This window comes from Lampris incognitus, chromosome 15 (genome assembly GCF_029633865.1).
Source record: "Lampris incognitus isolate fLamInc1 chromosome 15, fLamInc1.hap2, whole genome shotgun sequence".
NCBI lineage: Eukaryota > Metazoa > Chordata > Actinopteri > Lampriformes > Lampridae > Lampris > Lampris incognitus.
The window spans coordinates 6,707,543-6,965,771 of NC_079225.1; the positions used below are offsets into that span (position 1 = coordinate 6,707,543).

At 46.1% G+C, this 258,229-nt stretch overlaps 1 protein-coding gene across 1 annotated transcript; it reads left to right on the forward strand.

Annotated features, from left to right (window-relative positions):
* The first annotated feature begins 36,905 nt into the window (after positions 1-36,905).
* Positions 36,906-219,763, forward strand: ift172 (intraflagellar transport 172). Its single transcript, XM_056294524.1, has 48 exons — positions 36,906-37,031; positions 37,180-37,323; positions 38,520-38,632; positions 38,728-38,767; positions 38,848-38,913; positions 39,112-39,191; positions 44,097-44,184; positions 44,892-45,106; positions 45,679-45,802; positions 46,540-46,635; positions 47,082-47,243; positions 49,270-49,323; positions 49,612-49,715; positions 58,071-58,156; positions 80,146-80,258; positions 85,062-85,229; positions 85,510-85,646; positions 92,866-92,973; positions 97,529-97,613; positions 99,944-100,036; positions 112,461-112,538; positions 115,787-116,035; positions 135,784-135,862; positions 136,454-136,574; positions 143,134-143,278; positions 151,239-151,328; positions 151,432-151,529; positions 154,594-154,729; positions 155,835-155,951; positions 158,527-158,669; positions 159,188-159,281; positions 165,797-165,861; positions 176,270-176,450; positions 178,563-178,672; positions 181,162-181,291; positions 183,301-183,399; positions 183,858-183,967; positions 194,435-194,498; positions 194,704-194,790; positions 195,128-195,244; positions 196,605-196,715; positions 199,912-200,031; positions 202,968-203,063; positions 204,433-204,492; positions 204,637-204,735; positions 207,384-207,537; positions 213,774-213,865; positions 219,574-219,763. Exons 1-48 carry the CDS (start codon positions 36,993-36,995, stop codon positions 219,661-219,663), a joined length of 5,250 nt encoding a protein of 1,749 aa, XP_056150499.1. The 5' UTR covers positions 36,906-36,992; the 3' UTR covers positions 219,664-219,763.
* The last annotated feature ends 38,466 nt before the right edge of the window (positions 219,764-258,229 follow it).

Consider the following 258,229-nt stretch of genomic DNA (forward strand, 5'->3'; position numbering starts at 1 on the left):
AAGTGAGAGGATGCCTGAGGAGTGGAGAAGAAGCATACTGGTACCGATTTTCAAGAACAAGGGCGATGTGCAGAACTGTAACAACTACAGAGGTATAAAGTTGATCAGCCACAGCATGAAGATTTGGGAAAGAGTAATAGAAGCTAGGTTAAGAGGAGAGGTGACGATCAGCGAGCAGCAGTATGGTTTCATGCCACGAAAGAGCACCACAGATGCGATGTTTGCTTTGAGAATGTTGATTGAGAAGTATAGAGAAGGCCAGAAAGAGTTGCACTGTGTCTTTGTAGATTTAGAGAAAGCTTATGACAGAGTACCGAGAGAGGAGGTGTGGTATTGTATGAGGAAGTTGCAGAGAAGTATGTAGGAGTGGTGCAGGATACGTATGAGGGAAGTGTGACAATGGTGAGGTGTGCGGTTGGAATGACGGATGGGTTCAAGGTGGAGGTGGGATTACATCAAGGATCGGCTCTTAGCCCTTTCTTGTTTGCAATGGTGATGGACAGGTTGACGGACAAGATCAGGCAGGAGTCTCCATGGACGATGATGTTCGCGGATGACATTGTGATCTGTAGTGAGAGTAGGGTGCAGGTTGAGGAGAGCCTGGAGAGGTGGAGGTATGCACTGGAGAGAAGAGGAATGAAAGTCAGTAGGAGCAAGACGGAATACCTATGCGTGAATGAGAGAGAGGACAGTGGAATGGTCAGGATGCAAGGAGTGGAGGTGACAAAGACATCTGAGTTTAAATACTTGGGGTCAACTGTCCAAAGTAACGGGGAGTGCAGTAGAGAGGTGAAAAAGAGAGTGCAGGCAGGTTGGAGTGGGTGGAGAAGAGTGTCAGGAGTGATTTGCGACAGAAGGGTACCAGCAAGAGTTAAAGGGAAAGTTTACAAGATGGTTGTGAGACCAGCTATGTTATATGGTTTGGAGACATTGGCACTGACGAAAAGACAGGAGGCGGAGCTGGAGGTGGCAGAGTTGAAGATGCTAAGATTTTCACTGGGAGTAACGAAGAAGGACAGGATTAGGAACGATTATATTAGAGGGACCGCTCAGGTTGGACGGTTTGGAGACAAAGCAAGAGAGGCAAGATTGAGATGGCTTGGACATGTGTGGAGGAGAGATGCTGAGTATATTGGGAGAAGGATGCTGAATATGGAGCTGCCAGGGAAGAGGAGAAGAGGAAGGCCAAAGAGGAGGTTTATGGATGTGGTGAGGGAAGACATGCAGGTGGCTGGTGTGACAGAGGAAGACGCAGAAGACAGGAAGAAATGGAAACGGATGATCCGCTGTGGCGACCCCTAACGGGAGCAGCCGAAAGTAGTAGTAGTCATGTGAACAGAAAGATATAATTTTCCCCCTAACGACTGCTTTTAAGGTATCCCATACTATAGCCGAATCAACCTCTCGCTTATCATTCTCTTCTAGAAACATTTTTATTTCCTCTCTCATTTGAGTCTTAAATTGTGGGTTGTTTAGGACACTTGTATTTAGCCTCCACAATGTTCCCCCCAGGTTATCTCTGATATGTATAGTGCAAGAGAGAGGTGCATGATCAGATAAGTCAATACTTCCAATATCGCAACTATGCATTCTATGGCGGTCTCTCTTTAACACAAAAAAATAATCTATCCTTGAGTATACATCATGGAGGCATGAATAAAAAGTATAATCACGGCCTGATGGATAAAAATCTCTCCAAAGATCTAATATGCCCAGTTCTGCCATTAGAACATTAATTTTACAATGTAATAATGTAGCGGATGAGTTTTTTGATGAATCTAGTTTTGGGTTGAGATGTATGTTCCAGTCTCCACCGCATATGACAATTCCTGTGGCCCCTATCATCAAATCAAATATTTTTCTGTAAAAAGCAAAATCACGTCCAGGGGGGACATACAGTGCATCAGGAAAGTATTCACAACCCTTCACTTTCCCCACATTTTGTTATGTTACAGTCTTATTCCAAAATGGATTAAATTCCTTTTTTTCTCATCAATCCACACACAATACCCCATAATGACAAAGTGAAAAAGGTTTTGTAGAAATTTTTGCAAATTTATTAAAAATAAAAAAACTGAAATAATGCATGTACATAAGTATTCACACCCTTTGCTATGACACTCAAGATTGAGCTCAGGTTCACCCTGTTTCCACTGATCATCCTTGAGATGTTTCAACATTTGATTGGAGTCCACCTGTAGTAAATTCAATTAATTGGACATGATTTGGAAAGGCACACATCTGTTTATATAAGGTCCCACTGTTGACAGTGCATGTCAGAGCGGAAACCAAGCCATGAAGTCAAAGGAATTGTCTGTGGACCTCCGAGACAGGATTGTATCGAGGCACAGCTTTGAAGGTCCCGAAGAGCACAGTGGTCTCCATCATTCGTAAATGGAAGAAGTTTGGATCCACCAGGACTCTTCCTAGAGCTGGCCGCCCAGCCAAACTGAGCAGTCGGGGGAGAAGGGCCTTGGTCAGGGAGGTGACCAAGAACCCGATGGTCACTCTGACAGAGCTCCAGCGTTCCTCTGTGGAGATGGGAGAACCTTCCAGAAGGACAACCATTTCTGCAGCACTCCACCAATCAGGCCTTTATGGTAGAGTGGCCAGACGGAAGCCTCTGCTCAGTAAAAGGCACATGACAGCCCGCTTGGAGTTTGCCAGAAAGCACCTAAAGGACTCTCAGACCATGAGAAACCAGATTCTCTGGTCTGATGAAACCAAGATTGAACTCTTTGGCCTGAATGCCAAACATCACGTCTGGAGGAAACCGGGCCCCTATCATCACCTTGCTAATACCGTCCCTACAGTGAAGCATGGTGGTGGCAGCATCATGCTGTGGGGATGTTCTTCAGCGGCAGGAACTGGGAGACTAGTCAGGATCGAGGGAAAGATGAATGGAGCAAAGTACAGAGAGATCCTTGATGAAAACCTGCTCCAGAGCGCTCAGGACCTCAGACTGGGGCGAAGGTTTACCTTTCAACATGACAACGACCCTAAGCACACAGCCAAGACAACGAAGGAGTGGCTTCGGGACAAGTCTGTGAATGTCCTTGAGTGGCCTAGCCAGAGCCCAGACTTGAACCCCATTGAACATCTCTGGAAAGACCTGAAAATAGCTGTGCAGCGACGCTCCCCATCTAACCTTACAGAGCTCGAGAGGATCTGCAGAGAAGAATGGGAGAAATACCCCAAATATAGGTGTGCCAAGCTTGTAGCTTCATACCCAAGAAGACTTGAGGCTGTAATCGCTGCCAAGGGTGCCTCAACCAAGTGTGTGAATACTTATGTACATGCAGTATTTCTGTTTTTTAATTTTAATAAATTTGCAAAAATTTCTACAAAACTTTTTTCGCTTTGTCGTTATGGGGTATTGTATGTAGATTGATGAGAAAACAAAGGAATTTAATCCATTTTGGAATAAGCCTGTAACATAACAACATGTGGGGAAAGTGAAGGGGTGTGAATACTTTCCGGATGCACTGTAAATGCTACCCAGTGTTATGATAGTGTCATCTATTTTTCCTGAGACTAATATATACCTCCCTTCCTTGTCAGAAACATCTGAAAGTTGTTCAAAAGGTACTTTTTGTGATATTAAAATTGCTACGCCTCTTCTATGACCCGATTTACTATATGATGAATAATACACCCTCGAAAACCCCATTCTTTTTAGTTTTTCATGTTCTGATGAAGTGAGATGCATCTCTTGCAGCAGCACTATCTGTGCATTTTCCCTTTCATTTTTGATAGTATTTGACTTCTCTTAGCTGGGTTTAAAATCCCATTCACATTAAATGAAATAACATTAAAGACTTGCTTATTCATAGTCTTGTAGAGCCGAAGGAACGGAGAAGACCGTAGGTTCACACTTTAGCCGTGTAGGCAACTTTCTTTAATCCACAGTAAATCAGAGAGACAACCAAACCACAGCTCGACTGAGCGGAGGTGGCAAGAATCCCCAGAAAACTGGCTGGACAACCATAACTTAACCCTGCGTTAACCTGCCAGGGCAACCATGACTTAACCCTTAGTTCCTGGGTTGAATTCTGTCCCCAATACGTGTCCACCACATGAGCCCCCCCAGAATTCGCCCTAGTAATCGAAGTCAGGCAGGCGCGAGGGGACGACAGGCCGTCCGCGGCGGCTCCGGATAACAGGGGCCGGAGTGTCTCCGGCAGGCATTGACGCGGGCCTGTGGAGGTCGGCCTGAGGAGCAGAAGAGGCAGCTCGGGCCTCCACGGGGGGAGGAGGCGGAGCCGGGGGACGACCGCGACGAGGAGGTTGGGCTAACTCCAACGGCTGCATCAAGTCCAGGTGTGCGGGTTTAACTCGGTCCACTGAAACATGCTCGGCCGTGCCCCCAAAATCCACCACCAGGTGCTTAGTTCCCCGTTCCAGGACGCGGAAGGGGCCGTCATAAGGGGGTTGCAGAGGCGGGCGGTGTGCGTCGTGACGGATGAACACGTAGTCCGCTGACTGCAGACCTGGGGGCACCTGGGACACCGGAGCGCCGTGTTGGGCGGTAGGGACGGGTGTGAAAGCTCTGACCCCGTCCAGCAAGGAGGCTCGTTGGTCCACAGCTGACCAGGGACGCGTTGCATTGGGCATGAAATCGCCTGGGACTCGCAGCGGCGTGCCGTACACCAGCTCCGCAGAGGAGGCTTGTAGGTCTTCCTTCGGGGCGGTCCGCAGGCCCAGCATGACCCATGGGAGCTTGTCGACCCAGTTGCAGTCCTTGAGAGTAGCCCGAAGCGCAGCCTTCATGGACCGGTGGAAGCGCTCACATAGGCCGTTCGCCTGAGGGTGGTAGGCGGTAGTGCGATGAAGCTTGACGCCCAGAGCCTCACCCACAGCATTCCATAGCTCTGAGGTAAACTGTGGCCCGCGGTCAGATGAAAGGTCGGAAGGCGTACCGAAACGTGAGACCCACGACCCAATAAAAGCCCGGGCCACATCAGCAGACGTCGTGGATGCCAGGGGAACAGCTTCAGGCCAGCGCGTAGTCCTGTCCACCACAGTGAAGAGGTAGGTGAACCCCTGGGAGGGGGGTAGGGGACCAACCAGGTCGACGTGGACATGGTCAAATCGTCTCTCCGGCACTGCGAAGCGTTCCAGGGGCGCCTTAATGTGGCGGTGTATCTTAGCCCGCTGACAGGCAACACACGAGTCGGCCCACGCTTTCACGTCTCTCTTAAGTCCCTCCCACACAAACTTAGCAGAGGTCAGGCGCACGGATGGCTTACCGCCTGGATGAGAGAGGCCGTGCACAGCTTCAAATACGGGGCGTCTCCAGCTGTGCGGGACGATGGGCCTGGGCTGTCCTGTGGAGACGTCACACAGGAGGGTGACACCTGTGTCGCTGAAAGGAACGTCCTGCAGGCGGAGCCCCGTGTCGGAGGCCCGGAGACGGAGGATGCTCGGGTCCGTGGCCTGGTCAGCGGCCATCTGTGCATAGTCAAGGCCTAGGTGGACCGCTCCAATCACTGCCCTAGAGAGGCAGTCAGCTACCTGGTTAGACTTACCAGCGACGTGCTGGATGTCGGTAGTGAATTCCGAAATGTAGGAGAGTTGTCGCTGCTGGCGAGCGGACCATGGCTCGGCCGTCTTGGACATGGCAAACGTGAGGGGCTTGTGGTCCACGTACGCAGTAAACTCGCGGCCCTCTAGCAGGAAACGGAAATGCCGGACGGCGAGCCAGAGACCGAGGAGTTCCCTGTCAAAAGTACTATACTTGCGCTCTCGGGGTGTAAGCTGGCGACTGAAAAAGGCCAAAGGCTGCCAAGCCCCCCCCACCCACTGTTCGTGAATCGCACCAACAGCATAGTCCGATGCATCCGTGGTTATGGAAATAGGCACTGTAGGTGAAGGATGCGCTAGCAGGGTAGCCTGGGAGAGCGCAGCTTTAGTCTCGGTGAACGCACGGTCCCGCTCTGCTGTCCAGTCGACCGCCTGGTTGGGGGACATGCCTTTCAGCGCCTCGTACAGTGGCCGGATGATAAAGGCGGCTCGGGGAATGAAGCGGTGGTAGAATGTCACCATCCCGATGAACTCCCTGAGCGCACGAGCTGTTTGGGGGCGCGGAAAGGCCGCCACCGCTTCCACCTTTGAGGGCAGGGGGACTGCCCCGTCCCCAGTGATGCGGTGCCCGAGGAAATCAATGGCTGTCAGCCCGAACCGGCACTTCGCCGGGTTGACGATCAGCCCATGCTGGCTGAGGCGTGTGAAGAGGGCATGAAGATGGGACAGGTGTTCTTCCTCGGAGGCGCTGGCGATGAGTATGTCGTCCAAATAGACAAAGATGAAAGGAAGGCCACGGAGCACTGAATCCATCAGGACTGGGCCGCGTTTTTGAGTCCAAATGGCATTCGTAGGAATTCAAATAGGCCAAATGGGGTAGTCACCGCTGTCTTGGGGATGTCTGAGGGGTGCACGGGAACTTGATGATAACCACGGACCAGGTCGACTTTTGAGAAGACGCATTTGCCAGACAGGTTTGCAGAAAAGTCCTGGATATGCGGGACAGGATAGCGGTCGGGCGTGGTGGCGTCATTTAGTCGGCGGTAGTCCCCGCATGGGCGCCAACCTCCATCAGGCTTAGCGACGATGTGGAGTGGGGACGCCCACGGGCTGTCAGAGCGGCGGATGATCCCCATGCGTTCCAGGTGCTCAAACTCAGACTTGGCAATGGCGAGTTTGGCGGGGTCGAGACGCCTGGCTCTGGCGTAGACCGGGGGCCCCTTCGTAGCAATGTGATGCTCCACCCCATGCTTAGCGGTAGGTGCAGAGAAGGTAGGCTGGGTGAGGTCAGGGAACTCAGCGAGGAGGCGGTTGAACTTGTCTGCCTCTGAGAGAGAGTTGGCTAGACCTGCATAGGCCGCTTCCCTCCGCGTACATGCGAAGGAGGAGAAGGTTAAGGCATCGACCAGACGGCTGTTCTGAATGTCCACTAGCAAACCGTAAGCGCACAAAAAATCAGCTCCGAGGAGGGGAAGCGTTACATTGGCCATGACGAACTCCCACGTGAAACGTTGTCTACCAAAACACAGTTCTACAGACCGCACGCCGTAGGTGTGGATAGGGCTGCCGTCAGCCGTCGCCAACTGGGGGCCCCGCTCCCCGCCCATGATGTCGACGTCAGTAGCAGGGAGCACGCTGCTCTGTGCGCCCGTGTCACAAAGAAATCGCCGACCGGAGATGGTGTCGAGGATGAAGAGTAGCCTGCTCGTATCGCCAACACTCATGGCCACTACTGAGTGTTGGCCCTCTCGTTTCCCGTCGGCCTGTAGTTGCAGGGGGAACGGCACCGTTTAGCTTTCGCACCAAATCGAGCGTGGTACATACAGAGTCCAGAGGGCTTGTAGCGGTCTGACGCTGTGGCGCCACCGTCGGGCCACGCCCGCGATGTCGGCGGGGGGCCAGTGAAGGTAGGAGCCAGCACCCCGGCATGGGAGGAACGTTGTGTAGCGACGAAGAATCGGTCAGCCTCCTTTGCCAGCTCACGGGGATCAGTGATGGTGGAGTTAGCGAGCGCAGTCTGGACGTGGGGCGGCATGTTGCGCAGAAACAGCTCCATAAACAGGAAACATGGCTTTTCTTGACCCAGTAGGTTTAACATCCTGCTCATTAGCTCCGATGGTTTGCCATCTCCCAAGCCCTGAATTGCGAAGAGGCGACGTGCTCTCTCCGTTGTTGACAGTTCAAAAGTTTCAAGGAGGAGATGTTTAAGTGCGGCGTATTTACCATCGGCCGGTGGGTCGTTTATGAAACCGCTTATCCTGGAAGCCGTAGCGCACCCCAGCGCTGCCACTACGTAGTAGTACCTGGTCTCGTCTGCTGTTATGTCTCTGAGCGCGAACTGTGCCTCAGCCTGCGCGAACCATGTAGCCGCGGAAGACTCCCAAAACTCCGGCAGTTTCATTGCAACGGCGTTCGTAGCCATAATGTGTGTGGTTTCAGAAAACTTATCCGAAAACCGACGTCGGGGTCACCAGTGTAGAGCCGAAGGAACGGAGAAGACCGTAGGTTCACACTTTAGCCGTGTAGGCAACTTTCTTTAATCCACAGTAAATCAGAGAGACAACCAAACCACAGCTCGACTGAGCGGAGGTGGCAAGAATCCCCAGAAAACTGGCTGGACAACCATAACTTAACCCTGCGTTAACCTGCCAGGGCAACCATGACTTAACCCTTAGTTCCTGGGTTGAATTCTGTCCCCAATACGTGTCCACCACAGTCTCCTATATTGGTTACCACAAATAAACCTCTCCCGACGTCTCTACTGGCATTAGATGTGTACAACAAAAATACCTCTCCCAGGGAACAAACATAAAACAACTACCGAGTCAAAACAATTTTTAACAAAACACCACCGAAACGGTTATGAAGTTGTTTCCGATGTTGAGGCTCGTTTCAAAAGAGCCTTACGGGGCTTTGTAAAGTCAAAGACCCCATCAGGGAATGTCCCACGTTGCAACGAAGGCGGGGCCCTAAGGTGTGGCCGCATGCTAGCCAATGTCCAAATAAAGTTGTAAATAATAGTGAGATTATAGAGAGAGAAGAAAAAACAAAAACAAAACAAAACCAATTTTGAACAGTTCGCCAATTAACAAGTCCGGACTCTTTTAATTAGTTAGAAAATAGAACTGTAGGTGTTAGGGTTTGTGGAAGACCCCAAGCGAACGACACCAGACAGAGATGGGGTTAGCCGAAACTGGCGTACTTTATTCCTTACGCGTACAAATAGTCAAACACAGGAAGGCAATGAGCGACAAGAAAACGGGAAGTCCAAGGGGAAAAAGGCTCGCGGGTAATCCAAAAACGGGAACACGGCAGGATACTTCCAGGGGGAAACTTTGCAAGGGAAACCATAAACCAAGGGCTGGGGTGAGTTCGGAGAGAAAAGGACCGTGGAGGGGAGAGTAGCCGCTACCGCGAGGAGGTTACGGCACGAACTGACAACGGGCGCGTGGGAGGCCACCAAACTTAAGCCCAGCCCTGATGACTAAGCCCGGTCCTGACGAGCTGATTGGCTGCCGGCGCGAGGTGGGCGGGCCACGGCGCGGGGTGGGCGAGCCGTAACAGTACCCCCCCCCCTCCACGGGAGCCACCAGGCGACTTGCCCGGCTTGTCGGGATGGGAATGATGGAACTCAGTGAGCAGCCCAGGGTCCAGGAGGAGCTGGCGGGAGACCCAGCTGCGTTCCTCCGGACCGTAGGCTTCCCAGTCCACCAAATACTGGAACCCCCGTCCTCGGCGCCGGACGTCCAGCAGCCGGCGGACCTTCCACTGGGGGTGCCCATCCACGATCTCAGGGGGAGGCGGAGCTGGGGCCGGAGGCATCAGAGGACTGCGGGAGACAGGCTTAACCCGAGACACATGAAACACGGGATGGATCTTCAAGGAAGCCTAAGCCTCAGACTCACCGCCGCGGGGCTGAAAACCTTCCTGATCTCAAAGGGCCCGACAAACCGGGGGTTCAGCTTCTTCGCGGTGGATTGAAGCGGGAGGTCCTTCGAGGACAGCCACACCCTTTGGCCTGGTTGGTACTTAGGCGCTGGCTCCCCGACTGGCGCACTCAGCTGCCCGGAGCAGAGCAGCTCTGGTCACCTCCCAGACGCGACGACACCGGTTCAGATGGGCCTGCACGGAGGGAACCGCCACTTCCGACTCCTGCGCAGCAAAGAGAGGCGGCTGGTAGCCCAGGGACACCTCAAAAGGTGAGAGGCCGGTGGCAGAGCTGACCAGGGAGTTGATGGCATACTCGACCCAGGGGAGGAACCGGCTGCAGGAGCTGGGCTTCTTGGCGGCCACGCACCGGAGGGCAGACTCCACGCTCTGGTTCATCCTCTCCGTCTGCCCGTTAGTCTGTGGGTGATATCCAGAGGAGAGACTAACAGAGGCACCCAACCCCTTACAAAAGGCCCGCCATACCTGGGAGACGAACTGGGGCCCTCGGTCCGAGACGACGTCCAGGGGAAGGCCGTGGAGACGGAACACGTGGCTCGTCAGGAGGTCCGCTGTCTCAGAAGCCGATGAGAGTTTGGGGAGGGCCACCAGGTGCACTCCCTTACTGAAGCGGTCCCCCACTGTCAGGATCACAGTGTTACCCTGGGAGGGAGGCAGTCCGGAGACAAAATCCAACGCCACATGGGACCAGGGCCGGCTTGGAGTTGGGAGGGGCTGCAGCAGACCCGTGGGTGCCTGGTGAGAAGCCTTGCTGCGAGCACAGACGGAGCAGGCCTTTACGAAGTCCCTGACGTCGTTCCTCATGGTGGGCCACCAGAAATGCCGAGCCAGGAAGGTGAAGGTGCGGTGGACACCCGGGTGGCAAGCAAACGGACTGGCATGGCCCCACTGAAGAACCCGGGACCGGACTGAGTCCGGGACGAACAGGCGGCGTGGAGGCACGTGGCTCAGGGCGGGATGGGAGCGCAACGCTTGCCTGACCACGGTCTCGATGCCCCAGGTAACCACGCCAACCACCCTGGCCTCAGGAAGGATGGGAGTCGGCTCCTCTGTAGCTGGCTCCCTCCTCGGGTGTTGTCGGGACAGGGAGTCGGGGAGGGAGGGGGAGGTCAGCCTGGTGAGAGGTTCTGCCACGCGGCTGTAGTTCCTGATGAACCTCCGATAGAAGTTCGCAAACCCAAGGAAGCTCTGTAATTCCTTCCGTGATGTGGGATCGGGCCAGTCCACCACAGCCTGGATGTTGTGGGGATCGGCCCGGGTCTGTCCCCTCTCAACGACGAAGCCCAGGTAGTCAACGGAAGGGGAATGGAACCGGCACTTTTCTGCCTTGACGAAGAGCCGGTTCCGGAGGAGACGTTCGAGTACCCGGCGGACATGCTGGACATGTTCCGCGAGGGTCCTGGAGAAGATGAGAATGTCATCGAGGTAGACCACCACAAACTCGTCGAGCATGTCGCGAAGAATGTCATTCATGAGAGCCTGGAATACCACCGGGGCATTGGTGAGGCCGAACGGCATGACCAGGTATTCATAATGACCCCGGGGCGTCTTAAAGGCTGTCTTCCACTCGTCCCCCTTCCGGATCCGGACCAGATGATAGGCACACCGTAGGTCCAGCTTAGTGAAGACTGTAGCCTGGGTGAGGGGCTCAAGGGTGGAACTCATGAGAGGAAGGGGGTACTTGTTCTTGACGGTTATCTCATTGAGTTGGCGATAGTCAACGCAGGGTCAGAGGCCCCCGTCCTTCTTCTTCACGACAAAGAATCCAGCTGCCACCTGGGAGGACGAGGGCCGAATGAGCCCCGCTGCCAAGGACTCGGAGATGTACTCGTCCATCGCAGCCTTCTCGGGGATGGTCAGACTGTACAGACGACTGCTGGGAAGGGGTGCCCCAGAGTGGAGGTCGATAGCACAGTCATAAGGCCAATGAGGAGGAAGAGATTGGGCCCGGGTCTTGCTGAAAACCTCACCTAGCTCATGGTACTCAGGGGGAACAGAGGAGAGGTCGGGAGGTGGGGCACTAGGGGCACGGCGGGGGGATGGGCTGGGAGCAGCCTGGAGACATTGGGCATGACAGGAGGAGCTCCACTTCATGATGGTACCGGAGGCCCAGGCGATGTGTGGCTCATGCTGCATGAACCAGGGGCGCCCTAGGATCACAGGGACTAACGGGGACTGGATGATGTAGAACCGAAGTCTCTCCCCATGGTTCCATTCTATGGTGAGAGAGACAGGGTGGGTGTGTTGGGTGACGCTGGCCAGGCAGCGCTCGTCCAGCGCGAAGGCCTCCATGGGTTTCTCCAGCGTCTCCAGCGGGATGTTAGCCTGGGCAGCAAACTCTGAGTCCAGGAAACACTCATTAGCCCCCGAGTCGAGGAGTGCACCCAACATGAGCCGCTGGTCAGCCCAGGCCAGGGTAACGCTAACCAGATGGTTCTGTGGGGCAGGACGGTGGGAACAGGAAAGGTGGCTCACTAGGATCTCCCGGGGCCCCAGTGAGCCTAGTCTTTTGGCCGAGTGGGGCAACCGCTGATCAGATGTCCCTTCTGGCCACAGTAGAGGCATTGACCCGCCTTGAACTGGGCCTCCCGTTCGGCCGGACTAAGGCGCGTGCGCCCCAGCTGCATAGGTTCCTCCCCCGTCGTGGTCTGGGGCGCGGGGGGAGAAATGGCCACAGGGAAAGTGGGCGAGCAGGAGTAGGGGTCCTGTCAGGAGTGCTGGACGACTGGGGAAAGGACAGGGATCCACGCAGGGCTCGCTCGCGCCTCCTCTCCCGGAGGTGTCCGTCGATGCGGATGGCGAGCTTGATTAGGTCATCGAGGGAGGTGGGCTCCTCCCGGTTGGCTAGCTGGTCCTTGACAGCCTCGCTGAGACCTCTCCGGAAGGTGACCCGAAGTGACTGGTCGTTCCAGCCGCTCTCAGCTGCGGCCAGCCTGAACTCCACCGAGTAGTCTGTGACACTGCCACTGCCCTGCTGGATACTGCTCAGCCGAGCACCAGGGTCCTGGCCACCGACTGGATGGTGGAAAACCTTCCGTAGTTCCGCCTCAAAGTCCTCGTAGGTGAGGCAGAAACTGGCCTTCATGGACCAGGAAGCAGTGGCCCACTGAGCTGCTCGGCCTGTGAGCAGGCTGGTCATGTAAGCGACACGGGCAGCATCAGACGTGAACATGCTGGGTTGGTGCAGGAAGACCAGCTCACACTGCATGATGAACGTGGCACAGGTCTCAAAGTCGCCATCAAATGGTCGTGGGCTGGAGAGGCAGGGCTCCCGGGGAACTGGGTTGAGCCCCACAGGGTTAACTGGGGCAGCGGTGCCCAGGGGGCGGGTTACCCACGACTCCAGGGGCAGGGTGGCCCGGCGGCTGGATGGTGAGAGCCGCCGTGATGGTCTGCAACTGCCGCAGGATCTCTGCTTGTTGGTTCGCCAACGCCGCCTGCTGGCTCGTTAGGTTACCCACACAGGCCTGGAGGGGTTGGACCCGAGTCTGAAGATCGCTCACTACAGCAGAGGCAGCCTCTAGCTGCTGGGTGTGGGAGTTGATCATTTGGATCTGTCTGATGAGAGCCGCTTGAACCGGACTGGTCGGTACGCTCTCTGTGTCGGCTGGGGTCGTCATGGTCAGTTCGTACTGTTAGGGTTTGTGGAAGACCCCAAGCGCACGACACCAGACAGAGATGGGGTTAGCCGAAACTGGCGTACTTTATTCCTTACGCGTACAAATAGTCAAACACAGGAAGGCAATAAGCGACAAGAAAACGGGAAGTCCAAGGGAAAAAACTCGCGGGTAATTCAAACGGGAACACGGCAGGATACTTCCACGAGGAAACTTTACAAGGGAAACCATAAACCAAGGGCTGGGGTGAGCTCGGAGAGAAAAGCACCGTAAGGGAAGAGTGGCCACTACTGCGAGGAGGTTACGGCACGAACTGACAACGGGCGTCGGGAGACCACCAAACTTAAGCCCAGCCCTGACGGCTAAGCCCGGCCCTGACGAGCTGATTGGCTGCCGGCGCGGGGTGGGCGAGCCGTAACAGTAGGATTTATATGTAGCTATGTAAATAACCATGGTGAGGCACAGCACGCAGAAATCAGATCAGACTTATCTGCATTTGGACCAAAACATTAGACCATCAGTCTCCTGTTGTGGGGGATCGCCTTCTGAATTTCTGGAGGTTTTCTTTATGTTGAGAGCGGAGGTTTTTCTTGGGCTGTGTGCCGCCTTCCGCTGAGTTGAGTTCTTGATCTACACCCCGGTCGCGCCGTCTCCCCGCCACCTGCCAGGTATACAGGAGCCTGATCTCTTCTTGATGCGGAGAGGCGGAGGACTTCACCACAGACACTGGGAATCCTCGCGAAGCCATATTCCTCGTTGCCTCCGTAGCATCCTTGTATGCCGTCGTCGTAGAAGACCCGCATCTTTGCAGGGTACGGTTTCTGAAACTTTATTTGTTTTTCTTTCAAAACTTTCTTGGCTTCGGCATATTCACTACGTTTCTTAAGCACTTCCGGGGGGAGTCACTGTCGACGTAAAAGCGGACATTGTTGCAGAACACTTCTTTTTTCTGCTAGGCTCTCCGGAGCATCTCCTCTTTCGTCCGATAACTCCCGAACTTGACCACTACTGATCGGGGCTTGGCCTGCGGGCCGCTGGGCTTCGGCGCTAATGCCCGGTGTGCCCGCTCAGAACAGAACGCAGAACAGATGGATCAAGAATCTGTCGGACAAGGTACTTACCCAATCAGAGAAGGAGGTCTTAGCCAAAGGACTGAACTTCGCCATGACACCCAAACAATTACCTATAGTTGACCTCATCACATCCACATTATCATACATAAGGAAAAACAATCTAACGGAAACCGAGGCGGAACAGCTTAGGTTAAAGGTATCAGCAGCTCTGTCCAATGCGAAACCCCCTCCTTCCAACCTAACCATGAAGGAAAGGAAAGCCATGACAGCCCTGAGCAAGGATGAAAACATCACTATCCTTCCAGCAGATAAGGGGAGATGCACGGTTATCCTCAACACAACAGACTACCACGCCAACATCACATCATTACTCAGTGACACCGACACCTATGAACCTCTGGGACGCGATCCTACTAGTGGTTACAAGAGGAGAATAATAGAGTACCTACAGAAACTACAGAAAGGAGGAACCATTGATCGGATACAATACCACCGTCTCTACCCACAAGATAACATTCCATGCATATATGGACTCCCTAAGATCCATAAAGATGGAACCCCCCTCAGGCCCATGGTCAGCAGCATAAACTCGGTCACGTACAACATTGCCAAACATATAGCCAACATCTTGACCCCTTTAGTGGGCGAAACACGTCACCATATCCAAAACTTCATTGACTTTGTGAACAAGGTCCAAGGCGTAAAACTGGAACTGGATGAAACCATGGTATCCTACGACGTGACCTCGTTATTCACCTGCATCCCAACCATGGAGGCTTTGGAAACTGTGAGGGAACGTTTGCTACGGGACGACACCCTCCACAATAGGACCAACCTCAGCCCAGACCAGCTTTGCCAACTACTGGACCTTTGCCTGCACTACATATTTCCAATTCAGGGGCCAGTTTTACAGACAGAAACACGGCTGTGTAATGGGCTCACCAGTATCGCCCATTGTGGCCAATTTACACTCACCGGCCACTTTATTAGGCACACCTGTCCAACTGCTCGTTAATGCAAATTTCTAATCAGCCAATCACATGGCAGCAACTCAATGCATTTAGGCATGTAGACATGGTCAAGACGATCTGCTGCAGTTCAAACCGAGCATCAGAATGGGGAAGAAAGATGATTTAAGTGACTTTGAACGTAGCATGGTTGTTGGTGCCAGACGGGCTGGTCTGAGTATTTCAGAAACTGCTGATCTATTGGGATTTTCACGCACAACCATCTCTAGGGTTTACAGAGAATGGTCCGAAAAAGAGAAAATATCCAGTGAGCGGCAGTTCTGTGGGCGAAAATGCCTTGTTGATGCCAGAGGTCAGAGGAGAATGGCCAGACTGGTTCGAGCTGACAGAAAGGCAACAGTAACTCAAATAACCACTCATTACAACCGAGGTATGCAGAAGAGCATCTCTGAACGCACAACACGTCGAACCTTGAGGCAGATGGGCTACAGCAGCAGAAGACCACACCGGGTGCCACTCCTGTCAGCTAAGAACAGGAAACTGAGGCTACAATTCGCACAGGCTCACCAAAATTCGACAATAGACGATTGGAAAAACGTTGCCTGGTCTGATGAGTCTCGATTTCTGCTGCGACATTCGGATGGTAGGGTCAGAATTTGGCGTCAACAACATGAAAGCATGGATCCATCCTGCCTTGTATCAACGGTTCAGGCTGGTGGTGGTGGTGTAATGGTGTGGGGGATATTTTCTTGGCACACTTTGGGCCCCTTAGTACCAATTGAGCATCGTGTCAACGCCACAGCCTACCTGAGTATTGTTGCTGACCATGTCCATCCCTTTATGACCACAGTGTTCCCATCTTCTGATGGCTACTTCCAGCAGGATAACGCGCCATGTCATAAAGCTCGAATCATCTCAGACTGGTTTCTTGAACATGACAATGAGTTCACTGTACTCAAATGGCCTCCACAGTCACCAGATCTCAATCCAATAGAGCACCTTTGGGATGTGGTGGACCGGGAGATTCGCATCATGGATGTGCAGCTGACAAATCTGCAGCAACTGCGTGATGCTATCATGTCAATATGGACCAAACTCTCTGAGGAATGTTTCCAGTACCTTGTTGAATCTATGCCACGAAGGATTAAGGCAGTTCTGAAGGCAAAAGGGGGTCCAACCCGGTACTAGTAAGGTGTACCTAATAAAATGGCCAGTGAGTGTATATATGGAAGAGGTAGAACACAGGGCCCTGAACTCTTTCAGAGGAACACCTCCGAGCCACTGGTTCAGATATGTGGACGACACATGGGTCAACATCCAAACACAAGAGGTGCAAGCGTTTACCAAACACATCAACTCAGTGGACAAGAACATTAAGTTCACAAGGGAAGAACAACAGTTTGCCCTTCAGAGACTGTGACGTCCACATTGGGGAAGACAGGAGCCTCCACATTGGAGTTTACAGGAAACCTACACACACAGACCAATATCTACTTTTTGACTCACACCACCCTCTGGAACACAAATTGGGCATCACCAGAACTCTGCAACACAGAGCTGACAATGTGTCCAGCAGCACTCATGCCCAACGAGAAGAACACAAACACCTGAGGGGAGCTTTAAAAAACTGCGGCTACCCCAGTTGGACCTTTGTGAAAACTGCAACACGTTCCAAAAAGACCAACCAGGTGAGCGATGAGGAGAAAAGGAACAGAAGGAATAGCACAGTCATCCCATATGTTTCTGGGGTCTCCGAGAAAGTCAGGAGAATTTTCAACAAACACCACATCCCGGTATACTTCAAACCCAGCAACACACTCTGACAAAGACCGGTTCATCCCAAAGACCATGTACCACAAACACGAAAAAGCAATAGGGTGTATGCTGTACAATGCAGAGGATTGCACTGACCTATACATAGGAGAAACTAAACAACCACTACACAAACGGATGGCCCAACACAGAAGGCCAAACTCCTCAGGACAACACTCAGCAGTCTATCTACACCTAAAGGAGAAGACACACTTCTTCGAGGACAGCAATGTACACATTTTGGACAGAGAAGATAGATGGTTTGAAAGAGGGGTGAAGGAAGCCATCTATGTGAAACTGGAAAAACCATCCCTCAACAGAGGAGGAGGTCTGCGACACCACCTATCTCCCACTTACAACGCCGTCCTTTCATCTCTACCCAGGAGACTCAAGAAGCCTAGCCTCAAAGAACACTAAACGGCTCCAACGACTCTCATGACCTCTGAATAATGAAGTCGAAACTAACACTCCCAACGACCGTCGCTACTAAACAAATGCAAATCAATAGCTCCGATAGCGACGGGCGCGGCTGGACATCGGAGCACAGGAGAGCCACGCATATCAATAGCTCCGATAACGACGGGCGCGGCCAAACATCCGGTACACAAAAGAGCCACTCATATCAATGGCTCAGTTATCGACAGACGTAGGTAAACATTGGAACACAAAGAGCCATGGACATCTATAGCTCTGACAACAACTCCTAGAGGATAAATTCTGAATATCATCACCAGCCAGTCAGACTAGCTTCGTCTAGTCAGAAAGGCACGAACTGAGGAAGCCTCTTGGATGAGAGGCGAAACATCTTCATGGATGTATACCAAGTCCAATTGCACTTGATTCAACTCCTTTGGGTATGCCCTCATCTTTTGCTCAGGGCTCCCCTTCGGATAAACCTTGACCAGACAGATTTTCGAACAGGATTTGCCTTGAAGACCCTTGCCACAGACCCCTGTGCATTAGGAAATTGCTACATCTGAAATGTGTTCAGTCGGCTCCCCACCATGTTCTGCAGCAGGAACTTGCTGCCAAAGGTGCTGGTCCTGCATGAAGTGCTGAGATGTGTCGGTCACTGTTGCATTCTGAGCAATGGGTGATGGCTTTACACTCCTTAGCCTGGTGTGTTGTCGAAGCACAACATTTAAAACATATGGAGTTCTCTGCCAGGAAGCGCCTTCGATCAGTGAGTGACTTTTCTCGAAAACCTCAACATTTCCTGAGGGAATGAGTTTTTTTGTGGAGAGGACACTGTCTATCTGGATCCATGACAGGCCCTTTAGAGGAGTCTGAGGAGGAGGGGCTTCCTACTTCAGTTTTACTGACTGATATGGGAGGTTTGATTTTCCATTGTTTGGGTGATGACCCGTCACCTTTGAATGCAGCTGAGCTGGAGGTAGGGAGAGCAAAGCTAGGCTCATTCCTCATCTCTACATAGTTGAACACGAAGTCTGTGAAGAATGAGAAAGGGGGGTATGAAACGTGATGCTGCCTCTTATAGCGAAACCTCAGAGTTATCCACTATTCTTGGATGTTGTGGGGCAATTTCTCCACAATAGGGTTTATTCCCCTTGCTGTGTCAAGAAAGTTGAGTCCTGGTAGGTAACCCTCATGCTTTGCCGCTTTGATTTCTAGAAGCAGATCTCCAAGTTCTTGAAGCTTCTGGTGATCTCTACTGGAAAGCTTTGGGAAGTGGTCCAATCTATTGAAGAGAGAAGCTTCAATTGCCTCTGGAGAGCCATAACACCTGTCCAGCCTCCGCCAAAGCATGTCGAAACCCATAGACGGATTGTTGACGTGAACTGCTCTTATCCTCTTGGCATGGTGCAGTAACTCCCCACCAAGCCACTTAATGAGCAGGTCCATTTCCTCACTAGGTTTGAGGTTTAGCCCCTCTACAGCATTATTAAAGCTAGATTTCCAGGACAGGTAACTAGCAGGCTGGTTATCGAACACTTTCAGTCCAGCTGTGACAAGATCTCGACAAGCCAAATACACAGCTAAGTCAGCAGATACACCTGGTATCTCTGATCGTTAGCCATGTGGAAGCTGGTTTGCTGAGTTTGAGTGATGGTGTGTACGGAAGGCGGGGACATTCACATCTATTTGAACGGATGCAGCACCTGAGAGATTTTTCCTGTGACGGGTTTGCTGCAGGGCTTCAGTAGGAAAGGCTGAGGGAACTGACTGCTGTGAATTTCGACTGTCATGTTGACCTTCAATGTCTGAAAGGCGTCTGCGTTGTATATGGGGAGCCTCTGTTCCTTCGTCAATTTGAGCTGAAGCATAATTTTGACGGGAGTCAAAATGTGCTTGGATGTACTCACCAATACGATATATTGACTGCTTTGGTGATAGAGAGCGACTAGCTTTACCCACAAGGTCACAATTCTCTAAATCTGCAGCTGCTTCAAACACTTTAGCTTCTGCTGAGGCAGCCTCAGCTCCACACTCTTCTTTTAGTGTATTCAATGTAGCTTCTATGCGTGCTTTCTCCGCTTGCATACCTATTTGAAGCTGCGCGTGTGCGCGCAGCTTCTGCTTTAGCACGAGCTTCAGCAGCAGCTACACTGGTTGAAGACTTATTTGAGCGTCGCGAAGATGAGGATGATGAAGATGATGCAGCACATTCTGACTTGACATCCAGGTCTCGAGGACGGATATTGATGGGATTTGGGTCTGACATCACCGTATTGGGCAGGTGGATGTATCTCCAGTCCACAGGAAATGTTCTTGAAGATGTAGGCGTTTTTTTTTTTAACTTTTGGTAACTGGCTGAAATATGTGCTCAGTTTGGGGGATGAGATGCCAGTCTTCCTCTGTATGTGTCTAATCAATAAAACTAATTGCGGTTTGGCAGGAGAGGAACTTGTATGTCCCGTCGAGTGGATTCTCCTAGACGGATGTACGTTATTTCTTCACAGCTTGTAATGATGGTACATCTTTTCACTGTTCAGTCCTCGCTAAGCGTTGTCCTCATGAACGTGTACTCAGCTATACAGACAGCTAAACACTCTCCTAATCGAGCTCGAAGGAACAGACGGATATTTTGAATTTGGCAGTTTAATCAGGATAAGTGTGAAACCGTGGACAAAGAATGAATACATACAAATGAAAACCTTACGCTACTGTACTAAACAACAACGAACAAATAATGATGCATTCGTGTTACTTTTATACCAATAAAAATGTAACTTACAGATGATGCCATGTATAAGTTATGAAGGAAAGGTTTGCGTTGTATTGTAACTAGCAGTAACATGTGGCCGTCTCTGGCAAGATGTCGAAAGGAAGTGGAGCACTTCCTGTTTCCGGTGTTAACAAAAGGAACTACTCAGAACAACCAACAGGGGGTAGCATATACAATAATAAAAAAAACAATTCTAGTTCCATCACACCTAGGGCGCTGGAAAGGAGGCTCCGACAGATTGTCGAACCTCGGATCCAGGAGGAACAATGTGGATTCCGTCCTGGCTGTGGAAAAACGGACCAACTCTTTACCCTTGCGGAAGCGCTGAGGGAGGCATGGGAGTTTGACCAGCCAGGCTAAATGTGTTATATGGACTTGGAGAAGGCTCACGACTGTGTACCCTGGATCACTCTGTGGGGGGTACTTCGGGTGTATGGGGTACCGGGGCAGTTGCTACAAGCCATCCAGTCCTTGTATAACCAAAGTGAGAGCTGTGTCTGCATTCTCCGCACAAAGTCAAACACGTTTTTGGTGGGTGTCAGACTCTGCCAAGGTTGTCCCTTGTCTCTGATTCTGTTTGTGACATTCATGGACAGGATCTCAAGGCGCAGCCAAGGTGAGGAGTATTGGGAACCTCAGAATTGCATCTCTGCTCTTCGCATATGATGTGGTTTTGTTGGCTTCATCAGAACGCGACTTCCAGCGCGCACTGGGGCGGTTTGCAACTGAGTGTGAAATGGCCGGGATGAGAGTCAGCACCCCCAAGTCTGAGGCCATGGTTCTCTACCAGAAAATGGTGGATTGTTCCCTCCGGATTGGGGATGAGTTGTTGCCTCAAGTGAAGGAGTTCAAGTATCTCGGGATCTTGTTCACAAGTGAGGGTAGGATGGAGTGGGAGATTGACAGGCGGATTGGTGCAGCATCAGCAGTAATGCAGACATTGTACCTGACCGTTGTGGTGAAGAAGGAGATGAGCCAGAAGGCAAAGCTCTCAATTTACCAGTCAATCTTCGTTCCAACCCTAACCTATGGTCATGAGCTTTGGGTAGTGACCGAAAGGGCGAGATCGTGGATACAAGCGGCTGAAATTAGTTGCCCTCTGATCACTATTTCATGTCCTATGCTCTCTCCCTCTCTTCACCCCCCTCAGCCCCTCCCCCTACCCACATGGTTTCCACCCGTAGACACCTCCGCTCTCTCCCCACCACTGATCTTTCTTCCTCTGTTACCTCTCCTCCCTACACCTGAATCTTTCTCTCTCCTACCCCCTGACACTGCTACTGATCTTCTTCTGTCTACCCTCTCCTCTTCTCTGGACAATCATTGTCCCCTCACCTCCAGGCCTGCACGCCCAACTCCACCTGCCCCTTGGCTGTCCGACTCAGTACGTACTGACAGATGGAGCCTAAGAGTGGCAGAGCTCAAATGGAGAAAAGGCAAACTCTCAGAGGACCTTCTCAACTTCCAATCTGTTCTTTCCACTTTCTCCTCCTCCCTTTCTGCTGCTAAGGCTGCCTTCTATCGCTCTAAAATCCTATCTTCTGCCTCTAATCCTAAGAAACTCTTTGAAACCTTCTCTACACTTCTTCAATCCCCACCTCCTCCTCCTACTTCCTCCCTTCTCCCTGATGACTTCGCTAACTTCTTTGACAAGAAGGTAAATGACATCAGAGCCTCTTTTTCTCACCACCCGGTAAGTGCTGCTTGCACTATCCCACCCTCTGCGCCCTCCCTCACCTCTCCACGTCCCACCCTATCCCACCTCTCTCCCCTCTCCCCCGACGAGGTCCTCAACCTCATCGCATCCAGTCGCCCCACCACATGCTGCCTTGACCTGGTCCCCTCCCCTCTTCTTCAGTCTATAGCACCTGAACTCCTTCCTTTTCTAACCCACCTCATCAACACCTCCCTCCAGGCAGGATGTTTTCCATCTATCTTCAAGACGGCTGCAGTCACCCCCCTTCTCAAGAAACCATCACTTAACCCCTCTGACGTCAAAAACTACAGACCGGTTTCCCTTCTACCTTTTCTATGCAAAACTTTCGAACGTGCTGTCTTTAACCAACTTTCTTTGTACCTCCAACAGAACAACCTCCTGGACCCCAACCAGTCTGGGTTCAGGGTGGGTCACTCGACAGAGACGGCCCTCCTTGCAGTGACAGAATTGCTGCACTCTGCGAGAGCAAACTCTCTCTCCTCTGTCCTGATACTCCTGGACCTGTCAGCTGCGTTCGACACTGAACGACCAGATCCTGCCCTCTACCCTCGAGGGGCTGGGTGTCACAGGCTCTGAACTCTCAATGTTTACAACCTACCTGAGGGATCGCTCCTACCAAGTGACATGGAGGGGATCTGTGTCGGAGCCTTGCAGATTGACTACAGGCGTTCCACAGGGTTTGGTTCTGGGTCTTCTCCTTTTCTCCCTGTACACGACATTCCTGGGTTCTGTTATTCGCTCGCATGACTTCTCTTACCATTGTTATGCCGATGACATCCAGCTGATCTTGTCCTTTCCTCCCTGGGACACACAAGTAGAGACACGCATTGCTGCCTGCTTGTCTGACATCTCGGAGTAGATGGCGACACACCAACTGAAGCTCAATGTGGACAAGACAGAGCTGATATTCCTCCCGGGGAAAGGTTGCCCGCATCGAGACCTGGCCATCACCACTGACAACACCGTGGTGATGCCAACTCGGACTGTGAGGAATCTGGGTGTGATCCTGGACGACCAACTGTCGTTTGCTGCAAATGTTGCATCGGTTGCTCGCTCCTGCAGATTTCTCCTCTATAACATCAGGAGGATTCACCCATTCCCCACCGACGAGATGGCACAGGTGCTCATCCAGGCTCTGGTCATCTCCCGGCTGGACTACGGCAGCTCCCTCCTTGCTGGCGCCCCAGCGTTGGCCATCAGACCTCTGGAGCTTGTTCAGAAAGCTGCAGCTTGTCTGGTGTTCAACAGCCCTAAGTTCTCCCACACAACTCCCCTTCTCATGTCCTTACACTGGCTCCCAGTAGCGGCTCGCATCCAGTTTAAGACTCTGGTGGTAGCCTACAGGGCAGTGAAAGGAACAGCTCCTTCCTATCTCCAGGCCATGGTCAAGCCCTGCACCCCCGCCCGACTACTTTGCTCTGCTGCCTCGGGACGCCTGATTGCCCTGTCGCTCAGAGGCCCCTGCCGCCGATTGACCCGGTCACGGCTCTTTTCTGTCCTGGCCCAAAAGTGGTGGAATGAACTCCTCACTGATGTCAGGGCAGTGGAGTCGCTGCCCATCTTTCGGCGCAGGTTGAAAACTCACCTCTTCAAGAACTACTGCCCTGTTACTTGTTCTTACCACTTACTGTATTCACTCAAACATCTCTTTCTTGTGCTTTTATTTTATTTTATTCATTTAACCTTTATTTAACCAGGAGGATCCCATTGAGATTACAAACCTCTTTTTCAATGGAGACCTGGCCAAGATAGGCAGCACAGTTACAAAATCACACAGTTGCAAAATAACACATTTGAAAAAACAAACAAAAGACAAAAAAATAGAATAAAAGTAAAATAAAAGCAGATTATACAAAACAAGTACATGTTGTGAAATCAGCTTCATGTACTCTTAACGTGGATTTAAAACGGCTCAGTGAGATAAACTCTGTAAGTTTCCAGTCATTCTGCAACATATTCCAGGTTAAAGGTGCAGAATGAACAAAAGACTTTTCACCCAGTTCAGGTCGGGCATATGGAACAGAAAGCAACACATAGTCAAGACAATGAAAGGAGTAAGGGCCAGCACTTCTCAGTGCAATAAAGTCACAGATGTAGGAAGGCAGTAGACCGAGGCTTGCCTTATATATAAAAGTATACCAATGACTGAGCCTTCGGGTGGCCAGAGCAGGCCATCCCACCCGAGCATACAACTCACAGTGATGTGGCTATGATTTGCAATAAGTAACAAATCTCAAAGAATAACGTTAGGCAGTGTCTAACGCGTGGAGACATTTAGCACTGGTTTTGCTCTTAGATGCTTGTTTAGATGCACTTATCACCTCTGATGACTAGTAGTTCTCCTGATTTCCTGCATTAAATGCACTTATTGTAAGTCACTCTGGATAAAAGCGTCAGCTAAATGACTGTAATGTAATGTAATGTAATGAAAGGAGCAAGTTGAGGTGGTTCGGGCATCTGATTAGGATACCTCCTGGGTGCCTCACCCTTTGGAGGTTTTCCAGGCACGGCCAACTGCAAGGAGACCCCAGGGTAGACCCAGAACTCGCTGGAGGGACTATATGTCTAATCTGGCCTGGGAACACCTTGGGATCCCCCAGGAGGAGCAGGAGGGTGTTGCCGGGGAGAAGGACATTTGGAGTGCTCTACTTAGCTTGCTGCCACCGCGACCCGACCCCAGCGAAGCAGCTGAAGATGATTGAATGAATGAATGAATGAACTAATAACTGGCTGCAGACAAGGTAGCACTGCTACATAATCCACTGCCTCTTACAAGATGGTGCATGGTCTGGGCCACACATTGTCTGAGAGAATGCTCTCCAAATTAAGGCAATATTGTTTTTCTCTGAATGTAAATGAGAGCACATGCAATAGTAACAAAAAGGTGCTTGCAATGCTTGTGAGCTACTTTGACCAAGAGCAGAAGGATGTTGTGGTTGAACACTTAGGTTCTCTTGATGTTGTGAAAGTCAATGCTGCCAGCTTGGAGAGAGCCATCGGCAACTTCTTTAAGTAAAAAGACATTCCCTGGTCCAACCTGGTCAGCATAATGTTAGTCTCATGTAACGTGATGCGAGGCAGCAAGTCAAGACTGGAAAGAAGAATCAGACAGAACTATTGTCCAACACTTATTGATGTTGACGAGGATTCATGTTGTCACCATGTGCACACGCTGCAAAGAAGTTTGCAGAGCCCTTTGAGAACTACCTGGAGCAGCTGTTTACAGATCTCCATACTGTGGGCTGGGTGAAATGAAATTTCGTTTCTTTTGTGTATGCAAGTCCATGATAGACATGACAATAGATTGTTCCTGATCCTGATTCCTGATAGTGACTGCCAGTGCGCATCAAATCAGGTAAATGTACATTTTAATTTTAGCTTAAGTGAAAGATCTAGTTTGTGTTCTTGGTTTCTGTAATGCTTTGTATGGTGTGTCACTTAGTCATGTAAGAGGACTTTTTATGTCTTTATTTGCAGATCATGTACCTCAGAGAAATTGCTGAATACATGGACGTATCCGCCATGACTCCCCAGAGGTTTGTCCCCCGGTGTTGGTTGTCTGTGTGTCTGTGTACGATGTTGGGATGCAACCAAAAGAGAATGCTGCCTGTGTACAGGGTCCTACACTTTGGTTTCATGGGGAAGGGGGACAAAGCTCTGTATAAGGACCCACTGCAGCAGCTATACAAAGACTACCATGTCAGCTAGAAGGCACAGCAAAGGATCACATTTGTGCACCAGGACCTCAGCAAGAAAGGTATGTATATATTTATTGTAAAATATCTCTGTAGCCGGGTGGTAAATGCCATGTACCCTGTGTAAATATGTTCAGTATAAAAAAGAGAATAGAATTTATTTTGGTTTAATTATGTACAAGGGAAGAGGTATTTACAGTTATTGTTATGTTAAAATATAATTCATATGTACAGACCATTTTAAAGTAAGATTGTACCTAAGGGAACAACAAAGATCATAAAAAGGGTTAACTCTTAGCTGTTACAACCTGATGCCACTAGAGGGCGAGATTGGCGAATTTCTTCTTGTGCTCAGGGGATTCTGGTCCCTTTTCCGGTTGAGTAAACTGAGAGATGCAGGCGAAATGCATTCTGAGTCCATCTCATGAAATCCATGGGTGCAAATAGCGCGATGAATGTCGAGGGATGCACAGACTGTTTGAGGAAGTCCACACGTGATTAGCAAGATATTAGGGTTTTTGAACAAAGCCAGAAGCTCAACTTGGAGGTCCCTGTGAAGGGAAATTGGATTGATAAGCCCACTGCTCTATTTTGATTTGTTTCTGAATTTTTTTTGTATTTGTTTGAAATCTTTCTGCCGAAACCATGAAATCTTTTTGCTTAAACCATTCAATTTAGAGTGATAACACGCACACACACACAAAAAAGAACCCCAAAAGTAGTGATTGTGTCCTGTGTGGTACCTATTTCCACGGGTTACATCTCAGCAGAAAGTTATGTTAATTTAAACAAGGTACTTAAATGCTATTACTGAATGTTAGTAATCTCCTTTAATTGTGGCTCAACAGTCTATATCTATGTGTGTATATATATGTATGTATGTATGTATGTATGTATGTATGTATGTATGTATGTATGTATGTATGTATGTATGTATGTATGTATGTATGTATGTATGTATGTATGTATGTATGTATGTATGTATGTATGTATATACCTATTAACCTATAAACCTTTTCAGCATCATTCCATTAACAAGCTCACTTGTCTGCATACTGCTGTAATTGGAGTTCTGTGCAAAAATGTCCTGTGTGAGTTGTATTGTTGGTTATACTTGTGTTTATTTTGTGCATAGTTGAAAGTGTTCATTTTAAATCTGAATAGCATCCCATTTCTGTGCAAGTTATTAATAAATTGTATTATCTTTGTTTTCCTTTTGGAAGGTATCATTAAATTAGGGAAGGAGAGGAAGAGCCAAGTGATGAAGAAGATCTGGGTCGATTACCAAAAAGTGGACCTGCACCTCAGTGTGTACCTTGGTGTACACCCAGTACTGAAGGAGTATGTGATGGTTTTCCAGGTGAGTGTTTCTTCTGTATACAAGTCAGGTTTTTTCAAGGCAACATATAGAAATAACATGCAGATGCTGGTTCAGTATTTACTGAAACTTGTCGTTTCTGTGTGCATTTAAGGGAAGTCAAACCATAGCCCACAAGCTACATGACAAGCAGCGTGAAGTGTTTGTCAACTTTCTTGCTAGCTTTATCAGACCTGAGTGTCTGAAGATGTCGCCCAAAGCATTGTTGGAATTGGACTTGGCCAACTGGACACTGTATTCCCAGATCTAGTACACTGGGAAAGTGGTAGAAAACCTGGCAGCAGCCCATCCAAAACACCCGGTTAGTGTGGGAAATAAATTAGTTAGTATTAGGTATTAACACTGACATGTTCTGTCCCTGTGAAATTGTTTGTGCAACAGTAGTGTATATTGTATTTATTACTAATTGTTATACTCTACTTACTTCAATCATATTGAGTGCCATCTAGTGGTGAAAAGAGGCCAGGTTACCATTTCCATTCATCATCCAAACCGCTTATCCTTACTCAGCGTCACGGGGGATGCTGGAGCCTATCCCAGCAGTCATTGGGTGGCAGGCGGGGAGACACCCTGGACAGGCCGCCAGGCCATCACAGGGCCGACTCTCACACACACATCTAGGGACAATTTAGTACGTCCGATTCACCTGACCTACATGTTTTTGAACTGGGAGGAAACTGGATCACCTGGAGGAAACCCACGCAGACACGGGGAGAACATGCAAACTCCACACAGAGGATGACCCGGGACGACCCCCAAGTTTGGACCACCCTGGGGCTCGAACCCAGGACCTCCTTGCTGCGAGGCGACCGTGCCAACCAGTGCGCCACTGTGCCGCCCTAGATCTCTTTTTTGGTGATCTATTCAAAATGTTTACAGAAAGTTACACGCCATGCATTTGTGTTGTCTGTGTAAAAGAGCAGATTAGTTGTAACCAACTTGCCTTTGCGTTGGTAGCTGATCCATTATCTCTTCTTATTCTAATGCGTTTCCAGCAGGCTGTACGCTATACAACATAATGCTGCCCTCCACACACAAGGATTTGCTGTTTATCCTATACAAATGGTCTCTTTGTGCAGTTCCCGACCTTCTGAATATCCAGCAGACATGCACACAGAAAATGGCAGACAACAGTTTAGGGTGAAGCTCCAGAAAGAAAACCCAGAGGCCAGGTCACCCTAACAAAATCTGTCATAGTAGTTTGGTGATCATTTTAGTTTTGCCATGGTAATTATTGTATAAATAATTCACCATGGTACAGGCCCTATTTAAACATTGTCTGGCGTGATGTTGACGAGTACAGGCCATCGTTTCACTGATCGCTTTACTATTGAGAAATTTAGCACTGTGCTGCATCATGAAACCTTAATAGAAATTTAGGATACTTAGGAAGGTGCGGGGGTTTTTTTGTATTTCATATGTTACAGATCATCAAGGACTTTCTTGAGAAGGTGGGCAAGGCCTACGTGGCTTGTGGCAAGTACATGCAGGTGAAATTGGCACTTAAAAGTAAGACCCTACAAGCATTGTCCTCTATCGATCCTGTTGTGAGGGGCCGTTTGGAGGCTGGGACTCAACTGACGCAGCTGGCTGGGATCATGAAACACCTGGTTCCTCAGGAGCGTGACATCACCCAGGAAATCATCAGATGCAAATGCTGACTCAACACTGGCCCAGTGCCAACATGAGCACAGGGAAATATACAGCCCTCAGTGGGGTTATCAGAGGTGGAATTTCAATCTTCCATGGGCCCATGGTGGAGTCCTCCTTCAACCTCATGGGAGACATAATTGACCCTAAAAGCTCAAATATGAACATGTCCACCTTGGATGCAATTCAGAGAGCAAAGTATGCCGTGAGGTCTAGAGGCATGACTGCTACCAGGATGTTCAAGAGAGAAGATGAAAAATTTGAATCAGTTGACAGAAGACTGTCCCAGAACATGAGGTCTGCTGGAGGAAGTGAGAAAGCACAGAGAGAGGGGAGAGGCTATTGGAGAGAAGACGGAGACAGGTGGAATATGGCTGCATGAAAACATGTGCAAGAGCAAAAAATAGCAAGAGGACTGCACAGGAAGAGGCGAAAGAAGCATGGTTGAAACATGCAGCCAAGCAAAGGAATACAGCTAGATGGATGTAAAGCACTAGAAACCCTCCAAGTGACGGCAAAGAGGAAGAAGTCCTGATGGATGCTTAAGAAGAGGACATTGTTGGACATAATTGGACTACATCTAGTTAGTTATTTTAATTTTCTAATTCTGAAAATAAAAAAACTTAATTTACTACTTAACTAACAGTCTGTCTCTTATTGATCTGAGTATGTTAAATAGAATTTCCTATTTAAGCATATAGCACAGGCCTTCGTCGCATGGTTATATGATATTACGCTGTCGCATTTTTTTTGGACTTGGGGTAGCTCTCTCTTTTTTCACCATATATGTGTTGGCATCACTGCTAATAATGCTTAATTGCCGACCGTTTCACTTGCCCAGGGAATATACAGTTGTTGTTGTCATGGCAGTATACATACCACCATAGGCTAGTGCTAAGCTAGCGCTTGGACATGTGTGATGTCATCAGTAAACAATAGAACACACACCCTGGTGGAGATTTCATCACTGTTGGGATCTTCAACCAAACGAACCTCGTGAATGTTCTTCCCAGATTCTAACAACACGTCAAATGCACAAGCAGGGGGGAAAACACCTTAGATCATGCTTATACTAACATAAAGGACGCCTACAGGGCCATACCCCGCCCCCCACCTTGGACAGTCAGACCACCTCTCTTTGTTCCTTGTCCCAGCACACAAAGCCCTTGCTATGAGTGCTAAGCCGACAGTTAAAGTTTGGCCAAAGGGAGCCCTCTCTCAACTCCAGGACTGTTTTGAACACACAGAATAGAGTATATCTACCCATTAGGCAGACCTGGAGGAGTACACTTCATCTGTCATACATTAACTACTGCATGGACAATGTCACTGTTAGCAAAAGGATCTGAGTGTACCCAAATGAGAAATCATGGATGAACAGCAAAGTCAAACGGCTCCTCAGGGCGAGAGACATAGCTTTTCATTCAGGAGACACTTCAGCCTATGACATCACCAGAGCGAATGGTATCAGATCTGATATCAGAGGTATCAGATGTATCAGATCTGCAAGACACAACTACAATCTATGAATAGAGCAAGACTTCAACGGTAGCTCCAACCCAACGAGGATGTGGCAAGGCATCCAGCCCATCACAGATGACAGAAGGAAAAATAACACAGTATACACCAGCCAACCTAGCGGTGGAACTTCACAACTTCAACTTAACAATAACCAACCTCCAGTCGGTTTCAAACTGTTGGGAGACCCACAACCCCCTGTTCTACACACTTCCGAGGTGCAGTGGACCCTCAGTAGCATCAACATACGGAAAGCATATGGATGCTTCAGATCAATCCGCACACGCACAAACAGATTGAAAACAGCTTCTTTCCCAGAGCTGTGGCACTAATGAACTCAGACATCTCCTCAGTCTGACGAGACTGATGTGCTGCCACCATTGGGCATGTGCAATATTAGCAAAATTAACTCACATGTCACTTTAAGCCATTTCATATCTGTCCACCGCACCTTTACCTTTACTGCATTTTTGCTGATGATGTTTTTGCACCTCATAAGTTGTACTTTATCGTTAACTATTGTGTTTTATCCAAACTCATCCCCAAACCTGTAGGCAGCAATCCACTATTTTCCGGTAGAGAACCATGGCCTCAGACTTGGAGGTGCTGACTCTCATCTCAGCCATTTCACACTCAGCTGCAAACCGCCCCAGTGCATGCTGGAGGTTGTGTTGTGATGAAGCCAAAAAAAAACATATCATCTCCAAAGAGCAGAGATGCAATTCTGAGGTTCCCAAAATGGACACACTCCTCACCATGGCTGCGCCTTAAGATCCTGTCCATGAATATCACAAACTGTTATGGTTTTACATGACTGGAAGACTCGACTTAGCTGATGAATATACAGAGACTTGACTTTGACTGCATGAGATTACTTTATTAACAACAACCCGTGCTGCATACACACACTGAATGCATGGCCGGACGAATTTCCCAAATCAGAGTTACGCCACCTCCACATCATCAACTTCTGTATTAGTATCAGTGCGTGGCACTATATACTACATCCTTCTTTCTCAACATGAAAGTTACACTTTGAAGATAGGACAGAACTTTGTGTCTCACTGCTGTTATGTCTAACTCACACATTTGCTTTAACATATAAACAAATGACCTTGCTGCTCAACTAGTCTAACATTTCAAATCACATTTCCTTCTTGAACAATTATTTTTTCTTTTTAACGAGCATAGTTGGAGCGTGACTCTCACCGCCAGCTCATCAGAAAATCTTTGTACCTCTCAGGTGGTCGAATAACTCGACCACTCCTAGTTTGATCTGGCCTTGACGAGGATGAGAGCTTGATGTCAACACTCTCTGCTGTACCTGCATCTGGTGTATTGGTTTGCCCCTCATCTGTTAAGTCTGTTTCTGAGTTCATCTGAGTGCTGGGTGGTGTTTTCCTCAGATGGTGTCTGTTGCATCTGTAGTGCTGACCTGCAGATGTTGCTGTGTCATAGGACCGTGGTTCCCCTCTCTGTGCTGTGACCACAGCTGGGCGCCAACCTTGTGCTGTCTCCATGTGAACAGCACTACCTGGGTGCAGTTCTAGAAGCCGCTTTGCTCCTCTGTTGTAGTACTGCTGCTGTCTTTTCTGCAGACTTCGGAGAGTTGAGTGTACATCTTTGGGCACTGCTGGATGGAGAACTGTGCTGGAGCTCGGTAGAGTGCTTCTGAGGACTCTGCCCATGAGCACTTGTGCTGGGGAGTACTCCATGCCTTTTACAGGTGTATTCCTCAGGGTGGGAAGTGCAAGATGGGGGTCTGTGTTTGTTTGTTGTGCTTTCTTCAGCACCAATTTCACGGTTTTCACTGTTCTCTCAGCTAGTCCATTTGACTGTGCATAACCCGGACTGGAGTGAATGAGTTTTATGCCCCATGACGCTGCAAAGTTTCTCATTTCCTGACTTGCAAATGGAACATGGTCACACACTATCTCTTTTGGTATTCCTATTTTAGAGAAGACCAATTTCATCTTGCTGATCACAGTGTGTGATGTCTTGTCCTTAATGTTCAGTACCTCTGGGTATTTTGAGAGGTAGTCTGCTATCAAGAGAAATTACTGACCTTCTGTTTCAAAGATGTCCGCCCAACTTTGAGCCAAGGAAGCTCAGGGATGTCGTGTGAAATCAGTGGCTCCTTCCGGTTTCTGGGCTGGAACTGCTGGCACGTCCCACGAGTCTCAACCATTTGTTCTATGTCTCTTGTCATTCCTGGCCAGTGCTTTCTGGCCAGTGCTTTAGTCCACTGCATCCCTTGATGAGCTTTATGTAGCTTTTGTAGCACTTCTGTTCTCATTGCGCTTGGGACGATTATCCTGTCTCCGGCGAATATTATTTCTTCTCTCACAGCCACTGCGTGTCTGATAGGCTAGTATAGTGTCAGTTTTGAATCTGCCTGTTTCCTGTGTCGGGGCCAACCATCTCTGTGTATGATTTGCAACAGCTGCAGTGTTTCGTCTTTCTTTGTTTCACCCTTGAGCTGCTCTAGAGGCTCTGTGCTCAAGGCATCTGTGGGCTCCAAAGCATAGACAACTTTCGCGTCCATGATGGCATTCAAGCAACTTTGAGTGCTAGAAAAGCACGATATAAGATTGATTTATTATTATCTGCTGACGTGTGCTGTTCTTGTATTACAGCTCGTGAAAGTGTGTCTGCGATCAGTAGATCTTTACCCCGTGTGTAGGTGACATTTAAATCATATTGCTGCAGCTGAAGCAGCATTCTCTGCAGTCTGGAAGGAGCTGCTCCAAGTGGCTTTCTCGTGATGTTTTCCAATGGTTTGCGGTCTGACTGAACATTCACCCTCATCCCATACACATACTGGTGGAATTCTTTTGACAGAGAAGACGATAGCTAAGAGTTCCTTCTCAATTTGTGCATAGTTCTTCTCGGTCTTAGTCGGTGCCCTTGATGCATAGGCTATTGGGTGGCCCCCTTGTAAGAGACATACCCCCAGGCCGTCCTTAGATGTGTCAGCCTGTATTATGAGCTGTTTCTTTGGATCGAAGAACCTGAGCACAGGAGCATGGGCATGTTTCAGTTTATTGACTGCATCATCATGTTCGTGTTGCTACTGCCACACATTGTCCTTCCGCTGTCTTAGTGATGCTGTTATGGTGGCCTTCACCAGGGATATACTGCGCTAGGTATTTTATCATGCCAAGCATTCACTGTAGTCCGGTTTTGTCAGTAGGTAGCGGCATCTCAGCAATGGCCTTAATTTTGGCTTCATCTGCCTTAACACCCTCTGCAGTGACAATGTGGCTCATGTAGTTTACACTGCTAACCTTATACTGTATTTTCTCTTTGTTGAATTTCATGTTGGCCTCTTTCACTCTGGCCATCACCTTCTGTATTATCTCATCATGTTCTTTCTCTGTAGATGCAGCGATGATCATGTCATCAGCTATCATGTGAACTCCTTGGATGTCTCCGAATGTTTCACAGTTGCATTACTGGAAGACTTCACTCGCTGACTTTATTCCAGATGGTAGGCATTTGAACCGATATCTCCCCCATGGTGTGTTAAATGTGCATAGTAGTGATGACTGCCAGTAGCCATCGTTTTCATCGAGCACTGTGAATATTTTCTTGCCAGCAAGTTTTCTCAAAACTTCATCAGTTGCAGGAATTGAGTAATGCTGTCTTAGTATTGCTTTGTTCAAATTATTGGGGTCCAAGCAAACCCGTAACTTCTTTTTGTCCTTCTTTTCAGTGACTACAAGCCTATCCACTCCATGTTGTTGGTTCAGTTTGTCTGTTGCTTCAGGAGACCCCTGGGCCAACCAAGTCCGAAAGGCCTCCTCCTTCAGCCTGATGGCTTCCCTCACTGCGGGTGTCCACCAGCGGGTTCTTAGGTTGCCCCCTCGACAGGCACCGATGACCTTATAACCACAGCTCCTACCTGCCGCATCTGCAATAGAGGCTTTGAACATGGCCAACTCAGACTCCATGTCCCCAACCTCCCTCAGGATACACAAGGACTTCTTCTGGAGGTGGGAGTTGAAGGTCTCATGGCCAGGGGCCTCTGCCAGACATTCCCAGTTCACCCTCACTACACGTTTGGGTTTTCCAGGTCTTTCCGGCAGCCTTCCCCACCATCTGATCCAACTCACTACCCGGTGGTGATCAGTTGACAGCTCTGCTCCTCTCTTCACCCGAGTGTCCAAAACATACGGCCACAGATCAGATGATACAACCACAAAGTCTATCATCGAGCTTTGGCCTAAGGTGTTCTGGTACCAGGTACACTTATGAACTACCTTATGTTCGAACATAGTGTTTGTTATAGCCAATCCATGACTTGCACTGAAGTCCAATAACAAGGCACCACTCGGATTCTAATCGGGGAGGCCGTTCCTCCCAATCACACCCCTCCAGGTTTCTCCATCATTGCCCATGGGAGCGTTGAAGTCCCCTAGCAGAACTATAGAGTCCCCAGGCAGAACCCTATCCAGGACACCCCCCAGAGACTCCAAGAAGGCCGGATACTCCAAGCTGCTATTTGGTGCATAAGCACACACAATAGTCAGAGCCTTCCCCTCAGCGACTCGCAGTCATATAGAGGCGACCTTCTCATTCCCCGGGAAGAACTCCAACACGGCAGCACTCAGCCAGGAACTAACTTGATGGAAAATGCAGAGGACACACTTTCATTGAAATGTTCAGTGTCTTTTTTTGGGACACTTTGTCAAGAAAAGCTATTGTGAGGAATAACATCTGTGACCACACACCCTACTGTGACCAACTAACTGCAGGGGACACTAAATGAACACTGCTAGAAAAGATGTCCTGCTGCAGCTGTGTTCACGATAGTAGTCCCATGTTGTTGACTCTCAGCTACACTAGTCATAATCTCACATGGTGAACAGAGCAGAGGTCATGAAATTCTATCTCCCGGAGAATCCCCCCCCCCCCAGTTTGAGAAGGCAATTTAACTATCCATCCATCCATCTGTCCGTCCATCTATCCATCCATTATCCGAAACACTTATCCTGCTCTGTGTTTTGCGGGGATGCTGGAGCCTATCCCAGCAGTCATAGGGCGGCAGGTGGGGAGATACCCTGGACAGGCTGCCAGTCCATCACACAGGGCCTTATTTTGTCATCATTTCAAATCTCTTCTTATTCAACAACTCATCTCGTTTTTAATTTTCCACATCATGTCTGTTTTATTATTCAAATAGCAACAAAACTAGTAGGATAATACTGCTGTTGTTGAGTTCATGGTTCATGTTATGCAGACGATATGACCTACAAGGGGGGGGGTACGAGAGGGAGAAGACATACAGGGGTGGATGGGAAGGGGGGTATGAGAGGGAGAAGACATACAGGGGTGGATGGGAAGGGAGGGTACGAGAGGGAGAAGACATACAGGGGTGGATGGGAAGGGGGGGTACGAGAGGGAGAAGACATACAGGGGTGGATGGGAAGGGGGGTACAAGAGGGAGTGGACATACGGGGGTGGATGGGAAGGGCGGGTACGAGAGGGAGAAGACATACAGGGGTGGATGGGAAGGGGGCTACGAGAGGGAGAAGACATACAGGGATGGATGGGAAGGGGGCTACGAGAGGGAGAAGACATACAGGGGTGGATGGGAAGGGGGGTACGAGAGGGAGACATACAGGGGTGGATGGGAAGGGGGGTACAAGAGGGAGAAGACATACAGGGGTGGATGGGAAGGGGGGTACAAGAGGGAGTGGACATACAGGGGTGGATGGGAAGGGGGGTACGAGAGGGAGAAGCGGCATCCACATGACGCCAGCAGTACTCTCCCACTTGGACAGATACAAAAGGGAAAGATTAACGAACATCATAAATCAGAGATGAAGTCTGAAGAGGTGAGTCCCGACCAATGACCTGAATGTGGGCAGCCCGCAGCAGTGTCCGACGGCTTGGGGAGGGAGTTGAGGGAGGGGGCAGGTCGAGCGCTCAGTCCCCAGCCTGCCCCAGACCAGGGATGGACGAGAGGACGAGGGAGGGGGGGGCACGAAAAGGCAATGTGTCTTGAGACGGGATTGGAAGAGTGGGAGGGAATCTGAGTCTCTAATGATTTGGGGGAGTGAGTTCCAGAGCCTGGAAGCTGCCCTGGAGAAGGCCCGGTCACCAAAGCCGCGGAGGTTGGACCTGGGGGTAGAGAGAAAGGAGACTGAGGTGGATCTGAGGGACCGAGAGGGTTGGTAGGGGGAGAGGAGATCGGTGAGGTATGGGGGAGCGAGTTTGTACAGGGCTTTATACGTAAGAATGTTGCCAAATCAGTATGCGGATTGACAAGACCATACCGGATCGGCGGAGACCCGCATTAACAACAGCCAGCATTGGTGCTGTGCCCTCACAGGGACCTGAAGGATACTGTACAATCTGCTGTGGCGACCCCTGAAAAACAGGGAGAAACTGAACGAAGAAGAATTAGCCTACGCACAAAAATTCAAATTTTTTGCACAAATTAAGAGTGATGACCTCTGAATAATACGCAAATTTAGAAACGTACGCTGCCATCTCACCACTATGTGAACAGTGATACAAATATGATCTGACGTAAACGCTGTTTTGCTCATCCTGCACTCTCCGCAGCGCCCCTAGCGGCGCTCCCCAGCGCTCCTAGCGGCGCTCCGCAGCGCTCCTAGCGACGCTCCGCGGCGGCGCTCCGCAGCGCTCCTAGCGGCTGAACCACAGTTTCGCTTTACGTGCTTCGAGCGGAGTTTGTGTTACATGCGTGACTTGGGCATGCGTAGTCGCCTACGAGACAACGGTAACCAAGGTAATCATGCCCGCAACAACAGTGTACACGGTTCTCCTTGTCTGCAAATAGCTGGTCGAAAGAAAAATGATGATTCCTTCCTGGTGCTGAATTTTCTGTACCTCCAAAGATCACTGGCGGACTAAGCACCGGTTCCTGCGGCAGACATGCAACTGAAACATCTTAAGACGCTTCTAACCCCCCAGGTCAGTAAGTTAGCCTAAGCCACAATGTTAGCTAACGATACTTGCTAGCCGCCACAAGAGCTAGCCCATAACCCGTCCTGGCTAAGCTCCAGCAGCAGCCGGAACACAGTGTTGATGTTCATGAATGTTTCTCCGCTACGTTTCACAGGAGGGCGCCGCGAAAGTGACGTGTATGGCCTGGGCTCCAAACAACAGCAAGTTTGCGGTGAGCACTGTGGACAGGGTGGTGTTGCTTTACGACGAGCAAGGAGAACGGAGGGACAAGTTCTCCACCAAACCTCTCGATTCCAAGGTAACACGGGGCAAACTGAATGAAATGCTTTCCGTTAACCACAACATACACACACGTTTGCACATTTCAACTCAGCTGAACCGAATTGTGGTGATATGTAAAGGTTACCCCATCACTTTATGACTTCTCTTGGAGAGGCTTTGTTAAGACTAACTGGTTTTAAGGGACACTGGTCGATAACTGTAAAGATAAGAGGACTCCCCCTCCACTTAATATGTCCACCCCCGAATGATCAGATAACCCCCCTCCACTTAATATGTCCACCCCCGAATGATCAGATAACCCCCCTCCACTTAATATGTCCACTCCTGAATGATCAGATAACCCCCCTCCACTTAATATGTCCACTCCTGAATGATCAGATAACCCCCCTCCACTTAATATGTCCACTCCTGAATGATCAGATGACCACCTCCACTTAATATGTCCACCCCCGAATGATCAGATAACCCCCCTCCACTTAATATGTCCACCCCTGAATGATCAGATAACCCCCCTCCACTTAATATGTCCACTCCTGAATGATCAGATGACCACCTCCACTTAATATGTCCACTCCTGAATGATCAGATGACTCCCCCTCCACTTAATATGTCCACTCCTGAATGATCAGATAACCCCCCTCCACTTAATATGTCCACTCCTGAATGATCAGATGACCACCTCCACTTAATATGTCTACCCCCGAATGATCACATGACCCACCTCCACTTAATATGTCCACTCTTGAATGATCAGATGACCCCCTCCACTTAATATGTCCACTCCTGAATGATCAGATGACCACCTCCACTTAATATGTCCACTCCTGAATGATCAGATGACTCCCCCTCCACTTAATATATCCACTCCTGAATGGCTTCTGGTGTGACCAGTTTGATGACATACACACTGATATGTGTCCTTGAGTGCTCTGACAGGCAACCATAAATAAAATGCATTATTATTATTATTATTGTTATTATTAATAGGTGTGTGTAAATTTCTTATTTCAATGTTGATCATATAACACATTTAAGTCTTAAGGATATACATTAAAATCATTGTAAAATTATTTTATATTAAGAAGCAGTATGACTCATGTTGTGATATATTGCCATAGAGAAGCCAAGATGGTTTACCATCTTTTGTGTAGCATATGCAGGCCTTTTTATAGCTGTGTAATAATATTTCAATGGTTTTGAATTTCTTGACAGTATGGAAAGCAGAGCTATGTCGTCAAGGACATGGCGTTCTCCCCTGATTCAACTAAAATCGCAGTTGCTCAGTCTGACAACATCATCTTCGTCTACAGAATAGGAGAGGATTGGTAATATGCCGTGCTTTATTTCATTCTTTGTGTTCCATGTAATATTCATGTGTATGCTGGTGTATCCAAACTGATAGCTCTGTTTTCTTCCCCAGGGGTGACAAGAAAGCTATTTGCAACAAATTTGTTCAGACGGTATGCAGTTTTCACAGCAGTATTGTTATTTTTTCCACTTAGTCATTACTACTTTTTAAATTATGTTAAATGTGTTGCAGAGTGCAGTGACGTGCTTACTTTGGCCAGCAGAGCACGCTATAGTCTTTGGATTAGTTGAGGGAAAGGCAAGTAGTCACAAACACTCGTCTTAACATCCCTTTCTTTTTCAACAAACATACAGCATCATATAATGTACTTTTGCCAATTTTCATTTTGTTTGATCTATTATACATAGAAGTATTTAAGACTTTAGATGAAAAGTTGTTTAGTCAGCAGTCGTACATAACTGATGTATGCTGATTCTTATGTATGTCCTCTCGTAGGTTCGCCTTGCCAACACTCAGACAAACAAGTCATCCACCATCTATGGGACCGAGTCTTGTGTCATCTCGCTGGCATCAAAGTATACACATTATGTATTTCATTTTTATCATATACAGTGGATTTAAAACATTTACCCTTCCCTTTTGAAATGGCAGGTTTTTATGACGTAAACAATGAAACCAAGAAAAATCACGTCCAAATTCAAGTGAAAAACAAACTTTAACCTTTTAGGGAAAGAAAATAAGAAACTTACATTAACCTGACTACATAAGTGTGCACATCCCTCAACTAATACGTTGCTGAAGCACCTTTTGATGTTATTACAACACTTGGGCTTTTTGAGTAAGAGTGTCAGCTTGACACATCTTGACCTGGCAATATTTTCCCACTCTTCCTTGCAAAAAGGTTCTAGATCTGTCAGATTGCGAGGGCATATCCTGTGCACAACCCTCTTCAGGTCACCCCATGAATTTTCAACTGGATTCAGTTCTGAGCTCTGGCTGGGCCATTCCAAAATGGTAGTCTTCTTGGGGTGAAGCCATTACTTTGTTGATTTGGATGTATGCCTTGGGTCATTGTCATGCTGAAAGGTGAAATTCCTCATCATCTTCAGCTTTCTAGCGGACACCTGAAGGTTTTGCGGCAAAATCGACTGGTATTTGGAGCTATTCATGATCCCCTCCATCTTGACTAAAGCCCCAGTTCCGGCTGAAGAAAAGCAGCCCCAAAGCATGATGCTGCCACCACCACGCTTCACCATGGATATGGTGTTCTTTTGGGGATGTGCTGTGTTTTTGTGCCAAACATTCCTTATTAAAGGCTCCAGCATCCTGCGACCCGGATTTGGATAAAGCGGCTTGGATGATGGATGGATGGACATACCTTATTGAATTATGGCCAGAAAGTTCAACCATGGCCTCATCAGACCATAACACATTTTTCCACATGGTTTTGAGAGACTAGCTGTATAACCCCCCCCCTTTATCTCCCCAATTGTATCTGGCCAATTACCCCACTCTTCCGAGCTCTCCCAGTCACTGCTCCACCCCCTCTGCCATTCCGGGGGAGGGCTGCAGACTACCACATGCCTCCTCTGATACATGTGGAGTCACCAGCCGCTTCTTTTCACCTGACAGTGAGGAGTTTCACCAGGGGGACATAGTGCATAGGAGGATCACGCTATTCCCCCCGGTACCCCCTCTCCCCTGAACAGGTGCCCTGACCGACCAGAGGAGGTGCTAGTGCAGCGACCAGGACACATACCCACGTTCGGCTTCCCACCTGCAGACATGGCCAATTGTGTCTGTAGGGACGCCCGACCAAGCTGGAGGTAACACGAGGATTTGATCCGAGGATCCCCGTGTTGGTAGGCAACAGAATAGACTGCCATGCTACCCAGACGCCCGCTGGATGCATCTTTTTGTGAAATTTAGCTTGGCTTGGATTTCTTTTTTATTTTCTTGTGTGAAAAGGCTTATGCTTGCCACCCCACTTCATAGCCTGGACACATGAAGAATACGGGAGATTGTTTTCACATGTACAGAGCAGCCATTGCCTGCAGCTCCTTTAATGTTGCTATAGAATTTGGCAGCCTGACTGACCAGCTTTCTCCTTGTCTTCTCATCAATGTTGGAGGGATGTTGTGTTCTTGGTAATGTCACTTTTGTGCCATATTTGGTCCACTTGTTGATAGTGGTCTTCACTGTGTTGCATGGCATATTTGCTGCCTTGGAAATTCTTTTGTACCCCTCTCCTGACCGATACCTTTCAACAATGAGATCCTGTCGATAATTTGTAAGCTCTTTGTGGAACATGGCTTTTGCAGTTGGATGCAACTAAGACTATGTCAGGAAGATCTTGCAAGAACACCTGAACTTTGGGGTTAATCAGTCACTGTAGTAAGTGATGGCAGGTGTATGCTAACTGCTATTTAACATGGGTTTGAGTATGATTGGTTAATTCTGAACACAGCCACATCCCCCATTTTAAAAGGGTGTGCACACTTATGCAACAAGCTTATTGTCTGTTTTGTATTCTTTCTTTTGTCTCTCCCTAAAATGTTTCTGATTATTTTTTCACTTTATTTTTGTAGGTTGCATTTTCACATTAAGGCTTGAAAAGTTCTGATATGATTTACCTTGGCTTCATTTTGTCATCAGGAATCGGGAACAATTTATTGTCATTTCTTTCATGTACTTGCATACACAAAAGAAATGAAATTTCGTTTCACCCAGCCCATAGCAGTGCGACACAAAAGATAAAACCACACATCCAAAACGTCCAAAAATGACACCATCAAAAACATACAAAAACAGAAAGAACAAAGCAAAACAACAACACACAAACAGTTAACAACACAGTCCACTCAGCGCAACACAGTCCAAAAAAAATCACTGTCGAGAGCGAACACCAGCCAGGATGACTGCTGGAGCTGCTGGTCTGCATTGGCTAACGGTTAGCTTAGCCTGCCCCGCTGGCTGTCGTGGGCGCACCGCCAGCCCTCGGTGCTTCTATTCCTCTTCGGGTGCTGCTCCAGGCAGGGCCGTGGTCCCTGGGCCCACCAGACACAGTGGACCAGGCTCCCTCAGCCAATCCAACGCCAGCTCTCCCAGCCAGGAACCTTTGACACACCTCTCCGCACTCCACATGATGACACTAAAACGCAGTCAACGCTAGGCGAGGCCGCCACCAGACCACCCTCGGTGTTATCGGAATTGCCTGTCTGCATGAGCTAGCAGTTAGCTTAGCCTGCCCTGCTTCTGCGTCCCGTCACACCGCCCTCGGTGCTTCCTTTTTGGGCGCAGCTCCAGGCAAGGCTGTGGTCCTTGGACCCACCAGACACTGCAGACCAAGCTCTCCCAGCAAATCCAATGCCAGCTGTCCCAGCCATTAAATAATTTAAAAAAAAATCTAATATCAAAATAAAAAATTCACAAATGACTAACTTAGACACCGACATAGACAAAGACACTGCATAGTCAGTACTGGGTGAAGCCACTGCAAATGTGAGTTCGCGCCGCCATCTTCCCACACAACCGAGTGTCATGTCATGCCACAAAAACCTGCCATTTTAATAGGGGTATGTGGACTTGTTATATCCATTGTAAGCCTACATTTAGTTAAGACAAAAGTGTGAAGTTTCAGGCTTAATATCACAGTAGACAGACAGTGGTGTTAATGTCACAGTAGACAGACATTGGTGTTAATGTCACAGTAGACAGACAGTGGTGTTAATGTCACAGAAGACAGACAGTGGTGTTAATGTCCCAGAAGACAGACAGTGGTGTTAATGTCAAAGAAGACAGACAGTGGTGTTAATGCCACAGTAGACAGACAGTGGTGTTAATGTCACAGTAGACAGACAGTGGTGATAATGTCACAGTAGACAGTGGTGTTAATGTCACTGAAGACAGACAGTGGTGTTAATGTCACAGTAGACAGACAGTGGTGTTAATGTCACAGAAGACAGACAGTGGTGTTAATGTCCCAGAAGACAGACAGTGGTGTTAATGTCCCAGAAGACAGACAGTGGTGTTAATGTCACAGACGACAGACAGTGGTGTTAATGCCACAGTAGACAGACAGTGGTGTTAATGTCACAGAAGACAGACAGTGGTGTTAATGTCACAGTAGACAGACAGTGGTGTTAATGTCACAGTAGACAGACAGTGGTGTTAATGTCACAGTAGACAGACAGTGGTGTTAATGTCACAGAAGACAGACAGTGGTGTTAATGTCACAGAAGACAGACAGTGGTGTTAATGTCACAGAAGACAGACAGTGGTGATAATGTCACAGAAGACAGACAGTGGTGATAATGTCACAGTAGACAGTGGTGTTAATGTCACAGTAGACAGACAGTGGTGTTAATGTCACAGTAGACAGACAGTGGTGTTAATGTCACAGAAGACAGACGGTGTTAATGTCACAGTAGACAGACAGTGGTGTTAATGTCACAGTAGACAGACAGTGGTGTTAATGTCACAGAAGACAGACAGTGGTGATAATGTCACAGTAGACAGACAGTGGTGTTAATGTCACAGTAGACAGACAGTGGTGTTAATGTCACAGTAGACAGACAGTGGTGTTAATGTCACAGTGGACAGACAGTGGTGTTAATGTCACAGTAGACAGACAGTGGTGTTAATGTCACAGTGGACAGACAGTGGTGTTAATGTCACAGAAGACAGACAGTGGTGTTAATGTCACAGTAGACAGACAGTGGTGTTAATGTCACAGTAGACAGACAGTGGTGTTAATGTCACAGTAGACAGACAGTGGTGTTAATGTCACAGTAGACAGACAGTGGTGTTAATGTCACAGAAGACAGACAGTGGTGTTAATGTCACAGTAGACAGACAGTGGTGTTAATGTCACAGTAGACAGTGGTGTTAATGTCACTGAAGACAGACAGTGGTGTTAATGTCACAGTAGACAGACAGTGGTGTTAATGTCACAGTAGACAGACAGTGGTGTTAATGTCACAGTAGACAGACAGTGGTGTTAATGTCACAGTAGACAGACAGTGGTGTTAATGTCACTGAAGACAGACAGTGGTGTTAATGTCACAGTAGACAGACAGTGGTGTTAATGTCACAGAAGACAGACAGTGGTGTTAATGTCACAGTAGACAGACAGTGGTGTTAATGTCACAGTAGACAGACAGTGGTGTTAATGTCACAGTAAACAGACAGTGGTGTTAATGTCACAGAAGACAGACAGTGGTGTTAATGTCACAGTGGACAGACAGTGGTGTTAATGTCACAGAAGACAGACAGTGGTGTTAATGTCACAGTAGACAGACAGTGGTGTTAATGTCACAGTAGACAGACAGTGGTGTTAATGTCACAGTAGACAGACAGTGGTGTTAATGTCACAGTAGACAGACAGTGGTGTTACGGCTGTCTTGAAGAATTGCAGGGCATTGTTTGTTGTTTGGTTTTTATCATGAATGACCCAGCTACTGTTCCGTGTCGTCTCTCAGCATGTCTGGTAAAGGCGTCCTCTCTGGCCATATGGATGGAACTGTGGTGCGCTACTTTTTTGATGATGAAGGCACAGGAGAGTCTCAGGTAGAGAAAAAGCCTCATAGATTGTGGGACAAGAGAACTGTTGCATGATGGAAAATCAGACATGTTTAATTTTTCACTGAATAGCAACAAGGACAAAGAGACATGTTCTCTTCAACTGGCTCTGTCGTCCACAGCCATGTCTTATTCTTACTGTCATTCTTAATTCAGTTGGGTTTGGTAAGCCGAAGCTTGGTCATACAACACTGAATATTATTTTTCTTATTTACTGGCTACCTTGATTTTCACATGTATAAGTTTGGTCCTGGTTTTTATAGACGTCAATAACAACTCCAAAGGCAATTTGAAGTTAGAATCAAAGCTTCATCTCAACAGATGTCTTGTACCCACACTAGCGGTACCAGCGAGCACACCTGACCAGTGAGAAATACCTGTAAAGCATCTGTCTCACACAATACTATACCCAGTCATAAGACTGTCGTGCATTTTTTGAATAATCAAACCAAACTGCACAAATCACTGCTTAATACAAGCTGAAAATCTGAACTGTTTGGTTACACAATCAAGAATTACTGAGTTTGGGACCATCTTAATTAAAAAAAAAAATCATCGATCCAAATGTCATGGCGGGCCCTGCATATCACAATGTACTGTGACTGAAGCCAACTGTGTCTGCATCCACTTTACTTTCCATCATATCCTCCAACACACACACACACTCTCCTCTTCCATCCCACATAAACTCACAGGGTAGGCTGTTGCTACACCCGTGCCCCCCGTACGCCCTTGCCTGGGGGGCCAACAGTATCATGGTGGGTGGCTGTGACAAGAAGGTGGTGGCCTACAGCAGAGAAGGCCACGTCCTGCAGACATTTGACTACAGCCGGGATCACACGGAGAAGGAGTTCTCTGTGGCCGTCACCAGCCCAAGTGGGCAGTCTGTTGTCTTCGGCAGCTATGACAGGTCAGTGGCAAGGAAGGAGATGTATATACATATACTTTTTTTAACTGATTTTTTATTCAACACATATTCAACAAAGAACTTACAGCTGGAAGGAGATGGGTATACAGTTACACTTGTTTTAACTTATATTGCTTTCATGGCGGTTCTGACCTTGTTATAAGATACTTCCTCCTCAGCTGTTAATAATAATTTACATACACATGTACAGCACATGTCAAATACTGCACCGCTTGTAGCCCCATGAATTAATGATACCATTACTGTAGTATTAGTCAAACATTTTGTATTATTTCCAAAAGTTACTCTATCAACCTGAAAAGGTGTCCATAAGTTTCAACTCTGGATGTTGTCATGGCCAATTATGGCAGTGTTGTAATGTAGGTAAAGCTGTCATGCTCTCAGGTTATATTTTAAATTAAAGGGGTTTTTCTTTAAAGTAGTGAAGTCAGGATCACACGTGGACATCAGTAAAAGGCTTTTCAAATGGTGTATCCTGGTGTGTTTTTATGAAATATCATGAAATGTGGATGCTATTAAAGGAAAAGTCTTTTACCAAGTGACATCTTGTCCAGATTACGTGTGTTTAACTGGGCTCCAAGGAGGGCCATGTGGGATGAGGCCAAAGCAAAAGAGATACCCAACCTGTACACCATCACTGCCTTGGCCTGGAAGAAAGATGGATCACGCCTCTGTGCGGTTAGTACTGTCCCTCAATTTATTCACTAAAAATTACAACTCCCCACTTATTAATATGCTAAGATGCTCCTGGGTGCAGGCTAAGACATATCCCTGGAGATCTAATGCATGGCTGCCACGTCAAACGTTTCTGTCGCCTCCTGTCTTTGACAGATTAGTGAAAATCTTAATCCATCTGTGAATGACAACATTGAATCTGTGATTCCCGAGTTTCTGTGGTTTCCTCACCTGGATTATTGAGCATACATCAAGACATTGTAAATAGATCTGCAGTCTTAGCTCTAAATGGATCTGGAGTCTTGCTTTCTAAATGGTTATGCAGTCTTCATCTCTACATGGATCTGCAGTCTTTCTCTCTAAATGGAACTGCAGTCTTTATGTCTAAATGGTTCTGCAGTCTTTATGTCTAAATGGATCTGCAGTCTTCATCTGTAAATGGATCTGCAGTCTTTATCTGTAAATGGATCTGCAGTCTTTATCTGTAAATGGCTCTGCAGTCTTTATGTCTAAATAGGTAACCAGCACAGGGACTCTTGGTTGATGGCAGCTGCTATTCTGTCCTACTCTGACATGCATACAGACTTGTTGAGAAATATTTGTGCACAAATGCTATCATATTGACCTAAAGAGGTGTGTGTGTGTGTGTGTGTGTGTGTGTGCGTGTGTGCGTGCGTGCGTGTGTGTGTGTGTGTATCCATGCTTGTGAGTTAGTGAGTGACTAATCATCTGTTCTGCAGGGAACACTTTGTGGGGGAGTTGAGCAGTTCGATTGCTGTCTGCGAAGGAGCATCTACAAGAACAAGTTTGAGATGACCTACGTGGGTCTGAGCCAGGTACAGCTGCTGAGTGACAGGAGTCAGAGAGGGCTCTACTGACAGAATGTCAGGCTAGAGGCCTGTTGCTTTGTCGCCATTTCTCAGGATTGTTGAATTAAAAAAGTCTTGTTCGCTGCACCATACCAGTGATCATTTTTGAGTGTAAATCATATCCAAAAAAAACCCCAACACAATTTCATGCTATGTGGTCAGACATTAAAAGGTGAAATTACTCCACTCTGGGGACATACGGTGTTTTCCTGATGAGTTAAGACTCATTTTACCACCAACCTACCTGTTGAATGCTCACCAATGCACACAAATATAAATTCAAAAGGAAATGGATGTTTTCATTACTTATCTGTACTCTCCTCTCCTATTCTTTCTTTCCTCCCTTTTCCACCTTACCACACTTCACCATCCCTTTGTTCTGCATCTTCTTGCCCCCTTTCGCCTCCCTTCAGGTGATAGTTAGAAACCTGTCCACTGGTACCCGTGTGGTGCTGAAGTCTTACTACGGTTATGAGATCGAGGAAGTCAAGATCATGGGCAAGGACCGCTATCTGGTGGCTCACACGTCTGATACCCTACTGCTTGGGGACCTGCTAACCAATAAGCTCAGTGAGGTAGGGCTCAAACTACCCTGTTCTAAGATAAACTCAACAAAGTGTCAGTCAAATATAACCAGATGCCAAAAAAAAATCCCTCCTTTTCTTTGATAACTGTCTCTATATCAGCAAGAATACCAGCAATCTCATTATTGCAGAGTAATTTAGAGCCAAGGTCTAGTAAAAGTTGCAACGACCCAATCTCGATCTCCACCCTAAACCCTGAGGACTAAATCCTCAAAGACATCAAGGATCGGCTCTCAGTCCTTTCTTGTTTGCAATGGTGATGGACAGGTTGACGGATGAGATCAGGCAAGAGTCTCCGTGGACTATGATGTTTGTGGCTGACATTGTGATCTGTAGTGAGAGTAGGGTGCAGGTTGAGGAGAGGTGAAGGTATTCAATGGAGAGAAGAGGAGTGAAAGTCAGTAGGAGCAAGATGGAATACCTGTGCGTGAATGAGATTGAGGACAGTGGAATGGTGAGGATGCAAGGAGTAGAGGTGATGAAAGTGGATGAGTTTAAATACTTGGGGTCAACTGTCCAAATTAGCAGGGAGTCTAGAAGAGAGGTGAAGAAGAGAGTGCAGGCAGGGTGGAGTGAGTGGAGAAGAGTGTCAGGAGTGATTTGCGACAGAAGGGTCCCAGCAAGAGTTAAAGAGAAGGTTTACAAGATGGTTGTGAGACCAGCTATGTTGTATGGTTTGGAGACAGTGGCACTGATGAAAAGACAGGAGGTGGAGCTGGAGGTGGCAGAGGTGAAGATGATAAGATTTTCACTGGGAGTGATGAAGAAGGACAGGATTAGAAATGAGTATATTAGAGGAACAGCTCTGGTTGGACGGTTTGGAGACAAAGCAAGAGAGACAAGATTGAGATGGTTTGGACATGTGTGGAGGAGAGATGCTGGGTATATTGGGGGAAGGATGCTGAATATGGAGCTGCCAGGGAAGAGGAGAAGAGGAGACCAAAGAGGAGGTTTATGGATGTGGTGAGGGAGGACATGCAGGTGGCTGGTGTGACAGAGGAAGATACATAGGACAGGAAGAGATGGAAACGGTTGATCCGCTGTGGCGACCCCTAACGGGAGCAGCCGAAAGTAGTAGAAGTAGTAGTAGTAGTAGTAGTAGTAGTAGTAGTAATCATGGTAGTAGTAGTAGTGGTAGTGGTAGTAGTAGTAGTAGTTATTCGTATCCTGTTGATGAGTAATATAGTAATGTTGTTGGTTCAAAACACTTTAAAAGTGAAAACATATTTCACCAGACATGCACGTTGTGTGCTTCAGAATATTTACATGTACATTTCTTCTTGCCAGCCACTTCCTTGACAAGTGTTGCCTCATGGACCATTTGTTTACATGTTTTACCTTACCGGGGTTTCTGGTTATTCGTGTTTTAAGGCCTTTAAACAAGCTGTTGAGTTGTCAGCCACAATCCCTGGCCGTGTTTCTGTACCAGAGAAAGCTGGTTGATGTGCAGATATGTCGTAATCTGTGTTTGCAGTTTCTGAGACAAAGTTTGATTGATTGATCAGGTGATTGACTACCTGGTTTATATTGTCCTTAGAGAAAAACCAATATCCTAATAACTGATTAGTTTGGGTTCATCTCTCTTGTCTCACCAATGGTTGTATGAATGTTGTGCTTGGCAGAAGCCAGTTTGCATCTCACTGTATTGGCATCAAATGTAGTGAGTCATTTCAAAGCATTGCTTAGCATAATGTGAAGGGCTTTCACGTTCTACCACCTAATCCTTGACCTAATAAGCCTACTCTCTTTATGATTGTGTGGTATGTGTGTGTGTACTTTCTGTCTGTGTATGAAAGAAAGCGAGAGCCTTTCTCTGTGTGAATGAAGTAGCGGGTGTTACTTTCTCTGTGTGAATGAAGTAGCGGGTGTTACTTTCTCTGTGTGAATGAAGTAGCGGGTGTTACTTTCTCTGTGTGAATGAAGTAGCGGGTGTTACTTTCTCTGTGTGAATGAAATACTGGGTGTTACTTTGTCATTATAAATTGAGACTTGATTTGACTCTGTTGCCTTTTTTTAGGTGGCATGGCCAGGCTCTGGAGGAAATGAGAAGTTCTTCTTTGAAAATGAAACGGTAGGAGCATGAACGTACCACACACACACACACACACACACACACACACACACACACACACACACACGTTCCTATCTCAGATTAGCTCATAGTGAGGAATATCCATCCTCACTTGCTAGCCTTGCAGCTTATTTATGATAAGAAATACATCAACCTGTTTTCTCCCCAGGAGCCTGCACTTTCCCAGTCCCGCTCATCACAGAGCTGGGCAGATATTTGTACAGGAAGTGACCTGCTTAGAATAAGATGTTCACCAACTTCAGGTCAACTTTATATTCTCCATTTCAGGTTTGTATGATTTTCAACGCTGGGGAGCTGAGCCTGGTGGAGTACGCTAACAATGAGATCTTGGGCTCAGTCAGGACCGAGTTCATGAATCCTCACCTCATCAGGTTAGTCAAGTCAAACAAAGCAAAGCAACTTTTCAGTTAGTCTAGCTAGACAGACTAAGGTTGGTCTAGTAACATATAACACATAAAACTTGATCTTGGCCAGGTAACAGAAAACAAAGGGCTTGTTAAAGTTTCACAGCTTGATTTGCCAAGTACCTCTGCGCTTAACCCATCCCAAGTGTTGGGAGCAGTGGGCAGCCATTTTTGCGGCACCTGGATCTATTTTAGTGAATCAAAGCTCGCGGCAACAAGTGCAGTCAACGTCGTAGTGTGCAGTGCACTCAGGGCGTGGCGAGCACACTTCTGGTACTTTTGTGGCAGAGGTGTGTGGTGCGCCTGTGGCACATCTGGGAACAAGAAGGAATATATGATCAGCAGCTGTGGTCGGGGCTGGTGTTGCCTGAACCAGTCAATCTCGTCTTCTCTTTAAAAGGACTGCGCGCTGTGCTTTGAGTGCACTGTATATTTGGTGAAGGCAGCAAAGGGAGTGCAGTCTGGAGCCTTCCACACTGAAAACACACAACACACAGACAAAGACTAGAGGAGTGCATTCAGTAGAGTGCAGATCTCCGCCAAGCATACGTAGCTTCCCCTCTCCGGTGTTCGAACGTGGGAACAAACCAACCCTTTTTTCACCTACCGGGAGAAGGGAAACACACACACACACACACACACACACACACAGAAAAACCAGTGTTTGTCCTGCCATTAATGTGACTTTTATGCAGTGCCCAAGTTGATTGGAAGGGGAAGGATAAAAAAAAAGTTTTTGATATGCAGTGCTCGCCTGTCAGTGTATGGATGTGCAGCCACCTAGGTGGACCCTCGCACGAAAGCGACCAAGTCTGAAATGAAATGACAGAGATCAGGCTGTCATCATTTCAAAGCTTTTATTGAAAGACTTCAAATGTGTTTAACTGTCATGGTTTTCCTGATCAGTCAGTCAGTCAGTCAGTCAGTCAGTCAGTCAGTCAGTCAGTCAGTCAGTCAATCAATCAATCAGTCAATCAATCAATCAATCAGTCAATCAGTCAATCAATCAATCAAGTCGCATTTTATATAGTGCTTTTCTAGCTGCAACAGCCACTCAAAGTGCTTTACATTTCTGGTCAAATCTGAACGTCAGACACCTGTTACAATAGAACATAAGCTGTTTTCTATTCCCCGGGCGCTGCACAGCAGCTGCCCACTGGTCCTAGCTACACAGCTAGGATGGGTTAAATGCAGAGGAAGAATTTCCCCATGGGGATCAATAAAGTAGTAAAAAGTAAAAGTAAAAAGAGTTTTCTGTAGTTGCTACCTATTTCGTATGCATAAGTCCACCAAAATGTGATTTACAGCAGTTAATTTATTCACTCGTGTATTACAAACAGATGTGACACGGGCCGTTTGAGACTACTGACATTAAGCAGACCAGTGACAGACCTTAGTCGGTGTGCAGATAATGGATTGTCGACAGCAGTGGAATGGTCACTAGAAAGTACAAAGTTATTTTGCTGCTCCTAACATGACCATTTCCATTTTTACCACATGGGAATGAATCAGAGCCTCTGAACAGCACACAGGCTTTGCTGTCAACACGGCCGAATGGGTCTCCATGGTAACTGTTCCAATAGATTTCATCATTTCAGCATATGCCAGGCTAACCACGTGCATAGAAATCAGTTGTCACTCAACAAGTCAAACAGACTGACGAATGGATTACTGATATAAAATGAATGAAGGTGAATGGCTGCTCTGCTGATTGACTTTCATTCATAAAACAACAGTAAGAAAACATAGCTCAGCCATGGGAAATGTTTTATTGTAGCTAGTGAGATGATTTCTAGCTGTGACTGTGATTAATCCTACTCTTGAAACTGTGTATTTATAGTGGAGTTTTAACATTGGAGTCTAAGGCATTTCCGCGTGGCAGCAGGGTGAATAAGGTGAATTATTTTTGGTTCATCCAGTGTTCCTCCAGGTCTCCTGTACTGAGATAAGCAGTGACTGATTTGCTGGCTTGCGAAATACGATTGACTTCTCATTTACGTCGAAGACTCATGCCCGAATCCATAATGTTTTGGTTTGGATACTGTCGCTGCCCGATCAGACTCAACCGTAGATGTGAGTAGCGCATGCGCATGGTTGACTCAGATCAGGCAGTGACAGAAAGCAGTGTTGGTTGAGCGAGCTGGAGAGTGAATGAAGAGAGGGATCAGTGATATGGAGAACAAACATTTTTCTAAGATTTTGAATCACCACAACCACTGGAGGATCTTCATCATACAGTCATAACTGTGAACAAAAAATTAAGGTTTATAGGTCCAGTAGTTTACGAGAATAGTTGCAGACACACACACACACACACACACACACACACCGTCATCACTGGCGGTCACTCAGGTTGAGTATGACTGATCCTTCTGGGTCCTTACGCATCTTCAGGTGGGCATAGAGGCCGATCCTGGAGCTGCATATTTTGGGTCAACGTGATTAAGGGTGTGAAGGAGTGGTTTGGATGTGGTTTGGGCCTTCCTGATGCCTCGCTCCTTTCTGAGTTTGCACTTGTTTTCAGCAGCATGGTGGAGGTCATGGTTATAGTGTGCGGCACCCTCACAGACAGACAGTCTCCAGGCATCCCTGTTTGTTGCTGCTTGTTCCCAGGTGTTAAGGTTGATGCCAAACCTTTTGATGTGGGCCTTGATGTTATCTTTATATTGCATCTTTTGTCCTCCTGGGGTACACCGTCTTGTAATGAGCTGAGTAAAGGACTTGTTTCGAGAGGCGAAAGTCAGACATGTGGAGGACATGGCCAGTCCATCTCAGCTGATGTTGTGCAACGATGGCAGTTATAGTAGGCATGTTGGCCTCCTCGAGAACCCTTAACTTGGTGCGCTTATTCTCCCAGCTGATCTTAAGACTCTTCCTGAGACATCGCTGTTGGTATGCCCCAAGTTCCTTCAGGTGCCTGCGATACGTAGTCCATGTTTCTGGCCCATACAGTAGGGTGGGCAGCAATATCACTTTGTACACCAGAATTTTTGCTCTGGCCCAAAGGTCGCAGTTTTCAAAAACCCCTTTTCTCTCTCTTGAGAAGGCCCAGCTGGCACTAATGGGATGATAGTGTATTTCGACGTCAATGTTTGCTTTGGAGGAGAGAAGGCTGCCAAGATATGGGAACTGTTCCACGTTTTCAAGTCTGGTGTTGTCTACAGAGATGGATGGGGGCAGAGCAGGCATATTTCTGTTGGGTGGGGGTTGGTAGATGATACCGGTCTTTTTTATGTTAATGGCAGGATGAAGCTGCTTGTATGCCTTTGCAAAGGCGTCCAGTATGCTCTGTAGTTCCTCTTCTACGAGGGACACTAAGGCGTTGTCATCGGCATACTGCAGCTCTATGATGGATGTGGTGGTCGTTTTACCTTTAGCCCTGAATCTTAATGTTCAGAAGATTACTATCAGTTCTGCACATCATTTTGACTCCCTGAGGCAGATTGGGACCCGTGAGGTGGAGGATGGTGGCAATGAAGATGGAACAGGGTTGAGTCAATGACACAGCCTTGTTTAACACTGGAACCACCAAGGCCGTCATTTTGATGGTTTTGGATTTTCAAAGTTGAATAACTTTGTGAAATAAAAAGATACAGACCTGCCGCTCCGTGAGTGCTCCCAAAATTGCATATATTTGCATTAAAATGAGTTTTAGATCAATTACACACAAATAAAAAGTTATGATATGCTCTACCTCAAACAACCATGGACGGTCAACATGACCGTCTCGTAATTTGCGCGTGATAGTGTGCGTCCTGTCACTAGTTATGATGTGTGTTGGTTGCATCATTTCCTTCACGAAGTTCATTGCTCTGTCCTAGAAGCACACTAGGACACACTAGTCTAATAGTCTAAACTTGATTTTTGATTATTGCCAACATGTCTGGTTACAGACGCTGTTACAGACGCACCATGACTACCACTGAGGCTTTGCAGTACTTACAGGTGTTGGACAGCGGCCATTTTAAATTGTTTGAAAAATAGTATTAAAGTTGTTAAAATGTTAATTTTGGTGTCCGTTAGTGTTCTCCCAATTGTATCCAGCCAATCAACCCAATCATCCGAGCTGTCCTGGTCACTGCTCCACCCCCTCTGCTAATCTGGGGAGGGCTGCAAACTACCACGTGTCCCCTCCGATACATGTGGAGTCACCAGCTGCTTCTTTTCACCTGACAGTGAGGAGTTTCACCAGGGGGATGTAGCATGTGGGAGGATCACGCTATTCCCCTCAGTTCCCCCTCCCCCCTGAACAGGTGCCCCGGGCGATCAGAGGAGGCGCTACTGCAGTGACCAGGACACATACCCACATCCGGCTCCCCACCTGCAGACATGGCCAATTGTGTCTGTAGGGACACCTGACCAAGCGGGAGTTAACACAGGGATTCGAACCTGCGATCCTCGTGTTGCAAGGCAATGGAATAGACCGATATGCTACTCGGATGCCCAATTGGGTATTTCTCTTGACAGAATATAAGTTCCGGTTGTTGTTTGGGGCTGTTTCAATATTTATTTTCAGTTCTTTTTTATATTTCACATTTTATAGGCCTTGTTACTTTTATTAGATTAGCAATATGTATTTCCTGTTTTGTTTTTCAGGCAATATTTTCACTTTTTCAATGTTGCTATTCAAGTTCGACCATGTCTCTCTGAAGTTTAAATTGTTTAAAAATAGTATTATAGTTGTTAAAATGTTAATTTTGGTGTCAGTCATTTCCTAACAGACATACTAACTTATATAATGCATTAATATTTCAATTGGGTATTTGTCTTGACAGAATGTAGAGTTTAAAAACCAGCTGACATTTTGACGGTCCATGGTCGTTTCAGGTAGGAGTGAAATCGCGATCATTCTAGTGTTAATGCCTGTGTGGACCTTGAAGGACTCTGTCTCATCTCCATAACTGCTAAGTACTCTAGCTCAGCGTTTCTCAAACCTCTCCTGTAGGACCACTTGTCCTCTGCATGTTTTAGATCTCTCCCTGCTCCAACACAGCTGATTCAGTTGATCAACACGTTATGAGCTCCCGAAGCTGCCTAATAACAAAACTGATGATTTAAATCAGCTGTGGTGGAGCAGGGAGAGATCTAAAACATGCAGGACAAGTGGTCCTCCAGGAGAAGTTTGAGAAACGCTGCTCTCGCTGACATATTGTCATGTAGTAATGTAGTACTCTGATATATTCGTCAGAGCAGCTTATTTTTGACAGAGCTAGCCAGAGGACCTGGCAGTTTATGGAATCAACGTCTTCGGTTAAGTCTATAAAAGCCATGTGCAATGGTTGATTCTGTTCCTGGGCTTTTTCTTGGAGTTGGCGAGCAGTAAAAATAATGTCCATGGTGCCTGTCTTCGAATGAAAACCGCTCTGGGATTCTGGCAGAATTTCCTCTGATATTGGGAGGAAAAAGGCAGTATCATGATGACATCAAAGAATGGCTTAGTCTGAAAATATCGGAGGCAACAAGATCAGCTCAGGACAGAGAACTGGAGGAGATTTGTTTGGCAAGCATGTCATCCTGATGGTGCTGGCAATCCTCGCTAATGAGGAAGCCGTGAAGAAGAGACAATAATTAAACGATTATAAGTTGTGCAGGGATTTCTGCTTTTTCCCATATTTTTAGTAGCAGGGTATGGATATGTCTTGAGGAGTGTAGGTCCACCTGCCCGCAGTACTTCTGCTGGTGTTCCATTATGACCAGCAACCTTGTTAATTTTCATTTTCATGATGGCATCTTGGACTTCTCTTAGACTAGGTGGTACTGCCATGTCCTCCTCTTTAGGTTGTTGAAGGACATCCATCTCAGGGCCAGAGTCCTGGTTTAAAAGGTCCTGGTAGTGCTCTTTCCACCTCTCTTTGATTGACTCATTGTCTGTGAGCATTTTTGTGAGTATCATGGAGCAAAGGGGGGTTGGTGGTTGGTGGCCAGTGCCTTCCCAGACAGCAGTGGAATGAGTCGGCATGCCCACTCACTCTCTGGCCATTTCCACGTTTTGCCAAAGCACTCAAAACGTAGCAAAACGTAAGGAACAATGTCCTCACCCATCTGATATTGTAGAATTTTTGGCTCAGTACAGTGCCTCCACTCTGGCCTTGGCTGGTCAGGTCTGCTGCTCGAGTATTGAAGCTGGAGAGAGGGCACCTCTGATGGTGCGTCCTGACCAGGCTGTTGGTGTTGGCCGTTCAAGTCTGGGGCTGGATGCTGTCACTGTGCTTGGCGTTGTGGCAGTGATTGGCAGGTTCGGAGCAGACGGTGCTTGGGCAACATGTTGACGGGGCAGCGTGGCAGGTTGAGGCGCAACCTGTTAGTCAGTGGAAGAGAGGCCCGTAGGCCTCGAATCTCTGTCAACAGGCTCTCCTCTCTCCTTTGCTGTGCTACCACAAAGTCTTTCACCATTGTCAGTAGTACTCCCCCTGGTCCACCTGTCAACGCAGAGATTGCAGGAGCTGCTGGGGGCACCCTGGTCCTGTCCTCCTACTCGTCTTCCTCTGATGATGATGATGATGATGAAGGCACTGTCTTCCAAGCCGGGTCTGCACTGGTGGTTTCCGTCTCCTCATGCTGCTCTCACTGCTGGGAACGCAGTCCTGTACGCCGCCTTGGAAGGCAGGTTATCCTCTTCCAACTAGCTGTCCCATTCCTGACACCATATGTCATGGGGTTCTATTTCATCCATCCATCCATCCATTAGTGGTGGAAACCCACGCAGACACGGGGAGAACATGCAAACTCCACACAGAGGGCGACCCGGGACGACCCACCAAGGTTGGACTACCCTGGGGCTTGAACCCAGGACCTTCTTGCTTTGAGGCGGCCACGCTAACCACTGTGCCACCGTGCTGCCTGGTTCTATTTCAAACTCCTCAAAAATTGGAAAAACACAGACATAGTCAGAAAATGATGATGTGATCTATTATGCTGTCCTCCCAGGATTCAGACAGTGAGAATATTTACAAAAAAGTGCAAAAACACGAAAAGCAGAAAAACAAATACTCTATACACAGGATTGCAAAATATTATAAAAGAGGAGTTCCTCAATAACTCAACTATCACTTCACTGGAGGTCAGATAGCCTGTCCCACATGGAGCCCTACGGGGAAATTACATTTTATATCATAATGGGGAGGGAAAGGGGAGTTTTACCTCACATAGGAAAAGCGGACCTGATCAATAACATTTCTGATGTACTTTCTGTTATAGCATTTTTGTTAATGTTGAACAAGTGTACAACGTTTCACTCTCAGCTTGTTAGTTTTCGCTAGCAAAAGGGAAGTCACAGGGAAGGCACAGCAGCGGCTTTACTTTCTAAGGACACTGAGGAGAGCTAATTTGTCCCAGCCGCTTCTGGTGTCCTTCTATCACTGCTCCATAGAGAGCATCCTCACTCATGGCATCTTAGTGTGGTGTGCCAGCTGCACTGTGGCTGACAGAAAGCTCTGCAGAGTGATGACGTCAGCACAGAAAACCACTGGCACACAGCTGCCTTCACTTGAGGACACATAGAGCCCGCTGCCTACGTCGGACCACAAACATAATCAAGGACTCATCTCACCCAGGCAACCACCTTTTCTCTCTGCTGCCCTCTGGGGGGCGCTATAGGTTTTTCAAGACCCGTACATCCAGACTTTTGAACAGTTTCTACCAGGGTGCCATTAAAGAACTGAACTCTCTTAACCAGCCCAAAGGTTGCAATAATATTCTGAAACTGTGCAATAACACCTGTACATTTGGCATGTGCAAAAAAATATGCTGACTCGGGTTAGTGCAACGCACACTATTTATCTAGTGTAACGGATATTACACTTATTTTTACATTTACACTTATGTTGACTGTGCTGCAGATGTGTGTCTGTTTGTATTTTGACTACTTGTATATATTTTATTTTGTACCACTGGGGAGTTGCACTTAATTTTTGTTGTACAGCTGTGCAATGACAAATAAAGGCATTCGTTCATTCATTCATTCATTCATTCATTCATTCATTCATTCGTTCATTTGTTTGTTCATTTGTTCGTTCGTTCATTCATTCAAGTCATTTTCATTACATACTAGTTCTGAGGTATTTAACCAGCCAGTCATTACACATATGTTAAAAACTGTAAAAAGTGGATGTTCCTTTGTCTCTAGCTGATACCAGATGTCAGCATATTCTGGCTGCCCCTGCATCCTGCTGCAAACTCCCACAGCGGAGCAACATGGTCACTGGCAACTTGAGATTCTAGCTATGTTGATTTATGCTCCATTACGTGAATAAGTCAACTATGTTTTTCAGTGATTTACTAAAGCATTTGTGTGTGTGTGTGTGTGTGTGTGTGTGTATCTAGTGTTCGTCTGAATGAGAGGAGGCAGAGAAGAGTTGAAGACAACAAGAAGCTCGCCTACTTGATCGACTTAAAGACGATTGCTATCGGTAAGGGTTCGTGTGTATGTATTAATGTTTGCTTGCATGTGCAGTACCATGTTCTTCCATGGGCAAGATCATGGCAGAAATGTTGGGGCATCAACATGACTGTAAATCCAGTGTTTGTCTGACCAAGGCTCTGCTAATGATAACACTAAGCTTGGTATTCAGGCAAGCTTGAAAATATAGTCCCTCACTCTCCCCATTACTAGATTTTTTTTTTCCACTGGAAAACATCTTTTGCCTTTAGCAGACTTTCTACCTTTTCCCTGGAGCTCTTGTTTGTTACCAAAGGATTTTTAACAGTTGAGGATTCATACACGATTGATGTATTGATTAGGTTAATTACTTTCTAATAATATTACTACTACTACTACTACTACTACTTTTGACTTCTTCCGTTAGGGGTCCCCACAGCAGATCATCCGTTTCCATCTCTTCCTGTCCTCTGCATCTTCCTCTGTCACACCAGCCACCTGCATGTCCTCTCTCACCGCATCCATAAACCCCCTCTTTGGCCTTCCTCTTCTCCTCTTCCCTGGCAGCTCCATATTCAGCGTCCGTCTCCCAATATACCCAGCATCTCTCCTCCACACATGTCCAAACCATCTCAATCTTGTCTCTCTTGCTTTGTCTCCAAACCGTCCAACCAGAGCTGTTCCTCTAATATACTTATTTCTAATCCTGTCCTTCTTCATCACTCCCAGTGAAAATGTTATCATCTTCACCCCTGCCACCTCCAGCTCCGCCTCCTGTCTTTTCATCAGTGCCACTGTCTCCAAACCATACAACATAGCTGGTCTCACAACCATCTTGTAAACCTTCTCTTTAACTCTTGCTGGGACCCTTCTGTCGCAAATCACTCCTGACACTCTTCTCCACCCACTCAGAAGAGAGTGGATGGGTCTCTTCTTCACCTCTCTTCTGCACTCCCCATTACTTTGGACAGTTGACCCCAAGTATTTAAACTCATCCACCTTCGTCACCTCTACTCCTTGCATCCTCACCATTCCGCTGTCCTCTCTCTCATTCACGCATAGGTATTCTGTCTTGCTCCTACTGACTTTCATTCATCTTCTCTCCAGTGCATACTTCCACCTATCCAGGCTCTCCTCAACCTGCACCCTGCTCTCACTACAGATCACAATGTCTATTGTGAATATTGGTAATAATACACGTTATTTAATGGCACCATTCATGACACTCAAGGTCACCTTGCATCATATACAGTAAACAACGAGGCAGTAAGAAACATCAGTACAATCAACAATAGACTACACAGTAAACGATAGAGCATCACTCAGCAAGGAGTTAAATCAAGATGTAGTAGATGCAGTTGATGCAGTTAAAGTGAGTAAGGTAGTTTAAAAAGATGGTTTTAAGAGCAGTTTTGAATTCTGGAATGGAGTCCAGTACACGGATGTGATGGGGAAGGCAGTTCCAGAGTGTGGGTGCAGCACAGGAGAAAGCCCTGACACCCGTTGTGCTGAGGTTGATGGCTGGTAGTGCCAATAGACCTGCTGATGAAGGCCACAGGGAGCGAGGATGAGTGTAAGGTAAATGTATTTGTATACCACATTTCAGTATCAAGGCAATTCAACACTTTATAGACGTCATAATGAACAGTAAGATTGTTTTTTTGCCACCTGCGTTCAGCTTTACGACACTCTTTTTTCCCCTATACTGACCAGCGTGGCACATCTCCATGGAGATCTTTTCGATCAGCTTCACGTTAGTGGTTGCAGTGGCATGGATGATGTCTGTGATTTTGCAATTAAAATGTTCTACAAGCTCATTGACTGAGGCCCAAGAGAGGGCGGGTATGGAAAAGAAAACCTGAATGAACATTTCACTGGTGCTTTCAGTGATGTGCCATTTGTGATTCAGATTCAGACAATGTTATTTATCCCAGAAGGGCAGTTCAGTTCCACAATCTACCCAGACCATACACAATCTACCCAGACCATACACAACTCACAGACAAGTGGCCATCAGCAGTGTGTCAGAGACAACAGACAGATCAATCAGTACATGGGAAAGAGATGCACCCCGGCACCCTCGTGTGATTACCTCTGTCTTAGCATGTGTGTGCACGGAGATAGTACTCCCAAAGACAACACAGGAACGATCAGAGAGAGCAACGTCAGTCACCACAACCTGAGAAGTGTTCAGACCCTAGGAGATAAATAATGAAGTCCAGAGTGTGGCCCTTGTTGTGTGTGGGCTCCGTCACATGCTGAGTCAGTCCATAGTTATCAAGAACACAGCACAGTTCTTTAGGTCCTCTGTCCTGGGGGTTGTCAGCATGGATGTTTAAAGCACCAGCAAGAACTACACTGTCAAATTCAATACAGATTATAGACAACAGCTCAGGGAAGTCCTCAGAAAAGTTTGCATTCTGTTCAGGTGGCCTGTAGCTATTTAGAAATATAATTTGAGAAGAGGACTTCAGCTGAAGAGCCACATATTCAAAAGAAGCAACATTTCCATTAGATATCTTTTTGCATTGGAGAAAATCATTAAACAAAATGATGACTCCACTTCCCTTCTTATGCTGTGTGGATTCTCTCACACAACTGAAGCAGGCAGGGGTTGACTCAGTAAGACCAGCTGCCCTGTTGTCCTAGTCTGACCAAGGTTCAGCTAAAAACACAACATTGAGATTGTGCTTGATGATAAAATTATTGATTAAAATGTTTTTCCTGGGGTGTCCGGGTCGCATAGCGTCTATTCCTATTCTGTTGGTTTTCTGTCTCAATGAATTTACCAACCACTGTTCTGCCGACGAGATTATCGAGTATAGATTACAGAGTATAGATTATGACGAATTGATGATTTAATTGATTATGGCTAATGACTATTGCAAACTGTTCTCCTCTCTAACATGTCTTTTCTCTCGCTCTGAATGATGTCTTCTCTTTTCTCTTTTTCTGTGTTTGAATGGTGTCATGTGAGTCTCTCTTGCATGCATGTGCAGTCGGTTCTCCTCCCAGGTCTCCATGGTGATGGTGGTCACCATTTGGATGCTGCCTGCCCTTCCACTCCTCACATAAGTTTTTCTTTTATTACATGATGATACTGGTCGCGTGGCTTGGGTGCTGGACTGCTCCGTTGGCATGTGGACACTGCTTGGCATCCTGTGCATCATGTTCTTCATAAATGTGATGTCCATTATAATTCTGTTCTCCTCTTTCAATGTTGTATTATGTAAACTGCGTGAACACAACATCCATTGCACGCTGTCCGTCTTGGGAGAGAGATCCCTCCTCTGTTGTTCTCCCTGAGGTTTCTTCCTGTTTTTTCTCCCTGTTAAAGGAGTTTTTTAGGGAGTTGTTCCTTATCCGATGGGAGGGTCTAAGGACAGGATGTTGTGTTGCTGTTAAGCCCACTGAGGCACATTTGTAATTTGTGATATCGGGCTATACAAATAAAATTGATTTGATTTGATTTGATTCCTGTTGCCTGCCAACATGGGGATCGCCGGATCGAATCCCCGTGTTACCTCTGGCTTGGTCAGGCGTCTCTACTGCGGGTGGGAAGTCGGATGTGGGTATGTGTCTTGGTCGCTGCACTAGCGCCTCCTCTGGTTGGTCAGGGCACCTGTTTGCGGGGAGGGGGAACTGGGGTGAATAGCGTGATCCTCCCACGTGCTACGTCCCCCTGGTGAAACGCCTCACTGTCAAGTGAAAAGAAGCGGCTGGTGACTCCACATGTATTGGAGGAGCCATGTGGTAGTCTGCAGCCCTCCCTGGATCAGCAGAGTGGGTGGAGCAGCGACCGGGATGGCTTGGAAGAGTGGGGTAATTGGCCAGATACAATTGGGGAAAAAAAGGAGACAAAAAGCCCCCCCAAAAAATATTTTTCCTACCAAAGACCTAATGTTTAGTAAAGCTAAGTTTTCTGTGTGAAGAGTATTTTTGCGCCAGGCTGTGGGTGCTGGCGTACGACTGGAGTCAGATTACATAAAGTAGCCTTGTGCATGAGGACTCTTTGTTCTTCCTGAAGCGGCTCAAAACAGGAAGTGCAGACCTTGGAGTTGCTCCTCGCTGTCTGAGGTGGGCTGTATCAGCGGCAATGGGTCCACACTCAGTAAGCAGAGGGAGACATGAGCTGAAGGGGACGGGTAGTGGGGTGAGGACCCAGTTGGTCCTAGTAGTCAGCATGCCCTGTAAAGCCGACTCCAGGGAGATTGCCCTTGGTTTGTTTGGATAAGCGGGAACATTTGGTGCCATAGTAGTATCTCATTGATCCCTTTTATCTGCATCCTTAGCTGGTGTGAGACATCTCTGGGAGATGATCCATGTTGTTGTCCTTGTTTTCCTTGGTAGGAAAGATTGCTCTACTTTTCCCAGCTTTTCCTCACTCAAATACCAGCAGTGAGGGGCTGGAGGCCATAGGCTAAGTTGGCAGTAAGCGTGTGGACCCCACCCTGTTTAAATGAACCCCGTCCATTCTGAAACAGTTTCGTTGCTCCCAAAACAGGTTGAAGCTGTCAGTAAAGCTCAGTGTTTGAGCAATGCAAGTGGCAAGTGGCTAAAACGTTCAGTTCCTTTCCTTAAAGCGGGAATTTGACCTGACACAAACATCTGAGCTGGGACTTGTTGTAAAATGTCCATTAGGTGTATGAAGTCCCTTTTTAACATCTCTGAGCCATGTGTCATTCCAGGACGAGTGTCATTTGCTCCAACATGCACAATAAGCGTGTCCGTGCCCGGATGGTCGAATGACACTTGGGGCAGTATTTGGACGATGTCACTAACCGTAGCATTGGGTAGACAGACACTTTTCAAAACTTTGCTTTTAACATCTCTTGTTATATGGTCACTTGCCAGCAGAGCTGCCGTTGGTTTGATGTCTTGTTTAGCATGATTAACCTCTTTTTCGAATGCCCAGTGCATGTTCTGCTGTGATGCTGTCTTTTTTGATGATGTCACATTAGCTTTAGCAGCTACTGATCTGTTGTTTACCTCCAGGTGCCACCAAGCGCCTCAAGGGCTTAGCAGAGACCCATGCAGCCCATGGGTTGGGCTGCATGGGTCTCTGCATTAGCTTCTGAGCTAGTGGTGCTAATGCTAGCTGTGGTATTATCATTATGCTCAATGACAGGCAGCTCATCCAAAAATAAACATGTTCCCCATCTGAACCTCTGATGAGACATTAGTGGAACGCTGCTTGTTGTGACTGACCTTTTTTTTCTTTTAAGACCCCTCCCTTCTCTCCCCCCCAATTGTACTTGGCCATTTACCCTACTTTCCAAGCGGTTCTGGTTGCTGCTATACCCCCCCTGCTGATCTGGGGTGGGCTGCAGACTACCACATGCCTCTACATGTGGAGTCGCCAGCCTCTTCTTTTCATCTGACAGTGAGGAGTTTCACCAGCGGAACGTAGCGTGTGGGAAGATCACGCTATTCCCCCAGTTCCCCCTCCCACCTGAACAGGTGCCCTGACCAACCAGAGGAGGCGCTAGTGCTGTGACCAGGACACATACCCACATCCGGCTTCCCACCTGCAGACACGGCCAATTGTGTCTGTGGGGATGCCCGACCAAGCTGGAGGTAACACGGGGATTTGAACCAGTGATCCCCATGTTGGTAGGCAACGGAATAGACTGCTATGCCACCCGGGCACCCATGTCTGACTCGTCTTTTACCCCGTACAACATCTGTCCAGAGCTCAGGGTTTGACACTGCGGGGGTAGAACAGGTCTTTGGTCTTGTTCACTGGTTTAGCCAATAGCAACATGTCCAGATCCGTTGTGGTGGTGTTCTCAAGCGGGTTCGGGCCGGACCAGGGAATAGTGTCCGCATAGTCATCGGCGTGGGGCTCATTATGTCTGAAAGCCTCTTTGCAACGTGCTTCATGTTCCTGGTTCTGATTGTCAGCTGTTTCTGGGACATCAGCTTGGGAAGCAGCAATCAGAGTGTCAATAAGTTTTTGGTCCTCTTGTATTTGGTAGAGCATAGAGATTCTTCTTTTTTTCTTTTTTTCTTTTTCAAGCTCTGTGATTTTCTGGCTGAGCATGACACAGCTGGTGCAGTCAGTGGAGGGAGAAGAGAGGGGAGGCTTTTCTCCCAAAGCAAAACAAAGCCTCCAGCTGTAAAACAATGTCCGCAAAGTAAAGCCAGTCTGATTCCCAAGGGCGGTGGGAATCGTGGTGCTTCAGCCTCAGTGCTGTGGACAGACAGTGTCTTCTCTTTAAAGAGACGAAATCTAAAAACTCTGTATACGTAAACTGTCCTAACTTTTACAAATAATCTAGTTGTTAAGTGCTGTTTGTGGAGGAGTAGCAAAACATAACAAAAAAGTAGGAAAACTTGGAAAGCAAAAGCGCAATGCGGATAGCAAGAGCAAAAGCATTTGCACTGTAGTGTGGGCTGGAGCAAGCAAAGCAAGTTTGAAGGAGATCTGTGAGGTAAGCAGGCGAGAGATTATGAAGACTTCTCTTGGATCTCCACCTTGCCATGGTGGAGAAGCTTGCGTGTACTAATGATCCCAAAAGCTGTAATGCTATGCTGTCCAGAGCTTGGCTACTGGTAGGGTCACCCAAGGCAGATAAGTCAAGGGGGGGGGGGGGCTCCAGACGAAGCGCGATCCAACAAAGACCTCAACGGTGGAACTGGTGGAAGACAGGTTCAGTGCAAGCGGATGAAGGCTACAGGCTGCAGCAGAGGGTGGTCCCCAATTGTCTTGGTTCTCCATGCCATTGGACTCAGGCCACCCCCTGCCAAGGACTGTGTGGTGGCTGCAGGTGCATCAGCCACTCCACGTAAAAAGCTGTCATGTGCAGGCATCCTCCCACATGGATACCCACAAGGACCTAGAAGGAGGACAGTCACACTTGACTCCGAGTGATCGCTTGATGATGAGATTATGAAGAGTTTTGAAAACCGGTTTCCGGTTTGGCCAGTGAGCAGAATGCCATGTTTGCTGTGAGCTCCGGAGGCCCGTGACTTTATTTCATATTTCTATCGAGCAAAATCCTGTATTCTTGACATTCGTATTCAAGTTCACGTTATCGCAGTGTATTTCGACTTTTTGTTAGATTTTTTGGCCGAAGAATGTCGTCTGGGCATGAAAATTCCGATGCTAGCAGGTCCAGCCAGGCACCTGCTAGCAACAAGTCGCTTCCCAGAAGGAAGACGGGCCGCTCGTCGAGAGAAGAGCAGAAACAGATTGAGCCGCTGGCCAAAATGATGGAGGAGGTACAGAACATGGTCAGAGAATTCAGAGACACGTTTGACGAGAAGATCAAGGGGCACATTGACCCGATTCTAGCCAAGTTTGATCAGATGGACAAGTGCCTCTTTGAGAAGACGCGTGCGCTGGAATCCGCCATTACGAAATGCGAGGGGTCTGTCGAGTTGAACCGAGCGGACGTGTTCGAGCTCCAGAACAAGGGTGATACCAGAGATGGAAAAATCGGTAAACTGGAACTTCAGGTGGAATATCTGACCGAACGCTGTGCTGATCTTGAGTCGAGGTCTAGGGGGAATAACCTGAGAATCATGGGCCTGCCGGAGAGTTCTGAGTCGCCTCCGCAGCACAAGTTTGCTGCGAGGTTCCTGAAAGACATGCTGAACCTGACCTCTCTGCCCAGAGTTGAGAGAGCTCATCGTGTGGGACGCGTGCGGAGCGGGGAGGAAGGGAACCGTCCCGCGGCCAGGCACTACCTGCTCTGCCTGCAGACCTTCAGGCAGAAGGAGGATATTCCGGAGAAGGCGCGGAAGATGGGTGTTCTTAAATACAAGGACGCACGGATCCACATCTTTCCGGATCTTTCTACCGTCCACGCGCAGAAATGGGCCAAGTTCGATGAGGTTCGGAGGAGGCTGCGACAGGACCACCCCTCCTTCAGATACCACTACAACTTCAGCGCCGGTCTGGTCCTGCTCCCCAAACCCGGAGAGCGTCACGTCTTTGCCGACCCCAAGAAAGCCATGCGGTTTCTGGACGCCCTGGGTCCAGCCTGATCTTGGCGGCTAGTCTCCGCTGCTAGCTGCCACTGACCTTCGTTTGTGGACCTGGACTGACGTCTGATGCCGTTCACTAATGTGTAATTTTGCTGGGGTAGGTGCCCTGTTCTTGAGTTGAGGTCTGTGTGCTACCTGTAGTCGGCCAGACGGCTATATTTTTCGTTTCTATGTTAGCCTATCTGGTCGCTTTTTTTTTTACACATTAAGCTGATCTAGGCCTAGCCTACATTATAAGACGCCAGTTTGGATAAGATCTATGCGCCATTTTAAGGCCATCTTCAATGTCCTGAAGAAGTTGCCAGTTTAATAATATATATTATACATATTATTATAGCCTACCTGGCTGTTTATTTATCTAGCCTAAGGTGTAGGGAGGTGAGGCTTTCTGTAATTCATTTCATAATACATTTATCATTAAGCTAATTTTGTTGAGTAGGCTTATGTGTTTTTGTTTTCCCCCTCCCGACTCAGCCATATATTAGGCTATAATTCAATATTGGTCGCACTCCCTCTGGCTGTAGGCCTACTTCTGAATGTTATTATTTCCTGTGTCCTACCATGGAAGTGTGGTTTGTGTGATAGGCCAAACACTCATTACCGGGTAAGGTTGGGTTAGTGGCTTATTAGCCTAGGTCTATCAATATTTTTGTAATAGGCCTACACTTTTCTCTGCCTCCGCCTGGGCTCTAGGCCTATAGCCTATGGTTTTACTTTTAAGGTCGATTGTTTTTGGGCTACTGTTCGTTGTGGCCTAATTATCTACATATACTGCTTAGGCCTATCTTTTATGTTGTTTTTATAGTGTGGGGAGGTGAGGCTTTTTGCAATTATTATTTTTATTTCATAACACAGTATGTGTTTTTTTTTTCTCCCCTCCCGACTAAGGCCTAGCCATTAGGCTATAATTCAATATTGGTCGCACTTCCTCTGGCTGTAGGACTACTTCTAATGTTATTGTCGGTGGTTGTTTCTGGGCTACTGTTCGTAGTGGCCTAATTATCTTCATATACTGCTTATCTTTCATGTTGTTTCTTGAATATAATTCTGGTCGAATTTGCTGGATAGAAGCATTGCTTTGCATACCAGTCACAGCCTAGAGAAATGCAAGAACATCTCTATGCCTGTGTGCGCAATGGGGTTAATGTTATGTGGGTGGGTTTAGTTGGGTTTTTTTTTGTTACTGTTTTCATTGATGCATCTTTCACTCTGACGAATGCCAGGTCAGTGGTCTGTCTAGTCAGCCGTTTTTACACTCTCAGCCCATGGCGATTCTAACGTTTATTAGCCTTAATGCCAATGGTCTGAATCACCATAGCAAGCGTGTTGCACTGATGGAGGTGGTTCGTAAGAGGGGGGCAGACATCATCCTTTTACAAGAAACCCACAGATTATCCTCTGATGTGAACAGACTAGCTAATACATATTTCAAGGTTGTGGCATCATCGTGCGCAAACAGTAGAACGAGAGGGGTAGCGATACTCTGCCGCCACAGATTAAATATGGTTGTGCATGAGTGTTTCTCTGACGAGTCGGGTAGGATAACTTTGGTTAAGGTTTTTGTTGAAGGGCGGCGTATTGCTCTTGTATCTGCGTATGCTCCTAATGGCTGTGTCAAAGACTTTTTCAATCTACTTACTGTCACTATGTTAAAATATTCCGATTGTGCTTTCGTTGTGGGGGCCGATTTTAACGTGGTCATGAATAATGTGCTGGACAGGTCAGGGAGTAGTGCATCGCATGACCAAAAGGCGGCCTCTGATATGCTCGTAAGGTGGGCTGATGAGGTGGGTGTGATGGACCTTTGGAGAAGGTTTAATCCATCTTCTAAGGACTTCTCATTTTATTCAGCAAGGCATAAGTCCTTCTCGAGAATCGATTATATTTTTGTCTCGCAGGGCTTATTCCAACATATTGATAATGTTATACTTGTCCCCATGACCCTTGTCGATCACAAAGCAGTGTTGGCTAAGGCCTCTATCTGCCCTTCTTTAAACAAGGCCCCTCGCTGGCGCTTCAACACCTCCCTCCTGAATGATGAGTCATTAAGACACAGTTTGTGGCTGCTATGAAAGACTTTTTAGTTATTAATGTCGGATCAGTTGGTGACCCAAGGATTCTTTGGAATGCGATTAAGGGTTTTATTTTGAATACTACTACAGTATATACTTCGACTCTAAGTAAGGCGAGGGCTAGGAAGCTTTGTGATCTTGAAAATAGGTTTATCGCTCTGGACAGTCAGTTACAGGCCAAATACACTGACAGCACAGCCTTACAGCGCAATTTAGTTAAAAAAGAAATAAATTCTCTCCTTAAACGAAGAGCTGAATTCCAAATACACCGCACAAGGCAGTTTTATTATTTTAATGGGGCAAGGCCGAGTCATCTGCTTGCCATGCGTTTGAAATCTAATGAACATTTTGTTGATATTTCTACTGTCAAGGATGCTGATGGCATAGTCAGATCTGATCCTGTGCAAGTGAACAAGGTATTCCAGTCCTTTTATGTAGACCTGTACGCCTCTGAGGTTACTCCAGATGCAGCCAAGCATAAAGATTTTCTAGACAATCTCGTACTACCTCGTCTCACAGAAGAGGAATCTGCCTCACTGAACTCTCCTGTCACTCTGGATGAGTTGAAGGAGGCGGTTAAGGCTATGCGCAGAGGCAAATCGCCTGGGTGTGATGGCATCCCCCCCAAATTCTATTTAACTTTTTGGGAAGTTCTGGGTCCGCACCTGTAATGATCTGTGCCCTCTGGCTATGTTAACTTATAACATTAATAAAGCAAGGACGACTTCTCTCGTGCTGGGTGTTTATTCACCGACCGGATTCCGACTGACGTTGTTACGTACATCACGTGACTTTGTTGTGGCGCTACGGAAAGCCGTAAGGGACATTAGCAAATCAAATATTACTAGCAAATATTACATCTCCCTTTTTCTGAAAAGTGCTGCTTTCTCTGCAGAGATACAGACCACGTTGAGCACGTTTATAAGCGAATACAATCTTAATAAGAAAGAATATGAAAGTGGAACTCTTATATAACTGGACTGCAACAAAGTAGTGTAAAACATTTCCCTCACTGTCTAAATGTGACACCGTAATAACATTTCATCTTTTTTTTTTTTCATTTCATTACTGGTAACTGCAAACAGCAGGTAGGTACACAAGGTAAGTGAACGCTGTAAATATTTCTTTTCAAAACATAGCAGGTATAGTACAGGTTGGTGTAAAATTCTCTTTTTTTTAACATTCATAAGTCAAGGATTTGTCTTGGTTTGATCGTGCGACCTGACCTCGTGGTGTAACCAGGCTGTGTGTCTGGTTGTCGCTGATTGTTCGTGTCTGGAGGTTCAGCATGCTCTTGCTGATGGGCTTGTGTGTTGTTGTTAGCGCTGGTAACAGTCTGCTGTGAAGTGTGTGTGTGCGTAGTGTGAGTGTTCACTCTGCTTTGTCGCAGGTGTTGACGGTTGCGTTGGTAGATCTGACCTTCTTTGGTTTGGATGTGGTAGCTCCTGTCTGTGTTCGCTGGTCTTTCCACAGTTGCAGGTCTCCAGGATCCATCCTCCTGCCGGAAGCGGATTGGTGTGCCTGCGGGCAGGTGGGGCAGAGGTTTGGCTGTTCGGTTGTAGTATGCCTGCTGGCGCTGTTGACATACCTCTCTCCTTTTGTGAACATCCTCCTGACTGGCGATCTGTGGCTGCAGGTGTTTTGCTGTTGATGGGAGAATGGACCGCAGCCTCCGACTCATCAGTAGCTGTGCCGGTGATTTCAGGTTGTCCACCGGTGTGTTGCGATACTCCAGTAAGCTCATGTAGGGGTCTTTGTTCTCAGCTTTGGCTTTGTCCAGGATGCGTTTGGCCGTCTGGACAGTCTTCTCGGAGAGGCCGTTGCTCTGTGGGTAGTGGGGGCTTGTGGTGGTGTGTGAGAAACCCCATGTCTGTGAGAAGTTGCGGAACTCACCAGAGCTGTAGCACGGACCGTTGTCGCTGATGATAGTCTCGGGGATTCCGTGTCGAGCCATTGCTGCTTTCAGCTTCATGATGACGGCAGATGAGGTGCAGCTGTAAAGTCTTTCTAGCTCGAAGAATCTGGAGTAGTAGTCCACAGTGACTATGAAGTCCTGTGAGTTCCATGTGAATAGGTCTGTGCCTATCACTTGCCACGGCCGCTCGGGTATGGCGTGTGACATCATTGGTTCCTTTGCATTTGCGCTGCGCCGTTCTTGGCATATGCTGCAGTCTGCTACCGCATCCTCGATCTGTTTCCCCATGCCAGGCCAGAACAGTAAGTCTCTTGCTCGGCATTTGCTTTTTTCCACGCCAAGGTGGCCGGCATGGATGCGCTGTATCATGTCCTTGCGAAGCTTTTGGGGGACAATGATTCTTTCACCTTTGAACAGGATACCGTCCATTTCTGAGATTTCTGCTCTGTGGTTCCAGTATTCCTGGATGCTGGGCGGGCACTTTTTCTTTGTGTCTGGCCAGCCAGTGAGTGTGGCTCGTCTGAGTGCGGTGAGCTGTGGATCTTGCGCTGTTTCCTGCTTGATTTCTGTGAGTCTTGTGTCGCTCACAGGGATGTTGCTGAGGACTGTGTGCACTTGGGCCTCCATCCCTTCCTGTAGGTCACTGTCGTGGTGTTCTATTGACTTGCGTGACAGTGTGTCGGCCACCGGTATATCCTTACCGGGGCGGTGGATGATTTGGATGTCGTATTTTTGGAGCGCCAGGATCATCCGTTGCAGCCGGGGTGGTGCTGCTGCGAGTGGCTTTTTTAGTATTGCCTCCAGAGGCTTGTGGTCTGACTCCACAATCACTTTTCGTCCGTACATGTACTCGTGGAACCTCTTGCAGCCGAAGACAACAGCGTAGAGCTCCTTCTCTATCTGTGCGTAGTTTTCTTCAGTGCTGTTGAGTGACTTGGACGCATAGGCAATTGGTTTGCCATCTTGGAGCATGACAGCCCCAAGGCCACTTTTGGATGCATCCACTTGGAGTCGCAGCTCTTTCTGCGGGTCGAAATATGAGAGTACTGGACCTGGGTGCTGTGTAATGAGATTCTTCATCTCTTGGAACGCCTTGTCGTGGACTGCATCCCACACAAACTCACTGTCCTGTTTCAGAAGCTGTCTGAGGGGTGAGTTTATCTGTGAGAGGTGTGGAGCAAATCTGGCGAGGTAGTTGATCATGCCGAGGACTGTCTCCAGCTCTGCTTTGTTCTGTGGGGGTTGCATGTCCTTGACCGCCTTCACCTTGTGTGGGTCTGGTTTGATGCCTTCGTGTGAGAGCGTGTGGCCGAAGTAGCTTACCTCGGACACGCATATGTGACACTTGTCGGGGTTGAGCCTCACCCCTCGCTCCCTTGTGCGCTTCAGCATCGCTCTGAGACGCTGGTCATGTTCCTCTTTAGTCTTGCCGAACACTAGTATATCGTCCACTATGGCCGTCACACCGTCCAATCCTTCATATGTTTCATCCACGCGTCTCTGGAACTCGTCTTGAGCGGACACGATTCCGAATGGCAGTCTGAGGAAACGATACCTGCCAAACACTGTGTTAAATGTCGTCAACATTGAGGATTCAGTGCTCAGTTTGATGGCCCAATAGCCTGACCGCGCGTCTAACACGCTAAAGTACTCAGCTCCAGCAAGCTTTGTGGTGGCGTCCTCCAGCGTGGGGAGGGGGTAGTGAGGTCGTTGTATCACTTTGTTAAGAGCTCTGGGGTCTAAACACACTCTAAGTTTGCCTGTCTTTGGCTTCTCAACAATGACGAGTGCGTTCACCCATTCTGTGGGTTCTGTTACCTTACAGATTATGCCGCCTTTCTCCATGCTGTCAAGCTCGTCCCTCAGTTTGCTGCGTAGGGCGATGGGGATTCTGCGTGGCGGGCAGACGACCGGCGTTGCATCTGGTGTGACGCGGAAGGTGCACTCGCCTGGGAACTCTCCTATTCCTTGGAAAACATCTGCATACTCATCCATTATGCTCTGTGATGTGACATTGTTTTCCTCGCTCACAGCCATCACTATTTTTACCAAGTTTAGGTCACGGCATGTTTTCATTGCCATGACTGGTGGGGCGTTTGTGTCAATGACGTAAAAGTCCAGCATAATTGCATTGTCTCTGTACTTACATTTGAGTTTGCATGTGCCTTTCACGCTCAGCGCGCCTCCTCCATATTCAGTGAGTCTGTGTATTGCTGGTTTCAGTGTCACATTTTTGAACAGCGCCTGGAACAGGTTGGTGGGAATAGTATTGGCCTGTGCCCCAGTGTCTAGTTTAAACTTTACCTTCTGTGGAGGTGTGCCAATTCCAACCTCTACGTAAGCCTGCTCGTTGCTTTTTCCGTTGTTCTCTATTGAGATGCAGTCTATGTACAGCTCTGTCTGTTCTCCCACAGCGGTGCTCTCCACTGTAATGTTGTCGAAGTACAGTTCTTCCTGCTCTCTGTCAGTGGTGTACTCTTCTGGGTTCTCTCCGACGGCATGTACTGTGCCGCGGTAGTACTTTGTCTGTCCCTGGGAGCTAGACTTGCATACTTTAGCAAAATGATTGAGCTTCTTGCATTTAATGCATTGTTTACCCTTAGCTGGGCAAGTGGCTTTAGCGCCGTGTAGCCCTCCACAATAGCTACACGCCCTAGCGGCGGTGCTAACGTTACCCTCCCTTTGTCTGAAGTTAGCGTTAGCTGCTTTGGGTGCGTTCGGTTTGTAAGTCTTTCTGCCTATTGCGTGCACCGTTTCATGTGTGCTGCCCTGGCCCATAGACTTTAGCTGTTGCTTTGCTAGCTCGTGTGAGCGGGCTACATCTATGGCCTTTTCTAGCGTTAGCTCAGCTCCCTGGCTAAGTAGCTTTTCTCTCACTCTGGGTGAGTTGGTGGCAAACACGATGCGGTCCCTGACCATCTCGTCGGCATTTGGGTAGCCACAGTCTTTGACTAGGAGCTTTAGCTCAGTTACAAATCGTTCGAAGGATTCACTCTCTCCCTGCATCTTTTCATTAAATTTATATCTGGCATAAATCGGGTTTGCTTTGGGGGTGATGTACTCAGTGTACTTATCGTAGTACGTTTCTAGCTTCTTGGCTTGTTCTCCGCTGAGTGTCCAAGTGTTGTGCACATCGCGCCCTTTTTCCCCTATCCAGAGCAGGAGGTAGCTGCATTTCTCCTCTTCATTCTTCCCGCGCAGGGGGCCCTTGAACATTAGCTCCGTTGTTTGCCGAAATCGTCTCCATGCTTCAGGTAAGTTCGCCGATTCCCAGTCCATCCGTGGAGCTGGAACGCCGTACGAATCCATATTGGGTATTTAAACTCCGCTACTCTGACACCATGTAATGATCTGTGCCCTCTGGCTATGTTAACTTATAACATTAATAAAGCAAGGACGACTTCTCTCGTGCTGGGTGTTTATTCACCGACCGGATTCCGACTGACGTTGTTACGTACATCACGTGACTTTGTTGTGGCGCTACGGAAAGCCGTAAGGGACATTAGCAAATCAAATATTACTAGCAAATATTACAGCACCTTCTCAACATGATATTGTTTTCTATTGATGAAGGGTCTCTCGCAAGGGATGTGAATATTGCTATTATTTCATTATTATTGAAGAAAGGCAAAGATCCCACTGAATGTGGCAATTATAGACCTCTTTCTCTGCTCAATGCTGATGTTAAGATTTACGCTAAAACTTTAGCAGGCCGCCTCCAAAATTATATGCTTAAGTTAGTACACTGCGACCAGACTGGGTTTATCAGAACAAGGTTGGCCCCTGACAATGTCAGACGTTTGCTCCACATTATTGACAAAGCTTCTAGCATTAGAACGCCTGCTGCTGTGCTGTCACTTGATGCTCTTAAAGCTTTTGACCGCCTTGAGTGGTCTTTTCTCTGGTCTGTGCTGGCTGCCATGGGTATCGGTGATCCCTTTATTAATATGATCAGGGTGATGTATGCTAACCCTACTGCTAGAGTTCTTACCGGGAAGACTTCTTCACCCTTGTTTGATATAGCCAGGGGCTCCAGGAAGGGTTGTCCCCTTAGCCCCCTGCTGTTTGTGCTCTCACTGGAACCCCTAGCACAGACTATTAGGCAGTCTGATCTCGTTGTTCCCCTCGTGCTCAATGGTACCTCTCACCTTATTTCGTTATACGCGGACGATTGTCTCCTGTATGTAGCCGATGCCCCAAATCAATTCCTCCTCTCCTGGATATTTTTGACCAATTTAGTTCCTTATCGGGTTACAGAATTAATTGGACCAAATCAGCGTTATTGCCCCTAAACGAGGCCATGCGGTCGGCCGTACTTCCCCCGTCACAACAAAATCTAACTTCGACTTGACCTTTAAGAAGGTCTCTGAGGACATGATTAGATGGGCTTCAATGCCCAATTCCATTCGTGCTAGGGTTTCCATCGTCAAGATGAATATATTGCCGCGGGTTAATTTTGTTAGCTCTATGCTCCCTCTTCCGCCCCCTCCTCGGTACTGGGATAAACTCCATTCAGCGATTACCAAATTCGTCTGGAAGAACAAGCCTCCTCGCCTCAAACGCACGACCATGAATCGTAACAGATCAGATGGTGGCATTGCGCTCCCTAACTTAAAGTATTACTGTTGGGCCTACACCTTGCGTTCACTTACGACCTGGCTCGATCCTTGTGCAGAGGTCCCGTGGAAATCTTTGGAAGAAAACTTGGTTCACCCCATACGACTAGCAGATTTACTGTTTTCTAATATTTCTACTGCCCAGTGTAGGAAACGATTTGGCCCCATCATATCACACCTGGTTGCGGTCTGGAGATCTGTGGAGTCGGCATGTAAGATCACCGCTAAGTGGAACGTTTGCTCTCCTATATTTTACAACCAAGGTCTCCTAGTTGATCGTCGTCCTATCCCGCATAATAGCTGGTCCAGTAGGGGTGTACACTCTCTTGGTAATCTGTGTGATGACCGTGGTCTGCGCTCTTTTGAGGATCTCAGGAATCAATATGATTTACCGGCCTGGTCTTTTTTTTTCTATCTTCAGTTGAGGGCTTCCATGAAGGCTCACGGGGTGCCGTGGCTCTCTTCTCTCCCAGTGCATCCACTTTATAGAATAATTAGTGAAAAGGTTAGTAGTAGTAGTTTCTGTGCTGTATGGCTTTATCCTGGAAAGAACATACAAACCCCTTGCACTGGACACAATTTGGAGAACAGATGTGCCCGATCTGGATACTGAGTTCTGTTGGGAGACAGTGTGGTCTAGTATTCTCTTAGCGTCTAGGAATCCAGATCATCAGCAGATACACTATAATTTTATACATCGGACATATCGCACCCCACGACAGGGGTTTTGTATGAAACTTGCTGATAGCCCAAACTGTACACTTTGTTCGCTGAATGTGGTTGGAACCTTCTTTCATATGGTCTGGGGATGTCCAAGGGTGAAAAGGTTTTGGGAAATGGTTGCTGATAAATTGTCCCAATTTTTGTCGATTACTGTACCTGCTGAGCCTGCGGTATTACTTCTCAATGACTTCTCTGCACTACATGTACCACAAATCAAGCAGCGCATATTGCTTGTGGGACTCACAGCAGCCAAGAAGATGGTTGCTATGCGTTGGAAAGCTCCAGATGATTTGTCATCTCGTCATTGGTCCCTCTTATATCTGGACATTGTATATTTGGAGCGACAGCAAGGATCCATGGAGCAAGGGCTGGAACTATAGACATGTGTAATTCTGTGGCCGCTGAGTTGAAGAACTTTATTGACTGAACACTGACCGAGTACTGTATGCTGTTTCTTTTTTGCAATTTTTTCTGTAGTTTTTTTTTCTTTTCTTTTCCTTTTTTTTCTCGTTTGTGGGTGGGTTTTTGTTTGCATTATGGTTCATTTGTGTGTCTTGTTTAAAAAATGATAAAATAAAAAATATTTGATCACAAAAAAAAGAGTTTTGAAAACCAGATTAAAATTGTTCAAAGAGATTATTGCTATCAAGGTAGATCTGGAGTTAAGATGCAACTACCCTCTCGGTTATTTTGGAGATGAATGGTAAACTGGAAATAGGCCGGTAGTTGTTTTGGTCATTAGAAACTAAACCTGTTTTTTGTGAGTTGGTCTGATTATGGCAACCTTCAGTGAAGGGGGAACTGTACCAGTGGACAGAGAGGAGTTGATGATGGAGGTTATCAGGGAAATGATAGAGCAGGCTTGTTTTAACTAGGGTTGTGGGAATTCAGTCCAGGTGATATGTGGCGGTATTGACTTAGTAATTAAGTTCAAAAATGTGATTTTCAGTTGGAAGACTGAAGTCAAATAGGACAGTGGATGGGGACAGTCTCATGGTGCTTGCTGATGGCAGGTCAGTTTGCATGATGTTAGCAGAGGCCAGCTGCTCATGAATTGTACTAATTTTGGAGTTGGACAACTTCAAAAAAGCAGAGTGTTGTTCATTAGAAATGTTTATTGTTCATATTGGCTTCAAGTGGGTTGAGTAACCTTTTCACTGTGGAGAAGAGAGTTCTGATATTCCCTTCACCTGCACTGATGATATTTGCATAATAGGATGTTTTAGCTGTTGAAAGAACATTTTTGTAATGGAGTATATGATCAAAATACATTTGTTTATGAATAAATCAAGTCTTGGTGCAAAATTCTCTCATGGTGCCGACCTATAGCCTTGAGCTGATGTAGTTCAGGTGTGTACCAGGGAGCAGTCCAGGCAAATGAGACAACCTGTGTTATCAGAGGGGCTTAAGTATAAAATGCAGAGGATCAACTATCATTGTTATTATCCTGTCCGCTCTCAGTCTTTTAATTCAAAGTCAGCTAGTAGTTTAAGAAAAACGTTTTTATTGGCTCCAGCTAGTAATACCCTTAACCTACCCTCTCCCTTGAGCCACATATCCGCCAAATGGTCAAATCCTCCTTGTACCACCTTCGCAACATTGCGAAAATAAGACTCTCTCACACGCCCTGCTGCTGAGATACTGATCCATGCCTTCATCTCCTCCCGCCTTGATTACTGCAACTCACTCCTCTATGGCATCAGTGCTAGCTCTATCAAGAGACTCCAATTGGTCCAAAATGCATCTGCCCAACTTTTAACTTTCACCACATCACCCCAGTCCTAAAAGACCTCCACTGGCTACCCATCTCCCACCGGATCAATTACAAAATCCTGGTTCTTACTTATAAAGCCATTCACAAACTGGCTCCCCCATACCTCAGTGACCTTCTCTCCCCCTACCAACCCTCTCGGTCCCTCAGATCCACCTCAGCCTCCCTTCTCTCTAACCCCAGGTCCAACCTCCGTGGCTTTGGTGACCGAGCCTTCTCCAGGGCAGCTCCCAGGCTCTGGAACTCACTCCCCAAAATCATTAGAGACTCAGAATCCCTCCTACTCTTCCAGTCCTGTGTCAAGACACACCTCTTCTCCATTGCCTTCTCGTGCCCCCGCCCCCATCCTCTCATCTACCCCTTATCTGAGGCAGACTAAGGACCGAGCACTCGACCTGCTCCCTCCCTCAACTCCCTCCCCAAGCACATCAGACACTGCTGCAGTCTGCCCACATTCAAGTCATTAATCAGGACTCACCTCTTCAGACTTCATCTGTGATTTATGATGTTTGTTTTTCTTTCCCTTTTGTATCTGTCCAAGTCGGAGAGTACTCCTGTCGTCGTGTGGCTGCCGCTTCTCCCTCTCTTAGTTCCTCTTTCCATCCACCCCTGTATGTCTGTGTTGTGTTTATCTGTCGTCTTGTTTCACCCCGTTTATTGACCTACCTGAACAGACCGTTATTCCACCTTTCTGGTAGGATTGTGGAACTTTGGATTTCTCATTCTCAGTGAGGAAGCTGGACTGAGATTACAAAACTGATTATTCATTTGAGCTTGGACCACAAGGACTATCCAAAGATTTAAAGGGTTACTTTCTTTATTTTTGTTTTGGTGTATTCTGACTGTTCAAGTTGATCTTGATTGGTGTTTCTCCTGTGAAAAAAGAGTGTTAAACGGTTAGTCACCTAAAAAAGGTATTAGTGAATTTAAAGGTTAAAGTGAAATTATACTTACCTGTAGTTCCCTAGAAGAGAAAAAAGAATGTAACGCTTACCTCGTACCTGAAAAAAAGGAGATTATACTTACCGGTCATCTGCACCTGAAAAAGAAAATAGTTAACTCAAGATAAAATAAATAGATCTAAACTTCAAATTAGTGATATAAATAGACGTCTAAAACTTAAAAGAACTAAAGTTGATTAAATCAATCTAAAAACTTGAAATAACCTATTCTAAATTATAGAAAAGGTTAAATAAGAAACTGGTAACTCACCTGGTTTTGTGTAGCCTACCTTGTCAATACATTGTGTGTGTGTGTGTGTGTGTGTGTGTGTGTGTGTGTGTGTGTGTGTGTGTGTGTTATTCAGCGCTGTTTATTAAAATTGCTGGCTTGTTTATACTTTATCCCCTGTCTCTGGTCTACTACTTAATTGATATACCACTCCCCCCGAGCCTAGAACTGGTCCAGGGGCTTCTAGCTGTCTTTATAGTGACACAGGTGCTACAAATAGATGACATTAGGCTCCACATTACACCGGTGACGAGCAATATCCCCACTTGCATTGAACCCTCTACCAGTCTGGCTCGTTTTAAGCAAATTCTCTATTAGACTTAGAAGAGCCAATCTCCTATTTGAACTCTTCCACCTGTCAACTGGACACCATCCTCACTAGATTTCTGAGAGGTGTTTCACACTGTTGGCCCACAAATTCTCCCCATTATCAACTGCTCACTGTCTACCGGTTTGTTGCCATCTAGTTTTAAACACGCAATAGTCTAACCTCTCCTGAAGAAGCCTACGCTTGACCCTCTTGTTATAAGCAATTTTAGACCAATTTCTAATCTGCCTTTTTTATCTAAAATTTTAGAACAGTCTGTTGCTCTTCATCTGATCACACACATGAATAGTTGTGGTATTTTTGAGCAATGTCAATCAGGATTCTGTACCCAGAACAGCACAGAAACAGCTCTCATTAAAGTTACCAACGACTTGTTGCTCACCGCTGACTCTGGTGCTTGCTCAGTTTTAATTCTGCTTAACCTGAGTTCTGCTTTTGATACGGTCAACCATGACATCCTTTTAAATCACCTGGAAAACTATGTGGGCATTAAGGATACTGCTCTGACCTGATTCCAGTCCTAACTATCTGACAGATCTTTTTCTGTTATACCGGGAGAATTCTTCTCATCCCCAGCCACCCTCACATGTGGTGTTATTTTCCATTTACATGCTCCCCCTGGGTCAGATCATCTGTCATCAAAATATTAATTTTCACTGTTATGCAGATGACACCCAGCTTTATGTCCCACTTACTGGTAATGACACGCACAATCTTTCCCGTGTTATGGCTTGTCTCTCTGCTATGAAGTGCTGGACGTCATAAAACTTCCTCTGGCTCAATCAGAGAAAAAACGCAATTTAAAAACAGAATGAACATTGCTTTATTTTCTCATGTCTGGACAGAGCTTTACTTTTAATCATCAACCCATGTTTGCATAATTTAGTCGACTCCGTATGGGCTCAAGGCTGCTAGCATACATAATGTACCTGAGGTGGATGGGGCAATGAGAGATGGACTACGAGCTAGGCAGTCGAAAACTGCATTTCTCCACCTGTATTCGATGCACTTTCACTAGCTGTTTTGAAATATTGCTTGTGTTAATGCCCTTACATGCAAAAGATGTGTTGCACTTGTGGCAACGAACACTGTCAGCATCGACTCTAGTGAAGTTGAATCAGACTTTTAACTGTTTAGTTCTCTCAGGTCCTCAACAGCATTAGCCAAGGGCTGCAACACTTGTGTGAAAATAGCACCACCACAAAAGGTTTAATGACAACTTGGCCAGCAGTGGCTACCATCACCTCACTAAGTGATTTGCAGTTTAAATAAGCGATGGTCTGCCTCCACTGTTAGTTCCTTCAGTCTCATGGCTCCATTGCTCAGCTAATCTCTTTTTCTTTTTCTCCAACTCCCTTCCTGCTGTCTACTAGTGGACTTGGCTGGAGGCTATAACCTGGGCACCATCAGCCACAACTCCAAGATTGACTGGCTGGAGCTGAATGAAACGGGCCGCAAGCTGCTGTACAGGGATAAGAAGCTGCGGGTAAGACCGACAAGAAACACCTTCAAACAGTTTCATCAATGGGGGAGGCCTAGCTAGAGTACAGCAGGTAGAGAGAAAATACTAAATAGTGAGAAGGACAGAGGGGCGGTAGTGAGGTTTACTGACTACTAAGTGAGAAGGACAACAACCTGTTTCAAAACATCAACCTATTTTGCATTTTTCATTTTTTATTAGGTGAATAACAGTGCATTAGAAAGGATGTTCCTTAGATACAGACAGATATCTATGCCTTGTCTAGGATCAACTACTACTACTACTACTACTTTTGGCTGCTCCCGTTAGGGGGCGCCGCAGCGGATCATCTGTTTCCATTTCTTCCTGTCCTCTGCATCTTCCTCTGTCACACCAGCCACCTGCATGTCCTCCCTCACCACATCCATAAACCTCCTCTTTGGTCTTCCTCTTTTCCTCTTCCCTGGCAGCTCCATATTCAGCATCCTTCTCCCAGTATACTCAGCATCTCTCCCCCACACATGTCCAAACTATCTCAATCTTGCCTCTCTTGCTTTGTGTGTCTTGTCTAGGATGAGATACAACAATCTCCTCAGTCTGCACATTTAGTGCATGCATTTAAATTGTTGATTTTTGTACTAAATCTGTCTCACTGCTTTTACTGATGGTCAAAATGCTCATTGTGTATGTCATGTCAGTGGCAGCACAACATTATTTGGTTTTAAATGTTAAAATTCTTGGTGCAAGTGATCAAATCAGAATGTTAGCGCCTCAGTGTACTTAAATTTATGTTCTGAAATGTTTGTGGAGACCAGGTCATCTTTGTGATGGGGCTTATTGATATTTTTTAGTTTTCTGAAGTTGCTTTTCTGCTGTCAGAGTTAAGATCTTGGTCTTTTTAATTCAGCTTGGATAGTTTCATGTAATCTTATATCTTTAAAGTTTGCTATCTATTAGCTATCATTGTGTAGCAATTCTTTAGTTGTTGGGGGATGCGAAGCACTAAAGGGTGGCGTGCCTTCCCAGGTGATCTTTACAGAGCTCACTTCTGGCTTCTTTTGGCAGCCCAGCTTCTGTTTGTGCAGCCTACATTTTTCTGTGGAGATCTGTGAACTTCATAAGCAGGTTGACGTTGGAATGTTTGGTCATGCCCACCTTTGAATCTATGGAGATGTGGTGCCAAGCCATTTAGAAGAAGCCTCTCTTCTTTCCCCTTCTGCACTCCCCAGGGGCTCTGCATTCCCGTCCGTCTTTTGCAACTTTCAGAGTTTTCGAATTCCAGAGCTTTTCAAAGGAAACAGCCTGCCATTCAGCATTCAAACTTTCCCACTTTAACAGGTGCCCGCTTCTGTCAACTCTTCAGCGCTGCATGTAGTCTGTCTCAGTTGTTAAACAGAGTAGGACCTGACTTGATTCCTGATGTGAAGGGCCATGTACAAGGTGACATCCTCTCTCTTGCTTCAGGCCACATACGCTCCCTCTGTTTTGTTCACAGCTGCTGTGCACCAACTTATGTAAGAGCTGGCCAGAGCAAAAGTATACATGATCCAGGACAGATTTTGTCTTTATTTTTTGATATAAAAAATGTGATCAGAAAATCTGATTTTATTTTTTTTAATGCACTCAATGCAGAGTTATTTAGAGTGGCAGTCTCGGAGGTTCTCGCCTGGATAAGTGTTTGATAAGCTACTGTCATTCACTGAACAAGGTGATACAATGATGATTCAGCCTTATGGCCACTGACAAAACCCCTTTATTAATATGGAGAAATACAAATGTGTCTGTGGTGACAGTTCCACCAAAAATCCCAAGTGTGGCAAACGTAGGACATGTGTTATGTCACCCAGCTGTGGCTGGTCCACCAGAGAGGATAGAGCGGTCCACCAGGTGGAGCACACACTGTGTTCCAGTGTTGTTGTGGTTAACCTAGTCAGCCGGTAACAGAGTGACTCTTGGGAAGTGTATTCCAAGACAGAATGCAACCAGAATCTTTGTGGTTGCCATTTTAGAGCGTTTCAGTTTTTCTTTTTATGCTACATGAAATTACTTATTTAAGCAAGTTTCCAATTCAATTTTTGTGGTCTTTGGTCCCATTCCAAACGGAGTTAGTCACATATGTGAAGGCCAAGCCTGAAGAAAGAATTAACCCATGTGCGCGGGTTGATGTTTGGACACCCCGCCTCCCATTTTATCATTATTATTGAATGTGTAATCTTTAGAGTTGGTAGATGCTTGTCTTGTCATACAGAGCAGTTGTGTCTGTGGAGGAAACCTCAGTCATGTCAAGTCAGGTTTATTTGCATTAGGGCTTAACAATTAATCCTATATCGCGATCTCATACTTGCAAGGTAATGAAATAACATTCCACATGGACCTCAGTGCCACATAAAAACAAATAACACACAGTAAATATTAATAACAAAAAGTGCACTAAAAACAAGAATTACTTCACAGACCTGAACATCACAAGCACACCTGACATGGGCAGTGAATGAGACGGTCAAAAAGTCATTTTATGGAAGTCCAAGTGTTCAGGCTGTTGAGGAACCCCACAGCCTGAGGAATGAAGCTGGTACATAGTCTGGTGCATAGTCTAGTGGAGGCAGGGCGGATGCTCCGGTTCCTCCTGCCAGAGGGTAGGAAGGTGAGTGGATGAGGGAAGGGTGGGTGGGGTCCTTCACGATGCTGAGAGCCTACCGGGTGCACCGTGCATCATAGATGGCGTGGATGGATGGAGAGCAGCTCTGATGATCTTTCCAGCTGTAATAAGGCTGTGTAAGTTCTGACAGCTATAATGTTAATAATAATAACTTTATTTATACAACACTTTTCTAAAACAATGTTACAAAATGCTTTACAAAGAAATAAAATCAGACAAGGCAAAAATAAGAGTTAGACCAAATAAGTAAGAGTAAAAATAAAAACAGTATAAATAAATTGGAAAAAAAAATCAAACATTTGTGAAAGCTTTCATAAAAAGACAAGTTTTAAGATGAGATGTAAAAGAAGCTAGAGCCTTTGTTTATCTTGGTTCAACAGGAAGTGAGCTACATAGTGTTGGGGCTCCAACAGCAAAGCCCATCACCCTTTGTAACAAACCCAGACCTGGGAATAACCAGCAGAGCTCCATCTGCAGGTCTTAATGGTGGAGGGGGTGTATACCAGGTCAATACATCACACATGTATGTAGGAACAAGACCATTTAAAGCCTTAAAAGTGAGCAGTAAAATGTTAAAATCAATTCGAAATATAACAGGGAGCCAGTGTACGGAGGCAAGCACAGGAGTGATGTGGTCACGCCTCTTTGTCCCGGTAATGAGCCCAGTAGCAGTGTGTAGTACCAACTGAAGACGGTGGAGGGAGCCCTTGATGATACCAGAATAAAGTGCATTGCAATAGTCAAGCTGAGAATAGATAAAAGCATGTACAACATTTTGCAGAGCGGTAATTGATAAAAATGACCTTATTTTGGAGATTAGCTTGAGCTGGAAAAGCATGACTGAACAACATGTTTGGTTATCACAACAATCAAAAGGAAATTAGGAATTGTTGCAACAATCCCTAATCCTCTGTGAATAGTACACATGGCCTTTGAAACTCTGGTTAAAGGTCACACCCATATCTGCATATGAAACTGGTTGTTGGTTTGGGTGGTTATGCCACTGTATTGTTTATAAGGGTGGGAACACCTGCAGTCACTGTATTGTTTATAGGGGTGGAGACACCTGCAGTCACTGTATTGTTTATAAGGGTGGAGACACCTGCAGTCACTATTGTTTATAAGGGTGGGGACACCTGCAGTCACTGTTGTTTATAAGGGTGGGGCACCTGCAGTCAGATGAGACTAAAACAGTCACTTAGATGATGAAACGTATCTGTCCATAAATGCTGTGTTCACATGAACTGTTCCACCTTGTCTGACTTTCTTACCTGGATTATTGAGCATGCATCAAGACAAGCCGTTAATTAAGAACTGTGCAAAGATCAATAGAGCCAATATTTGATTTTGAATTTTAGACTTTACACACTCAAATGCATTTGATCAGGGTTTAAACTGGGCTGGCGTTCAACACCCTCTGCTGAGAACAGAAAATCACAATCCCAGGTCAAAACCCAACATATGCTGGACTGTTTCTGGTTAGTGTTTCGATATTGTGGCCAATTTCCTACAGGGATGATCTGTGGTAGTGTCTATAATGTGAAATCCATCATCCTTATCCCAACCGGGGTCACGGGATGCTGGAGCCTATCCCAGCAGTCATTGGGTGGCAGGCGGGGAGACACCCTGTAAAGGCCACCAGTCCATCACAGGGCATAATAATAATGTGAATTCCTGGATGTTAAATGTTCATCTGCAATGTTCAGTAGTGGTCCCAGTAATATTTGTTTAAGTGTACTGAAGTAGCATATCACATGACAAGATTAAGCTACATTCGGTAAAATAAATGTGGGATGAGCAGGAACCACTACGCTGATTCATTTTGAAAGAGCAACTACCAGTAGGGAAACTCCCACTTCCATGTTTACCAGTGATGTCGATGGTCAGCTGACCAATCATTGTAACACCAGTGACATCGATGGTCAACTGATCCAGTGGCCCAATCGTGTAACTTCAGTCACTAACATGATCACTGACAGACATTCGCGGTTGTAGAGCTGGCCCCGCTGGCTGGTCCAGCCAAAAAGATTAACGTTTGACTCATAGCTCTAGATAAATATAATGGGATTCAACCACCTTTCTGGTCTGACAGTGTTTTCTTATACTCATTCTACCATAGAGCTCCACCAAGGTTAGATGAATACATCTCCCTCTCTTCACCTCATTTACAGCTCCACCTTTATGACATAGAAAGTGCTGTGAAGTCCACCGTGCTGAATTTCTGCTCCTATGCCCAGTGGGTGCCTGGCAGCGATGTGGTGGTGGCCCAGAACAGGGGCAACCTCTGCGTCTGGTACAGCATTGATTGCCCAGAGAGTGTCACCATGTTCCCTATCAAGGTGAGACAGCATACTGTGACAAAGCAGAGGGCTCATTTCCATGTTATTACACATAAACAGCTAAAACGCTCACTACTTGAAGTAAATCATACCTTCCTACTTGCTTGTTTTTCTCACATTCTGTGTAATCTTAGTCCACCTTGGCTCTCTTATCAGCAAGCTGTTTTACCCGACACTCTGATGCTGAACTTATTTAAAAAAAATACCTGGTCCCAGTGAAGGTTAATTCAAAAATGCCACTGTTTCCCTTGTTTCTTTAGTTCTAACTTTTTCCTTGTAGGGAGATGTTGTGGACCTGGAAAGGTCCAACGGGAAGACAGATGTGATCGTGACAGAGGGTGTCAACACTGTGACTTACACACTAGACGAGGGCCTAATAGAATTTGGCACTGCTATCGATGATGAGGATTATGACAGGTCAGTAGCACAGTGGTTCTGTCTCTGAATGAGAAATCATTCTGTTTGGCCACAAGCACAGCTAAATTCTAACATTTTCTAGCAACGTTAACTATGGTGCGACTGTAGTATATTTTTAGATTTTCAAAGGAATAAAAGTAATGTTTGGTTATCCCTCTGTCCTTCTCACTAAGTAGTTAATAAACCTCACTATCGCCCCTCTGTCCTTCTCACTAAGTAGTTAATGAACCTCACTAACGTCCGTCATGCTTCTCACTAAGTAGTTAATAAACCTCACTATCATCCCTCTGTCCTTCTCACTAAGTAGTTAATAAACCTCACTATTGTCCCTCTGTCCTTCTCACTAAGTAGTTAATAAACCTCACAATCATCCCTCTGTCCTACTCACGAATATTTAATAAACCTTACCATCATTCCTCTGTCCTTCTCACTAAGTAGTTAATAAACCTCACTATCGTCCCTCTGTCCTTCTCACTAAGTAGTTAATAAACCTCACTATCATCCCTCTGTCCTTCTCACTAAGTAGTTAATAAACTTCACTATTGTCCCTCTGTCCTTCTGACTTAGTAGTTAGTAAACCTCACTATCGTCCCTCTGTCGTCCTCACTAAGTAGTTAATAAACCGCACTATCGTTGATCTGTCCTTCTCACTAAGTAGTTAATAAACTTCCCTATCGTTCCTCTGTCCTTCTCACTAAGTAGTTAATAAACTTCACCATTGTCCCTCTGTCCTTCTCACTAAGTAGTTAATAAACTTCACTATTGTCCCTCTGTCCTCAATAAGAAGTTAATAAACCTCACTATTGTCCCTATGTCCTTCTCACTAAGTAGTTAATAAACCTCACTATCATCCCACTGTCCGTCTTAGTAAGTAGTTAATAAACCTCACTATCGTCCCTCTGTGCTTCTTACTAAGAAGTCAATAAACCTCACTATGGTCCCTCTGCCCTTCTCACTAAGTAGTTAATAAACCTCACTATGGTCCCTCTGTACTTCTAACTAATAGTTTATAAACCTTACTATGGTCCCTCTGTGCTTCTCACTAAGTAGTTAATAAACCTCACCATCATCCCTCTGTCCTTCTCACCAAGTAGTTAATAAACCTCACTATCGTCCCGCTGTCCTTCTCACTAAGTAGTTAATAAATCTCACTATCATCCCTCTGACCTCCTCACTGAGTTGTTAATAAACCTCACTATTGTACCTCTGTCCTTCTCACTAAGTAGTTAATAAACCTCACTATCGTCCCTCTGTCCTTCTCACTAAGTAGTTAATAAACCTCACTATCGTCGATCTGTCCTCCCCACTAAGTAGTTAATAAACCGCACTATCGTCAATCTGTCCTTCTCACTAAGTTGATAAACCTCACTATTGTCCCTCTGTCCTTCTCACTAAGTAGTTAACCTCGCTATCATCCCTCTGTCCTTCTCATTAAGTAGTTAATAAACTTCACTATTGTCCCTCTCACTTAGTAGTTAGTAAACCTCACTATCGTCCCTCTTTCCTTCTCACTAAGTAGTTAATAAACTTCACTATTGTCCCTCTGTCCTAAATAAGTAGTTCATAAACCTCACTTACATCCCTCTGTCCTTCTCACTAAGTAGTTAATAAACCTCACTATCATCCCTCTGTCCTTCTCACTAAGTTAATAAACCTCACTATCGTCCCTCTGTCCTTGTCAGTAAGTAGTTAATATACCTCACTATTGTCCCTCTATCCTCCTCACTAGGTAGTTAATAAACCTCACTATCGTTCCTCTGTCCTCCTCACTAAGTAGTTAATAAACCTCACTATCTTCCCTCTGTCATTCTCACTAAGTAGTTAATAAACCTCACTATCGTCCCTCTGTCATGGCAGTAAGTAGTTAATAAACCTCACTATCGTCCGTCTGTCTTTCTCAGTAAGTAGTTAATATACCTCCCTATGGTCGATCTGTCCTCCACACTAAGTAGTTAATATACCTCACTATTGTCCCTCCGTCCTCCTCACTAAGTAGTTAATAAACCTCACTATCGTCCCTCTGTCCTTCTCACTAAGTAAATAAACCTCACTATCATCCCTCTGTCCTTCTCACTAAGTAGTTAATAAACTTCACTGTTGTCCCTCTGTCCTTCTGACTTAGTAGTTAGTAAACCTCACTATCGTCCCTCTGTCGTCCTCACTAAGTAGTTAATAAACCGCACTATCGTTGATCTGTCCTTCTCACTAAGTAGTTAATAAACTTCACTATCGTTCCTCTGTCCTTCTCACTAAGTAGTTAATAAACTTCACCATTGTCCCTCTGTCCTTCTCACTAAGTAGTTAATAAACCTCACTATCGTCCCTCTGTCCTTGTCACTAAGTAGTTAATAAACCTCACTATTGTCCCTATGTCCTTCTCACTAAGTAGTTAATAAACCTCACTATCATCCCACTGTCCGTCTTAGTAAGTAGTTAATAAACCTCACTATCGTCCCTCTGTGCTTCTTACTAAGAAGTCAATAAACCTCACTATGGTCCCTCTGTCCTTCTCACTAAGTAGTTAATAAACCTCACTATCATCCCTCTGTCCTCCTCACTAATAGTTAATAAACCTTACTATCATTCCTCTGTCCTTCTCACTAAGTAGTTAATAAACCTCACTATGGTCCCTCTGTACTTCTAACTAATAGTTAATAAACCTTACTATGGTCCTTCTGTTCTTCTCACTAAGTAGTTAATAAACCTCACCATCATCCCTCTGTCCTTCTCACCAAGTAGTTAATAAACCTCACTATCGTCCCGCTGTCCTTCTCACTAAGTAGTTAATAAATCTCACTATCATCCCTCTGACCTCCTCACTGAGTTGTTAATAAACCTCACTATTGTACCTCTGTCCTTCTCACTAAGTAGTTAATAAACCTCACTATCGTCCCTCTGTCCTTCTCACTAAGTAGTTAATAAACCTCACTATCGTCGATCTGTCCTCCCCACTAAGTAGTTAATAAACCGCACTATCGTCGATCTGTCCTTCTCACTAAGTTGATAAACCTCACTATTGTCCCTCTGTCCTTCTCACTAAGTAGTTAACCTCGCTATCATCCCTCTGTCCTTCTCATTAAGTAGTTAATAAACTTCACTATTGTCCCTCTCACTTAGTAGTTAGTAAACCTCACTATCGTCCCTCTGTCCTTCTCACTAAGTAGTTAATAAACTTCACTATTGTCCCTCTGTCCTAAATAAGTAGTTCATAAACCTCACTTACATCCCTCTGTCCTTCTCACTAAGTAGTTAATAAACCTCACTATCGTCCCTCTGTCCTTCTCACTAAGTTAATAAACCTCACTATCGTCCCTCTGTCCTTGTCAGTAAGTAGTTAATATACCTCACTATTGTCCCTCTATCCTCCTCACTAGGTAGTTAATAAACCTCACTATCGTTCCTCTGTCCTCCTCACTAAGTAGTTAATAAACCTCACTATCGTCCCTCTGTCATTCTCACTAAGTAGTTAATAAACCTCACTATCGTCCCTCTGTCCTTGTCAGTAAGTAGTTAATATACTTCACTATCGCCCCTCTGTCATTCTCACTAAGTAGTTAATAAACCTCACTATCGTCCGTCTGTCTTTCTCAGTAAGTAGTTAATATACCTCACTATCGTCGATCTGTCCTCCTCACTAAGTAGTTAATATACCTCACTATTGTCCCTCCGTCCTCCTCACTAAGTAGTTAATAAACCTCACTATCGTCCCTCTGTCCTTCTCACTAAGTAAATAAACCTCACTATCATCCCTCTGTCCTTCTCACTAAGTAGTTAATAAACTTCACTATTGTCCCTCTGTCCTTCTGACTTAGTAGTTAGTAAACCTCACTATCATCCCGCTGTCCTTGTAAGTAGTTAATAAATCTCACTATCGTCCCTCTGTCCTTCTCACTAAGTAGTTAATAAACCTCACTATCATTCCTCTGTCCTCCCCACTAAGTAGTTAATAAACCTCTATCATCCCTCTGTCCTTCTCACTAAGTTAATAAATCTCACTATCATCCCTCTCTCCTCCTCACTAAGTAGTTAATAAACCTCACTATCGTCCCTCTGGCCTCCTCACTAAATTGTTAATAAACCTCACCATCATTTTTCTGTCCTCCTCACTAAGTAGTTAATAAACCTCACTATCATCCCTCTGTCCTTCTCAGTAAGTAGTTAATAAACCCCACTATCGTCCATCTGTCCTTCTCACTAAGTAGTTAAACTTCACTATCATATCTCTGTTCTTCTGTTTCAGTAGAACAACCCAAGGGTGCACACTTGGTAGTTCTATTTTCATTTAGGCATACATTCACACCAATGTTTTATTGGCGTACCATCTGTTGTAGTGTGTTGCATAATCACGCCATGTCCCATCAACAAGTATGTTTGGCAAAACAGGGCATAACATTTCCTCTGTTAAATAATACGTTACCACCAACTTTCATGTTCACATGAACTGCATAATTGTGCTTCTTGATTGTAATGTTCATTTTTGCTGCAGATAACTTGGTTTGGTGTACGAAGTATGTTTATGAAGATATGGATAATCCTTATTTGAAATGTGTTAATTTTATTTATTTTTTTTAATATGATTAAGCCTAGTAGGAGGGGCTACTTGTTTAAAAGAGCTGCTATTGGCCCTGATGGAGGCAGAGTTAGTTTGGTTTCAGAGGCGGTAACAGCTACTTTGCTTTGGTACAGTGATTGTAGTACTGTTGTAAATTCTTTGTATATAAAGTTTTGGGTTTTTTTTTTCTAAAGGTTATTGTAGAACTCCTTTTTGTAATAGTTTGCAATCCTATGTATAGTGTTTTGTTTTTCATCATTCTGCCCTTTTTTTTGTGCAAATATTCTCATTGTCTGCACCTTGGGAGGCCAGCATAATAGATCACACCATCATATTTTCTGACTACACCTGTGTTTTTCCCCCTGTCGAGGAGTTTGAAAGAGAATCCTGTGACAATCTCCCATATCACAAAGGTGTTCCATTGGATTCAGAGCCGGTGACTGGGACGGCCACTGAAGAACATTGAACTCATGGTCATTTTCATGAAACCAGTTTGAGATGACTTTGCTTTGTGACATGTAGCATTATCCTGCTGGAAGTAGCCATTAGAGGATAGGGTAAATTGTGGCCATGAAGGGATGCATATGGTCAGCAGCAATACTCAAATAGGCTGTGGCATTCATACGATGGTTGATATTAGCGGGCCCAAAGTGTGCCAAAAAAACATCCCCCACACCATTGCCACCAGCCTAGGCAGTTGACACAACACAGTTTGGGTCCATGGTTTTGTGCTGTTGGCGCCAAATTCTGACCCAGCAGAAATCAAGATTTTTTTTAGACCAGGCTATGTTTTTCCAGTCTGCAACTGTCCAGTTTTGGTGAGCCTGTGCCCACTGCAGCCTCAGCTTTCTGTTTCTGGCTGACGGAAGTGGAACCTGACGTGGTCTTCCACCTCAAGGTCCGACATGTACATTCTGAGATGCTTTTCTGCTCACTACAACTGTAAAGAGTGGTTATCTGAGTTACCATAGCCTGTCAACTCGAACCAGTCTGGCCCTTCTCCATTGACCTCGCTCTGTCATCTTCTGTCTGCAGAACTGCCTCTCACTGGAGTTTCTTTTGTTGTTCGCACCATTCTGAGTAAACTCTAGACTACTGTGTGTGAAAATCCCAGGAGAGCAGCAGTTACAAAAATACTCAAACCAGCCTGTGTGGCACCAACAGTCATGCCACAGTTGAAAGCACACAATAAACATTTTTTCCCCATTCTGATGGTTGGTGTGAACATTAACAGAAGCCCCTGACTCATATCAACATGATTTTATGCATTGCACTGCTTCCACACGATTCGCTGATTAAATAATTGCATGTATAAGTAGGTGTACAGTTGTTCCCGATAAAGTGCTCAGTGAGTGTATATGCACTCACTGAGCACTTTATTAGGTGCACCTACTTGTCAATGCAAATCATCAAACAATGAATCATGCGGCTACACCTCTATATGTAAAGCATGCAGACATGGTCAAGCACTTCAGTTGTTGTAAAGCCATGGTTCCAGCATCTCAGAAACTGCTGACCTCCTTGGATTTTTTCCTAGAGTTTACAGTCCCTAGAGTTTATAGCAAATAGTGTGATGAAAACAAAAAGCATCCAGTGAGTGGCAAATCTGTAGCTGAGTACACCTTTTTAAATGAGAGATCCAAGGAGAATGGCCAGGCTTGTTCAAGCTGACAGGAAGGATACCCACTCTTCACAACAGTGGTGTGCTGGAGTTCATGTCTGAATGCATATTGCGTTGAACCTTGAAGCAGATGGGCTACCAAATCCCACACAAGGTTCCATCCCTGTCAGCTAAGAACAGGAAGATAAAGCTACAGTGGGCACAGGATCATCAAAACAGGATGACCGGAAAAATGTCACTGGTGTGATGAATCTCAGTTTTTGCTGCAACATGAAGATAGTACTAGTCAGAATTTGGCATAAACAGCATGAATCCATGATGCCATGTGTCAACAGTACATTCTGGTGGTGGTGTAATTGCATAGGGATTGTTTTCTTGGCATGGTCTGGGCCCCTTAAGACCAAATGAGCATAATGCAGATGCCACAGTATGCTTGAACATTGTTGCTGACCATGTACATCCCTGTATGGCAACAGTCTTGTTTTCCACTGGCTACTTCCAGCAGGGTCATGTTCCATGTCACAAAGTACACACATCCTCTCAAGCTGGTTCTTCAAACAGTACAGGGACTTTAGTGAACTCTATTGTCCCCTGAGCTTTGCAGCATGAGGCCGACAAATCTGTAGGTCTTGTACAATGCTATCAAGTCCACTTGGATCAGAATCACTCTGGAATGTTTCCAGCACCTTTTTGAGTTAATGCAGTGAAGAGTTCAAACTGTTCTGGGGACAAAGGGGGGTTCTGACCTAGTACTAGATAGGTGTTGCTTTGGAAACTGTCCACATATCACATCAACTTTCTTAACTACATAGAAGATGATAGAGATTTTGAGGTAATATGGAAAGCCTTTCAAGGGCATTTGATTTGTGTTGCATTTCTTTTTTTAGGAACTCCTATATATATGCTTGCTGTTCTGAGGGCTATCCCATCCGATTGTCTCACTGCCTCATTGCGCAGGATGGTGTCGTTGTTTTAGTTATAACTTGCACACCCTTTAGGGATTGTGTTGGTGCCAGCTCTTATTCTGTCCCTGTGTGTGTCCTCAGAGCCACAGTGTTCCTTGAGACTCTGGAGATGTCAGCAGAGACAGAGGCAATGTGGAGGACTCTCAGCAAGCTGTCTCTGGAAGCACATCAACTGCATATTGCTGAGAGGTCAAACATCTCTCTCACACATTCAGCTAGTCATTTCTTTCTTAGCCAATGCAAGAATCTCACCGGTGAACTTGTTTGTCTTGAGTGGATTGATTGTCATGGTTTTGGGACTCTGGAGTGGGGAAGAAAAAAAAAAGACCTTGGTAACATAAAGACACAGTCCAGAGCACAATGTTCTTTGTCCCAACCTGGTCCCCTCCTCTTCACAAGCAAATCTAGTTTTATGACCTGCTTATCAAAAATATTTTCCTCTCTCTCTGTATTCATTCATCTGTTTTGAGACTTTTAAAATTTGTGTTCTCTGTTGTCAGAGTAACAAAATCTTCAACCATTTCAGTGAGTTTACTTACTAAAATCATCTAAATATTAAAAACATGACAGGCTGGGTGTCCGGGTAGCGTAGTAGTCTATTCCTTTGCCTACCAACATGGGTATCGCCAGTTCAAATCCCTGCGTTACCTCTGACTTGGACCGAACGGTTGCCAAAACAACAAACTACTAACAAAAGTAAAAAGCACCAAACCTAGAGACAGAGAGTGGCAACCACTCCTAACCTAGTGTGTATAACAGGAGGTAAGCTACATGATGGGGTGTTTGCCCATGAGCAGCTTACCTTGATCCCCTTGCCCAAAAGAACTGAACAACTAAAGGCTAAACATACTCAAAATACTCAAGAGTTAAACAATGCAAAACTTAACCAAAAACAGGCCAGACATTACAAACACAAAGTAGCTACAGAAATAAAGACATCTACACAAAGTAGCTAAACCACACTAACTAAAATCACACACTAACTAGCTGGCTAGGGAACTGAACACATGTGGGGGTTTAGATAGGAGACTGCACAGCTGATGGAAATTGATTGATTTGTTGATCGGTTGATAAGGAGCACCTGCTGTATACCTGAATGTAGGGTCAGAGTGAGGGTTAGATACAGGAGGCAACACAAAACAATTATACGGACACACCCATGGCCGTAACTATGGGTGTGTTTGATTGAGGTGAGCCAGCACACTTACCAGCACCAACAGATAGACAGTGAGAGCGAGCACCAAGAATTGTTGATCGTGTTATCAATGCTTGTTATTTGGCACAAATGTGTTTGTCCTTCTGTGCTTAATCACTTAATACCAAGAGCTGTTTGTCATATTTCTAATCTTTAGATAGTTTGTAGATGTCAGCAAACTCACTGAAATGTTCTTGGGTTTAGTTACTCTTTAATAATGCCTATGCTGTATGTTATGTGTTGCTTGATTTGCGTAAATTATGTAATCATGGAAAAAAAATCTCCAGAAAGAACAAAATCAAAGGGGGCAGGACCTGAGGAACACTAAGGGGGAAACTGAAAAACAGGGAGAGCTGTAATGCCCATTATCATGCAACTTTCTGTCCCAATCTGTTCTTAGTCTGATAGAACATTTTATAAAGAGTAGGTAATTCTTCTTCTTCTTTTGGCTTGTTTCCTGTTTCTCAGGGGTCGCCACAGCAGATGTTTGCCCTCCATAGCTTTCTGTCTGACGCATCCCTCTCCCACAGTCCAACCCTCCTCATGTCCTCCTCTATCTGGTCTCTATCTTTTCCTTGGTCTTCCTCTTTTTCTTTTGCCAGGTATTTCCTTGTCCAATACTTTCTTTCCTATATAGTCTATGCCTCCTCTCTTTACATGTCCAACCCATCTCAATCTTGTCTCTCTCAACTTCTCATCCATTCCTCTGATCTTGAACGTAGCTCTCACTTCTTCATTTCTCTTCCGGTCTTTTCTAGTCACTCCCAAGGATCAACGCAGCATGTTCATCTCTGCTACCTGTAATGGAGATTCTAGCATCTCTGTTGTTACTGCTTCCATACCATAGAGCATGGCGGAACTGACCATTGAATTGTATACTTTGCTCTCTACCCTCAATGGCATTCTTTTGTCACAAAGTACTCCAGCTACCTTTCTCCATGAATTCCACCCAGACTTTCTTGAGTTCCTTCTTACCACCACCTTCTGTCTGTATTGTCGATCCTCAGTACTTGAACTCGTTAACTTCTGAGACATCTTCTCCGAAGGTCAATCCAGGACTCTCTACTTGCTTATTTATACACAGGTACTCAGTTTTTATTCTGCTGATCTTTAGACATCTAATCTCTAGCGCTTCTCTCCAATCTTCAAGATCTCTTTCCAGGTCCTGAGTTTGAATCCCGGGGTTGTCCAACCTTGGGGTCATCCCAGGTCATCCTCTGTGTGGAGTTTGCATGTTCTCACTGTGTCTGAGGTGGGTTTCCTCCGGGTGCTCCGGTTTCTCCTACCATCAAAAAGACATGCATGTTAGGGTTAGTACTCATGTCTGTGCTCTTGACTGAGGCATGGCAAGACAAACTGGAGTTGGTCCCCAGGTGCTGCACGTTAGCTGCCGACTGCTCCTAGCTATACAGCTAGGATGGGTTAAATGCAGAGCATAAGTTCCCTACTGGGATCATTTAAGTATTTCAGAATCCAAAAAAAAAAAAAAATCAAAACCTTTCCTTGTCCTCGTTTGCTAGCACGATGTCATCAGCAAACATCATGCTCCATGGTGGCTCTTTCTTAAGATGTTCTATGATCCTTAATGCAGTCCTACCTTTACCGCAAACTTGCTTGTTGTTCCCACTGCACATGGAACTACGGTCTTACTGTCCCTGTACATGTCCTGAATTATGCTGATGTAATTTTGTGCCACTCCCTTCGCTCTCAGGCAATACCACAACTTCCACCTTGGTGCTCTGTCATATGCCTTCTCCAAATCAATAAACACGCAATGCAATTCTTTCTGTCCTTCAATGTATTTTTCAGCTAAGGTCCTGAGTACAAATATCGCATCTGTGGTACTTCTTCCAGGCATGAATCCAAATTGTTCTTTCCCTGTAGTCACTTCCTTCCTAAGTCTCATGCGAATCACTCTCCATAACTTCATTGTATGTCTTATCGATCTTATCCCTCTGTAGTTGTTGCAACTTTGAGCATCACCTTTTTTCTTGTAAATTGGTGCCACTATGCTCTTTCTCCATTCATCTGGCAATTTCCCAGTCTGTATTATGTTGTTGAAGAGTCTAGTCAGGAAGTCTATGCCAGTATCACCTAAGTATTTCCAGACTTCTGCTGGTGTATTGTCCGGTCCCACAGCTTTTCAATTTTTCATCCATTGCAATGCTTTTATCACCTCATCCCTTGTAATCTCTGCCACATCCTCTTTGTTCCTTGGTGGTCCATCTGTCTTTCTTTCTCTGATATTGTCTTCATTCATTTGGTGACTGAAATAATCCCCCTATCTCTGTAAAATATCCATCTTTTGACAGTACTCTGCTCGCTGCGTCCTTGGTCAGTTTTACTTGTTCAACAGCCTTACTTGCTTTCTCTCTCGTTTGGCTATTCTATATACGTATAACCTTCTCTCCTTCTTTTTTTCAAGTCTTTTGTACAGGTCCTCATATGCTCTTGCCCTTGCTATCACTACTGCTCTCTTAGTTTCTTTCCTAGCTTTCTTGTATTCATTCTTGATTTGCTCATTCTCGTTTTTGTCCAGCTTCATTTTGGCAAACTTTCTTCTTTATGCAGTGCTGCACGACTTCCTCCTCCTTTTTACCCCCTATAACATTTTACCCCCTTGAGATTCTCCTAGTGCTCGCCTGCCTGCTGCCCTTAGTCCTTCTGCTGTTCTATCCCAATCTAGTGACAATCTATCTCCCAACAGCTCTCTTACCTTCATCCTAAAGCTTTCTCTATGGGGTTCCTCCTTCATACAGACATTTCAGCACAGCAGGGACATTGGTGATAATAAATGTTTAAAAGCATCCATATTAGTCACTGTCATCATCCGTTGGATGCAGTCAGGCTATTACCCTGTCCTCATTCCAACACAACTCTTTATTCAATAGGCCTACCTAATTCTGTATTGCTTATCTGAGGAGCCATGATACCAAGTGAGCAGGTAGTGCAACAGATGGGAAGCGTTGTCCAACATCAGGTGGACCTTTGCTCCTCATTGGCACTACTTGTTCCAAAGTATGAAGCTGCTGCATTCCAATCACAGATCCAGCTTTCTTAACCAGCTTAACCAATTAGCTAGTATCCCTCTTAATGAAGTTCGTGCCCCATCACACATAGGCATAAAAAGAATCACACTAGCCATGACACTTTGATGAAACATAAAATGCAATTTGTTGAATACTTTGGAAGACCCTATTCTCCTTACAAATACATGCTGCTTTGACCCTTTTTATATGCTGCATCAATATTAACAGTCCAATCCAGCTTGTTATCAGTGCACATACCCAAAACCTTATGGGACTTCCCAACTTCCACCTCTGCACCTTGAATGGAAACAAGTGTCACAGAACTCTATTTCTTTCTAAAATCCAGAACAAGGCCAAAGACCGTGCCTGTTTCAAATATGTATCCCAGTACTGGTATGCTAAGTTGGCCACCCCTATTGGTGCCAATTCTCCACAAACGGGCACTAATTTGCCCGAAATCTTTGTTGTTTATATAGATCTTTCTTTCTTTCTTTCTCTCTCTCTTTCTTCTCATATTCAGGTGTTTTTCTGCCTTGGGGGATGTCTCCACAGTTCACTTCCTGCATGAAACCAACCAGATTGCCGAAAAGGTGTCAATGGAAATGGTAGAGTTTCACACGACACATATGAAACTTCCTAGTATCTGCCTCCACTGTGCCACAAGTGCAATATGCATGTGGTTTTTTTTAAAGAACAAGCTGTGTCCTTACCAAACTTCAGTTCCCCATGAACACATGGGGAACACAAGGGAATGTTTTTTTCATGGTTTCTGAACACAGTCCAGCTTTTGTGAGCTTGAACCCTCATTAGAAGCTTAATGGATGTTTTGTGGCTCTCCTGTAAATGCTGTATTGGAAAAATATAGAAAGTGATGAAAAAGATTATTATTATTTTTATTATCAGTTAATCTACTACTAACCCTTTTGGCTGCTCCCGTTAGGGGTCACCACAGCGGATCGATCATCCATTTCCATCTCTTCCTGTCATCTGCATCTTCCTCTGTCACACCAGCCACCTGCATGTCCTCCCTCACCACATCCATAAACCTCCTCTTTGGTCTTCCTCTTTTCCTCTTCCCTGGCAGCTCCATATTCAGCATCCTTCTCCCAATATACCCAGCATCTCTCCTCCACACATGTCAGTAATATCCCTGACAGGAGAACAACGGGGAGACAGAGGGTGATTTTGGATTGCCTGTAGCACCCTGTGTGAAAGGGGGTGACATCCAGCACTGGCAGGGGACAGATGGATGAAAAATACAAGCCCCAATTCCAGTGAAGTTGGGACATTGTGTAAAACGTGAATAAAAACAGAATACAATTATTTGCAAATCCTTTTCAACCTATATTCAATCAAATACACTACAAAGACAAGATATTTAATGTTCAAACTGATAAACTTAATTGTTTTTTGCAAATATTCACTCATTTTGAATTTGATGCCTGCAACACGTTCCAACGAAGCTGGGACAGGTGCAACAAAAGACTGGGAAAGTTGAGGAATGCTCAAAAAACACCTGTCTGGAACATTCCACAGGTGAACAGGTTAACTGGAAACAGGTGAGTGTCCTGATTGGGTACAAAAGGAGCATCCCCGAAAGGCTCAATCGTTCACAAGCAAGGATGGGGCGAGGTTCACCACTTTGTGGTGACAGTTCAAAAGCCAGCGTCTGTGATGGTATGGGAGGTGTTAGTGCCCATGGCATCATGGGTAACTTGCACATCTGTGAAGGCACCATTAATGCTGAAAGGTACATACAGGTTTTGGAGCAACATACGTATGCTGCCATCCAAGCGATGTCTTTTTCAGGGACGTCCCTGCTTATTTCAGCAAGACAATGCCAGGCCACATTCTGCACGTGTTACAACAGCGAGGCTTCATAGTAAAAGAGTGCGGGTACTAGACCGGCCTGCCTGCAGTCCAGACCTGTCTCCCATTGAAAATGTGTGGCGCATTATGAAGCGCAAAATATGACAATGGAGACCCGGGACTGTTGAGCAAATGAAGTCGTACATCAAGCAAGAATGGAAAAGAATTCCACCTATAAAGCTTCAACAATTAGTGTCCGCAGTTCCCAAATGCTTATTGAGTGTTGTTAAAAGGAAAGGTGGTGTAACACAGTGGTGAACATACCCCTATCCCAGCTTCTTTGGAATGTGTTTCAGGCATCAAATTCAAAATGAGTGAATATTAGATAGACCACAATCAAACCTGGATGAATACACTCTAGATAGACCACAATCAAACCTGGATGAATACACTCTAGATAGACCACAATCAAACCTGGATGAATGAACTCTAGATAGACCACAATCAAACCTGGATGAATAAACTCTAGATAGGCGACAATCAAACCTGGATGGATAAACTCTAGATAGACCATAATCAGACCTGGATGAATAAACTCTAGATAGATCATAATCAAACCTGAATAAATAAACTCTAGATAGACTGTAATCAAACCTGGATGAATAAACTCTAGATAGACCGTAATCAGACCTGGATGAATACACTCTAGATAGACCGTAATCAGACCTGGATGAATAAACTCTAGATATACCATAATCAGACCTGGATGAATACACTCTAGATAGAGCGTAATCAGACCTGGATGAATAAACTCTAGATAGACTATAATTAAACCTGGGCGAATACAATCTAGATAGACCACAATCAAACCTGGATGAATAAACTCTAGATAGACCGTAATCAAACCTGGATGAATAAAGTCTTGATAGACCATAATCAATCTATGAGAAATGCATTCTTGTAGTGTTTTATCAACCTGTCCTACATAAAAAGAGAGAAGAGTAGAGAATGTAGCTCAATTATACTGGTTTGTAGCATGTCGATCTTACCACCTTCATATTGCTTCAAGACTGAAACCCCATATCCATGTGAAACTGTGTGTGTTCATGTGTGTGTGTCTTTCCAGGGAGGTAAAGGAACAGACTTTTACCAAGTCCAGGCTCGACTGGCCGTGCTGGACAAGAACTTTAAACTGGCAGAGATGTACTACATGGAACAGGTTGGTATGAATGAGCCTTGACATGGGGCCATTCTTCTTTACATCGTTTCTGATCACATGTCACATGGCCAGCTGTAAAACGTCAAGTGTTTCTATTTGCAGCTGGCCACAGTTTAACTGCTCAGAAAACTAGATTGGGTTTCACCCACGTGGTACACAGGGATGACTGAGATGGAAAAAGCAAGGTGTGACTATGGCAGCCAGATGATTATAACCAGAGCTGACCATCTGCCAGCTTGGGGTTGAAGTAAAGATTTTATTCTCTACTGAAAGTGGAATCAGGAATCAGGAACACACTGTCATTTCACTTCATGCACTTGTGTACATGAGCTGAAACAAAATGCAATTTCCCCCAGCCCACAGCAGTACAACACAAAGACAACAACACACCCAAAAACTACAAGAACACACATACCCAAACTAACACACAATATCCAAACAAAAAAACAAAAAAAAATCATTGTCCACGGGAATGAACGCCAGCCAGGATGAATGTCGGAACCACCGGTCCGCGTGGGCTAGCAGCCAGCCCAGCCTGCCCCGGTAGTCTGTCCCGGTCCTGTCAGACTGCCCTCAGCGCGTCCTCCTCGGATTACTAATTTCCCTGTGGTACTATGAATTTCGAAGTTGATATTAGCAGTACCCATTGGCAATATCACTTTGTGTGCAAGCAGGTAATTTGTATGCAAAATTGTGAGCCTCACATTTTAAACAAGGAGATATATCATGATTTTTGAGGGCTTAAACAATTGCACAGCAAGAAAGTTCTGCAAGGTGGTAAGTCTCTGAGTACTGAAGGGATCAGTGAAGTTTTGTCCCCATCATTCTAAATGATGCCCAACAGTGTTTTGACATTTTATTTCAGAAATATTGAGCTTATCCTTGAAGCTTCACCAGTCCGCTGGGCTGTGTATTTGAGATGGAGGCCATATGAATGTTGCAACCTGCTCAGACAGAGGTTTGTGTTGACCTGTCATGTCCCTCACCTTAAAAGAGCACAGTGATGGGTGAGCTGGATCATATCTTATCAATATGGAGGCCTGACTAACATGTACGGTCGACAACCGTTTTGTGAGGAACAACTTGTTATAAGGGGTAGAACATGTCAGGTAAATACACGCCTGGTTTGGTAGCTTGTAACATTGAGAATCCACAAGAAAAGCTTTAGGCAAGCTTTGACCATTTATAAGAAAGTTGTGAGCATTTTTGTATCGCTTTTCTACTGTCAGAAGAATCTGAATCAGAATACTTTATTCATCCCTGAGGGAAATTGGGTAGGCTTGGGTAGGAGGAGGCTGCCATGCAGCAATGCATGCCGTCACATAGGCTCAATGCTGAGGAACTCCACCGTTGCCACTCTTCAGTACAGAAGGGCCAAACACAGGCTGAATCAGTTTCTGCAGACAAAATGGTGAAGAGTGGCAGTAAGTATTAATTACACTTATAGTATCTTTTAGTACAGGAAAATTGTGTAAAAAAACAACAACAACAACAGTTTATATAATGTCTTTGATCCCAGTGCTTCAAGTCTTACTTGCCAATTGCTGAGCTGTGAATGTCAGAGCATTTACGCAAGTGAGCTCGAGGATTTTTCTGAGTTGTTAAAAAGGTTTCAGTGCTGGCATTCATAAAATGTTGGCTATGTGGCAATTCAGCTTACAAACTGATTTTTGGAAACAGATATCTTATGGTGCTTTTCTTGCCTGGTATCAGACAGAATTTTCAACTTGTCAACTCCATTTCCATCTTCAGACTGACATGCCTCCACTCTCACCGATTTCCACGGGGGAGGGAAAAATGCGTTTTCCATGCCAACACACCACGAATCCATTTTTAATCTAGCCAAGAGAAAAAAAAATTACCAACCCTGTACTGCTGATGTTTTTACTGCCACGAACCTGGGCACCTAATTACCAACTGTCCTACTCTAAGAAGAAGAAGCCAGGTCAGGCTAACTAAAACTCCAAAAGCTCCTACCAGTATGGGGTTAATTACAACCAGGCCCATGCCAGCGCTGCCCATGCCCAACCTGCCCATTGAGTGTGACAGTAAAACAGATCATAGTTCTGATCCTTTCATTTTCCAGGGGTTCATTTCACTCACAGGTGAGGACAAAGATAAGCACCAGTACCCATCCTTAGAGACACCGGTGCCTACCGCTCCTTTATCTTAGCCTCAGTGTCGCCATTTCATGAAGAAACGTCCTGCCATTTGCAGGAAGCTATGGGGTAAATAATGCCACTGCCTAGTGGATACCTCAGGAGAGGAGTAGGCTACGGGAGTAAACCCCTACACAACATCAACATCCACAGTGCTGTTGTTTTGTGTTTTTTCTTGCCCTTTTGTATGTGTTTAAGTGGGAGAGTACTGCTGGTGTTGTGTGTGGCTGCCGCTTCTCCCTCTCATAGCCCCCCTTCCCATCCACCCCTGTATGTCTGTGTTATGTTTATCTGTTGTCTTGTTTCGCCCTGTTTACTGTAAAGCCACTTTGAGTGTTAGAAAAGCCCTATATAAGATTGATTTATTATTATTACTATTGTTATTATTTGTACACATTGGTGTGGGGGATTAAAATGAGCTCGTTGTTGGTTCCTCTACATCATGTACATCTCCACTCTTCTCTTGTGTCTGGTCAAGTTAAAGTTGGTGTTTGACCGCGGTTGCCGATAAGTGGCGTTTTGTTCATACTAGGAAATGATTTGGTGTGCAGCAAGGTGTTTCCCAACCCAGAGCTGGTGGAAGTACCTGGCGCCCATTCGCTTGCTCCTGCTCTTGCTGTTTGCAGTGAGGGAAACAACTCGAGTCCCTTGGCTTCAGCCCAGCTGATTTAGTATTTGGTCACACTGTGTCCAGGCCATTGCAGCTGCTAAAATATGAATGGTTATTTGCGGGAGTCAGACCAAAATGAAATGTCATTTTGATAGGCAGGCTGTAACCAGAACCTATCATCCAGGTGACAAGGTCTTGGTTTTGCTACCAATGCCTGGTTCTGGGTTGTAAGCCTGTTTTTCTGGACCGTATGTGGTAGGAAGAATGTAAGCTTTCTGAAACAGATCGTGTTGACAAACTCCCAACAGGGAAGGAAAATCGCATATTTGCCATATTAATATTTTTTTTTCAGAACTTTGTTTATTGAAGTTTTAAGTGGCATAAACATACAAGATGTCATATCAAGACATAAATTGACAATTATGCACAGTAATACCCACAAAAAACAAATACAAAAAGACAACTATAGTAACAGCTTGCTTGGTCGCCTAACCCATCAAATACAAAGAATGTCTATTCAAGACAAAAACATTATTAAACAGCATCCTAAGTGATTGTGCAGAGAGGTAGGAAAATAAAATATATATAAAAAAATAAAAATAAGAAAGTGCAGTGATCAAAGATCAAGAATGTGCCCAGGTCATCATGTCCAAAAAGGAGTGGACAGCTAACAAGTACCCTCTATGGAACATCAAAAGTGTATTGTTCTTTGATATAATCTAGAAAATGACCCCATGTTTTATAGAACCTGGACGCTGAGCCCCTTATAACACATCTAACTTTCTCCATTTTAATAAAGTACAAAATATCCCTTATCCACATAGAGTGAGACGGTGGAGAGGGTGATTTTCACTTTAATAGATTAACCGTCTAGCTAGAAGGGTCGTAAATGCTACTAAGTCCGCTTTATAGCATGGTAGTAACAAATCAGTTGAGGGAACACCAAAGAAAGCTGTTAGGGCTGTCGGCCTAGTAGGAATATCAATGCTATTAGAAATTGTTTCAAATATTTCTGACCAAAAACTATGTAAAGAAGGACATGACCAAAACATGTGGCTATACGTGGCCGGGGCCTGATGGCATCTGTCACAGGTGGGATCAATGTTGTCATAGATCTTGGAAAGTCTAACCTTGGTTAAGTGTGTGCGGTGAACAATTTTAAATTTTATCAGCCCATGTCTGGCACAAATTGAAGAGGAGTGGACCCGGAGTAGAATTAACTCCCATAGGTCCTCTGTAATCTCCTCACCCAGGTCCTCCTCCCACTGGCTCTTAATGTTTTGTAGAGAGGAAGGGCGTAATGAAGAAATCAGAATATACATAACAGAAATCATCCTCTTTGTACAAGGTACAGGTGTCAAGAGAGAGTCAATAGGGACAGAATCCGGGAGATTGGGAAACTGTGGACTAATATTACGGATAAAACTGCGGACTTGTAAGTATCTAAAAAAGTGTGACCTTGGTAGGGAGTGCTTTTCAGATAACTGTTCAAATGACGCAAAGACCTTTTCTATATATAGATCTTTGAAGGTTCCAATACCAAGTGTGGACCAGGAGAAAAAAGCCCTATCCATTATAGAAGGTGGGAAAACAGGGTTGGCTGCAATTGGAGCTAGTAAAGAAAAAGACTGTAAGCCAAAATTTCGTTTAAACTGATTCCAGACCCTGAGTGTTGACTTCACAATAATACTATTAGAGTGCGGGGAGCAGGAGAACTGTAATGGAGTGTGTGCAAGAGCTGTCAAGGAAGCAGGATCAGAAGAAGCTGCTTCCAAAGCCAACCATGCAGGAGGAGAAGGGGAGTTCTCCAACCGAGCCCAGTGTTGCAGTATCCTGATATTGGCTGCCCAATAATAACATTTTAAGTTTGGTAGAGCAAGGCCTCCCAGAGATTTTGGTCTTTGTAGTAAGGGTCTACTAAGCCGAGGAACTTCACCGTCCCAGATAAATTCAGACACCAATTTATCAATTTTATGGAAAAATGACTGTGTAAGAAAAATGGGTAGACTGAAACAGGTATGAGAATTTGAGCAAGGGGTTCATCTTAACAGAATTAACTCTTGAAGACAGGGACAGGTGTAGTGATGACCAACGTTAAAAGACTTTTGGTAGTTTTGTTAATAAAGGGGAAAAATTAAATTTAAAGAAGTCTGCAAATTTATCTGGGAAATGAATGCCAAGATAAGTAAAGCCACATGTGGTAATTTTAAAGGGCAGAGTGTGCAGGGGATAGTTACGGGCCTCTGCATTTAACGGAAATAACTCACTTTAGTCTAGGTTAAGTTTATAGCCTGATATTTTACCAAACAGGCTAAAAATGTCAATGACAGCAGGAATAGAGATGGGGAGATAGGAGACATACAATAACAAATCATCAGCATAAAGCGAGGTCTTCTGCTCAACTCCGAATCGCTTAATGCCAGTTATAAGAGGACTAGTCCTAAGGGCAATGGCCAATGGTTCAATTGTAACTGCAAATAGCAACGGACTCAGATTGCAGCCCTGCCTGGTAGAGCGAGAAAGAGGAAAGTAGTCAGAGTAGGTGTTATTGGTCCTAACTGAGGCTGTGGGAGAGGTATAAAGCAGTCTTACCCAGCTAATAAAAGTGTCACCTAGGCCAAACTTCTCTAAGGTACCGAAAAGGTAGTCCCACTCGATGCGGTCAAAGGCCTTTTCCGCATCGAGTGAGATCACGACCTCTGACAGAGATGAAGTGGAGGGGTTGTACATAACATTAAGAAGTCTCCTAGTGTTAAAGAAATAATATCTGTTTTGTATAAAACCGGTCTGGTCAGGGGAAATAATAGAGGGTAAGACAGTTTCTAGACGCATAGCCAGTAGTTTGGAGAGCAGCTTCAGATCCACTGATAGGCTTATTGGGCGGTAGCTTCCACAGGAGAGAGGGTCCTTGTTCTTTTTCAAAATTAGAGAGATTGAAGCCTGAGTGAGTGTGTGTGGTAGTTGATGAGAGTGAAAAGACTCATTGTACATGTCAATAAGAATTGGTGCTAATTTATCAAAAAACTTCCTATAAAATTCAATTGGAAATCCATCAGGGCCAGGACATTTACCCGCCTGCATGGCATGAGCAGCCTTGTAAAGCTCCTCCACGGTTATAGGAACATCTAGCTCCTCAGCTGAGTAAGAGTCAATCGTAGGAATATCTAGAGATTCAAAAAAATTGTCCAAAGCAGATGGATCGTCTGGTCGCTCTGCTGTATAAAGAGAGGAGTAAAATTGTTTAAATTGATCAGTAATCTGTTTGGGGTCAGTGGTTATACCTGATGGAGTCTGAATTTGAGGGATCTGGTGAGAAGCTGCTTCCTGTCTTAATTGGTGAGCTAGCAATTTACTTGCCTTGTCACCAAACTCATAGTAAGCATATCTGGACTTAAACAGTAATCGCTCAGTGTGAGTTGTGGAGAGAACATCAAATTCTGCTTGTCGTAGAAGAAGCTCCTTATACAAATCTGGTGATGGGGCTATAGAGTAGGTATTGTCAATCTGCGTGATCTGTTCAGTCAAGTTTGTTAGTTTCCTCTTTCTGACTCTACCATCATGGGCACAATAAGAAATGATTCCCCCCCTCAAATATGCCTTCAGCGTCTTCCACAATAAGGAGGCTGAGATCCCTGGTGTCCTATTAACATCTAGAAAAATCTATCTGTTGAGAAACAAAATTTACAAAATCTTCATTTGATAACAGGCCAGTATTCAGTCACCAGGATGGACCTTTGATTTGCAAGTCCATAACGACTGGGGCGTGGTCTGATATAACAATGGCATCATATGAGCAGGATAATACTGATGGAATAAGCTGATTGTCAATTAAGAAATAACCAATACGTGTGAAGGTGTGATGGACGTGAGAGAAAAAAGAATACGCCTTGTCAGATGGATTATAAAAACGCCATAGCTCTGAAAGTGAGAATTCGTCCATAAAGGCTTGAATAACTTTAGCAGAGCTTGATGGAACTGTAGTTTTTGTGGATGAGCGATCTATTGATGGATTAAGCCAACAATTAAAGTCCCCCCCTAAGATGAGACGATACCTAGACATGTCCGGTATTAAAGAAAATACTGATCTGAAAAAACAACTGTCGTCCCAATTGGGGCCATAAACATTAAGTAGAACAACCGGGTTGTCATTAAGTTTTCCACATACAAGCACATATCTACCATTTGGATCACAGGAGAAATCTGAGCAAGTAAAATTAACAGATTTATGAATCAAAATTGCCACACCTCTGGCTCTACTCTAGAATGCAGAGTGATATACTTGTCCAACCCACCTCTTCCACAGCCTGGTGTGATCAGATGGTTAAGGTGCGTCTGTTGTAGAAAGGCAATATGAACACCCAAGTGATTAAGATGTCTAAGTACTTTGCTGCGTTTGATTGGCTGGTTCAGGCCTTTACAGTTCCAGCTAGAGAATTTGATCACTCCTCCTCTCTGCTGCGAAGTAGGCCTATTAGGATGGCCCATAAAATGGTGCTGGGTGCAAAATGTATAACACTATAAAATAGACTCTGTGAATAAGTTCAACTCGCGACAACCAAGCAATAAACAAAGTAGCAGAAATAACATTGTTCAAAAGAAACTCTAAATTACCATAACCCCTGCCCCTCCCTGTCTAAACTAGCATAACCCCTGCCCCTCCCTGTCTAAACTAACATAACCCCTGCCCCTCCCTGTCTAAACTACCATAACCCCTGCCCCTCCCTGTCTAAACTAACATAACCCCTGCCCCTCCCTGTCTAAACTAACATAACCCCTGCCCCTCCCTGTCTAAACTAACATAACCCCTGCCTCTCCCTGCTGATGCGTCACCATGAACTGGACCCACTATAACCCACTATCACTAGTAAACCCTAACACACAGCTAAGTAGTATGTGAAGAGGGGTAGGAGTCATATCACTTCTCCTGAAGTCAAGTGACAAAGTAATAACACATTGTCAAACTGTTAACAGCCCAGTATTAAAGACGCACCGTGGACATAAGCATTAGGCTTGTTAGAAAGCCTATTCCCCAGGCGGAGATTGCGAACTTGCGGAGGCTGATGGAGGGACCACCTTCCGGAGCTTACTGCCTACGAATGATGAGGCAATGGTCGGATCTTCAAACGTGTGCGTGGTCCCATCCGGTAGGGTGATTTTAAGGAGTGCTGGGAACATCAGTCCAAACTTGACACCTGGACAGGCCCGTAGTTCGCGTTTCACTCCTCCAAACGTGGCTCTCTGCTGGGAGACGTTGGCAGTGTAGTGGGGGAAACAGACAGTCTCTTGCCCTGGAACAGCAGAGGGGAGTTGCGGGATGTTTCGCTGGCCCGTCGTACAATCTCGTTCCGCATGTGGAAATAGTGCACCCTGGTGACAACCGGTCTGGGCGGTTCTCCCGTCTTGGGTTTGGCACGTAGGGTGCGATGGGCTCTGTCGAGTAGGGGGACTCCACCCACTTTCAGCAGGTCTTTCAATAAGCCGCCGATAAACTCTGTTTGGACGCGGCCCTTCAGAGCCCTCTGGTGACCCCACTATACGAAGGTTGTTGCGCCTCGATCTCCCCTCCAAGTCCTCACCTTTGTCTGCCAGTGTCCTCACTTGTGTTTTGAGCGCCTTGACGGAGGCATCGAGTGAGGTAAGCTGGTCGCTATGGCCACTCGTGGTTTGTTCCAAGTCATCAAGAGTCCGTCCATGTTCATGTATCTTCTGCAGCAGTGGCTCGGTAGCATTCTTCAGTTCTGTGCGCACTGAGCTGATTTCGGATCTCAAGTCAGTCACCAACGAGTCAATCCTACCAAATATGTCTTCCTTCAGAGAGTCCAACATAGACTGCAACGCCTGCAGATCGGTAGAGTTCGCCATGCTAGCAGCTCCATCCAGCGGCCGCGGTGGTTCAGTTGATTGCAAGGGTTTGTTGCGGCCTACATGTGAGGAGTTGGATTTCGGCTTATGAGTGGCCATTGCTGAGTCCGAAGTGCAAAAAAGGCTTGTCAAACTGGTAAGCAAAATAAATTGAGCCTGATAATGTCGAAAACAATTGATAAAAGGACTATTTATAAATTAAATTTGTCACATAACGACAGAGCTGTGAAAAAGCACGTCTCACATGCTCGGTGCTCCTTCTTCACACCTATATTAATATTTTAAAAGGCTATTTTTCCAGAGATGGTGCTCCATGGCTGGCCTCTATTGCACCTGTTTGCATCCATGTCTGCAGCTCCTCTCCCCTACCAGGTCGCGGAGGATGGCCTGCCTGAAAAAAGTAGCCTCACTCCATCTGCTGATCTGAGAAACTCTGAAGTTTTGAGTGACTTAGAATCTTTCCTGTCCCATTTTTCTGTACCTGCTTGCTTTGAGATTATTAAGCTGATTGATGCAATGCAATGCAGTGCAATACAACACAACACAACACAACACAATGCAATTTTATTAATCCCGCTAGGGGCAATTTGTTTGGAGAGGCTTGTAAACACAAACACAATAACAAACAACGCAAACAATAAATAATAACACCCCAGGGAGCTAATTGTGGAATAAAATCTATACAAGTACACAATAAGAAACACAATAAGATAAACTTGATAAAGACAATAAAACAATCTGATAAAAAACACTATGGAACATTTATTAATCAAGTTGCAGCAGGTATGAATGATGTAGAATAACGGTTAGTTTTACAAGCAGGTAAAACATGATGACACCTTGATGGCAACAGAAAAAATTACCTTGCTAGAACTTGTCCAGAAGCCAAAATACTTGCTGCTTTCTGGAGGATTTGTCGGTTGCGAAAATAATTCAGATCTCTTTGTTTCATTCCGGTGATGTTAGAATAGATTTTAACAATAATGTTCAGGCTGTTTCTGTCTTTTACTGTGAGGCTGTGAAACCAGCAGATAACATAAAAACTTAGAAGACTCTCAATAAAAGACAAAGGATGACAGGGCTGACAGAAAAGGAGTGTAGTTTGCGCAGAAGGTGAATTCTCTGCTGCCCCCATTTCACAATAGCCTCAGTGTTCACATCAAATTTAAGGTGATCATCGATGATAGTGCCCAAATATTTGTATGATGTAACCATTTCCACATTTTCATTATGTATGATGCGCTCTGGCTGCATCTCTGTTGCGTCTAAAATCAATCAGTTCCTTGGTTTTAGAAACATTTAGTCCAGAAGTTGTTATCACACCAAGAAATAAAATCAGTGAGAGCATTCCCATGAACTGATTCTGAACCTTGGAGAAGGGTCAGCAATGCAGTGTCGCCAGAAAAATTGACCAAATAGCTGCCCTCCTGAGTGCTCCTGCATCCACCAGTGTACATAATAAAAAGTAAGGGTGAAAGGAGGCATCCTTGTGGTGAGCCTGTGGATATAGCTACAGAGTCTGAGAGATAGCCATTTACAGACACCCTCTGCTATCTGTCAGTCAAGAAGTCCAGGATCCATAACATAAGCTGGTGAGGCAAATTAAAATCACATAGCAACCTATCTATTAAAAGATGCGGCTGCATTGTATTGAATGCCCATGACAAGTCAGCAAACAAAAGCCTGGCATGGGCTTGCGGCTTTTCCAACTGCTTATACAGGTTATTAAGTATAAAAAGTTTTGCATCCTCCACACCTCTCCCTGCCTGGTAAGCAAATTGCAGTGGATCAAGTTTTCCATCCACAATTAACAAAACAAGGTTTTTAACAATTTTGTCAAAGATGTTCATTAGTCATGATGTTAGCGCAACTGGTCTAAAATCATTAAGTTGCCTATGATTGGTGCTCTTTGGGACAGGTATCACAGCAGAGGATTTCCAGGTAGCAGGGATTTGGTTACAATCAAGTGACATCTGGAAGATATGGTAGAGGACACCGCAGATGTCAAAGACCATTTATTACTATTTTCTGATCACCCCCACCAAACTTCTGTTCTATACCATGATATTGATGTGGAGGGTCATGCACCTATTAAAAGACACACTTATATTAGTAAACCCAACTAAAAGGGCCCTCATGCTGTAAGAGGTTTTATACCTTGTTCAACACGGGCTAGCTGTACCCAGCACTAGTGCATGGAGCTCCCCCTGTCTGATTGTACCCAAGCCCGACAACACTCCTCTTTTTTGTAATGATTATAGAAAGGTCGATTGTGCTACTAAGCCAGATTCATTTCCTCTCCCTAGAATGGAAGATTGTGTTGACCAGGTGGGTGCAGCTAAATTTTTTATAAAGTTGGATTTATTAAAAGGGTATTGGCAGGTCCCATTAACTGTGTGTGCCTCAGAAATTTCTGCCTTCATTACTCCAGACTACTTTTTGCAAAATACGGTGATGCCTTTTAGCTTAAGAAACGCTCCTGCCACTGCCACAGCACTTAATGCAAAAGGTATTAGCTGGCATGAAAAATTTTGCGGCTTAGATGATGTGGTGGCATATTCTGAAACATGCTCTAAATATTTAGAAACTCAGTGACATTTTTGGTCGCCTGCGAGGTGCCTCACACACATTAAACTTGGCCAAATGTGAATTCAGTAAAGCCACCGTTATGTGTTAGTAACTGGGACAGCAGGTGGGGCAATAGCAGGTGCACCCTATAGGCGCTACATTGCAGGCAGTCCTGTCCCTTACACAAAATGTGTGCTGCACCGTTTTTTAGGCATGAATGGGTACTACAGGGGGTTTCGTAGAAATTTCTCAGAGGTTGAGGCTCTTCTTACGAGTCTGGTTAGCCCCAGTAAGGTTTTGTGTGGTCCCCTGCTTCCCAGGCTGCTTTTGATGCTGCTAAGGCTCTGTTGTGTAATGCTACAGTGCTCTCTGCCCCACGTTTTCAGCACCACTTTAAACTTGAGGTAGATTCAAGTGGCTGTGGTACTGGTGCTGAACTCCTCCAGAAAGATGTGCAGGGCATAGATCATCTTGTTTGCAATTTTTCCAAAAATTGTCATGGACATCAGCAGACTTGTAGCACTATTGAGAGGGAAGCCCTATCCGTTTTGCTTGCTGTTGTGTATTTAGAGGTTTATTTAGGTTCCAGTTCACAGCCTGTTCAGCTAGTCACAGACCATAACCCACTGGTTTTTCTATCGCAGATGCGTAACTCGAACCAGCGGCTGATGCGCTGCACTTCAGATATATACGTAGGCAGTTGTTTTTGTCAGGAAAATAAATTCATGGTTAACTGCATTTGTTTGTAAGACACGATGGGCATGTGTAAATTGTTTAATTATGAAAAAAATGTGTTTCCATTTTTATACTTTGCTGCATTATACTTGGCCACTAGGAATAGTTGTGCCACTAGGAATATTGGTGCGGTGTCATTTGTCACTTCACCCAGTTGCTACACCTGGTAATTTCACTGGCAAGAACACATTTGAGAAGAGCGTCAGTTTGTGGAATCAGCTGTTATGTTTGATTGCATTACAAACCTACACTGAAAAAGTCATTTGGAAGAATGAAAATGATAGCTAGCTAGCTAGACAGACAGATAGGTAGGTAGATAGATAGATAGATAGATAGATAGATAGATAGATAGATAGATAGATAGATAGATAGATAGATAGATAGATAGATAGATAGATAGATAGATAGATAGATAGATAGATAGGTTAACCTGTTTATCTATCCATATAACATGAAAATGTGTGTGTTCTTGTATCCTGACTTCCTGCAGAATGCCATTGATGAGGTGATAGAGATGTATAAGGATATTCACATGTGGGATAACTGCATTGCAGTGGCTGAAGCAAAGGTAATGACAGATCAAGGCCACTAGATGGCATCTTATTTTGTTTCATTTGATGCTGTGCATGTTTTTGTAAGTAGTTTGTCTTCTTCTGATACAGCCTGTGGTAATTGTCTACTTTATTCATTACATTCAGATCAATCCAAGCCCTTTCCCCCCACAGTTGCACACAAATAATTTTTTTCTTAGATAATTTGAACATTTTTCAACGACTGAACAAAATGCAGTGGGTCAGACAGGCTGATCCACTGAACTATGTAGGATGTTGAAACGTTTGGAGTCTTGATGTAAGAGATGTCCCTGTAGGCACCCCCCCCCTTCTATTGTGATATCTCGATCCAGTGTTTAAAAATCCTGGTCAGGTGTCCAGCATCCAGCCTCGGTTGTCTGCTTTAACATTACATTCTGAGTAGAGTGTGGCAGTGCATGAAGTCAGGTGTTGTAAACTACCTACATGTTTAACCATTAATTGGGGTGAAAAATGTATGATTGGCAAACCGACTGTCACGTGTGGATATTTTCCTTGTTGCCATCTTCTGGACAGTCTGCTGTTGGGAAATTGCTGTTTCAGGTTCCTCCCCTGTGTTGTTTGTCCTGGAAAACCTGGAAAACCTGGAAATGTATAGACTAGTTTTCTAGTCATGGAAATTGATTGAATTGATCAAATATCCTGGAAGTATGATTGAGGTCACGGAAAATTGTTAGGTTATAAATCTTACTTTTACCTGCTAAAATGGCTGTTTTGTTTGATTATTATTTTATTTTCAATTATTTTAATTCTGTCATTGCACATCAGTACTTGAAGTTTGGGGTGTGTGATAAGTGACCAGCTTAACAATACACGGTCCAATTAAAGACTGTTGAAGTTTCCACTATTAATATCATTAGCTGGGGGGGGGGGGGGGTTGTTGGCTCAGGTTTGGTCAGGACCTTTCAGACGTTAAAAAGGTAGTGCCTGGAGGTGGCATCTTCGTAGCGTGGCGGTCTATTCCGTTGCCTACCGACACGGGGATCGCCGGATTGAATCCCGTTGTTACCTCTGGCTTGGTCGGGCGTCCGTACAGACACAGTTGGCCGTGTCTGCGAGTGGGAAGCCGGATGTGGGTATGTGTCCTGGTCGCTGCACTAGCGCCTCCTCTGGTCGGTCGGGGCGCCTGTTTGAGGGGGAGGGGGAACTGGAGGGAATAGCGTGATCCTTCCACATGCTATGTCCCCCTGGTGAAACTCCTCATTGTCAGGTGAAAAGGAGCGGCTGGTGACTCTACATGTATCAGAGGAGGCATGTGGTAGTCTGCAGCCCTCCCTGGATCAGCAGAGGGGGTGGAGGAGAGACCGGGACAGCTCGGAAGAGTGGGGTAGTTGGCCAAGTACAATTGCGGAGGAAAAGGGGGACCCCCCCCCCCCTAAAAAAAAGGTAGTGCCTGGATAGCTGTTTGTATGTAGCTGTGTGTATGAGTTGAGATTCTACTGACATTAGAGTTGCCAGTGAAGAGAAGTGGCATGGTGAAATGTATATTCCAGTCTCATATCTTGTGTGCTGTGGCATCACATCAAGTGATTTTACATCCGGCCACAGCTGGACAAGGTGCAGGGTTACCAGACAACAGACTGAGACGCCTGGCCTCTGAGGTTGTTTTGATAAACCCTAATCTTGCAGAATTCACAACATGCCCTAAATTGAGTTTTTTTGCATTTTTGTGTGCCAGTCTTCTGGGTTTGGGAGTTTGCCGAGAAGTTAAAGTTTTATGGGTGGTGTCAGGTTGGGATATGTGTGGGAAGCCTCCCTTCATAGTTCGTTCCGCCATGTGCTCACTAGCCTGTGCTTGCTTGTTGAACTGGGTTTCGACTGCGTCTGGGTCTGAGTCACAATCCTCAAAGATTCAGGATTCTTTATTTGTTACGTCTCATAAAAGTATATACTTGCTGTTGATCGACCCAGTCACGGCTCTTGTCTGTCCTGGCCCCACAGTGGTGGAATGAACTCCCCACTGATGTCAGGACAGCAGAGTCGCTGCCCATCTTTCGGCGCAGGTTGAAAACTCACCTCTTTAAGAACTACTACCCTGTTACTTGTTCTTAGCACTTATTATATTAACTCATTTAAAAAAAAATCTCTTTCTTGCACTTTTACTTTAGCACTGGTTTTGCTCTTAGATGCTTGTTTAGATGCCCTTATGATCTCTAATGACTAGTAGTTCTCCTGATTTCCTATGTTAAATGATGCACTTATTGTAAGTCACTTTGGATAAAAGCGTCGGCTAATTGACTGTAATGTAATGTAATGTAATGTATAAGAGGGTAAACTTCTTGAGTTTCAGCTGCTCAACTCTGCAGCAACAATAGCAATAAAATACGAGTTGTCATGTTTGCTATAGCTGTCTCTTCGCCTGAATCGTAGAGACGCTGAGAGGGGACGTCAAAGCAACTGACTCACTCTTCTGTAACCTGAACGTCAATCTTTATTTTTCTGCCTGCTGGGGGAACAGACAAGTTTATTGGCGTGACCTCCATTGTTCACTGGTCGGATTGATCTGTCTGAAATAGTGGAGGAAAATCCTCTTGATTGAAATTAAAATCAGTTGCCATTTTGTGTGTCTAGGACCTCAGACAAGTGTGTAGTTCCTGTCCACATCTTTGCTAATAGTAGCCACATACAGGGTCTTTTCACCACTGTCCTTCTTGTCTTTCCTTTTTACTCTCCCCTGCTTTTCAGTGTCTTCTGGAGAGAAATGTGAGTTACATTCACTAAGATGTTCAGGTGGAACATCAGGAGGAAACACCAACGTTTTAGCACACTGGTGGCGTGCTGTTTCCACCATGTCAGGAGCCAAGCTCATGGGCTCTTCTCCACAGATGGCGTGGTTGGAGCACAGGGTTAGGGTCAGGTTTAGGGTTTCAAGTGGTTGAGTGGTCTGCAGAATCGGCCTACTCATCGTTCACACAACTACTTCCACCACCATGTTGACCGCTCACTGTTCAACATGAATAGCTTTAAAGAAAAACCATCTTTATCCACATTTGTTTGACTCCTTGTGTCGCTGTTACAAAGACTTCCTGTTTATGTCCCACCCCTCTTTGTGATGAACAGCTTTTCAGATGGCCTCAGAGTTTAGCTAGTGTAGAAGAAGTTTGAATGACTTGGGTGAAACAACTTGTCCAACATGGCCAGACGATGTGCCGTACAAACTAGTTTGTTTGAAGCGCATAGAAACCTTAATCCTTCATCCCAGTGTGCTAACCCTTTCACCCCGCAGGGTCACTGGGACCTGGACAACCTACGTCGAAGCTACTACCAGTTGTTAACCGAGACAGGCCAAGACGAGAAGGCAGGAGATGTGAAAGAAAGCGAAGGAGATTACCTTGGCGCCATTAACCTGTACTTGAAGGCAGGGCTTCCAGCCAAGGCTGCCCTCCTCAGCATCAGCCACCTGGAGGTGACCTCCAACAGTGATGTTGTCAGTCGCATTGCTGCCGCTCTCATCAAGGGAGAGTTCTACGAGAGGGTGGGTCCGTCATTATTCATCTGAGTCTGTTCATTATTGCTCTAATTTTATCCTTGTTCTGGGCTGCCGATCTTTCTGAGAGACAAAACACACACGCACGCACGCACGCACGCACGCACGCACACACACACACACACACACACACACATCTGTACAGTTTGCAGAGTCAAACGTTATGGGACAAGACAAACTGTGGACCCATATGTTACCATATCTTGATTTTTCTATAACCTATCTTATAGCCAAGACTTGAAAGATTTTTTTTCTCTAATCATAAATGCCCTCGCCTGTTTTTTGCTTTTAATTCTGTTTTTATTCTAGAACATTTTCTTCAGAAATATCCCATTCAGCACAGCAAGACATGGATCACAATATAGTGTGTTTGACTTGTAGAAGTCATGGAAGGAGTGCTTCAGGGGTTCTTATTGGAGGGGGGCTGTATCAGAAAAGTGATAGAAGGAGTGCTCAGGGGTTCCTAGTGGAGGGGGGCTGTATCAGAAAAATCATGGAAGGAGTGCTCAGGGGTTCCTACAGGAGGGGGTGCTCTATCAGAAAAGTCATGGGAGGAGTGCTCAGGGGTTTCTGTTGGAGGGGGGCTCTATCAGAAGAGGAACAAGGGTTTCTATAACTGGAATGATTTACAAAAAACATATTCCAGCCAACTGTGTGACTTACAGTGCATCCGGAAAGTATTCACTTTCCCCACATTTTGTTATGTTACAGCCTTATTCCAAAATGGATTAAATTCCTCATCAATCTACACACAATACCCCATAATGACAAAGCGAAAAAGGTTTTGTAGAAATTTTTGCAAATTTATTAAAAATAAAAAACTGAAATATTGCATGTACATAAGTATTCACACACTTGGTTGAGGCACCCTTGGCAGCGATTAAAGCCTCAAGTCTTCTTGGGTATGAAGCTACAAGCTTGGCACACCTATATTTGGGGTATTTCTCCCATTCTTCTCTGCAGATCCTCTCGAGCTCTGAAAGGTTAGATGGGGAGCGTCACTGCACAGATATTTTCAGGTCTTTCCAGAGATGTTCAATGGGGTTCAAGTCTGGGCTCTGGCTGGGCCACTCAAGGACATTCACAGACTTGTCCCGAAGCCACTCCTTCATTGTCTTGGCTGTGTGCTTAGGGTCGTTGTCGTGTTGAAAGGTAAACCTTCGCCCCAGTCTGAGGTCCTTCGCGCTCTGGAGCAGGTTTTCATCAAAGATCTCTCTGTACTTTGCTCCATTCAGCCTTCCCTCGATCCTGACTAGTCTCCCAGTTCCTGCTTCTGAAAAACATCCCCACAGCATGATGCTGCCACCACCATGCTTCACTGTAGGGATGGTATTAGCTAGGTGATGAGAGGTGCCTGGTTTCCTCCAGATGTGACGTTTGGCATTCAGGCTAAAGAGTTCAATCTTGATTTCATCAGACCAGAGAATCTTGTTTCTCATGGTCTGAGAGTCCTTTCGGTGCTTTCTGGCAAACTCCAAGCAGGCTGTCATGTGCCTTTTACTGAGCAGAGGCTTCCGTCTGGCCACTCTGCCATAAAGGCCTGGTTGGTGGCGTGCTGCAAAGATGGTTGTCCTTCTGGAAGGTTCTCCCATCTCCACAGAGGAACGCTGGACCTCTGTCAGAGTGACCATCGGGTTCTTGGTCACCTCCCTGACCAAGGCCCTTCTCCCCCGATTGCTCAGTTTGGCTGGGCGGCCAGCTCTAGGAAGAGTCCTGCTGGATCCAAACTTCCTCCATTTATTATTTGGAATAAGGTTGTAATATAGCAAAATGCGGGGAAAGTGAAGGGGTATGAATACTTTCCGGATGCACTGTAAGATTAAAAAGCCTTTATGAACTTTATTAGCTCGGGTCCAACTAGCAAGCTGGACACTACATGTTAGCACGGGCAGAGCACTACTCGTAATTTATTTATTTTACAGCGGGCCACACTGCTTTTATTCCCCCTCCATTATCTTTTTCAGCTTGGGTTTTATTATATATTTTCTTTTTCTCTGTGAAATGCTTTGAGATCTGTCTCTGCAGATGAGAAGCACTATACAAACTCTATTATTATTATTATTATACAAATTTCCTTTAACTTCATGCCGTAATACAACATAATAACTGGGCCCATTCCTTGGGCCTAGGGTTAGAATGAGGTAGAAGTCTTTGATGGATGGTGCCTTTCTTAGGCTATGAGATGTTGCAAGTAGTGCGATCTTCTGTAATTCTGTGATGTTACCTGGGATCCGTTGGGTGTATTTCTCCATCCTTTTTTTTTACAAGTCCCAGGGCTCCTGTGACTACTAATATTGTTGTGGTTTTCATTCCCCACATTCATTCAATCTCAATTTCAAGGTCTTTATATTTTGAAAGTTTTTCAGTTACTTTTACTGCGGCGCTCCTTTCAGTCAGGATGGACATGTCGATGAGTAGGCAGCTTTTTTCTTTTTTGTTCTTGATGACGATGTCTAGTCTGTTGGCCTTTATCTCACAATCTGTCTGTATTGGCATGTCCCATAAGATTGTGATGTCGTCTTTTTTTGTTCCTGTTTGGGACTTGTGCTCGTACCATTTTTCTTTTGTGTTGATGTTGAATTCTTTGCAGATGTTCCAGTGCAGGTATGTGGCGGCCTTGTTGTATCTTTGTAGGTATTCGGTTTTGGCCAGCTCAAGGCACCCTGCCACGATATGGTCAATGGTTTCCTGGAATTGACCACATATCCTGCACGCTGGGTCTGTGCCATCTTTGAGGATTTTGCTCCAGTAGCAATTGGTCTTGATAACCTGGTCTTGGTCTACTACTACTACTTCCGCCTGCTCCTGTTAGGGGTCGCCACAGCGGATCATCTGTTTCCATTTCTTCCTGTCTTCAGCATCTTCCTCTGTCACACCAGCCACCTGCATGTCTTCCCTCACCACATCCATAAACCTCCTCTTTGATCTTCCTCTTTTCCTCTTCCCTGGCAGCTCCATATTCAGTATCCTTCTCCCAATATAACCAGCATCTCTCCTCCACACATGTCCAAGCCATCTCAATCTTGCCTCTCTTGCTTTGTCTCCAAACTGTCCAACCTGAGCGGTCCCTCTAATATAATCGTTCCTAATTCTGTCCTTCTTTGTTACTCCCAGTGAAAATCTTATCATCTTCAACTCTGCCACCTCCAGCTCCGCCTCCTGTCTTTTCGTCAGTGCCACTGTCTCCAAACCATATAACATAGCTGGTCTCACAACCATCTTTTAAACCTTCCCTTTAACTCTTGCTGGTACCCTTCTGTCGCAAATCACTCCTGACACTTCTCCACCCACTCCACCCTGCCTGCACTCTCTTCTTCACCTCTTTCCTGCACTCCCCGTTACTTTGGACAGTTGACCCCAAGTATTTAAACTCATATGTCTTCGTCACCTCCACTCCTTGCATCCTGACCATTCCAGTGTCCTCCCTGTCATTCACGCATAGGTATTCCGTCTTGCTCCTACTGACTTTCATTCCTCTTCTCTCCAGTGCATACCTCCACCTCTCCAGGTTCTCCTCAACCTGCACCCTACTCTTGCTACAGATCACAATGTCATCCGCGAACATCATCGTCCATGGAGAGTCCTGCCTGATCTTGTCCGTCAACCTGTCCATCACCATTGCAAACAAGAAAGGGCTCAGAGCTGATCCTTGATGTAATCCCACCTCCACCTTGAACCCATCTGTCATTCCAACCACACACCTCACCATTGTCACACTTCCCTCATACATATCCAGCACCAGTCCTACATACTTCTCTGCAACTCCTGACTTCCTCATACAATACCACACCTCCTCCCTCGGTACCCTGTCGTATGCTTTCTCTAAATCTACAAAGACACAATGCAACTCTTTCTTGCCTTCTCTATACTTCTCAATTAACATTCTCAAAGCATGAAACCATACTGCTGCTCGCTAATCATCACCTCTCCTCTTAGCCTAGCTTCTATTACTCTTTCCCAAATCTTCATACTGTGGCTGATCAACTTTATACCTCTGTAGTTGCCACAGTTCTGCACATCGCCCTTGTTCTTGAAAATCGGTACCAGTATGCTTCTTCTCCACTCCTCAGGCATCCTGTCACTTTCCAAGATTGTGTTAAACAATCTAGTTAAAACTCCACTTCCATCTCTCCTAAACATCTCCATGCCTCCACAGGTATGTCATCAGGACCAACTGCCTTTCCACTCTTCATCCTCTTCATAGCTGCCCTCACTTCCTCCTTGCTAATCCACTGAACTTCCTGATTCACTATCCCTACATCATCCAACCTTCTCTCTCTCTCTCATTTTCTTCATTCATCAGCCCCCTCAAAGTACTCCTTCCACTTTCTTAGCACACTCTCCTCGCTTGTCAGCACATTTCCATCTCTATCCTTGATCTCCCTAACTTGCTGCACATCCTTTGCCAGTCGGTCCCTCTGTCTAGCCAATCGGTACAAGTCCTTTTCTCCTTCCTTAGTGTCTAACCTGTCATACAACGCACCATATGCCTTTTCCTTTGCCTTTGCCACCTTTCTCTTTGCTTTACGCTGCATCTCCTTTTACTCCTGTCCACTTTCTTCATCTCTCTGACTATCCCATTTCTTCTTTGCCAACCTCTTCCTCTGTATAATTTGCTGTACTTCCTCATTCCACCACCAAGTCTCCTTGTCTTCCTTCCTCTGTCCTGATGACACACCAAGTACCTTCCTAGCTGTCTCTCTCACTATTTCTGCAGTGGTTGCCCAGCCATCTTGCAACTCTTCACTACCATCCAGTGCCTGTCTTAACTCCTGCCTGAACTCCACACAACAGTCTTCCTTCTTCAACTTCCACCATTTGATCTTCGGCTGTGTCTTCACTCGCTTCCTCATCTTGGTCTCCAAAGTCATCCTACAGACCACCATCCGATGCTGCCTAGCTACGTTCTCCCCTGTCACCACCTTGCAGTCTCCAATCCCTTTTAGATGGCGCCTTCTACATAAGATATAGTCCACCTGTGTGCACTTTCCTCCACTCTTGTACGTCACCATGTGTTCCTCCCTCTTCTTGAAATATGTATTCACCACAGCCATTTCCATCCTTTTTGCAAAATCGACCACCATCTGTCCTTCCACATTTCTCTCCTTGACTTCATACCTTCCCATCACCTCCTCATCGCCTCTGTTCCCTTCACCAACATGTCCATTGAAGTCCACTCCAATCACCCCTCTCTCCTCCTTGGGTACCCTCTCCACCACGTCATCCAACTCACTCCAGAATTATTCTTTCTCTTCCATCTCACACCCAACTTGCGTGTCATATGCGCTGATAACCGTCAGCAATACATCTTTGATTTCCAGATTTGATTGCCTGGTCTTGGGCAGCGATAATAAAGCCCTCTGTTTAGGATTTCAGCCTAGCTGTTTTGAGCTATTGGTTGGTCATATGTTGGTCTACATCACCTACTCTTTTTGGGTATTGGCCATGCATTTGTTTCCCTTCCCATTTTTGTTTCATTTCTTCTTGGGCATGACGCTTTGCTTTTTGTTTGACTTTTCGGGTGTGGATGGTTGGAGCTTCATTTTCAAGTTGTGGTGTTTCAGGGAGGTTGAGCTCTCTTCTGAACATTGCGGCTTGGTTTGCTACGGAGTACTTTTTGTTTTGTTTTTCATGCTCTAGCAATCATGAGAAGGGGGTCGTTTTTGGTGTTAAGGTAAGTATCTAGGCCTATTGTTGGCAGTTTCCAGTTGGATTAGACCCCTGCCACCCTCGTTTCTGGTGAGGTACAATCTATCCACATCTGATTTTGGGAGGTGCATCCTCTCTAAGGTGAGTATTTTTCTTGTTTTTCTGTCTAGGTTCTTGATCTCGTCTGGTTTCTAGTCAATGATGTTTAAGCTCTAAGTTATGACTGGTTTAGCCAGGGTGTTGATGGCTTCCATTCGGTTGGATGCATTGAGTTCGGATTTTGTTACCATTCGCATTCTTCAGTAATACTCCTTTCTGACCTTTTCTTTCATTTTGGCCTGTTGTATTCCGTCCCCTTCATTCACTCCCAGGTATTTGTATTTGCCTTCTTGTTCTAGGTCTTGGATGGTGGTATCTAGGTCAATGTGGATGTTTTCGGTTATGGTAAGTTTTCCTTTTTGGATTTAGCTTTGGCACACTTGTCTAGTCCGAACTCCATTTTGATGTTGTCACTGAAGCCTTTTACAATGGTCAAAAGGCCAGTTTGTTCTTGGTCATTCTTGGTAAAGGTTTCCAGGTCATCCATGTAGACCAGATGGTTAATAGTGCGTGAACCTGTAGTATAACCATAGCTGGTGTTTTTCAGGAGGGAGGATAGTGGAGTAAGAGCTATGCAGAAGAGGAGAGGAGAAAGAGTAGCCTTGAAATATGCCGCTATTGATGTTGATCTGCCTTGGATGTAGCGTCCCGTCTGTGTATTTTAGAACAAGGGTTGTTTTCCACTGGTCCATATTTGCTGCTAGGAACTGGATAAGGATTGGTGATATTTTATAGATGTCAAGACATTTTAGTATCCAGTCATGGGGTACAGAGTCGAACGCCTTCCTATAGTCTATCCAGGCTCCTCGTTTTTACTTCCTTAATGATGGCCTTGTTTATTTAAAGCTGGTCTTTGCACCCATAGCTACCTTTTTGTATGGGAAGTAGGTTGTTTTCTTCCAGGTGTTTGTAAACTCTCCCAGTGATGATGGATGTTAAGATCTTGTAGGTTGTAGGGAGATGTGATGGGACGTTAGTTTTTAGGGTTTTTGGTGTCTTCTGTTTTGGAAAGTAGGTAGGTGGTACCAGTTGTGAGCCATTCAGGGCAGGTTTCTGGGTTGCTGATGCATCCATTGTAGGCATTTGTCAGATCTTGGTGTAAAGATGGTAAATTCTTGATCCAGAAGTTCGCTATCCCATCAATACCAGGGGCTTTCCAGTTACTGGACTTCTGTATTGGTTTTTTTTGTTTCTTCTAGGGTTATTTGTGGCCATTCTTGTTTGTTGGTTTGGATGTTCTCTGTTTCTATTTGACTGATCTAGTCAGCGTTTATTTTGTAATTCTATAGTTTTTCCCAGATGTTGCTCCAGAAGTTCTCTGCTTGATCAATTTTCGGGGGTTCTTTGTACTCAACTGACCTTTTCCCTTGTTCTCTATAGAATTTCTTTGCATTTTCTTTGAAAGTTTTGTTCTGGTGGAAGAACTTTTGTCTCTTATCGAACCTTTTCACTCGGGCTTTTGCTTGTAGTTGTTGTTTCAGTTTTTTAATGACTGTTAGTATTTGCTCTTTCTGTTTGATGTTGTGTTTCCTGATTTGTGCTCCTTTTAGTTTTTCTTTGACTGGTTTCTCGTTTTTAATCTCATGTAGTGTAGATATGTCTCCGCTAATTTTGCGTATTTCACTTTCCCTTTTCTTTTTCCATTTTGGTTGGTTATCTTATCTTGGTCTGTTCTTCCTCTTTTGTTTGATGCTCAGTGATTCAGTCATGGAAGGGCAGTTGCATAGACAAGGTGGTTAATGTCTGTGAGGGACAGCACTTCTCGGAGTTGGTCTTTTATCTGGTTGATGGCTTTGTTTGCTGTTTCTATGGCTGATTTTGAGTGCTGATCACTTTTTGTCTTTGGAATTGGTGGTCTCTGGCCTATTGGGGTTTCTTTGGCTATTTCGTATTTTCTAAAGATGCTTTCTTTCATTGCGCTCACTTTCTCATCTTGTTCATCTTTGTTTGGTGGTTCTTGGTCACCTGGCTTATCATTTCTCTCATTTTCATGATTCTTATCTTCATCTTACTCCTCTGGATCTGCGTTCATATCCCTCTCATCAGGTTTTGCATTCTCATCTCTGCTCTACTCCTGCTTGGATGGCTTGCAGCTCCATTTTGGTTAGTCTTTTATTGACGATATCACGGCGGACATTTACAAGTTTGTTGGCATCTAGATTCAGCCTGTTTGTGGGGTTATTGGCACGCCAGATGTCATAGGTGCCTTGAATTACAGATGTTTTTGGGTTGAAGGAAGCAGTGTAGAAAGCTTCCATGACTTCTTTGTACTCTTCCCCAGACTATTTAGTGGCTTTAGTGAGATGTTGAGATGGTGCAACATGAGGACCTCTTTGAGGAATGTCCTCAGTATGGTGATCCTCAGGTGCATTTTGGGTAGAGTTTGTTCTAGTAGCACACTTTTCGATCTCAGCCTGGTTCCTCCCTGAAGATTGCGGTCCTTGGTAACCCATGTGACGACTGATGTGGTATGAAGATCTGGTAATACAAGTTTCCATAATAAAAAAGTTTTAGCGAATTTTAGGTTACACAACCACCAGTATTCGAGATAGCAGCTCTAGGAGAGTTACCGACCAAGGTTAAAGCGCCTCTCCTGCCCATAAGGCAGGCTAACCCCCGCCGGATGCCAACCCGGTACTTAGAGCCTTGGGGTTATTATTATTATTATTATTTCTTTCACGTTTCCTGTTTTACGTCCTGTGGAGCCGGGTCCAAACTATGGACCTGAGGCACTATAGGGCAGATGTCACTTGATTGACAGTACTCGTCCTAATATGTGGGCTGTTCCGAGTAGGGCGATCTTCTGGACTGCACTGATGTTGATGTTTCCTGGGATACGGTTGGTGAACTTTTCCATTCCCTTCTTCATGAGTCCTAGCACTCCGATGACCACTGGTGTTGTTTCGGTCTTCATTCCCCACATCCTGTTGATTTCAATCTCCAGGTCTTTGTACTTGGTCAGCTTCTCTGTGACTTTGACTGAGGTGTTTTGTTTTTTTGGATGGTATTGCCATGTCAATGAGCATACACCTCTTTTGCTTCCTGTCCTTGATAATGATGTCGGGCTTGTTGGCTTTGATCTCTCTGTCAGTGTGGATGGGCATGTCCCAGAGGATGGTGACATCATTGCTTTCAGTGACCGTTTTTGGCGGATGTTCGTACCACTTCTCAGTCGTCTTGATCTTGTAACTCCTGCAGATCTTCCAGTGTAGGTATGCTGCTACCTTGTTGTGCCTGTACATGTACTCGATTGTTGCCAGTTCCGGGCAGCCTGAGACAATGTGGTCGATGGTTTCTTCGTACATTCCACAGATCCTGCATTTTTGGACTTTTCCATCTTTAATGATGCAATGGTGATAAGATCTGGTTGCCAGGCTCTGGTCTTGTGCAGTGATTATCAGGCCCTCCGTCTCTGCATTCAGCCCGGTGCTCCTCAGCCACTGGTGTGTCTTTTGTTGGTCCATGTCTGCATCTTTCATTTTTTTTTGGGTACTTCCCGTGCATTGCTTTGTCCTCCCAGGTTTTTTGCAGTTGCCACTGGCCATGGTGTTTTGCCTTCTGCTTCACTCGTTTGGCATAGATGGTAGTTGCCTCATTTTCTGTTGGTGGGGTTTCTGGGACATCACGCTCTTTCTTGAATTGCGCAGCTTCTTAATTGATGGAGTAGATCTGATGTTTTACTATTCGGAGGAGTGGGTCATATGCTTTTGTCAGGTATGCATCCAGCCCGACAGTGGTAGTCTTGAAGGTCAGTTCGAGTTGGACTAGGCCTCATCCTCCTGAAGCTCTTGGTAGGTACAGCCTGTCGACACCTGCTTTCGGGTGGTGCATCTTCTCCATGGTCAGCATCTTTCTTGTCTTGGTGTCTAGTCTCTTGCTGTCATTCAGTTTCCAATTGATGATGTTGAAGCTGTACGTCACTACAGGTATCGCTAGGGTGTTGATAGCTTTAATTCTGTTAGCTGCATTGAGTTCGCTCTTCAGTACCATACACACTCTCCTGTGGTACTCTTTCTGGATCTTCTCCTTCATGGTTGAGTGTTGTATGCCGTCTTCTTCGTTCACTCCTAGGTACTTGTATGTGCCATCTTGGCCTAGCTCTTTGTTTAAGGTGTTAGTGTCAAGGTGTAAGTCTGCAGTCTTGGTAAGTCTTCCTTTCTTGAAAGTGGCTTTGGCACACTTGTTGATTCCGAATTCCATCTTGATGTCGTCGCTGAAGGTCTTGACAATGGTGAGTAGACCCTTCTGCTGATTGTCATCCTTGCTAAACGTCTTGAGGTCGTCAATGTAGAACAGGTGGGTCAGTTTGCCATTCTGTGATTTGTACCGATAGCTGCTGTTGTTCAGTAGATTGCTGAGTGGTGCTAGTGCAAGACAAAAGAGCAGTGGTGATAGTGAGTCCCCTTGGAAGATTCCGCATCCGATGTTGATCGTTCTCGATGTTAACGACCCCTCTGCATGATGGAGATTCAGGATGGTCTTCCAGGTCTTCATGCTCTCCGTGATGAATTTGACAGTTGTTGGGCAGAGTCTGTAGATCTTGAGGCTCTTCTCTATCCAGGAGTGTGGCATGCTGTCAAATGCCTTCCTGTAGTCAATCCATGCTGTTGACAAGTTCTTTTTCTTCGATTTGACCTCTTGCAATATGGCTTTATAACCTTATTTCACTTTAACAGTCAACATTATTTCAGTTTAACAGTTATTATTATTTCAAATTAACAGTTATTATTATTTCACCTTAACAGTTAACATTATTTCACTTTAACAGTTAACATTATTTCGTGTTAACAGTTAATATTATTTCACGTTAACAGTTAATATTTTTTCACGTTAACAGTTAATATTATTTCATGTTAACCGTTAATATTATTTCATGTTAATAGTTAACATTACTTCACATTAACAGTTAATATTATTTCACTTTAACAGTTCACATTATTTCGTATTAACAGTTAACATTATTTAACTTTTGTTAGGGTCTGTGGAAGACCCCAAGCGCACGACACCAGACAGAGATGGGGTTAGCCAAAAACTGGCGTACTTTATTCCTTACGCGTACAAATAGTCAAACACAGGGAGGCAATGAGCGACAAGAAAAACGGAAAGTCCAAGGGGAAAAACTCGCGGGTAATCCAAAACGGGAACACGACAGGATACTAAATAGGATACTAAAACATAAACCAAGGGCTGGGGTGAGTTCGGAAAGAAAAGGACCATGAGGGAAGAGTAGCCGCTACTGCGAGGAGGTTACAACACGAACTGACAACGGGCGCATGGGAGGCCACCAAACTTAAGCCCAGCCCTGACAACTAAGCCCGGCGCTGACGAGCTGATTGGCTGCCGGCGCGGGGTGGGCGGGCCACGGAGCGGGGTGGGCGAGCCGTAACAGTACCCCCCCCCTCCACGGGAGCCACCAGGCGACTTGCCCGGCTTATTGGGATGGGAATGATGGAACTCAGTGAGCAGCCCAGGGTCCAGGATGAACTGGCGGGAGACCCAGCTCCGGTCCTCCGGACCGTAGCCCTCCCAGTCCACCAAATACTGGAACCCCCGTCCTCGGCGCCGGACGTCAAGCAGCCGGTGGACCTTCCACTGGGGGTGCCCAACCACGATCTCAGGGGGAAGCGGAGCCGGGGCCGGAGGCATCAGAGGACTGTGGGAGACAGGCTTAACCCGAGACACATGAAACACAGGATGGGTCTTCAAGGAAGCCGGAAGCTTCAGACTCACTGCCACGGGGCTGAGAACCTTCCTGATCTCAAAGGGCCCGACAAACCGGGGGTTCAGCTTCTTTGCGGTGGACTGAAGCGGGAGATCTTCGAGGACAGCCACACCCTTTGGCCTGGTTGGTACGTAGGCACTGGGGACCGGCGTCGGTTGGCTCCCCGACTGGCGCGCTCAGCTGCCTGGAGCAGAGCAGCTCTGGTCACCTCCCAGACGCAACGACACCGGTTCAGATGGGCCTGCACGGAGGGAACTGCCACTTCCTACTCCTGCGCAGCAAAGAGAGGTGGCTGGTAGCCCAGGGACACCTCAAAAGGTGAGAGGCCGGTGGCAGAGCTGACCAGGGAGTTGATGGCATACTCAACCCAGGGGAGATACCGGCTCCAGGAGCTGGGCTTCTTGGCAGCCACGCACCGGAGGGCAGACTCCACGCTCTGGTTCATCCTCTCTGTCTGCCCGTTAGTCTGTGGGTGATAGCCAGAGGAGAGACTAACAGAGGCACCCAACCCCTTACAAAAGGCCTGCCATACCTGGGAGATGAATTGGGGCCCTCGGTCCGAGACGACGTCCAGGGGAAGGCCGTGGAGACGGAACACGTGGCTCGTCAGGAGGTCCGCCGTCTCAGAAGCCGATGGGAGTCTGGGGAGGGCCACCAGGTACACGCCCTTACGGAAGCGGTTCACCACTGTCAGGATCACAGTGTTACCCTGGGAGGGAGGCAGTCTGGAGACAAAATCCAACGCCACGTGGGACCAGGGCCGGCTTGGACTTGGGAGGGGCTGCAGCAGACCCGCGGGTGCCTGGTGAGAGGCCTTGCTGCGAGCACAGACGGAGCAGGCCCTTACGAAGTCCCTGACGTCGATCCTCATGGTGGGCCACCAGAAACGCCGAGCCAGAAAGGTGAAGGTGCGGTGGACACCCGGGTGGCAAGCAAACTGACTGGCATGGCCCCACTGGAGAACCCGGGGCCAGACTGCGTCCGGGACGAATAGGCGGTGTGGAGGGACGTGGCTTGGGGCGGGATGGAAGCGCAACGCCTGCCTGACCACGGTCTCTATGCCCCAGGTAACCACGCCAACCACCCTGGCCTCAGGAAGGATGGGAGTCGGCTCCTCTGTAGCTGGCTCCCTCCTCGGGTGTTGTCGGGACAGGGAGTCTGCCTTCGTGTTGCGGGACCCGGGGCGATAAGTCAGCGTGAAGTCAAACCGACTGAGGAAGCTGGCCCACCGTGCCTGCCGACCATTGAGGCGCTTGGTTGCCCGGATGAACATGAAGTTCTTATGATCAGTCCAGATGGTGAACGGCTGTTCCACCCCCTCCAGCCAATGGCGCCACTCCTCCAGAACAGCCACCACTGCCAGCAGCTCCCGGTTCCCGGCATCGTAGTTCTCCTCAGCGGGGAGGAACCGGCGAGAGAAGAAGGCGCATGGATGGACCTTCTGGTCAGACGCTGACCGCTGGGAGAGGACAGCCCCCAATCTGGTGTCCGAAGCGTCCACCTCTACGATGAACTGCCTCTTGGGGTCGGGGTGGGGCAGGACCGGGGCGCTGATGAACCTCTCCTTGAGGGACTGGAACGCCAGAGCGGGCAGCCGGGGACCAGATGAACGGCTGGGAGGGGGAGGTCAGCCTGGTGAGAGGTTCTGCCACGCGGCTTTAGTTCCGGATGAACCTCCGATAGAAGTTCGCAAACCCGAGGAAGCCCTGTAATTCCTTCTGTGATGTGGGATCGGGCCAGTCCACCACAGCCTGGATCTTGCGGGGGTTGGCCCGGGTCTGTCCCCTCTCAACGACGAAGCCCAGGTAGTCAACAGAAGGGAAATGGAACCGGCACTTCTCTGCCTTGACGAAGAGCCGGTTCCGGAGGAGACATTCGAGTACCCGGCGGACATGCTGGACATGTTCCTCGAGGGTCCTGGAGAAGATGAGGATGTCATCGAGGTAGACCACCACAAACTCGTCAAGCATGTCACGGAGAATGTCATTCATGAGAGCCTGGAATACCGCCGGGGCGTTGGTGAGGCCGAATGGCATGACCAGGTACTCATAATGACCCCGGGGCGTCTTAAAGGCTGTCTTCCACTCGTCCCCCTTCCGGATCTGGACCAGATGATAGGCACACCGGAGGTCCAGCTTAGTGAAGACTGTAGCCTGGGTGAGGGGCTCAAGGATGGAACTCATGAGAGGAAGGGGGTACTTGTTTTTGACAGTTATCTCATTGAGTTGGCGATAGTCAATGCAGGGTTGGAGGCCCCCGTCCTTCTTCTTCACGAAAAAGAATCCAGCTGCCACCTGGGAGGACGAGGGCCGAATGAGCCCCGATGCCAAGGACTCGGAGATGTACTCGTCCATCGCAGCCTTCTCGGGGATGGTCAGACTGTACAGACGACTGCTGGGAAGGGGTGCCCCAGATTGGAGGTCGATAGCACAGTCATAAGGCCGATGAGGAGGAAGAGATTGGGCCCGGGTCTTGCTGAAAACCTCACCTAACTCATGGTACTCAGGGGGAACAGAGGAGAGGTCGGGAGGCGGGGCACTAGGGGCACGTTGGGGGGATGGGGCGGGAGCAGCCTGGAGACATTGGGCATGACAGGAGGAACTCCACTCCATGATGGTGCCGGAGGCCCAGGCGATGTGTGGCTCATGCTGCACAAACCAGGGGCGGCCTAGGATCAGAGGGACTAACGGGGACTGGATGATGTAGAACCGAAGTCTCTCCACATGGTTACCTGCTATGGTGAGAGAGACAGGATGGGTGCATTGGGTGACGCTGGCCAGGCAGCGCTCGTCCAGCGCAAAGGCCTCCATGGGCTTCTCCAGCATCTCTAGCGGGATGTTAGCCTGGGCAGCAAACTCCGAGTCCAGGAAACACTCATCAGCCCCCGAGTCGAGGAGTGCACCCACCGTGAGCCGCTGGTCAGCCCAGGCCAGGGTAACGTTAACTAGATGGTTCTGTGGGGCAGGACGGCGGGAACAGGAAAGGCGGCTCACTAGGATCTCCCGGGGCCCCAGTGAGCCTAGTCTTTTGGCCGAGTGGGGCAGCCGCTGATCAGATGTCCCTTCTGGTCACAGTAGAGGCATTGACCCGGGCTTCCCGTTCGGCCGGACTAAGGCGCGTGCGCCCAAGCTGCATAGGTTCCTCCCCCGTCGTGGTCTGGGGCCAGCCTGAACTCCACCGAGTAGTCTGTGACACTGCCACTGCCCTGCCGGATACTGCTCAGCCGAGAACCAGGGCCCTGGCCACCGACTGAATGGTGGAAAACCTTCTGTAGTTCCGCCTCAAAGGCCTCGTAGGTGAGGCAGAAACTGGCCTTCATGGCCCACTGAGCTGCTCGGCCTGTGAGCAGGTTGGTCACGTAAGCGACCCGGGCAGCATCAGACGTGAACATGCTGGGTTGGTGCGGGAAGACCAGCTCACACTGCATGATGAACGTGGCACAGATCTCAAAGTCGCCATCAAATGGTCGTGGGCTGGAGAGGCAGGGCTCCCGGGGAACTGGGTTGAGCCCCACAGGGTTAACCGGGGCAGCAGGCCCAGGGGGCGGGTTACCCACGACTCCAGGGGCAGGCTGGCCTGGCGGCTGGATGGTGAGAGCCGCCGTGATGGTTTGCAACTGCCGCAGGATCTCTGCTTGTTGGCTCGCCAACACCGCCTGCTGGCTCATTAGGTTACCCACACAGCCCTGGAGGGGCTGGACCCGAGTCTGAAGATCTCTCACCGCGGCGGAGGCCGCCTCTAGCTGCTGGGTGTGGGAGTTAGTCAGTTGGATCTGTCTAATGAGAGCCGCTTGAACCGGACTGGTCGGTACGCTCTCTGTGTTGACTGGGGTCGTCATGGTCAGTTCGTACTGTTAGGGTCTGTGGAAGACCCCAAGTGCACAACACCAGACAGAGATGGGGTTAGCCAAAAACTGGCGTACTTTATTCCTTACGCGTACAAATAGTCAAACACAGGGAGGCAATGAGCGACAAGAAAAACGGAAAGTCCAAGGGGAAAAACTCGCGGGTAATCCAAAACGGGAACACGGCAGGATACTAAATAGGATACTAAAACATAAACCAAGGGCTGGGGTGAGTTCGGAAAGAAAAGGACCGTGAGGGAAGAGTAGCCGCTACTGCCACCAAACTTAAACCCGGCCCTGACGGCTAAGCCCGGCCCTGACGAGCTGATTGGCTGCCAACGCGGGGTGGGCGGGCCACGGCGCGGGGTGGGCGAGCCGTAACAACTTTAACAGTTAAAATTATTTCATGTTAACAGTTAATATTATTTCACGTTAACGGTTAACATAATGTCATGTTGATAATATTTCATGTTAATAGTTAACATTATTTCACTTTAACAGTTAACATTATTTTACATTAACAATTAATATTATTTCACGTTAACAGTTAAAATTATTTCACATTAACAGTTAATGTTATTTCACGTTAACAGTTAACATTATTTCATGTTAACAGTTAAAATTATTTCACTTTAACAGTTAATATTATTTGATGTTTACAGTTAACATTATTTCACTTTAACAGCCAACATTATTTCACTTCAATAGTTAATGTTATTTCACTTTAACAGTTAACGTTATTTCACGTTAACAGGTAACATTATTTGACTTTAACAGTTCACATTATTTAGGTTTAACAGTTAACATTATTTCAGTGTAACAGTTAACATTATTTCACATTAACAGTTAACATTTCGTGTTAACAGTTAACATTATTTCACGTTAACAGTTAACATTATTTCATGTTAACAGTTAATATTATTTCACGTTAACAGTTAACATTATTTCACTTTAACAGTTAATATTATTTCATGTTAACAGTTAACATTATTTCACGTTAACAGTTAACATTATTTCACTTTAACAATTAATATTATTTCACGTTGCCAGTTAATATTATTTCATGTTAACAGTTAACATTATTTCACTTGAACAGTTAACATTATTTCACGTTTACAGTTAACATTTCGTGTTAACAGTTAACATTATTTCACGTTAACAGTCAACATTATTTCACTTTAATAGTTAATATATTTCTCTTTAACAGTCAACATTATTTCACTTTAATAAATATTATATCACTTTAACAGTTAACATTATTTCAGTTTAACAGTTAACATTATTTCACGTTAATAGTTAACATTATTTCAGTTTAACAGTTAACATTATTTCACGTGAACATTTCGTGTTAACAGTTAACATTATTTCACGTTAGCAGTTAACATTATTTCAGTTTAACAGTTAACATTATTTCATGTTAACAGTTAATATTATTTCATGTTAACAGTTAACCTTATTTCATGTTAACAGTTAATATTATTTCATGTTAACAGAGAGAATGGGGGATAGCACCAGTCAAGAACATTATTTCACTTGTGTATGATGTAATACATTTGGGAAATATGTTTATATTATATTGATAGGGGTGCATAAAAAATAAAAGTTTTTTCGTTTGCCTATATGCAACAGGCCGGCCCTGACTAAAATTCAGCCCACACCTTAGTAGCCCCGATTATTTAGTTTACTGTTAAAAGAGCAACATACTGTTAATTGTCAGTTTAAAACACCTAATGACATACATGATGTAACTGTAGTAGTATCAAACAGTACACCCAAACATAATGGTGTAATTTACGGGGGGTGGTGTTCAATTAATGTTTTATATTGTTTATTTACTGTAGGTTCATTTAGAAGGGCGGCATGGCAGTGCAGTGGTTAGTGCGGTCAGCTCACAGCATGAAGGTCCTGGGTTCGAGCCCTGTGGTAGTCCAAACTTGGGGGTCATCCCAGGTTGTCCTCTGTTTGGAGTTTGCGTGTTTTCCCCGTGTCTGCGTGGGTTTCCCCCCACAGTCCAAAGACATATAGGTCAGGTGACTCGGCCGCACTAAATTGTCCCTAGGTATGAACGTGTGTGTTTGTGTGTGTGTGTGTGTGTGTGGGGGGGGGCCTGGGGCAAGTGATGGCCTAGCTGCCTGTCCAGGGTGTCTCCCCGCCTGCTGCCCAAATGACTGCCGGGATAGGCTCCAGCATCCCGTGACCCTGATAAGGGTCAGGATAAGCGGTTGGGATGATGGATGGAAGGTTCATTTAGATTTAAATTGATGCGATGTAGAAAAATGAATGAGTCATTGCAATTTTGGTACATTTTATGGATAAGAGATTTATTTATAAGAAGTACCATTAAAAGTATGCTGTGGGATCAGACAAGTACGGCCCATTAGCTGAACAGCGGCACCTACATTATGAAGAGGATTTCTCTTCATCATGATTGTAGATCGCGAATCCGATTCATATCATCAGTCAACAGGCAATTTCAACCATTACTGAAAAGTTCGGAGACCTGCATGTATGTTGACAGTCTGTTAGCGTGTTATGAAGACTATCGCACATTCACACACCTTACATTTTTTTGTGGCGCCTCACACAGGCTAACATGTAAGATGATATTCGAGCTAATGACCTGGCGATGCTGATGATAATAACACCATCTTGTGGATGATCTGTGGGATGACAAAAGCACAGGATTTATGTTATAAATGTATGGGCACCACCAGCCCCCTCTTCCACATGATTGATCAGCTAAACAACTAATCGGCATCGCTTCTCCAAGAGGGGGCAGTCACCACAAGTGGAACAAGGAAACCTAAAAACAGAAAGTGACATGTGTCTGATAAGGTGTAGACATAGAAGCTGACGTGTGTTCGACAAAACATAGTTAAATCGATCGCCAAACCGACTAGCGGTGATGAAGCCTGACTGTTGCGTCGCCTCACGTCGCCTGCCATCTGTGCCAAAAAGTAGCTCTTAAACACACCGTAAAGACTACAGCCGACGACCAACTGACATGTACGTTCTGCACTGACTCGCTAAGCTGAACAGCCAATCAGAGTGAGCTCTTTCACCAGTGGGCTCCGCTGACTCAACATGCTGAATCGGCCCTAAAGCTGCTGACGGGTCCGACTACTGCCGACAGTGCAGGACACACTGCAAAAACTAGGGTCACAGACGCTCACCGATGGCCTGACATTGGCTGACGACCTACCATCAGCCTGGTGTGTCAGGGTCCTAACAGATATCAGTTTAGGATAACAAATATAGAGATAAAGCAGAAGATAGGAAGAAAAAGAAAAAGAAAAAAAGGTGGTGAAAGGACTAAGAAGGAGTTAATGCAGGGTGTTCCAGGGAGTGGTGAGGCAGATGCTAGCACTGTGTATGTGTCCATAGCCATAACCCAGTTACTCTTCAGCTTCATATTGCGACTGATGACGCGACATCCTCCTTCAGAACTTTATGGTAGAGAGCAGAAGTCTTCCAGGCCCTGAGCTAGCAAAGAATGTCCACACTATCACACTACCACCACCATGTGAGACCTTTGGTATGGTTTACATCAGACATAATGGGACCTGTGACTTCCAGGAAGTTCCTCTTTCGACTTGTCTGTCCACAGAACACTGTCCCAAAAGGCTTGGGCGTCATGATTGTGGTTTTTTTTGCAAATGTGAGATGAGCACTAATGTTTCTTTTAGTTAGCAGTGGTTTGCACCTTGCATCTCTTCCATGGATTCCGTTTTTACCCAGTCACTTTCCTCAGCTGAGCCTACAGAGGCCTGCAGGTCTTTAGCTGTGGTCCTGGTGTTTTGTGACTTCTTGGATGAGTCCTCACTGTGCCCTGGAGGAATTTTGTAGGATTCCCCACTTTGCCAGGTTTTCTTCCTTTGTGTTTGTTCGCAGGAGTTGCAGAGCCTTACAAATGCGTTATAACTCTTTCCAGACTGATATAGTATGCCAACAACTATTTCCCATCTCTTCCAGAATTATAATGTGCTGTGTGTTGAGACATTGTAGCCTACTTTACATTGATGGTAAGTAAGGTTCTATAGAAGCCATGTTTAGATTCAACAAGGCTGACACTCATCAGTCCTGGGTGTGTAATTCAATCCAGTGATCAATTAAATCTGGTTAATTGATTGATTGAGTAATTAAGGGGCCAATTACTTTTTCAGACAGGGTCAAACACTGAATTTTTGTTTACTCAGGTTCTCTTCATCTTATATTCCATTTTTATGAAGAACTGAATCAATTAAGTGTGACAAATATGCAAAAACAGGAAATCAGAAAGAGAGGAAATACTTTTCACAGCACTGTTTTCGTGAGGCGGTCGGCAGGGTCCAGTGTGTCGGCGAGAAAGCTGAAGTCAGCTGCTGTCTCCTGATTCTGAAGTGATGTGTCTTTGTTCATCTTTCCTCCACCCCTTCTCTTCAGGCAGGAGACCTGTTTGAGAAGATCGGAAACTGTCAGAAGGCGTTGGAATGCTACCAGAAAGGAAACGCCTTTCGCAAAGGTACACAGACAACCATGTAGTGAGCTCTTGAAGGGTGGGATTAAAGGGACATTCTCTTGTTTTAATAATTAGATAGCTGTCTGTTTGAATTTTTCCACAATATCAAACATTTGATAGCCATTTCCCAATGTCCTGTCCACGGCCACTGGTTTGCACAGCATATGAAAACGTGAATAAATACCTAATAAAAGTAGTATTTTTATTATCATGTTAAACGGTATCAAGCAGTAACGTTGCATGTTCAACTTAGAAGAGTCAGTTTTGTTGTGGCAGTGTCGCTGCATCCATACAACCCTATCAGAACAGGTGAATGAGAAGGCTCTCAGGGACAGTGTTGTTAAGTTGTGTTATGGCATTACTGAGCAAGTTCTCAGAGAAAAGTGGTCCTTCATATCTTATCTTCCAGTTTTGATATAATGTGGTTAGCATGACTTTAGAAATTCAGGCTGTTTCCTGATGGATTTTCCTCATGCCAGCATAAAATGGCCCTTCGTATGTTATTGATGTCTTGCTAGCGTAACAACATCTTGATCTTTGTAATTGGGTGAGATGTGTTCTGGACATGTGACATTATTTCCCTTGTCTCCGTAGCTGTTGAGCTGGCTCGCCATGCATTCCCAACCAACGTGGTCAAGCTAGAGGAGGCCTGGGGAGACCACCTAGTGCAGCAGAAACAGATGGATGCTGCCATCAACCACTTCATTGAAGCTGGGTATGTACTTTCTGGGAAAGGGATGACTAAAGGTGTGGGTGCTAGAGAAAGGTGGGTGCTAAAAAGGAAAGAGAGATGGAGAGAGCGTTCAGCAAAATATAGCGGACGGGGAGCAGATTAACCCTTAGAGTCCCATAGACACAATTTGCGTCCAAGTTCACATCCCTTCTTCTCGGTGGAGCCCATATCAAATGAAACGGCGCGACTTGAGTTTCAAACAATGCCAGTTGCTTGTCTATGCGGCGAAGTGTTGGTGAGAAAATAATTTTGAATTGACATCAGATTTAATCATTGCCACGAATGCCTCTTGATTCCACTACATTCTTACCTTTTTCAATATCCGCTACCTTCCGGTTTTATTTTGAAGTACTCCTCTTCCCTGTCCTGTCATTTCAGTTCCTGCCCCTGCTTTTGCCACCAGTCAGCCCTGTGTCTTCCACATCTGTTCCCCATTCCCTCATTAGTCCCTCAGCATAATACCGGTCTATCACCACTAGCTCCTTGCCAGATTGTCTTTGCATTTTGCTAAGCTCTCCAGCACTGTCTATGATCCCTGTCTTCCTGTCCGAACTTCTGTCTGATCCCCTGGACTGTGATTCTCTGCCCAATCCCCTGGACTGTGATTTTCCACCTGATCCCTGCTGGTTAAGTGTAGCTTATGTGATTGAGATCCTGGTTTTGAGCCTTGCCTTTGTAAGGGGATAAGTGTGTTGAACATTGAGTCCTTACATGGTCACTTCTGTGGTGTGTGTATGGGTTCTCCATTCTGAGTCGGTGAGGATCACAATCATACTTACACTCAGCATCCATCTCCACACCCATTACTCTTGTTTGAATTACTCATGAAGTCGTCATTGTGTTGATATGGAACACACATCAAAAGAAAGAGCAGAACCAAAGCTTTGTGATGATCTCAGCCGCTCCTCTGTTCCTTCCACAGTCACACAAGGTGTTCCTCAAGGTTCTGTACTCGGCCCACTCCTTTTCATCATCTGCATCCTCCCTCTTGGTCAGATTCTCCACCATTTCAACCTGGACTTCCACTGTTATGCTGATGACACCCGGATATACCTCAGCACCAAATCCCCTCACAATCCACCCCTCTCTCACATCGATTCCTGTCTGTCTCCAATTAAAGTCTGGATGCAGCAAACCTCCTCAAATTCAACAGTGACAAAACTGAACTCCTCTTCATTAGCTCCAAGTCCACTCTCTGCCCAATCAACAACCTTGCATTACATTACATTACATTAAAGTCATTTAGCCAACGCTTTTATCCAAAGCGACTTACAATAAGTGCATTTAACATAGGAAATCAGGAGAACTACTAGTCATCAGAGGTCATAAGTGCATCTAAACAAGCATCTAAGAGCAAAACCAGTGCTAAAGTAAAAGTGCAAGAAAGAACAAGTAACAGGGTAGTAGTTCTTAAAGAGGTGAGTTTTCAACCTGCACCAAAACATGGGCAGCGACTCCGCTGTCCTGACATCAGTGGGGAGTTCATTCCACCACTGTGGGGCCAGGACAGAAAAGAGCCGTGACCGGGTCGATCGGCAGCAGGGGCCTCTGAGCGACGGGGCAACCAGGCGTCCCGAGGCAGCAGAGCGAAGTGGTCGGGTGGGGGTATAGGGCTTGACCATGGCCTGGAGATAGGAAGGAGCTGTTCCTTTCACTGCCCTTTAGGCTAGCACCAGAGTCTTAAACTGGATGCGAGCAGCTACTGGGAGCCAGTGTACGAACATGAGAAGGGGAGTTGTGTGGGAGAACTTAGGGCAGTTGAACACCAGACGAGCTGCAGCTTTCTGAACAAGCTCCAGAGGTCTAATGGCCGACGCCGGGGCACCAGCAAGGAGGGAGTTGCCATAGTCCAGCCGGGAGATGACCAGAGCCTGGATGAGCACCTGTGCCATCTCGTCGGTGAGGAATGGGCGAATCCTCCTGATGTTATAGAGGAGAAATCTGCAGGAGCGAGCAACCGATGCAACGTTTTCAGCAAACGACTGTTGGTTGTCCAGGATCACACCCAGATTCCTCACAGTCCAAGTTGGCGTCACCACGGTTTTGTGAATGGTGATGGCCAGGTCTTGGTGTGGGCAACCTTTCCCCGGGAGGAACATCAGCTCTGTCTTGTCCAGATTGAGCTTCAGCTGGTGTGTTGCCATCCACTCCGAGATGTTAGTCAAGCATCCAGCAATGCGTGTCTCTACTTGTGTGTCAGAGGGAGGAAAGGACAAGATCAGCTGGGTGTCATCGGCATAACAATGGTAAGAGAAGTCATGCGAGTGAATAACAGAACCCAGGAATGTCGTGTACAGGAAGAAAAGGAGAGGACCCAGAACCGAACCCTGTGGAACGCCTGTAGTCAGTCTGCGAGGCTCCGACACAGATCCCCTCCATGTCACCTGGTAGGAGCGACCCGTCAGGTAGGTTGCAAACATTGAGAGTGCAGAGCCTGTGACACCCTGCCCCTCGAGGGTAGAGAGGAGGATCTGGTGGTTCACTGTGTCGAACGCAGCTAACAGGTCCAGGAGTATCAGGACAGAGGAGAGAGAGTTTGCTCTCACAGAATGCAGCGATTCTGTCTCTGCAAGGAGGGCCATCTCTGTCGAGTGACCCACCCTGAACCCAGACTGGTTGGGGTCCAGGAGGTTGTTCTGGTGGAGTTACAAAGAAAGTTGGTTAAAGACAGCATGTTCGAAAGTTTTGGATAGAAAGGGTAGAAGGGAAACTGGTCTGTAGTTTTTGACATCAGAGGGGTTAAGTGATGGTTTCTTGAGAAGGGGGGTGACTAGCAGTCTTGAAAGCAGACGGAAACATCCTGCCTGGAGGGAGGTGTTGATGAGGTGGGGTAGAAAGGGAAGGAGTTCAGGTGCTATAGACTGAAGAAGAGGGGAGGGGACCGGGTCAAGGGAGCATGTGGTGGGGCGACTGGATGTGATGAGGTTTAGAACCTCGTCGGGGGAGAGGGGAGCGAGGTGGGATAGGGTGGGACATGGAGAGATGAGGAAGGGTGCAGAGGGTGGGATAGTGCAAGCAGCACTAACCGGGTGGTGAGAAAAGGAGGATCTGATGTCGTTTACCTTCTTGTCAAAGAAGTTAGCGAAATCATCAGGGAGAAGGGAGGAAGTAGGAGGAGGAGTTGGGGGTTTAAGAAGTGTAGAGAAGGTTTCAAAGAGTTTCTTAGGATTAGAGGCAGGCACTCACCATGCATGGTACTACTGTGTCCCATTCCTCCCAGGCATGCAACCTTGGTGTGATCCTTGATCCCATATCTGCCAAATGGTCAAATCCTCCTTCTACCACCTTCGCAACATTGCGAAAATAAGACACTCTCTCACATGCCCTGCTGCTGAGATGCTGATCCATGCCTTCATCTCCTCCCGCTTTGATTACAGCAACTCACTCCTCTATGGCATCAGTGCTAGCTCTATCAAGAGACTCCAATTGGTCCAGCATGCATCCGCCTGACTTTTTAACTTTCACCAAATCCTGGCACCATATCACCACAGTCCTAAAAGACCTCCACTGGCTACCCATCTCATTACATTACATTACATTACAGTCATTTAGCCAACGCTTTTTCCAAAGCGACTTACAATAAGTGCATCATTTAACGTAGGAAATCAGGAGAACTACTAGTCATCAGAGGTCATAAGTGCATCTAAACAAGCATCTAAGAGCAAAACCAGTGCTAAAGTAAAAGTGCAAGAAAGATTTTTTTTTTTAAATGAGTGAATACAGTAAGTGCTAAGAACAAGTAACAGGGTAGTAGTTCTTAAAGAGGTGAGTTTTCAACCTGCGCCAAAGATGGGCAGCGACTCCGCTGACCTGACATCAGTGGGGAGTTCATTCCACCACTGTGGGGCCAGGACAGAAAAGGGCCGTGACCGGATCGATCGACAGCAAGGGCCTCTGAGCGACCGGGCAACCAGGCGTCCGGAGGCAGCAGAGCGAAGTGATCGGGCAGGGATGTAGGGCTTGACCATGGCCTGGAGATAAGAAGGAGCTGTTCCTTTCACTGCCCTTTAGGCTAGCACCAGAGTCTTAAACTGGATGCGAGCAGCTACTGGGAGCCAGTGTATGGATATGACAAGGGGAGTTGTGTGGGAGAACTTAGGGCGGTTGAACACCAGACGAGCTGCAGCTTTCTGAACAAGCTCCAGAAGTCTGATGGCCAACGCCGGGGCGCCAGCAAGAAGGCAGTTGCCATAGTCCAGCCGGGAGATGACCAGAGCCTGGATGAGCACCTGTGCCATCTCGTCGGTGAGGAATGGGTGAATCCTCCTGATGTTATGGAGGAGAAATCTGCAGGAGCGAGCAACCAATGCAACGTTTTCAGCAAACGACAGTTGGTCGTCCTGGATCACACTCAGATTCCTCACAGTCCGAGTTGGCGTCACCATGGTGTTGTCAATGGTGATGGCCAGGTTTCGGTGCGGGCAACCTTTCCCCGGGAGGAACATCAGCTCTGTCTTGTCCAGATTGAGCTTCAGGTGGTGTGTTGCCATCCACTCCGAGATGTCAGTCAAGCATGCAGCAATGCATGCTTGATCCCACCGGATCAATTACAAAATCCTGGTTCTTACTTATAAAGCCCTTCACAAACTGGCTCCCCCATACCTCACCGACCTCCTTTTCCCCTACCAACCCTCTCAGTCCCTCAGATCCACCTCAGCCTCTCTTCTCTCTACCCCTAGGTCTAATCTCCATGGCTTTGGTGATGAGCCTTCTCCAGGGCAGCTCCTAGGCTCTGGAGCTCATTCCCCGAAATCATTAGAGACTCAGAATCCCTCCCACTCTTCCAATCCTGTCTGAAGACACACCTCTTCTCCATTGCCTTCTTGTGCCCCCCCCCCCCGTCCCGTCCTCTTGTCCACCCATAATCTGAGGCAGACTAAGGACTGAGCACTCAACCTGCTGCCCCCTCCTGTTGGAACTCCCTTCCCAAGCACATCAGACACTGCTGTGATCTGCCCACATTCAAGTCATTAATCAGGACTCACCTTTTCAGACTTGCTTTCGTCTGCGATTTATGTGATTTATTATGTTTGTTTTTCTTCCCCTTTTGTATCTGTCGAAGTTGGAGAGTACTGCTGGTGTCATGTGTGGCTGCCACTTCTCCCTCTCATAGCCCCCCTTCCCATCCACCCCTGTATGTCTGTGTTATGTTTATCTGTTGTCTTGTTTCACCCCATTTATTGTAAAGCAACTTTGAGTTTTAGAAAAGCACTACATAAATTTAATTTATTATTATTGTTAAATGCTCAGAAGTCATCCTTGACCTTATTGCCATATCGTCTGTGAATGTTCTCATTAATGCCATATCAGTTGGTTGGCTGTGTTCACACAGTGAAACGCCCAATCCTGCCATCAGCATTGTCAGGCACAGGCATTGATAGCATTGCAATAAAGTGGTTAAAATCATATCTTACAGGGCGTTTGTACTACATATGGAGGAGTAGGATGTTCACCCCTCAAGGCTCAGTGCTTGGCTCACTTCTATTTTCATTCTATACTACCACTCTTTGTCCAATAATATCTGCCCATCTGTTTCTCCTATCATCCCGATGCTGATGACACATCCAATTCTACCCTTCCTTTCTTCTAGAAGACACAGAGGTGTCTATAAGGGTTGCTGCTTATCTGCCTTATTGAGGGAACAGCACCCCCAGCTCAATTTGCAAAAAACAGAGCTACCACTCATTCCTTCAGATTCCTTCATCCCCAGGGACATATGGATCGACTGTGGTACACTGATAATCAGGTCCTCCACTTCCAACAGGAACTTTGGGATGGCGATTCATAACAGACTGTCAGTCTCTGATCACATAACTCTTCCATTCCTGCCACTTTGCTTTGTATAATAAATAAAAAGTTGATATTGCACTTATCAGAACACACTAACCAGCTCAGACTACTGCAATGCAGTTCTCGCTGGTCTCCCAGCCCATACAATCCAGCTTCTGAAAAGAATCTAGAACAATGCTGGGCAGTTGGTTTTCAATCTGCTTGACGTTCACATATCTCACTTATCTTTGTGTCTTTACACTGGCTCCCTGATGCCACCAGAATAAAGTTCAAAACCATGTGTTTGGCGTTCCGGGCAGTTAAAAGAAGTACCATGACATGTAAACCCATATTAACATACACTCATCACCTTCTTTGTTCTACCTCTGGTAGGCTTCTGTATGTACCCGCTACTAAACTGGCCAGCTATAGGTCCAGACTTTTTCTCACCTGTTCCCAAAATGATGGACTTAACTCCTGGCCTTAATCAGAACACTAACTTGTTTACTTCGTACAAGAAATGCCTAGAAATATAACACTTCCAAACCTACCTTAATCCTTAAATGGTCTCTAAGCCATCTCTGACCACATAATAAGATGGATGCACACACACATGCTTCCAAACATACACAAGTATACGTAAGCATACAAAACAGGGGGTGTAAATAATAATGAAGATGGACTGGCACTGAAATACTTATATTGTCTTTCCTCTCCTCTGTCAATTCTCCTTTCTCCTATCCTCTCCTTTCCTCCTCTCCTTTCCTTCCAGCTGCCCTACAAAGGCTGTTGAGGCAGCCATTGGTGCTCGCCAGTGGAAGAAAGCCATCCACATCCTGGAGTTGCAGGAAGACACATCAGCAGCCAGATACTGCAGAAAGATAGCTCAGCACTATGCCTCCATACAGGACTATAAGGTGAGAACGGTGGATGGGGGGAGATGGTGGATGTAAGCAGGAAAATAAATGGGAAGAGGATATTATGGAAGCTCTGAGAGGCAAGTGAGGAAAAAAAAATTCTGGTGAATCCTGGTGAAGTCTGGTCTAAATTGTTTTATCTCCTGTGTTTAGGACTTAAAAACAAGTGAAAAAAAAAGGTTTTGCCAGGGTGAGCTTCCAGAATTTATTTATTTTTTAATCTGAAATAGGCGGGGAAAAAAGTTTTGGCAGGTGGAAAAAATGTCGCCATGATAATTTTTCTGTGTTTACATTGTAATACTCATTTTGGCCACAAGATTTTTTTTCCCCCTCCCATCTGTGAAAATGGGAAACAAAGTTTTGGTAGGTGAAGTTATTTTATTTTTTGTCAGGATTATTTCTCTAAGTGTTTGTTGTACTATTTCGCCAACAAGAGGCTGAAGTGCACCACGACACCCATCTTCTAAACAGCCGAGTGAGCACTAACCGGGACTTCAACGCTGGTATCTCACTGGAAACTGGGTGATAGTTGGTCTGAATGTCTAAGACCTCTTTTCACCCCCTGTTCACCCAACTAAAATGTGGTTATCAAAGTGTCACAAGACACAAATGTTTTGTAATCATGTTGATCATTTGTTCAGTGTAGGTTGAAAGAGAGATTATGTTGAGTAGTGTGAAGGTATTTCTCCGGTCATACTGCACTGGTAGGTGAAATGTGGTCTACATGAAGACGTAATTTTAACGTTTCTTATAAAATGTCATAAATGGAGCAATATAGGCTGTGCGCTGACAACAAGAAGCTTCCAGGACATCATGATGGGCGCACGTCTATATATTATAAACATTAATGACTAATAAATATATGAGTGTTTGTTTGGAGGTTGTGCTTTCATAGAAAATGTATTGGCGAGGCAGCAGCCCCTACAGGGAACATCATTTGATCTGGTGCAGTAGCTCAGTCCATAAGTCCAAGACTCTTCCTGTGGGTGACCAGGGTTCGATTCCTGTATCAACACTTTGTTTTTACTGAGCAATGTAAGACACAAGTATAATTTATTGTATAAAAATACAATTTCACTATTGCAACATGCTCACTGGGAGGACTAAAAACACTCAAGTTTTCTTCCAGGTGAGTGTTCATTTCTTTATTTCTTAATTGGTTATTTTATATTGATGTATAGAGCTGCTGTCATGGAGGTATTCTGGAAGTGATCGAGGATGTGATGCAGAGAAGCTAGATAGACGCTAGCCCAGGGGCTCTCTGAGCAAATTCATTTTACAACCTTTATAAATACCCAAAGCCACTTCTGATTCAGTCAGACAGCTGCAGTATGCCCTCGAGACCCAGGAACCCTACCCTTCTTCAAAACCAGGTTTCTGCAGGTTTATCAGGGACCACATAGCGCTTCTGTGACGCCAACTGTGCCTCTTCTCTCAGTAGTTTTATATTGTGGGACACGCTAAAAGCTTATTTAAGGGGACAAATAATTTCCTTTACAAAAGGTATTAAAAAGAAATACATGGCAGACGTAGAAGAACTGGAAGCATCCTTTCTGGAATTGGAAAAGGAGTTCCAACAGTCTGGGTCCAAGGAATTACACTGATCATTGGTAAACAAAAAGCTTAAATACAATACATTACACACTTATAGAACTGAAAAAGCAATTTCAAGAACTAAACAAGGATATTATGAAGTGGGAGAGAAGACACACAAAATTTGTCCTGGCAGCTGAGAACAGAGGAAAGCTCAAGGTCAATTCATGCAGGTCAAACTGAAACAGGTTCAGTCTCATATAATCCAATAGAAATAAATGACACATTTAAACAGTTTTATACAAATTTATATACATCAGAATCTCCAGAAGACCTGACTAAAACTAATGAATTTCTGTCCACCATTGAATTGCCCAAACTTGGCCAGGAAGACCAAATCTTCCTTCACACAGAAAGAAGTTGAAAAGGCCCTGGGCTCATTACAGTCTAATAAATCACCAGGGGAAGACAGTCCCCCCCTGAATTTTACAGAGAATTTAAGGATCTACTCATCCCCCTCATCGTGGATGTCATTAACTTAGCATCTAAAACTCAAACTCTCCCGAAATCACTCTCTACTGCCATAATCACTGTGATTTACACAAAAATAGAGACCCATTAGAGTGATCTTCATTTCGGCCTATTTGATTGTTAAATTCAGACTATAAATTGTTCTCTAAGGGCCTAGCTAACAGGCTTGGCCAATATTTGCTACAGTTAATAACTCCAGACCAGAGTGGCTTTATTTCAAAATGCTTGTCAGCTAACAGTTTATGTAGGCTCTTTAGTATTATTCACCTAACAAAATCTGAAACTGAGCCTAGTATAGCTGTAGCTCTGGATGCTGAGAAGGCCTTCAATAGGCTGGAGTGGTCATATTTATTTAAGTCTTGGCCAAGTTTGGGTTTGGCCAGTTGTTTATTTGGGTAAAAACCCTTTATCATGAACCCCGCTTCAGATGTGGTATAGAGGTCGGCTTCTTCCTGTGCTGTACCTGGCTTTGTACAAGGCGAGGCCCTTTTGGTACAACATCTGTGACACCTTGACCAAGATCACAGGAGTCACCTTCCCATTACATCCAGAGCTTTGCTTACTGGGGGTTTTACAAGTGGCAGTAGATCCTCCAACAATTGCCAAATTAAATTTATGGAAATGGCTTTATGTGAGGCCAGGAGATGCACAACAGTGACATGGAAATCTGATCCCCCTCTCCTCATTGATAGATGGTCTTTGGAATTAACAGTTGTATTCCTCTTGAAAAGATCACATATAGTTTCAGAAAAAAGTTTTTTGAGACCCCCCCCTTTTTTTTCCCTCCCCAGTTATATTTGGCCAATTACCCTATTATCCAAGCGGTCCTGGTTGCTGCTCCACTTCTATGTGGATCCGGGAAGAGCTGCAGACTACCACATGCCTCCTCCGATACATGTGGAGTCACCAGCCGCTTCTTTTCACCTGACAGTGAGGAGTCTCGCCAGGGTGACGTAGTGCAGGCGCCCCGACTGACCAGAGGAGGTGCTAGTGCAGCGACCAGGACACATACCCATATCTGGCTTCCCACCCGCAGACACGGCCAGTTGTGTCTGTAGGGACACCCGACCAAGCCAGAGGTAACACAGGGATTCGAACCAGTGATCCCCATGTTGGTAGGCAACGGAATAGACCACCACACCACCTGGATGTCCAGAAAACTTTAATGATGGTTATGGGAGGAATGTGTCACAGCACACAGTGCATCACACCCTGTAGCCTATGGGGCTGCGTAGCCACAGACTGATCAGAGTGCCCACGATGACCCCTGTCCACCATTGAATGTGCCTACAATGGGCATGCAAGAGTCAGAACTTGACCTTGGAGCAGTGGAAGAAGGTTGCTTGGTCCGACGAGTCCCATTTTCTTTTAGATCATGTGGATTGCCATGTACGTGTGCACTGTTTACCTGGGGAAGAGATGGCACCATGATGCACTATGAGAAGAAGGCAAGCTGGCAGAGTTAGTGTGATGCTCTGGGCAATGTTCTGCTGGGAAACCTTTAGTCCTGACATTCATGTGGATGTTACTTTGACATACACTCACCGGCCACTTTATTAGGCACACCTATCCAACTGCTCGTTAACGCAAATTTCTAATCAGCCAATCACATGGCAGCAACCCAATGCATTTAGGCATGTAGACATGGTCAAGACGATCTGCTGCAGTTCAAACCGAGCATCAGAATGGGGAAGAAAGGTGATTTAAGTGACTTTGAACGTGGCATGGTTGTTGGTGCCAGACGGGCTGGTCTGAGTATTTCAGAAACTGCTGATCTACTGGGATTTTCACGCACAACCATCTCTAGGGTTTACAGAGAATGGTCCGAAAAAGAGAAAATATCCAGTGAGCGGCAGTTCTGTGTGCGAAAATGCCTTGTTGATGTCAGAGGTCAGAGGAGAATGGCCAGACTGGTTCGACCTGACAGAAAGGCAACAGTAACTCAAATAACCACTCATTACAACCGAGGTATGCAGAAGAGCATCTCTGAACGCACAACACGTCGAACCTTGAGGCAGATGGGCTACAGCAGCAGAAGACCACACTGGGTGCCACTCCTGTCAGTTAAGAACAGGAAACTGAGGCTACAATTCGCACAGGCTCACCAAAATTGGACAATAGAAGATTGGAAAAACGTTGCCTGGTCTGATGAGTCTCGATTTCTGCTGCGACATTCGGATGGTAGGGTCAGAATTTGGCGTCAACAACATGAAAGCATGGATCCATCCTGCCTTGTATCAACGGTTCAGGCTGGTGGTGGTGGTGTAATTGGTGTGGGGGATATTTTCTTGGCACACTTTGGGCCCCTTAGTACCAATTGAGCATCGTGTCAACGCCACAGCCTACCTGAGTATTGTTGCTGACCATGTCCATCCCTTTATGACCACAGTGTTCCCATCTTCTGATGGCTACTTCCAGCAGGATAACGCGCCATGTCGTAAAGCTCGAATCATCTCAAACTGGTTTCTTGAACATGACAATGAGTTCACTGTACTCAAATGGCCTCCACAGTCACCAGATCTCAATCCAATAGAGCACCTTTGGGATGTGGTGGACCGGGAGATTCGCATCATGGATGTGCAGCCGACAAATCTGCAGCAACTGCGTGATGCTATCATGTCAATATGGACCAAACTCTCTGAGGAATGTTTCCAGTACCTTGTTGAATCTATGCCACGAAGGATTAAGGCAGTTCTGAAGGCAAAAGGGGGTCCAACCCGGTACTAGCAAGGTGTACCTAATAAAGTGGCCAGTGAGTGTATGTCACCTACCTAAACATTGTTGCAGGCCAGGTACACCCCTTCATGGCAACAGTATTCCCTGATGGCAGTGGCCTCTTTCAGCATGATAATGCATCCTGCCACACTGCACACATTGTTTGGGAATAGTTTGAGGAACATGATCAGTTCAAGATTGCACTGGCCTCCAAATTTTCCAGATCTCAATCCGATTGAGCATTTGTGGGATGTGCTGGACCGACAAGTCTGATCCACAGTGGCTCCACCTCGATACTTACAGGACTTGAAGGATCTACTACTTATGTTTCCGCCCCAAACACAAGTTATAAACTAGATAAGACTATAATTCATCCAGAAATTCATAAGAAAATCTTAACTCAGAAACCCCAAAGGTAAGAAAGGGTGGTGTACTGGGCTAGCCAAGCAAGCTGGCTAGCTACGTTACTTACACTTGCTTACACGATCATTCATGCTCCGGTCTCCTGGTTGTCAGGAGCAACTGCAAGACAGCAACAAGGTCGGCAATCCCAGTGGCAAGGTTAAAATGGTATGGTCCAAGCATAGGGGTGTATGAAATCGTTGGAAAACAAGTATGAATGACATTTTAAGTAGTTCGACTGTCTGTGGTGTTATTTTACCTTTTTTGGCGAGGGAGTTAACATTATCATTCATGATATATTTTTTGGGGGTGACAAATTCACCTCTTCTAAATATTGAGGGGGACATGTTCCCCCTGACCCTCCCATAAGTTACACCTGTACTTGAGGCAACAACTCATCCCCAACCCGGAGGGAGCAATCCACCATTTTCCGGTTGAGAACCATGGCCTCAGACTTTGAGGTGCTGACTCTCATCCCAGCCATTTCACATTCAGTTGCAAACCGCCCCAGTGCATGCTGGAGGTCGTGTTCTGATGAAGCCAACAAATCCACATCATCTGTGAAGAGTAGAGATGTAATTCTGAGGTTCCCAAAAGGGACATACTCCTCACATTATATGCGCCTTGAGATCCTGTCCATGAATATCACAAACAGAATCGGAGACAAGGGACAACCTCGGCGGAGTCCGACACCCTACCGAAAATGTGTTTGACTTTTTGCCAAGAATGCAGACACAGCTCTCACTTTGGTTAGACAAGGACTGGATGGCTTGTATTAACTACCCCGGTACCCCATACTCTTGCAGTACCCCCCACAGAGTGCCTCGGGGTACATGGTTGTAAGCCATCTCCAAGTCCACAAAGCACATGTACTGGCTGGTCAAACTCCCGTGCCTTCCTCAGCACTTCCACAAGTGTAAAGAGCTGGTCTGTTGTTCCATGGCCAGGATGGAATCCACATTGTTCCTCCTGGATCCGAGGTTCGACAATCGGTCGTAGCCTCCTTGCCAGCACCCTAGAGTAGACTTTGCAAGGGAGGCTGAGCATTATGATGCCCCGGTAACATTTTTATTGTCTGTAATATAGCCATGCCTTAACAAATTAGACTGACATGACAAACACAAACAGCAGATAAAATAAGAAGCAGGGCATCTTTGGCAGGGCATGCCAAAGTCTATTCTTTTGGTCCCATTTTATTGGTTGTAATTATGGTGACAAGCATGGGTGCAAGTCCATGAATACTGGGATGGCATCGAGCGCTTTACCTGTGCCCCCGTCCATAGGGTTAGTGGTTGTGTCAGGAAGGGCATCCGACGTAAAATTTTGCCAAATCATTGTGTGGCTTGACAAGACCATACCAGATTGGTCAAGGCCCGGTTAACATCAACCGCCATCACAGGGTACCAATGGAAACTATCAAATCCGCTGTGGCGACCCCTGGGAAACAGGGAACAAGCCGAAAGAAGAAGTTGTAATCGTTGGCTGAAATTCCAATGTTGGTGCTTTGAAAAAAATCTTTTTTTTCCCCACTTATCGGTTGATGATATATCAGCTACTAGTATATCATGCACCCCTATTACATTTATAGACACTGGATCAGTATAAACCTTTTGAGTTGTGATCGTGGACTTGGATGGAAATTTTGTTTGTAGTTTTAAAAGTCCTCATAAAGAATGTTTGTGTATATATCTGCGGTTCAGATGTTCAAAGAAAGGTGTTCAAAAAATTCTGTTTTAATCTTATTCACACATTTTCATCTCATAGTACATCACGTTTTTCTCAAAAAAGTATATTACTCTCCACTACTGTTTTGCCCATTACATCTTTTGAAGCTGTCGTTTAAATGTGCCATCACATTATCGTTTGAACTCTTTGCATTGTCCTCTCTACATGATTTAGCTCTCACTTTTTCAGACCTTCCAAACAATCAGTATGTTGATGCACTTTGAATTCTTCCCCTGGTAAAATGTGCTTTTTGAAGTTTAAAACCTGTGCTTTTTTACAGACAATGTAGTTTTCCCTTAGGGTCCTTTTACTTCCATCAATTCCAGTAGCACATCACTAATGGGCTAAAATATGTACTAGATGTGGCAAAACAGTCTATGATGATTTCACAGGAGCATAATCTGATCAATGGTGTCTCCTCCCAACTGCATACTGCACTTTTCTGTTAAATGTGAAAGCTGAAATCTGTAACCTCTTCATTCATAAACCGTTATTTTATCCACGTGGACCATGGAGTCAGGCTGCATAATGCCAACTGTCATCTATACCAATTTGGAGACACTCTCTAGTCTCCGTATACCATTGTTGAAGGACGAACACTAGTGCAACGGCAAACATGGACATGTTGGAAACAACTCCAGCAGGGGTAAAGATGAAATGTGATACAGATGATCAACACAGATGCAGATGATCAACACAACTGTAGGACAATGTGGCAATGTAGTGTGATGAAATTAAGCTGCCTGCATTAGTTGCTATCCAAGGATTGCATTTTAACAGCGGAGTGGACTATTTACTGGTGAGCTGATGGCACACGAACCACCATGGCTGCTACATCTTGTTGTAGTCTGAGAAAATCCCTTGCGACAGGTCTTCTTCTCTGGCTCCTACCTTCAACTATAATGGAGCGCTGTTCTACTGTGGTATTGATTGATTGTCCAAAAGAATCATCACATTGTCATCACATTTCAAATAGATAAAATAATGCAATGCTTTAGGGACTGCAGCTTTATCTCAACATTTTTGTGTATGTATGTATGTGTGTCATCTGCAGGTGGCAGAACGCTTGTTTGTAAATGGAGGTCACATTAAAGATGCCATAGACATGTACACAGCGGCGGGGCGATGGGAAGAGGCGCATAAGGTTAATGCTGTATGCAGTTATGTACACATGATAACTGCCTTGACTGTATACAGACAAATGAAGTAAATCACGTGTTTGATGAGACGTTGTGTTTTGTGCCTAGCTGGCAGTTAATTGTATGACTGAAGAGGAAGTGTCGACTCTGTACGTCAGCAAAGCACAGGACCTGGAGAGAGAGGGCAAATTCAAGGAAGCTGAGAGGTGAGCAATGTCTTGGATGAATATCTGCAGTCACTCACGTGTGTACATGTAAGGCAAGTCAGTTTGTGTTGTCCTAAATCACACTCCCAAAGAGCTTTATTCACAGTGAAACACAGGAGGGTGCAGTAAACATCCTCAACCTTTAAACCCTATGTGGATTAGGAAAAACTGTAAAAAAAAAAAAAGAAGGAAAAAATGGGAGAAACCTGAGGAAGAACATCAATTGAGGGGTCCCTTCCTAGGAGATACTGGCGTGTAGTAGGTGCTGAGAGGGAAAGGTACACAATGTAGTAACGCATTAAAAAAAAGAAAATAGTAAAAACACCTCTTTATTCCAGTGGCACAGCAAACCAACGCACCAGCGTCACAGGAAGCATGACTGCTGGGTGGAGACCTCATAACGGTCATATGTGCTGCCTTTGCAGTTAGCTACAGTTGCCGGGACAAGTGTACAGCTACAGGTGTCTGTGAGGGAACTGGTGTTATATCCCCCCTGTAGAGACCTGCCGGCTGGCAGGTAAAAACTACTGGTTGGTGGGCTCCATGTTAGTGATGCACGGGTCAGGTCTGGAGCCCCTCGAACCCACCCACCGCTTTTTTCGCCCCTACTGCAAATCAACTCGAGTGGGCGTCAGTTGAGCAACCTGCTATTTCAAACCCACTTTTTTCAAAATGCTTTGATTTTTTTTTTTCATTTTGATACATTTTGCTTATTTTGTTGGCAATGCTCAGCGTTTTCAGTTTTTATTGATTTTCACCGAAAAATACCCAGATTTTTTAAAAGCAGCAGATCAGTTTAAACTGATTTTCACCCAGATTTTATGTTTCCATGGATCCAAAAGTTGTTCCTGTTCATGTGAGGTTATGTAACGATGTCCTCTTGTGGCGAAATTCAGCGTGCTGGCTGGCTTTGAAAAAATAAAAACCGAAAACGCTGGGCCTTGTTTGTAGGTTATATAAACAGTAGACTGTACCATCGGCTTTAGGGCTGGTTAGAAACAACTGACAGGATTGAATGACCTTTTGCTCAATAGTTCCCATAATCATTTCCCTAGGTTTTTGTCAGTATTGCACTTGTGTTATTCTTTACAGTAAGTAAGTAAGGTGACTGTGTCAGGAACGAACACACATTACCAAGACAAATTTGCGACAGCAGGTGGGAAGACTCAGCGTAGTGTGTGCATGGTTGTGTAGTGTAGAGGCGATACTGGCCAGCAGGATGCAGCACTGAGGTGTGGCGGCTTGTTAATGAAGATGCAGAACAACATCAGTGCATGGAAGTGGTCGTCACTTGTAAGCAAGCAAGTTTATTTATGTAGCATATTTCATACACAGGGCAATTCAGTGTACTCTACACAAATACAGACAGAAAAGAAACAACCAGGGCGTCCGGGTAGCATAGCGGTCCATTCTGTTGCCTACTAACACAGGGATCATCGGTTTGAATCCCTGTGTTACCTCCAGCTTGGTCGAGCGTCCCTACAGACACAATTGGCTGTGTCTGCGGGTGGGAAGCCAGATGTGGGTGTGTGTCCTGGTCGCTGCACTAGCGCCTTCTCTGGTCAGTCGGGGTGCCTGTTCAGGGGGGACTGGGCTGGGGGGAATAGCGTGATCCTCCTACGCACTACGTCCCCCTGGTGAAACTCCTCACTGTCAGGTGAAAAGAAGCGGCTGGTGACTCCACATGTATCGGAGGAGGCATGTGGTAGTCTGCAGCCCTCCCCGGATCAGCAGAGGGGGTGGAGCAGCGACTGGGACGCCTCAGAAGAGTGGAGTGATTGGTCAAGTACAACTGGGGAGAAAAAGGGTAAAATCTAAAAGAAAAGGAACAAACGTAGAATATAATTAAAAGAGAGTGAACAAAAGCAAATAAGAACAATCATATATAAAATAAAATTAAAAGACTACAAAGCACATAAAATGTAATTTGAATTAGTAATTAAAAAGAGTAATATAATTAAAAGACAGGCACTACAAAAAGAAAATACAAAGTAAAAAATAAAATGGAATAAAAACACAGTCACCTCCCTGCCGGGAGTGACTAGACATCTCCTTTACAGCGATTAAAGTGCAGTAGGCAGGAGGTGTGAGTTTTAATGCTCGGTCACAGGCATAGGAGGAAATACATGTTTTTAACCTACTTGTAAAACGTGCTGTGTTTGGGGCATGTTAAGCTGTGCTGGTAGTTTGTTCAGTGGCATGCAGCATCCCAGCTAAATGCTGCTTCACCGTGTCTGGTTTAGACTCTGGGCTGAACTAACTGACCTGAGTCCATGGATCTCAGAGCCCTACCTGGTCTGTACTCTGCCAGCATGTCAGGGATGTATTCTGGGTGATTTGTAGACAAGTAGCAGCACTTAAACATCTATTGTGTAACCACATGGAAGCCGGTGTAAAGATGTGAGGACTGGAGTAATGTGCTGTATTGTCTTGGGTCCTGGTTCAAACTCCAGCAGCAGCATTCTGACTGAGCTGGTTAACGGGGTTTCTGGGAAGACCAGTTAAGACACTGTTACAGTAATCACTATACTCTCTCTCACACACACAAACACACACACACACACACACACACACTACGCAGACAATTAAAGACTCCATTTTGCTTTTCATTCCGTCAGCTCCATGCACTTGATGTTAGAGATACACTGCAGGGCCCGGGTCCACCCTCACAACAAACTGACAAAGTGAAAGGTGCTCAGTTTGCTGCTGCTAAACTGAGCTGTTACTGGATACTGCTGTTGCACAGTGTAGCTCTTTCCAAACAAAGCAGGGTGTGCACATATACATGCACACCAGCCGTTGTCTACAGACAACAGCTAGTGTGTATCTATGTGTTTATGTGTTTATGGAAGGTCAGACAGTCTGACTTTCCATTCTAGCAGAAGACTGTAAAGCTGTAATGCCGTGTGTTGTGTCCTACCTCAGCTCCGACACAAGCCTCTTCCACCTGATCTGCTATACCACTGATGCTGAGCACCCCATCTGTTAACTACACTACTACTGTGTGTGTGTGTGTGTGTGTGTGTGTGTGTGTGGGTGGGTGTGTGTGTGTGGGTATGTGCAGGCTGTTTGCGACAGTACAGCAGCCAGATCTAGCCATAACCATGTATAAAAAGAACCGGATGTTTGAGGATGTGATTCGTCTGGTGGCCAAGAACCACCCTGACCTGCTCAATGAGACCCACCTTCACCTGGCAAAGGTACGCAACTTCTGGGCCCTGTTCACACCGCATTTTACAGTTGTCCATCATTCCTCTGGAACGATGGACAACTGTAAATGGGCCCAAATCACTTCCAGTAACATAGTGGCCTGCTTGGAATAAGAATATATTAAGAAAATACTGTTTCTCACAAATAATCACTATGTTGCCACCTACATTCCCTCAGCTTGCCAAATCTGAAATCATGTTACATTGAGGCTGGTTGGTATTTTGGTATGAGAGAGTCAAGTAATCATACAATATGTAAAAAACTGTTTTCACAGCACCATGTGCACAAGTCCTTCTGTGCAGCACACATCAGAAGAGCGCAGCAGTAACTGTAGTGTTAACACATGTTGAGATAGTGGCAAGAAGATACAGATAACACCAGGCAATAAGCAACACTGTGATACAATTGTTAACTGTACTGTGCAAGTGTTCCACATGGGCCTTTTGCAGATATATTCTCATTGTAACGTGGAACCAGTTACTCTTGTTTAGGTATGGTAAGTGAATGTGTTACTGAGTACCGTCAGGAAGGTGTACTCAGTAGCACCAGTGCTACTCACACTTCCACTTAAAACTATGTTGTGTCTTATTCCTGTTCACATAATCAATGCTGCGCCACTGTTACATAAACTGTGATCTGGTCTACATAACCTGTGATCTAGTCTGCATAACCTGTGACCTGGTCTACATAACCTGTGATCTGGTCCACATAACATGCGACGTGGTCTACATAAACTGCGACCTGGTCTACATAACCTGCGATGTGGTCTACATAACCTGTGATTTGGTCTACATAACCCATGACCTGGTCTACATAATTTGTGATTTGGTCTACATAACCTGTGATCTGGTCTACATAACCTGCGACCTGGTGTACATAACCTGCGATCTGGTCTATATAACCTGCGACCTGGTCTACATAACCTGCGACCTGGTCTACATAACCTGCGACCTGGTCTACATAACCTGTGATCTGGTCTACATAACCTGCGACCTGGTGTACATAATCTGTGATCTGGTCTACATAACCTATGACCTGGTCTACATAACCTGCGATCTGGTCTACATAACCTGTGATCTGGTCTGTATCTTCCAGGAGCTGGAAGCTGAGTCCAGGTTTTCAGAGGCAGAGTACCACTACATGGAGGCTGACGAGTGGAAGGCTGCTGTCCGTATGTACAGAATCAGTGACATGTGGGAGGATGCATACAGGGTATGTACTGCATTCACAAGTTATTACAGGCTGGTAAAATCTTCAACATATAACAACTTGTGGTAAATGGTGCTATGACAACCATATGCCCTCTCCCCAAATGCAGCTTTATGACTACATCCATTTTAACTGTGTAACTTTACTTATTTACCATTGATGCCAGACATCTTTTTTATGAAAAATAATTAAAATACGGACACACCGTAATGTCTGTTTTGTTGTGGTGGTTTGTGAGTACTCGGATATCACACTGTCATCAAAACTATTTCTTTTTATATGCACTGAAACATGCCCATATGCATTTCCTCAGCAGTGTAAGAGTGCAGGTTCAGTGTAAGAGTGCAGGTTCAGTGTAAGAGTGTAGGGTCAGTGTAAGAGTGCAGGGTCAGTGTAAGAGCGCAGGGTCAGTGTAAGAGCGCAGGTTCAGTGTAAGAGTGTAGGGTCAGTGTAAGAGTGCAGGGTCAGTGTAAGAGTAGGGTCAATTTAAGAGTGCAGGGTCAGTGTAAGAGTGCAGGTTCAGTGTAAGAGTGCAGGTTCAGTGTAAGAGTGTAGGGTCAGTGTAAGAGTGCAGGGTCAGTGTAAGAGCGCAGGGTCAGTGTAAGAGCGCAGGTTCAGTGTAAGAGTGTAGGGTCAGTGTAAGAGTGTAGGGTCAGTGTAAGAGTAGGGTCAATTTAAGAGTGCAGAGTCAGTGTAAGAGTGCAGGGTCAGTGTAAGAGTGCAGGTTCAGTGTAAGAGTGTAGGGTCAGTGTAAGAGTGCAGGGTCAGTGTAAGAGTGCAGGGTCAGTGTAAGAGTGCAGGGTCAGTGTAAGAGTGCAGGTTCAGTGTAAGAGTGTAGGGTCAGTGTGAGAGTACAGGGGTCAATTTAAGGGTGCAGGGTCAGTACGAATGTAGGGTCAGTGTAAGAGTGTGGGGTCAGTGTAAGAGTGCAGGGTCAGTTTAAGAGTGTAGAGTCAGTTTAAGAGCGTAGGGTCAGTGTAAGACTGCAGGGTCAGTGTAAGAGTGCAGGTTCAGTGTAAGGGTGCAGGTTCAGTGTAACAGTGTAGGGTCAGTGTAAGAGTGCAGGGTCAGTGTAAGAGTGTAGGGTCAGTGTGAGAGTGCAGGGTCAATTTAAGAGTGCAGGGTCAGTGTAAGAGTGTAGGGTCAGTGTGAGAGTGCAGGGTTAGTGTAAGAGTGTTGGGTCAGTTTACGATTGTAGGGTCAGTGTAAGAGTGTAGGGTCAGTTTAAGAGTGTATGGTCAGTGTGAGAGTGTAGGGTCGGTTTCCATTAACCTGCATAATGCACAATTTGAAATTGTGAACTAAAAATGATTAATGGAAACATGAATTTTGAAAAGCTCTCAAATATCGAAAAAAAAGTTTATACGCTCACATGAAGTGGTTTTTCCAACAATTAGACAAACAATATTTCACAAAATGTAAATGGGAACACATTTTTACATTAAAGTCAAGGTAGCCAGGTTATGAAGAGCGATGGTTGTACACTTCTCTGTTGGAATAGCTTCCTCGGGCACGGTACGGCAGATGCCATGAGGGGTGCTATTGCGTTGCATAACTCATCAAATGTTAAGTGGGTTATTCTGAAGTTGTGGATCCACAGGACCGCTGTAAAATCACTGCGGACGATGAAGTCCCATAAATCTCTGACCTGTGGCCGCTGCCAGGTATCAGGGATTTATTTGCCTTTCCATCATTGTGTGCATCACACGCCCTTGTCACCTTCAGTTAAACTACTACCATGGCTATTGCAGTGCATGCAGTCGAAATAAACGTGCCCACACTTCTCAGGTGTTGGAGGTCAGTCACCAGATCACAAGAGCAGAAACCCAGATTCAGTAGCAAAGCACCACTTCGTGGACAGACACACCATTCACACTTGTGTTTTGTACACTTAAAAAAAAAATCACTTCTATTTTGCACAAAACTTTAATGGAAACCCACCTATTGATGGGGATGAACTCTGACGCTCATAAAGGACTTGAACTTGTAACCCTCCACTTACAGGACAGTCTCTTCAACCACGAGAACATCTTGCTCTAAACGAGATCTGACAGCTATGGTGTTAGGACAGGTACATAGATGTATGCCGCTCCACATCCCGGAGACACACTAGAAATGAAACATTAGCTATGACGTCAGCAACACGTGGTGTGGAAAAGGATCAGGCATGTTCATCTTCAGGACTGTGGCTGTAAACTGCAGCATTTTTCATCGTAGTACATCATGTTCATCGTGCTTATCAATACTTTTTTTCAAAACGCATCTACAGTAAATTGCATGATTTGCTTACACTTTCCCCTACAGGGAACATGTGAGAAATATAAAACAGATGGACTATATGCTCTCTCTTTGGAGTTCTTTCCTACTCTGCCTTAATTTTTCTCTCCTACCATGTTCTTCCTCCTTGTCTATCATGTTTGCTCTCTCTTCTTCTTCAACCCTGCATATGCTGGCGAGCCATGTTAGGGCAGCAGTGATGTATGCTTCCATATTAATCACTTTCATATCCACCTGCTCCCGTGTGTGTGTGTGTGTGTGTGTGTGTGTGTGTGTGTGTGTGTGTGTGTGTATGGGTCAGGTGGCTAAGAGCAATGGTGGATCCAGTGCTCAGAAGCAGGTAGCGTACCTGTGGGCCAAGAGCCTGGGTGGAGAACCTGCTGTGAAGCTGCTGAACAAGTTGGGCCTGCTGGAGTTTGCAGTTGACTTGGCTTTAGATAAATGGTGAGCACTCTCTTACACTCTTATGTTGTCTTTTACCACACAGTGCTCTATCCCAAACAAGCTACTTGGAAAGATTGTGCCCCTAAATCCGGTATAGGTCAATGCGAGGTTCTTACATTGCTGTTTATCGTTACTGGTGTTTGTTATTTTCATTATTATTATTCTATCACATTTTCAAAGTGCCATGTCACTTGTCCTCGGCCAAAATCTACCTGATTACTAAATCAGGCAGCAAACAACTTCCTGCTCACACACCACGGACTGTTATAGTGTCTAAAAGCACATAAATAATAACTTAACTCTGAGGGATATTTTGCACCCTTTAATTTTGACTTGATGACCAGCCTCTGAGCAACAACATTTATTATTAGATATTTTGGGGTAACAGAAATTAAGATAAAAGTTTGTAATCTCTGCTTTATCTGTCATTTTATCTGTAAATTGCTCAAGTGTATCATCAAAGTATCAAGTTTATTCATTTCCTCATGAAAACTTAATTATTTATCGTTCATCTTCAGCTCTTTTGACTTTGCCTTTGAGCTGGCTCGCTTTTCATGCAAACAGAAGATCCCTGAGATCCACCTGAAATGTGCCATGTTTATGGAAGATGAGGTAATTACGCCACAGTTATAACATATACAGCAACCTGATCTTCCCAGTCCAATTCTGTCAATATGTCTGTGTTATATGTTACCCTACTATACCATACACATAAACCAATCAGCCAAAATATTAAAACCACTGACAGGTGAGTGAGAACATCGATTATCTCGTTACAATGGCACCTGTTGTGGGATATTTTTGCCAGCAAGTGAACGGTCAGTTCTTGAAGCTGATGTATTGGAAGCAGGAAAATTGTGCAAGCTTAAGAATCTGAGCGACTTTGACGGGGGCCAAATTGTGATGGCTAGATGTCTGGGTCAGAGCATCTCCAAAATGGCAGGTCTTGTGGGGTGTTCCCAGTATGAAGAGGTCAGTACCTACCAAAAGTAGTCCACGGAAGGACAACTGGTGAACTAGTGACAGGGTCATTGGTGCCCAAGGCTCATGGATGCACATGTGGAGCGAAGGCTACCCTGTCTGGTCCGATGATAGTGCCCAAGAAGCAAAAGAATTCCATAGCATCGACTGGGGAGCCATACAGCGTGATGGGGGCAGATCGGGGTGTGTTCTTTCTGAAGTTCACAACCATCAGAACTGCCTTTAGAGTGTTGAACTCCAAGTTGTTCTGGTCGCACCAGGACACCAGATGGTCAGTCTTCCACCTGTAGGTGGACTCATCCTCACCAGAGATGAGCCCAATGAGGGGGGTGTCATTAGCAAACTTCAGGAGCTTGACTGACTGGTGTCTGAAGGTGCAGCTGTTTGTATACGGAGAGAAGAGTAGGGGAGAAAGGACACACCCTTGAGGGGAACTGGTGCTGATGAATCGGGTGTCAGAGACTTGTTTCCCCAGCTTCATGTGCTGCTTCCTGACAGATAGGAAGTCACTGATCCACCTGCAGGTGGAGTCAGGCATGTGCAGTTGGGAACTTCCCAGTTCTTCCCAGTCTTACCCAATTAGACCACATTTTTTTTAACTTAAACCTGCTGAAAAAAGGTAAACTTTATTATACACTTAATACTCTTGGCCAAGTACCACTTGAAGCCTTAAAATCGATGGGAGAGTGATATGGAAATGTCCATTCCAGAGGAACCTTGGGATCTAGTAACTATGAGGATACATTCCTCCTAAATATGCACGAGGCATGGTGTAATCCAGTTGAGATTTGTACACTGCCTTCATTGTTCTAAAGATAAGTTGGATGAAATGAATCCAGATAGAGACCCAATACGTGACAGATGCAAAAAAGACACTGCCAGTCTCTTACATATGTTCTGCTCCTGCCCTAAACTGACCGAGTTCTGGCAATCCATTTTCGAGGCCTTAGCCAGTATTTTGTATTATTCACTTGAACTTTATCCGCTGAATGCCATTTTTGGGTTGGTTCCAGCTGATGCACACTTAAATACTGCCCAGGCACATTTGGTGGATTACTCCACTTTACTAGCTAGGAGATTGATTCTGTTTAAATGGAAGGAGGCTTCCCCTCCTACGTTAGCATGATGGATTGCAAATGGAAGGAGGCTTCCCCTCCGACACTAGCACATTGGGTTACAAATGGAAGGAAACTTCTCCTCCTACGTTAGCACGTTGGGTTACAAATGGAAGGAGGCTTTTCCTTCTACGTTAACACTTTGGGTTACAAATGGAAGGAGGCTTCTCCTACATTAACACGTTGGGTTACAAATGGAAGGAGGCTTCTCCTCCTACATTAGCACGTTGGGATACAAATGGAAGGAAGCTTCCCCTCTTACACTAGCATGTTGGATTACAAATGAGAGAAGGCTTCTCCTCCTTCGCTAGCACGTTGGGTTACAAATGGTTACACGTTGGGTTACATAATAACATAGGTTGTGGCAGGATGAGGAAAAACACAGGAGATGAAAGGCGAGTTTGAACTTTATTCCTCAGCTCCAAAACCAAACTGAAACAGGAACAACCTTGCACCAGAGAGCCCGGGAACGTAAACCACGCCCCCAGCTCACAGCCCTGCTGGGTGAGAGGCATAGCCCCTAGTGTCCACCACACAGCCTCCCCCCGAACACCCAGAAGGGACTCCTGGAAAGAAAATCAGTTTCTCACTGGAGGCTTAAGCAGCCTCCCATAACAGCTGTACCATCCCTCAGCCGAAATAGTAGATGAAACACAGTCCAAAGCCGGCTGAGAAGCAGAATGCTGAACCCGTGAAGACACTGCCGGGGTCCTGGAAGGAGGGTGACCCCGATGGGGAACCTGGGCCGGAAACACAACTTCGCCTGCCACCCTCTGCGCTGGTTTAAGCCTGTCAGGCGTGACACGCTCCCTACGCCCACCCATATCCAGCAAAAAAACCTTTAGGACCCGTCTCAAGAACCCGAAATGGGCCATCGTATGGGGGTTGGAGGGGTGAGCGGTGAACATCATGCCGTACAAAAACAAAACGAGCCGACATGAGCTCCGCAGGCACGAACGACCGCGGAAAACAGTGGTGAATGGGGCCTGGAACCCGAGTGCTGTCGGACAAGAAAGGATAAACGGCCGGACGGGGTCGAGGAGCTGAACTCCCAGGCAAAAATTCCCCAGGGACGCGGAGTGACTGACCGAGCACCAGCTCTGCGGGCGAAGCGTCGAGGTCCTCCTTAGGAGCCGAACGCAACCCGAGCATAACCCAAGGTGAACGGTCCGACCAGTTACCATCCGAGAGCGCAGCGCTGCCTTAAGCGACCGGTGAAAACGTTCACACAAGCCGTTAGCCTGAGGGTGGTACGCAGTAGTGCGGTGTACCTGCACACTCAAGGATCGCGCAAGTGCCGACCAGAGCTCTGACAAGAACTGGGGGCCCCTGTCTGAGGTGATATCTGACGTAGTGCCGAAACGGGCGACCCAGGAGGAAAGAAACACGCGTGCAACGTCCGAGGATGTTGTGGAGGATAGAGGGACAGCCTCTGGTCACCTGGTGGTCCGATTTACCATTGTGAGCAGGTGCGTAAAACCCTGTGAAGAAGGTAGAGGGCCCACCAGGTCCACATGCACGTGGTCAAAACGTCTGGCCGGGATCGGAAATGGTTCGAGGGGCGACTTAGTGTGCTGGTAGACCTTAGCGCGCTGACATGCCAAACATGCAGCCGCCACCCCTTGACGTCGTTGCGGAGGCCAGGCCAGACGAACTTGGAACTGACCAACTTCACCGACGCCCGAACTCCAGGGTGCGAGAGGGAGTAAATCGATTCGAAAACTCAACGGCGCCAGCCAACTTGAACAACGGGGCGGGGACGGCCAGTGGAGACATCGCAGAGGAGGGCCGGACCGCCCTCCTGCATCACAGCGTCCTCTAGGTTGAGGCCAGTACACGTTGACCTAAGGGCAAGGACGTCCGGGTCGCTGGGCTGGTCGGCAGCCATAGTGGAGAAATCCACACCGAGGTGCACAGGACACACAAGCACACGCGACAGACAATCAGCAACAGGGTTGGACTTCCCGGCCACATGCTGAATGTCTGTTGTGAACTCGGAGAGGGACGCCAGGTGGCGCTGCTGACGAGCAGACCACGGCTCAGTCACCTTGGACATGGCGAAATTCAGCGGTTTATGATCCACATAAGCCGTGAATGAGCGACCCTCCAGCAGGAAGCGGAAATGACGAGTTGCAAGGTGCAATGCCAGCAACTCCCGGTCAAAAACGCTGTACTTGCACTCGCTATCTCGCAGTTTGCGGCTAAAAAATACGAGTGGCTGCCACGCATTCGCCACGCGCTGTTCAACCACAGCCCCCACGGCTATGTCAGACGCATCGGTTGTTAAAGCTATGGACGCCGTGGGTGTGGGATGGGCGAGGAGGGCAGCGTTAGCCAGGTTGCACTTAGCTCTGTCAAAGGCCTGGACCTGTTCGGGAGTCCAGTCGACAGGGTCGTTAGCCTTCTTGAGCCGCAGGGCTTCGTAAAGTGGCTGAAGGAGGTGGGCAACGCGAGGGAGGAAACGGTTATAGAAATTCACCATGCCCAAGAATTCCTGCAATGCCTTAACAGAGACTGGGCGGGGAAATTCCGCCACTGCTTGCACCTTAGAAGGCAATGGGACCGCACCTTGCGGCGAAATGCGGTGACCCAAGAAGTCAATCACTGGCAGTCCAAACTGACACTTGGCCGGGTTGACTATCAGGCCGTGTTAGTCCAGATGACGGAAAACCTGTTTCAGGTTGGCCACTAATATGTCGTCGCGATAAACGAACACAAAAGCAAGGTCACGCAACACCGAGTCCATCAGCCTCTGAAAGGTTTGCGCTGCCCCCTTCAAGCCAAAAGGCATGCGCATGAGCTCAAAAAGCCCAAACGGGGTGATCACTGCGGTCTTGGGCACGTCCTCTGCGCGCACAGGAACCTGATGATAGCCGCGCACCAGGTCCACCTTAGAGAAGATAGTGGTACCTGCCAGGCATATGGAAAAGTCCTGTATGTATGGGATGGGATAGCGGTCATTGGCGGTGACGTTGTTTAGGTGGCGAAAGTCGCCGCAAGGCCGCCACGACCCATCCGCCTTGGGCACCATGTGAAGCGGCGAGGCCCACGGGCTGTTGGAATGCCTCACTATACCCAGACGCTCCATGATGGCGAACTCCTCCTTAGCTGTAGCCCATTTTACTGTGTTAACGCGCCGTGCGCGCCAAAAACGGGCGGTCCCACAGTGGGTATGAAATGTTGTACCCCGTGTTTAGTAACCGCGGTGGAAAAGGCAGGTGTAGTCACCGATGGAAAATCCGCCAGCAAACGCTGAAAAACATCCCCTAATGCTAAAAAGTTAGTGTGTGTTAACGGCCCGGCTCCCCCTGTCTCGCACGGAACAGTGGCGAAAGACACAGCATCAATTAAACGGCAGTTTGTAGCATCAACCAGCAGACCATTAGCACACAGAAAATCTGCGCCGATAATAGGAACAGTAATGGAGGCGACTACAAAGTCCCACTCAAAATGGCGCCCACCTTGTGCCAAATGCCGCAATGGACGAACCGTTAGCTGCACTTAACTGTGGGCCGCCGCCTTCGGCCGACCTGTCTGTCTTAGCAGGAGGGAGTAGGCTCTTTTGCGAGCCAGAGTCCACCAGAAACCGTCTTCCTGACATTGAGTCCTTAATGAAGAGCAGCTCACTACGTCCGCCAGCGCCCACAGCTGCTACTGAGCGCTGGCACTGGAGTTTCCCGGCGCCTCAAACGTGCACGGAGGGACGCAGCGCCTCGCCTTGCCGCCGAACCGCTGGTGGAAGAAACAGAGGCCGCTCCCGCGCTGTCTGCGGGCAGTCACTCCAGCCACCACTGCCGGGTCCGCGTCCTCCGACGCCGGCTGCAGAGGCTCCGATGCCACACTCTGCACAGAGAATCGTCTGGTAGCCAGCAGGACCCGATCGGCCTCCTCAGCCAAACCTCGGCAGTCACCAGCGGCCAGACATGGGGAGTTAGCCAAAGCCGCGCGCACAGGAGATGGGAGCTGGCGCAGGAAAATGTGCGGGGAAAGGAACCCATCTTCGTCAGAGCCTAGCAGCGACAGCATATTGTCCATGAGATCCACAACCGTCCCGTCGCACAAACCGGATAGGGAAAGGATTCTATCTGCCCTCTCTGCGGTAGATAGGCTGTACCTCCGGAGCAGAAGATGTTTGAGGGCGACGTATTTATCGTGTTGCGGAGGGGCGCGCAACAGCTGCATGGCCCGGCGTGTGGACTGCTGATCCAGCGCAGCGACGACCAAATAGTATCTGGAGTCGTCCGCGGAGATTCCACGCAGGTGGAACAGCGCCTCGACATGCTGGAACCACGAGGCCGGGTCGCTCTGCCAGAACTCTGGGAGTTTCACAGCCGCGGCGAGAACGGCCGGCTGTGAGAGTTGGGGCGGCGTGGCCGAAGTGGATTCACACTCCTCTTCTGCTCCAAACATGTTCAATTCGGGGTCACCAATGTGGCAGGATGAGGAAAAACACAGGAGACGAAGGCGAGTTTGATGTTTATTCCTCAGCTCCAAAACCAAACTGAAACAGGAACGACCTTGCACAAGAGAGCCCAGGAACGTAAACCACGCCCCCAGTTCACAGCCCTGCTGGGTGAGAGGCATAGCACCTAGTGTCCGCCACAAGGTCACACTTTTTTCCTTGTAAGAACAAAACTAGCGTGACTTCATTGTGACCAAATGAGAAATTATGCTGAATATTCAGTTCATTTAGTCTGGTTTCTGTTGTTATGTAGTTAACCAGTGTTTTGTGCCATCCGGAGAAGGATTAACCTAACAAATGACTCCATGTGAAACCCACACCATTTTACTTCTCATCTTCCTAGTGGCATCACTTGTCTGTCTGCATCTGTTTACTGCAGTATTTCCTGTCATACAGTCTCTCACATTATTCATGTCCTCAAACTTCACAGACCCATGACAATGTTTGCTCACTCAGTTTAATGTATTTTCCGACTGTTACATAGATTGTTATACTTTGAGGATGGAGGGAGGAGGCTCCGTTACATAGATGCAGGCTCAATGTAGTAATGACAATATTTTCCCCTCAAGGGCAGGTTTGCTGAGGCCGAGGCCGAGTTCATCAAAGCAGGGAAGCCCAAAGAAGCTGTCCAGATGTAAGTATGGAAGATAGTACAATGATGACTGAGCACGCTAGAATGTTTAGTTCAGGGTGAACATCAGCTAATCGGTTTAGCATATTACTCTGGTTTGTAACAGAGCTGAATGAAAGCATGGATTGGATGTATAATATAATGTATGCCCACCTGTCCCACAGTGCACAATGTCTCCAGCTTTTTCAACATTTATACGTGAACATAATGTTAGCATTTCACTCTGCTTCATAATGTTTTCAGACTAACAGGCCTTCACTTTATACCACATCCCATGCTGTAAGTGCTACAAGATTCCTTAAACTGGGAACCGCAGTTGCCCTTCAGCTACCTAATTTGACCATCTTCAATCCAAGCAGCACCACCAGACTGTCCTAACAGCTGTCAATTTAACAAAATAGTTTTTCTCAGTTGGTCTGTTGTAAGTCTGTTGACAGCATCAGCTTCATTTGCAAAATACAACGTGTTAAATAATACATAATACAAAATGCAGGAGAACCAGTGGGTACGGGATATGGAAATGATTACACATGTTTTTCCACTCTGTCACACACTATCTCTCTTAGATACGCAGGTGTGAATACACTAGGGGTTTCACAGAGTAGTCGACTATTAAAACCACTAGTCGACACTGTAGACTAATCGTTCATCTGTGGTTTTAGCACTGTGGAGTAACAAAGCAGTGGCAGTGCATCTACAGCAGATATGCAGCTGGGGGCGCTGTGGTTCCAACATAGATTTGACGAACAATCATCTATGTTATGCCATATTAAATAAATAGAATCATTTTCTACATTATATCATGTTAAATAAACAGAATTGAAGGTCCATTGAGAAGGAAACATTCCCTCCATCCCTGCGTTTCCGTTTGAGTGACCATGTTAACTGGTGACTTTAGTGACAGCAGCTGTCGAAAACACAAACAGAACACAGTGTTCTCCTTAAAGCCTTTAATTGTTCTTTAATCAATTTTAAATACACACTCATCCATGTTTAATATACTATACGCTAAACATTTACGTAAGTTAAATTGTGCTCAGCAAGACCTCTTGTAACATCCATCCATCCATCCATTATCTGAACCGTTGATCCTGCTGTCAGGGTCGCAGGGATGCTGGAGCCTATTCCAGCAGTCATTGGGCAGCAGGCGGGGAGACACCCTGGACAGGCTGCCAGGCCATCACAGGGCTGCTGCTGCTGCTGCTGCCACACACACACACCCACACACACCCTTTCACACCTAGGGACAATTTAGTATGGACAATTCACCTGACTTACATGTCTTTGGACTGTGGGAGGAAACCAGAGCCCCCCCAGGAAGCCCACGCAGACACGGGGAGAACATGCAAACTCCACACAGAGGACAACCCGGGATGACCCACCGAGGTTGGACTACCCCGGGGCTCGAACCCAGGACCTTCTTGCTGTGAGGCAGCCACGCTAACCACTGCGCCACCGTGCCGCCCCGACCTCTTGTAACGTTTTTATTCAGACACAAACCACAGCTGGCAATATTTTATACAATTAAGGTGACCCATATTTAATCATTTAACCTGTAATGTTATAATGTCAAATTCCTCATTAGATGCTAGCTACTCTGCTATCTATGTTGTCCCCCCACATTAAAAATAACAAAGAAATGTGAGTGCTTTTTGTTAGGGACACCATTTAATTTATAAATGGCCCTAGTAACTGCTCTATCACACCCTTAAAATCAGCACACAGACTGACAACCCTGAAAGACCAAAAGCAGATCCTGGCAAGGTGGGCTGAACATTTTGAAGCCCTACTTAGGTCCTAGCAAAGGTCATGCTATGCAGGATGGTGAAGCACTTGACAGAACATCTGCTGCCAGAGTAACAGTGCTGTTTCAGGAAGAACAGGAGTACTGTGAATATGATTTTCACAGTAAGACAGCTACAAGAAAAATGCCGTGAACAACATCAGGACCTTTTCATTGCTTTTGTTGATCTCTCCAAAGCTTTTGACACTGTGAATCAAGAGCTACTTTGTAAAATCCTGAGAAAGTTTGGCTTTCCAAGCAAATTTATGAACTTTCTATCACATATCCTTTCTGAGGGCTGCAACACTGATCACAAAATTCACAATAGATTCAAACAAGCTCCTGTAACCTTCAGCAAACTCCGACATAAGGTCTTCCAAAACAGACACCTCTACCTACACACCAAAATTGCCATTTACAAAGCCATCTGCATCACAACTCTCCTATACAGCTGTGGTGCTTGGGTCACATACAGCTGCCACCTAAGGTTGCTGGAGCGGTTCCACATAAGGTACCTGCAGCAAATTATGGGGATTACGTGGCGTGACCATGTTCCCCATGCTGAGATTTTTGCTATGACAAACTGCAAGAGCCTCATAGAAGCCATGGGCATGTCATCAGGATGCCTCAAGAATGCCTGCCACAGCAAGTCCTGTATGGACAGTTTCATCTACGCCGTTGATCCACAGGTGGTCAGAAGTGATACAAAGACCAGCTAAACACATTGCTGAAGAAGTGTTGTATCGACCCCTTGAGACTGGAGCAAGCTGCTATCAACCGTTCCAATTGGCAGGAGATCTGCCACAGAGGTGTAGAACAGCTGGACATGGAGAGGAATGTGAAAAAACAACAACAGAAAAGACTAAGGAGGCACACAGCCATGCCTGCCCCCACTAACTCCGACTCCATATGCCCAATGTGCAATAAAACTTGTGGATCAGGAATTGGACTCTACGGTCATCAAAGAAAACACAGGTAACGAGGAGGGATGTCATCATGGGACTCGATGGACTACCAGCAAGCAAAGCAAGTGTGTGTCTGGTTTATGGGGCCACCGAGCCAGGCTATGTACAAGTGTCATCTTCAGCGTTACTGAGCATGTTGGTGCCGGTGTACCTCTATAGCCATAGATTATTATTAATGATGCTGTTGCGTCTTCTGTCAGCTGTGTGTGTGTGAGGGGGGGGCTGCTGCCGTGCCAGGCTATGAAATACTGGTAATGTTCGTCTTGGTGCCTTTAACATGACCTCTGATGATGTGTAAGGCTTGTGTGATTAAACTGGGACATTCAGGCCAGTATAGTTGTAATTGTGTATTTTGGTTAACATATGCATTTCAGAACCTATTAAGTGTAATTGGTCTTGGGCAGACTAGGCCCACCTGATTTTCTTTGTGCCCACCACACTGTGATTTCTGCCTACGCCACAGTACATACTGTATTGAGCATTCAGTTTGAGATAATTTAAGGCTTTTAGGCTTTTCAGCAGCTGCCGTCACCACAGCAACCACAGGCACACTCTGCTCAAAGTCACCAGCCCACTGTCCCACCTGCAAGAAATAGTGTCGTTACTGCAGTCAAACAGTCTTTGCAGCTAACACAAGCTTGCTGGGGTGTAGGCCAGTCAGATTGCGGTTCACTTGTAAACAGTGTCCCAAAGCCAGTCGAGGACTCTGCTATTTCACCTACGACCACGTTGGTCCTGCCCTTAATGGTTGTGTTTGAGACTGTTTTGACAAGAATTAATCATTGTTATAGGGTGAAAAAATATTAGATTAGATTGTTTTATTATATTATCCATCCATCCATTATCCAAACCACTATCCTGCGCTCAGGGTCCCAGGATGCTGGAGCTTATCCCAGTAGTCATTGGGCGGCAGACGGGGAGACACACTGGACAGGCCACCAGCCCATCACAGGGCTATATTATATATATATAATTATTATTATTATTATTGTTATATATATCTCCCACAGTTAATCGACTACTTGACTACTTTTTGGGAGTAGTTGACAACTACGACAATGAGGCAGTCATGAATGCCCTAGAATACACATAGTTGTATCCTCTCATAAAAACCCACATTCACACTGTCTCGCACTGTCACAAGGTTGATTTTGGTCTCTTAGACACACGTGCATACTTCCTCTGAGAGTATGGATGGGCTTCTGCCGAAACGGGCGGAGTTGCTGTGCAAGTGTTGTGTCTTTGTGAATAACAGGGTCTGATGGATTAACACCAAACAATACAGTCTGGGCTGCTGGAACGCAGCATTGCATTACATTAGAATGCAGCATTACATTACATTGGAACGCAGCATTACATTAGAACATAACAACACAGTCATGGCTGCTGGAACGCAGCATTACATTACATTGGAACGCAGCATTGCATTACATTGGAACGCAGCAGTGCATTACATTTGAATGCAGCAGTGCATTGCATTTGAACGCAGCATTACATTACATTTGAACACAGCATTGCATTACATTGGAACACAGCATTACATTGCATTAGAACGCATCATTACATTACATTAGAACGCAGCTTTACTTTAGAACATAACAATACAGTCTGGGCTGCTGGAACGCAGCATTACATTACATTAGAAGGCAGCTTTACTTTAGAACATAACGATACAGTCCGGGCTGCTGGAACGCATCATTACAATACATTAGAACGCAGCTTTACTTTAGAACATAACGATACAGTCTGGGCTGCTGGAACGCAGCATTACATTACATTAGAAGGCAGCTTTACTTTAGAACATAACGATACAGTCTGGGCTGCTGGAACGCAGCATGACATTACATTAGAAGGCAGCTTTACTTTAGAACATAACGATACAGTCTGAGCTGCTGGAACGCAGCATGACATTACATTAGAAGGCAGCTTTACTTTAGAACATAACGATACAGTCCGGGCTGCTGGAACGCAGCATTACATTACATTAGAAGGCAGCTTTACTTTAGAACATAACGATACAGTCCGGGCTGCTGGAACGCAGCATTACATTACATTAGAAGGCAGCTTTACTTTAGAACATAACGATACAGTCTGGGCTGCTGGAACGCAGCATGACATTACATTAGAAGGCAGCTTTACTTTAGAACATAACGATACAGTCTGGGCTGCTGGAACGCAGCATGACATTACATTAGAAGGCAGCTTTACTTTAGAACATAACGATACAGTCTGGGCTGCTGGAACGCAGCATGACATTACATTAGAAGGCAGCTTTACTTTAGAACATAACGATACAGTCTGGGCTGCTGGAACGCAGCATTACATTACATTAGAAGGCAGCTTTACTTTAGAAAATAACGATACAGTCCGGGCTGCTGGAACGCAGCATTACATTACATTAGAAGGCAGCTTTACTTTAGAACATAACGATACAGTCTGGGGTGCTGGAACGCAGCATGACATTACATTAGAAGGCAGCTTTACTTTAGAACATAACGATACAGTCTGGGGTGCTGGAACGCAGCATTACATTACATTAGAAGGCAGCTTTACTTTAGAACATAACGATACAGTCTGGGGTGCTGGAACGCAGCATTACATTACATTAGAAGGCAGCTTTACTTTAGAACATAACGATACAGTCTGGGCTGCTGGAACGCAGCATGACATTACATTAGAAGGCAGCTTTACTTTAGAACATAACGATACAGTCTGGGCTGCTGGAACGCGGCATGACATTACATTAGAAGGCAGCTTTACTTTAGAACATAACGATACAGTCCGGGCTGCTGGAACGCGGCATGACATTACATTAGAAGGCAGCTTTACTTTAGAACATAACGATACAGTCCGGGCTGCTGGAACGCGGCATTACATTACATTAGAAGGCAGCTTTACTTTAGAACATAACGATACAGTCTGAGCTGCTGGAACACAGCATGACATTACATTGGAAGGCAGCTTTACTTTAGAACATAACGATACAGTCCGGGCTGCTGGAACGCAGCATGACATTACATTGGAAGGCAGCTTTACTTTAGAACATAACGATACAGTCTGGGCTGCTGGAACGCAGCATGACATTACATTAGAAGGCAGCTTTACTTTAGAACATAACGATACAGTCTGGGCTGCTGGAACGCAGCATTACATTACATTAGAAGGCAGCTTTACTTTAGAACATAACGATACAGTCCGGGCTGCTGGAACGCAGCATTACATTACATTAGAAGGCAGCTTTACTTTAGAACATAACGATACAGTCCGGGCTGCTGGAACGCAGCATGACACTACATTAGAAGGCAGCTTTACTTTAGAACATAACGATACAGTCCGGGCTGCTGGAACGCAGCATGACATTACATTAGAAGGCAGCTTTACTTTAGAACATAACGATACAGTCTGGGCTGCTGGAACGCAGCATGACATTACATTAGAAGGCAGCTTTACTTTAGAACATAACGATACAGTCTGGGCTGCTGGAACGCAGCATGACATTACATTAGAAGGCAGCTTTACTTTAGAACATAACGATACAGTCTGGGCTGCTGGAACGCAGCATGACATTACATTAGAAGGCAGCTTTACTTTAGAACATAACGATACAGTCTGGGCTGCTGGAACGCAGCATGACATTTCATTAGAAGGCAGCTTTACTTTAGAACATAACGATACAGTCTGGGCTGCTGGAACGCAGCATTACATTACATTAGAAGGCAGCTTTACTTTAGAAAATAACGATACAGTCCGGGCTGCTGGAACGCAGCATTACATTACATTAGAAGGCAGCTTTACTTTAGAACATAACGATACAGTCCGGGGGTGCTGGAACGCAGCATTGCATTACATTAGAAGGCAGCTTTACTTTAGAACATAACGATACAGTCCGGGCTGCTGGAACGCAGCATGACATTACATTAGAAGGCAGCTTTACTTTAGAACATAACAATACAGTCCGGGCTGCTGGAACGCAGCATGACATTACATTAGAAGGCAGCTTTACTTTAGAACATAACGATACAGTCCGGGCTGCTGGAACGCAGCATTACATTACATTAGAAGGCAGCTTTACTTTAGAACATAACGATACAGTCTGGGCTGCTGGAACGCAGCATGACATTACATTAGAAGGCAGCTTTACTTTAGAACATAACGATACAGTCCGGGCTGCTGGAACGCAGCATGACATTACATTAGAAGGCAGCTTTACTTTAGAACATAACGATACAGTCCGGGCTGCTGGAACGCAGCATTACATTACATTAGAAGGCAGCTTTACTTTAGAACATAACGATACAGTCCGGGCTGCTGGAACGCAGCATGACATTACATTAGAAGGCAGCTTTACTTTAGAACATAACGATACAGTCATGGCTGCTGGAACGCAGCATTACATTACATTAGAAGGCAGCTTTACTTTAGAACATAACGATACAGTCCGGGCTGCTGGAACGCAGCATTACATTACATTAGAAGGCAGCTTTACTTTAGAACATAACGATACAGTCCGGGCTGCTGGAACGCAGCATGACATAACATTAGAACGCAGCTTTACTTTAGAACATAACGATACAGTCCGGGCTGCTGGAACGCAGCATGACATTACATTAGAAGGCAGCTTTACTTTAGAACGTAACGATACAGTCCGGGCTGCTGGAACGCAGCATGACATTACATTAGAAGGCAGCTTTACTTTAGAACGTAACGATACAGTCCGGGCTGCTGGAACGCAGCATAACATTACATTAGAAGGCAGCTTTACTTTAGAACGTAACGATACAGTCCGGGCTGCTGGAACGCAGCATGACATTTCATTAGAAGGCAGCTTTACTTTAGAACATAACGATACAGTCTGGGCTGCTGGAACGCAGCATTACATTACATTAGAAGGCAGCTTTACTTTAGAAAATAACGATACAGTCCGGGCTGCTGGAACGCAGCATTACATTACATTAGAAGGCAGCTTTACTTTAGAACATAACGATACAGTCCGGGGGTGCTGGAACGCAGCATTGCATTACATTAGAAGGCAGCTTTACTTTAGAACATAACGATACAGTCCGGGCTGCTGGAACGCAGCATGACATTACATTAGAAGGCAGCTTTACTTTAGAACATAACGATACAGTCCGGGCTGCTGGAATGCAGCATGACATTACATTAGAAGGCAGCTTTACTTTAGAACATAACGATACAGTCCGGGCTGCTGGAACGCAGCATGACATTACATTAGAAGGCAGCTTTACTTTAGAACATAACGATACAGTCTGGGCTGCTGGAACGCAGCATTACATTACATTAGAAGGCAGCTTTACTTTAGAACATAACGATACAGTCCGGGCTGCTGGAACGCAGCATGACATTACATTAGAAGGCAGCTTTACTTTAGAACATAACGATACAGTCTGGGCTGCTGGAACGCAGCATGACATTACATTAGAAGGCAGCTTTACTTTAGAACATAACGATACAGTCCGGGCTGCTGGAACGCAGCATGACATTACATTAGAAGGCAGCTTTACTTTAGAACATAACGATACAGTCTGGGCTGCTGGAACGCAGCATGACATTACATTAGAAGGCAGCTTTACTTTAGAACATAACGATACAGTCCGGGCTGCTGGAACGCAGCATGACATTACATTAGAAGGCAGCTTTACTTTAGAACATAACGATACAGTCCGGGCTGCTGGAACGCAGCATGACATTACATTAGAAGGCAGCTTTACTTTAGAACATAACGATACAGTCATGGCTGCTGGAACGCAGCATTACATTACATTAGAAGGCAGCTTTACTTTAGAACATAACGATACAGTCCGGGCTGCTGGAACGCAGCATTACATTACATTAGAAGGCAGCTTTACTTTAGAACATAACGATACAGTCCGGGCTGCTGGAACGCAGCATGACATTACATTAGAACGCAGCTTTACTTTAGAACATAACGATACAGTCCGGGCTGCTGGAACGCAGCATGACATTACATTAGAACGCAGCTTTACTTTAGAACGTAACGATACAGTCCGGGCTGCTGGAACGCAGCATGACATTACATTAGAAGGCAGCTTTACTTTAGAACGTAACGATACAGTCCGGGCTGCTGGAACGCAGCATGACATTACATTAGAAGGCAGCTTTACTTTAGAACGTAACGATACAGTCCGGGCTGCTGGAACGCAGCATAACATTACATTAGAAGGCAGCTTTACTTTAGAACGTAACGATACAGTCCGGGCTGCTGGAACGCAGCATGACATTTCATTAGAAGGCAGCTTTACTTTAGAACATAACGATACAGTCTGGGCTGCTGGAACGCAGCATTACATTACATTAGAAGGCAGCTTTACTTTAGAAAATAACGATACAGTCCGGGCTGCTGGAACGCAGCATTACATTACATTAGAAGGCAGCTTTACTTTAGAACATAACGATACAGTCCGGGGGTGCTGGAACGCAGCATTGCATTACATTAGAAGGCAGCTTTACTTTAGAACATAACGATACAGTCCGGGCTGCTGGAACGCAGCATGACATTACATTAGAAGGCAGCTTTACTTTAGAACATAACGATACAGTCCGGGCTGCTGGAATGCAGCATGACATTACATTAGAAGGCAGCTTTACTTTAGAACATAACGATACAGTCCGGGCTGCTGGAACGCAGCATGACATTACATTAGAAGGCAGCTTTACTTTAGAACATAACGATACAGTCTGGGCTGCTGGAACGCAGCATTACATTACATTAGAAGGCAGCTTTACTTTAGAACATAACGATACAGTCCGGGCTGCTGGAACGCAGCATGACATTACATTAGAAGGCAGCTTTACTTTAGAACATAACGATACAGTCTGGGCTGCTGGAACGCAGCATGACATTACATTGGAAGGCAGCTTTACTTTAGAACATAACGATACAGTCTGTGCTGCTGGAACGCAGCATTACATTACATTAGAAGGCAGCTTTACTTTAGAACGTAACGATACAGTCCGGGCTGCTGGAACGCAGCATTACATTACATTAGAAGGCAGCTTTACTTTAGAACATAACGATACAGTCCGGGCTGCTGGAACGCAGCATGACATTACATTAGAAGGCAGCTTTACTTTAGAACATAACGATACAGTCTGGGCTGCTGGAACGCAGCATGACATTACATTGGAAGGCAGCTTTACTTTAGAACATAACGATACAGTCTGTGCTGCTGGAACGCAGCATTACATTACATTAGAAGGCAGCTTTACTTTAGAACATAACGATACAGTCCGGGCTGCTGGAACGCAGCATTACATTACATTAGAAGGCAGCTTTACTTTAGAACATAACGATACAGTCCGGGCTGCTAGAACGCAGCATTACATTACATTAGAAATCATGCACTCCAAGCAATCTGACGTGAGGTTTGCACTTTGTACCTTAACCTGCTGCTAAACTTCATTGCCAGACCCTTTAAATGAAAGACTCAATACTCAGTTTGATGTGTCCAGTATATTTTCCATTTATTTGTGTATTCGTGATTTTTAAAAGTTTATTTGTTGACATTGGCAGCAAGCAGTTGTGTTTATACTGTGATCGCTGAATGTTTTAGAATCGAACAAAAGTCTTTGTGTATGATGTATGAGTGTCTGTTTTCAATGTACACATTGTCCATTTTTCTAGGTTTGTCCACAACCAGGATTGGGCCAGTGCCCAGCGGGTGGCAGAATGCCATGACCCAGGCAGTATGTGTGAGGTTCTGGTGGGGCAGGCCAAGTTTTGCTTTGAACAAAAGGACTTCCAGAAAGCTGAAGCGTTGCTTCTCCGTGCTCAGAGACCAGAACTGGCAGTTAAATACTACAAGGTAAGAGTCAAGATGGCTGCCATGTACTTTAATGCTAACCCTTACATCTCCAAACTCATTGGTTGAACTCACAAGTTAGGCCAATTTACCATTCATTAGGGCGGCACGGTGGCCCAGTGGTTAGCACTGTTGCCTCACAGCAAGAAGGTCCTGGGCTCAAACTCCAGGCTGTCCCAGGTCCTTTCTGTGTGGGTTTCTTCCAGGTGCTCCGGTTTCCTCCCACCATCAAAAAGACATGCATGTTATGGTCAATACTCCTGCCTGTGCCCCTGAGCGAGGCAATGGGAAGAAGAAGTGGAGTTGGTCCCCGGGTGCTGCAGGTGCCCCCTGCTCCTACACAACAGGATGGTTACATGCAGAGAGTGAATTTCATTGTGTACGAGTGACAAAGTGTATTCTACTGTGTTCTTCTACTGAGGAGCTGGAGGCGGATCAACGTCGGGCTGGTATTCTAGGTCGGATCTGGCTCATCTTCATATGGTTTAATAGCTGCCCTGTTTTGAAAAACACCAGCTAACAGATGTTAACACACCAGGTGAAGCCATGTGATGTATTTTCTCTTCGCCTGTCAATCAAAGTTTGAGTGGCAGGGTCTTATCACGGTGGATGTGGCCGCTGCTCAAACAGGGTTGTTGGCACCTGTGTGAAAAGTGCGTATGTAAAAGGCAAACGTTGTAATGAATTGTGACTGAACTGTAGTGACATTAGATGGACTGCCATTAGGGGACAGCCCTGTGGCAGTGTTAAGTAGGCTTTATCATATCTTAACCCGGTCTGCAAAAACCCATTTCACTGCCTTGCTTCTCATAGGGTCTGTTGTTTCTATGTTTTTATAATGTTTTGACCGATTTGATGAGTACTCTTAATAACACAATGACTCTTTGTGTTCTCCTGCTGCTGTAACGTTGTTCTTATGTCCTTGTGTGTGTTTTGTGTTTTTATGCCCTATACTTGATGTTATGTTTTTATGATTAATTTTTATTGTCCCATTGTTTAGAAAGGGCAGGGGTTTCCTCCAGGGGCTCCGGTTTCCAACCACAGTCCAAAGACATATGTAGGCCAGGTGAATCGGCCGTACTAAATTGTCCCTAGGAATGAATGGGTGTGTGTGTGTGTGTGTGGGCCCTGTGATGGACTGGCGGCCTGTCCGGGGTGTCCCCCTGCCTGCCGCCCAGTGACTTCTGGGATAGGCTCCAGCATCCCCGCCACCCTGAGAGCAGGATAAGCGGTTCAGATAATGGATGGATGGATGGATGGGTGTTTAGAAAGGAGCTCTAGAAATGAAGCGCTCCTTACTTAGTATGAACTGTGGAGAGAATGTCACTAGTTTCAGTGCTTTGAACAATAAATCTCAGACAACCAGTAGTCTGGAGGGGATAACAGGGCTTTGTCCTATAAAGCAAGATACCAAGAGGGACCTGAGAGAGATACCAGCACCTGGTGGACTGTTAGGAAGAAACTTGCTGAGGGTGGACGTCGTCTCACAGGTTGCAGGACGGAGTGGCTGAAGCCAGCAGTAAAGACTGAAACAAACCCAGGCTTATGATGTTCTGCAGGATGTTATTACTTCACACAGGACTTGAGTTTGGCTGTCAAGAAAGAATCTGTTTCACAGGGTTGATCTCTCAGTTTGAGAGGCAGGGAATAGATGGTCCTCCGTCCTACTTTCTAACTTTTTCTCTTTTCTGTTCCCTCTGTTCTTCCTCTCTGCACTATTATAGTGTGTTGCAAACTGTTATACGTGCAGGGTTTATGTTATATTCTCCTGTGCATACCACTTGTAGTATTGTAATATGTTTGAATGTGTATGTTATCAGGATTTAGTGTTAACTGCATGTGTATTTGGGATTACATACACTTAGGTTTGATGAGGCACCTTGAATTGCCCGTTGAACAAAGGAAAAGAATTGCCCCTTGAACTAAAAAAATAAATAAATAATTGGCCATTGAACAGAATTGAGTGTAACAGTGCCCATATGTTCTTACTTCCTGTTTTACATAGAAAACATGGACTTGATAAGCCACTTTACAGAATCAGAATGGAGACTGACAGTTTTTGTTTTTCTGTTGGTTGATGTTGTGTCTCTCATGTTGTGTCTCTGCATGTCTCAGGATGCAGATATGTGGAGCGATGCCATGCACATTTGTAAGGAGTACCTACCCAACAAGCTCTCCATCCTCCAAGAGGAGTACGAGAAGGAGACTGCCAAGAGGAGCACACGGTGAGATGAGGAAAGGAGGAGTTATAAGAGAGGGGGAGATAGGGCAGCGGCTGGGGTACAGGTGAAGGGAAGAGGAGGCAAGCTGAAATGCCAAGAAGAAATTCAAACATGTCACAATTGGCTCCATTTCTACAAATGTTCACTGACTTCTCCTAAATTCTATTATGTCCCTCTTCAAAAAACATAAAAACTAGGTAAAAATACAACATGACAGGGTATAATGACATGGCAGTAAGTAATAGTATGGTAGTAGGTAGTGTGGTTGCAGGTATAATGGCATGGCAGTAAGTAATAGTATGGTAGTAGGTAGTGTGGTTGCAGGTATAATGACATGGCAGTAAGTAATAGTATGGTAGTAGGTAGTGTGGTTGCAGGTATAATGACATGGCAGTAAGTAATAGTATGGAAGTAGGTAGTGTGGTTGCAGGTATAATGACATGGCAGTAACTAATAGTATGGAAGTAGGTAGTGTGGTTGCAGGTATAATGGCATGGTAGTAAGTAATAGTATGGAAGTAGGTAGTGTGGTTGCAGGTATAATGACATGGCAGTAACTAATAGTATGGTAGTAGGTAGTGTGGTTGCAGGTATAATGGCATGGCAGTAAGTAATAGTATGGTAGTAGGTAGTGTGGTTGCAGGTATAATGGCATGGCAGTAAGTAATAGTATGGTAGTAGGTAGTGCGGTTGCAGGTATAATGACATGGCAGTAAGTAATAGTATGGTAGTAGGTAGTGTGGTTGCAGGTATAATGGCATGGCAGTAAGTAATAGTATGGTAGTAGGTAGTCTGGTTGCAGGTATAATGACATGGCAGTAAGTAATAGTATGGTAGTAGGTAGTGTGGTTGCAGGTATAATGGCATGGCAGTAAGTAATAGTATGGTGGTAGGTGGTGTGTGTAGGCATTTTCCCTATTTGTGAGTGGGGATGGATTAGTGCTTTAGTTGTCCTTCTTGTGCTCTGTGGATGGCAGCACCCTCTTATGATGTCATCATTGCCTCATAAGCCATTCATTAAAACATACCACTTGCTCTGATATGGCGGTGTACTTCTAATATGTGATTATTTGCAATTAAAATTAATTATTTAGGAAATGTTTCAACGATAAAGTATCTCTAAAGGTTGTGTTTTGTCAGTTTGTGTCGTACTGGCCAATTTTAGAGACTACAGTAACTGGCACTGCATTTTAGTTGCCTGTTATGGATCATATGTAGGTCCAGTCTGTATGTAACTGATCTGGAGTCAGGACTAACATTGCAGTTACACTGAGAGTGTATGCAGAAGAGGGTGAGTGGTTAAAGGGGGCAGTCTTAACCCAGTAGTTAGACTACAGAGGCATTTAACCTCCCCTCTTAAAGGAACATTTCACCGATGAGTTTGTGGAGGCGCAGTCAGCAGTGATGAGTAATGTGGATTGAAGAAATAAAATCTATATTGACAGAGAACTGGCGTTCTCCTTTTCATACAGTCTTTCCCACAGTGACCGCATATACCAGAATGCATTGCACGTATGTCTCTGTATCGTTGTCTGTAAACTCCTCTCTGCCAAATGACGTCATGATAGTCCCTTGGTGGCGAGAAAGAAACTTGGTGTCACTACCACTCCAGAAATGCAGAAACAATTGCGGGGTTTTTTCCTTTTTGGGGGGATTTTCTCCCCAATTGTACTTGGCCAATTCCCCCAGTCTCCCGAGCTGTTCCGGTCGCTGCTCCACCCCCTCTGCTGATCCGGGGAGGGCTACAGACTCGCCAGCCACTTCTTTTCACCACTGTCAGTTGCATTAATTATGACTTGTGCTGGGATTGTTGTAAAAAATGGTGTAGGAGAATCTTTATAAAGTTGGCCCATGGTTTACGTCAGACCGGTTTTATGGTTTTTCTTGGTTTTTGTTTACCAGCGTCTCCGCAGGTCTCAGTAATCCTTGGGCTATTTCCCCAAAACCAGCGAGTAAACGAGTCATGACAGCTGACAGCTTTTGCTCAGCCTGCCAGTATAATCTGCACACAGTCACTTAGTGCTCTATAACACATGCAACTTCTTTATCCTAAATGAATCCTCCGTCCAGACTGGCTCACTAGCCAGCAAACTCCCAGCATGCAGCCTGGGTCCTCTCATTGCTTCTCCCTGCTGATGACTTCTGGGGAGAACATGAAAGGTTGACTCTGGAAAAGAGGAAAGTGAAAAGGAGAAAAAAAATGCTAAAAGAGATAAAAGTGTAACTTACTCCTGCACAGGTTTCCATTTAGACTGTCATGCAGGATCCCACTTGTGTGCATCTGCAACCTTAACCACATGTTCAGCGGACTAGTACATGTTGCCTTCTTGTCTTGCTGTGTGTGCGTTGTACCGGACAAAGGCTGGTGTGTTGCTGATGTCTCATTATATTTCAGTACCATCAGCTTTTACAAAACCTCCACGTCTAACTGCTCAACGTGTGTTGTCCTATTCGTCTGTACTGGTGGGCATTGTATATCTGTGTGTGTGTAAGAGGTGTCGAGGGCATGGTGGATCAAGCCAAGGACTGGGAGCAGTCTGGAGAGTACTCGCGGGCTGTGGAAAGCTACCTGAAGGTCAGAGACAGCTCTAACACAGCCCTGATGGAGAAGTGCTGGATGAAGGTAAAAACCTTTCCTGACACACAAGCACAGCCACGCCACCCAGCAGCACATCATACACTACATCTGCCATGTCCCACTGAACTAGTGGCTCTGCAGGGGCCTCATGTATCAGTCGTTACTATGGGCATATTTGTGCATACACACCCATGGGATTTTTTAGCCCTGAAGTTTTTCTCAAGAGACCAGTGTCGAACCTGGGTAACCCCTGAATTAAGACAGCGATTGGCTAACACTGATGTCTTTGCAGGCCTGGGTGATTGCTCGTTGCAAGAGGTAGACAACAGCTGTTAGGAGGAAGGAATTACAAATAACCATCATGCTTTGCTGCACTTTGCTGCTGACTGTCAGACAACTAGAGGGCTAAAAAATTCCATGCGCGTGTACACACAAATTTGCCCATAGTAACGATTGATACATGTGGCCCCAGGAGAGTAACTCTGAAGCCAGGCCTGATTTGATAGTTGATGATTTTTATTTATTGTTTTTGTTTTTTGTGGATTCCCTCTTTGGACAATGTTAATAAAGTCCAGAAATACGTATGTTCCACAGAGACCTATTTGCTCACACTGATGATAGTGTTAATGTGTTGGTGCTATCATAGTATTATACAGTTGCATTAGAAGTCTTAAATGCACAGAAAGAAACAACTTACAGCCCGCTTTCTCCATTCATAAGAAATAATCTGAAAGCCACATGTTCTGAACATATCTAAAAGCTGGGCAAGAGCTTACAAACTGCTCACCATCTGCCACCAGTCCTCTGTAGGTCAGACATGTTGTTATTATCCTGTCAGAAGATATTCTGTAGTCTTTGTTCATCATCATGCTGAGGCTGTACTCAGGTCACTGCGTGCTGTACCGTGTTGGCAAGGAGCCCGGCTTGTGGTCACATTTGTGTTTCCATCAGCTGTGGAGCTGAAATCAGGACCGGGAAGTCTCCAAAGCAAAACTACTTTCACAAGTTGCTCCTGTCAGACTCGATGTCGATCATCACAAGTGTTTCTTCCTCTGACCGTTACATGTATTCATACACTTGTGTTTTGTTTCTGATTGAAACTGCTTGTTGCTCTTGCTGTACGGGCTGGAGGATCAGAGCAGGATTCAGTATTGGTGCCGTAGCATATTAACAACATCAGATGTGGTGTCACTGCATGTGACGTGACTGTGAAACCAGTCACTGAATACTGATGTCATTAAGCCCTCCACGGCCAGGATCTGGTCACACTGAGCTCAAGTATCAAATGGTGCCAAAAATCCATGATGAGCATGGTTTGGAACCATTCCAAGCAAAACCATGGACATGTTAATGCCAGGAGAATGGTCTCGTTCTGTGCTCAGGACTGGTCCACCTTCTTGCAGAGAAGAGGTCTATGTGTTCAAATAGTGCCCTGAATTTTGTGACTTTTTAAACCAAGTGTATGGACCACAGGTTGACAGATGTTTGGCAAGAGGGCTGCATGGGTTGTGCTGTGATTAAACTGCAAAATTGTCTGGTTCACAAGACCAGCTTGACAGTACCCAGTAATCAGACTCTGTGCTTGATTCTGGAGTCTGTCCTTGGTTCTCTTTTTCAGAACCCTTGGCTCTTTTTTTTTAACTATCAGTGTTTTGTTTTGTTTTTTCTTCATTATTTTGCACAAAGCTCATTTAAAGCTGAGCTGTGGAGTTTTTCATGTAATCAAACACGGGTTTGTGCACATTCATAGTGTCACTTACGCAGCTGTAGAGTAAGTTGACTAGCTTGACAAAAGTTATCACCTTCAAAATGCTTGTAAAATCTTACTTTTTGTACTCGGAGGACAATAACGTTTTCATTATTTCAGCATAGCAGCTCTCTTGATATTAGTGTTTTAATGTTTGTTCAGGGACCCGTCTTGCTCAGTAACACTGCTACTAGTGGCCAAAAACTCTGCACATCACCTTTAATCCAGACTGCTGTGTGGACTCTGTAATGTCCTGTAGTTGTTGTATTTCACATGATGTCTTGTGGGTATGATGTTGTGTTTCCAGGCAGCAGAGCTATCTATCAAGTTCCTCAGTGGAGAGCGTGCAGTGGAGGTGGTCCAGATAGTTGGGCCGCGACTCACAGAGCTCAGGAAGTACAGTGCTGTAAGTGTACACACGCAAGTGCAAAAATACCTTCAGAGGACCTCTGCCTGTAGTATTCAGAGGGCTGTTTGGAAATATGAATGAAGTTTTTCAAAAAGAAACATTGCTGTCATCACAAAATGAAGGACAATTCTGTGAATAAGTGCTTCTCGGATTAAAAGCAAAGATTTTAATTCACAGTAATTGTGTTGAAAAGCTGCTGGTATTTAGGTCAAAAGGGATCCTTTTAAGAAATCTGGAAGGTCTGGAGTGTAGAAGATGTGTTGTAGCAGAGGTCCCAGTAGAAAGCCAAGTTAGCTCTACTGGTGGGTGTGATGCACTGTCTTGTTGACATTGATATCCAGAGAAAGGCCAATGCCCATTCCTTGTTGCCTTTGGGATCTTGCAGATATGGAATGTGTGTTTATTCACCTTTTCTATAGCTTCCCCTCCTTTTTCTTTGTCCTCCTATGGAGCAGGCTGCTGAGCTCTACCTGAACATGGACTTAATCAAGGAGGCCATCGATGTTTTTATTGAGGGGGAAGAATGGAACAAAGCTAAGAGAGTGGCTAAGGAGCTGGATCCAAGGTTCTTACACCCAATAAAAACACTACATAGACCCAACCACAGACTGCCCTTCACTATCAAAAAATGCACATGAGCTTTTCATTTAGGCTACTGTTACAACCTGCACAGTCTATTTACACAAATTCAGTGTTTACTGCTTAAGATGATACCTGTTTCATTATAGTTGCTGTCACTGACTGCACTATCGGCCATTTGCACAACTTTACTGTTTACAATACCACTGCATATGTCATCTTACTATTGTTCAGACAATTCCAACACTGTCCAACAAAGTACAGTGCACACACTGTCCAACAAAGTACATTTGAAGTCTGAAGTGACTGTTCACATGTATGCTGTTCTTGCACTTTGATTTTTCTTTTTTTTTATTGAGTTATACCAAGGTCCAAACAAACAATATACTTATTTACACAGGATATACCAAGGTCCATACAAGCAATATACTTATTTACACAGGATATACCAAGGTCCATACAAGCAATATACTTATTAACATAGGATATACCAAGGTCCATACAAGCAATATACTTATTTATACCAAGGTCCATACAAGCAATATACTTATTTACATAGGATATACCAAGGTCCATACAAGCAATATACTTATTTACATAGGATATACCAAAGTCCATACAAGCAATATACTTATTTACACAGGATATACCAAGGTCCATACAAGCAATATACTTATTTACACAGGATATACAAAGGTCCATACAAACAATATACTTATTTACACAGGATATACCAAGGTCCATACAAGCAATATACTTATTAACATAGGATATACCAAGGTCCATACAAGCAATATACTTATTTACATAGGATATACCAAGCTCCATACAAGCAATATACTTATTTACATAGGATAGACCAAGGTCCATACAAGCAATATACTTATTTACATAGGATATACCAAAGTACATACAAACTACTACTACTACTAATACTACTTTCGGCTGCTCCCATTAGGGGTCGTCACAGCGGATCATCCGTTTCCATTTCTTCCTGTCTTCTGCGTCTTCCTCTCTCACACCAGCCACCTGCATCTTCTCCCTCACCACATCCATAAACCTCCTCTTTGGCCTTCCTCTTCTCCTCTTCCCTGGTAGCTCCATATTCAGCATCCTTCTCCCAATATACCTAGCATCTCTCCTCCACACATGTCTTGCTTTGTCTCCAAACTGTCCAACTGGAGCGGTCCCTCTAATATAATCATTCCTAATCCTGTCCTTCTTCATCACTCCCAGTGAAAATCTTAGTATCTTCAACTCTGCCACCTCCAGCTCTGCCTCCTGTCTTTTCATCAGTGCCACTGTCTCGCAACCATACAACATAGCTGGTCTCACAACCATCTTGTAAACCTTCCCTTTAACTCTTGCTGGTACCCTTCTGTTGCAAATCACTCCCGACGCTCTTCTCCACCCACTCCACCCTGCCTACACTCTCTTCTTCACCTCTCTTCTGCACTCCCCATTACTTTGGACAGTTGACCCGAAGTATTTAAACTCATATGCCTTCGTCACCACCACTCCTTGCATCCTGACCATCCCACTGTCCTCCCTCTCATTCACGCATAGGTATTCCATCTTGCTCCAACTGACTTTCATTCCTCTTGTCTCCAGTGCATACCTCCACCTCTCCAGGCTCTCCTCAACCTGCACCCTACTCTTGCTACAGATCACAATGTCATCCGCGAACATCATTGTCCATGGAGACTCCTGCCTGATCTTGTCCGTCAACCTGTCCATCACCATTGCAAACAAGAAAGGGCTCAGAGCCGATCCTTGATGTAATCCCCCCTCCACCTTGAACCCATCTGTCATTCCAACCGCACACCTCACCATTGTCACACTGCCCTCATACATATCCCGCACCACTCCTACATACTTCTCTGCAACTCCCGACTTCCTCATACAATACCACACCTCCTCTCTCAGCACCCTGTCATATGCTTTCTCTAAATCTACGAAGACATAATGCAACTCTTTCTGGCCTTCTCTATACTTCTCAATCAACATTCTCAAAGCAAACATCACATCTGTGGTGCTCTTTCGTGGCATGAAACCATACTGCTGCTTGATAATCGTCGCCTCTCCTCTTAACCTAGCTTGGCCTGCTGCCTTGATTAGTGCACATAACGGTGATGTTTTGAGTGCGGAGTCACAGATTCCTGGTCCGCTATACCCTGCTATACCCAGAAAGGAGAGCATCTGTCCCACTGTTTGTGGTTTAGGGGCTTTGATGATAGATTCAATGTGTGACGGTGCATTTCACCTCATATCCCCACACAACTGTCTGCCTAGATACTTCCTGTTGGCAGAACTGCAATTTGTTTTTGCTAACTTTGTGTGCCCCGGTTGTTAGAGCTGCCTCACGCTGCTCTTTTGTGGGACTACACATCAGCAGATCATCCACATATTGAATCAGAGGGCTTTCTATGTCCAGATGCTGCTAATCCTGTTTCGGCACCCTGTTGAATACTGATGGACTCTCACAGTGACCCTGTGGCATTCTGGTATACGTACTATATTGTTGACCTTGATAGGTGACAGCAAACATGTATTGTGAATCTGGGTGTAGAGGTACACTGAAAAAAGCTGAGCATAAATCAATTACCATGTACCAACGGGTCCCCGGGGGAATGTTGGAAAGCAATATATGCGGGTCTGGTACAATTTGTGTTTCTGTGTTAATGACGGCGTTCACAGCTCTCAAATCATATACCAGCCTGTAGTCATTGGAGTGTGGTTTTTTTGATTGGAAAAATTGGTGTATTACACGGCCTGCTAGTTTTTACCGACACTCGTGTTTGCACTAGGCCTTCAGTGGTGGGTCTGATCCCTTTTATTGCCTGCCGCAGGAGGGGTTATTTGGTATAGGAGATCAATTCCCTGATTCAGTGTTATTCAAACTGGCTGTGCTGACTTAATTCATCCTACGTCAGTTTTGTGTTTGGACCATACTACCTCTGGTACCTGTTGGAGTAAGATTTCCTGATCTGCTGTGAGAAGCATCAGTGTTGGTGTTCTCTCCTCAACTCGAACTTGTCCTGCCAAACCCTGATCATATGCTTTGATTGATATTCTAGTGAGCTGCTTGTAGGGAGAGAGATGAACAAGTTTGTTCTCTGTTGGTATCCATTCCTGAACCTGCAAGGCTTCCCCTACCATGGGTCCTAACTCATGTGATTCATATCCCTCTGCTATCAAAAGTGGAGTGGAATTCCCAACTTGGAACCATTGCTGCACGAGAGGGGGCAGAGTTACTGCGGATGCTGTGCCCTGTGGACCAGTGTAAATGTCTTGGCTTGTGATCTGACACTGATGCCCATTTATCAGTTCATCCCAGGTTCATCATAGTCCGTAAATGCTTAATGTTCAACAAACATTAGGGTGCAGTGTAGTGGCAGTTGGGGCTCTGTGACATTACCCAACTGAGCATGCACCCACAGTTCCCATGACTTCCATTGTTGTTTCAACATTGATTCTTGAGGTGTCATTGGCAAACTGTATGCCCTTGGTTGTATTACTTTGGTGTCTTCTTGCGATGACAACACAGGCATCATGCTATCCCATGGACCTTCACGAAAATTCACATAGAGACCATCTTGTGTACACATGATGTTAGCTTTTAGTGAGCACAATACTAGGTGTCTTCCCAGCAAATTGACTGGTGTTTGATCTGAATAGAGTAGGGGTGCCACAACAGGTTTTCCTGAATCAGCATTGGAATTGGTTGCGTCATTGGTATTACTTGCGTTTTCCCAGAGAAGCCAACAGTCTTAACAGAAGAACTGGAGAGGCGAAGGTTACAACCTTTTTTCCACAATGCATGAATATGTTGCCCCCATATGCACCATAAACTGATGTTCCTGTTGGTTGATCACTACTGGTATGGTGGGTTGGTCTCGTGCTTGTGTTGAGAGCATTGGTGACATTACCTCCTGTGTGCTGCGGTAGTGCAGTATAGATAGGGTGTTATATGCACCATGATTGTTGATATATTTTGTTCTTATTTCTATTTCTTATTTTATCTTTTATTTCTATTTGTTTCTGTTTTTCACATTTCTATTTGTTTCTATTTTCTTATCTAGGATCTTGTTAGTTTTTAGTTATTAGAGCGTGAGTGTCTGTGATAGAACCCAATTTCTCCTCGGGGATGAATATAAAGTATTCTGATTCTGATTCTGATTAACCTTCCCTCTTACTGGTTCAAGTTCAATTTGCCCATTTATCTCTATCTTATCTTCACTCTCGTTTTGTACGCTTGTGTCTCAGTTTACACTAGGGTACATCCCTCTTTGTGGAGTCTCTATTTGGTGGAGGGTCCGGCATGGGTCCCAACCACTCTGGTTCTGGCTTAAGCCCTGACTTTATTTCCTTCTTTTCTTGATTTTTGTTCAGCACACTCCTTATTGCCCTGCATGTCTGTCTGTATTGTTCGCCCTCCTTCCAAAACCAGCTTAACACCTCTCTTTCCTTTGCCCTTTTTCCTTCATGCTTATCACTGGTATCTTGGCCTTTATAGTATTTGATGCTAGCTTCCACCTCCTCACAGCAGGCAAGATCAAAGGTGCCCTTTTGTGGCTTGTTCCATTTTGTCATGCGTTTCTCAATTAGTTTTTTACCTTCCGGGTGATGCTTTATTATCACCTCCTTCAGGGTGAGCCTTACTGTGTCCCTCGCCTCTTTTAGCATTTTGCTTTCATTTGCTCCCATGCAGCCCTGTCTTGCGCTACTCACTAGTGATCTTGGATTTCTGGCTCTTCGTCTGATTCCCATGTCCTGATCAACACTATGATCTTCTCTGCTGTGATACCAGTTTTGTATTTTCTGCTGTTACTCAAATCTAATGTGAAAACCTCTGAGTAATGTCTCCCCACTTCCTGTTTCCCACTTGACTGTCCTAGGAACTATGTTAATTACCAGCCTAGGATTTACTAACTGTCTGTCCAGACTGTCTATCACGTACCCCTCAGGAACGCCAAGAAACAGATTCAGTGGGAGAGTTACCTCCTCCTCTGAGTTCTGGCAAAGGCACTCTGATATTTTCCACAGTGTTTCAACTGTCCACAATTGTCACCACAGGTGTTCCCGCCGTACGTCAGGGAATTCGGTTTGGACTTGTTTTAAATTAACCCACCTGGTGATCTGCCACAGTTTCAACCTGATTAAGAATTCATCCCGCCAACCCTCTCCCCCTTCTGAATTTTTGTATGTTCTTTCTAACCAAAAGTGGGTTCTGATCCCTTGATTCTCTATATCTGCTGTAAGTACTCCTCAGATGTCTGGCCAGTGTCACTAGTACTCTTAATGACTTTATCGGTTACCAGCTCTCCAGCACCCACCTGATGCCCTCCTCGACACAAGTGGGTCTCTATTGGAGACCCTTCCTCACACAAATAGAGTGGCATTTTTATTCTTTTTCTTTACATGTAAACATTTATCCACACAACACAAAACAATCCCTTTTCCACACAGACTCAGGACAACACAGCCCTATTTTCCCTCTGTTTTTCTTTCCGTCTCTGACTACACTGCTTCAAGTGTGCAGTACTGATACATTTGTATCATTACTGATTTGTATCATTACTGGCCTTGGCTCTTGCCCAGTCACTCTTATCTTTTTAGTTGCCCACACAAGAATTTGGCCTGTCTGCCATACACACACACCAAATCCAACTTTTTTCTGCTTGATAATAACTACCTGCCTGTTCAGGCCTCTTTCTGACACACAGAAAGAGCGGTATCCATGGGCGTTATATTCTTTATGCCACCTGCCTGTTCAATCCCGGTCTGAGAGTTACGCCCTCTGACTCAGAAAGAGCCTTTCGCTCATATCCCTGTCAGGGAACCACATTCCCCGACTCAGAGAAAGAGACAGCCTGCTCAAATCTCAGTCAGGGCTCCCCCAACACAGAGAGAACAGTGTTTACTGGGGCTGCACTGGCTAAAAGCAGATATCGACAGTTTTCTACACACACAAGAAAACACAGGACAGCGCAGAATAACACCACCAACCTATCCACACTAATCTTTCTGCCAGTAATGCTTCAAGGCCAAATGTGTCAGTTCTCCAGCAAACACAGCACAGACAATCAACCATCCAGTTATCATCACCTTCAGTGCCTGCTCAGGCCCTTCAGTGCCCACTTTACCTGAGCTTGCCCTGGCCTTGACTCTCTCTTCCCCTCATGCACACACTCTCACATCAGACTCTTTAATAAGTTTAGGTTCTTTTAGAGGAGAAGCCAAGTAATGCTTTCATCTGGACGGCCACACACTGTTTCTCAGTGATAACCAATAATGCAGATTTTGCCAGTAGGTTCTACTTAACCTCTTTTTTTGCCAGCAGTTGTTCTGAGCTACAGCCCGCACCGTCCAGATGTCCAGCTTCCCCGAACCCCTCCTGGCTGGCTCACCATTTGAATGTGGGAGTATTTTCTTCTCAACACACTGTGACTCAAAGTCAGTTAATCAAGGTTCAAGAGACAATCAGTCAATGTCTAATACTTACAAGTCTGGTGTGAGTAGGTTTATTGTTAATAGTCCGCAAAAGGGTACACCAATATACCGAGCTGGTTGATGGAGCAACTGAAACAACCTGTCTAAAGCACTCTCTTTTATCCTGGATTTTGTCCCCACCTATTATGGAGATGAACCTTAGACCACACGTTTGATTGTAGATCATATCCCACCATATACCATTATTTTCTTGCTAAGACATTGTTCTGGGTTTCCAAAAGCTACTGGTGTCTCAAACTTCCAGGCACTGTGGTCTAATATGGCCTGTTAGACAGACTGCTGTCTAGTGACCTTGTCAGTATACTACAGTTCTTATCCTGCTGTTCTTTACACCATTATTTCCACAGTTCTCATAGAGTTAATAAAAACAACTGATTACCTATAATTATAATCCAGCGTTTGATTCTTGCTTAATAAGAATAATCACACATTGCATAAAATAAGCCTATTGATTGTAGATGCCTAAACAAATTATTTCCCACAGTCCCTCTTTAACACCATAGATTGTGATATTGTCTTGTCTGGATTGGGCCTCTAGTCTACTCCGTCAGTTCAGCGTCCAGCTGAATGTGACGTTTCTTTCAGCGGCTCATTTACGGCTTCCTCTGCAGTTTAAATTCGGGTTTCGGCCACATCAATCTTCTCTTCTGCCTCCGCGACTCTCGTGCTTTCTTCATTTCTTCTCACAATTGCTTTGAGCGGCTGACTGTTATCTTTCCTCAACTCCCTCAGTCTGTCAGTGTGACACCCAGGTTCACTCCCTCAGTCTGTCAGTCTGACACCCAGGTTCATGTTGTGTGTTTGTTCCTAAACTCCCTCAGTCTGTCAGTGTGACACCCAGGTTCACTCCCTCAGTCTGTCAGTCTGACACCCAGGTTCATGTTGTGTGTTTCTTCCTAAACTCCCTCAGTCTGTCAGTATGACACCCAGGTTTGTGTTGTGTGTTTGTTGCTCAACTCCCTCAGTCTGTCAGTGTGACACCCAGGTTCACTCCCTCAGTCTGTCAGTGTGACACCCAGGTTCATGTTGTGTGTTTGTTCCTAAACTCCCTCAGTCTGTCAGTGTGACACCCAGGTTTGTGTTGTGTGTTTGTTCCTCAACTCCCTCAGTCTGTCAGTGTGACACCCAGGTTCATGTTGTGTGTTTGTTCCTAAACTCCCTCAGTCTTTCAGTATGACACCCAGGTTCATGTTGTGTGTTTGTTCCTAAACTCCCTCAGTCTGTCAGTATGACACCCAGGTTCATGTTGTGTGTTTGTTCCTAAACTCCCTCAGTCTGTCAGTGTGACACCCAGGTTCGAGTTGTGTGTTTGTTCCTCAACTCCCTCAGTCTGTCAGTATGACACCCAGGTTCACTCCCTCAGTCTGTCAGTATGACACCCAGGTTCACTCCCTCAGTCTGTCAGTATGACACCCAGGTTCATGTTGTGTGTTTGTTCCTAAACTCTCTCAGTCTGTCAGTATGACACCCAGGTTCATGTTGTGTGTTTGTTCCTAAACTCCCTCAGTCTGTCAGTATGACACCCACGTTCACTCCCTCAGTCTGTCAGTGTGACACCCAGGTTCACTCCCTCAGTCTGTCAGTGTGACACCCAGGTTCATGTTGTGTGTTTCTTCCTAAACTCCCTCAGTCTTTCAGTGTGACACCCAGGTTTGTGTTGTGTGTTTGTTCCTCAACTCCCTCAGTCTGTCAGTATGACACCCAGGTTCACTCCCTCAGTCTGTCAGTGTGACACCCAGGTTCACTCCCTCAGTCTGTCAGTGTGACACCCAGGTTCATGTTGTGTGTTTGTTCCTAAACTCCCTCAGTCTGTCAGTGTGACACCCAGGTTCGTGTTGTGTGTTTGTTCCTCAACTCCCTCAGTCTGTCAGTATGACACCCAGGTTCACTCCCTCAGTCTGTCAGTATGACACCCAGGTTCATGTTGTGTGTTTGTTCCTAAACTCTCTCAGTCTGTCAGTATGACACCCAGGTTCATGTTGTGTGTTTGTTCCTAAACTCCCTCAGTCTGTCAGTATGACACCCACGTTCACTCCCTCAGTCTGTCAGTATGACATCCAGGTTTGTGTTGTGTGTCGGTTCTTCACCGAGGTCAATTCGTATATCGTTAGCCTCCATAGCGCTGCTAGCCAGGCGAGCCTGGCTGACTCCGTCTTCTTCCAGTAGCTTGAGCTGCGTTCACTTCTTCTTTTCATCAGACTTGTTCGAACCCCACCATCTTGAATCAAATCAAATAAAGTTTTTGGTATATTCGAGTCATGTTCAACTTTGTCAGGAGCACGTTTTCCTAGGCTGCCATCTCCTCACTTGCTGACTTGGAAGTCCGCACTTTGATTTTTTTTCCAACTACTTTTCCAAGTACTTTTATTTTCCACTTGTGTTGTGCCAGCAAAACAAGCAGTGTCATTATGAGAATCAGTGTAAACTCACTTTACATATATGACAAATAAACTTGAAACTCCTGATGGGCAACGCAGACACACAGTTACACATGCTTAGCTGCATTAGCCTGACCTAAGAACTGGCAGAAAATGGAAATAATACTCTGGGCTATTGTTTGATAAAATTACACGAACGTAGCTTACTCTGAGAAACTTAAAATGAGTCCAACATAGCATAAGGTACATTTCCCTTGATCACTCAGACTCAGTGTAGATGAAACTCAGTCTAATGAAAGTTATGTTTCCAATCTAATATTCTTTAACAGAAGGTTTGTTTATGTAAAGTCATCAAAAATGTTACAACTACTATTGTTTCAAAAATGTGAATCAATTCCCTTGAGAATCTCATCTCTCCTGGTTGTCAACGTAATTAAGCCTTTTCAGAAAACCAATCTGCTTCTGGTAATAAATTATGTCATATTGTACCCTGGTTTGATTGGACAATCAGTGATTGTCATTTTAAGTATGTGAGTTGGTCTGGTTTTGAATAGTTGTCTATCAACATCATGCAAGTTAGCAAGCTAGCTAGCTATCAATAGAGTCTCATGAACTTGGAACAACAAATCAAATGATACTTTTGATGCTGAAAAATTGACACTCCTAACATTCATATTACACAATAATACTTGTTAGACTGAATTAAAATGATTGGACCAGCTGAAAAAAAAAATTAGAAAAGGAACCAAAATTAGTGCTGGAGTCAAAGCCACAGCTTCCAGTAACTAATTCTTTTTTCTTTTCTTTTTTTTTTAATCACATAAATACATAACAGACACTTTGTATAGGGGAGACCAGGGTTTCTTGTCACATGGATAAGTTGTCACATCGTTAATATTTTCACCATCAGAGGACGCTACATAAAAGTTGAATACTAGTTTTGTGTATCTACTTGGTCTGATGTCATATCCTGTCTGGGAAAGGCAAAGCACACTGTTAACTGAGGCTAGCACTGATATACCATTTTTCACCTTCTAAAGCAAAACAATTGAACTTGACATTTTTTGTAATAATCTTTTTAATTTTAAAGATTAAAATCCTTTACGTCTTTTTATGTTATGTTAAAAAAATGTATTTACTTTTTTTATTTATATCCTTATATTAAAGTTGTATTTGTTGCAAAATCCAGTGTGACATCTTACCCCATAGTGAGATAACTTACCTACTGATGGGGCAATGTGTCACATGTGCACACTCACTATTTCAATGCCTATAACTCTGTACTGAAATAAGATGTGAAAATGAAATGGATACAAAATATATGCCTGAGACTTTGTTCTTTCATTTGATGTGCAATTTTTAACAATATGATGCATTGATCCCAAGATATATAAAAGAGTGTGAGAAGTGTGACAAGATGCCCTGGTCTCCCCTAATTATTATATTTTGTTACATTCTTATATCGGCATATGGGTTGGAATAACAAGTGTTTTAAAAGATGGCCTCATTAGACTATAACAGTTCAGAATAACTGACACTTTAAAACTGGTTTTTGGTGGCAGGTTTGAGGACTACGTAGACCAGAAATACAAAGAGCATTTGAAGAACCAAGGCAAAGTGGACTCTGTGAGTAGCCTCAGATTTGGGATTGTCATACTTAATGACAAAAATAAATGATGCACAAACTTGTTAGGATGGAAATGTCACACTAGAATACTGGGAGTATTACTGGGAGTCATGGTGTCAGACTGTTCATGTCATTCTACTCTGCACAAGGCTAAAAGCTCTTCTGGAACTTTCAGTAATGGATCCTGTTGTTGTGTGTGTTAAGCTTGTGGGGGTGGACGTAATGGCAGCCCTTGATATATATGCTGAGAGAGGCCAATGGGAGAAGTGTCTGGAGACGGCTGGTAAACAGGTAGGCGAAGGCTACTCTTCCTGTTAAGGTTGTGGCACTCTAAATATTATTACAAGCATTAAATAATTACCATGCGTATGCCTGTCAGTTGCTGTACACTTAAGTTCACGGAGGGAATGCATTCACATAGTAGTCACATAGTGTATCTATTATGTCATCCATTTACATAAAATCACATGACATGTATTACGTTTTTCAGTCACCATTCACTGACGATGTCCATAGCCAGTGTAGAACACATGTGCTACTCATGAAAACAGCTGGGAACCACTGCTTAGCTCCTCACTGCTAACATGGTCCTTCCCTCTGCATGTCTCTTCCTTGTGTGTGTTTGTAGAATTATAAGATCCTCCATAAGTACGCAGCGTTGTATGCCACGCATCTGATCAAGGAAGGGGAGGCACAGAAAGCTCTGCAGTTGTATGTGGAGCATGGGGCACCACCAAACCCTCAGGTACGTACACATACACACAAGTTGTTCTTTATGAAAACAGGATAGGCTGCAGTGCTGATGCCCATGGAACCAAGGAACCATTTCCCCCATTCCTGTTTTTATGTTTATGTATGTACACTTGTTTGAGGAAAACAGTTCAGAAAGTAATCAGTGTGTTGGAAACTACTGCACAAAAGCTGTCGTGTGAGACCATTTCTACTCAGTACAAGCATCCTACCCTTTTCACCACTCACTCTTGGTCCACTAAGGTATCTAGACTGCTACTGACTGCAGTTTTCCAGTTCACGTGGATAGCAAAGCTTTTGAACTGTGTCTCTTGGGGTTTTCCACACAGTTTAAAACAGATGGGATGAGACTATCGCTTTATGTCAGTGATAGTACAGAAATCACTGTTACTGACAGAAACTGTACATTTTGATGTAAAGTTCTGAACAGAAATTAAAAAAGCTAGAGCATATCAAAAATTATAAAAGGCACTTTAAAATTATTCTCATGAATTTCAACATTGTCATTACCACAGTCAGACTGTAGTCATATAAAATATCTCATTATGACTCAGTGGCAGGCAGCAAAGTTAGACTCTCATATGTAGCGAAGAAGCAAATGACACGTCAAATAGAGACTGGATTTGATTATAGATATATGACATCATGCCATATACCATATATAGTATATATTTATTTTGTTATTTTTGATGCCCTCAGAAGACTAGCCCTGAGAAGACTAGCCCAGAGAAGACTCGCCCTCAGAAGGCTAGCCCTGAGAAGACTTGCCCTGAGAAGACTAGCACTGAGAAGACTAGCCTTGAGAAGACTAGTCATGAGAAGACTTGCCCTCAGAAGGCTAGCCCTGAGAAGACTAGCCCTGAGAAGACTAGTCATGAGAAGACTAGCCCTCAGAAGACTAGCCCTGAGAAGACTAGTCATGAGAAGACTAGCCCTGAGAAGACTAGCCCTGAGAAGACTAGTCATGAGAAGACTAGCCCTGAGAAGACTAGCCCTGAGAAGATTAGCCCTCAGAACTAGCCCTGAGAAGACTAGCCCTCAGAAGATTAGTCTTGCATTTGTGGTCCTTATTGATCTGTACAGTGTTTGCCAAGAACTACTGAGGACATTTGAAAATGGCAGATATCAGCAAACATACCAAGTACAATCTGCTACTTTCTGATTAGAATTTGAGTGTTTTGGTTGCTTTGATTTGTTCTTCTTCTTCTTCGTCACATTACTGAACAATAGAGGTCAGGTTCACACTAGAATCACACATATTAGCTTTTATCACAGGTGACATCAGCTGACACCATCACCCACTGCATCTGCATGAAGCAAGTGACATGTAACCATGACCCTGTCTCTACCCACAGAACTTCAACATCTACAAGCGTCTCTTCCTGGACTTGCTGAACTTGACCGGGACGAATGTACAACAGTCTTACCGTATGTGGGCTGACCTCCGCAACGTGATGTTGCTACTGGTAAAAGAGCAGTACCGATGCAGAACCGATGTATGCTGTTGAGATTTAGGTTCACCTCTGGGTTTAATGAAGGAGAAAGTTATCTGTTGTATGTCCTAGTTTTACATTTATGTAAAGATAGGGAGCAGAGACTTCTTAGCAGCTGCTAGAACTTTATGCCATAGAAGGAACTGGGGGACCTCCTGTGGTATAAACACACACAACTGGCCTGTTTAGTTCTTAGGTGTAGGTTAACAACTTGGCAAATAAAATGATGACACTTAATGGTGGGGCAAAGTTTAGACAGGGACATTTTTTTTGGCTATGATTAAATTTAGGGTTGTGATTAGGCAGCAAAAGAAGAAAGGTAGGCATACGGTGTGTGCAAGAGACCAGGTGGAAGGGGAGTAAGGCCAGGATTATCGGAGGTGGGTTCAAACTCTTCTACCATGGTGCGAATGGGAGGAGAAATGGGGTAGGGGTAATTCTGAAGGAAGAGTATGTCAAGAGCGTGCTGGAGGTGAAGAGAGTGTCAGACAGAGTGATGAGTATGAAGCTGGAAATTGAAGGTGTATTGCTGAATGTTATCAGCGCATATGTCCCACAAGTTGGGTGTGAGATGGATGAGAAAGAAGAATTCTGGAGTGAGTTGGACCACGTGTTGGAGAGGGTACCCAAGGAGGAGAGAGTGATGATTGGAGTGAACTTCAATGGACATGTTGGTGAAGGGAACAGAGGTGATGGGAAGGTATGGAGTCAAGGAGAGAAATGTGGAAGGACAGATGGTGGTCGATTTTGCGAAAAGGATGGAAATGGCTGTGGTGAATACATATTTCAAGAAGAGGGAGGAACATAGGGTGACATACAAGAAGGGAGGAAAGTGCACACAGGTGGACTATATCTTATGTAGAAGGCGCCATCTAAAAGGGATTGGAGACTGCAAGGTGGTGACGGGGAGAACGTAGCTAGGCAGCATCAGATGGTGGTCTGTAGGATGACTTTGGAGACCAAGATGAGGAAATGAGTGAAGACACAGCTGAAGATCAAAAGGTGGAAGTTGAAGAAGGAAGACTGTTGTGTGGAGTTCAGGCAGGAGTTAAGACAGGCACTGGGTGGTAGTGAAGAGTTGCCAGATGGCTGGGCAAGCACTGCAGAAATAGTGAGGGAGACAGCTAGGAAGGTACTTGGTGTGTCATCAGGACAGAGGAAGGAAGACAAGGAGACTTGGTGGTGGAATGAGGAAGTACAGCAAAGTATACAGAGGAAGAGGTTTGGCAAAGAAGAAGTGGGATAGTCAGAGAGATGAAGAAAGTAGACAGGAGTACAAGGAGATGCAGCGTAAAGTGAAGAGAGAGGTGGCAAAGGTAAAGGAAAAGGTGTATGGTGAGTTGTATGACAGGTTAGACACTAAGGAAGGAGAAAAGGACTTGTACCGATTGGCTAGACAGAGGGACCGAGCTGGGAAGGATGTGCAGCAAGTTAGGGCGATCAAGGATAGAGATGGGAATGTGCTGACAAGCGAGGAGAGTGTGCTGAGAAGGTGGAAGGAGTACTTTGAGGGGCTGATGAATGAAGAAAATGAGAGAGAGAGCAGGTTTGATGATGTGGGGCTAGTGAATCAGGAAGTGCAGTGGATTAGCAAGGAGGAAGTGAGGGCAGCTATGAAGAGGATGAAGAGTGGAAAGGCAGTTGGTCCTGATGACATACCTGTGGAGGCATGGAGGTGTTTAGGAGAGATGGCAGTGGAGTTTCTAACTAGATTGTTTAACACAATCCTGGAAAGTGAGAGGATGCCTGAGGAGTGGAGAAGAAGCATACTGGTACCGATTTTCAAGAACAAGGCCAATGTGCAGAACTGTAACAACTACAGAGGTATAAAGTTGATCAGCCACAGCATGAAGATATGGGAAAGAGTAATAGAAGCTAGGTTAAGAGGAGGAGAGGTGATGATCAGCGAGCAGCAGTATGGTTTCATGCCATGAAAGAGCTCCACAGATGTGATGTTTGCTTTGAGAATGTTGATGGAGAAGTATAGAGAAGGCCAGAAAGAGTTGCATTGTGTCTTTGTAGATTTAGAGAAAGCATACGTCAGGGTGCCGAGAGAGGAGGTGTGGTATTGTATGAGGAAGTCAGGAGTTGCAGAGAAGTATGTAGGAGTGGTGCAGGATATGTATGAGGGAAGTGTGACAGTGGTGAGGTGTGTGGTTGGAATGACAGATGGGTTCAAGGTGGAGGTGGGATTACATCAAGGATCGGCTCTTAGCCCTTTCTTGTTTGCAATGGTGATGGACAGGTTGACGGACAAGATCAGGCAGGAGTCTCCATGGACTATGATGTTCGCGCATGACATCGTGATCTGTAGCGAGAGTAGGGTGCAGGTTGAGGAGAGCCTGGAGAGGTGGAGGTATGCACTGGAGAGAAGAGGAATGAAAGTCAGTTGGAGCAAGATGGAATACCTATGCGTGAATGAGAGGGAGGACAGTGGGATGGTCAGGATGCAAGGAGTGGTGGTGACGAAGGCATATGAGTTTAAATACTTGGGGTCAACTGTCCAAAGTAACGGGGAGTGCAGGAGAGAGGTGAAGAAGAGAGTGCAGGCAGGGTGGAGTGGGTGGAGAAGAGTGTCAGGAGTGATTTGTGACAGAAGGGTACCAGCAAGAGTTAAAGGGAAGGTTTAAAAGATGGCTGTGAGACCAGCTATGTTATATGGTCTGGAGACAGTGGCACTGACGAAAAGACAGGAGGTGGAGCTGGAGGTGGCGGAGGTGAAGATGATAAGATTTTCACTTGGAGTGATGAAGAAGGACAGGATTAGGAACGAGTATATTAGAGGGACAGCTCAGGTTGGACGGTTTGGAGACAAAGCAAGAGAGACAAGATTGAGATGGTGTGGACATGTGTGGAGGAGAGATGCTGGGTATATTGGGAGAAGGATGCTGAATATGGAGCTGCCAGGGAAGAGGAGAAGAGTAAGGCCAAAGAGGAGGTTTATGGATGTGGTGAGGGAGGACATGCAGGTGGCTGGTGTGACAGAGGAAGACGAAGAAGACAGGAAGAGATGGAAACGGATGATCTGCTGTGGCGCCCCCTAAAGGGAGCAGCCGAAAGTAGTAGTAGATTAGGCAGTGAAAACAGCTGTGTGTGTGTGTGTGTGTGTGTGTGTGTGTGTGTGTGTGTGTGTGTGTGTGTGTGGGGTGTGTCTTCTTGTCATTTGCAGTGTGAAAACATTTCCAAGTCTACAGAGGCCAACTCTCCTGCCCACGAAGAGTTTGAGCAGATGCTGTTGATTGCTCACTACTATGCTACACGATCTGCTGTGGAGGGAGTTGACCAACTGGTATGAACACACAAATATTACCTCCATTCTGATATAAACACACACATTCTACATATTACCTCCACTCTGGTATAAACACACACATTCTACATATTACCTCCACTCTGGTATAAACAAACACATTCTACATATTACCTCCATTCTGGTAGAAACACACACATTCTACATATTACCTCCATTTTGACATAAACACACACATTCTACACATTACCTCCATTCTGGTAGAAACACACACATTCTACACATTACCTCCATTCTGGTAGAAACACACACATTCTACATATTACCTCCATTCTGGTAGAAACACACACATTCTACACATTACCTCCATTCTGGTAGAAACAAACACATTCTACACATTACCTCCATTCTGACATAAACACACACATTCTACACATTACCTCCATTCTGGTAGAAACACACACATTCTACACATTACCTCCATTCTGGTAGAAACACACACATTCTACACATTACCTCCATTCTGGTAGAAACACACACATTCTACATATTACCTCCATTCTGGTAGAAACACACACATTCTACATATTACCTCCATTCTGGTAGAAACAGACACATTCTACATATTACCTCCATTCTGATAGAAACACACACATTCTACATATTACCTCCATTCTGGTAGAAACAGACACATTCTACATATTACCTCCATTCTGGTAGAAACACACACATTCTACATATTACCTCCATTCTGGTAGAAACAGACACATTCTACATATTACCTCCATTCTGATAGAAACACACACATTCTACATATTACCTCCATTCTGGTAGAAAGACACACATTCTACATATTACCTCCATTCTGGTAGAAACACACACATTCTACATATTACCTCCATTCTGGTAGAAACAGACACATTCTACATATTACCTCCATTCTGATAGAAACACACACATTCTACATATTACCTCCATTCTGGTAGAAACACACACATTCTACATATTACCTCCACTCTGGTATAAACACACACATTCTACACATTACCTCCATTCTGGTAGAAACACACACATTCTACACATTACCTCCATTCTGGTAGAAACACACACATTCTACACATTACCTCCATTCTGGTAGAAACACACACATTCTACATATTACCTCCATTCTGGTAGAAACACACACATTCTACACATTACCTCCATTCTGGTAGAAACACACACATTCTACATATTACCTCCATTCTGGTAGAAACAGACACATTCTACATATTACCTCCATTCTGATAGAAACACACACATTCTACATATTACCTCCATTCTGGTAGAAACACCCACATTCTACATATTACCTCCACTCTGGTATAAACACACACATTCTACACATTACCTCCATTCTGGTAGAAACACACACATTCTACACATTACCTCCATTCTGGTAGAAACACACACATTCTACACATTACCTCCATTCTGGTAGAAACACACACATTCTACACATTACCTCCATTCTGGTAGAAACACACACATTCTACACATTACCTCCATTCTGGTAGAAACACACACATTCTACACATTACCTCCATTCTGGTAGAAACACACACATTCTACACATTACCTCCATTCTGGTAGAAACACACACATTCTACACATTACCTCCATTCTGGTAGAAACACACACATTCTACATATTACCTCCATTCTGGTAGAAACACACACATTCTACACATTACCTCCATTCTGGTAGAAACACAAACATTCTACATATTACCTCCATTCTGGTAGAAACAGACACATTCTACATATTACCTCCATTCTGATAGAAACACACACATTCTACATATTACCTCCATTCTGGTAGAAACACACACATTCTACATATTACCTCCACTCTGGTATAAACACACACATTCTACACATTACCTCCATTCTGGTAGAAACACACACATTCTACACATTACCTCCATTCTGGTAGAAACACACACATTCTACACATTACCTCCATTCTGGTAGAAAACACACGTTCTACATATTACCTCCATTCTGCCGCATCAAGAGTGGAATGCTATCTAAACACACATACCTATAAGCACATATGTTTGAGATAATTTTTTTAAACTATTATATTCATAGTCAAAATCAGCAAGAGCAGATGGGGGACACATTCCTCCCAATGTTCAATGACGGCAAAATTGTCCCTCTCAATAACTACTACTACTACTATACTACTACTACTACTACTACTACTACTACTACTTTCAGCTGCTCCCATTAGGGGTTGCCACAGTGGATCATGGTTTCCATCTCTTCCTGTCTTCTGCGTCTTCTTCTGTCACACCAGCCACCTGCATGTCCTCCCTCACCACATCCATAAACCTCCTCTTTGGTCTTCCTCTTCTCCTCATCCCTGGCAGTTCCATATTCAGCATCCTTCTCCCAATATACCCAGCATCTCTCCTCCACACATGTCCAAACCATCTCAATCTTGTCTCTCTTGCTTTGTCTCCAAACCGTCCAACCTGAGCGGTTCCTCTAATATACCCATTCCTAATCCTGTCCTTCATCACTCCCAGTGAAAATCTTAGCATCTTCAACTTTGCCACCTCCAGCTCTGCCTTCTGTCTTTTCATCAGTGCCACTGTCTCCAAACCATACACCATAGCTGGTCTCACAACCATCTTGTAAACCTTCCCTTTAACTTTTGCTGGTACCTTTTTGTCACAAATCACTCTTGTCACTCTTGCCTACCTGAAGCTATGAGGCAAGAAGCTATTGTTGTTGAAATACACAATAATGTAGTCATATAGACCCTTCAAACAATTTGGGATCCCAAAGATTTAGCCACTTTAGACTAGAAGGTGCCACCTGTTTGACTAGAATTTGCCACTGTGAACGGGGGTGAAAAGGAAGATCATTTGGCTCACAGACCAGTTAGGACCCTGTTGAACTGATTGAAATGCTGTCATGTGTTTTCAGGAGACTGTGTCCACCAAGCTGTCTATCTCTGTGCTCCGCCACACTGAGCTGGTGCCTGCTGACAAGGCCTTCTATGAGGCCGGCATGGCCTGCAGGGTGAGTTGACCAGCAGTCATAGTGAGGAGGAGCCCCCCCCCCCCCCCAGTAATTTAGATTTGATCTTTTACTTATGAATTACCTACAGTTTGTTACTTCCACCTCAGTTATTCAGACTACATCACTGGACAAAAATCCATCCATCCATCCATCCACCCTCCCACCCACCCATCCATCCATCCATCCATCCACCCTTTCATCCATCCATCCATCCATCCACCCACCCACCCATCCATCCATCCATCCATCCACCCACCCATCCATCCATCCATCCATTAATCCAGCCATCCATCCATCCATCCATTAATCCATTATCCAAACCACTTATCGTGCTCTCAGGGTTGCGGCGATGCTGGACAAAAATGTTTAAAATAAAATTCATTTTTCTGATTTGGAGAGAGCTTATATATTCATGTGTTAAGCACAGACAGGTCATCATTTATGATGGCCACCCGACTTTGAATCAGTTGCATCAGATACTGAGATCTGGTTGAGCCACCACGATGCAGCTAATCTTAGTACTGACCCAGTATCAGTCTTCATTCATGTGGCATGTGGGATCACTGGTTCCTCACAAACAGGTAGATAATGTGCCTGTGCTTTATGCTCAAGATTGAAAAAAAACTTTAACAAATTGTGTGTCCATGCGTCTGTGTGTAGAACTGTTTAAATGAGAGAATGAGAGAAACAGTATCATTCACTTTAAGTGCTCAGATCAAGAGTTGTGCAGTGACTATGTTTTCTTTTTCTATATGTGGTAGAAGTAACGAACTAATATCTTTTAAACGAACTTGTATCAGACATATCATGTGTTCATTTTAACAGGACCCGGTTTAGCCTTCAAAACCCAAGCCTGGGCAGTCATTCTGGGGCCAGATTTGTTACACTTGACACAAGACACCCAGTTTGTACAGTATACTGGGGCATTAACTACATCTCACAGATATAAAGAACTAGTGTCAGTAGCGGGTACCGTTTTACCTCTGATGTCTTAACCTGCACATGATGTACAACTTAGTCTGTGGCAGCTGGCAGAAATACCAGCCAGCATTACCACCACCCTCCAGGCTACCAGAGGCCAGAAAATGCAGCACAGAAAGAACTTTTTGGATTGTTTTGATGCCTTTTTTGATCGTTCCTGGTCCTATTTGAGTTCATCCATTATTGTGAGAATGATGTACCTTCTGGGTCTATTGTTTTTAACATTTTCCCTTTTTAAAATGCACAAAACATGTATGTTTCATATTGAAATAAGATGCAGTCTGATGTCGTTTAGTATCACAGAGAAATTCATACATGTGCTTCTACTTGCACAGAATGTAGCCAGTTGTACAGTAGTACCAAGTGTATATTTTTCTCTCCCTGGCAGGAAATTGGGTTGATGAACATGGCTTTCATTTTCCTGAACCACTTCTTGGATCTGTCTGATGTGAGTTAACTCATCATCGCCTCCATTGCAGAAGTGGAGAGAAAAAATAATGATGCTTTCTATCCACCGTCCAAAAAGCAACGTTACTGATGGGTAGAGCTGTGTATGTCTGTTCATACATGCTTGAACTTGTGTCTTGTCCAGGGCATTGAGGAAGGCTCCTTGGATACTCTGGACCACTCGGACTTCCAGGACACAGACATTCCCTTTGAAGTTCCTGTCCCGACCAAGCCCTATGTCACTGTAAGTAAGGCACTGCCTCCGCCCTATGTCAACCAAGCCCTATGTCACTGTAAGGCACTGCCTCTGGCCTGTCAACTATGTCCTATGCCACTGTAAGACATTGCCTCTGCCCTATGGCAACCAAGCCCTATGTCACTGTAAGGCGCTGCCTCTGGCCTGTCAACCATGTCCTATGCCACTGTAAGACATTGCCTCTGCCCTATGGCAACCAAGCCCTATGTCACTGTAAGGCACTGCCTTTGCCCCCACTGAGGTCACACCTTCCGAGGTTGGATTTCACCTCGCAATCTATAACTAATGGATGGAACAGGAGGCAATATTAATATTTATTTGGGAAGGGGCAGTGTACATTAATCAACATTCAAAACAAATGTAAATGTACCCAAGTTGGCTAAGAGGCTTGTTTCCATTGGCAGTCCCTTTGCCTGATGTTGTTAGGCATCCTAGGATAATAAAATAGTACAAAATAAATAAAATAATAAACATAAAAAATAGTTAATATACAAGAACAACGAGACCAAACAAACAAGAAAATATATACAAAATATACAAATAATGTAGAAAAAAGATAATATATATATATACATATACATATATATATATATATATATATATTCTGTAGTTCTCCAAAGGAATTGAATCGAGTGCAACTGGACTTGGTATATATCCGTTTCACGGATATATACCAAGTCCATGACCTGGATGAATGAGAACATTCACAGACATATTCTGTAGTTCCTCCATCACCTCTTAACCCGAGGTGATGGAAAAACTAATAGTTAGGGGAAAACTATCAGCTTTAGCCAAAGTAGATTTAGTACCTACTAGGAGGACCTCAGTTTTATCACTATTAAGTCTGAGGCATTGGTTTGAAAACCAGGATTTAATTTCTAGTAAGCAGTAAAAAAGGGAAGTGGGCGGAAGAGTGGATGGAGGTGTTCTGGTCTTGGAGTTTGATAGATAAAGCTGAGTGTCATCCATGTAGCAGTGAAATTGAATGCCAAATTTCCCGAAAATGTGGCCAAGAGGTAATGGGTAAATAATAAATAGGAGGAGTCCCAATACAGAGCCCCATCATATACACATACATTATGCCCATATAGTAAATCCAGCCATCCATCCATTATCTGAACCACTTATTCTGCTCTCAGGGTCGTGGGGATGCTGGAGCCAATCCCAGCAGTCAAATTTCTATGAAAAATAATATAAAAGCAGACATACAACACAGCTAATGTACAATACAGTTAAATAACATGTTAAAGGTGTGTGTGAATAGTATCAATGTTGACATTGTTGGTTCTTAATAAGCCATTTGTTGACATTACACATAAATGAATAACAGGATGGGGACTCTCTAACTGATTGTGCTCTACTGATGTGATGCTGTAAAGGAGGAGATGGCCTGGCTAAATGCAGTTCTCCTGAGTAGGATTGTGCAGTCCCCTCTAGCTGCACCTCTAGTAGCTCTGTTTGTGGTAGATTTGAAGATGATGAATCTGGATAGAGGAGGAGGAGCTACCAGGGGTGGGTAATCTTATCCAGAAAGGGCCGGTGTGGGTGAAGGTTTTTGTTCCAAACAAGCAGTTACACACCTGTGTCTCCTAATCAGGTTCCTCAGCAAAGACTCTACTAGTTGACTAGTGGGATCAGGTGTGTAACTTCTTGGTTGGAACAAAAACCTGTTTCCACACTGGCCCTTTCTGGACAAGATTGCCCACCCCTGAGCTAAACTATGCAGGATCTTATAAACTAGGCAGACATTTTTGTATTTGATGAGGTTTTCCCAACCAAGTAGATTATAATTTTTTTAAATATGGCAATGATGAAAAGTGAATGGGGTTTTGAGTGCTTGTTTGTGTAATGATTCCAGTGGTTTTAATGTTATAGAGTGTGTGTTAGACCAGCTTATCAGACGTGATGTAGTGATGTAGCAAACAACCACTGGTGGAAGTATATCTTTGCTGCCTCAGTTGATAGGAAGTCTCTGGTAAACCTGAAATTTGTCAGATTAAACTTTACTTTATTGCAGTTTATGTGGGTTTTGAAGCCAAGGTTTGAATCTGTGTTCTGAGACGACTGGTAGTCTCTCTCCCTGGATGCGAATCTCTTGCTCTACATTTATGCTGCTGCTTTTTGAGGAAAACATACAAACTGTTTTGACACATGCACACAACATTGGTTAAGCCAATCTTGGAGAGTTTGGAAAAGCCTGGAAATTTAATTAATATTACATATTCAAGGGTGACATATAGCGATATTTGTCATTTTAGAGAAGTAGTTTCAGCTATAGAAAATAGATGTTGCTCTTAGCGTGCATCATGTTCAAGACTGACCCAAACCTTCACAACCAGTCAGGAAATGAGGATGTGGGGAAAAAAGCACGAGGCTGTGAAACTTGTGTAGGATTCTTGATAATAGACACTACGCTGTTTCCTGTTGTTTCGATATTCTTTCCCTGAATTAACTGATTGTCTCTCCTACAAACCTGCTAGCTATCAAGAGAAACACATCCCGCATGCATACGTTTGTGCACGGTCTCAAGATTTTCTGTTTGTTAGTGTCTTTGTCAGTTGCAAGTGTTGTTTGTGTCTGTGTGTTAATAATGTTTGCAAGTGTCATGGATGTGAATGTGTGTACCTGCATGGCAGGATGGACAACGTGAAGAGATCCGTGACTGGGTCCTGACGGTATCCATGGATCAGCGAGTGGAGCAGGTTCTGCCTCGTGATGAAAGGAACACCTACGAGGCCTCACTCCTGGCCACCAACACCGGCATACGCTCGATGCCCTGCATCATCACCGGTACACCTCCCAGCCATTCTCTAGCTCTGTTTTCAGAACTTGTTTGAGCTCCTGATCGTGGGTGGAAGATTAAACTACAGCCACTTGCACTGCTTTAAAAAAGTGGGTGAGGTGGGACGTGACCTTTGTTTTAGTGTTGCTCTCATGTTCCTCTGCTGAAATAACGGCCTGTTGTGTCAGTTAAAGTTTTGATTTATAAATGTATATTTCTAAGTAACCTCACCTTTGCTCAAGTGAAGCTCGAAGGGAAATGTCACCGCTCATAATGTGCATATCCCGGAAGTTCTGATGGTCTATATTGGTTATTAAAACTTGAACTACTTTGGTGTGAGTCACATGTACAGAGAAAATGGTGGCCCCCTGTACAGAGAGTCAGTCCCACAGTTACTACATGTACCAGCAAGCACTGCATGAGTATGCAGCCCTCTACACGCTGCTTCAACTGTGATGCTTCAAATACGCCCGCGCACTCTCTCGAACAACAGAGTACCACTTGAATTATCAAACTACTGCTTTCTCTTGGCTCGCTCCAACTCGTTATGGTTTATTAATGTGATGGTTTGTTGTTGTGAGTTATTGATTTAATGTTGCAACACAGGGATTCACTTTCCATTGGCATGGTAGTACAGTTTGTACACAAACACCACCAGACACTGAGGGCTCTCAGCAACACCGGCTACTCACTACTCCGGTCTGTTGTAGCCGTCTGTACACAAACACCACCAGACACTGAGGGCTCTCAGCAACACCGGCTACTCACTACTCCGGTCTGTTGTAGCCGTCTGTACACAAACACCACCAGACACCGAGGGCTCTCAGCAACACCGGCTACGCACTACTCCGGTCTGTTGTAGCCGTCTGTACACAAACACCACCAGACACCGAGGGCTCTCAGCAACACCGGCTACTCACTACTCCGGTCTGTTGTAGCCGTCTGTACACAAACACCACCAGACACCGAGGGCTCTCAGCAACACCGGCTACTCACTACTCCGGTCTGTTGTAGCCGTCTGTACACAAACACCACCAGACACCGAGGGCTCTCAGCAACACGGCTACTCACTACTCCGGTCTGTTGTAGCCGTCTGTACACAAATACCACCAGACACCGAGGGCTCTCAGCAACACCGGCTACTCACTACTCCGGTCTGTTGTAGCCGTCTGTACACAAACACCACCAGACACCGAGGGCTCTCAGCAACACGGCTACTCACTACTCCGGTCTGTTGTAGCCGTCTGTACACAAACACCACCAGACACCGAGGGCTCTCAGCAACACCGGCTACTCACTACTCCGGTCTGTTGTAGCCGTCTGTACACAAACACCACCAGACACCGAGGGCTCTCAGCAACACCGGCTACTCACTACTCCGGTCTGTTGTAGCCGTCTGTACACAAACACCACCAGACACTGAGGGCTCTCAGCAACACCGGCTACTCACTACTCCGGTCTGTTGTAGCCGTCTGTACACAAACACCACCAGACACCGAGGGCTCTCAGCAACACCGGCTACTCACTACTCCGGTCTGTTGTAGCCGTCTGTACACAAACACCACCAGACACCGAGGGCTCTCAGCAACACCGGCTACTCACTACTCCGGTCTGTTGTAGCCGTCTGTACACAAACACCACCAGACACCGAGGGCTCTCAGCAACACCGGCTACTCACTACTCCGGTCTGTTGTAGCCGTCTGTACACAAACACCACCAGACACCGAGGGCTCTCAGCAACACCGGCTACTCACTACTCTGGTCTGTTGTAGCCGTCTGTACACAAGCACCACCAGACACTGAGGGCTCTCAGCAACACCGGCTACTCACTACTCCGGTCTGTTGTAGCCGTCTGTACACAAACAACACCAGACACCGAGGGCTCTCAGCAACACCGGCTACTCACTACTCTGGTCTGTTGTAGCCGTCCGTGCAGCCAAAACATATTCTGGTTCATACAAATGTGGCTAAATGCTAGCTAACTTCTTCCACAACATCATAAAAATCACTTATCCAAAAAAATCACACTGTGATTATTTTGCTGAGTTTGGGTACAGCAGTTGAGTGTATCAGTGTAAATATTGCAGCTGTGCCTTCCCAGAAGACAAAAGACCACCCCTATTGATCAAGAATAAAACCATAACGCTATTTCTCAGAAGACATTGTTCCACCACACAATGACATCAGCAAAACCTCATTAGAACACTGAGGTTATCAAGGTTTTAGCAACACAGAAGACACTGGGCAGTCTGCTAGACCTTACACACGGAAACCCCATGAGAAGCAAATAAAGATATAGCTGTGAGTAGTAAATAAAGATATAGCAATGAGTAGTAAATAAAGATATAGCTGTGAGTAGTAAATAAAGATATAGCTGTGAGTAGTAAATGAAGATATAGCTGTGAGTAGTAAATGAAGATATAGCTATGAGTAATAAATGAAGATATAGTTATCAGTAATAAATAAAGATATAGCTATGAGTAGTAAGTAAAGATATAGCTATGAGTAGTAAAAGCTATAGCTATGAGTAGTGAATAAAGATATAGCTGTGAGTAGTAAAAGATATAGCAATGAGTAGTAAATAAAGATATAGCTGTGAGTAGTAAATAAAGATATAGCTGTGAGTAGTAAATGAAGATATAGCTATGAGTAATAAATGAAGATATAGTTATGAGTAATAAATAAAGATATAGCTATGAGTAGTAAGTAAAGATATAGCTATGAGTAGTAAAAGCTATAGCTATGAGTAGTGAATAAAGATATAGCTGTGAGTAGTAAAAGATATAGCTATGAGTAGTAAATAAAGATATAGCTGTGAGTAGTGAATAAAGATATAGCTATGAGAAGTAAGTAAAGATATAGCTGTGAGTAGTGAATAAAGATATAGCTATGAGAAGTAAGTAAAGATATAGCTATGAGTAGTAAATAAAGATATAGCTGTGAGTAGTAAGTAAAGATATAGCTATGAGTAGTAAATAAAGATATAGCTATGAGTAGTAAATAAAGATATAGCTGTGAGTAGTGAATAAAGATATAGCTATGAGTAGTAAATAAAGATATAGCTATGAGTAGTAAATAAAGATATAGCTGTGAGTAGTGAATAAAGATATAGCTGTGAGTAGTAAGTAAAGATATAGCTATGAGTAGTAAATAAAGATATAGCAATTAATAGTAAATAAAGATATAGCTGCGAGTAGTAAATAAAGATATAGCAATGAGTAGTAAATAAAGATATAGCTGTGAGTAGTGAATAAAGATATAGCTATGAGTAGTAAATAAAGATATAGCTATGAGTAGTAAATATATAGCTGTGAGTAGTGAATAAAGATATAGCTGTGAGTAGTAAGTAAAGATATAGCTGAGTAGTAAATAAAGATATAGCAATGAGTAGTAAATAAAGATATAGCTGCGAGTAGTAAATAAAGATATAGCAATGAGTAGTAAATAAAGATATAGCTGTGAGTAGTAAATAAAGATATAGCAATGAGTAGTAAATAAAGATATAGCTGTGAGTAGTAAATAAAGATATAGCTATGAGTAGTGAATAAAGATGTAGCTATGAGTAGTAAATAAAGATATAGCTATGAGTAGTAAATAAAGATGTAGCTATGAGTAGTAAATAAAGATATAGCTGTGAGTAGTAAATAAAGATAGCAATGAGTAGTAAGTAAAGATATAGCTGTGAGTAGTAAGTAAAGATATAGCTGTGAGTAGTAAATAAAGATATAGTTGTGAGTAGTGAATAAAGATATAGCTATGAGTAGTAAATAAAGATATAGCTATGAGCAGTAAATAAAGATATAGCTGTGAGCAGTAAATAAAGATATAGCTGTGAGTAGTAAATAAAGATATAGCTGTGAGTCGTGAATAAAGATATAGCTGTGAGTAGTAAATAAAGATATAGCTGTGAGTAGTAAATATAGATATAGCTATGAGTGGTAAATAAAGATATAGCTATGAGCAGTAAATAAAGATATAACTATGAGCAGTAAATAAAGATATAGCTATGAGAAGTAAATAAATATATAGCAATGAGTAGTAAGTAAAGATATAGCTATGAGAAGTGAGTAAATATATAGCAATGAGTAGTAAATATATAGCTATGAGAAGTAAATAAAGATATAGCTATGAGTAATAAATAAAGATATAGCTATGAGTAGTAAATAAAGATATCGCTGAACTTTGGTACAGGGTTTCTTATGGGCGGCACAGTGGCCCAGTGGTTAGCACTGTTGCCTCATAGCAAGAAGGTCCTGGGTTTGAACCCCGGGCCATCCCAGGTCCTGTATGTGGAGTTCTCCCCATGTCTGCATGGGTTTCTTCCACCATCAAAAAGACATGCATGTTAGGGTTAATACTCCTGTCTGTGCCCCTGAGCAAGGCAATGGAAAGTAGAACTGGAGTTGGTTGCCGGGCACTGCAGCTGCAGAAGATTAATTTCCCCGTGGGGATTAATGAAAGTATATCTTAATCTTCTCACTCGGTTATAAGATAATGAGATGCACATAAAATAACTTACTACTGTGTGGGGGAGCCTTCCCTGAGTGGCTAAAATGTAGGAGGCAGACTCAAAACTCTCTCTATATAATAAACACTTATTTATAGTGTGTAGCCACATTTAAAACAATACGCACAAATTAACAGTTAACTGAACAAAACTCAACTCATAACAATTGAACTGAAATGAACATCATGCGCACACATCTACACCCTGCTGTCCTACCCAACTAACAAGTCAAGTCAGTTTTATTTGTATAGCCCAATATCACAAATTACAAATTTGCCTCAAGAGGCTTTACAGCAACACAGCTACAGAGCTACTGCTAAATACTCCTGGAGTTGATCAGCAGCGCCTGAGTTTAGGCTGCACCCCTGTGGCAGGGAAAGCAAACACCAGGTAATGATTAAGATGATGATGATGATGATGGAACAAATGGTGTATTCTCACCCACTTTTTACCCCCTCCCCCCTTAAGACCATTACTCCTCAGAGTCACGGGACAGGAAGTCAGCAATGACGTTCTTGTGTCTGTACAGGACCTGAAAACAATATGGCTTAATAAAGATACCCGCTGGTCATCCCTGCGTCAGAGCTGCCCTCTGTGGCTCCACCGCAAACGCCATCAGCCTCAAGCACAAAGTCTCTACCAATGAGGTCACACTTCAAAGTGTCCAAAGCCCATTTAACCACCAGAGCTCCCTTTTCAACAATGAAGCAATGAAGTTGAAGGAGGTGCCAACCTGAGAAACTTCAAGCAGCTAGTGTGCCTAGGGTTCTTGGTGCTGAACTGTCCAGTCTTTGGCGACATCTGGTGCGGAAGCAGTCTGACAGGGGTGCCAGGATTGGAGCAGGAAGGCGAGCAGCAGGAGCAGAGGTGGAACCGAGTCCATCAGCAGTGTGCCCATCTTCAGCAGGTGGTGCAACAAGATCATCAGGAGAGTCCGCAGCTGTTGGAAGGTGCAGTAACCGTCTCTAACCCCTCCACCGAGCTCGAGGCAGAGTACTCTGACAACCAGGCTATTTGGGAGAGACCTGATGCCCAGCCATTGGGGGCATCCAGTGGAGAACATTTCAGTCAAGTGAGGTTCCCTGACTGGAGAGGTCCAAGGATTCATGACATTGCTGACTTCCTGTTCCATGACTCTGAGGAGCAACAGTCTTAAGGGGAGGGGGGGTAACAAAGTGGGTGAGAACATGCCATTTGTCCCATCATCTTAATTATTACCAGGTGTTGGCTTTTCCTGCCACAGGGGTGCAGCCTAAACTCAGGTGCTGCTGATCGACCTGAGGAGTATGTAAGCAGTAGCTCTGGAGTGGTTAGTTGGGTAGGACATCAGGGTGTAGATGTGTGCATATGATGTTGAGTTCAGTTGTTATGAGTTGAGTTTTGTTCATTTGATGTTAATTTAAGCTCAGTTACTGGGAGTTAAGATGAGTTAACTGTTCATTTGTGTTGTTCATTCTTGTTTTCTATGTAGCTACTACCCCCTGTAAATAAATCACTCTTATTTAAGGAAAGCAGTTTTGAGTCTGCCGCCTGCATTTTAGCCACGTAGGCCAGGCTTCCCCACATACTGCAGCTCATCAGTGACGCGGTGTTCTTCTTCTTCATGTGAACAACAGGGTGAAACAGGAACAACTGATGTACCAGGACAAGTTATCCTGTGTTACGTTGAGATTATATTCTCCTCGTCATCTAGATTTTACATATCTGCCCTTCATTTTCTTCTGGCGTCAACACCAGGTTATCCAGTGCTGAGGAATAAGGTGGAGTTCAAAACCCCAGGAAAAGCAGCCAACAAGGACGACTGGAACAAGTTCATCATGGCCACTAAGGTGGGTTAGAGGGCTTTATTGATGGTTTTTACTCTGGAAATAAGAAACTGTGTTGGGCTGTGGGTGTATCTCACTAAGCCCTCTCGCTCGGTGGTACTCGGTCATGTGCAGTGGACGGCCATTTGTATGCAGGTGTTGTTTCAAACCCAACACTACACAAGCTGACTTTACAGATTAACACACCTCTAACCAGACAGGAGGACTGTCGGTGAAGTCAGCTGGTGTAGTTCTGAGTTGGTATGAAAACCCGTGCGCACACACACACACACACAGCTTCCATAGCACATCACTGAGTACCACTGCTGCACAGGCAGAAAGAGTGGGTTTGGGTTACTTCTGCCTGTCATGTGAACATAGATCTGAATTGCTGACAATGACCTCATGAGGACATTCAGAAGTATAGTATAGTATCTTCCCTGAGATGATGCTGTAAGCTACAGTATTTTGTGAATACAAGGGGAGACGGGAGTTTTCCCTCAGTTTCATGTCATGGCTTATGTTGGCTTGCTTTGCGTTAACATCTAGTGCAGTGTGTTGACACCATTTCTGAAAGCGCAACACAGTCATCTCCTGAATGGGAAACATGTTTAATGAGAACTTGTGTAGCAGCTCATGACGCTACACAAGTTCTCTAAATGATGACCTGTTGTAGTCTTGATGCAACGGAAAGAAGAAAATATGTCTAGAATAAATTCCTGGCTGTGCCAAAGTCACAGTTTGTTAATGCTGGATACTGAACATCAAGCAACCGAACGTTACACAACTAATCACTTTTTGTTATAGTGTGTGGGTATCGTGTGTACTTCTCTCATGCACCTGTGACCAGACCCCAGGTGGGTGAGCAAGGCTATACTGTTAGAGATGACTAATGCTAGTGTTGCTGTGATGAAGTGTGTGTGTAACCACAGCCATGGGGTCACAGCATGTGGGTGGTGGTGTGTAGTAAGATAACAAGGCTACTTTATCACATCTGCAGTACAAACATAATGGATGTCTTGATGCAGTCTCAGTAATCCAGTAATGATATCACAAAGTGAATCAGTGCATCTGGACACGTTTACCGACAGATATGTTCCATCACTCATCTAATGCCCTTTTTCCACTGCATGGTACTGAATCTACTCTCTTTTTCTGGTTTTCCACTGGGCAAAAAAGTTAGGGATAGTACCTGGTACTTTTTTTTTTTTTTTTTGGTACCACCTCCATCGAGGTTCCAAGTGAGCTGAGCCGATACTAAAAGGTGACATGAAAATACCACTATAAATAAATTAATTAAATATAAATTTATTTATATTAAATATAAATAAAATCTTAAAAGAAATACTAGTCAACACGCCCACAAATGACCAGCAGTGCTTCACCGTGAGGGGATACTATCTGCAATGGAAAACCAAATCCCAAAAAGTAAAGCAAGTAGTCGAGTTGAGCCAGTACCATGCAGTGGAAAAGGGGCATAAGTGTCCTCTTCAGTCTCAGCTGACTGCAGGTGTCCCCACACTTATAAACTGACTGTAGGTGTCCCCACCTTTATAAACAATACAGTGACTGCAGGTGTCCCACCCTTATAAACAGTACAGTGGTGTCGTTGTCTTTGGTGCCTCGTGTCCGAGGATCCATTCCAAGAGATTAAGGTGTGTGCCTTGAAAAACTCTTGGAGCCATTCGCTAAAGCCTTGATTAAAGTGGTGATCAGGTCGCAACGCTGGCCCACACTGCTTGGCCTGGGAGGATCTAGTTCCATGCCAACACGAGTGAAGACGATGGGATCCGCCACAGGTTGCACCCAAGTGATTGGGAGTCCGGACTGCCCACTTGTTAGGCAGTGACGAGCCAGGGATATGTGGGATAATTATAACCGCCTGTCCGCGGTCCCGTTAGGCTTTAGCCAGCTGAGTGCTGCCCAGGTTACGCCAACTCCACAAGTGAAGTCCCGTCATTACCGCAAGGAGGAGCCTATCCGGGGTTTGTCACGCATGCAGGAATCGGTAGCCTGTACCTTTTCAGCCTACATCACATGACGTTTCAGCAACAATACAGTGGCATAACGACCCAAACCAATGACCAATTTCATATGCAAATGACCATTAACTAGAGTTACAATCAATGGTCATGTGCACTGTTCACTGAGGATTTTGGGAATGTTTGCAATCACAGCATTGTAAGATGGTGAAAGATGTATTCTTAGCCCCCCCGGTTCAGGGGTGGTCATTCCCTCTTCAGATGGCCTCTTTGAATCCCTGTTCAAACCAACGTTCCTCCTTATCAAGGATGTGCACATCCTCATCTCTGAAGGAGTGGCCACTGATCTGTAGATGGTGTAGATTGTGGAGTCCTGGCCTGTAGATGGTGTGGACTGTTGGAGTCCTGGTCTGATATGTTAGCTCTCCTGTGTTGTGTCATCTTCTTGGCCAGCGTCTGTTTGGTTTCCCCAGTGTACAAACCGCAGCAATCCTTCTGGCACTTAACAGCTACACTATATTGTTCTGTTTGTGCCGGGGGGCCACTGTGTCAGTGGGGATGTTGTCAGCTTGGTGGTGCAGCGTCCTGATGACTCCTAGTTTGTGCTGCATTGGATGATGAGAGTCAAACCTTAAAAATAATGAATGTCCTCACTGACGTCTTACTTCGCTACAACGGTCCGGTAGAACGTCCACATTACTGCTGATGCTGCCCCAATCCGTTTGTCAATCTCCCGCTCCATCCTACCCTCACTCGTGAACAAGACCCCGAGATACTTGAACTCCTTCACTTGGGGCAGCAACTCATCCCCAACCCAGAGTGAGCAATCCACCATTTTCCGGTAGAGAACCATGGCCTCAGACTTGGAGGTGCTAACTCTCATCCCAGCCATTTCACACTCAGCTGCAAACCGCCCCAGTGCGCACCGGAGATCATGTTCTGATGAAGCCAACAAAACCACATCATCTGTGAAGAACAGAGATGCAATTCTGAGGTTCCCAAAATGGACACACTCCTGACCTTGGCTGCGCCTTGAGATCCTGTCCATGAATATTACAAAAAGAATCAGAGACAAGGGACAACCTTACGGAGTCCGACACCCACCGAAAACGTGTTTGACTTTGTGCCAAGAATGTTGACACAGCTCTCACTTTGGTTATACAAGGACCAGATGGCTTGTAGCGAGTGCCCCGGGGTACACGGTCATAAGCCTTCACCAAGTCCACAAAACACATGTAAACTGGCCGGTCAAACTCCCATGCCCCCCTCAGCACTTCTGCAAGGGTAAAGCGTTTGTCCATTATTCCAGGGCGGAATCCGCATTGCTCCTCCTGGATCTGAGGTTTGACAATCAGTCGTAGCCTCCTTTTGAGCACCCTAGAGTAGACTTTCCCAGGGAGACTGAGTAATGTGATGCCCTGATAATTGGAGCACACCCTCCTGTCCCCTTTTTTTTAATATGGGAACCATCACCCCAGTCTGCCACTCCACAGGTACTGTCCCTGTCATCCACGCGACACTGAAGAGGCATGTCAACCAAGACAGCCCAACAATGTCCAGAGCCTTCAGTATCTCGGGGCGAATCTCATCCAACCCGGTGCCTTGCCACTGAGGAGCTTTTTAACTACCTCAGGGATATGGGTGGGGCTTCCCCTGAGTCTTCAGACTCTACCTCCTCCACTGAGGATGTGTTAGTCGGGTTCAGGAGTTCCTCAAAGTGTTCTTTCCACCACTCAACAACATCCCCAGTCCGGGTCAACAGTTCCCCTCTCCGGCTGAACACGGTCTGAGTCGAGCCCTGCTTCCCCTTCCTGAGTTGCCGGATGGTTTGCCAGAATTTCCTTAAGGCCCACCGAAAGTCCTCCTCCATAGCCTCGCCAAACTCCTCCCACACCCGAGTTTTTGCTTTCGCGACCGCCGAAGGAGCAGCCCTTCTGGCCTCCCGGTACCTGTCTGCTGCTTCAGGAGACCCCTGGGTCAACCAAGTCCGAAAGGCCTCGTTCTTCAGCCTGACAGCTTCCCTCACCACCGGTGTCCACCAGCAGGTTCTTAGGTTGCCGCCTCGACAGGCACCAATGACCTCTTGATTACAGCTCCTGCCTGCTGCATCTACAATAGAGGCTTTGAACATGGCTCACTCAGACTCCATGTCCCCAGCCTCCCTTGGGATACACTAGAACTTCTTCGGGGGTGGGGGTTGAAGACCTCACCCTAAGGAGCCTCTGCCAGACATTCCCAGTTCACCCTCACTACACGTTTGGGTTTGCCAGGTCTGTCCGGCAGCCTTCCCCGCCATCTGATCCAACTCACCACTAGGTGGTGATCAGTTGACAGCTCTGCTCCTCTCTTCACCCGAGTGTCCAAAACATATGGCCGCAGATCTGATGATACGACCACAAAGTCTGTCATCGATCTTTGGCCTAAGGTGTTCTGGTACCAAAGGAGCTGAGCCAGAAGGCAAAGCTCTCAATTTACCAGTCAATCTTCATTCCAATCCTCACCTATGGTCATGAGCTTTGGGTAGTGACCGAAAGGGTGAGATTGCGGATACAAACGGCTGAAATGAGTTTCCTCCATAGGGTGTCTGGGCTCAGCCTTAGGGTGAGGAGCTTGGCCATCCGGAGGGAGCTTGGAATAGAGCCTCTGCTCCTTCGCATCGAAAGGAGCCAGTTGAGATGGTTCGGGCATCTGATCAGGATGCCTCCTGGGCACCTTCCTTTGGAGGTTTACCAGACACGGCCAACTGGAAGGAGACCCCGGGGTAGACCCAGAACTTGCTGAAGAGACTACATGTCCAAGCTGGCCTGGGAACGCCTTTGGATCCCCCAGGAGGAGCTGGAGGGCATTGCTGGGGAGAGGGACGCCTGGAGTGCCCTACTTAGCTTGCTGCCACTGCGATCCGACCCCGAAGAAGCGGCTGAAGATGAGATGTCTTACTTGCATTACTGATATCTGGGCTTAGCCAGAAGAAAATGTAGTCTACAATGTGTACTGTTTAAATGTAGGCAACAATGTGTACTGTTTAAATGTAGGCTATAATGTGTACTGTTTAAATTATATAGTAACTACCATTCTGCTCATGTTAAGGAAATCAGGAAGTGTATTGTTAGTAAAGTGCGTTACTGTGAGCTAGACATGTCCAGTATGTTTTGTAGCTTTGAGAGACGTGTTATATTGATTCATAATGGTATATTGATTGATAATGGTATATTTATTAATAATGGCATAATGATTCAGTTATATTGATTCATAATGGTATATTTTTTAATAATGGTATATTGATTCATGATGGTATAATGGTATATTGATTCATAGTTATATTGATTCATAATGGTCTATTGATTATTAATGGTATATTGATTCATAATGGTAAGTGACTTAAAAACTCGATTCGGACAAGGCTGAAGTCAAATCGTCACATGTATCCTCGGTACAGGTCAGAGTATACAGAGAGACTGTGTAACTCTGCCTCAGCCGTGTACTAGCAGGGGAATGGTGTATTATCAGCAGGGTCAGTTACTGACTCGCACCTTTGTTCACACACAGGTACAAATGTACAGTGAGACATGTGTTTAAGGCCCAGCTGATGAATCTGAACTATTTTCACTGACTATTTATCTCTCTCAGCAAACACAAAGGGAAAAGCAACACACACTCTGCAGTATGTATGAAAAGCAACACAGTCTGCAGTGTCGGCTTTGCCTTGTTAAATACGTGTTGTGATGAGCAGTTTGTTGTTGTCTCCTGCAGACCACTCACAGCTCAGAATGCCAGGACGTCTTGAAATTCATCAGCCAGTGGTGTGGAGGCCTGCCTGCATCTGGATTCTCCTTCCACTGATGCCAGTACACACACACACACACACACACACATTCATGTCTATAGACACTATTATGTTAACCTCTTTGTTCATCATATTATGTCACCACACCTCCTCGTGTGTATCCCAGGCTCTGTGATGTTAAATTCATCATCCTGCCCCCCGTGCAGCGCTGCTTCACTCCTTCTCTTCCGTTGCTCTTCGGTGTCGGTCCATGACTGGTTCCATGTGTGTGTGTTACAAGCTGTGCAGCAGGTTTGCTGCCCACTGTGTTCCCTCAAGTTACAAGTTGTGCAGCAGTTTTGCTGCTCACCATGTTCCCTCTAGTTACAAGTTGTGCAGCAGGTTTGCTGCCCACCGTGTTCCCTCTAGTTACAAGTTGTGCAGCAGGTTTGCTGACCACCGTGTTCCCTCTAGTCTGATGTTACTCCCCAAACACAGCAGCTTTTAACTTACATTCAGCGCTGAAATGTAATGCCAGCATGCCACACTGACATAACACTTGTTTGTGTTTGGTACATTTGAAAAACACATCCGTATGATCCGAGTAACCACATGTAGAGGGATGTGATGCCCCCTTCAGTCCTCTTCCTGGAATAGTTCTTGTGTCGTTCTTTCCTTTACTCTCACACAGGTTCTTTTCATCCACATCTTCCTGTTCTCTCCTTTCTCTCCATCTTTTGTCCTCTCCTCTTTCTCTCCGTCTTCTGTCCTCTCTTCTTTCATCTTCTGTACCCTCCTCTCTCTCCATCTTCTTGTTCTCTCCTCTTTCATCTTCTGTCCTCTCCTGTGTCCATCTTCCTGTCCTCTCCTCTTTCATCTTCTGTCCTCTCTTTTTCGCCATCTTCTGTCCTCTCCTCTTCCTATCCACTCCACTTTCTCATCTTCTGTACCACTTTCCTTCTTCACAAGCAGTTTGTCTCCACAGGACATTGCTGATATCACACACAATATTTTAGAGATTTCAGATCTAAATCCATCTGAAGATCAATGTGCTGCTCTGTCCCCTCTACAGACTGTCTCTGCAGGACTGGAGGAGTGATGACATGCATAGTCAGTAATGTCCTCTCCACAATGATGGACTCTGCAGCATTAAGTTACACTGCACAAGATGTTTTTTTTTTTTGATAAGGAATGTATTTTGTGTACTTAATTTGAAATAAAGATCATAATCAATGCATTCACTGACTTGCCTTTGATTCAACTGCTTCCATGGCCGTGGGTAAATCCAGCTGGGCCTATCCCGAGTTACCAAGTGTAAGAATACAGATGTAAACGTGTCTGCACATCTACCACTCACATTTTCCCTGCACATATCCTGATGTCATCTCTGAATACATCAAACGGCACTGTTGCCAAAACGTTCAACTATACATTGCACACTACATTACTCACAATTACAGTCAGTGGTGGGGCGATCTGCCCCGGTACCCTGTACTCCCGCAGTACCCCCCACAGAGTGCCCCGGGGTACACAGTCATAAGCTTTCGCCAAGTCCACAAATCACATTTAAACTGGCTGGTCAAACTCCCATGCCCCCCTCAGCACTTCCACAAGGGTAGAGTTGGTCTGTGGTTCCACGGCCAGGATGTAATCCACATTGTTCCTCCTGGATCTGAGGTTCAACAATCGGTCCTTTCGAGCACCCTAGAGTAGACTTTCCCAGGGAGTCTGAGCAATGTGATGCCCTGATAATTGGAGCACACCCTCCGGTCCCCCTTTTTGAATATGGGAACCACCACCCCAGTCTGCCACTCCACAGGTACTGTCCCTGACCTCTACGTGACAATGAAGAGGCGTGTCAACCAACACAGCCCAACAATGTCCAGAGCCTTTAGCATCTCACGGCAAAACTCATCTACACCTGGCGCCTTGCCACCGAGGAGCTTTTTAACTACCTCAGAGCCCTCGACCAGGGATATGGGTGGGGCTTCCCCTGAGTCTTCAGACTCTACATCCTCCACTGAGGACGTGTTAGTCGGGTTCAGGAGCTCCTCAAAGTGTTCTTTCCACCACTCGACAACATCCCCAGTCTGGGTCAACAGTTCCCCTCCCCGGCTGAACACAGCCTGAGTCAAGCCCTACTTCCCCTTCCTGAGTTGCCGGATGGTTTGCCAGAACTTCCTTTATGCCAACCGAAAGTCCTCCTAAATAGCCTCGCCAAACTCCTCCCACACCCGAGTTTTTGCTTTCGCGACCGCTGAAGCAGCAGCCCTTCTGGCCTCCTGGTACCTGTCTGCTGCTTCAGGAGACCCCTGCGCCAAACAATTCCAAAAGGCCTCGTTCTTCAGCCTGACGGCTTCCCTCACCACCAGTGTCCACCAGCAGGTTCCTGGGTTACCGCCTCGACAGGCACTGATGGCCTTTTGACCACAGCTCCTGCCTGCCGCATCTACAATAGAGGCTTTGAACATGGCCCACTCAGACTCCATGTCCCTAGCCTCAATCTACACCATATTTACAGGCCAGGACGTAAACAGTTATCTGACATAGCCTAGAAGATGCCTAACAGCAAACATTAAATAACTAAATAAATAAAGCAGGGTCTAAAGATCCCTACCAAAATGTTTTGTAATTTTTTTTCTGCTAAATGGACCAAAGGAAATCAGACCATCCAGAAACAAGTTATGGAAAAGTGGCTTGCATGACGTCTTGCAGCTTGTACTGATCTACTGCAGCACTGCATGCTGCAGGACTGCATGCTCTGCCCTCTGCAGCACAGTGTCATACTGTATCTTATGGTGCTGGCGAAGCCCTCAACATGGTGCAGGTGTAAAGCGCTAATATTTAAAACGATACATTTTCAATAATTAGAACGTGTTTTACACATAATCCTGCAGGTGTTTCTCATGTTAATCCAAGTAGTAAAACCAATGCCTGTTTTCTGTCTACAACCATAAAGCCTTACAAATATTGCTGCTGTAATCCGTTTAGCTTTTGGAGCATGGCGCAGATCGACGGCCTCCTTTCCCGCCAGAAGCACATCCACATTCAACACACGTTGTGTGGACACCATATACTGTCAAGTGATAGTCGTGACTTTGCTGCCAGGAATTGAAATTTGTAAACATGAAAATGAGTCCAGCATTCGGCATAGGTGCACATTCATTTGTCCCTGTTGGGCCGGAACGCGTGGTTGGAAGGCAAAAACTATTTTCACCAAAACCGCTTTAAGCGAATTTTTGACATTTTATTAGCAGCCAGTTTATGTACAACAATAACCACCGCAGTAAGACAGTTCAAACCGGGCATGGTTTAAGGGAGATTATGATTCCTATAAGGCAAAGACCCCAGGCTGTTCTGTCAACCCCAGTCTTCAACGCTGTGCAGTGCTAATGGGGATGAAATTATGCCACAAACATGATTTTTATTAAGATGAGGCTGAACTTTGCATCTTCTTCTTCTTCTTGTAGCAGTTTTATCATACTTTATATTATTTTATTGATATTATTTTATTATACTTCTGCTTCCGGTGTGGGAAGATCAGATGGCGGCGCGAATTCACGTTTGCGGCGGCCTCACCCAGTACCATTCATGCAGTGTCTTTGTCCACAGCTGCATGTAAGTTCTGTCTTTGTTTGGTGGCTGTGAGAGCTGGCGCTGGATCGGCTGGTAGAGCTTGGTCTGTTGCGCCCTGTGGGCCATGGCACCGCAGCCTTGTGCAGAGCTGCGCCCGTATGTTTCTGGGGTCTCCAAGAAACTCAGGAGAATTTTTAACAAACACCACATCCCGGTATACTTCAAACCCAGCAACACACTCAAACAAAGACTGGTTCATCCCAAAGCCGTCTGGTGTATGCCGTACAATGCAATGAGGATTGCACTGACCTATACATAGGAGAAACCAAACAACCACTACAAAAACGGATGGCCCAACACTGAAGGCCAAACTCCTCAGGACAAGACTCAGCAGTCTATCTACACCTAAAGGAGAAGACACACTCCTTCGAGGACAGCAAGGTACACAGTTTGGACAGGGAAGATAGATTTTTTGAAAGAGGGGTGAAGGAAGCCATCTATGCGAAACTGGAAAAACCATCCCTCAACAGAGGAGGAGGTCTGCGACACCACCTATCTCCCACTTACAATGCCGTCCTTTCATCTCTACCCAGGAGACTCAAGAAGCCTGGCCTCCAAGAACAACAGTCGCTCACTAACGGCTCCAACGACTCATGACCACTGAATGGACCAATAACGAAGTCGAAACTACCACCCCCAACGACCGTCGCTGCTTAACATCGGATCACAAAGAGCCACGCATATCAATACCTCTGATAAAGACCGTCGCTGCTTAACATCGGATCACAAAGAGCTACGTACATCAATACCTCTGATAACGATGGGCGTGGCTAAACTTCGGACATCAATAGCTCTGATAACGACTCCTAGAGGATCAATACTGAGTCTCATCACCAGCCACTCAGACTAGCTTGGTCTAGTCAGAAAGGCATGAACTGAGGAAGCCTCTTGGATGAGAGGCGAAACGTCTTCACGGATATATACCAAGTCCAGTTGCACTTGATTCAGTTCCTTTGAATAACCATGACCTGGATGAATGAGAACATTCACAGACATGTTGTGGAACAATTTGGGTCTGACACCCTTAAAATGGTGAGGAAATATGTGTTGTGGTTACACCGCCCTAAGCTGCCTCCCCGGCAAGTTCAAGCCACTCCCCCAGCTCGGACGTGCCGGAAACATCCGAGCGCTCAGCTCGCGCTCTGAGGAGACGAGCGCTGCGCTGCACCAGGTGTTTGCCATCATCCATCAGGCACACCTGCGGCAATCAGGCAGCCCTCTACAAGAAGTCTCCCAGAACACCACTCCGCCGTGCTTCGACGTACTGAACCCTGCGGTAAAGCTCTGACAAGCCCTCCAGCGTTCCTTGCATTCTGTTTATTCCCTTTACTCCCCAGGGTCTTATATTCGTGTCTCTCTTTTTCCTCCCAAGACTCTCCCTCCGCGACTTCCACGGCTCCCCGCGTCTCCCTCGTCCCCAGCGACCTTCACGTTTTTCCCCGGACCTCTCCAGCGATCTCTCACCGTGTCTCTCTACCTGGACCCCTCCTTTCGGACTTGACTTCCTGGATCTCGGACCCGGCCATCCTCGGACAACCCCTCTTGGATCACGGTCTGGACTTGCTTGCCAGGTGCACGCACATTTTTCAACACCTCCTGGTCATTTACATACCGCACCACATAGGCTAAAAACACTCACACATAGTTATACACGCAAACCACGGGACACCACACACAGTTTATTCACACATCCCACTAACAGAACGTTTCTGCACCGTACATTCCCCCCACTCTATTCCATTTATCATTTAGTGGCAGTATTTGTTATCTCCCCTCCTTGTTATTCCCCTCCCCCAATAAAACCGCCTTTTGGATTTTGAACTGTCATCCTGTGTCTGTCTGCCTTGGGTTTCGCCACACGGGTCGGGTTCTGGTGCGTGAGCATAACAGAACGTCGAAGCCATTATGGACCCAGGCAAACCCAAGGGACAGACGGTCCCTGTGACACCCCCGACCCCTAAGCCCCAGAGCCCCGTCCCCCTAGAGGCAGTAGTAAGAAGTCACAGCTGCCAACTTGCCTCTCTCCACTCAGAGCTTACTACTGCCTTCACCCGTGTCACCGAAGAGATCAGCGATCTTCAGCCCGGCTCCCAGGCCGCGACGAGCGCGTTAGACGCCCCCCCCTGCGCAGACCGCTGCACTCACAACAGCAGCCTCCAGGATGAGCGACCACCCTGCTCTGGCCCCGGTCCCTGCCCCCAGCTCGGCCTCCACATTCCCGACGTTCCTCCTCCTCCGAGTCAACCCCCGGTTCGAGCCTAACCTTCCCTGCCCCAAGGCCTTCGGTGGGAAGTTCGAGCTGTGCAGGGGTTTCCTGGGTCAGTGTGAGCTCCTGTTCAAACGCCAGCCAGGTATAGGACAGGAGAGATTAAGGTAGCCCTTGCTATGTCCCTCCTCACCGGCAAAGCCCTCAGCTGGGCCATAGCAGCGGTTGGCCATACCAAGTGGCTCGCCTCGGACTATGGTGCCGTCCGCCGCGAGTTCTGTCTGGTGTTCGACCACCCAGCTGACGGGCAGGACGCTGCCAGCCGCCTCCATTCCATCCAGCAGGGGGCCAGGTCGGTGGCAGATTATACCTTGGAGGTGAGGATACTCGCGGCAGACAGTGGATGGGATGATACTGCGCTCAAGAGTGCGTACAGGAGGGGGCTGAGCGAGCCCATCAAACACCTCATCGTTCGGGACCGCCCTGCCTCCTTCAACGAGCTCGTCGCCCTCCTGATGGACGAACGGCTGCGGGAGCGGCGCCAGGAACACGCCCCACGCACTGGCCCCTCCCATAGACCAACCCCCGTCCGTTCTACCGGTGCCTTCCCTGGGTCAGCGTCCCGTGGGCTCTCTCCACCCTCACACTCCCCCTCGCAACCCTGGGTGGCTTCTGGATCCAGGCCGGAGGAGGAGCCCATGCAGTTGGGTCGGTCACGGCTCCCGCTGGAGGTTAGGGAGCAGAGGATGCATGACCACCTCTGCTTCTACTGCGGGAGGTCGGGCCACTACATCAAGGCCTGCCCGACTCGCCCAAAAGACCCGGCTCACTAGCGAGGGGTGTCCCAGTGAGCCTGACGACCCTTCCTCAGCCCCAGCCCAAGAAGGAGCACAACCAGCTGTTCCCGGTCACTCTCACCTGGGGTAACGACTCACTCTCTGTTGGTGCACTCCTGGATTCGGGGGCGGACGAGTGTTTGATGGACATCTCGCTGGCCCGGCAGGCCGGCGTCCACTCGTCCCCCTAGACACACCCCTCACAGCCCAAGCCCTAGATCAGGGGTGTCAATCTCCAGGCCTCGAAGGCCGCAGTGTCTGCAGGTATTTGTTGCAACCATGCACTACACCACCTGATTAAACTAGTTCATTTCCCTCCTTGATCCAGGAGGTGAGGTAATATTGTCTGCCAGCCACATGATGTGCATTTGTACATGGAGGGGCAAGCGGGGTGATTTGAGCATGTGGGGAAGTTGAGCCACCCCATGTTTCTAGGCAGCCATGGGCAAAATTGGTCATGTGACCACACATTTTTGAAGAGTCATCTATTCTACTGATGCTGTGATGGAGAGAGGCCCATGGAATAAGTGGTAAGCACATTTAAGTTCAGAAAACAGTTTTTGCCGTTTAAAGTGATGTTTTATGTTCGAGGCGTCATGATTCTTGTGTCAGAACAACTACACACACGTTTAGAAAAATCTCACACGTGTGTTGGTGCTTTACGAAGTTACACTATGAGGCTATACTGTTAGCATGACGTTAGCGCTAAACTGCTGGATGATACAAGTTTGTTAAAATGGCGGAGGTGGGGTCAATTGAGCCAAAAGGCCGCCGCTTAGGATTGTTAGGAAAGTTTTATTTTACTGTAAGTCTTCTCTGAATTCTCACATTTTATCACCCAAATGATGCCACGTTTTGAATTTTACACTGAACACCATCATGCCACGCTTCCGTAAAGACGACACCGACAGAGAGAAGACACACGGGGCTTCCATAAAGACGAGACAGACAGAGAGAAGACACACGGGGCTTCCATAAAGACGAGACAGACGGAGAGAAGACACACAGGGCTTCCATAAAGAGAAGACTGACAGAGAGAAGACACACAGGGCTTCCATAAAGAGAAGACCGACAGAGAGAAGACAGACAGGGCTTCCATAAAGAGAAGACAGACAGACAGAGAGAAGACACACAGGGCTTCCATAAAGAGAAGACAGACAGAGAGAAGACACACAGGGCTTCCATAAAGAGAAGACAGACAGAGAGAAGACAGACAGGGCTTCCATAAAGAGAAGACAGACAGAGAGAAGACAGACAGGGCTTCCATAAAGAGAAGACAGACAGAGAGAAGACACACGGCTTCCATAAAGAGAAGACCGACAGAGAGAAGACAGACAGGGCTTCCATAAAGAGAAGACAGACAGAGAGAAGAGACACAGGGCTTCCATAAAGCGAAGACAGACAGAGAGAAGACAGACAGGGCTTCCATAAAGAGAAGACAGACAGAGAGAAGACACAGGGCTTCCATAAAGAGAAGACAGATGGACAGAATACAGTCAGAGAGAAGACACACAGGGCTTCCATAAAGAGAAGACAGTCAGCGAGAAGACACACAGGGCTTCCATAAAGAGAAGACAGATGGACAGAGAGAGAGAAGACACACAGGGCTTCCATAAAGAGAATACAGAGAAAGAGAATAGACAGGGCTTCCATAAAGAGATGACCGACAGAGAGAAGACACACAAGGCTTCCATAAAGACGAGACCGACAGAGAGAAGACACACAGGGCTTCCATAAAGAGATGACCGACAGAGAGAAGACACACAGGGCTTCCATAAAGAGATGACCGACAGAGAGAAGACACACAGGGCTTCCATAAAGAGAAGACAGACAGAGAGAAGACACACAGGGCTTCCATAAAGAGATGACCGACAGAGAGAAGACACACAGGGCTTCCATAAAGAGATGACCGACAGAGAGAAGACACAGGGCTTCCATAAAGAGAAGACCGACAGAGAGAAGACACACAGGGCTTCCATAAAGAGAAGACAGATGGACAGAATACAGTCAGAGAGAAGACACACAGGGCTTCCATAAAGAGAAGACAGTCAGCGAGAAGACACACAGGGCTTCCATAAAGAGAAGACAGATGGACAGAGAGAGAGAAGACACACAGGGCTTCCATAAAGAGAATACAGAGAAAGAGAATAGACAGGGCTTCCATAAAGAGATGACCGACAGAGAGAAGACACACAAGGCTTCCATAAAGACGAGACCGACAGAGAGAAGACACACAGGGCTTCCATAAAGAGATGACCGACAGAGAGAAGACACACAGGGCTTCCATAAAGAGATGACCGACAGAGAGAAGACACACAGGGCTTCCATAAAGAGAATACAGAGAAAGAGAATAGACAGGGCTTCCATAAAGAGATGACCGACAGAGAGAAGACACACAAGGCTTCCATAAAGACGAGACCGACAGAGAGAAGACACACAGGGCTTCCATAAAGAGAAGACGGATTGACAGAGAGAGAGAAGACACACAGGGCTTCCATAAAGAGAATACAGAGAAAGAGAATAGACAGGGCTTCCATAAAGAGATGACCGACAGAGAGAAGACACACAAGGCTTCCATAAAGACGAGACCGACAGAGAGAAGACACACAGGGCTTCCATAAAGAGAAGACGGATTGACAGAGAGAGAGAAGACACACAGGGCTTCCATAAAGAGAAGACAGACAGAGAGAAGACACAGGGCTTCCATAAAGAGAAGACCGACAGAGAGAAGACACACAGGGCTTCCATAAAGAGAAGACAGATGGACAGAATACAGTCAGAGAGAAGACACACAGGGCTTCCATAAAGAGAAGACAGTCGGCGAGAAGACACACAGGGCTTCCATAAAGAGAAGACAGATGGACAGAGAGAGGGAAGACACACAGGGCTTCCATAAAGAGAAGACAGATGGACAGAGAGAGGGAAGACACACAGGGCTTCCATAAAGAGAAGACAGATGGACAGAGAGAGGGAAGACACACAGGGCTTCCATAAAGAGAATACAGAGAAAGAGAATAGACAGGGCTTCCATAAAGAGATGACCGACAGAGAGAAGACACACAGGGCTTCCATAAAGAGAAGACAGTCGGCGAGAAGACACACAGGGCTTCCATAAAGAGAAGACAGATGGACAGAGAGAGGGAAGACACACAGGGCTTCCATAAAGAGAATACAGAGAAAGAGAATAGACAGGGCTTCCATAAAGAGATGACCGACAGAGAGAAGACACACAAGGCTTCCATAAAGACGAGACCGACAGAGAGAAGACACACAGGGCTTCCATAAAGAGATGACCGACAGAGAGAAGACACACAGGGCTTCCATAAAGAGATGACCGACAGAGAGAAGACACACAGGGCTTCCATAAAGAGAAGACAGACAGAGAGAAGACACACAGGGCTTCCATAAAGAGATGACCGACAGAGAGAAGACACACAGGGCTTCCATAAAGAGATGACCGACAGAGAGAAGACACAGGGCTTCCATAAAGAGAAGACCGACAGAGAGAAGACACACAGGGCTTCCATAAAGAGAAGACAGATGGACAGAATACAGTCAGAGAGAAGACACACAGGGCTTCCATAAAGAGAAGACAGTCAGCGAGAAGACACACAGGGCTTCCATAAAGAGAAGACAGATGGACAGAGAGAGAGAAGACACACAGGGCTTCCATAAAGAGAAGACAGATGGACAGAGAGAGAGAAGACACAGGGCTTCCATAAAGAGAAGACCGACAGAGAAAAGACACACAGGGCTTCCATAAAGAGAAGACAGATGGACAGAATACAGTCAGAGAGAAGACACACAGGGCTTCCATAAAGAGAAGACAGTCAGCGAGAAGACACACAGGGCTTCCATAAAGAGAAGACAGATGGACAGAGAGAGAGAAGACACACAGGGCTTCCATAAAGAGAATACAGAGAAAGAGAATAGACAGGGCTTCCATAAAGAGATGACCGACAGAGAGAAGACACACAAGGCTTCCATAAAGACGAGACCGACAGAGAGAAGACACACAGGGCTTCCATAAAGAGAAGACGGATTGACAGAGAGAGAGAAGACACACAGGGCTTCCATAAAGAGAAGATGGATGGACAGAAGACAGACAGAGAGAAGACACACAGGGCTTCCATAAAGAGAAGACAGACAGAGAGAAGACACAGAGGGCTTCCATAAAGAGAATACAGAGAATACAGAGAAAGAGAATAGACAGGGCTTCCATAAAGAGATGACCGACAGAGAGAAGACACACAAGGCTTCCATAAAGACGAGACCGACAGAGAGAAGACACACAGGGCTTCCATAAAGACGAGACAGACAGAGAAGACACACAGGGCTTCCATAAAGAGATGACGGATGGACAGAAGACAGACAGAGAGAAGACACACAGGGCTTCCATAAAGACGAGACAGACAGAGAAGACACACAGGGCTTCCATAAAGACGAGACAGACAGAGAAGACACACGGCTTCCATAAAGAGAAGACGGATGGACAGAAGACAGACAGAGAGAAGACACACAGGGCTTCCATAAAGACGAGACAGACAGAGAGAAGACACACAGGGCTTCCATAAAGAGAAGAACGACAGAGAGAAGATAGACAGGGCTTCCATAAAGAGATGACCGACAGAGAGAAGAGACACAAGGCTTCCATAAAGACGAGACAGACAGAGAAGACACACAGGGCTTCCATAAAGACGAGACCGACAGAGAGAAGACACACAGGGCTTCCATAAAGACGAGACAGACAGAGAAGACACACAGGGCTTCCATAAAGACAAGACAGACAGAGAGAAGACACACAGGGCTTCCATAAAGAGATGACAGACAGAGACAAGACACACAGGGCTACCATAAAGAGAAGACACACAGGGCTTCCATGAAGAGAAGACAGAGGGACAGAAGACAGAGAGAAGACAGACAGGGCTTCCATAAAGAGAAGACAGATGGACAGAAGACAGAGAGAAGACACACGGGGCTTCCATAAAGAGAATACAGTCAGAGAGAAGACAGACAGGGCTTCCATAAAGAGAAGACAGATGGACAGAATACAGTCAGAGAGAAGACACACAGGGCTTCCATAAAGAGAAGACAGACAGGGCTTCCATAAAGAGAAGACAGATGGACAGAAGACAGACAGAGAGAAGACAGACAGGGCTTCCATAAAGAGAAGACAGATGGACAGAAGACAGAGAGAAGACACACAGGGCTTCCATAAAGAGAATACAGTGAGGGGAGAAGACAGACAGGGCTTCCATAAAGAGAAAACAGATGGACAGAATACAGTCAGAGAGAAGACAGACAGGGCTTCCATAAAGAGAAGACAGATGGACAGAATACAGTCAGAGAGAAGACACACAGGGCTTCCATAAAGAGAAGACAGATGGACAGAAGACAGACTGAGAAAAGACAGACAGGGCTTCCATAAAGAGAAGACAGTCAGAGAGAAGACAGACAGGGCTTCCATAAAGAGAAGACAGACAGAGAGAAGATAGACAGAGAGAAGACACACAGGGCTTCCATAAAGAGAAGACAGACAGAGAGAAGACACACAGGGCTTCCATAAAGAGAAGACAGATGGACAGAAGACAGACAGAGAGAAGACACACAGGGCTTCCATAAAGAGAAGACAGACAGAGAGAAGACAGAGAGAAGACACACAGGGCTTCCATAAAGAGAATACAGTCAGAGAGAAGACAGACAGGGCTTCCATAAAGAGAAGACAGATGGACAGAAGACAGACAGAGAGAAGACAGACAGGGCTTCCATAAAGAGAAGACAGACAGAGAGAAGACACACAGGGCTTCCATAAAGAGAAGACAGATGGACAGAAGACAGAGAGAAGACACACAGGGCTTCCATAAAGAGAATACAGTCAGAGAGAAGACAGACAGGGCTTCCATAAAGAGAAGACAGACAGAGAGAAGACACACAGGGCTTCCATAAAGAGAAGACAGACAGAGAGAAGACACACAGGGCTTCCATAAAGAGAAGACAGACAGGGCTTCCATAAAGAGAAGACAGTGAGAAGACACACAGAGCTTCCATAAAGAGAAGACAGACAGAGAGAAGACACACAGGGCTTCCATAAAGACGAGACAGACAGAGAGAAGACACACAGGGCTTCCATAAAGACGAGACAGACAGAGAGAAGACACACAGGGCTTCCATAAAGAGAAGACCGACAGAGAGAAGACACACAGGGCTTCCATAAAGAGAAGACAGATGGACAGAAGACAGAGAGAAGACAGACAGGGCTTCCATAAAGAGAAGACAGATGGACAGAAGACACACAGGGCTTCCATAAAGAGAAGACAGACAGGGCTTCCATAAAGAGAAGACAGATGGACAGAAGACAGAGAGAGAGAAGACAGACAGGGCTTCCATAAAGAGAAGACAGATGGACAGAAGACAGACAGAGAGAAGACAGACAGGGCTTCCATAAAGAGAAGACAGAGGGACAGAAGACAGAGAGAAGACACACGGGGCTTCCATAAAGAGAATACAGTCAGAGAGAAGACAGACAGGGCTTCCATAAAGAGAAGACAGACAGGGCTTCCATAAAGAGAAGACAGATGGACAGAAGACAGACAGAGAGAAGACAGACAGGGCTTCCATAAAGAGAAGACAGACAGGGCTTCCATAAAGAGAAGACAGATGGACAGAAGACAGACAGAGAGAAGACAGACAGGGCTTCCATAAAGAGAAGACAGATGGACAGAAGACAGAGAGAAGACACACAGGGCTTCCATAAAGAGAATACAGTCAGAGAGAAGACAGACAGGGCTTCCATAAAGAGAAGACAGACAGAGAGAAGACAGACAGGGCTTCCTTAAAGAGAAGACAGACAGAGAAGACAGACAGGGCTTCCATAAAGAGAAGACAGACAGAGAGAAGACACACAGGGCTTCCATAAAGACGAGACAGACAGAGAGAAGACACACAGGGCTTCCATAAAGAGAAGACAGACAGAGAGAAGACAGACAGGGCTTCCTTAAAGAGAAGACAGACAGAGAAGACAGACAGGGCTTCCATAAAGAGAAGACAGACAGAGAGAAGACACACAGGGCTTCCATAAAGACGAGACAGACAGAGAGAAGACACACAGGGCTTCCATAAAGAGAAAACAGACTGAGAGAAGACAGACAGGGCTTCCATAAAGACGAGACAGACAGAGAGAAGACACACAGGGCTTCCATAAAGAGAAAACAGACAGAGAGAAGACACACAGGGCTTCCATAAGGAGAAGACAGACAGAGAGAAGACACACAGGGCTTCCATAAAGACGAGACAGACAGAGAGAAAACACACAGGGCTTCCATTAAGACGAGACAGACAGAGAGAAGACACACAGGGCTTCCATAAAGAGAAGACTGACAGAGAGAAGACACACAGGGCTTCCATAAAGAGAATACAGTCAGAGAGAAGACAGACAGGGCTTCCATAAAGAGAATACAGTCAGAGAGAAGACACACAGGGCTTCCATAAAGAGAAGACAGACAGATAGAAGACAGACAGACAGAGAGAAGACACACAGGGCTTCCATAAAGAGAAGACAGATGGACAGAAGACAGACAGAGAGAAGACACACAGGGCTTCCATAAAGAGAAGACAGACAGAGAGAAGACACACAGGGCTTCCATAAAGAGAAGACAGTCAGAGAGAAGACAGACAGGGCTTCCATAAAGAGAAGACAGACAGAGAGAAGACACACAGGGCTTCCCTAAAGAGAAGACAGTCAGAGAGAAGACAGACAAGGCTTCCATAAAGAGAAGACAGACAGAGAGAAGACAGACAGAGAGAAGACACACAGGGCTTCAATAAAGAGAAGACAAACAGAGAGAAGACACACAGGGCTTCCATAAAGAGAAGACAGATGGAGAGAAGACCAACAGAGAGAAGACACACAGGGCTTCCATAAAGAGAAGACAGATGGACAGAAGACAGACAGAGAGAAGACACACAGGGCTTCCATAAAGAGAAGACAGATGGACAGAGTACAGTCAGAGAGAAGACACACAGGGCTTCCATAAAGAGAAGACAGATGGACAGAAGACAGACAGAGAGAAGACACACAGGGCTTCCATAAAGAGAAGACAGATGGACAGAGTACAGTCAGAGAGAAGACACACAGGGCTTCCATAAAGAGAAGACAGAGAGAAGACAGACAGAGAGAAGACACACAGGGCTTCCATAAAGAGAAGACAGACAGAGAGAAGACACACAGGGCTTCCATAAAGAGAAGACAGATGGACAGAAGACAGACAGGGCTTCCATAAAGAGAAAACAGACAGAGAGAAGACAGACAGAGAGAAGACACACAGGGCTTCCATAAAGAGAAGACAGATGGACAGAAGACAGAGTGAGAGAAGACACACAGGGCTTCCATAAAGAGAAGACAGACAGAGAGAAGACACACAGGGCTTCCATAAAGAGAAGACAGATGGACAGAAGACAGAGAGAAGACAGACAGGGCTTCCATAAAGAGAAGACAGATGGACAGAAGACACACAGGGCTTCCATAAAGAGAAGACAGACAGGGCTTCCATAAAGAGAAGACAGATGGACAGAAGACAGAGAGAGAGAAGACACACAGGGCTTCCATAAAGAGAAGACAGATGGACAGAAGACAGACGGAGAGAAAACACACAGGGCTTCCATAAAGAGAAGACAGACAGAGAGAAGACACACAGGGCTTCCATAAAGAGAAGACAGATGGACAGAAGACAGAGAAAAGACAGACAGGGCTTCCATAAAGAGAAGACAGATGGACAGAATACAGTCAGAGAGAAGACACACAGGGCTTCCATAAAGAGAAGACAGTCAGAGAGAAGACAGACAGAGAGAAGACACACAGGGCTTCCATAAAGAGAAGACAGTCAGAGAGAAGACAGACAGGGCTTCCATAAAGAGAAGACAGACAGAGAGAAGACAGACAGACAGAGAGAAGACACACAGGGCTTCCATAAAGAGAAGACAGATGGACAGAAGACAGACAGAGGGAAGACACACAGGGATTCCATAAAGAGAAGACACACAGGGCTTCCATAAAGAGAAGACAGATGGACAGAAGACAGAGAGAGAGAAGACACACAGGGCTTCCATAAAGAGAAGACAGATGGACAGAAGACAGAGTGAGAGAAGACACACAGGGCTTCCATAAAGAGAAGACAGACAGAGAGAAGACACACAGGGCTTCCATAAAGAGAAGACAGATGGACAGAAGACAGAGAGAAGACAGACAGGGCTTCCATAAAGAGAAGACAGATGGACAGAAGACACACAGGGCTTCCATAAAGAGAAGACAGACAGGGCTTCCATAAAGACAAGACAGATGGACAGAAGACAGAGAGAGAGAAGACACACAGGGCTTCCATAAAGAGAAGACAGACAGGGCTTCCATAAAGACAAGACAGATGGACAGAAGACAGAGAGAGAGAAGACACACAGGGCTTCCATAAAGAGAAGACAGATGGACAGAAGACAGACAGAGAGAAAACACACAGGGCTTCCATAAAGAGAAGACAGACAGAGAGAAGACACACAGGGCTTCCATAAAGAGAAGACAGATGGACAGAATACAGTCAGAGAGAAGACACACAGGGCTTCCATAAAGAGAAGACAGTCAGAGAGAAGACAGACAGAGAGAAGACACACTGGGCTTCCATAAAGAGAAGACAGTCAGAGAGAAGACAGACAGGGCTTCCATAAAGAGAAGACAGACAGAGAGAAGACAGACAGACAGAGGGAAGACACACAGGGCTTCCATAAAGAGAAGACAGATGGACAGAAGACACTCAGGGCTTCCATAAAGAGAAGACAGATGGACAGAAGACAGAGAGAAGACAGACAGGGCTTCCATAAAGAGAAGACAGATAAAACTTCAACTCCTCTTGTGAATGTGCATAGAGTAGTGGGAGAGGCACAGAATGGAAAGTCCATATGTCAGGTGGCAAAGGACATTAAGATTGACGGGATGACTTTAAAGCCACACATAGATTTGAAACAACCAGGAGAAGTAAAAGGACAGGGTACGAGAGAACAGGACAGTCCGATCAGGTCTTAGATGAAAAAGTTGAGACAGAGCTTGCAGACCATATAAAACATCTAGCTGCAGTGTCTCACGGTCTAAGTGCCACACAATGTCGTTGACTTGCATTTATTTGAGTTGGCGAAATGACGTGATGTCCCTGCAGCTGGATCAGATAACATGATGTCCCCGCAGTTGGATCAATTGTCTTGATGTCCCTGCAGCTGGATCAGATAACATGGTGTCCCTGCAGCGGGATCCGATAACATGGTGTCCCTGCGGCTGGATCAGATAACATGGTGTCCCTGCAGCTGGATCAGATAACATGGTGTCCCTGCCGCGGGATCAGATAACATGGTGTCCCTGCGGCTGGATCAGATAACATGATGTCCCTGCGGCTGGATCAGATAACATGATGTCCCTGCGGCTGGATCAGATAACATGATGTCCCTGCAGCTGGATCAGATGACATGATGTCCCTGCAGCTGGATCAGATGACATGATGTCCCTGCAGCTGGATCAGATGACATGATGTCCCTGCAGCTGGATCAGATGACATGATGTCCCTGCAGCTGGATCAGATGACATGATGTCCCTGCAGCTGGATCAGATGACATGATGTCCCTGCAGCTGGATCAGATGACATGATGTCCCTGCAGCTGGATCAGATGACATGATGTCCCTGCAGCTGGATCAGATAACATGATGTCCCTGCAGCTGGATCAGATAACATGATGTCCCTGCGGCTGGATCAGATAACATGGTGTCCCTGCGGCTGGATCAGATGACATGATGTCCCTGCGGCTGGATCAGATGACATGATGTCCCTGCGGCTGGATCAGATAACATGGTGTCCCTGCAGCGGGATCAGATGACATGATGTCCCTGCAGCTGGATCAGATGACATGATGTCCCTGCAGCTGGATCAGATGACATGATGTCCCTGCAGCTGGATCAGATGACATGATGTCCCTGCAGCTGGATCAGATGACATGATGTCCCTGCAGCTGGATCAGATGACATGATGTCCCTGCAGCTGGATCAGATGACATGATGTCCCCACCACTGGATCAGATAACATGATGTCCCTGCAGCTGGATCAGATGACATGATGTCCCTGCAGCTGGATCAGATGACATGATGTCCCCGCAGCTGGATCAGAGAGGAGAAAGCAGGTAGTCCGAGTGCGCATGTGTAGCGATGGGGAATTCACAACATGTGTGAAAAGTGACCCGGGCGAATGATTTTGTTTTATATCTTTGCATGTCATGCATTTTATTACTCAATATTTAATTAATCCATCAACTAAGTTGTTTTTAACATACAAACATTTATTGTAATGTTATATTATTTTATTTTTGCATAAAAAACATTTTTGTATCACTACCCCGATAATGCACAACATGGGTCAAAAATGACATGTATTCTCAGTGATGGTGTTTTAGCTAGTACTCATCTATCAGTGCAGGACAGATGAGGTGGAGACAGAGGGGCACTTCCTCCTTAAATGTGACCCATGTGAAAAACAGCGCCGGGCTTTTGTCCAGGAGCTGGAACATGTGACTCCAGAGTAGCAGGACATGGAGGACGCAGGTAAGCTGAGGGGGGTCCTGGGAGGAGGGGGCAGCGGCGAGCATTGCAGCAAGATTTATATTGTCCTGCCACCACCTGAGAGACAGTGGGGGACGGCACCTGTTGCTACTGTTGTTGTTTAATATCATAATCATTGTTGTTGTTGCTGTTATTATTATAACCATTGTTGTATTGTGTTGTTGTTGTTTTACATGCTTTGCCAATATGTACACAAACGTATGTCATGCCAATAAAGCACATATTGAATTGAATTGAGAGAGAGAGAGAGAGAGAGAGAGAGAGAGAGAGAGAGAGAGAGAGAGAGAGACTCATCATAACAGTCTTGGTAGCGAACAGTTGACTTGTATTCTACCGAGTAATGTTAAGTAAAAATATAACCACAGTAGAGTACAGTAGTTTGAGACGTGGCTTGAGGTCCACTTGAAAACAATGTGTTGTGTTTTGTTCCTTGTTGATGGTGCTGACATGGCTGGTTGCGCTCGTGCCAGATTTACGATGGTCTGGTTCTAGACATGGTGCTTGCAGGACAAGATGAGGAGGCAGTTCAGGCCACTGATTCAGTCTGAAGTCTCTGAAGATAATGATGCTGACTATGGCCCACAAGGTGCGGATGGAGTAAGTGTGCCTGAGGGATCGGCTTCATATGAAGAGTCCGTTGATGGAATAGAGTAGCGGTGGCTAACCACGTGCCATGGAGAGCCATGTGTATGCAGGTTTTCATTCCAACCGACTCCACACCAGGTGATGTCACCAGTACAGTTTTCCTCTTGGTTGAAGGGTTGCTAATCAGTGAATTCAGCTGGTGTGGAGTCCAGTTGGAATGAAAACCTGCATACACATGGCTCCATGGCACATGGTTAGCCACCCCTGGAATAGAGGATTCTTCTGATGAGTCTTCGGAAGAGGACACACCCTCAGCCCAGACTGATAGATTGAGTAGGAAAGGGGTCTTACTGGAAGGAGGAACCACCTTCTCAGGGCAGAGTAAGAACCCACAACATTCTGAGGAGATGCCCGGGGCCTGTACGAGCTTCAAGCATTGCTTCACCAAAAGATGCCTTGATACATTTGTCACAGAGAACATCGCTGAGGCGGTCATAACATGCACGGATGTAGAGGGGCGGAGAGCAGCAGCAGCAAAAGGCAGAGAATGGAGATGTTTTCAAGAAGAAGAATTCATGCATGTCTCGCTTTGACCCTCCTGAAGTTGTTAACTAAAACTTTATCTTTAAATAAAACCCTCCAGAAGTCATTTGGTACTGAATTTGTCTTGTTTTGATACAGCGTTATATGAGGTGAAAATGTTCACTTTTACTTCAACATAATCAATGGCACAATTTACCCCCATGTGGCTCTACTTATCCTCTCCCTAGGCTCAACTTAGCCCTCATCAGGGGCAAGTTGACCCAAAGGGACTACGTTTCTTTGGAAAGTCATATTTTGAAAACTGTTTATTTTAGATCCAAAGTGATTATTCTTAGTCAAGTAAATTCTTTATGAGACAGTACAAGCCTGTTTCATGCCACAAACAATCATCAGCTGTCAATAAAGCTACTCGTGAAAGAAGATAGATGGATAGACAGACAGACAGACAGACAGACAGACAGACAGACAGACAGACAGACAGACAGACAGACAGACAGACAGATAGATAGATAGATAGATAGATAGATAGATAGATAGATAGATAGATAGATAGATAGATAGATAGATAGATAGATAGATAGATAGATAGATAGATAGATAGATAGATAGATAGATAGATAGATAGATAGATAGATAGATAGATAGATAGATAGATAGATAGATGGATGGATGGATGGATGGATGGATGGATGGATGGATGGATGGATGGATGGAAGGACGGACGGACGGACGGACGGACGGACGGACGGACGGACGGACGGACGGACAGACAGACAGACAGACAGACAGACAGATAGACAGATAGATAGATGGATGGATGGATGGATAGATGGATGGATGGATGGATGGATGGACGGACGGACGGACAGACAGACAGACAGGTAGACGGACGGACGGACGGACAGACAGACAGACAGACAGACAGACAGGTAGACGGACGGACGGACGGACGGACAGACAGACGGACGGGTAGACGGACAGACAGACAGACAGACAGACAGACAGACAGATAGATAGATAGATAGATAGATAGATAGATAGATAGATAGATAGATAGATAGATAGATAGATAGATAGATAGATAGATAGATAGATAGATAGATAGATAGATAGATAGATAGATAGATAGATAGATAGATAGATAGATAGATAGATAGATAGATAGATAGATAGATGGATAGATAGATGGATAGATGGACGGACGGACGGACGGACGGACGGACGGACAGACGGACGGGTAGACGGACGGACGGACGGACGGACGGACGGACGGACGGACGGACGGACAGATGGATAGATAGATACATAGATACATAGATGGATAGATAGATAGATGGATAGATGGATACATAGATACATAGATGGATAGATAGATAGATGGATAGTGCATGATGCCTGTCCTGTCTCATCGGTTAACACTAGCATGGCTATGTGATAATAGTAATATACATGCCATGTTCAGAGGGTCATAATAAAAACATGCTATTGTAAAATCTCTTAAAATTCAGTATTTTGGTAGTCAGTCTTACAGAGTGTGACGTCACAGTGTCGGATTGTTGTTAAGTAAGCAGTTATTTGGTCATGCAATTATAGTTTAACGTGACATTTTTATTATTCTGAGCTTTTTAATATAGATTTTTCACATTCTGAAATACATTCCACAAAAATTAAAACAATTAACAGTCACTGTTAATTTCATTTTCCCTTTTGATTGAGGACGTTTACTGTATTCCTCACGGAGTAGTCTTTTGAAAAATTATTGCACAGTGCCCCTACAGGCGACGTGACGTCATTTTTAAGGTGGCACGGAAAATTCGAATAAGAAGCCTCGTCTTGTTCATCCAGTCCGGACTCGCTTTTCCCGTCATGCCAGTTATTGTCCACAGTTCTTATTTCCTCTTACACATCCTGTACACATCCTGTACGCATCCTGTACACATCCTGTACGCATCCTGTACGCATCCTGTACACATCCTGTACGCATCCTGTACACATCCTGTACGCATCCTGTACGCATCCTGTACACATCCTGTACGCATCCTGTACACATCCTGTACGCATCCTGTACACATCCTGTACGCATCCTGTACGCATCCTGTACACATCCTGTACACATCCTGTACAGTCTCGGGCAGGGCAGGACTCAGACGTTTAAATGTCGTCTCCGTGAGATTATTCAATAAAAAGCCTTTCATATCAGACCCCTAGTATTCAGTACTGCATTACTAGTATCCAGTACTGTATAACTAGTATTCAGTACTGCATTACTAGCATTCAGTACTGCAGTACCGCCTCACACAGTACCACAGTTTGAGACATGGTCGTGTTTGGCACGGAGGCCTGACGTGTCTGTAGGCAAATAGCAGTCGGAAAATAAAGGCCAACAACAAGAGACGACCCAAGCGCTCATCCTGCAGCCGCATCTGCAGCCAGTCAGGAGCAGCCGCCAGCCAGTCAGGAGCAGCCCGTCAGGAGCAGCCACCAGCCGGTCAGGAGCAGCCGCCAGCCAGTCAGAAGCAGCCTGTCAGGAGCAGCCACCAGCCGGTCAGGAGCAGCCGCCAGCCAGTCAGGAGCAGCCCGTCAGGAGCAGCCACCAGCCGGTCAGGAGCAGCCGCCAGCCAGTCAGAAGCAGCCTGTCAGGAGCAGCCACCAGCCAGTCAGGAGCAGCCCGTCAGGAGCAGCCACCAGCCTGTCAGGAGCAGCCACCAGCCGGTCAGGAGCAGCCGCCAGCCAGTCAGGAGCAGCCCGTCAGGAGCAGCCACCAGCCGGTCAGGAGCAGCCGCCAGCCAGTCAGAAGCAGCCTGTCAGGAGCAGCCACCAGCCAGTCAGGAGCAGCCCGTCAGGAGCAGCCACCAGCCGGTCAGGAGCAGCCGCCAGCCGGTCAGGAGCAGCCCGTCAGGAGCAGCCACCAGCCGCTCAGGAGCAGCCCGTCAGGAGCAGCCGCCAGCCAGTCAGGAGCAGCGGCCAGCCGGTCAGAAGCAGCCGCCAGCCAGTCAGCAGCAGCCGGTCAGCAGCCGCCAGCCGGTCAGGAACAGCCTGTCAGGAGCAGCCACCAGCCGGTCAGGAGCAGCGGCCAGCCGGTCAGAAGCAGCCGCCAGCCAGTCAGCAGCAGCCGGTCAGCAGCCGCCAGCCGGTCAGGAACAGCCTGTCAGGAGCAGCCACCAGCCGGTCAGGAGCAGCCTGTCAGGAGCAGCCACCAGCCGGTCAGGAGTAGCTGGTCAGGAGCAGCCACCAGCCGGTCAGGAGCAGCTGGTCAGGAGCAGCCACCAGCCGGTCAGGAGCAGCCCGTCAGGAGCAGCTGCCAGCCAGTCAGGAGCAGCCTGTCAGGAGCAGCCACCAGCCGGTCAGGAGCAGCCAGTCAGGAGCAGCCACCTGCCGGTCAGGAGCAGCCCGTCAGGAGCAGCCACCAGCCCGTCAGGAGCAGCCACCAGCCGGTCAGGAGCAGCCCGTCAGGAGCAGCCGCCAGCCAGTCAGGAGCAGCCACCAGCCGGTCAGGAGCAGCGGCCAGCCGGTCAGGAGCAGCCGGTCAGCAGCAGCCAGTCAGGAACAGCCACCAGCCGGCCAGGAGCAGCCGGTCAGGAGCAGCCCGTCAGGAGCAGCCGCCAGCCGGTCAGGAGCAGCCACCAGCCGGTCAGGAGCAGCCGCCAGCCAGTCAGCAGCAGCCGGTCAGCAGCAGCCAGTCAGGAACAGCCACCAGCCGGCCAGGAGCAGCCGGTCAAGAGCAGCCAGTCAGGAGCAGCCAGCAGCCGGTCAGCAGCAGCCGGCCAGGAGCAGCCAGACACGTGTCCGGCCACCAAAAGGACGGAATGGCGTCTCCGAGGCTGACGCACACAGCCACATCCAGGCTTTGCTGCGTGCGGTTTCTTGTCTGGCCGCACGATATGTTGTCATCCGGCTGAAGTGAAGCAGCTCGTCCATGCCGGCACTGTTCAGATGTTCAGCTGCGCTCTCGTGTTAGGGACGCCAAGTCTTGGTGACAGGAGCAGCTTAAGCCGCGGGTCAAGTGAAGGAAACGCAGCAGAAACTGACGCGTTAAGCCAGCCTACACACCACCGACACGACACGACACAGCCAGGGAGGACAGCGACGGGGCTGTGCAGGCGATATGGAGCCGCTCTCTTGGCATTCACCGCGTGCCTTAATTGTCTGGACATTTAAATCAAGGTCCGCTGTGAACACGAGGAGAGACGGGCCGCTTTGTCCCGCTGTGTCATCGCTCCGTGCAGCAGCAGCAGCAGCAGCAGCAGCAGCAGCCACACGTTCAACAACAGCCGTAGCACAACACCACCCCGCCAGCTGCTGCATTGCGTGGATGAAGGAGGGTACCGTCACAAGCTGCTGCCTACCACCCTGCACCAAACTGTAGGATGCAGTGCGCACTGTAGGCCTGCCTCCTTGTCAGTGCGACCAGACAGCATCATTCTCCAGTATCCAACAACAGCCATTATGCACATGCGTCGTTACTCACCATGGCATTAATGATTCCATTGCAGGGGATGAAGACGCTGTTCACATTAAAACCCCCTCACTCTGAACGAGAAAGTAAAACCGGAATACCTGGCATAAGACCAGCCTACATCACCCGCCTGCGCAAACTGCAAGATGCTGCTAGCGCAGCGCTTCTGGGATGGTGCGGCGGCTTGCAGGCCCGAGTGGTCGCAAGACAGCCAACGGGGCTCTGCAGTCAGCTGCTCAGCACCTCCGGTTTACAGTCAGCTGCTCAGCACCTCCGGTTCACCGTCAGCTGCTCAGCACCTCCGCTGGAAGAGGAGAACCGGTCGAGAACAGGGCCCATCTGGACTCTCAGCCTCATCAAGCTTTGTCAGCTCTGTCATATGCTCAGACGCTAATGACCCAGATATCTTCTGCAGCATGCAGCAGAGTTGCGGGGGGAGGGGGGGGGTCATCTCCGCCTGTCTTTGTGGGGGTCGGGCGTGTGTAGCCTATGTGTGCGTGTGTGAAGGGGAGGGGATGTATACCCCAGTATTCCAGAGAGTGCAGTTAATGTTATCTAAAACAGAATCTCCGATTTCCAACGTTTAACAACTGAAGGGCACAACATAACACAATGTAACAGAACATAACGCAATATAACACAACATAACACACAGGAGTCGATGACGCGGCCTCACAAAAAGCATTAAAAATTCATCACAACAACGAGCAGGCAATATTTGTTGAGCAAAATTATAGTTGTGTACCTACGAAATCCACATGGAGCTCCAACGTGCACGAGCACATGAGCACAGCCTCGTGCATCTTGTTTTTCCTCCATTCAGCGGCCGTGCAGCTTCAGAGCCATCTTGCCCCTGTAGCCCCACAACAACCCCATCTGCAGTGATTCAACGTCGACCTGTGTCCTGTCCTCTTCCACTGAGACAGAACAGGAGCAGAGTCTCATCAGTCCACACTCCCGTCTTTGGTCCCCACTGAGGGATAACGAGGACAGAGATGCTGTCCTCCCTCCGACACCCACCGATGCTCCTGATGCTGCGGGTCCCGCGTCCTTTCCCCGTTCACATCCACCCCGACAAGGGTCGTTTTTCCCGCACTGCAAAAAATGAATAAATAACCAAAATAAACAAACAAACAAACAAACAAACAAACAAACACATAACTGAAAGTGGCCACTGGGCTGGGGGGAAAACGGATATTCCGCCAGAACGCAGAGCTCATGTAGATGAACGTCGTATCTGGGCGTCGCCGGTGGCGGGAGAGCCTCGTGGTATGATGGAGGAGGAGAAACGAGGCGGTGTCATCACGGAGAAGGATGAACCGCTACGAGTCTTCCGACAGAGGAGAGGAACCTGCTTCACAACCCAGAGCCTCGTCCTCCCGTCACTCCTCCCGTCAGTCCTCCCGTCAGTCCTGTCAGTCCTTCCGTCAGTCCTCCCGTCAATCCTCCTGTCATTCCTCCCGTCAGTCCTGTCAGTCCTTCCGTCAGTCCTTCCGTCAGTCCTCCCGTCAGTCCTCCCGTCAGTCCTGTCAGTCCTTCCGTCAGTCCTCCCGTCAGTCCTCCCGTCAGTCCTGTCAGTCCTTCCGTCAGTCCTTCCGTCAGTCCTCCCGTCAGTCCTCCCGTCAGTCCTGTCAGTCCTTCCGTCAGTCCTCCCGTCAGTCCTCCCGTCAGTCCTGTCAGTCCTCCCGTCAGTCCTTCCGTCAGTCCTGTCAGTCCTTCCGTCAGTCCTCCTGTCAGTCCTGTCAGTCCTCCCGTCAGTCCTGTCAGTCCTCCCGTCAGTGCTCCCGTCAGTCCTGTCAGTCCTTCCGTCAGTCCTGTCAGTCCTCCCGTCAGTCCCGTCAGTGTTCCCGTCAGTCCTCCCGTCAGTCCCGTCAGTCCTCCCGTCAGTCCTCCCGTCAGTCCTGTCAGTCCTTCCGTCAGTCCTCCCGTCAATCCTCCTGTCAGTCCTGTCAGTCCTTCCGTCAGTCCTGTCAGTCCTCCCGTCAGTCCTCCCGTCAGTGTTCCCGTCAGTGCTCCCGTCAGTCCTCCTGTCAGTCCTGTCAGTCCTCCCGTCAGTCCTCCCGTCAGTCCTCCTGTCAGTCCTGTCAGTCCTCCCGTCAGTGCTCCCGTCAGTCCTCCCGTCAGTCCTCCCGTCAGTGCTCCGTCTTATGGAAGGTTGGAGGAAAGCGGGAGCGACACCTGCCGCTTCACTAAACAACTGAAATGGCTGAAAAAAAGGACGATCTCAATTTCCCTGTTCCCCGACTCCTGCCATCTGCACTGACTCCGGATCCAGGAACAGGATCAAAACGGTTCTGTCTTTATCCTTCACCGACACCCCCCGCCCCCCTTCATAACAGCGGGCAACACAAACCCCCAGGTTGTTGTAGAAGCGACTTGTGCGGGGCAGTAATCCCCTGAATTCCTACGCGCAGCTGTGAGGCGTCGTCGTGTTTGGTCACCTTGTCTGAACGCTTTATTCTCATTGGTTAAAACGCTGAAACGTGTTTGTAGAAAGAGCGGAAGTTGTGATGTGAGCCTACATCGCACTGTTACTCACTTCCTCCGCTGCTGCTCAAGTCTCCGTTTGTTGTGAAGGACGTTCCTGACTGCACGCCGAATTACTGATGAGGTCTCGCACTGGGCAGCATTTTCATACACATCGTTAGACCCCCCCCTCCCCCCCCCCCACGCCAGAATGGCCTGTGCCCTCTCCATCTCCCCCACCCTGCCCTGCCCTGTATCACACGGTACACCACTGTAATATTTGCTAGTAATATTTGATTTGCTAATGTCCCTTACGGCTTTCCGTAGCGCCACAACAAAGTCACGTGATGTACGTAACAACGTCAGTCGGAATCCGGTCGATGAATAAACACCCAGCACGAGAGAAGTCGTCCTTGCTTTATTAATGTTATAAGTTAACATAGCCAGAGGGCACAGACCATTACATGGTGTCAGAGTAGCGGAGTTTAAATACCCAATATGGATTCGTACGGCATTCCAGCTCCACGGATGGACTGGGAATCGGCGAACTTACCTGAAGCATGGAGACGATTTCGACAAACAACGGAGCTAATGTTCACGGGCCCCCTGCGCGGGAAGAACGAAGAGGAGAAATGCAGCTACCTCCTGCTCTGGATAGGGGAAAAAGGGCGCGATGTGCACAACACTTGGACACTCAGCGGAGAACAAGCCAAGAAGCTAGAAACGTACTACGATAAGTACACTGAGTACATCACCCCCAAAGCAAACCCGATTTATGCCAGATATAAATTTCATGAAAAGATGCAGGGAGAGAGTGAATCCTTCGAACAATTTGTAACTGAGCTAAAGCTCCTAGTCAAAGACTGTGGCTACCCAAATGCCGACGAGATGGTCAGGGACCGCATCGTGTTTGCCACCAACTCACCCAGAGTGAGAGAAAAGCTACTTAGCCAGGGAGCTGAGCTAACGCTAGAAAAGGCCATAGATGTAGCCCGCTCACACGAGCTAGCAAAGCAACAGCTAACGTTTATGGGCCAGGGCAGCACACATGAAACGGTGCACGCAATAGGCAGAAAGATTTACAAACCGAACGCACCCAAAGCAGCTAACGCTAACTTCAGACAAAGGGAGGGTAACGTTAGCACCGCCGCTAGGGCGTGTAGCTATTGTGGAGGGCTACACGGCGCTAAAGCCACTTGCCCAGCTAAGGGTAAACAATGCATTAAATGCAAGAAGCTCAATCATTTTGCTAAAGTATGCAAGTCTAGCTCCCAGGGACAGACAAAGTACTACCGCGGCACAGTACATGCCGTCGGAGAGAACCCAGAAGAGTACACCACTGACAGAGAGCAGGAAGAACTGTACTTCGACAACATTACAGTGGAGAGCACCGCTGTGGGAGAACAGACAGAGCTGTACATAGACTGCATCTCAATAGAGAACAACGGAAAAAGCAACGAGCAGGCTTACGTAGAGGTTGGAATTGGCACACCTCCACAGAAGGTAAAGTTTAAACTAGACACTGGGGCACAGGCCAATACTATTCCCACCAACCTGTTCCAGGCGCTGTTCAAAAATGTGACACTGAAGCCAGCAATACACAGACTCACTGAATATGGAGGAGGCGCGCTGAGCGTGAAAGGCACATGCAAACTCAAATGTAAGTACAGAGACAATGCAATGATGCTGGACTTTTACGTCATTGACACAAACGCCCCACCAGTCATGGCAATGAAAACATGCCGTGACCTAAACTTGGTAAAAATAGTGATGGCTGTGAGCGAGGAAAACAATGTCACATCACAGAGCATAATGGATGAGTATGCAGATGTTTTCCAAGGAATAGGAGAGTTCCCAGGCGAGTGCACCTTCCGCGTCACACCAGATGCAACGCCGGTCGTCTGCCCGCCACGCAGAATCCCCATCGCCCTACGCAGCAAACTGAGGGACGAGCTTGACAGCATGGAGAAAGGCGGCATAATCTGTAAGGTAACAGAACCCACAGAATGGGTGAACGCACTCGTCATTGTTGAGAAGCCAAAGACAGGCAAACTTAGAGTGTGTTTAGACCCCAGAGCTCTTAACAAAGTGATACAACGACCTCACTACCCCCTCCCCACGCTGGAGGACGCCACCACAAAGCTCGCTGGAGCTGAGTACTTTAGCGTGTTAGACGCGCGGTCAGGCTATTGGGCCATCAAACTGAGCACTGAATCCTCAATGTTGACGACATTTAACACAGTGTTTGGCAGGTATCGTTTCCTCAGACTGCCATTCGGAATCGTGTCCGCTCAAGACGAGTTCCAGAGACGCGTGGATGAAACATATGAAGGATTGGACGGTGTGACGGCCATAGTGGACGATATACTAGTGTTCGGCAAGACTAAAGAGGAACATGACCAGCGTCTCAGAGCGATGCTGAAGCGCACAAGGGAGCGAGGGGTGAGGCTCAACCCCGACAAGTGTCACATATGCGTGTCCGAGGTAAGCTACTTCGGCCACACGCTCTCACACGAAGGCATCAAACCAGACCCACACAAGGTGAAGGCGGTCAAGGACATGCAACCCCCACAGAACAAAGCAGAGCTGGAGACAGTCCTCGGCATGATCAACTACCTCGCCAGATTTGCTCCACACCTCTCACAGATAAACTCACCCCTCAGACAGCTTCTGAAACAGGACAGTGAGTTTGTGTGGGATGCAGTCCACGACAAGGCGTTCCAAGAGATGAAGAATCTCATTACACAGCACCCAGGTCCAGTACTCTCATATTTCGACCCGCAGAAAGAGCTGCGACTCCAAGTGGATGCATCCAAAAGTGGCCTTGGGGCTGTCATGCTCCAAGATGGCAAACCAATTGCCTATGCGTCCAAGTCACTCAACAGCACTGAAGAAAACTACGCACAGATAGAGAAGGAGCTCTACGCTGTGGTCTTCGGCTGCAAGAGGTTCCACGAGTACATGTACGGACGAAAAGTGATTGTGGAGTCAGACCACAAGCCTCTGGAGGCAATACTAAAAAAGCCACTGGCAGCAGCACCACCCCGGCTGCAACGGATGATCCTGGCGCTCCAAAAATACGACATCCAAATCATCCACCGCCCCGGTAAGGACATACCGGTGGCCGACACACTGTCACGCAAGTCAATAGAACACCACGACAGTGACCTACAGGAAGGGATGGAGGCCCAAGTGCACACAGTCCTCAGCAACATCCCTGTGAGCGACACAAGACTCACAGAAATCAAGCAGGAAACAGCGCAAGATCCACAGCTCACCGCACTCAGACGAGCCACACTCACTGGCTGGCCAGACACAAAGAAAAACTGCCCGCTCAGCATCCAGGAATACTGGAACCACAGAGCAGAAATCTCAGAAATGGACGGTATCCTGTTCAAAGGTGAGAGAATCATTGTCCCCCAAAAGCTTCGCAAGGACATGATACAGCGCATCCATGCCGGCCACCTTGGCGTGGAAAAAAGCAAATGCCGAGCAAGAGACTTACTGTTCTGGCCTGGCATGGGGAAACAGATCGAGGATGCGGTAGCAGACTGCAGCATATGCCAAGAACGGCGCAGCGCAAATGCAAAGGAACCAATGATGTCACACGCCATACCCGAGCGGCCGTGGCAAGTGATAGGCACAGACCTATTCACATGGAACTCACAGGACTTCATAGTCACTGTGGACTACTACTCCAGATTCTTCGAGCTAGAAAGACTTTACAGCTGCACCTCATCTGCCGTCATCATGAAGCTGAAAGCAGCAATGGCTCGACACGGAATCCCCGAGACTATCATCAGCGACAACGGTCCGTGCTACAGCTCTGGTGAGTTCCGCAACTTCTCACAGACATGGGGTTTCTCACACACCACCACAAGCCCCCACTACCCACAGAGCAACGGCCTCTCCGAGAAGACTGTCCAGACGGCCAAACGCATCCTGGACAAAGCCAAAGCTGAGAACAAAGACCCCTACATGAGCTTACTGGAGTATCGCAACACACCGGTGGACAAACTGAAATCACCGGCACAGCTACTGATGAGTCGGAGGCTGCGGTCCATTCTCCCATCAACAGCAAAACACCTGCAGCCACAGATCGCCAGTCAGGAGGATGTTCACAAAAGGAGAGAGGTATGTCAACAGCGCCAGCAGGCATACTACAACCGAACAGCCAAACCTCTGCCCCACCTGCCCGCAGGCACACCAATCCGCTTCCGGCAGGAGGATGGATCCTGGAGACCTGCAACTGTGGAAAGACCAGCGAACACAGAGAGGAGCTACCACATCCAAACCAAAGAAGGTCAGATCTACCAACGCAACCGTCAACACCTGCGACAAAGCAGAGTGAACACTCACACTACACACACACACACTTCACAGCAGACTGTTACCAGCGCTAACAACAACACACAAGCCCATCAGCAAGAGCATGCTGAACCTCCAGACACGAACAATCAGCGACAACCAGACACACAGCCTGGTTACACCACGAGGTCAGGTCGCACGATCAAACCAAGACAAATCCTTGACTTATGAATGTTAAAAAAAAAGAGAATTTTACACCAACCTGTACTATACCTGCTATGTTTTGAAAAGAAATATTTACAGCGTTCACTTACCTTGTGTACCTACCTGCTGTTTGCAGTTACCAGTAATGAAATGAAAAAAAAAGATGAAATGTTATTACGGTGTCACATTTAGACAGTGAAGGAAATGTTTTACACTACTTTGTTGCAGTCCAGTTATATAAGAGTTCCACTTTCATATTCTTTCTTATTAAGATTGTATTCGCTTATAAACGTGCTCAACGTGGTCTGTATCTCTGCAGAGAAAGCAGCACTTTTCAGAAAAAGGGAGATGTAATATTTGCTAGTAATATTTGATTTGCTAATGTCCCTTACGGCTTTCCGTAGCGCCACAACAAAGTCACGTGATGTACGTAACAACGTCAGTCGGAATCCGGTCGATGAATAAACACCCAGCACGAGAGAAGTCGTCCTTGCTTTATTAATGTTATAAGTTAACATAGCCAGAGGGCACAGATCATTACAACCACCACCGCTACTACTACTACTTTTGCTGCTCCCGTTAGGGGGCGCCACAGCAGATCTCTGTTTCCATCTCTTCCTGTCCTCTGCATCTTCCTCTGTCACACCAGCCACCTGCATGTCCTCCCTCACCACATCCATAAACCTCCTCTTTGGCCTTCCTCTTCTCCTCTTCCCTGGCAGCTCCGTATTCAGCATCCTTCATCTCTCCTCCACACGTCTAAACCATCTCAATCTCGCCTCTCTTGGGACGTCCGGGTGGCGTAGCGGTCTAATCCGTTGCCTACCAACACGGGGATCGCCAGTTTGAATCCCCGTGTTACCTCGGGCTTGGTCGGGCGTCCCTACAGACACAATTGACCTTTCGCAAAGTACCGCCCCAGAATGGTGCTTGTCCAATCCTACCTTAGCAACGGTCCGTCAAGCTTCCAGACACACAACAAACTGCTGAACCGGTGTGCCTATGGGGTCTGCAGACCGGATACTAGATATGGGAAAAGTTTGGAGGGGTGTAATTCTCTTTCCCTTCCCCAAACCCAGAACGCAAGAAGCGCAATGTGGGCAATAGATTTGGCAGTATAGCAGACCCCCCCCCCCCATGGCCAGCTTCATCCATCCAAAATCAACACAAATACCTGCCTGCTCCAAGCTACGCTGGCTTCCAGCTATTAGTGATAGCTGATACAGCTAACGTATTAGTACTGCTACTTTCACCCACACAATGAGCTGATTTCTTCCTTCATGTTTTGGTGTTTTCCGGCTACTTCCTGGATAGTTCTGAAATGCTTGACGGGCATAGCAACAGTAACTAAGGGGGGAGGGACTTTGCGAAAGGTCAATTGGGAAGCCGGATGTGGGTATGTGTCCTGGTCGGTCTTTGGATATGACAAATCAAGGCATCTTAAAACAGCAGTTGCTATGGCATCTTAAATGCGAGAGTCAAATAAAAAAGGGTACTTACTTGTGAAATGTTATATTATCTGAATTGCCACTTTTTTCGACCCTGTGCGGTTAGAGCACTGGGAGGCGCCGCAACGCAACATTTTAGCAGGCCATTCTAATGCAATTTGATGGCTTCTTGGTCTACCTAAGATGGCCGCCAAGTCGCCCATGCCGGCTTCACTTCATATCGCGAGTTGCTCGATCCAGTCTTTTTTTTTTTTGAGATCAGTGACTGTAACGCCTAACGTCATAAGAAAGCATGGGCAGTTCTGTCGTCTTCAGTTCTCATGCAGTTATAGAGAGCAGGAAGGAATCTTATTCTAAGTGGAGTTTTTTGTGTGCATCTCTCACCTGGAAGAGAATCCAGTTAATATACAAAAGAGCCTGTATTCAGTCCAGTAATGTAACACCTAGCTGGGGTCAGAACATCCAGGATATACTGAATGCACGAACAAATGACAGACACGTGTGCCAAGCTCAGAACGTGTAACCTTAAGAAGCATGTAACAACTCCCTACACCCGGGGTTATGCATGAAACAATAAACAAGTAGATTGCTGATGGCATCGATCTAACGTGACCCTGCAACATCCTCCTTTTCCAAAGTTAACACCAACACATTAGAGCATAGTGCAAGTACATGGTGCAACATGTCACAATATAACTTGTAAATAAAATAAATCTGTTCCTGTAGCAAAACATCACAATGGTCTCTGTTAACTACTGGTTTTCCGCATTCCTTCTGGTTCTCTTCCTTTTCTTTTCTTTTTCTTTTCTTAATGGCAACAGCCATACACAGTCCATATTATAAATTTAGTCTCTCAGGTGGCTTAGACAGTCATTTGGCCCTTATATATCTGTGTCCCTCTGAGGGTCTGGCTCCAACTGAACTGGGAGAGGCCCTTGGTGTGAGCCTGATGGGGCTTGGCTCGGCCACAATTGGGGATCGGCCACAATTGGGGAAGCCTCTGCAGCACTATTCTCTGGAACACGTGTAGGCTCTGGCTCATTCTCTTCGCAGACCCGAGTAGGAGTTGGCTCTGCCACTCTGAGTCAACCCTGCTGTGTCGATAGAGTGAGCTGCTGACATCCACCAGGTAAGATCTCGGTGCAAACTCGCGGAGGCAGGTACCGACCTTCCAGAGACCAGTGTTATCGCCAGGCAGGGGCTTCATTCGGACCGGTCGTAGAAAAACTTGCCAAGCTGCTGTTATGCAGTTTCTCAGTGACACCTACCACAACTTCTGGTTCCAGCCCAGATAGCAAAATTTCTGTGACCCAGACCTGTCCCACACCGACACATTCATCTGGCCCACATACCACATGGAAAGATGGCACTTGGGTGGTCCACTCCTGTTTGCCAGATCTGGGCCAGAACCAAACCATAGCAATGCTGCATGTGCCACATATTTGCCAAAGGTGGCCCATATTTGTTTTGTGATATTTGGGCCATGTTCACCATTTCCCACACGGGCCACTTCAGGGTCACATCCAGATTACATGTTACCAAAAGCACCGTATCTTTGCCAAAAAGGCTCACATTTTATTTGGCATATTTTGGCCATATTTGTTATTATACATGTGGGCCACAGTGGCACATTGGTTAGTGCGGTCACCTCACAGCAAGAAGGTCCTGGGTTCGAGTCCCAGGGTAGTCCAACCTTGGTGGGTCATCCTGGGTCGTGTGTGTGTGGAGGGGCCCTATGATGGCCTGGCGGCCTGTCCAGTGTGTTTCCCCATATCATGGAAGGTCAGTGACTGCTGGAATAGGCTCCAGCATCCCCGTGACCCTGAGAGAAGGATAAGCAGTTAAGATAATGGATGGATGGATGGACATGCCGGCCACTTCAGGCTCACATCCATTTTGTCAGGGCCAGAAGAAGGCCATCAGTGCCGCATCATTGCCTGAAGTGGCCCACATCTGGATGCTATCTGGGAGGAGTTTGTTTGTCACTGGAATGGAGGTTTTCAGCTGATGAGACATGAGGCTGCCGTCCATGTTTTTGGTGGGAGTATTCCTCCAGTGTAGTATGGCATTCCAAGGATCGTCACTGTCACACATGGCCTTACGCAGTAGTTTTTTTTGCAATCTTGACGGCTGACTCTGCCTTGCCGTTTGCTTTCAGGTGCCTTGGAGAGGAGATCACGTGCTTGAACTTCCATTCAGAGGCAAAACGTGCAAACTGCGAAGTAAATTGTGGGCCATTGTCTGTGATGACCTTGTCTGGCTGGCCATATCGTACAAACTGTGCCTTACAACTCTTGATGACTGTCTGCGGATAAGTCAGGGAGGAGCTCAACCTCCCAAAAATCTGAATAGTGGTCAACTACGTGCAGATAGTCATTTGGCCTGTGGCTGAACAGGTCTATGCTCACAATCTGCCATGGCATTATGAGCAGTTCATGTGACACTGATCACCACAAATCAGACAGACCTTTTCAGGCAGTATGGGTTGCTTACTGAACATTGTCTTTACAACAAGTAGTGTCTGTGGTGATTTCATAACGGGGGTTCTGTACACATAAAGAGACATCAGGCAGGGCATGCATATGCAGAGTAGGCCAAGTAAATGAAATGTTGCAAGCTAAAGACTTAGTAGAGGATATAGGCCTAGGGCGGTTATACACAGTAAACCCAAAAAGGCCAACTGTATTTGCAAATTCCATGGGGCTGAATACACCCAGCTACAATATGATAGGTGTACTCTGGTTCGGCCATAGGCTTACATTCTATGTCGTTACTGCAGTTACCAGGCACGGCCAGAAACTCCACACGATATCGAAGCATTGCATTTACCACTGTTTCACATCTGGAAACCTTCCATAATCCTGCATCGTTCAACTCAGGTGGCCTGTAACCTTTATTGAACTCAGACAAGGCAAATGAGATTCTCTCTTTCTCATTACTGGGTAGATCATTATGAATAAGCCCTGAAACATAACATACTGAGAAGGTGTCAAATAGGTTAATACTGAACACCCTAAAGTCCGCTGCAGACAACGGTACGGGAGCTGCCATAGGTGATTGACACAATTTAGGTAATTTCTAACAAATCCACCAATTAGTAAAGTTACAAGAGGTGGCCCATTCTTTCATCATGGTTATCATGGCCAGATTTCCCCTATAGGTATCAAAGCATCCCACACGCATTAGAGGGGGTTCAACAGTCTGAGTGGCCACTGTGGCATTAGCAATACCTTCAGTAGTAGTGACCGCTTATCCATGACCAATAAACTTTGCTTACTTTGACCAAACCTGAACCAGAACTTCAACCAAACTTCGACCAGGGTGAACTGTAGGGTCGATGGTTAATAGACAGCTCTCTCTATCACACGTATCTCTCCTGCACAAAAAGACACTGATCTCCTGTCATCTGTACGTCTGGCAATTTGGCTATGGTAGTGGTAAAAGGTGTTGATGTAACAGAGGTCGATGTTACCACATTATCATTTTGCAGGGAATCACAGACCCATAATATGGGACAAACAGTCATAATAGTTGTTATTGTAAAACACCAAATCGTTCCCCTGAGACTAAATCCAGTTCTCTTAAAAGGATGCCAGGGCCTGCTTTCAGGTGCTGGCCTCATCACTACAGAGTACCTCAATGGTGGCCTGTTGTTATCAGGCTCCATTAGATAAAGAATGTCTCTCCCTATATCGTAGCAACCGTTGGCTCTCGGTAGGTTTCTAACCCTCGGTGAGAGCTGGCCGCGTCTACTTCTCTTCCTCGTTTGTGAGCGGCGCGGGTCTCTCACCCTGGCCCTCTGTCTCTAGTGGTGGCACCTTCTTACAGTGGCTGGCGTGTGTCCAGCTGACTCTCCCCTCCACCTGCACCACTGTAGGTGTGGTCAAGAGCACTTGGTGGGGCCCCACCCACGGGGCTTCCTCCAGTGTTTTCTCTTTAGGTCCTTTATCAGCACCCAGTCTCCTGGCGTCAGGTCATACAGATGATCCTCTTGGCTGTGGAAGTGCCGATCTCACCTGCATGTGAATAGAAGTCAGCATTGGGTTTAGATGCATTCAATAGTCAAGCATCACATCCTCCATGAGGTCTGAGCTGAGGACCCGCTTCGTGGGGAAGGGCTATTCCAGTGTTCATGGGTCTGCCTGTGAGGATTTCAAGGGGTGACAGACTTGTTGTGGCCCTCACTCTCGCTCTCATAGCCATCAGAACTAGTGGCAGTGCTTTTATCCACGTGAGTCCTGTCTCATCACAACGTTGTCTCAGATTAAAACCAAGATATGTTGACAGTTGTTTAACAGCACTATTTACAAAGTGAGTTCTGTTATCACTGCTGATCTTCCATGGTGTTCCCCATCTGGGAATAATCTCTCTTACTAGCACCTTTGCTACTGTGGAGGCACCTCCCTTTCCTGTAGGGAAAACTTCAACCCACTTAGAAAACATTCAATTCAATTCAATTTAATTCAATTTTATTGTCATTAAAAACAATGTGCAGGCACATGTTAAAAATGAAATGAGGGCTGTGGCTTCACCAAACAGTGCAAGACAGACACAGACAAACACAGCAAACACAATATAAGATATACACACATGAAGACCAAAGCTAAAAATAAGTTAAAAGAGAGCTGGAGTACAAAATATTTAAACATATCTACAGACATTCAGTGGGTAGCCAGGTTCAGGTGGGCAACAGCTTGTGGAAAGAAGCTGTTTTTGAGTCTGGTAGTGCGGGCTCTGAGGCTCCTGTAGCACCTCCCAGAGCGCAGGGGGGAGAACAGTCCATGGTTGGGGTGGGTGGGATCTCTGCTGATGCTCAGACCCCTTCGAAGGCAGCGTTTGTGATAAATGTCTTTTATGGCTGGGAGCTGGGTACCGGTAATATGCTGGGCCGCCTTGACGATCCACTGCAGAGCTTTCTGGTCTACTGAGGTGCAGTTGCCGTACCATACTGTAACTTTACCACTGCTAACATGTATAAAAACTGTGTTCTGTGGTGCGAATTCCCCTTACGGGTGTTTTGTATATTGTACTGTTTGTACCTTATGAGCCACCGTCGGTTCAGCGGTGATGCATATTTGGCCAGTAGAGAGTATCCTGGGCCTGTCTATAACAAGCCTCACCCCCCATGTGGTTGTAGTGGATCCGTTTCAGCATCTCAGGACGCATAGCTTTCGGAATGATGACACGCTGGCTCCTAAAAAGCACACCGTCCTGTGCGCTTATTTCATCTCTGATGGCCCAGTATTCTCTGACGGCTGTGGGGCTCTCCTCTTTGTGTTCTGGCCATCCCTCCAGCACGACCGACTTGAGTGTTTGAAGACACACATCCTCCTCTGTGTGTTTTCGAATCTGTGCGAGGCGTTGGCTGGTGACGTTTAGATAGTCTGCCTGCTGAATGGCTGCCGTGTCGTACTGCACCTGTTGCATGCTGCAGACCATTTCACGTCTGTACTGAGTGTCCGTTCTCTGTGGCGGGGTGGTGGCTCTGCTGAGCGTGTCACTGATGTACATTTCAGGGCCTGGCTTGTACATCACCGTGAGGCAGTAGTTCTGAAGTGTGAGGAGCATGCTTTGAAGGCGCTTTGGTGCACTGAGAAGGGGCTTAGTGAAGATTGACACCAGCGGGCGGTGGTCGGTCTCTGCAGTCACATCACCCCTCCCATATAGGTAGTAGTGGAAGCGTTGACAAGCGAATACGATGCTCAGGCACTCCTTCTCAATCTGTGTGTAGTTTTGATCCATCTGGTTCAGCGCGCGGGAGGCGAACGCGACCGGCTGTCCCCCCTGAAGCAGGCAGCAGCCCAAACCGGTCTGACTGGAGTCGCTCTGTATGGTGACTGGCTTGCTGACATCATAGTAACGTAGTACTGGCCCGCCGTGACCAGCGTCTTGATTTCCTTCATAGCAGCATCATGTTTGGGCAACCAGTGCCACAGCACACCTTTGTCCAGCAACCTACTCAGCGGTTCACACACCTCTGACAAGCGGGGCATAAACCTTGATAAATAGTTAACGAAGCCGACACACCACTGAACGCCTTTTGCATCCGTGGGGTTTGGCATGTCCAGGACTGCCCTGACCTTCTCGGGATCAGCTTTGAGGCCCTCCACGGACAGTATGTGGCTGTGGAAGCGGACCTCCCTCACACGAAACTGTAGCTTTTTCATGCTCAGCCTCAGCTTCACTTCCCTGCATCTGTCCATCAGAGCAATGAGGTTTGCGTCGTGGTTGCGAACGGCCTCCTCCTCCGTGTCCCCACAGCCGACTACGAGGATGTCATCGGCTATGGGCTCGATTCCTTTCAAACCGGCCAG

Coding starts and splice junctions, on each gene's coding strand:
- ift172 (XM_056294524.1), top strand. CDS start 36,993: ATGCAACTGAAACATCTTAAGACGCTTCTAACCCCCCAG. Junction 181,292..183,300: donor TGGAGAAGTGCTGGATGAAG/GTAAAAACCTTT, acceptor TTGTGTTTCCAG/GCAGCAGAGCTATCTATCAA. Junction 194,791..195,127: donor TGGAGACGGCTGGTAAACAG/GTAGGCGAAGGC, acceptor GTGTGTTTGTAG/AATTATAAGATCCTCCATAA.